The sequence below is a fragment of the Dromiciops gliroides genome, chromosome 5 (assembly GCF_019393635.1).
Source record: "Dromiciops gliroides isolate mDroGli1 chromosome 5, mDroGli1.pri, whole genome shotgun sequence".
In the NCBI taxonomy this organism is placed as follows: domain Eukaryota; kingdom Metazoa; phylum Chordata; class Mammalia; order Microbiotheria; family Microbiotheriidae; genus Dromiciops; species Dromiciops gliroides.
In genome coordinates, this window is record NC_057865.1 from 153,523,586 (window position 1) to 153,805,921 (window position 282,336).

Genomic DNA, 282,336 nt, shown 5'->3' on the forward strand with positions numbered 1-282,336 from the left:
GGAAATGTTCTCAATATCCAGAAAAATGAACTGTGGGTTATGAATGCATATTGAACCATACTGTTCTACTTTGGGACATTTAAAAATTTCTTTCTCTTTTAAAGTTTTTCCCTTGTCCTCTGATTTCTTCTTTCACAATAGAATAATGCAGCAAATACGTTTAATGTGATTGTAAATATATATAACTATATCAGATTGCTTTCTGTCTTGGGAAGGAGGGAGGGAAGAGAGGGTGGTGAGAAAAATTTGGAACTAAAAATCCTATGAAAACAAATGTTGAAAACTATCCTTACATGCAACTGGAAAATAATAAAATACTTTTATTCAAAAAAAAAAAAAAAAGATCTTGAGACCACAGATGAACAGGACCCTGGTCACAGTTCAGGGTGAAAAGAGTGTTTGTAGTAGTTGCTAGACCAATGCCACAGTACAAAAGAGTAGTGTAGGGGTCAAATTTTAATGGGAGAGTGTTCTCGCTACAATATGGGTCAAGGAAGGAGATAACAGCCTCTTTCACAAACAGAACCGGGTTTATTAACAAGAACGAACTGAAAAAAATACAAGTAAGATTAGTAAAATTAAGGGAAGGAAAAAAAAGGAATGGGGAAAGAAAAATAATACAACCTGAATCACACTACCACCCAGGGGCTCAGGAGAAGCATAAAGCTGCGTCCTGTCTCTTCCAGCCGAAAACAACCAGAAAGTGTGAAACTCCTCCTTTCTCCTTCCCAGCAGACCTCAGGCTGTCCACACACAGCCCCTAGCTAATTTGGCTGTCAGCCCTAAGTGACAGTCACAATGACTGCCCTCACTGGGCTTCCAGTCACTATAATTTTGCCAGGGCCCATGTAGGTATCAGTGAGTGCTGAAGTGATGTGAGCTGCCAGTGCCATGGTGATGGCTACAGCCAGTGGGTAGAGCACCGTGTATGGTGCCTGTGCCCCAGCCAGTGTGCATGCCAGGGTTTTTTAAATTCTAGCCAAAAGATGGGGTCATAAAACCCTCAAATCACAATTAATTCTTTACAGCAGTAAACACACCTCTCTCTAGATCACAGCACATTGGAAGAACCCAAAACTTACAGGTCACCAGAATTACCTCTGAATACAAATGCATAAGAAACCTGAAGCTTGGGATGGTGCCCCACAACTCTGAAAGCAGAAAACAACAAAGTCAAAACTTTGATATACAAAGCCTCAAAGAAAAACATGAATTAGCTTTAGGCCCTAGATGACCTCAAAAAGGATTTTAAAGATCAAGTAAGAGAGGTAGAGAAAAAATTGGGAAGAAAATTGAGAGTGATGCAAGAAAATCGTGAAAAAAGAGGTATGCTCAACATGTTCAAAATATCGGTGCAAAATTATCTCCCCTTAAAGTTAGGCAAGGATTCCTAGTCAAGACATTACAATAAATATATCAAACACCTTGTCAAAAAGTTTTGTCTGACAACTATATGTAGGTCATATTTTCATCAGAACAAGGATTAAATTGATCTTCGTGCTCTATAAATACTACATGATGTCCTTTGAACCAGTGATACAGTTACTGGACCTATGATGTCACTGGAGTTAGGTAATACAGGAAGACCTGAGTTCAAATACATCCAAGTCACTAGTTGTGTGACTTTAGCCAAGTCCCTTAACTGTTCCTAGCCTCAGTTTCCTGACCTCACAGGGTCATTACGAAGATTATATAAAATAATGTGTAAGGTCAGACCCTAAAAATATATTAAGTCCTTTGTAATTCTTAAAACAACAACATAAATGCTGGCTATTATATTACGATGGAAAACAAAAACAGAACAAAATCCATAGTAGCACTTAGAGCGGTTAGCAAAAAAAAAAAAACGAAGAAAAAAAATGTAGAATCAAAAGTAGTGGCCATCAACTGAGTTAGTAGTGGAATAATAATGGGTAAATGATGAATATGAAAAATTTTTAAAACTATGACAATATTAACTTAAATTATTAAATGTAATTTAAAGATTCAGAGTGAATCAAACCAGTAAACATTTTTAGGTATTTACTATCTGGCAGACAGTATGATAGTCACTGGGAATATTCTCATATTCTCACAAAGAAGGAAACAATTCCTCGCTCTCAATGAACTTACATTCAAATGGGGATATATAATAAGTGCATGTCAAACAATTTAGCATGCATACAAAATTAATAAATAGAAGTATATGTGAATTAGTTAATAAAACATAGTTTAGGAAGGAGGGCACATAACATTAGGGGACTGGGAAAAACTTCATGCAGAAGATGAGGTTTGACAAATCTGTGGCATATGGAATGTAATGGAATACTATTGTGCTGTAAGAAACGATGAGCAGGAGTTCAGAGAAACCTGGAAGGACTTACAGTGAAATTATGCTGACTGAGACGAGCAGAAACCAGGAGAACATTATACCCAATAACAGCAGCATTGTGTGATGAACAAAGGGGATAGACTTGGCTCTTCTCAGAAGAGCAACAATTCAAAACAGTTCAAAGAATCCTTATAGAAAATATTCTCAACATCCAGAAAAAAGAACTATGAATTATGAATGCATATTGAATCATACTTTTTCTACTTTGGGACTTTTTTTTCCTTCTTGTTTGAGGTTTTTCCTTCGTGATTTGATTGTTCTTTCACAAGATGACTAATGTAGAAATATGTTTGATGTGACTGTACATATACAACCTATATCAGACTGCTTTCTGTCTTGGGGAGGAGGAAGGGGAGGGGGGGAGAAATTTGGAACTAAAAAATCCAGTGTAAACAAATGTTGGAAAACTATCCTTATATGTAATATGTAACTGGAAAATAATAAAAAATAATTTTAAAAAGAAGATGATGTTTGAGTTGCATCTTAAGTTAAGATAAGAACTCACTGAGATAAGGTAGGGATGCATTCCATCCAAAGACACAGTATAGAATATTGAATATTGTATGCAAGAAGGTCAGTTTGTCTCAATCTCATTGTGTGGAAATAGCTATAAAGTCCAACGGGAGGCTGCTAGGTTCCACAGTGATTAGTAGTACTAGATCCGAGCTTCAGACACTTACTAGCTCTGTGACTCGGGACAAGTCAATTTTTCTTCTTCTATTTGCCTGTTTACTCAACTACAAAATGTGGCTAATCATGCACTTACCCCACCAAGATAATTGTGAAGATAAAATGAGATAATATTTGTATAGTGCTTACACATGTGCCTGGCACATAGCAGATGTCATAGAAATGTTTTATTCCCTCTCATTAGAGGCTAGAAAGATAGGTTGGGAAAGTTTCTGTTGGTTGTGAAGAAAGCATAAACAGGGACAAAATGACACGTTGACTATAGAAATACAAAGCCAGCCAAGATTGAGTACTAACCAACCATAGCTCCAGAGAGAGAAAAGGAAATGTATCTTCCTCCTTTAATTAGAGAACTGAAGGACTATAGATGGAGAATATTGTATTTTCTGTCAGACATAGTCACAGATTCCATTTCACTTCACTGTTTTTCTTCTTTACGAAGTGAGTCCATTAGATGATAAGAGTATATCTGGAAATGGCTTTGTGGTTAAAAAAAAAAGAATAAAAAAGGATCAATAAATTACTTTTAAAAATCAAAACCAAGTAATCTTAACACTTTTCTGTTAGAGAGTGAACAAGAATAGAATCTGGAAATAACCATAGAACATTGAAAAGACCCAAGAGGTATTTTTTTAGGACCAGGTCAGGAAAACTTCTAGTCCTATTTAATCCTTGGCTTCATTTCACAGAGGTAGTATTGTACGTGGTGGGATGTCTTTGCTCTGGGTAGGTGGGTTTTTTTTTTGGGGGGGGAGACATGTGGGGTTGGGGAAAGGTTGGATAGACATTAAAAATAATTTCATGTGGAAACTCCTCTATCCCCCTTTTCAAGTCCTCTACTTTCCTCACTGTACCTTCTCTTCAGAGGCATGCTAGTAAATGTTTAACAACCAGCTCTCCAAAAAAAGGTACTCAGACATACCTTTAAGTTTAATCTAAATTATTAACATGTTCTCCATTACTTTATTAAGTCTAGATTATAAACAAAATAAGAATTCAAACCCTGGTTTATGTAATTATTTATTTATGAGGTCAGATGCTCAAACTGAATCTTTAACCTTGCATTCTCTCCAGTAGGATCTATCTCCAGAATACATACTTCTATCTTTCTCCTAACAACTAATGTTTTTATTTTGTTCCCTGGGTTCCTACTCATTCTGAGTTGCTACACTTGAGTGAGACCTGCTGTCTAGACAGCAGCTCATGATTCAAACCTATTCTTCCCATCACAAATTGTTTATCCTCCCTGAAAGGAAGCTCATTTTGTAGCTATTAAAAAAAAAGTTGGCAGTCAGTAGCAGGAAGAATATGGAGAATGAGGAGAGATTGGGGTGAGGTAGAACTTGTTTTGGGAAAAGATATTTAAGGCCAAGATGGAAGAATAAAGACAGAGACTCACCTGGGCTCTCCCAAAGTCCCCTCCAAACAACATTAATATAATACCTCAAAACAAATTCTGGAGAGGCAGAACCAACAGATGTTTGGGGTAAAATTTTTTTTTTAGCAGGAGACAACTTAAAAAGTCACCAGTAACAATCTGTCTTTCCTAGGTGAGAGGGGACTATTCAGACAGTTTCCATACCTCATCAAGCCAGCATAATAGATTATATCAATAACAAAAAACAACAAAAATCGTGGTTATCTTTTTTTTTTTTTGCAAGGCAATGAGAGTTAAGTGACTTGCTCAGAGTCACACAGCTAGTAAGTGTCAAGTGTCTGAGGCCAGATTTAAACTCAGGTCCTCCTGAATCCAGGGCTGGTGCTTTATCCACTGTGCCACCTAGCTGCCCCCACCCCCCATCATGGTTATCTTTATAGATGCAGGGGAAAAATGTCAATTCTACTTAAATTAGTTTGCTTATTCAATTCCATACCAATTAAACTACTAAAAAAATTATGGAGCTAGAAAAAATATATAATTCATTTGGAAGAACAAAAGGTTAAGAATATCAAGAAAACTAATGGTGGGGGGGAGGGGGAAGTGAAGGCAGGTGGCCTAGCCATACCAGATATAAAACTGTTTTACAAAGTGATAACCCTCAAAATAACCTGGTCCTGGCTAAGAAATAGAATGGTAGGGGGCAGCTAGATGGCACAGTGGATAAAGCACTGACCCTGGATTCAGGAGGACCTGGGTTCAAATCCGTCCTTAGACCCTTGACACTTACTAGCTGTGTGACCCTGAGCAAGTCACTTAACCTTCATTGCCCCACCAAAAAAAAAAATAGAAAAAAGAAATAGAATGGTGGATCAGTGGAATAGATTGGGTATACAATATATAGTAGGTAATGCCCATATTAACCAAATGTGTGGTAAACACAAAGTTCCCAACTTTTGGGATAAGAAATCAACTATTTGACAAAAACGGCAGGGATAACTGCAAAAAATTTGAGAGAAACTAGATATAGACCAACATCACACAAGATTTACTAAGATAAGGTCAAAATGGATGCATGATTGACATAAAGAGTGATACTAAACAAAGTGGGGAAGCATGGGATAGTTTATCTTTCAAATCTGTTGATAAGGGAAGAGTTTATGACCAAACAAGAAATAGAAAACATTACAGAATATAAAATAGGTAATTTGATTACATTAAGTTAAAAAAATTTTGCATGAACAAAACCAGTACAGTCAAGATTAAAGGAAAGAAAAAAGCGTAGGGTGTGTTGTGGTGGTGAGTTGGGTGTATTTTAAAGAAAACTTCTCTGGAAAAGGCTTCATTTTTCAAATATAAAATGAACTGAATTTTAAGAATTTTAAGAAAACAAGTCATGTCCCAGTTGATAAATGGTCCAAGGATATAAATGGGCACTTTTTAGATGAAGAAATCAAGGCTACTATATCATTCCAAAAATGCTCTAAATCACTAGGAATGTTAATTGAAAATAACTCTGAGGTACTAACTCACCAGTTAGCTAATATGACAAAGGAAAATGACAATGTTGGAAGGGATGTGGAAAAATCAAGAACACTAATGCACAGTTGGTGAAGTTGTGGAACCTGATTCTGACCAGTCCTGGAGAGCAATTTGGAGCTATGCCTAAAGAGTCATGAAATTGTGCATATCCTTGACCCCAAAATGAGATCACAAATTGCCAGACACAACCCAAATGACTAAACAACACAAAATTCATTCACATAATACACTGTTGAAAATTAAAATATAGTTTTCATACTCATCCTCCTACAAGATAATAAAACAGGTCAGAGACATCAATAACATCTCCTTAATATGTTCACCCAGATCAGAGAAGACTATTTCTGCCTCTACCTACCAGAGTAGGTACCTTACAGAAACCAGATCAGAAAATGGATAGAAAAAAACATATAATAACAATTTATTTTGTCCCAAGATGAAAGAACCATGATCATGTGGAGACCCTTCCAAAAGACCTCAGGGACTCCCTGTTTCTGAGGGTATATAAGGAGTGTTTTTTTTGTCCATGGGTTTACAGAGTGTTATCAGTTTCAATAGTATGATAAAGAGGCAAAGGAAGTTTAATAATTTCAGTTATAAACAAGTATGGAGGAAATCCTGAAGCATATGGTAAGATTACAGGTTTTCAAAAGAGGGTCTGGCAAGGATGAGGACACCCAGATTTCCCCATAAGATAGGGACTTACCTATCCCTAAGGAAAGAAGTCACCAGGTGGGACTTTATCAGCTAGCTCTCTGGGTTCAATTTGGAGTTCAGCTTTAAAGGACATTTTCCTCCTATTAACCAGGGTTTCATAAAAAATACTTGTGGATAATAAAGTTCCTCCATCAAAACCAGGTGATCCATATATTCATATTAACAACACAAATCTCTCTTCAATCTCTCTCTCTCTCTCTCTTAACTCCACTTCATTCGTAAAATACTCATTGCTGAATATGTTGTCTCTTTCTACAGACCAAGAACCTGATTTGCTTGATGGGCAAGAGGCTTTCATTTTGTCTTTGTATTCCCCAGGCACTTAGCATGGTTCTAAGGACCTAGTAGCGTAGCTATAATAATTGATTGTTATCTGATTGGACTGATCAACCCCCCTACATATTTTCAAAATGGTTTTACTCTTATCCACTCTAAAGCATGTTGGATTGTTTCCTTTAAGACCCAGCCCACATTTCCCTGAATCCTCTGCTTCCTCCAAGCACCCCCTGGCACTCAGGGATCACTCCTTCCTCTAAGCTCTCTTAATACTGTAACTTACACCATTGTTTGTCCATTAGAAAGGAGGCTCTGTGAGATGTAGGACAATTTTTATTTACATTGGATCTAACAAATAATGTCAAATACTCTTCCTGGAACAAAACTAGTGTTTAATAAATTCATGTTAATCGATTGTAAATATTATAGTGCAAAAAGTCTTTATTTAGAACTCAGCTGTGAACCTCTTAATCAGGGACAATGTTAAAAAAAATTGAACCACCTGAAGAACAGAACCCTGAAAATATACATGTACATCTATTCTTTGGATTTTTCTTTTGCATTTTTTCTATTATAATAAAAATCCTGGAGAACATCTTTTAGTCATATTTTTCTATTCATTATACAGAATCAGTATTTACATAATGATCTTTTATGTATATTAATTTCCCTTTTTCCTTATCATGGTCAGAGGGTAACTTTAATTCTAATTTTCTGTCTCTCTAACTTTTCTCCAAGCTCCCAATCTCTCACTCCCTGCATGTTTCACCCGGTGCTGGATCTGGAGTCAGAAAGACCTTAATGCAGATTCAGTCTTAGATACTTTTTGTGGCATTGGGCAAGTCTTTTAATCTCTGTTTTCCTGAGTTTCCTAGTCTGTAGTAGGTGGATAATAACACTTACCTATAGGGATTGTTGTAGGGATTAAAGTAGATAACATCTGTAAAATGTTTTCCAAACTTCACAGTGATATGCAAATGCTAGTCACTATTATCTCCGTAGAAGCAAAGAGTAAATTCTTCAGATTTTCTGTCCCAGTTCCCATGTAGCCCAGCAATGAGAAAACTGATTTGTGATGCCAGTGCCTCATATTCAAGACTGGTTTGATACATATTTAAAATACAAATACATGTCTCCTCAACTGGAAGCAGCAATAAAGAAAATATTAAGGTCTTGATGTCTTTGCTTTTAAAAAGTGAGGTGTCACCTTCAGATTAGTCAACCTCAGTAACTGCTTTTATCTCATATCTATTTTTGGATGACTCATCCTTCCCCTCCCTCCTGCACATTACTGCTGTGCTTTTGCTTTTCTCTATCTTTATATGGCTCCTTCCTTTTGTTTAAAAAAAATCCACTGATGCATAAGTATACACACACACAAACACACAATCATAGAACTTTAGAAAATGTAAGATAAACTAGAGGCCCTGTTGTCCAACTCCTACATTTTACAGATGGGGAGCATTGAGGTTCAACAAAGTGTGCTTTGCCCTTCACTCAATTCAACTAGTTAGTGGAAGAAATGAAAATGGAAACTGATTCTAATAATGCTACTAAGCTCGTAACCTGGAACTTCTTGCTGTGAGTAATTAGAAAACAAAAGGAAGTTACACTAAATTGGAAGGAAATCAGCATTTGTTAACTGCCTGTTTAATGTGCTAGATACTGTGCTAAGTACTTTACAAATATGATCTCATTTGATTCTCACAACAATTTTGGGAGGTAGGTGCCCTTAATATCCTCATTTGACGGTTGAGGAAGCTGAGGTAGAAAGAGTTAAGTGATTCTCCCACAGTCACACAGCTATCTGAGAAAGCCTTGATTATATTTTCTCTTTGGAGAGGTCAGTAAAAGAGGTTAGAATCTCATTTTAGGGGAAGTATCAACATGGCATCAGGGATCCAAGGAAGAATCAAATCATGTCATCCTATTCCCCTTCTAATATATCATGTAACCCCATTTTTGGCCCTAACAACAGAGGCCTAATAACTCAAAAGCCTTGTAGTGAGTGGAATTGACTTGTTAGCTAGACAGTTTACCCAGAATATCAAGTTCCAGAGTCAGCTTCTGACCTTAAACAGGAACGGAGTTGTGGAAGAAGAGGAGAAAGCAGGCACTAGGAGTTCCAGTGGTTTCTGGGATAAACCATCAAAGCTTTCTGAGATGGCACACGCCAGGCAATGATAGACATTTTATTTTTAAGTTTGAACTATGAGATTCTATGAGTCTACAATCTGTGACTTTGCACAGCCCTTCCTCATTAAATCCAATTCACTGTAAGTCATGACATCTTCAAGATCTTCTTGAAAACAAAGGATAAACAACAACAACTTCCAGGCAGTTGGATTTCTCATTCAGCTTCTCTGGCCACCTCCTATGTTCAGAATAGACCTATCCTCAATCCACAAACACAATCTCCATCTTTGAAATATCCTTCTTTCCTTCAAGGCTCAGCTCAGGTGCTATTTCATTTTTTTTTCCCTTAGGGGGCAATGAGGGTTAGGTAACTTGCCCAGGGCCACACATCTAGTAAGTGTCAAGTGTCTGAGGCTGCTTTTGAACTCAGGTCTCCCTGAATCCAAGGCTGGTGCTTTATCCACTGTGCCACCTAGCTTCCCCTGCTACTTCATTTGAAAAGACTTTCATGATGCCTTTCCTACTTCTCATTCTTTATGAGATGGGGGACAAACTGATAGGAGAAAGCACGTGGGTTCTTAGGATTCCTCTGTAAAGAATTACACTCGCACAAGACCTAATCAGGAATAAGAGAACAGGTTTATTGGGGTATAAGAGAAACCGGCCAGAAGAAGGTTTTGCCAGAACAAAATGCTTTCTTCCCTGGCTAAATTGTGGGGCGCCCATTTTATAGGGTTTAGATGTCTCTTATTGCGTGAGGGGCTGGTGGTCTTCCCGAGTTGCTCTGGGGTAGGATTGTGTTCAAGAAGAGGCCTACTTGATTTCAGGGAAAACCCCTGAGGTTTCAAGGAAAAAGTTCCTTGAACCCCCCAGAGAATTGTTGGGGTAACCGGGGCCCATAATCCTCCCATGACATTTAGATTAAACTGAGTTTTCTCTCCTCAAAATGTCTCATAGCATTTTGTCCAGACTTCTCTTTTTTGCTCATCTCCCTCTTCCTGAATCATAATTATTTATGTACAGCTATTCTTTCCTGACCCCCTCAACATACCTCATTAGATTATAAGGTCATTCAGAATAAAGTTCATAGTGTATATATATTTTATACTCACATATATGTGTATATAATATATATATATATATAAAAGGATAATATAGATGAAAATATGTATATACTATATATGTGTACATGTATGTACATGTATATAATATAATATGCATGTGTACACAAAAGTACCATATTGGTATAGTCCTAGGGATGTGTGTTTATATGCATATATAGACACACATCCCTAGGACTTAATCAACTCTAGTGCGTAATCATTAGGTTTTCTTTTTTGTTTGTTTCTTTTTGTTTGTTTCTTTGCAGGACAATGAGGGTTAAGTGACTTGCCCAGGGTCACACAGCTAGTGTCAAGTGTCTGAGGCCAGATTTGAACTCAGCCCTTCTGAATCCAGGGCTGGTGCTTTATCCACTGTGTGGACCTAGCCTGTCCCCAATCATTAGGTTTTGACAAATGTTTGTTAACTTTGTTGTTTAGTTTTGTCTGTTCAATGTATTTGTTATTCTCTATGGAGTGTGTGAGGTAGAATGCTTTGTAAAGGCATTTTATTTGCTTGCTCATTTAATCAAGATAACTTGAGTACTTGCTACTAAGGAACCATGCCAGGCCCTGTGGGGGATATAAACACTGCAAGTTAATTTAGTTTGTAATTCTTTTCTGGGTGTGTACATGTTTTATTTTGTTTTGTTTTGTTTTATGGGCTTTAGGATAAAAGTTTCATATTGAAATTCAGATTGGAAGTTACAAGGTAAGACTACCGGTTTTTTGTTTGTTTGTTTGTTTGTTTGGTTTTTAGACCTTTTAAGGGCATTGCTCTCTCATCTAGAATAGGATTTGGAAGGCATCTTTGATATTCCTAAGATAAATTCATGGGAAGATAATTAATGGAAGGAACAAATGTGCAGTGGCAAAAATGAACAAGATCCATGTAGAAGTTCAGTTGCATGGGTATGAGGACTCTGGTTCAGAGTTTGAAGGAAGTATGATATAAAAGGCCATGGACACTGGATGTGGAGAGAGGCCTTGTTTTAGCCACACCTCTTCTCTGATCTTCAGTCTTCTTATCTGTAAGAAAAAAAGAGCTGCACTTGATAAGCTCCAAATACCTTCCAGCTCAAAATCCTCCTGTCCTGTGTGTGCAAAAGATTCCCTTCAGAGAAGATTCTCTTTCTTTTTTTTTTTAGTGAGGCAATGGGGGTGAAATGACTTGCCCAGGGTCACACATCTAGTAAGTGTTAAGAGTCTGAGGCCAGATTTGAACTCACATCCTCCTGAATTCAGCACCAGTGCTCTTCCACTGTACCACCCAGCTGCCCCTTTAGAGAAGATTCTCATGAGGAACATCTCTGACTAGGTGGAAACCCAACTCCTAAAAGAAGCCAACCCATTTTTACCCAAAATAGAAGACAATCATTTTTGATTTTTTTACAAAAATGAATTATTAGATTTCAATGTATTTCATACTTACATTAATGTTGTGCTACATTAATTTTTACTTTAGACAAAAAAGAAATTCACCTAGAGGCAGAGTTTTGCACTGAGTCAAGTAAATAACCTCGTTGACAGTGTGATTTCAGGGATGTCCTTAGAAAGAATAGATCTTTTTTCCTAAGTAAGGAGTACTGCACGAAATTTTTACTATGGGAATTTCTTTCAATTAATTTTCTTAAAACTTTGATCTCTGATAAAAATTGGTATTGTTGATGTATTTTGACAAATCAGACATAGATGGCTCATTAGTGGTGGGGGAAGGGAACATGTTCTAAGAAAAACCATGGTCCCATTCTGAGGTAAGCAAAAGTCTTTTTTGTTTTTGTTTTTGTTTTTGTTTTTAAAACCTCAATAGCTACCTGCCTACTTGTGGCTAGAAAGTTCTCTCTGCCTAAATCCACATGACTGTACCTCCTGTGACTTTGCCTATGACTTCTACTGTGACTCCTTTTTAGTCTACTGTTGTTTTGGGGGTTCTGTGGCTACAGCCGTCACTGACTGAGGCTCTTACCAGTCCCATCTTCCCCTTCTCCCCAAAGCTTCAGAGCCATAACCAGAAATATTTATGGCTGAGGAAAGCCCTACAAGTCACATAATGTGCAAATGGCACTCAATGGGAGGAAAGGATGGATACTGTTCTGTGCAGGGAGGCATAGAACCCAGGATACCATATGGCTTTTGCTGGGGTTAGCCTTTTCCAGGGAGATGGAGTGTGTTGTATGGCACCTATCTATTAATCTCGTTGTTCATAATAGCTACATGGGAAGGTAAAATATAAGTTGTTTCCTCAAAATTGGCATCAAACAGCAGTGATTACCTGGGTAAAAGGATGGAAAAAGGTAGAGTTTTGGGGAAGTGGGCTGTAAAAAGGCCTTGAAGTCAACTCCCACCAAACCCTTAAAAGTAGTCAATAGAATATTAGAGCTAAAGGGGGCCTTAAGTAGTACAAAATATTGAAGTACCTTAATTCCATTTAGGGCAACAAGCCAATAAATGAAAAATCACCAAAGTATACTCAGGTCATTTGTAACAGGAGGGAGCCTTTCATGCAAGAGTCACAAAATGGTTTAACTGATTTGGGGACTGAATTCACAAGAGTGATTGAATTAAGTAAAATCAAATTATCATTTTGATGTTATAAATCACAATCAATAGAATGCTATGAGCAATGGGTTTCATGAGGTATCTTTAGGGCCCTCTTGAAAAAAATCATCACAATTGGTAATTAAAACTGCCAAAGTAGATTTGACAAAAACTAGGCTTTTGGGAATATTTTTCTTCTCTAGAAGTTAATAGTAGGAGTACACTTGCCAAAACAATCCAAGGAAGTATATAAACAAAATTATTTTTTACAATTTATATAAATAAAATCATAATTAAATAATTGGAGAAATATTAATTGTCCATGCATAGACAGGGCCAATATATTAAAAATAATAATTTGACCCAAATTTATTTACATATTCGACACCACCCCAAATAAATTGCCTTTATTTTTTACCAAATTAGAAAAAAATAACAAAATTCATTTTAAAAAAAGTTTAAAATATCAGTGGAAATAATGGGGGAAAATGTAAAGGAAATAGCAATACCAGATCTTGAACTATATTATGAAGTAGTAATTATCAAAACTATAAGTGTTAACAAATAGAAAGGTAGATCAATGGAATAGAGTAGGAATACACTTTATAGCAACAAATAAACATCATAATCTTGTATTTGATAAGTGTAAAGACTTAAGATATGGGGATAAGAATTCATTATTTGGTAAAAATTGTTGGGAAGACTGCAAAAGCACTATAACAGAAATTGGGCATAGACAAATATCTTAGACCATTTACCAAGATTTGGTTGAAATGGATACATGACCTACATATAAAGAGAGATTTTACGAGAAAATTAGAACATGAAAGATATTACCTATCAGACTTACGGATAGGTGAACAATGTACAAATAAAAAGAAATAGAGAGCAAAGGTAGGTATAAAATGTATCATTTTGATTACATTAAATTAAAAAGATTTTGCACAAATAAAACAAATGTAACTAAGATAAGAAGTAAAGCAGAAAATTGAGGAAATGTTATAGACAGTTTATCAGACAAAGGCCTTATATCTAAAATAAATAAAGAACTTTGTCAACTCTATAGGAATATGAGTCATTCTCCAACTGATAAATGGTCAAAGGATATATGAATAGGCAGTTCTACAAAATAATTTGTAGTAATATGAAAAAATGTTCTAAATCATTATTGATTAGAGAAATGCAAATAAAAACATATCATTTTATACCTACCAGATTGTCCAAAATGATAGAAGGGGAAAGTGACAAATGTTGGAGGGGATGAGGAAAAAATGGCACACTAATCATTGTTGATGGAATTAGGAACTGATCCAACTATTTTGCAGAGCAATCTGTAAGTATGCTCAAAGAGTTATTAAATTACCTGTACCATTTGACCTAGCAATACAACTACTTGGTCTACTTCCACAAATGATTAGGGAAAAAGGAAAATAACTTATATGTTCTCAAATGTTTATAGCAGCTCTCTTTGTAGTGGCAAAGAACAGGAAATTGCAGGAATGCCCATCAATTGGCAAATGGCCACATAAGTTGTGGTATACGATTGTGATAGAATATTACTGTCCTATAAGAAAAAATGAATTCATTGGTTTTAGGAAAAGATGGGAAGACTTGCATGAAATAATGAAAAGTGAAATGAGCAGAACCAAGAAAACATTGTATATAGTAACAGCAATAGCAAATAAGTTATTTTGACTCATAAATACTCAAATTAACTATAAAGGACATAGGGAGAAAGATGCTATCTGCATCCAAATTAAGAACTGATAAACAGAAGTATGCATAGAAAAAAAATTATGTTTATATCTATATGTGTGTATGTGTATATACACATATACACTTACATATATAAAATAGCTTTATACATATACATATATATACTTATTTGTAATATATATATATATATATATATATATATATATATATATATATATATACTTATTTTGTGTGTGTATGCATCTAATGGTAGCTATCTCTAGGGTGGGAGGAGGAGAAGGAGAAAAAAGATAAAAATATTATTTGATAACATTGTAGTATATTTGAAAAGAATAGCAAGTTGTGCATAGTCAATTTACAGTTTTATGTGCAATCATCTTTTTTTAAAATTGTACTATGTTATGGAAATTATTACTTTATTCCATTAATTTAAAAAAATGAAAAAAGAATACTGAAAAGACAAGAAGGCAACAGGTTATGAAGCACTTTTTTGGGTAGTATTTTTTCCAATTCCATGTAAAAATTGTTTTCAACATTCATTTTTGTAAGGTTTTAACTTCCAAAATTTTCTCCTTCCCTCCCTTCCTTCCTTCCCTTCCCCTTCCCTAAGATGGCAAGCAATTAGATATAGGTTATATATGTACAATCATCTTATACATATTTCCATTATAGTCCTGTTGTAAAAGAAAAATCAGAACAAAAGGGAAAAAACACAAGAAAGAAAAATAACAACAACAAAGTGAAAATAGTATACTTCAATCTGTGTTCAGATTCCAAAGGTTTTTTTTTGGATGTGGAGAGTATCTTCCATCATAAGTCTTTTGGAATTGCCTTGGATCATTGTATTGCTAATATGAGCTAAGTCTTTCACCCTTGATCATCACACAGTGTTGTTCTTACTGTGTACAATTGTTCTCCTGGTTCTGCTCACTTCACTCAGCATCAATTATTAAGGTCTTTAAAAGCCAAACAGAAGGGGCAGCTAGGTGGCACAGTGGATAGAGTACCGGCACTGGATTCAGGAGGACCTGAGTTCAAATTCGGCCTCAGACACTTAACACTTACTAGCTGTGTGATCCTGGGCAAGTCACTTAACCCCAATTGCCTCACCAAAAAAAAAAAAAAAAAAAGCAAAAGCCAAACAGAAGATTTATATTTGATAATGGAGGTATGGATGATTAGGCTTGATTACAGGAGCTAAGTGAAGCAAAGACTGATAAGAATTCAATTACCATTAATTAATATATGCTTGGTAATACTTTGCTCCCTTACATAGTTCAGGGAAAGACAGATTACGATTTTTTAAAAGGAAGTTAATGTTTAAATAGTTAGAAAACTAGGGTAGAAATGGGAAGATTTGGGTTGTACCTTCAAACTTTATGGTTTATTTATGTTTCTAATTTCCCAGCAACAAAATAGGGATAATAACATGTACCACAGCTTTACCTGCTTCAAATTAATGTTCTGAGATGCTCCATATGGAATCTTTATTTTCATCCAATAGAAGTCTGTGAGGATAAATAAGATTTCTGAAATGTGTTCAGAAACATTATATTAATTCAAGCTGTTATTATCCCTTGAGACTGTTTTTATCTTTTTCTGAATTATGCAAATATTTTCAACAAAAATAGTGATGAGTTCAGTCCTAACATTTAATCCCATGTGGCCAGAATGTTATTTTATTTTGGATACTTGACCTTGAAAAGTATGTGCAACTAAGTCCCTGACAGTGTGACAGATGTTAATTAAAATCATAGATTTAGAGTTGGAAGAGACTTTAGATGTCATTAAGATTGCAACAAGGTTTAATGAATTATTTTCATACTTGCATGTTTTTCAAGTTATATGTGCAGTAAAATTCTAGTAAAATCCCAAGTCTTTATCATTTTAATGTTGTCTTAAATATTGTTTTATTTAGCACTTATTTCATTCCCTTAGAGAAAAGTTTTCTAAAATGATATGCTTTCTTTTTTTTTGTCCTTTCTTGCAGTTGGGATGATGGGAGGTTGAGGAGAAATATGCTTCTTTCAGTATTTAATTTTCCCCTCAGTTGTTACCTGAGAATGCATGTAGTTGTTATTTGTTCAGCTTCACTATACACCAGCAACTTAATTTTAATTTATTTCCTTCTTATATCCATCCCAATATGCTATTGTGCATAAAGTTCTCAAAGATAAAGTCACTTGCATCTGTGAGTGATTTGAATCTCACCAAAAATAATACTGCCCCTAAAATATTGCTTCAACCAACTTTAATGCCTGAAATTCTTAGCATTAGCAAATATTATTAGAAGCCTAGAACCCCATTCCCTGTCATTACTGTTGTTGTTTTCCTGAGATAAGGAGTTATTTTTCAAAGCCAATACACGAACATCAATGAGCTAATCTGAATATCTTGCAATTTATCTGTTAAATAGCAGCTTTCAAATCTTAATTCTATGTCCTAATTTTTAAAGAGCAGCAATACATTGCTCATTTTTACAAATAGAATCAAGTCACTTAGCACAGGAAGGAAAAGAGAAGAAAACTATCCAATACTATTATTAATGCTACATAACTAAATGAATCAATAAATAAGCATCAAATAAAGCCCTACTATGAACCATTACCTACTGTGCACTGTGCTAGGTGCTGAAGACACAAAGATAAAAATTAAATAGCTCCTACTCTCAAAGAGACCATATTCCACTGGGAAACACTCTCTTCTCTTCTGTGCATTTGAATGCTTCAACAAACCTCTTATCTTTCTTTTCTTTTTCTTTTAGCCAATCAGTAGCTTTCCCATTCAAAAATCTACCCCCCAAGTGAAAGAAAAAAGAAAAGAAAAAACAATTCTTTTAACACACAAGCATTCTTACAATACTACTCTACATCAAGAAATGATGAAATGGTTGATTTTAGGGGGGAGTAAACCATGAAAAAAAAAACTTCTATGAAATAATGAAAAGTGAAATGAGCAGGGGCAAAAAATGCTGTACAGAAATATTGTCTTAAGTACAACTTTGAATGACTAATTTATCTTGAATACCATAAGTACTCAAACCAACTACAAAGGACCTATGAATGAGGATGTTATCCACCTCCAGAGAAATAGTTGATAAATACTACTATGTATAATATGATTTTGCATATATGCTTTCACATATAGATGACAGATAGATAGATGATTGATAGATGATAGATAGATATACACACTTAGTTGTATTTAATTATAGCTTGCTCTAGGGCAGAGGATGGAGGGAAAGAGAAAAAGTACATAGCAGAGAACAAAAGAAAGCTTAGAAGGAAGCACAAAAAAGCAGAGTAACATTGAAAACAATGTGCAGTGTTCATTAGTTTTTCCCCAAAAACAGTAAGCAGTCCGAAATGGAAATTCATGGTTTCAGATTGAATCCTCTCTTTATATTGTGTTAAATACATGGGGGGAATGTCTTTTTGTATTTTTTAAAAAGAATTTAGAAAATTTTAAAAATCAAATTTTACAGATTTAGGGAGAAGTTAAATGCAAATGATAGGGGCAGCTAGGGGGCACAGTGGATAATGCATCCGCCCTGGATTCAGGAGGACCTCAGTTCAAATCCAGTCTCAGACACTTGATGCTTAACTAGCTGTGTGACCCTGGGCAAGTTACTTACCCCTTATTGCCCTGCAAAATAAAAACAAAACAAAACAAAAACATAAATGCAACAATAACAGCAATAAAATTCTTATATCAATTAAAAAATAAGAATAGTCAAGGAAAATAAATCAATTATTTGCCATTTCTAAGCATACATGTCTCATTCTATACATAGAATCTATCACTCCTCTGTAAGGAGGTGGGTATTCTGCTTCATCCTCTGGAGTTATGATTAGTTATTGAATTAGTCAGAATTCTTTAGTCTTTCAAGATTCCTCTTATTTAAAATATCATTGTTAGCATATACATTATTTTTGTATTTCTGTTCACTTCACTCTACATCAATTCATACAAATTTTCCTAGGTGTCTCTGTAACCATCCCTTTCATAGGTCCTTGCTTTTTCATCTGTTTTTAATTGGACTCCAGTCAAGTGGAAAAGAATGTGTATTAAGTGCTTGTTATATACTAGTACTGGAGATAAAAACAGCAGCTACTCACAGGGAGTTCACATTCTAATATGAAAGACAACATGTAATTAACTAAACATATACAAGCTATATACTGAATAAATGGAAGGCAGTCTCAGAGAATACATTAGCAGCTGGGGAGGAGTGGGAAGGAATTTAAGCAGAGTTTTGAAGGAAACCAGGATAAATAAGGGGCAGAGGTAAGGGGGGGAGGTGTTGCAGACATAGGGAACAAACAGTGCAAAGAGAGATGAGAAATAATGATGTGTTTAAGGACCAGAAAGTGGGCTAGTATTTCTGGCTCATGTAGCCTATGCAAGGGAGTAAGGGTAAGAAGGTTTAAAAGACAGGAAGGGACCAGATTATGAAAGGATTTACGAATTATATTGAAGGTGATAAAGGAGGTTTTGGTGGTTGTGGGGTAGGGGGTGGTTTCTTTTCCATATAGTAGATTTAGACAGGAGCCTGGTAAACCCCTTCAACCTCATTCAGGGAGGAGGTCTGGCCAACTGTATAAGTAAAAGATAGAGAAGATATTTTTAAATGTGGCTTAGTTAAGGAAAAAAGACACTTACTAGCTGTGTGACCCTGGGCAAGTCACTTAACCCTCATTGCCCCCCCCCCCCCAAAAAAAAGATTCCAGGATTTTCATTGGTTCCAAGTTCAATGTGAGTTAATGCTATGATATGTTCTGTCCCTCCCACAAACCTTAGAGCCTAATTAGACCTATGCTTTAGAAAAATTACTTTGATAACTGAGTGGACAAAGATTGAAGTCAGGAGAGAGTTGAGTCAGGGAGCCCGATTAGAAGGCTGTTGAAATATTCCCAGGGAATGGTGAGGAAGATTTGCACTCGAATCATCTGCACTAGTGTGAATGGAGAGAAGAGGAAGTCTTTGAGAGCTGTTGTAATGGTAGAAATTTTAAGTCTGGCTACAGATTAGATGTGTGTGGTGAATGTAAGAATTCAAGAGTGAAGCTAAGGTGTAGAGTTTGGAATATGGGAAGGATGGTGGTGCTCTCAACAGGAACAGAGAATCTCAGAAGAGATAAGGATTTGGTGGAGGAAGAATAAAATTAAATCTACTTTGGACATGTTGAGTTCCAGATGCCTCTAAGTAATCCATATCTAGAAAACCAAAAAGCAATGTTTTTTTGAGAAACACTAGCTTAGAGGAGAGAATTGGGCTAGATATATAGATGTAGAAATCATTTACACAGAAATGATAGTCAAATGTATGAGGGTAGATGAAATCACTGAGAAAACGTAAATAAAAGAGAAGGTACTTATGACAGTACCTTGGGGACAATTCCAAAAGACTCATGATGAAAAATGTTCTCCATATCCAGAGAAAGAACTATGGAGTCTGAATGAAGATTGAAGCATACTATTTTCACTTTTTTTTCTTATAGTTATTTTTCCTTTTTGTTCTGATTCTTCTTTCACAACATGACTAATGTGGAAATTTGTTTAACATGATTGTACATGCGTAACCTATATCAGATTGTTTGCTGTGTGAGGGAGGGGGGGAGAGAGAAAAATGTGGAAATCAAAATCTTAAAATAAATGAATGCTGAAAACTATTTTACATGTAATTGGAAAAAATAATATTAACTAAATTATTAAAAAATAAGAGAGCCTTGGGGGGACATCCATAGTCAGTAGAAGTAAAGCAGAAGCAAGGGAGGCTAAGAAGAAACAGTCAGAGAGATAAGAAGAAAACTAGGAGAGAGTAGAATTACAAAAATTGGGAAAGATTATTCAGAAAGAAGGAAAAGCAAATGGCCTTAATTTGGGGGAGATGAAGTATGAAGAAAGAACCTCAGCTGAGAGGGTGGATGAAGGGTAAGAAAGAAGCTTGGCAAAAAAAGCTTTCCAGCTGCTGCAGAGAGTGGGATGGCAAACTGATAAGGAAGAACTAGAATGATTATCTTGCTGCAGTGTGGCCCCAGGGCAAATTTGATAATATAAATATTTATTGGATGCAGTCAACATGATTTCATGATTTCCTTCAATTTAATAGCATGTAAGAAGAGAGAATGAATGCAAGGAGTAACCCAGAGTTGGCATTGACAGCATGAGATGTCAAAGGATTTGAAAGTAGTAAACAGTTTAAAGTTGAATTGATTCGCCAAGGGGTCAGAATAGAGAACAGTACTGAGTAGAACAACTATAGAATCAATAGCCTGGGAAAGAACCTATGGGTGGAGAAAGTGAGTCACTATCAGAATGAAGAAGATGATTAGGAGTCATAAGACAGAAGAGAATGTTATTCTCCTGGTTCTGCTAAAAATTGTGATCTGATAAAAGAATGTCATAGTTTCTGAAAGTGGAAGTAGAAGACTTGTGAGTAATGGAAGATCAAAAGTGTGATCATCTTTATGTGTAGCTGAGGTAGAGTGGAGGAATAGGTCATAGGAATTAGATTGAGGAATACTTAAGGGAGCATATATATATATATATATATATATATATACACACACACACACACACACACATATATGTACACATAAGTATGTCTATACAAAAACACACATACATAAAGTCCTTGGGGCTATTTCAGTCACGTTCTAATTGGTCTCTCTTCTTCAACTCTCTCATGACTCCAGTCTGCTTTTACTCAATTGCCAAAGTGATTTTTCTAAAGCATAAGTCCGATTGTATTATTATATTACTCAGTAAACATCAGTGTCTCCTTATTATCTCCAAGATTATTGTAAAGTTCATATCTATCTATCTAACTTCAGATCTATAGAGATCTATATATCTATATAACTATATCTAAGATAGATAGATAGATAGATAGATAGATAGATAGATAGATAGATAGATAGATGGAGAGATAGATGGAGAGATATGATTGCAGGAGTTGGGGGGAAGGGAAAGACTGACCCAGGCTCTGGGGAAAAAGGAAAATGCCCTGGAGCCTGATAGATAATGGCCACAACAAGTATATTATGTGATAAATTTGTTTAGCATGAAAATCAAAATAGGATTGCTAAGTTGTGATGGTAAAGATTCTAGATATGGCAAAGGGAAACAAGAACTATTCTGACTATACTATAGTGACCAGAGTGTTTGGGCATAGGAGAAAAGTATAGCCAGAATTAGAAATGATGTTGAAGAAAGCAATGTACATCATCAGGAGGGAATCAGATTTAGTGGGCATCAGAGGATGGAAGTAGTAGAAAAATAAAAAAGAAGAGGCTTAAGATGGAAGGAAGCCTGTTACTTATGGAGCAGACATTCTAGAACCCACAGTGGAAGGGGAGAAAGACTTCAAAAAGTACATTTGGTGATTATGGTTAGCAAGCATATGCAGTCACATGGGAACAAGGAATGGGGTTTATATATCCACAGGCAGAGAGTCAATATCATTTTGATGGCGAGGGTATAAGGTGTGGGAATGTGCTGATCATTGAGGAATGTATCTAAAGAGTGTATGAATGTTTGGAGAGAGGTTCATTAAGGAAGCATGTGGTTAGCCTGACTGAGGTATTCCCTTTTGGAAGATGGTGATTTTCTAATCCTATCAAATCCTAAATGACCCACCATACAGCAGGCAAGAGGCATGGGAATCCAGTAGGGTGTGACCATGCATGATCATCAATGGAAAAAGCCCTGGGTGTGGGAGGTGTGGATTTAGTGGGTAGATGATATGATACAAGTCAAGTGGGTCCCTTGGCTAGATTTAAATTGGCTGGCCTAGATGAACTATATAGTCAGGTACTGAAGGAAACAGGTTTGTTGAGTCACTGTTATTATTCTCTGAAAATTTTCAGAAAATGGGAAAGGTATTACAGCATTGGTCCCTTTTACAAAAAAGGAAGAAAATGGAGTCTAAAATGTATATAGCACCATATTATTGTTGACTGGACCTGCAGAAGGTTGACTGGCAGTATAAACATTCTGAAAGTAAACCCCCTAGCACATTTAGCAACTAGAGCTAGAATTCTCAGATCTTTAGGACTATGCAACAAAGGCCTAAGAGCAACAAACATAACTAGTAACAGCACAAATAAAGGGAGTTCTACAGATGGGGTCCTCAGTCAGTAGGCTTCCACCAAATATCAGGCTTTCAAGGGGGGTACAATTTCCAACCCAGTGATTTCACTGTATAACATTGATATCAGTGCCATATATGAAATAGTGATAGGAACTGCAAGGAGACTTGGAAATCCTTGATAAGAAATCCCTTATTTATTCTATTACTACATCTCGAAAGGGCAAATACTTCCACAGAGTGAGTAAGGAGTAGGACTTTTACCACTAAAGAACTAGGGAATTACAAGAGAAGTTCAAATAAAAACCTATTAAGTCATTGGAGTGACATCTGTGGAGGGCATGGTCTAATGGAGCCAGTGCAGAGATTCTTTTCATAGCAAACTTTTACTCACTTGGGAATCTCTCTTAAGATTTGGATAATTGCAAAGTCCATTGAATCAGTTATGTGCACTACCTGGAGTCTGAAATTTGTCCCTTTTATAGGTGCCCAAGAAGAGGAGTCATAGGTACTTGTTCCCAAAAAGATGAATTTTCACTGCATCCTGCTTGCTAATACAGATCTTCAAAGGAAGGGAAGAAGTTCCAAAAAGAAATTATTTAATGAATAAAATCTTTAGGTATTCACTCTCACTTGCCGCATTCTACGACCAGCATGACTGGTTAGCAATTAGACGTCAACTCTTGGGTGAAGGCCCACTTGAATGGCTTTGAAGTTTAGGTATGGGTGTCCCTATATGCACAACTACGCAGGTATGGGCTGACAAACTGCTGAAATCTCAGCAGGACCTGTGTGCTCTTGGTAAATACTACTGTCAGTAAAATAGGTGCTTTGTGATTGAGGGGAGGAGGTGGACAGAGGCTGATGATACGCTATCCTAGAGGGATATTCAGATGTGGTTTCTGAAACATAGACTCTATAAGTAGGTAACTGACGGCCAATGTATGTATTCTTGTAAAATGATGCAACAGAATTGAGCACCAGAACTGTTGGAGCCCTTCAGCTACATCAAAACCCAAGACATATCCTATTCTCCACTGCATTTAGATCATTGTGGAGGGAGGTGGGAATAGTCAGGGAGCTGGCTGCGGAAGAGAAATCAGAAAGGGAAGGGCTATCATGTGCTCTTAGAAGTCAGCATCTAGTCTTGTATTCAGGTTATTTACTGTATGCAGGGTAGGGCCAGATGGAAACCCTTGCAAATTCCCAAACCATTGCATGAATACCAAATAATATAGGGGCCCTAGGGATCCAGGGAATGGGGAGAACAGTGAACAGTATTTCTTCTCAAATGATGTAGGTGAAGGAATTTGGAGTATTTTATTATACCAGGTTCCCTTACAAACTATCTTGTTTGGCCTGTGAGGAAGGCAGTTGGACCCTGGCAACTAATGCTGGAGTATAGGAAGCTGAGCAATATCATGCCCAATACTAGAGCTATTCCTGACCTTCTCTGTACTAGATCAGGTAGGGCAGGTCCAGGATGAGTGGTATGGGATAATTGACTGTTCCAATGCTTATTTATTTATGATGATACTGTTTGGATACTGCATTAACCTGAGAAGGAATATAGTATAATTTCATATCCTTTCTCCACAATCAAAAAAGGAAGTCCAGAGGCTTATTGGACTTTTTGGATTCCTACCTGGGTATTCTGATGGTCCCCTCTTTACTTAGTCATCTACAGATCTAAAGATATACCAAGAGAGGGACAGCTAGGTGGCGCAGTGGATAAAGCACTGGCCCTGGATTCAGGAGTACCTGAGTTCAAATCTGGCCTCAGACACTTCACTTGGCATTTAATAGCTATGTGACCCTGGACAAGTCATTTAACCCCCATTGCCCTGCCAAAAAAAAAAAATGTCATATATTAGCTATAACTAGGTGGTATGGTAGAAAAAGTGCTGCAATTAAAAAAGAGCTGCATGAAAATGCAGTGTGGGAACCTAGCCAAGTGACAAAACTTGTCTGTTGCCTCATCTCTAAGATAAGGATAATAATAGCATCTATTTCCCAGTGTGGTTAAGAGAATAAAATGAGGTAATAATTGTAAAGCACTATAGACCATAAAGCACTATATAAATATTATCTATTTTTATATTTCTGTATGTTGACAAGCAGAGCTAAGCCAAGAACTAGAGTATCCTTGTTAAATATCTTTTCTAGTGATAAATGTTGGAGAAGATGTGGGAAAATTGGAACACTAATGTATAGTTGATAGAGTTGTGAACTGATCCAACCATTCTGGAGAGTAATTTGGAACTATGCCCAAAAGGCTATAAAATTGTGCATACCCTTAGACCCAGCAATATCACTACTAGGTCTATGTCCCAAAGAGATCATAAAAAAGGGAAAAGGACCCACATATAGAAAAATATTTATAGTTGCTCTTTTTGTAGTGACAAAGAATTGGAATTTGAGTGAATGTCCATCAATTGGGTGATGGATAAACAAGTTATGAATATAAAGGAATACTACTGTGCTATAAGAAATAATGACCAGAAGAGTTCAGAAAAACCTGGAAAGAATTACATGAATTGATGCTGAGCGAAATGAGTAGAACCAAGAGAACGTTGTACATATTGTGTGATGATCACCTATGATAGATTTAACTCTTCTCAGCAATACAATGATCCAAAAGACTCATCATGTCAAACACTCTCCACATCCAGAAAAAGAATTTACGGAGTCTGAATGCAGATTGAAGCATGCTATTTTCACTTGTTGTTTTTGTTTCTTCTTGTGTTTTTTTCTTTTGTTTTAATTCTTTGCTCACAACATGACTAATGTAGAAATATGTTTAACATGATTGTAATGTATAATTTATATCAGATTGCTTGCTGGTTTTGGGAGGGGGGAGGAAAGAGAGGGAGGGAGGAAAATTTGGAACTCAAAATCTTACCAAAATGAATGTTGCAAACTATATATGTAATTGGAAAAAAAATACTATAAAAAAATCCTTTCCCTGTCATGACTAAATAAGTCTCTGTTTTGTTAAATGTTGAATTACCTACAAGTACGCATTTTGTTTGTTTGTTTGTTTTTGTTTTTGTTTTGTTTTTTCTGGGCAATGAGGGTTAAGTAAGTTGCCCAGGGTCACACAGGCTTATTTTGTTTTAATATCTACTAGCCTGAATCAGGCCCACCCCTCACATATGTGTTCACTAATCATCCTTCTAATAATATGTGTATTATTGCAAGTAATCAAAGTCAACTTCATTGATCTATTGATTAACTTTCTTCTCTCTCTTTTTTTTTTTTAGTGAGGCAATTGGGGTTAAGTGACTTGCCCAGGGTCACAGGGCTAGTAAGCGTTAAGTGTCTGAGGCCAGATTTGAACTCAGGTACTCCTGACTCCAGGGCCGGTGCTCTATCCACTGTGCCACCTAGCTGCCCTTCTTCTCTTTTTTGAAAACAAGGACCAATCCTGTGGTACCTCCCAAATTTTCTGAAAATTTTCAAAGATCAGTGATAGTGGCTCAACAATCCCCTCTGTCACTTTCTTCAATACCTAAGGATATTTTTGTAGGCACAGCTCCAAAGCTAGCACCTTCTTAATTCAGACACCATGTTGGAATGAAATATCACTGAACATTTAACAAAGAAGTAGGTTTACTTTGCCCAAACACAGCAAGGATATGCAATAAAGAGGTAAATGGCACTGAATGTCTCTGGATGTACCCCAAACCCCCTGAATCTCCATCTAGAAATGCACCTGCTCAGTGGATACTATTTGAATTTCCAAATTCAGTATGTTTTTCTTTGTCTTGACAACTTGATCAACTTAGAACCTGATTTCTTTTAGTTCTCAATCTTTTGACACCTTGATAATGGGACAGTGATCATATCAATAGGTATCAATCATATCAGTCAGTCAATAAACATTTATTAATGTTTATTGTGTGAGACACTGTGCTAAGCTATGGATTCAAATATAAAAAGATCATTCCTGCCCTTCAGATACAATCTAATGTAGTGTTCACAAAAAAGAAGATGAAGACCTGAAAAGAGATAAGAAAGCCATGATGGAAAAGTACAAGGAAGACCAAAAGAGTATAGCAGAGAGTAGGGGTGGGGAGAGATGGCTGGTTTGGACCCCTTCCTTAAATGGTGGTTTTAGAGTTCATGACTTCTCTGGAACATAGTAGGCATTTAATAAGTGTTCATCAAAATGGCTGTCTCAGTCCAAACTTCACCTGCCTGAAGATGATCACAGGACTCTGGAGGTATTAGAGAACCATTGGAGTTTGTTGAATAAATGGTGGAGGTGTGACATGATCAGACTTGTGATTTAGGAAGCTAAGTTTGAGTGGGGGATGTGGGAAGATGGAATAGGGAGAGATGAAACAGAGAGACCAACCAGAAAATTACTGTAGTAGCACAGGTGTGAAGTGATGAGGACATATACCAGTGTTTGGGGAGTGTCAGAGGAAAGAAAGGGAGGGATGTTATGAAAGTAGCATCAATAAGACTTTACAACCAGATTTTATGTAGGGGAGAGGGGTGGAGAGAGAATGAAGAATCAAGGATTATACTTAGGTTATGAGTTTGGTTTACTAAGCAGATGGTAGTGCCCTCAATAGGAATAGGAAAAATTAGGAAGAGGGAATGGTTTTGAGGAACAGACAATGAGTTCTGTTTTGGATGTACTGAGTTTGAAGTGTCTATGGGACATCAAGTTATCAAGTCCAATTGTGGTTAGACATGTGAGACTGGATGTCAGAGAGGTTAGGGCTGGATAAATAGTTTGGGTTATCATCTGTACAGAGAAGACAATTGAATCCATGGATGCTGATGAGAAAAAAGCAGAAAAAAATTGAGAGGAATGTGGCAATTAAATTAGTGTCATTTAAAATTATTATCATGGTCTATTGTGCTGTAAGAAACAATGAGCAGGAGGAGTTCAGAGAAACTTGGAGGGACTTGCATGAACTAGTGATGAGTGAGATGAGCAGAACCAGAAGAACATTGTACACAGTATTATCAACATTGTGTGTTGATCTACTGTGATGGACTAGATTTTTCTCACCAATGCAATGGTACAGAAGAGTTCCAGGGGACCCATGAAGGAAGGGGATCTCCAAATCCAGAAAAATAAAAGAACTGTGGAGTAGAGATTCTGATTGAACCATACTATCTCTTGTGCTTTTGGTGCTATTGTTTTTCTATTTTGAGGTTTTTCCTCATTGCTCTGATTCTTCTAACATGACTAATGCAGAAATATGTTTAATGTTATCATGTATATATATATGTGTGTGTGTGTGTGTGTATATATATATATATATATATATATATATATATATATATATATATATATATATATATATATATGACCTATATCAGATTGCCTGATGTCTAGGGGAGGGGAAAGGGAGGGGGAAGGGAGGAGAGGGAGGGAGAAAAATCTGAAATTGGAAAGCTTGTATAAACAAATGCTGAGAACTATTTTTACATGTAACTGGAAAAAACAAAATTTTATATATATATATATATATATTATCATGGGGGCAGCTAGGTGGCGCAGTGGATAAAGCACCAGCCCTGGATTCACGAGGACCTAAGTTTAAAATTGACCTAAGACATTTGACACTTAGTAGCTGTGTGGCCCTAAGCAAGTCACTTAACCCTTGTTGCCCTGTCCCCCCAAAATTATTATCATAAACACAAAATAGTTCCTGTAACCATACACTTAAATATTCCTTTAAGTGTAATTAGTGCAAGAGTTTTCTCCCCATTTTATGGATGAGAAAACTAAGGCTCAGAGAAGTGACTTCCCAAAAGCCTATAGAAGGAGAAATGGTTGGTCTTCACCTTTCCTCATCATGGAGCTTAGTCATTTAGTTTCCTTAGGCCTCAAATTCCTCTTTTGTAAAATGAGGCAGTTTAGACTAGTTGGGCTCTGAGGTTCCTTCTAAATCTTTGAGCCTATGAATTTTATTTTCATATCCCATTTGTTGATATGATAACATAGCCACTACCCTTCTCTATTTTATAAATAGCGAATTCTTACCACCTGTGTGCATTTTTTAACAGTATTTGTTGTCAGTGTGAAAGGGAGTTGCCTTTTGGAAAAATCCCAGGACCCCTGACCTATAATTTACAACATTTACTTAATGGCACAAAAGAAAACAGAACAAAAGAACATTCCTGATTGTCCTCTGAGACTTTCCCTATTAACATCCTATTCCAGATTGTTCCAGAATCCTGCTAATAGAGACATCCCATTGTACCTGTCATTTCCTACGCTAACTCCCCTGCAAGTGAGTAGGCCATGGTGAACATACCTACTCATTTCAACCTTTCCCTTAGAAATGTAATTAGCATGAGAGGAAATAAACACTTTTTTTTAACCCACTGTGCTACAGGATACATCCTTTCTTTCCCCATTAATGAACAAGTTCCTGATGGCTACCTAAAATAGTAAGCTCTTCAGTCAGCTTGGCTCCTAAATGCAATTGGGGAAGTTTATCTTATAGATGGAAGAAGGCTATGTTGAAGATGGAGCCAAAGGAGCAAAACACCAACCATTCTTATAAACAGGACTTGATAATTATCTGTTATTTCCAGTGCCAGTTCTTTGGGTCATGTGACCCATTCACTATATTTGTACTGCTTCTGAAATATGCCAGAAAGGGAAAATGTTTTCCTGTCAATTACTGAAATGTGATAGATTTAACTTGGAATTGGGACTTAGGGTTCCTACACTGCTTTCTTAACATCTATTCAAAAATCTTAGATTAATGTTAGAAAGGGAAATTAAGGAGGGTGGGCAAAAACCCATCTGAGATTTGCATTGTTAATACTACTCTCTGAGCAATGAGAGTAAGGTGATCTTGCACACATGCACATGCCCCAGGAATTTCTGATTTATTTTGTTATTTTATTTTATTTTTTTTAATTATTATTATTTATTTTTTTTTAGTGAGGCAATTGGGGTTAAGTGACTTGCCCAGGGTCGCACAGCTAGTAAGTGTTAAGTGTCTGAGGTCAGATTTGAACTCAGGTACTCCTGACTCCAGGGCTGGTGCTCTATCTACTGCACCACCTAGCTGCCCCCTTGTTATTTTTTTTTTAATGCAAGAAGGGCAGAAGGCATGAAAGTCCCTTTCCTGGTTGTTTTTAAAACAAATTTTGCTGCCCGAAGAGTATAACTTACTGCTCTTCCGTTCTTAAACATCAGGAAAAATGCAACAAGTTTTGAAAGTCAAGTCCATGGGTTACATCTAGAAGTCTACATGTTTTAGAATATTTACTTAATCTCTCTCACTTCTGCATGATTCTGGTTCTTTTGGTGAATAATTACAATTTATTTTATTAAAAACATTTTTTTGAATAATTACAATGTAAAAGACAAATTCATTTTATCAGAGAGGACTGCAATCTTCCTAGAAACCACTAGTTTAATAAAAGCTATCATAGACAAAGAATTTGCTCATTTGGTTCAAAATTTGTTGATATACAAAATATCAGCATGGGATTGTGATGGCTAGATTTACAAACGGAGAAGCTAGGCTTAAATTCTTCTGCTGACATCTGTTACTTCTGTGATCTTGGGCAAATCATTTAAACTCTCTTTTGTTCTAGTTCTAAATTTATGATAAGGCTGTGAACAAATATTAGGTGATAAGCACAATGCCTGACACACAGCAGGAGCTTAATAAATGCCAATTGATTGACTGACTGATTTATTCGCTGTCTGCTAGGTATATGAGAGGTATTGAGCTTGATACTGGGGATAATTTCAGAAATGTTTCAAAAATGAAACACTGGGTCTCAAGCTTACATTGGTAGGGGTTTGTGTTTAGGGAATACACTGTTTAAACAAATACATGTGAAATTTTTTGACTCTCTCTTCATACCAGATAAGAGGTATGAGTTATTATAGTATTAAAAGAGAAAGCTACATATATATATATATATATATGTGTGTGTGTGTGTGTGTATGCATGTATATATACATGTTTTTGGAGGGCATTGGGGGTTAAGTGACTTTCCCAGGGTCAAACAGCTAGTAAGGGTCAAGTGTCTGAGGTCGGATTTGAATTCAGGTAGTCCTGAATACAGGGGTGGTGCTCTATCTACTGTGCCAGCTAGCTGCCCCCTGCTATACATATTTTATTTTATTTTATTTTTGGTGAGGCAATTGGGGTTAAGTGACTTTCCCAAGGTCACACAGCTAATAAGTGTCAAGTGTCTGAGGCCAGATTTGAACTCAGGTCCTCCTGACTCCAGGGCTGGTATTCTATCCACTGTGCCACCTAACTGCCCCTTTTACATACTTTTTATGTATTTCTGAGTTACTAAACCTTTTCTGTGTCATCTGTGACTTCTGAAAAACTCCCCCCAAATTCCCCTTTAATTTTTGATGCCGCCCTTCAATATAGACAAATCGGGAATGGGAAAGTTGTGAGGTAGAAGGGCTAACTATACATGCAATCTTTATGCTATGTAAATACTTTTCTGTTACATCCAAATACTTTGATTTGCAGAAATAATGTTTTCTCTGATATATTTAGGAATTGGACTTATTTAAAGATTCTATATTTATTTTTCTTTGAAAAACACATGTTCAACATATTGCTGAAATAAATAAATACATGTACATATACATCTTAGAAATTTATATTAAAGGAGTATATCTTAAGCACCTGCTATATGCAATGTACTGTGCTAGGTACCCAGGATACTTGAAAATAGAAATAAAACTCTATGATCCAGCCAAACTGCCCTTCTTGCTGTTCCTCAAACAGCCATCAGTAACACTTATCATTTTAAGCTACCAGAGAGAAGTATTTATGTTTTATAATATAAAGGGCAGGAATGGAGGAAAATCATGGTGTTCCCCACCTATACAGTTGAATTTGTGTCCATGCATGCATGCATGCATGCATGTGTGCATGTCTGTTTGTATGTATGTGTATTATAAGTGGGTGTAGGTGATTCTCTGCTTAGTAGATATTGTTCCTGGTTTCAACATCCATCCTTAGTTATTAATCTTCTTCTTCATCTTCCCTCTCCATTGGACAAAGGAAAATTTGGTTTAACTGAATTATCTCTTCTTCCAAAACATAGTTTTTCTTCTGTTATCACTTTTCCTGTAACCAGGAGGTATGAAACACTACTTGGGACTTTGTTCAGAAGAAGTCCCTTTTCTAACAACCAAATGACTCTGGTTATCTTTAACTATGGTAAGGTCTCGTGTCAAAGAAATGAAAAACATATATAGTATAGTGCTCCTGACTGAATGTTTGCTTTACATCTAGTCACCTGAGAAGAAAATTAAAGGAGATTGGAAGGAGCTGCCCTTCACCACCATTGGAGTGATAGGGTGGACAGAATTTTAGTCAAAGGGTGATTGGAGAAGATCACGAAGGCATATTAAAAAATATTTAGGACTAGGGTGACTCATTAATCTCTGAAGATACTGGCAGAAAAAAAAATGTAACCTCCCATTTTCCCTATGCTTCCTGTCAAAATGTGAAAATGAAAACCAGATGCTTAGAAAATAGAAATGAAGGAAAAATGTATAAGAGCCATTTTCATGCATGTTGATCACTCATATTTTTCAAGACAATCCCACACTGTCCCCTGGGAGAGAGGACACTTCATGTCTTGGTCTGTAATTGACAATTTGTAAACATGAAACTGTTGGGAATGAATCAAGAGGAAAGGTTACCCTGCTGTTTCCTGACTCCAAGCCAGGGCTTTGAGCTCTCAGGGTTTTTATGGTGGATATAGGTGGACCTGCCCTTGTCTTCCTGTTCCTAGGCCAACTTTAGCCTACATCTTAATAGCCTCTAGATAACCTTTTTTTTTTTTCCACTCTAAATTTCCCCACTAGCAGTAGACTAGTAGAACTTCTAACTGCCAAGCTCAAATCTCTCATGTCTCTCTTTGGAGCACAATTGATGGAGTCTCCAGTGGCCTTGTATTCTGGCTATAAAGGAACCAGGATTGTAAGTATTAAGGAGAGGAAAATATTTATCCTGGCAATCCTGCAACTCTGCATTTGTGTATTGGAAAGGACCTAGAATTCTAGTACAAAGAGGTGGGACTGAGTTCAGATCAGTTAATGACTGTGTAAACTTGGGCAAGTCACTTGAATTTTGTGAACCACAGTTGCATCAACTATAAAATGTTCAACATTAAAAAAAAATGATGTTGGGAGGAAAGAATTTTCTAAATTTTAAGGCCTATATAAATGTGTTATGATTATTATTATTATTAAATAGCACACAAGATTATTTACATGCATTAAATGTGCATACCTAATGTGCCAGTATGCTCATTTTATAGGCATTTGAAATCTAAATGAGAGGCAAGGATGTGCAGAAAGTATAAGACTTCATTTTGTTATTTTTTCAGTAATTGCTATCTCTCTTTTTGCAAACTTCCTACCTGTGTCTTCTTTTCTCCCATTATCTTTACTTGCTATTCCTTACATATTCTCTATTTCTCCTCTCTATGCTATAACCTTGGCTATTTTCCATGCCTGGAACATTCTTGCTCTTTACCTCTCCCTTTTTTGATCCCTACACTCCTCCAAAACTCAGCTCATGTGACACTTTCTTCACGAAGCCTTTCTTAATGGCTCCAGTTACTAACACTCTCCCAAAAATCACTCTGTATTTTAAAAATATGTTTTCTATATATGGTTTCATATATATCAGGTGACTGGTAAGTCCCATAGAACTCTTTTTTTTTCTTTTTTGCAGGGCAATGGGTGTTAAGTGACTTGCCCAGGGTCACACAGCTAGTAAGTGTCAAGTGTCTGAGGCTGGATTTGAACTCAGGTCCTCCTGACTCCAGGGCTGGTGCTTTCTCCACTGCGCCACCTAGCTGCCCCGCCATAGAACTCTCAGTCATCCACTGTACCTGAAAACCTATTTAGTCTGCTTATAACAATTAGCCCTTCTTCTGAGAAAAAATTCCCCGGTAAGTCACATTTCTTCCCAAAGCCACTCACTACCCTTTAGGAATATAGTTCAGTTTTGTTTGTTGCCTTTTTAAAAAAACGTGGCCAATTTTAAAGAGAATTCATTCTCCAGGACAAGAATCATATTTCTGCTTGTTTACAGTACTGATAAAGCACAATGCTATTCACTCCTCTCCCTCTGCATTATGCAACTATCAAGTCTATCTATATTTACACAGTGGCTAATTTTTTTTTAACAGACTTGGCTACAAATCTGAGTCTTTCAAATTTTGAAAAATTGTGTGGAATTATCTCTTCTGGTGCATTTAATCAACCTTGGAAATGGTGGGTCCAGAAGAGGCAGTTTCAGATGAGATTGCTTTACCACCTGGGAATGCACCAAGTATACCTTATGGAATGCCCCTTGTACTCTGAAACAATTTAATAATGATGGGGTTATAGACCTTCACTTATTTCTGCTTACATTGACATTCTTCCTTCTAAGCAATCTGGTTCTTATTTAGCCTGATGATTATTTCATAACATTTATCAAAGATATTTTGTTTGTCTTCATCATGAATTTTGTCTCAGAGTTTCTCATCCTTCACTGTAGCCTTCATGTTGAAAGTATTAAAGTAAGTTCTTGGAAGATAACTTGTATCTCTGATTCTTGTCTTTACCCTTATATTTCTCAGCTTCTTGGACCATACATTCAATTTTTACTTTTCTCAGGTGACCTCCATCACTGATGATGGTAACCCATAAAAGGAAGCTGAAAAGAAATTGGGGGGAGATGCATATTCATTGGGGAAGTGATGGATGATAATTTAGCAAAAGTGTACCCAGGCAGTCTGCAAAGACCCAGAAAAGAGTGTGGTGTCACAAAAGCTAAAGGAGAGAGTGCCTACAAGGAGAGGCTCTCCAGCAGTGTTCGATTCTGGGAGGTCAAACCTCATGAAGACTAGAAAAAGACCATGAAATGTCCCAGTTATATCTCTCACTTCTTCTATGCATCCTCCACAGTACTTCTGAAGTGATTACACCTAAACATAAATCTGACTATATCATTCTCCTATTTAATAATCTTTAGTTGCTCACTATTGCCTCAAGATTCAAATATAAACTCCTGTTGGGTATTTATTATTATTGTTTGTCCTTCATTCCCCAAGAGGGCCATGACATTGGGATAATGTCATAACTTTACAGTGAAGAGGATTTAAATAAGGGAGAGCTATTCAAGGTCACCAACCTCATTCTCTCCTCCAGAGCTATCTGGGTCCAATGGCTAGATATACATCAGGACAATTAGAGATGGCTCCAGTTGTTTAAGGCAATTGGGGTCCAGTGATTTGCCCAGAGACACACAGCTAGAAAGTGTCTGAGGTAAGATTTGAACTCAGGCCCTCCCAGATTCAAGGTCATTTCTCTATCCACAGTGACACTAGCTGACCCTGTTTAATATTTAGAGATCTACATAATCTAGTCCCATCTTATAGCAGATTACTTCTCTTCCAGCACTCTATAGACTGGCCAGCCAACTGGCCCTCTTGTTCTTTTCTCACACATCTCAACTATCAACTGGAATGTACTTTTTTCTTACCTTTGCCTCTTAGGATCATTTGTTTCCTTATAATTCAACTCAAGAACCATCTTCTTTTTTTTTGTTATAATTAATATTTTTTATTTAAAGTTTTGAGTTCCAAATTCTATTCCACCTTTCTCTCTCCCCTCCCCACTCCCTGAGGAGGTAAGCAATCAGATATGGGTTATGCAAGCACAATTATGTAAAACTTTATCATATCAGGCTTTTTAAACAAGAAAACTTGAATAAAAAATGAAAAAAAAATGAAAAATAGCATGCTTCAGCCTGTATTCCATCAATATCAGTTCTTTCTTTGGAGGCGGAAAGTATGTTTCATCATTAATCCTTTGGGATTGTCTTGGATCATTGAATTGCTGAGAATAGTTAAATCATTCACAGTTCTTCATCAAACAATATTGCTGTCTCCGTGTACAGCATTCTGCTCACTTCACTATTCATCAGTTCATATAAGTCTTTCCAGACCTTTTTGATATCATCCTGCTCATCCTTTCTTGTGGCATAATAATATTCCACCACCATCATATACCACAGTTTGTTTAGCCATTCCTCAATTGATGGACATTCCTTTGATTTACAATTCTTAGCCATCACAAAAAAAACTACTATAAATATTTTTGTACAGATATATCATTTTTCATTTTGGGAGATGCCTTTGGGATATAAACCTAGCAGTGGTATTGCTGGATCAAGGGTAATGCACAGTTCTAGAGCCATTTGAGCATAGTCCCAAATTTCTCTCCAGAATGGTTGGCTCTTTTCACAACTCCACCAACAGTGGATTAGCATCCTAGGTTTCCCATATCCCCTCCAATATCCAATATTTTCCTTTTTTTGTTAGGATAGGTATGAGGTGATACCATGGAGTTAAGAACCATGTTCTAAATTTCTTAATCCCCCTTACTACTATTACCCCCTTTCCCCAAACTACCTTGTCTACTCACATGTGCATGTATGCATCTATACATGTTATACACATACATGCATATATGTATATGTGTACATATACACATATATACATATACACACATGCAGGCTGAATTGTAAACTCCTTAAGAGCAAAGACAATGTAATATTGTCTTAGTATCCCCAGAATCTAGCACAGTGATAGCGTATAATATGCACTTATTAAATGTTTGTGAAGAGAATGTTTGAAGTGAAGGGGGCTGATACAAGATCACAGAGCATTGAAGAGTGAGGGAAGGGAAGTGAAGAACCTTTGGAATTGTAAAGAATTAATTGTTATTTGATGTTTTTATGTCTCAGCACGCACTGGCCTAGGACTCCGGGAGGAGAATTGGGCATTCTAGGTGGAAGCTGGAAAGTGACAGGCGTTCTGCTACATATTTTCAGCTGATTCCTGGGCGGTGGTTTTTTTTTTCAGTTATTATAATTTCCCTTTCCCAATTTTATTTCCTTTCCCTTGATCCAACTTATCCTGTTTGTGTTTTTTTTTTTTAATTTTGTTCTTGTTAAAATAAATCTTGTTCTGTTTTGAGGGAGGCTGCCAGTCTCCTTCCTTGCCCCAATATTATGGCGAGCCGCTTAGCTAGCACTCCCCAATAAAAATTGGTCCCCACAGAATCCTTCACTGTGATCAGGTTTCTCTTTGGAAAAGGCAGAATAATGGACTTGAGGCCAGAGGAAGCCTATAAGAAGGAGGTAGACCAAGTGATAGTGGTGTATAGAGTGAACCTTGAAAGAGAAAAGATTACAGACTTTCATAGCAAAGGGTGAGTGTTTAAATAAAAACCTTTTTTCTATACTTTCTTCTGTTTTTTGTTTGTTTGTTTGTTTTTTAGGGGACAAAGGAAGAGTAGCTCTCAGTCCTGAAAAGGGTAGCCTGTAATGCATTGTTTTCTGAAGGTAGTTAGGAATTATAATCTACCAAAAATTGAAATGTGGCATGATGAAACAGTGGTTAGAGTGCTGAAATTGGACTCAGAAAGACTTTCATGCTAATCCTGCCTCAGTCACTTACTAGCTATGTGGCCCTGGGCAAGTCATTTAACTTTTCTATGCATCAATTTCTTCATCTATTAAATGAAATGGTTAGATCTCAATCCCCTATATAAAATGAGGGGGGTATACCTGATGACCTCTAAGGTCCTTTCCAAATTTAAATCTGTGATCCCATGAAGGAGAAATTATTAACAATAAGGAGACAAAGCTCCAAAGGGATTAGTGGAACAGTAGGGTAAGGTCTAGAGGTGGGTGGGGTTGTAAATGTGTATGATGATAATCAGTTATACCCCTTAAGTCACAGAGAGACAGATGAATAAGACAGCCCAAAGTGTAGTGCCCTCAGTAGATTTCAATATTTTGATTCATGCTAGGCCATGGAAAAAGTAGCTGAGAAAAAAAAGTCAAGGATGTAAGGAAATCTAAAGAAGTTTTCTTATACAAAATGACTAATATAGCAATGTTTTACATAATTGCACATGTATAACCTACATCTGATCATTTACTGCCTTAGGGAAGGGAGGAGGGGAAAGAGGGAAGGAGGGATAGAATTTGAAATTCAAAACTTTAAATAATTTTTTAAATATATTTTTTTAAAATATAGGGGAGAGGGGCAGCTAGGTGACACAGTGGATAGAGCACCGGCCCTGGAGTCAGGAGTACCTGAGTTCAAATCGGCCTCAGACACTTAACACTTACTAGCTGTGTGAAACTGGGCAAGTCACTTAACCTCAATTGCCTCACTAAAAAATAAATAAACAAACAAACAAATAAATAGATAGATAGATAGATAAATAAATAAATAAATAAAATATAGGGAAGAAGAATGAATTAGGTCAAGGCTAAGCAGGATGGGAGGAGATTCTAAGAGGAATCACAGAGAACGATTTTTTATTTATTTTTAGCTAAGGGTGATGGTTCAGGATAACAGAGAATTAAAAATAGTGCAGTGTGGAAAAAGGCAGTGTGGTCTAGTGGATAGAGAAGTGGCTGTAGTGCCAAAAGACCTTTTAGGAAAATTACCCTTATGACCCTGCGCAAATCATTTAACCTCTCAACACGAAAGGCCTAGTGTTCACAAGTGACCTGTAAAACTTTTGGGAAATATTTTTTTTAATAAATAAAAATACAATGTAACACAGATAATGTTAATTTGTGGCTTTTTAAGTCAAAATGCTGCTAAAGGGATCAATTTCCATTTTTAATTTGATTCCATTGCTCTAGGCAACTTTCTAAGACTATCTGATGCAAAGAACCTGCATTATTACTGGGGATTTCTTCAACTGGGATTTCTTTATATCAATGGCATTGCAGATTAAGGCCCTATCTCTCATCCTAAAAAACAATTAGAAGCAATTTGGAGGGAAAATGATGGCAACTAGGTAGCTAAGTGAATAGAGTACCAGCCTAGAATCAGGAAGACTCACCTTTAGGAGTTCTAATCCCACCACCACCAGGTGAGGGACCTTGGGCAAATCCCTTAACCCTGTTTGCCCCATTTTCCTCCTCTATAAAATGAGTTGCTGAAGGACATGACAAACCACTCCAGTATCTTTGCTAAGAAAACCCCCAAATGGGGTCATGAAGAGTCAGACAAGACTGAAAATGACTGAATGACTAACAGTCCCATGTTCCAATTTTAATTGCAGAATTCAGCTGATGGGGTTGGGAGGGCAAAGAGGAGTACAGCTGAGGCTTCTCTGTGTGGTCATGAAGAAATTCTGAAAGAAGTTTCCAGAGAGTAACTGACCAGCATTCAGAGATCCTGGCTGGACTCTCAAAAGGATCATGGTCCACACTCTATCTTCTCTACTGGACAGAAGAAGTGACACAACAGAATTCCACCCTTCCTGTCCCAGGATAACCTTCAGGTTCATGTCTCTCAGGCCCACAAAAGACCCAAAAACAAAACAAAACAGAATGACATTAGAGGTTCTGACTTTTCAAGTTCATTCGATCCACAGAAAGCCAGTGTTTTCGCCTGAGTCTGACTCTTAAGACCCCCAAAAAAGAGTAGGACATCTTCTGGCAATAAAATCTACAAAAGCATCTGCTATGCCTCACAGGACCACAGCATGGAAGGAAGCACAAGCACAGTATTGAATTCATTCCTTTTTGTTTTGTTTTGTGTTTTTGGACTATGGAAGCAGGCTTGTTGTCAAAGCTGAGCAGCAACAGTCTTCAGAAATCTCTGTGGTGAGTTAATGCCTCTGTAGTCTTGTTTTAACTTATTTAATCCTGACTGCCTTCTGATTTACTGGGACCTGCAGGGCTGAATTACTCAAAATAACACAGCTAACAGGTATCTCAAACCCCAGTTGAAAACCCAAGTCCTCAATTACCAGTTCAGGGTGTTTTCTCTTACGACCCACTTAACTTACCTGTTTTAAATACATTTTTAATAAAAGGTCTAAAGAAAAATTCTTGCCTCCTATGGTACAAATCTTCTTCTGACTTAGTTTTGTGACCTGTGACACGAGAGCATTCAGAAGAGGGAATAAATGAATGAATGAATAAGAAAAAAATATTAAATGTTAATTGTGTGCACAGAACTAAGTTTCCTCATTACTTCATGGTCATTTCCATATCATTGTCTTTATTCTGTAAATTATCCTCAACCCTTCTGTGATGGGAACCTTGGAATCGTTCCGTATTGGAAGCTGAGGTTTTGTCTTAGCATGCCTGGAATCATGCCTCCCAGTCATTTCCTGACTATCTTTGCACCATGCGCAGAATGAGACTCGTTACCTCTTCCTAGTTTTCCCATAGGTACTCTCTTTAGCCTTTAAAAAGTAAACACCTCAATGGAAGGAACTATTGGGCTTGCTTCTATTTCTATTCCCAGACTTAGCAAAGACCCTGGCACTGAGGAAATGCTTACTATATATTTATGTATCCCTCTCTGTCTTTACTTGTCTGTCTCTCCATCTATCAATCTATATATCTGTCTGTCTACCTTTCTACCTGTCTGTCTGTCTCTCTACCTGTATAACTGTCTATCATGTGCCAGTCTTCCAATTACCGTACTGAGCCATGGGGATACAAAAACAATAAAGTAAAGTAGACCTTGCCCTCAAGGACTTAAAATTCTAATAAAGGAAGACAAAATCTATCTGGAGTGGTAGCCATGTAAAATTGTTTGATCAGGGAGGTTAGAAAAAAAAATGGTAGAGTCTAGGGATAAATGCTTGATATGTTCCTATCAAGAACAGGAGTGTTGTTCTGATAACTATTTTCAAAACTAGAGATAGAAAAGTTTGGGAGTAGAGTGTTGATATGAAGTGAAATAAAGAGAAAGTTCACCAGTCAAAACTCACTATCATCAGGGTGGATCCTTTAGTTTCAGAGGCTAGTAGAGGCCAGAATGTATGGTCATGGGGATGAGCAGGAAGTTTGGTGGGCCTGAGGATCTGGTAAGATAAGATGGGAGAAAATACTTCCTGTTTATGGGTATTTATATGAGGCTTCATGCAAAGATGGTATTTGAGACAGCTTTACAGTAATTTCATCAGGAATTCAATAGGTTGTCATAGAATAAGTTTAGGTAATGGGTGGGGGGGGGTAGAAATCAGTTCTGGTATGGGTAATGATGTGAGCAAGGGCTCAGGGATAAGAAAATAAAAGATATATTGAAGCCATGGTAAGAAATCCAGTTTGATTGTATAATGGGAAATAATGTAACATATGGATGCAAAGTTACATTGGAATCTCACAGCAAGGTTAAGAAATTTGGACTTTCAGAATCATTAATGCTCTAAATACTTAATATCAGAGCCTTTCCTGAGAGCAGGATTTTACTGGGAACAGAAAGGAGGGATGAGAGGGGTCTAAGTGCATATCAATTATTGTGAGGATTTTGTTAAAAAGTGGGCCTTGTTTAAGTGGGGAAAGGACCCAAAGAAAGCAGTCTGTGGAATTAAAATCAAAAGAAAAAAACTTTGGCTATTTTACAATTTTGCCTTTTGTTTCCCATGATACTTTATCTTTTTCAAAGCACTTTAGATGTAGGAGGCAAAAAAGGGATTAACAGAAACACCTAAGACCCAAGCTTTAATTCAGATATGAGCTCTAAGAGGGATTCAGACCCCAGTTAATGGATAACTTACAAGTCAGGATGCTAAATTCTCTTACCCACAGTAATCAGTACCCATAATGGGAAAATAAAAGGGGCAGGTCATATAACAATGATAAAATGACAGCCTATAGAAATTCAGATTATAAATAAATGATAAATGAAGATGTTTTGAAACTAGCCATGGGAATCAGAAAGAGACATGAACAGAAAAGGCCAAATTTGTCCCCAGATTCACCTTATGAGGTGTAAACCTCCAAAACACACCTCCACAGAAAAAGGTACCCTCCTCAGGAGTTGGTTTAGGACCCCAGGAACTCCAAATTAGAATAAGCCTCCCCTGTACCTCCCAAAGGTGGAGATTATTATAATGAGGACAGGCCCTCCCCTGCACCTCCCTAAGGTGGAGATTATTATAATGAGACTGATAATCAATTTATCCATACTATAAACATAACTGTCTTTCACTATTCAAGAGATACCTTTCCACTTTTCTAGTTCTCTCCTTGTAGTCACTCACAGTATTGCAATAAAACTTGGGAAACTGAGTCACTGAGTCTTATAATTCTTTTGGGATGACTCATGATCAATTTGACCCAAAATCCAGCCCACATCATCTTCATATAGTATTATTTGATCTTGACAACATGCTTGTTAGGAAAGCAAGATAGGTGTTTTTATCTCCATTTTACAGATAAAGAAACTGAGTCTTTGAGATCGCACCAAGAATAGAAAGTAAATTGAAATAGAAATAGAAACTAGGGGGGCAACTAGGTGGTGCAGTGGATAAAGCACTGGCCCTGGATTCAGGAAGACCTGAGTTCAAATCCAACCTCAGACACTTGACACTTACTAGCTGTGTGACCCTGGGCAAGTCACTTAACTCTCATTGTCCTGCCCCCCCCCAAAAAAAATAGAAACTAGAATCTAGGACTCCAAATTCCTATCCCTAAGCTCTTTCAGCATTAATTGGCTAAGGAGAACATTAGCTGCTATTCAAACTTCCATCAAATTAGAAATAAATTAACTGAATCTCCATGTCCTTTCTTTCAATGGCTATTTTCCTTTCCAACTCCATTATTATATGAAATATAATCTCTAGCTGTATGAGAACTGAGACTCAGTTTATTCGATTATAAAATGAGAGAATTGGACTAGATATCTACAAGGCCATTTACAGCTTGAAAAATAAGTGACTCCTAAGGCTTCTTATTCTTATTTTACTTTTTCCAGTATTTCATTTTTCTAGAGAAACTTTCCTTATTGGCCTTGATGTTATACACATTGGCACATTATTTAAATAACCTACCAAAAGACCCCTTCCTAATCTTTACCCTTAGTATTGTGAGATTTAAAATTGGATATTAGATCATAAATCTCCCCTACTTAACCTTTCCCTTAATTTATCTCCCAAACTAGTAAATGGAAGCAGCTTTTGGTTTTCTAGATAGACCTTTTTATTTATAGTTATGATAGTCACAAGGTGATGTTGATTAGAAGGATAGGAAAGTAGAAACACAATACAAATCGTCTTAAGTCTAAGCTTAGTCTACACCATTTGGATGTTTCTCAGTATACTGACATGAGAGCTAAACAGACCGGTCAGCCAGGTCATATGCCAGAATATCGCAAAACTGCATGGTTCGTGTAAGCAAATATCATGATGCAAGGTAGAAGTAGGGATTGGAGAACACACACAGACGAATACCAAAGAGAAAAAAGAAGAGAGCAGAAAAAGTTTCTATAACAAGGGTTCTTTCTGATAACACGAGTATAATGTTTCTGCTTCAGTTTACCTTTGAAGAGAGCTGAGAGTGTAAACGAAAGCAGATACTGGGATTAGAATGGAATACAAATTGTACCTGGCTTTCTCTAGGTTGCCTAGTGAGATTCAAGGTGGGATTGGTAATTAGAAAAGTTAGATTGGATATCAATTTGCTTATCTGTATTCTTTATTTACCACCAGGGTTTGTGAGATGCTTCAGTAGGGTTTTGTTCTGAAGTGCCTGGAAAAGAAGTGAAGAATTCTTAGAGAAGCAATATGGCATGATAGAAAGAATTCTCATCTTGGATTTAGAAGCTCTATCTGGGTTCAACTTCTAGCCCTGAAACACACTAAATGTGTGACTATGTAGGGAAAGCTACATGCTAACTGCCTCATGGAATGTGAAAAAGCTGCCCTGTAGATCTGAAATAAGTCCACCCACAAGGTGGATGGATACCTTCTGGTGATGATTCCTGAGGGACTGGTTTTCTTTGTCAATTTCAAACATAGTGCCCTCTTTTTAGATCCCCCCCCCCTTTTTTTTTCTTTCTAAAGTGAATGGTTTCAGATTTGTATTCCCTTGGGAGTTGGGCATATAGTGCTTTTCTGTATTCATAGAATTATAGATATAGATCTTGGGGGGGTGGCGATCAGGGGAGGGACCTTTGAAGTTATTTAATTCTATACTCGAATTTTGGAGAGGAAGAAATGTGAGCCAGAGAGGTTATGTGACTTACCCTGCAGTACTGAGTGGCTGAACTAGGTTTTGATTTCAGGTCCTGGACTCCAAGGTCACCGTTTGTTCCATTGCACCACAGTGCATGTAGCATTCTTGAGCTCATTTCCTCTTTAAAATTTCCCTCCCCTTTTTGGCATGCTTCAGCCAGAGGTCTCCTGCTTGCCCCAGGTACTCTGAATGGGAGGGGCACAGGTGCTCTCTATAGAGCAAAGATAAGAAGATGAGTATCTGAAAATGTTCTTACATTTCTGTCAACTCCACCTGAACTTTAATTTTATGAGCTAATTTTAACTCTTGTTCAAATCATCTTTTCAGAACATTTGAGGTTTTCCATTCTTTCCCAAGTATTTGTGGCACCCTTGTAAAAATGCCTTATGGAAATATGATTCAGGAGAGCCATCTTGATTTCAGAAGATTTAGGATGTAAGCTCACTATGCTTAGTTTTTTTTTTTTTTTAAGGCAATAGGGGTTAAGTGACTTGCCCACGGTCACACAGATAGTAAGTGTCAAGTGTCTGAGGCCGGATTTGAACTAAGGTACTCCTGAGTCCAGGGCCGGTGCTTTAACCACTGAGCCATCTAGCTGCCCTCACTATGCTTAGTTTACTGCCAAGTTACTCTAAGGAGAAAAAAAGTTTCCCTTCTCTCTTCCAGTGAGGTCCCAGGTGAGAGTTCATATACTAATTTGTCCAAGCACACCCACTTCTCACAATGGTCTTTAGGGTTTCATAAATCCTAGAATTAGCAGTAAGACTTAGGAGACCAAAAAGTAATGGTATCAGAAGAATAAAGGTTAAGTTTGTCAGTTCTTGATCCAAGACAATGACTTGAAATGCACCCCCTTGTTACAACTCTGAATCTTTAAGGAGAATTGAGCCCACATTTTCTCAAACTTAACCCTTTTTGTGTATAGAAACAAAGATGAAGAGAGCAACAATAAGAGAGTTGACCTTCCTAATCTAGCTATACAAAGTAGGCAAAAAAATAGCTTTCTTAAATAGAAGAAGGAGCAGGAAAACAAGTTATAATTCTGAGGTCTGGAAGTGATATTCTCCTGGAAAAACTAGTTTTCATATTTTCAGACTGGGATCATTCTCATTGTTGAAGGATGATACATGAATCCTCATCTCTAAATGAGGGGCTTAGTGGAGGTGATCTCTAAGAAGCCTTATAGCTTTAAATCCTACAAACTTGTAAACTACTTAGGAAACATCAACTAATATATTCCTAAAATGTGAATTGAAAGATATAATGTTATTTTTAATTACAAACTGAAAGGCATCACTGAAATCAAACAAGAACTAAAATGGACATGATTATTTCTATTTTGACTTTGTCCATTAAGTTATTTTTTTTTCCTTTGGAGTTCTAATGATTTATCACCATAACAAATTTCAGTCAATCTTCTTTGATATTATGGCTAACTAAAACACATTTTCAGAGGTAATTTGGCATACTGAATAAAGAGCTGGTGTTTGAGACATGAAGACCTGAATTCTGGTCCTTCCTCTGACACATATTAATTGTATGACTTAACCTCTGTGTCCTGGGCAAGAAGTCTTATCATGATTTCAGCAGGATTTCAATAGGTTGTCATGAAATGATAGTTCTGGTGAACACATACACACACACACACACACACACGCGCACACACACACGTGCACACACACATTGGCAGTTGACCTCAGTTTCAGGCAGGTAGCTTGTACAGTGGATATATAGAATGCCAAACTTGGACTCAGAAAGCCTGAGTTCAAATTTAACTCTCCTCACTTACTAGCTGCATAACCATGAGTGAGTCATTTAAACTCTACCTTAGAATCCTCATTTGTAAAATAGGTATAGTGGTATCACTAGCCTCAGGGTTGATCTGAGGATAAAATGAGATACTCTTTATAAAGCATTTTGCAAACCTTAAAGTACCATAGAAATGATATCATTACTATCATCGTCATCAATGCCATCATCCCCAAAGTGATACCTAACTTTAACATCAGAAGTACATAGGCAAAAAAAAAAACAATAATGAGGGCAGCTAGGTGGCGCAGTGCACGGGCCCTGGATTCAGGAGTACCTGAGTTCAAATCCGGCCTCAGACACTTAACACTTACTAGCTGTGTGACCCTGGGCAAGTCACTTAACCCCAATTGCCTCACTAAAGAAAAAAAATGTACATAGGCAGAAAGGTCAAAAAACTCTTGGAGATAGCTGAGAACCTAATCTCATCATTTCTTTTTTTCTTTTTCTTTTTTTTTGGGAGGTGGGGGGGGTGAAGCAATTGGGGTTGTGACTTGCCCAAGGTCACACAGCTAGTAGGTGTCAAGTATCTGAGGCTGGATTTGAACTCAGATCCTCCTCACTCCAGGGCTGGTACTCTATCCATTGCACAACCTAGCTGCACCTCATCATTTCCTAAAAGGTTATCTAGGGGCATTTCCTTTTTTGGTTTTGTTTTTTGTTTTGTTTTGTTTTGGGTTTTTTTTGGGGGGAGGTTAGGGGGAAACCAGTTGAGATAATTTAGAAAAAAAGTGTTGCTAGTTGATTTATTAGTCATTCATATCCCATTCCAAATTGAAGTTTAAAAAATTATTTTGGAGTGGTTCCTGTATTGAGCTGTCTTCCAGAGTAGAAAAGGATGATGGATTCATATTCAGGTTCAAATTATCCTATGAAGTATTTAGATGCTTGGCTTATATGGAAACTAGAGTGAAAGGGAACTGTTTTCTTCCCTACATATCTTACCTTAATAGTAGAACCAGAGTAGCATCGGAGACATGTTCTCAGATAAAAGAAAAAAAGGCTAAGGTTTTATTAGTTTAGTAGAGAAAGTTAGCCAGTCAGATGACTAGAGTTCCAGCTTGCTTATGAATTTGAACTTTATTTGACACATTCTTCAACCACTGAAATTTCAATCCCAGCTACTCCATAATTTGACAGATGCCCCTGACAATACATTTGGTAAGGCCCTTGCTCAGTGTTTTTAGTATTGTTAGTTTCTTCAAGGTTCCTACATTCTGAGGTTATGAATATTGGCTATTATTAGCATAGAATAGCAACTATTCTAGTGAAATGGGAGGGTTACTGAGAAAAATAAATGTCTATTTAATGAAAATTATTTTCACTTCCCCATAGTTCTGTCCATTAGTGCTATCGTACAATATATAAGCAATTTCCAGAAGTCCTTTTATCAGTATTCAATCGCACTTCACATGAGTGTAAGATATCCTGCCTGGTAGCTTGAGAAGAACTAGACTGCTCAGTTAATAATGATCATCATAATTATCATTTAAAAATTAATTAATTTAGAATTTCCCCACCTTACATGTAAAAACAAATTGTAACATCAATTTTCATAACTTTGTGTTCCAAATTCTCTTCCTTCCTCCCTACCCTGCTTTTAGAACTCAAGCAATTCAACATAAGCAATGCATGTGCAGTCATGAAAAACATATCAGACAAAAAAAAATTAGAAATCGGAACTAACGACAACAAAATGTACTTCCATCTGTATTCAGATAACATCAGTTCTTTCTCTGTAGATGAATCACATTTTTTTCATAAGTCCTTCAGAGTTGTCTTGAGTCACAGCACCACTGAGAATAACTAAGTCATTCACAGCAAATCATTCTATATAATATTTCTGTTACTTTGTATACAGTACATTTCACTTTGCTCCAGCTCATATAAGTCTTTCCAGGTTTTTCTGATAGAATCCTGGTCATCTTATTTTTTTTTTATAGTAGACTACATTTATATAGTACTTTAAAGGGAGATTTCCTTACAAAACACCCATGAGGTTAATTATTTCAACAATAATTATAGCCAACTTCTAAATAGTACCTTATACCTGACAAATAATTTTCTTTATAATATCCCAGCAAAGTAAGCATCATCATCTTCTTCTTCTTCATCTTCATCTTCCTCTTCTTCTTCTTCTTCTTCTTCTTCTTCTTCATTTTAAAATTTTCTTGCTTCTGTTTCAATTTTTTCCCAGTTATTATTGCTAACAGTGTTTCCCTCCATCCTATTCACTCCATTTTCTATCTTCTTTTACCCTATTCCTCCTCAAAAGTGTTTTGCTTCCAACTGCCCCTCCTCCAATCTGTACTCCCTTCCTTTACCCTTCCCCCCCTCATTCCCTTCCCCATCCCACTTTCCCACAGGGCAAGCTATATTGCTATACCTACTTGAGTGTGTATGTTATTCCCTTTTTGAGCCAATTGTTATGAGTGTAAGGCTCATTCACTCCCTGCTCCTCCCCCAAATTTCCTTCCATTACATAAGCTTTTTCTTGCTTCTTTTATGTGAGATATTTTACCCCATTTCACCTCTCCCTTTCCCTTTCTCCCAGTGCAATGCTCTCACCCCTTAATTTTATTTTAAAGATGTCATCATGGGGCACATCGGTGACACAGTGGATAAAGCATCCTCCTCCCTCCTCCCTGGACCTGGGAGAATCTGAACCCAAATCCAGCCTCTGACATAAGACATTCAACCCTGGGCATGCCACCCATCTCTGACTGCCCCACAAAAAATAAAATAAAATAAACAAAAGATAAATGCTTTACATATATCATCCCATCATAATCAGTTTTCACCTGTACCCTCTGTCTAAATTTATTCTTATCATCTGCCCTAAAAATGAGAAAGTTCTTATGTCAGATGTATCATCTTCCCATGTAGGAATGTAAACTGTTTAACCTTTTAATGTCTCTCATGATTTATTTTTCCTGTTTACCTTTTTTTGCTTCTCTAGGGTCTTGTGTTTGAAATTCAAATTTTCTATTCAGTTCCTTTTCATTATGATTGCCTAAAAGTCCTCTCTTTCATTGAAGTACCATTTTTACCCCTGAAGGATTATACACAGTTTTGCAGGGTAGGTGATTTTTGGTTGTAATCCCAATTCCTTTGCCCTCTGGAATATCATATCCATCCATGCCTTCTGATGTTTTAATGTAGAAATTGATAGATCTTGTGCCATCCTGACTGTAACTCTACAGTACTTGAATTGTTTCTTTCCAGCTTTGTGCAATATTTTCTCCTTGACCTGGAGGTTCTGGAATTTGGCTATAATATTCCTGGAAGTTTTCCTTTTGGGATCTCGTTCAGGAGGTGCTCAGTAGATTCTTTCAATTTCTATTTTACCTTCTGCTTCTAGAATATCAGGGTAATTTTCCCTGATAATCTCTTGGGAAATGATGTCTAAGCTCTCATTTTGATCTTGGTTTTCAGATAGTCTAATAATTTTCAAATGATCTCTCCTGGATCTATTTTCCAGGTAAACTATTTTCTCAAGAAGATATTTCACATTACCCTCTATTTATTCATTAGTTTGGATTTGCTTTATCATATCTTGGTTTCTAATAAAGTCACTAGCTTCAATTTGTTCAATCCCAATTCTTAGGCAATTATTTCCTTCAAAGAGCTTCTCCATTTGGATTTTCAAGCTGGTGACATTTTTGGTTTGTTTTTTTTTTATGACTTTCCTGCATCACTCATTTCTCCTTCCATTTTTTCCTCTACCTCTTTTATTTTATCTTCAAAGTCCATTTTGAGCACCTCTATGGTCTGAAACCAATTCATATTTTTTCCTAGAATCTTTGGATGTAGGAACCCTGACATTGCTATCTTCTTCTGAGGGTATACCTCAATCTTCTTGTCACCAAAGAAACTTTCTATGGTCTACATCTTTTTCTGACTGCTCATCTTGCAAGAGCATTTCTTGACTTTTAACTCCTTCTTAAAGTGGGGCACTGTTTCCAGGAAGCACTGTCCCAAGCTTCAGTAGGTCCCAAGTGGATCAATTTAAGTAGAGACAGGTTCTTCACTTGCCTAGCTTGTTGTCTGGTCTGTAAATAACCCCAGGCCTACTTGCTCTCCAACCAGGAAAAAAATTTGGTTTTTGCTAAAGTTGAGAGCTGTGGTGAACCTTTACCCCCACCACCACTCAAGACTGCTTCCTATTTCCCTTCATGGGTCAGCACCAGCAGAAACATTTGCAATGTTCCCCCCACCCCCTTGGGCCAACTGCTAAGCTCTCTCACCAGACCATGAGTTTAGTTTCAGAAGATGCAGGGGCTACAGCTGATTCAGATGTTCCATGGATCTCTTTCTCTGTCATGGCCTGCCTAGGGTTGGCCCAGTCTGGGTCTGGACCTGTGTTAGCATAGCCTGGGTCTGGGTGGCTTGCCTGGGGCTGGATCAGAGCAGCATGGCCTGGGTCTGGATCTGTGTTGGCACGACCACGGGGTTGGGCTCCACTCCCACCCTGGCATAGCAGGCTCCATCCTGTTGACCCTTTTTTTTTTTTTTTTTGCAGGGCAATGGAGGTTAATTGACTTGCCTAGGGTCACACAGCTAGTAAGTGACAAGTGTCTGAGACCAGCTTTGAACTGAGGTCTTCCTGAATCCAGGGCCTGTGCTATATCCACTGCACCACCTAGCTGCCCCCTTCTTCTAACCTTCTAAGGCATCTTACCCTCTCCTTTTGTGGGCTCTGTGGATCAAGGAATTGTCCTATGGCATTATTTGGAGGTTTTTGGTTTGATCATTCAGGGAGGTCCGAGAGGTTACTGCCTTTCCTCCACCATCTTGACTCCATCCCCCACATTTAGCATTTTTAAAGAACTTATGGAACTTTTTAAAGTTTATGGAATTCTCTACATGTTTTGTTTCATCTAATTCTCATAACAACCTAGATAGATGGGTACAATTGGTATACGTATTTTTAATTTTACAGATGAGGAAATTGAGTCTAGGAAGGATTAATTGGCTCACCATGATTTGCTAGTAACTCACTAGTAACTGTGAGAGTTGGATCCCAGCTTTCTACTGACTACATGCCCAGAACTCTTTTAACTGTGTCACACCTTTTGAGATTAGCTTTATTGAATAAATAACCTCAGTTTTCCTAGTTGTCTCTACTGAGTGCACTGATATTCAGCATCAACTGAATAATGGCTGTGTGGAATTTAGCTCTAGTTCCAAATGCCAAGTAGGATACCTGAGCATATTATCAGGAAATCATATAATCATTCCACTACAACATTCTTAGAAGAACTTTGGATCATGAGCAGCACCATGGCAGAGCAAATGGAGGAGGCCAGCTATGGAATTAGGAGAATTGGGGTTCAAGCTATGATAATGACAACATGCTAGCTTTGTGATATTTGGCAAGTTTTTTTTTTTTAACTTCTTAGTGCTCCAGACAAATGTGACTATAAATTTTGGATAAATTGTCAATTGACAGTGGTGCAGGTGGTTTCTACCCTGAACGTGTCCTACACAAAGAGAGTCCCCACACTGGAACGTCCCCACCATCCCTCAGTCTCGCAAAATAAATTTTAAGTCAACAAGTGAACAACTACAGTATTTAGACACATTTATTAAGCACCTAAAATGAGTCCCAAAGCAAACTCAAGAAACAGCAAATAATGAGTTTGAGTGGAACATTGTTACCCACAAGATACTAAAACAACCCATGAACAAAAGAATTATGCAAAATTAAAAGATATGCAGGGTATGACTTCTGTACAATTTGAAGAAGTATCACTCTTAATTATTCGCAGAGAAGTTGAAATATCTAATCTGTAAAGTATTTTTGGAAAAGGTTATTTGTGATGTAGAAAGTTCAAGAAAGCGTATCTCCATTCTCTAAGAAATGTATTGTTTATTTACAGATATTTAGTCAGGGACCACCTGTCCTACCATTGATTTCCTAGGTCCTCAGGGCCTTGCTATCTGCCTTGCTGATTTCTTTGTCATACCCTAAGTACAACCTGGCTTTTCCACTTGTCATGAAACTCAACCTTCCTTCATGTGTTGTCACACCCAATTAAAATGTGAGCTCCTTGAAAGCGGAAACTCTCTTGCTTTTCTATTTGTATTCCTAGCACTTATCATAGTGCTTAACACATAGTAACTGCTTAATAACTGTTTTTCCACTCCATTTCCTTCCTCTTAACTTAAAGACTGCCTAGTATAAGCAAAACTATATTCTAGGAATAATGGGGGGCAAAAAAAATTATAATACATGGCTCCTGAATTCAAGGAGCTTACCGTCTGGCTTGAAAAGTAAGGCATATACACATCAAAAACTAATAATACAAATCAGCATATTTTAATTTCCAAACGAGCAAGATAGACAATCGATCTTCTCAAAAGGTTCCCTTTTGACTTTCTCAATCAGAAATAGCTACCCAGAAAGGTAGAGCTTGTACTGGCTCTTTGAAGATGAGCAGGGGTTTTATTTTGATGGTAAGGTGTCCAGATTTCATGTGTCTGGGTTTCCAAACAGACACTGAGAAATGAAAATTCTTTACTAGGGAGTCATGTGGGGGTATTCTCTAGATCTATTTTTTGACATTATTCCTGACACACATGCATGCAGCTCATTCATTATTTATTACTTTTTAGCTTTTTAAGGGGTTGGAATCAAAACCAAATATAAATAGAGACATATTCACTGTTATTTCCTGAACACATTTCACATCTGCCTTTTTGAAAAGTCATGCTTTGGAGAATGTAGTGGAAAATTACAGGGGCTAATCCAAACTTCTGGGAATGAGCACGAAAAAATTCACTGTTGTTTAGGAAGGAAGTTTCTGGGATTCACCCTTCACATGAGATGACCTGGAGTTGTCAACCATATCCTTTTTAAAAAATCATTCAAAATCCTTTCATGTTCAAGGAATAAAAAGATGGTCTAAAATGTGTATAAATTGAATCCTTCATCATGCAGCTGGGGGGAAAAATTAAGAACTTAGCAAAGTAGATTTCATTTCACACTTTCTTTATATCCATGAGGGAAGACATGATCATAAAATCAATATTATCAGCATTTAGGATAGGTGATTTCCTCCCACCTATCCAGGACTAATACAACGTATGCAAACATAAAAATTCTCATGGACCATGAGTGCCTCTATCCTGCTAATAAGTATTCATTAAAAGACCTCGAAAGCATATATTACATTTGTCGATGTGGAATGGAGGACATTACACATTTTCTGGACACACACATGTATGTATGTATGTATCTGTACTATGTGGGACAAGCCGCTTTAGTTCTCTGCTCTTCACTTTCTCATCAGTAAAATGACTATGTTGGACTCAATGATCTCAAAGATCTCTTCTATCTCTAAATCTATGACCCTATTTTTGAATATAATATGAGATAATATCCTCAATTATATAAAACCAAGCATTTCTTCAGCCTCTTGATTATTGTCTTAGAAGGGGGTATCAATTTATTCTATCAATCAAAAAATACTTCTTAAATGCCTACTACTTACCATATGCCAGGCATTGTTCTACATGATAGAAACACACAGAGAATGAAATAATGCTTTCCCTCAAGAAGCTTAAAGTATTTACAACACACATATGTTTACATATGTGCATACATGTATAGACATATGTGTGCGTATCTATTTAAGATATATTCATATATTATCTCTTTCAGGTAGGTGTGGTTTTAATCTCCATTTTCTCTATTCAGATTCTGAGTTCCAATTCTACTGCCCCTGGGCTTCCTCTGAAAAAGATCAGGCAATTCTCCCAAATTAGGCCCTTGAGGGGGCAGGGCTTCTGGGGTCCCCTCAAAACCTATTATTTTCTCACAGTAAGAACAATGAAAAATTGCTTGTTACATTTAAGTGGTATCATCAGGATAGTGACTGTACATGTCACTAGATGTCATAAGATGGAAAGGTAACCAGAAGTTATTCCAAGATATTCTTGGAGCAGTGAAGTACTATTAAAGGGGTTTAAGTTAAAATGAGATAATTCAACATGGAATAACTATTCAGATTGTTTCTACTCTATCACTCCTATATGAGCCCCCTCATTTACCAACCAACTGACCTACTGAAATAGCATCCTAACAGCCATTTCCACTTCCCCTCTCTCCTTTCCCATTCCTATTTCACATCACCATCAGACTTATCTCCCTTTTGCATACTTCTGGTCATGTAATTCTACTAAAAATAACCCAGTGACTTCCTATTGCCTACAGAGTAAAGTTCAAACTCATGGTGAAATTTGAGGCTTCCCACAAACAGACACTTGCCTATCATTTTTCCTCATCATCAATCTTACCCTTTCATTCTTATCTCATTATTCCCACTCCTTTAATCTGCCTCCCTGTCAAATTAAACTAGCTATGCTCTGCATCCCCAAATGTGAAGTGTTTTCCAACCTCTGTCACTTTGCCCATGCCATTCCTTATGTTTATAATATTTACCCTTGCCTGTCTGGTAAATTGCTTCTTAGCCTTTATAGCCCAGCTCAAATGCTGCCTCCTTAATGAAACCTACCCTGATTCCCTATTTTTTTTTTTTAGTGAGGCAATTGGGGTTAAGTGACTTGCCCAGGGTCACACAGCTAGCAAGTGTTAAGTGTCTGAGGCCGGATTTGAACTCAGGTACTCCTGACTCCAGGGCCGGTGCTCTATCCACTGTGCCACCTAGCTGCCCCCCTGATTCCCTATTGTTGGTTGTGATACTGTCCCCTCAAAAAGATAATCTGTTTATATATCTGATACAGATATAGATTATCTTACATTATATATATATATATACATATATACATATACATACACACACAAACACACACATATATATCTCCCCACCCCCTTTTTCCACACACATTGATGTCTACCTAGCACACATTTGTTCTGCACAAATTTGTTTGACCACACTAAATTCAGAAGCTGACACTGAAAGACTGCCAATTATGTGAGTGGTTTCATGTGATGAGTCAAAGAAAATCTAGGTCAGAAGTGAATAGATTTGTGATGTGTACCAGGAAAGGCAGAATTTTTATTTCATTATCACCAGATAGGAATGTATGTCCTCACAAATGTGGACATTTAAGGAGTTTGAAAGTTCTGAGTATGTGCAAAACAAGGGACTATTTTTGGAATATACAATGTAGTTGTCAACTTGCTTGGTATGGTTTCTGAAACACTGGAAACTCCTCCCCACAATTTTTATTCTTTTTGTTGATTGCTTAAATTCATTTATTCATTCTTTTGATATCAAGGCTTAAACCAAAATACAGATTTATCCTCTGCTACAATATCAATATAGCATTGGGAAGCAGGCGAATAAACTGTTAGTAATTTGTAGCTCAAGATGACTATCTTTATAGGATCTTTTGCTAAAAACTGATTTGAAAGTTAAGGACACTAGAATTTTATAAGAAGAAAGGAGACTAAGAGGGGTTGGGCGGGGGGTGGGGGGGTGGGAATAATTGTTAACTAGTACTAGATCTCAATTACTCCATCCCTGATCTGTGTTATCTAACTTACAAGTCCCAAACAAATATATATTTATTCAGCTCCATTTACTAAATCATTTTAAATGCTCCTGATTATTTCCTTTACCATATATTTGTTTTAAGGGTAAGGATTAAAAAACGATTTGTAAATATTTTCTTTGTAGATATCAAGAGTGTGTTACAGCTTTACAGGAAGAGGTTTGATTACAAGAAATCAATAAGTAAAATCAGTGTTTTTGTAAGACTTAGCAAGGTTTCCTTAGCCACAAGAAAGAGCTCCTTTATATATGAACATACATCATTCTGCCTATCTAGTTACCTTCTAGAATATCTTTTGGTCACTGAACATTTATTAAGAAATTAGTGTGCAGAACACTGAGCTGGGTGCTAAAGATGGAAAGTTTAGTTGTAACAAAACACTGAATTGTGGCTCAGTCCAAAGTAATTGCCCTCTCTTTCAAAAGGGGTCCCTAGCATCAATGTGTTTGGACCAGTTTTATCCATCAGGGAGCCTGATCTCTAAAGGGGGTGTGGCTAGCTTCTATTCTCACACTGTTTAACTCTTTATGTTTCTATCCTGGAGCTCTGAGGAGAATCGCTAGTTTGGGCTCATGCATAGGTGCTCTCCTGAGACACAGAGAAAGATAGAGAAAGCATGGTTAATAGAGTGATGGACCTGGACTTAGGAAGACTTGAGTTGAAATCTGCCTTCTGTCTCTTACTAGCTGTCTGATTCTGGGCAAGTCATTTAACCTTTGTCTACCTTAGTATTCTCATCTGCAAAATAGGGATAATAATAGTTCTTACTTCCCTGGGTGGTAATAAAGAGAAAATTCAATTATATTTATAAAATATTTTGTAAACACTAGAGGGCTATATGTTAACTATAGTTATTGTTGTTGTTGTTGTTATTGTTGTTAGAAAATGGGGACAGGAGACCTGGGAATGGCAGTATCATGCAAACCTTTAGTCCTACTTCCAGCCCAGTCCCCACAGCCATAATTGAAGGAAAAAATCATTGTCAGGGAAGTCAAACCACCATGACCATCCTGACCACTCTCTTCCATCAGATCTTGATGGAGATAACCCAGGACCCTGACCACAAGAGCCTTTGGTACAACCAAGTGTCTCATCTATAGCCCCTTGCCATCATCCTGAAAAGCAACACTTGTGGTGATACAGCCTAGGCATTCCTCATGCAGGTGTTACAGTCACAGCTAGGGATTACCCAGAAAAGAAAGTTCTTGCCACCAAAATCCTTGGAATTGTCAAATAGTTCAACATTGAAAACATATATCAATTTTTTACTTAGTGTAATGACATTAAGGAAGAAGTATCTTTTTCTTTTAGTCTTTTATTTTCCAAATTACATGTAAAAGCAAATTTTGACATCAACTTTTTTTAAAATTTTGTGTTCCAACTTCTCTTCCTCCCTCCCCTCCCACCCCCACCCCAAGAACTCAAACAATTCAACATAAATTATACATGAGTAGTCATGACAAACAATTCTACCTTATCTAGGTTGTGAGGGGAAACAGATAAAAGCAAAACTTCAGATTAAGGAATCATCCAAAAAAAATTGTGTTTCAGTCTGTTTTCAGATACCATCAATTCTTTCTCTGTAGATGGACTGCAATTTTCCTAAGTTCTTCAGAGTTATATTGGATCATTGCCTTGCTGAAAATAACCACATGCTTCTCAGCAGATCATCTTCCACTAATGCTGTTATTTTGTATACAGTACATTTCTCTCTGCTTCAGTTCATGTGGGTCTTTCCAGGTTTTTCTGATAGTATCCTGTTCATCATAATTTTTATAGAGTATCTTGAACTTGAAAGAGAATTTTCTTCACAATAACCCAGCAGAATAGGTACCATACGTTTTGAAATTGTAGTCAATCAATGTAACTATTTCCCTCCATCCCATTCCCTTCCAATGATATTTATTCTATTGTCTACCTTATTTTGCCCTAATCCTCCACATAGGTGTTTTGCTACTGATTGCCTCCTCCCCTGCTCTACCCTCCCTTCATTCACCCTTCCCTCCTTATCCTTTTCCCTTCCTACTTTCCTAAAGGGTTAAATAGATTACTCTTCCCTATTGGATATGTGTGTTATTCCCTCCTTGAGCCCTCTCTGATGAGGTTATGGCCTTTGAACTAATTCTGTTTTCTAAATTTTTCTTCTTCCCTCCCTCCTCAACTGTCCCTATGAAATAAAGCAATTCAATATATGTCATACATATGGTGTTATGCCAAACATCTTCACCTTCCTCTAAAGTGTTTTGCCTTTTACAGATCTCTCCCCCAAACTTCCCTTCCCTCCTTCCCCTCTTCTCCCCACCCCCACCCCCATCTCCTTCTCCTCCTACTTTACCTCAGGGCAAAAATATATTACTATACCCGCTTGAGTATGTATGTTATTCCCTCTTTGAACCAATTCTGATGATAGTGAAGTTCACTCACTCACCCTCTTCCCCTCCCCTTATAGGCTTTTTTCTTGTTTCTTTCCTGTGAGCTACCTCTTCCCATTCCACCTCTCCCCTTCCCCCTCCCCCAGTCTATTCCTCCTACCCCTCACCCCTATTTTAAAGATGTCATCATGGGTTAGCTAGATGGCAGGGTGAACAAAGCACCAGCCCTGGGCCCAGGATGCTCGGAGCCCACATCCAGCCCCAGACACCAGACAACCCACCTTGTTTGCTCCACAAAGAATAAGGATATGCAAAAAATAAATGCTTTACAAATACGATCCCTTCATATTCATTTCAGACCTGTGTCCTCTTTGTATTCCTTGCTGAAAAAGTTCTTATGAATTGGAAGTATTTTTTCCTCATGGATGACTATAAACAGTTTAATCTTTTAATGCCCCTTGTGATTTCTTTTTCCTGTTTACCTTTTTATTATTCTCCCAGGTCTTGTATTTGAAAGTCAAATTTTCTATTCAGTTCAGGTCTTTTCATCACAAATACCTGAAAGTCCTCTTTCTCATTGAAATTCTATTTTTTCCTCTGAAAGATTACGATCAGTTTTGCTGGGTACATGATTCTTGGACATAGTCACAGTTCCTTTGCCTTCTGGAATATCATATTTCATACTCTCTGGTCTTTTAATGTAGAAGCTGATAGATCTTGCTTTATCCTTAGCTCCACAGTATTTTAATTGCTTTTTTCTAGCTGCTTGCAATATTTTCTCCTTGACCTGACAGTTATGGAATTTGGCTATAATATTCCTGGAGGTTTTCCTTTTGGGATCTCTTTCAGGAGGTGATCGGTGGATTCTTTCAATTTCTATTTTAGCTTCTGCTTCTAGAATATCAGGGCAATTTTCCATCACAATCTCTTGGAGGATGGTGTCTAAGCTCTTGTTTTGGTCATGGTTTTCAGGTAGTCCAATGATTTTCAAATTATCTCTCCTGGATTTATTTTCCAGATCAGCTGTTTTTCCAAGGAGATATTTCACATTACCCTTTATTTTTTCATTCAATTGGATTTGCTTTACTGTGTCTTGATTTCTCATGAGGTCACTAGCTTCCATTTGTTCAATTCTAATTCTTAGGCAATTATTTTCATCAGAGAGCTTTTTAATCTCCTTTTCCATTTGGTTTTTCAAGTTGTTGACTTTTTTCTCATGACTCTGCTTGCATCACTCTCATTTCTTTTTCCATTCTTTCCTCCCTCTCTCTACATCTCCCTTCTATCTCTCCTACTTTCTCATCAAAGTCCCTTTTGAGAGCTTCCATGGACTGAGACCAGTTCATATTTTTCTTAGAAGCTTTGGATCTAGGGGCCCTGTGGTTGATTTCCTCATCTGAAGCTGCAGCTTAATCTTCCTTGTCACTGAAAAAGCTTTATATAATTCTAAACTTTCTTTGCTTGCTTGTCTTTTCATTGATTATAAACTCTCCACTGGGGAGAAGAGGGGGAGGGAGGCCTGCTTCTCGGCTCCACTCCTGTTCCCAGCTTCAGAAGGTCCCAGGTGTTTTTGTTTGAGGGAGGACAGGTTTTGCTCTTGCCTGGTCTGTTCTCTGGTCCAGAGATAACTTCAAGCCTACTTATAAAATGACCAATCAGCAAAGCCTTCTGTGGTGTGGTTCTTAGCTTTGAGGAGCCTTCACCCCTCTCCCACCTGAGCCTCCTGCTGCTCAGGATTTCTTCTTGGTTCCCCACTGGGGTGGGACAGCTGAATTCTTTCCCTGTCCTGCTGGTACCCCTGCAGTCCCCCCTGCCCCAAGATGCTGGCACTGTAGTGGATTCAGATTCTCCAGAGTAAATTCCTCTGGCAGGGTGTCTGCTGCTTCTATGATTTGTTCTTTGACCCATACATACTTTAGGATTAGATTTTTATTTTATATTTAATTCTAATCTGTTTTCCTGGTATTATATTGAATATTCTTTTTATCACTTTATGGTCTGAAAAATTTAATATTTCTGTTTATCTGTTTTTGGTCATAAGGTTTTTATTCCCTATTACATACTTGACTTTTGTAAAGATGCCTTGTATAGCTGGGGGAAATATATGTTTCTTTCCATTCCCATCCACTGCCAGTACTTGGGTCCCTTGTAATCTCTTTCTGACCAGTTGCCAGGTACCTTTGATGTCTCTGGCTTGAGAACTCCCAAAGCTTCTGCTGCCTCTTCTGCTGCTTCTGTCACCAGAACCTAATCCAACCACTGGTGTTTCATCTATGTGGGCTCTGGCCAGCCTCCACCCTTGTGCCACAGATCTCTCTTTCTAACCTCCTAAGTTTTCCTGGACTGGAAAGAATGTTTCAACCTGACCTTTCAATGGTTCTGTCGCTCTAGAAAATTGATATGAGGTGTTATTTTAAAGTTGTTTGGAGGGGAAATGTGGGAAAGTTCAACTGCATGCTTCTTCTACTCCACAATCCTGACTCTGCCCCCAGAAATCCCTCATCAATAAATCAGTAAACATTTATTAAGCACTTGTTGTTTGCTATGAACTAGTTAGCATCCAAGAAGAAAAAAAGGAGTCCTTGCCCTCAAGGAAATTAAAATCTAATGGGAGAGACAATATGCAAATACACATACCAAGCAAACTACACATAGAATAAATAGGAAATAATTAAAAGAAAAAAAGTACTGGAACTAAGGCTTCCTGTAGAAGCTATTACAACTCTAACCCTAATTCCAACTTCATTCATTTGTTGATTATTAAACATTTGAAACACAAAAGACTCAACGTCAACAAAGATTTAAACATGGAGAACTCCTGTCATACTCTCCAGGAAGTAGATATGCACAATCAAAACATGACATATTTTATGAAACTAAATTTATTTTTCACCTTCAGCTCAACACTACACTGTCCAAACAACTCTCAAGGTAAACGTCATCTGGCAAGTTACCAAGGAATTAATTCTCTCCTCCTGCCTTTACTTATCTTCTCTAAGAAACAGTATAGTTGTTATTGTCGTTTGTTGTTGAGTTCTTTCTTTGCTTCATTTCTTACCTTGCCTTAATGACTGAATGGGCATTGCCCCAGACAAACTGAGACCTATGAAAGACCTTAGCTTAAAAAGCCAAGGTCGGGGCAGCTAGGTGGCGCAGTGGGATAGAGCACCGGCCCTAGAGTCAGGAGTACCTGGGTTCAAATCCGGGCCTCAGACACTTAACACTTGCTAGCTGTGTGACCCTGGGCAAGTCACTTAACCCCAATTGCCTCAATAAAAAAAAAACAACAACAACAACATAAAAAGCCAAGGTCTCGGGGGCAGCTAGGTGGCGCAGTGGATAAAGCACCGGCCCTGGATTCAGGAGTACCTGAGTTCAAATCCGGCCTCAGACACTTGACACTTACTAGCTGTGTGACCCTGGGCAAGTCATTTAACCCCCATTGCCCTACAAAACAAAACAAAAAACAAAAGCCAAGGTCTCTCACTGGATCCAGCACCATCTCTAGTCATCCTGATGAGAGAGTGAAATGGTGACCTTGCACAGCCTTCCCTCACTTAAATCCAATTCACTGCAACTCATGACTTTACCTCCTGATGTCACGGTCCTCTTCAGGATATCTGAGGAACTCAGGAGTTCCAAATTCTCGAAATTACATAGTTGCTTCTTCCAGGGATATAAATGTGCATCTCCTATTTTTGCCATATGTCTGTGTTCAGGAAAAGAAATACAAAGCAATAAAGGGAACCACGGGTCTGAGGCATAGTCAGGTTCTCTCATATAGGTAGCACAGTAGTTTAAATTAGTTATCATAATTGCCTGGTGTTGGGGGAAAGGATCTTTTCCCATACCTCCCACTCTCACAGGAAGTCCCAGAGAAAGTTACATCTCAAACAAGAATAGTATGAGAAAATTCTAGAAGTCAGAATCACTCATTTTAAGGTCTAATGAGTAGGCCTTAAAGTACTTCCATTTCAGCGGCCAATTCTTTTTGATGCAGCCACCTTCAGGCAGAAATGATTACAAAATAAACCAAAGGGCCTAATCTTTTGGTACTAAACCATCACATGTGGCCACCTGGAAAAGGTCAGTAAAAATGTATCACCAGAAGGGACCTAATTCCAAAGAAAGCAGAAGTAGCATAAGATGAGGCCCATCTATAGGTGTGCTCCATGGACTGTTTATATAGACACCTAACATGCACAACAAACAACCCTTACTCTCATAAAGTTTGTACACTAATAATAGAAGTTAGCAATAGAGAAAGCTGCATGAGATATAAATATTTGATGAAACAAGCTTTATCCATGTTAAGTACATTAGAGAAGTTGAATATAAAGTGCTATATAATCACCCAGGGAGAGAAGTTGCAACACGCTGGGGTAACAGTAGGCTTCATGGCAGAGCGATGACTTTACACTTGACTTTACAGGATAGGAAGGAATTTAACAAACAAAGATAGACGAGAGGGCATTCCAGGATTATGAAAAAGTACAAAGAAAGTCAGAGATAGGAAAATTTGTGGTTTGCTTTATGGGTTTGATTTGTCTGGTGCATAGTGTGTTGAAGGAAATAATATTTACTTTGAAGAGAAATCGGAGGGATGTAGGATAAGATTGTACATGGAACGTAGCACCAGTTTGCATAGGATCTTGAATGACTGGAAAAGGGATTGAATTTTATTTGCTAAGTAATAGGAAGTCATGGAAAAAAATTTTTTTGATCAGAGGAGTAATGAGACCTGATCTATATAAAAGGAACATTAATCTAATATGAATACCTCTTGATAAGTTAATGATCTAATCTAAGCAAATTGTAAGGAGAGTATCTACTAGACTGATAGCAAGATGAATAGAGAGGTGGAGCTCAATGCATAAGTTGTTGCTGAGGTGGAATTTGCAGAGATGAGATAAAGGAAGGAATCAAAGATGGCAGCAAAGTTTCATAAAATACTGTATCATGCCACTGACAGAAAAAGTGACAGAAAGTTGGATAGATTTAAAAGAATGCTTGATTTTTGGTTTATATGCTAAGTTTGGTATATTCTAAGTTTAGGGAAACATGTGGATATTGATAAGAAGATTTCCTATTGGCATTTGGAGATTTGCGTCTGCAGAACAGAGTTAAGGTCAAGGTTGGACATAAAGATTTCTGAATTTCCTAGAGAGCTAATAGGGGAAGTGATGGGAGTGAATGAGATTACTGAGAGAAAGAGCATAAAAAAAAAAAAGAAGAAAAAATGGCCAAAGACAGTAACTAGGGGTAAGTCCATATAAATGCATAAAAAAAAGAAATTAAATGAAAAGAAAAGAAACAGGGTCAATAGAGTAGACAGCAAAAAAAGTCACAGTTGGAGGAGGTAAACCAGGAAAATATAATGTTTCTGAAGCAAATTGAGATGAAAGTACCAAATATTGAAAACCAAGGAAAGTCAAGTCTGGAACCTGGGGAAGCTGGCAGAATGGTGGTGTGTTTGACAGAAATAGTGAGATTGGAGAGAAAGATAATGAGTTCTATTTTTTAACATGTATTAATTAATTAATTAATTAATTAATTTATTGGTGAGTCTGTTGGGGTTAAGTGAGTTTCCCAAGGTCACACTGCTAGTAAGTGTCAAGTGTTTGAGGCCAGATTTGCTCTATTCATTGCACCACCTAGCTACCCCATGAGTTCTATTTTGAAAATATTTTTATATACTTAAGCATGACATATTATAATAAATAGGCATTTCTTTCTGTCTGGAATTTCTTCTGCTCTGTTCCCTTTTTTGCTGCCTATAATGACCATCTGAAATGACCTATGAAACACATTTTCATCATATTAGCTGATTTCATTGATTTCAAGGTCATCTAACTAGGGCTCCAATAGTTCCCCTCCTCTATTCTTCAAAATCTCTCATGTCATTCAATATTCATTTGTCTTTTTCTCTGGCCATAGAAGAGGTATTCTTACCACTCACCTGCTCTCTTGATCCTATTCTCTTCCACCATCTCTAGGACCTTGCATTCCCTCTTTAAACATTCTAGGACATTATTCCCTTTTTAAAACATTTTCAATTTATCACTCTCCATTGACTCTTTCCTATCTGCCTTTTAACATGCAGTGTCTCTCCAATTTGGGATTACATGATTATGTGATCATCTATGATATTGATAATGAAAGCAATGATGAGCAGGCTTTCAGCCTTGCATTTCCAGCTGCCTTCCAGAAATCTCAAACTGTATGCCCAACAGAAATCTTAAATTCAACTGCACAAGACTAAAATTATTTTCTTTCCCCTAAGCTCTCTCTCATCTCTAAACTATGCTATTACCTTAAAGTTCACTACCATCCTCCTAATACTCCAGGCTTATAACCTAAGTGTCATCCTCAGCTCCTTACTAACTCTCATCTCCCATATGCCAAGGCTGTCAATTGCATCTTTACAACACATGTCAAATATTCCCCCTTCTCTCCTTTATTACTTCTTCCGTACTGGTACAAGCCATCCTCACCTCACCTCATGCTTAGAGTATTGCAATATCCTATTGGTAGGTCTACCTATTTCCAGTTTTCTCATTCTAATTCAGCCTCCATTCAGCTGCCAGAATGATTTTTCTAAAGTGCACTCTGACCATGTCACCCACCTAGTCAATAAATTCCAATGTTTTCCTATCGCTTTCAGTATCAAACACAAAATCTTCCATTTGCTATTCACAGCAAGCCTAACTTAGATCCCTCTACATTTTCAGTCTTCTTACACCTCATTACCCATCACATACTCATTAATCCAGTGACACTGACCTCCTTACTCTTCCATGAATAAGACACTTCGTCTCTTGGCTCCAGGCAGTTTGTCTAGCTGTCTTACATGCTTGGAATGCTCTCTGTCTTCATTGCCACTAAAATCCTGAGGTAATTTATTTCTTATATATCCTATATATAGCTTCTTGGTACATTTGTTTATTTATTGTCTTCCCCATTAGATTTTTAACTCCTTGAGTGGAGGGACTGTTTTTTGCCTCTTTTTTTTTTTTTTAATTCTAGCTCTTAGCACAGTGCCTGACATATATTGGTGCTTCACAGATGCTTATTGACTAACTTAGGAAGACCTATGTTTACGTCCTTTTTCTGATATGCTACCTATGTGATGCTGATCTAATTATTTAATATCTCAGTGTTCCAGCTCATAGTATAAATTGCAGAAAAGTTACTGATCTGAATTAATGAAGGAGATTTCTGCACTGGCAAATCTCACACTCATAAAGTCAGAGTACAGAGCCAAAAATAAACACCCCCAAACGCAAAACACAACAAGGCTAGGGGGAAAAAAATTACTGGTAAATCATGGTGCCACAGGTGGGCAAGGAATATAGACTGAAAAAATTGAGAAAGGTCAAAGAACTGGATGCCATGATTAAGGGAGAGAAGTAGTCTTGATAAGAATGAAAGACAAAAGATGTGGAAGGAAAGGAGGCTGTGATCAGGAAGTAAAATTGTCCTAAGAAAGCATCCCCTACAAAACTGCCATTTTATATATCACCTAGAGATTAAGTGATTTAACCATGGTCACACAGGTAAAAGAATTAGCATCTGAACCATATCCACTATCGCCAAAGCCATTCCCTTTCTTCTGTACCCTTTAAAGTTCATGATATTAGAACTTGCATTTCCAAGAGATGGTGAATTTTTAGGTGCAATATAATCAGTGTGCTGAAACTAACTCAAACAGGCTCACAAGAACCAATTGTTAAATTGATTAGTGTGTGCATTTGCACCTCAGAAATCAGCAGATGCTACAAATTGGGACTTGCTTTATAGTTTTGCTGATTTTCCAGACATGAGAATATGATTGAGAAAATGTTGGTTAAGGCAGATTCAGTTTAAAAGTGTATCATGCTGAAAATAACCACATGCTTCCCAGCAGATCATTTTACACTATTGCTATTATTTTGTATACAGTGCATTTCACTCTGCTTCAGTTCATGTAGGTCTTTCCAGGTTTTTCTAATAGCATCCTGTTCATCATAACCTAAATAATGTACCTTAAACTTGACAAAGAATTTTCTTCATATTAGCCCAGCAAAGTCATCATAACTATTTCCCTCCATCCTATTCCCTTCCCATGATATTTACTCTATTTTCTATCTTCTTTTAAACTATTCCTCCTCAAAGTATTTTACTTCTGACTGTCCCCTCCCCTACTCTGCACACCCTTTTTTTTCACCCTTCCTTCCTTATCCTCTTCCCCTCATACTTTCCTATCAGGTTAAATAGATTACTCCTCCCAACTGGGTGTGAATGTTATTCCCTCCATGAGCCAACTCTGATGAGTTTAAGGTCTTTGAGCTAATTCTATGTTCCCAATTTTCTTCCTCGCTCTCTCCTCAACCCTCCCTATGAAATCAAGCAATTCAATATTTCATACTTGTGCCGTTATGCAGAACATCTTCACCTTCCTTGAAAGTATTTTGCTTTTTACTACTCTCTCTCCCAGAATCTGCCCTTCCCTCCTTCCCCTCTTCCCCCCCCCCCTTATCTCCCTCCCCTCCCTCAGGGCAAAATATATTACTATACCCCACTTGAGTATGTATGTTAGTCCTTCTTTGAGTCAATTCTGATGATATTAAGGTTCAATAACTCCCCAATTCCTTCCCCCTCTTCCCCTCCCCTCCATAAAGCTTTTTTCTTGTTTCCTTCATGTGAACAACCTCCTCACCCAGACCATCTCTCCCCTTCCCCCTCCCCCAGTCTATTTCTCCTACACCTCAACCCTATTTTAAGGATGTCATTATGGGTAGTTAGGTGCACAGTGGACAATGCACCAGCCCTGGACCCAGGAGGCCCCAAGCCCAAATCCGGGCCCCATACATAAGGACACCCCACAAAGAACAAAACATAACATCCCTTCGTATTCAGTTCAGACCTGTGACCTCTGTATTATCTTCCCATATAGGAATGTTAACAGTTTGATCTTTTAATATCCCTCATGAAGTCTTTTTCCTGTTTATCTTTTTATGCTTCTCCAGGATCTTGTATTTGAAAGTCAAATTTTCTATTCAGTTCAGCAAGGCAGTGGTCCAATATAACCCTGAAGGACTTATGAAAATGGCAACCCATCTACAGAGAAAGAAGTGATAGTATCTGAAAATAGATGGAAACACATTTTTTTTCTTTTCTTTTTTTCTTCTTTTTTGGTGAGGCAATTGGGGTTGGGTGGCTTTCCTGGGGTCATGTGGCTGGTGGGTGTTGGGTGTCTGGGGCCGGATTTGGGCTCGGGTGCTCCTGGTTCCAGGGCCGGTGCTCTGTCCACTGCGCCACCTAGCTGCCCCTGGAAACACATTTTTTTAAAAAAATGTTTTTTCTCTTTGACAATTCCTCAGTCTGAAGTTTTGGGAGTTTTTTGACTGTTTTTTTCTCACAACCTAGCTAATGTGGGAATGTTTTCCATGACTACTCATGTATAATTTATTTTGAAATGCTTGAGTTCTAGTGGGTGGGGGGTGGGAATAGAGGAGGAAGAGAAGTTGGAACAATTTTTTTTTTAAATTGATGTTAAAATTTGTTTTTACATAGATTTTGGAAAATAAAATTCTATTCAAAAAAAAAAAAAAGTGATGAGGTCCTGAAGGAGAATAGGGGATGTATTTGAGATATGATGTGAAGGCAAAAATAATAAGGTTTAGCAAGCAAATGTTTGTGTAGAGTGATTGAGAGTGAGGAGTCAAGGATGGCAATGAGGTTTTAAAGATGACTTTATGGGAGGCACAGTCTATAGTAATAAGAGGAGAGTTGGAAGGTACCTTGGTAGAAAGACCAAAGTAATTTGGACGTCCAGCAGGTCTAGATCAGGGTCCAGAGGAGAATGAAGGCAGACTGGCCTGAGCCCTTTTATAAAATGGAGAATCCTAAAGAAACTCCCCAATGGGAGAAGGGGTAGAGCAGGATTTGTGGAGGAATATCCAAGTATGAGCAGACCACAGGCTTAGTGGGCTGTTGCAGGGCTAGTATTCTTGAAGAGTAGAGCAAAGTTCCAAGTTAAGCCAGCAAGAGAGGAGATATGGTTTTGAGGTCCGCAGGAAAAGGAAGATGATGAAGTAAACAAAGAACAAATTCTGAGATGTCTGAACAATTACAGAGCAATTTAAAAAATAATGCTAATCAATAAATCTACTCTGAGGAGAAAAAAAAAAGTGTATCATGAGTACATTCCCTAACCACCACCACCTCAAATAATTATAGTTGTTAAACATTATCAGTACATTGCTTACATGATAGTGTGTGGCAGAAGAAAGATGATGAAATAGCACATAGGAGTCAAGGAGATTGATAATTACAATACATATAAATGATCAGTTTGTCTCCTATATCTAAATCTCCGGGAAGGGGCTATGTCATTTAAACTTGAACAACTGCCAGACCCAGATAATTAGACAACAGCTGAGACCACCCATCCCTACCTCATGTTCTTTGTTGAGTTCTTAAAATCATATTCCATGGGGGTTGTTTTTAGCATGTCACTAACACTAACTGCCAGATGTTTCCTTTTTACTAGGTTAGCCACTCTTACTGGCTTCCCTTCTTGTGTCTTTAACAATCTATGTATATCTTTACCATTCTCCATGGTATAATTGACTGGGGAACATTGTAGTGCTTAGTCCTTGAGCTGGGCTGAAGAAACATTATCTCAGGGGCAAGCACTTAGGAAGGAAGCATTTAGAGGAAAGATCTCAAACGACAAATGGATTTACCATATGAGGCGACAAACCACTACCCTCCAAAATTGTTTATTAGGAATGAATTGAATTTAGAAAAAAATGTAACTTTAAACAATTCTATTTAGGGCCAAAACCTAGACATGCAATTTCACTGACATAGGGAACTCATGTATGAGGAAAGGCTTGCTCTCAAAATAGGTTGGCACCTTCTCTTCACCTTTATAGTCTTAGTTGCTTAGAACACTGAGAGGGCAAGGGACTTGCTTAGGGTTATATATTAAGTTTGTTTTAGAGGCAGAAATAGAATCTAGTTCGTCCTGGCCAAGAAACAAGAAGTCAGCTATCTACCCATTACTCCACACTGCCTCTTTCAACCATTTACATAGAAGACATAAAATTAATATTGTTAATTCATGTTACTGTAAGGCCAAATAAACTCATCTTTGTTTAAAGTTCTACCAGTGCCTTGATAACACAACTCTTTCACCTAGAAGGCAAGAAGGTCTGGGTTCACCCATGCCTCTTACACATACTTATTTTGTGACTGGGAGCAACTTGCTACGTCTCTCAATATCTCAGGAAAAATCTTTATAACTACTATAAACTGTAGAAAAGTTGCTAATCTGCATGGATAAAGGGAGTTTCCTTAGTGGTAATTCCATACATGGATCTGAAACAAAATAAATTAAAATGCCATTATTCCTGCATTTGTCATGTCCTTTAGTAGGGAAAAGAGTTCCTGGAAATAAAGTAAAGAAAATAGAATTGTAAGCAAACTGATTTATTGTAGATTTATAAAAGACAAATATGATGTGATTAAAAATTTGATATTTCACAAATCCATCTAAAACTCATTATAGGTTTTTGTTGCAATAAATTATAGCCCACAAATAAGAATATTTCTCCAGAGTTTATCTAGATTGATTATAGAACCGAATATTTTTGGATAAAATATACTTTATATAGATTTTGTTTTAATCAAAAGTAGAACGTCTTTTACATTTAGGGCAGTCTTCAGTCAGATGACATCTTCCTTTTAGTAACAGATAATTTAGATAAGAGGTAGTTACAAGGGAGAAAATAGGTATAAACTGATGGCTCACTTATCAGACTTTTGTTCCCATGTGCTCCCCACAATGTGTATGACTTGGTAAGGAAGAATACTAATTTTGAGAACACATGTAGAGCCCTTTGCAAACGCTAAAGCACTATTTAAATGCTATTATCACCACCACCACCACTACTACCACAGCCATCAGTATCATCACCACTACTGCCACCACTGCTAGTCTGAGCTTCAAGCAAAGTTAAGCTTTAATTCAGGTAAATAGTCTCCAATTTTCTATTGAATTAAGATGAAATTCATTAGCCTACAACATTACCATTTATTACGTACCTGATTTATGCAGAGAATTGCTAGGTGATGGTGGTAATACCATAATAATAATATTGGCCCTGATAAGAAGCAGTATTGTTTAGTGATTAGAGCTAACCATGAAAGTCAGAAGACCTGAGTTCACCTCCTGCCTCTGATACATATGAGTTCTATCGTCCTAAACCTATATCATATTGGTTACGCAGTCTACTTTGTTAAATTATCGAATGTTTCCTTCCCATTAAGCTTGAGGGGTTATGCTAAGCAGATTTTGCTTTCCATTATTCCTTTTCATTATTCATTATTATTCATCCTATTCAATTATTATACAGACATGCTGTTGATTTTGAGGTTTATTTTGTAGCCTACAATTTGCTGAAACTATTGTCTTAATTAATATATCAGCAAAATGGGATAGTTTCATATCATCTTTTCTTTTCTATATTGCTTTAATTCCATTCTCTTATTGTCTTATTGTTATTGCTAGCATTTCAAGAATGGTATCAAATAATAGTGTGGGGGAGGCATTGTGGGTGTCTTTGTTTCATTCTTGTATTTCTTGGGAAAGGGTCTAGTATACCCATTGTATATAGTGATTGCTTTTGGTTTTATATAGATTTTTAAAATGATATTAAAAATGGTGCCTCTATGCCTCTATTTTGTAGAGTTTTTAAGCATGGTAGTGTGTTGTGCTTTGTAATAGACTTTTTACATATCTATTGAAATGATCATGAGGTTTTAGATGTTTTGGTTTGTAATGTGAATGTTAATTTATTTTTCCCTTATGCTGAACCATTCTTGAATCTCTGGTATAAATCCCAATTAGTCATAATGAATGATTTCTTGGATATATCACTGTATTCTGTTTAACATGATTTTGTTTTGAGTCAATGTTCATTAATAATATGGCTACAGTCTATGTTTTATCTTTTGATTTAAGCTATCTAAATTATATTTGCCTATAATAGGATTCTGGGAGGGTGTTTATTTTTTATTTTTGAGATATTTTGTGAAGTATGAGTACCAATATTTTTTAAAGTTTGATAGAATTATCCTATGAAATCCATCAGGAACAGGCTTTTTCCCCTTTTAGTTCTTTTTTAATTAGATCTCTTTCCTTTCTGAGATTGATTGTTCAAGATCTCTAACTGATCTTATGAAAGTCTGGGTATTTTATTTCTGAAGTCATCGCTCTATTTCTTTTGTATTCTCAGTTTTGTCAGCATATACCTGTGTGTGAATATATTCTAATAATTCTTTTTATTTCTTTTCTGGTTTTGCAGTGATTCACTTTGTTCATTTGCTATTTTAATTATTTGATTTTGTGGTCTCTTCTTTTTTTTTTTGTTTTTTTGTTTTTTTTAGTGAGGCAATTGGGGTTGACTTGCCCAGAGTCACACAGCTAGTAAGTGTTAAGTGTCTGAGGCTGGATTGGAACTCAGGTACTCCTGACTCCAGGGCCGGTGCTCTATCCACTGCGCCACCTAGCTGCCCCTGGTCTCTTCTTTTTAAACAAGATTAGCTAATGTTTTATCATTTTTATTGGTCTTTTCAAAGAGCCAGTTTTTAGTTTTATTTATCATTGGTATGGTTTTGTTTGTTTCATATACAAACACACATATTAAGATGTGTATATTTCCTTCTAATTTTAATATCTCCTCTTTTGTGCTTAATTTGGGTTTTTTTTGGCTTTCTAATTTTAAATGCATATACAGTTCATTAATCTTTTCTTTTTTATATTGTTAATGTATATTTGCAAATATGATTTTTCCCCCTGAGGACTGTTTTAGCTTATCCCAGAAATTTCAGTATGTTGCTTCATCATTGTATTGAACTTGCCTTGTGGAGTCCCCCCCCCCGCCTTTTTATTGTATTTCACTCCTGTAACTGGTGCAACTATTACAGATGTCAGAGAGGATACTGCCTCATAAGAGGATACCCTCCCCAACCCAGGCCCTGATTTTTCAGCCCATACTAACCATTTCTGGTACCTTTTCCACCTTTGTCTAAAATCTCCTCCCTAGATCCTGCTTTCCTGATTCAATAGGTGCCACTTGCCCCTAGAAATTTCAATTTCTCCCTCCCCTCAAAGGTAGTACAAGTAGACTTTCTAAGCATCAAGCAGCATTTTAACATAATTATTAATTGTTTTTATGACATTTGTTGACTCATTATTTAGTATTTCATTTTGTTTTCATTTGGATCTATACCATTTATTTGCTCATGATCCTGAACCAATTACCATTTCATTGCTTTATGGTCTAGAAAGGAAATATTAGCTCTTTCTGCCTTTTCACATTTATTTGCAATAACTCTGTGCCAAGACCCTCATTATGCAGCCCACTATTGATCTATACCCTCCAAGGGTTACCTTTTTTTTCCCTCTTTTGCCTTCCAACCTCCTTTATAAGTCCATGCTTTTTCACCCCCTCAGGTGCCAGTACCCTAGAGTTCAAACCCTCCTCCCTTCCCAGTTAAGACAAGTAGACTTTTCAAACCTCAAATTCCCCAGGCCACACCTACCTTCACAGAACAATGCTTTTCACCCATAGAAGCATTCATCGGTAGAAACTCCTCCTACCACCAAAGCAAAGCCTTTCTCCTCCTTTATAACCTTCTCCCTGCCTCCTTCTCACCCACTGCCCTATAGGCTCTTCTCTTTCTAAGCCCACAGAGTTCATCTTCCCCTCAATTCTATTCCAAGATTTGATGTTGGCCTCTCACACATTCATTTCTATTTCCCTCTTCTCCCCTCCTTTCATGTACTCACATGTTGTAATATAGTCCCACCAAAAAAAAAATTTACTTGTTGTCAGGGTGTTTTCAGGTTCTGTCCCTAATGGCCCAGATTCACCTCTTTACTATTACCTCCATAGGACTTCTGCCATCACCTCTGTCTCCTTGGGTACATTTAGAGAGAAGTTTCTTATTGTTTTCCTTCTGACACTTTGTTGTTTTTGCTGTCCTTAACTGATGTATTTATACACTCCTGCATTTGTGTTGTTCAAGGTATTCAAAAAGCAAACAATCTCTTTAGTTTTGGTCTTCTAATAATGTTTAAAATATATCTTTATAATTGAATATCCTTCTTTTTATGTATGATGAAGCTCAGATTTGTAGGATAGTTTATCTTGGGCTGTATCCTGAGTTCCATTGCTCTTCAGAACCCATAACTCATTACCTTCTATATTCTTGGTGGGTGCAGGAAAGTAATACAATATTTGGATTTCCTTTATTTTTTATTTGAAGGTCTTTCTCCTAATGACTTGAAGAACTTGTTGTTTCTAAATCGAATCATTAAATTTAACCACTATATGTCTTGGATTTTGCAGCCTGTTTTGTTGTTATTGCTGTTTTTGTTTTGATTTTTTATTTTTTCTGGAGGTGATATGTGAATTCATTAGATTGGTATTTTATTTTCTATGTTCAGAAGCTCTGGGCAGTTCTCTTCTATCATTTCTTTCATTATAGTGTTAAGGTTTTTTGTCCCAGCATGCTCTTCTGGGAGACCTATGGTCTGTAGGTTTTCTGTGCATTGTGTCTTTGAGATCTAGGCCATAAATTCTGCTCTCATAATTCGCATTTCTCTTTTAAACCATTCAGCAGGAACAGTTTGTTGTGATTCCATGTTCTCACATTCTGTGGGGGTTTCTATCTAGTTCTCTGTCTATGTCTTTGTATGGATTCACTTTCCTTTGTTTTACATTATTTATTCATAAATCCTTAAACTAGTTTACTAGATCTAGAAGACTTATTTCCTTTTGTTGTTAGTGTTTTCCTCATTGATCTATGTATGTTCAAGATCTTTTAATTTTCTTCTTCCTGAAATGTCTTATAATTTCAGTTTGTTTTTTTCTCATTATTTTTACCTATTACTCAACTTTTGACTCTCTCCCTTCTGATTATGGTTTCCTTGGTTGTTACAGATCAAAGTATCTCAAATTCCTCCTATCCTGGGAATTTCATGGTTCCCCAGACTAGGTCTTTGTTCCAATTATTTTTGGTTGGTCAGAATTGGTCACAGCAAGATGCTATGTTTTGTTTTTCCCCCTCAGGCTTAATGGAGTGCCACATAATTTCCCACTTTTCCCTTCCTGCCATGGGGTACTGTCCTGGTGTTTGGTGCTGCTTTCTTCATAGATTTGCAAAAATCCTGCTTTGGGATTGTGGCCTCCAGCAGGCTTTTGCTCCTCGCAGTCTGCTAACTGTTGTTGCCTGAGTTCTCCACAGCACTGGAAAGAGGAAGGGGGTAGAATGTGAAGGGTTTTTTTTTTTGTTTTTGTATTGTTATTTCAACTACAGACTACTCTGGTAGATCTTTGGCTCTCCAAGTGTGATCTCATTACTGGAAGCATAGGAGGAGGGTCAAGTGCAAGGTGCTCAGGGTCAGTGAGCATCAATTTGCATGTTTCGTTTAATAGTACCTTCTTTGTGATAGTGTGTATCCTAGATTATGGGAAAATTTAAGTTCATTAGGGGAGAGATTTTTGAGGTCATGGGGAACGAGAGAAAATGCTTATCATCCCTTTTGTTGCTTACTTGAGCCCAGCAACTGTCGAAGTAAGCTTTCTATTGATTTTCTTGCTTATAGTATCTCCCTTCTCCAACTCATCTTTCTCAAGCTACCAAATTGATATTGCTAAAGTAAAAAAAAAAAATAATAATCTTTTCATGTCACTCTACTGCCACTAAATCGTGATGGAGCTTTCTATTAATTCCATTATACAATAGAAAATCCTTCATAATCTGTGTCCAACTTCACTTTTCTTATTTGTTTCACACTACATTCCTCAAACACTGTGCATGTAGAGCAAACTGCCCTACTAGCTATTCTCTGAATGAAACTGCAATTCTCTATGCTATTACACAGGCTGGACTCCATAATTGGAATATGCCACCCCCTGTTACAGCTTTCTTTTTAGACTCTACTTGGGTATCATTCCCAATGGGAAGTTTTGGTGTTTTTTTATCCCATACATCATGTGTGTAATTTTTATTCTTGATTAACTTTGTTTTTACTTATTTGTATATGTGTTTTATACCCAAAGTATAATTTAAACTCCTCAAGACGAGGAATGTTTCTCATCTATATTATTTGCTCAATAATTTATACATAGGCAGTTAATTGTTTAGTGCCATTGTTTCTTCCCATTTTGTGATATATGCACCCATATACAGACGTTTGTAAAAAAAATCATGAAAGAGTTTGATGGCATTCCACATAACTTCTCAGACCTCTAAATATAACAATCGCTAAGATCATCTAGTGCAAGCTAAATATGAATCTGATTATACAGGTCCTAGTCAACAAGTAGTCCTCTAGCCTCTCCTTGATAACCTATAGTGAGGAAAATCTGACTGCCCTCTTAGGTAGCACACTTCAGTTTTGGTTTAGTCTCATAACCAAACCATTGGCTTGTTCTCTTTGTTAAATACTGAATCTTTCCCCAAGTTGTTTCTGAGGTTACTTCTTTGGTTATAAATTTTAGTTAGTAGCACCTTACCTATTCCATTCCAATTCCAATAATTTATCACTGGCAATATTATCATATGCACAATTCATTTTTGTATATCCTATTTTCTTATTAATATTAAGGAATTCAACAAAGAATCACCACAGACATTAGATTTTGCTACATATTCTTTGGAAAACACTTTAAATTAACCAGCTAAGAGTCATTGAGATAGTCATCTACAAAATGGTTACAAACATGAACTATTGAAATGCAAAAATAAAATAAATGTGTAGAAGACTATGGAATAACACTTACTTAGAAGACTTAGTATGATAACCTTGAAGAAAATGAAAATCATGGATTGTCCCATCCAGGAACACCATACTCAAAGGCAAAATTGTTCATGAGAAATACAAAGACACCATGTTCACTGACTCCCAGAAAAGAAGGTAACTTGAAAAGCTAGAAGATTTTTCAGAGGACTCTGGATTATATCACCATTCAGTAAGGTTTAATCAGACTTTTACACATGCTTTTTCTGATTTCCCTTCAGTTAAATAAGATAATGCATTATGTAATGTTTGTAGAGTGCCTTGGACTTTGAGCTACATGCCAAGAAATGGTTATGTAATGATATAATCTTATTGCTGATATTGTACTTCAGGGCAGGTATTCTTTTTCATTTCTAATAGGTACAAAATCTCTTTTGCATACATTTATTTTTATTAGTATTTTCTTCTTATATGTTGAGTGAGTGTTTATATGTGGTCATGGTTACTGCCCACCTTAGTACCTGGATCTAATAATAAAATCCACTCTGATGAGGCACTTGTCTTGCCAATTGTACAAACTGTTCCTGATGCTGAACCATTTCACTACAACTTCCCTGCCAAAAAAACTACTTCACAATCTTCATTAAACTGTGTATATTTCAAATAATAGGTTGCTCACAGAAAGTAATTGTTAGGTGCCAGAGATCTAGAGTGGGAATAAAAGGGGCAAAAAACCATAGCATTTTAAAGTTTTAAGGAACTTCAGTGTCTTTCTACTTGAAATTCTTCATTTTATTTATTGATTTATTGATTTTATTTTATTGATTTATTTATTTATTTTGGTGAGGCAATTGGGGTTAAGTGACTTGCCCAGGGTCACACAGCTAGTAAGTGTTAAGTGTCTGAGGCTGGATTTGAACTCAAGTCCTCCTGACTCCAGGGCTGGCGCTAATTCACAAAAATCTGAAAATATATACATTGTTTCATAATAATGGACTCTCTACCTATGCAGAGGAATGGGGATAGGTATCTTCTCATATCCATTTTTGGTCATATTTAGTATAAATAATGCGGATATGCATAGATTGCATATATTTTTCTTTATATGCACACAAATGCATGTTTCTTTATATTGCATGCATTTGCACACTGTAATGCCAATATATAACAATACTACATCCTGTGTGTATATGCATATATATATATGCACACATGCATTACATATATACATGCATATACACAGATTATATATATGCATGCATATATTTATGTGTATATATATGATGTAGTGATATAGATATGATTGTATATATATGGTATGTGTATATGTGTGTTTGTACACATGTGTATATGTGTGTTTGTACACATATGTATATGTGTGTTTGTATGCATGTGTATATATGTGTACACACATGTATGAATGATATGTATATATATATATGAATGATGTGGATAGATAGCTGGAATCATGAGGAGTTAAGTTTAGTCCTACCTTTGCTACAAGCTGGCTGTGTGACCTTGGGCAAGTCACTCAACCTCTTTCTCTCTCTAGCCAACTCTCTGAGATCAAGTATTGCCATCTGCATTAGTAGAGGAAATTAATTCCTCCAGATCAGTTCCTATGGTAGTGAAATCACAAGTCTAGTCAAAACCAAATATATAACACCTTAATATTCACAAAGCACTTTCTTCCCACTGACACTAGATGTGTGATAGATAATTAATTGGACCTGTATTTTATTCCAATCAGTGTTAACCAGTTTATATTTTACATAAATTATTTAGGGATAATTAAATAAGATAGGTTCCTATAGCAGGGCTTTATAGTGAGCTTCAAACTTTATTGTAATGTTCACTACTTGTTTACCAGTTATGAAGTTCACTTATGCAATCACAAGAATGCTGACAAATATATCTCCATCCAGTTTTGCTCAAATTCTATGTTAAAACCCAGCATGGGTGGGAAACTTTTATCTTTTGGAAAGTTCCCCAATTTGTTTTTGTACCTTTAGACCACTCTCTCATACAACAGGTGACTATTTTATGACCACTTAGTGGAGATCCCCCAACCTTCACCCAAACAATGAGATTCTGTATTTTTACCATGCCTCTTTTGCATATTTGGGTATCCAAACCTATAAAAAAAAGTCCTGGGGACCAGGAGCATTTCAGATCATGAAGAAGATCTGAGGTCCACTTCATTAGAGGGAACCATGGACCCTTTAATAAAGTGCCATTGACTCAGAGCTCTGCCTCAGTTTCTGTTATTGTAGGGCATACAATTTGAAACTCCACAACAGCTAATTTGCGTATAATTTAATTTTTTTATTAAATGTTATTGATGTATTTGGTTTTATGTCACTTAAATTCAAGCCTGTATCTATCTCTGCCTCTCCCAGGACCATATGTTATAACAAAGATTTTAAAGTAAAAAAGGAAAGGAAAAGAGAAAACAAAAACCTCCATCTGCAAAACAATTCAGATATCCATGCAAAAACAAAACAAAGCCAAAACCAACTGAGAAGAGATGTTCCCCTGCCAGAAATGAGCAAAGTCCAAATCTAACATAAAATCCAGTCAAGAAGTACACTAAAAATGAGCATATAACAATAACAAAAAGAAGCTTGATCATGAAAACTACTATAGTGACAAGGAAATTCAAAATACAAACTCAGAAAAATACAATGCTTTGAGAACATTTGCTACAAACAAATTCTTAAAGAAAGATACAGATTGGATACAAACCCAACAAAATTTCTATAAGCACTAAAGAAATAGATAAAAAGAAAAGCAGAAAAAAGGTCTTAAAATAAGAGTGGTATAGGAAAAGGCAAGAGAAGTGAGAGCTATGCAAGAAAATTATGGAAAAAGAATTAACAGCTTGGTAAAAGAGATAACAAAATACTGGGGGGGAAAACTCCTTAAATTGGACTTGGCCAAATGGAAAAAGAGGTACAAAATCTCACTGAAGAAAATTACTTCTTAAGAACATATATCTCTAAATAAAACAATGATTCTGCATTTAGAAAGATGGTTCTTTGTCACAAAAAAATGTACCATCCTATAATGTAGAGGTGTCAAAAATGTCTTGCTGGCTACATTCTGATCATTACACTTCCATTACAATTAAATAAATAATCATTTGGAAATATTTAACAAAATAAATTAAAAATACAATAAAAATATATCATATTTAAAACTGTGTCAATATGCATTACTGCTCTAATGAACTTCCCCAAAGAGGGAAGATTTATTTTTGCCAGTACCTTTTTTTTTTTTTTTAACTTGACATACACTACTAGGATGCATGGATGCAATTCTTGTCAGTTTTCTACATAGTCATAGTCTATTGTAATCATTTACTAAGTAAAATCACTTCCATTCATGACAAGACCAATTGTCATATCCTACCAATTACTTAAATTCAGAATTTATTGGGAGTCTGTGCTAGACTCTTGATAGAAAAAAGGACTGGATCCATTATTTCATTTGCATAGCAAAACCTGGAATGATAAAGCTCCATGTACCAATACCAGTCAGAACATTCAATGCAACTTAGAATTTTAAAGAGTTACCTAAAGTTTATGTGCTATATTCAAGGTAACATGGCCAATATGTGTCAGAGAAAAGACTTGAACCCAGTTCTTCCTAGCTCCAAGGCTGGCTCTCTATTCATTATACCACACTGTTTCTCAGATCCTGGATAACTTGCAAAATCAAAATGACATTATACTACCTTTATAGAACTTGTATTTAAGATGAGCCTTGATGACCCTTTCCATGCCATTTTTGTCAAAACTTAAGACCAAGAGTTTTTAACCTGGGATTTCAGAGAGTCTGTGTAATTGGATCAGAAAAACACCTCATCTTTGTTATGTTCTAATAGGAGCCTATGACACATAGATAAATAGCCATAGTATTAAATAATACATGATAAGTTCACTATTAAGATACAAGCAAAGGTCTATGTGAGGGACAAGGGAGAAAGTCCAATACCAACTGGAACAATCTATGAGTGTAGCATTTAATTGGTCTTCAAAGGCTACATAATGGTTCAATAGGCATGGACTCAGGAGAAGATTTCAGGCATCTGAAATTGTGGGAACAAAAATGTGCCAAAAAGAAACTGTGGGAGCATAAATAAAGAATGATGACTAGTACACACTAAATATATCATAGATTTAATGGTGGGGATTAATAGGATAACCTGAAGGCTGGAAAGAGGTCAGGTGGCACTACAATGTAGAGAACCTATAATGTCAGTTAAAATACCTTGCATTTTTCTTCACAGGTAATAGAGAAATACTGAAGGATTTTTAGTAGGGGAATGACATCAGATCTATCCATAATCATGCGGCAGCATAAAGAATGGTCTGAGAGTTTCAGAGAAACCTGTCTATAGGAAGCTATCCCCATTATCTAGATAGGTAGTAATGTGGGTCTGAATTTGAGCAGTAATTGTTCCAACAGAACAGTGAAAGCAAAAGAAAGAGGCTGGCATTTGGTAACTCATTGCCTATGACTTCTGAGGGAGAGTTACCAACTAGCCACAATTCTTAAGGATGGAAGACTAGGTGAAATTGTGAAGGAAACTGTGAAGTCAGAAGAAGGTACAAGTTGTTGGGTGATCCAAATAAGCTTGGTTTTGAACAGGATTAGTGTGAGGTACAGATATGGCATTAAAAAGGGTGTCCAATAGATATTTGGAAATGTAGTTGCCTAGTTAGAGATAAGTTCCATGTTCATTTTTCACAGATAAGTTCTGAGCTGAAATGGAACTATTCTCTCTGTTTGCTGACAGCTATTATCAGTATGAGAGAGAGAGCAATAAACCCCAGAGTAGAAAAGGAGATGCAACACATTAAAATAACACTAGGCAAAAGTTGAAACTGGGAGTAATTTTGGAGAGCCTAATCTGGAAGAACAAATATTAAACAAAAGGTAGAATGATAGAACTCACTTTGAAGGTTTGAGTATATAATTGGAGTGGAGATAAGTGTGTGTATGTGTGTGTATGTATAGTAATGATATATACACACATACATATAAGTATGCATATAAACATGCATACACATATATACATATACACACATGCATGTATATACTTATATATATTTAAGAGTGGAGTGGAGATAAGCATATATATAATTATTCATGTATACATACAAGTATATATATGTATATACTTATGTATGTATATTTGTATATATATTTAAGAGTGGAATGGAGATAAGTATATACATATGAAAGTATATATGTATGTGTATATATGTATGCATGTGTATACATGCATACACACATGCATGCATACAAACAATAATAAGTTGAGTTCAAACTATCAGAAGAACTGACAATATATAAGGGTACAAAAGGTTCAGAAAGATAAGAGGAAAGTTATAGAGATGTGAGACAGGTTGTCTAGCACAATTATCTATCTGTTCATAACAATCTTTTAATGGTAAGTCAGTTCATAGTTACCGTGCTTTTTAAAGGTATCCCACTTATCAGAAGAGAGGTGCAGATAACAGCATGAGTATATTTAGTTTATGTTGATTGTTTAACTTATGTTTTTAAATTACTTTTTAAACAGTCATTTCCTAAATAGTCCTCTCATTTCCTTCAGAGAACCTTTTCTGGTAACAACCCAACTGTCAAAATGACTGTGTCATTGTGGGCAACATTTCATCTCCATAGTGCCTCTCTCCCTATTCTTCTGGGAGAAGGGAAATACTTTTTATCATCTGTCCTCTGGCACTGTTATTAAATCATCAATTTGAATTTGAATTTATCTTTTAGTGTTGTTATCACTTACGTTATCAAAGCAGTTAAGAAGCATTAGCCTGGGCCAGATGGCAAACCTGTTTATCATTTTGTACAAGATCTGCGAGCCATTAATTTTTTTAAATTTTATTTAATTTTATTTAATTTTTTATTTTTTTAATGTATGAGGTATTTTATTTTTTCCGTTACATGTAAAGATAGTTCTCAACATTTGTTTATACATGCTTTACAATTTCAGATTTTTCTCCCTCCCTCCCCTCCCTCCCCCCTCCCCTAGATAGCAGGTAATCTGATATAGGTTATATCTATATATCTCTATACATATACATATATATATATACACACACACACACACACATATATATATACATAATAACATTAATCCTATTTCTGCATTAATCCTGTTACAAGAGAAAGAATCAGAGCAGTGATGCAAAACCTCAAAATAGAAAAAAAAAAAACAACAGCACCCAAAACAAAAGAAATAATATGGTTCAATCAGCATCTATACTCCACAGTTCTTTCTTTCTTTTTTTTTCTTGGATTTGGAGATCCTCTTCTATCATGAGTTCCCTGGAACTCTTCTGTACCATTGCATTGGTGAGAAGAATATAGTCCATCACAGTAGGTCAACACTCAATGTTGATGATACTGTGTACAATGTTCTTCTGGTTCTGCTCATCTCACTCATCATCAGCCCATGCAACACCCTCCAGGTTTCTCTGAACTCTTCCTGCTCATCATTTCTTACAGCACAATAGTATTCCATTGTATTCATATACCACAACTTGTCCAGCCATTCCCCAATTGATAGGCACCCTCTCAACTTCCAATTCCTTCCTACCACGTAAAGAGCAGCTATAAATATTTTTGTACATGTGGGTCCCTTTCCCCCTTCCATGATATTTTTGGGCAAAAGACCTAGAAGTGGGATTGCTGGGTCAAAGGGTATGCACAGCTTTATCGCCCTTTGGGCATAATTCCAAATTGCTCTCCAGATGGTTGGATCAGCTCACAGCTCCACCAACAATGCATTAGTGTTCCAATTTTCCCACAGCCTCTCCAACATTTATTATCTTCCTTTTTTGTCATTTTAGCCAATCTGATAGGTGTCAGGTGGTACCTCAGAGTTGTTTTAATTTGCATCTCTCTAATCATTAGAGATTTAGAGCATTTTTTCATATGGGAATAGATAGCTTTGGTTTCTTCATCAGAAAACTGCCTGTTCATATCCTTTGACCATTTCTCAATTGGGGAATGACTTGGATTCTTATAAATTTGATTTAATTCCCTATATATTTTAGAGATGAGGCCTTTATCAGAAGCACTGGCCTCAAAAATTGTTTCCCAGCTTTCTGCCTCCCTTCCAATTTTGGATGCATTGCTTCTGTTTGTACAAAATTTTTTAAATTTAATATAATCAAAATCATCCATTTTGCATTTTATAATATACTCTATCTCTTGTTTGGTCAAAAACTGTTTTCCTTTCCAAAGATCTGATAGGTACACTATTCCTTTCTCTCCTAATTTACCTATGGTATCACCTCTTATGTCTAAATCGTGTATCCATTTTGACCTTATTTTAGTATAAGGTGTAAGATGTTGGTCTATGCCTAATTTCTGCCATACTATCTTCCAGTTTTCCCAGCAGTTTTTGTCAAATACTGAGTTCCTATCCCAGAAGCTGGAGTCTTTGGGTTTATCAAACACTACAGTACTAGTGTCATTTACTACTGCATTTCCTGAGCCTAGCCTATTCCATTGATCTACCACTCTATTTTTTAGCCAGTACCAGATAGTTTTGATGACTGCTGCTTTATAGTAAAGCTCCAGGTTTGGTACTGCTAACCCACCTTCCTGTGAATTTTTTTTTCATTATTTCCCTGGATATTCTTGATTTTTTGTTTTTCCAGATGAATTTTGTTATTATTTTTTCTAGCTGTATAAAATAATTTTTAGGTAGTCTGATTGGTTATGGCACTGAATAAGTAAAGTAATTTAGGCAGTATTGTCATTTTTACTCTATTAAGCTCTGCCTATCCATGAGCAATTGATATCTTTCCAATTATTTAGATCTGATTTGATTTGTGTGAGAGAGTGTTTGGTAGTTGTGTTCATAGAGTTCCTGGGTTTGTCTTGGCAAGTAGACTCCCAAGTATTTTATATTATCTACTGTTACTTTAAATGGAATTTCTCTTTCTATCTCTTGCTGCTGGACTTTGTTGGTCATGTATAGAAATGCTGATGATTTATGTGGATTTATTTTATATCCTGCTACTTTGCTAAAGTTGTTAATTGTTTCAAGTAATTTTTGACTTGATTCTCGAGGATTCCTTAAGTATACCATCATATCATCTGCAAAGAGTGATAGTTTTGTTTCCTCCTTGCCTATTCTAATTCCTTTAATTCCTTTCTCTTCTCTGATTGCTAAAGCTAACATTTCTAGGACAATATTAAATAATAGGGGTGATAATGGACATCCCTGTTTCACCCCTGATCTTATTGGGAAGGCCTCTAATTTATCTCCATTGCATATAATACTTGCTGATGGCTTTAGGTAGATACTGTTTATTATTCTAAGGAAGCTCCCCCTATTCCTAAACTCTCTAGTGTTTTTATTAGGAATGGGTGCTGTACTTTGTCAAAAGCTTTCTCTGCATCTATTGAGATAATCATATTATTTTGGTTGGTTTTCTTATTGATGTGGTTGATTATGTTAATAGTTTTCCTAATGTTGAACCAGCCCTGCATTCCTGGTATAAATCCCACCTGGTCATAGTGTATTATCCTGGTGATCACTTGCTGTAATCTCCTTGCTAATATCTTATTTAAGATTTTAGCATCATATTCATTAGGGAAATTGGTCTATAATTTTCTTTCTCTGTTTTTTGCTTTGCCTGGTTTTGGTATCACCACCATATTTGTGTCATAAAACGAATTTGGTAGAACTCCTTCTTCACCTATTTTTCCAAACAATTTGTATAATATTGGAATTAATTGCTCTTTAAATGTTTGGTAAAATTCACCCGTAAACCCATCTGGCCTGGGGATTTTTTCTTAGGGAGTTCATTAATAGCTTGTTCAATTTCTTTTTCTAATATGGGTTTATTTAGGATTTTATTTCCTCTTCAGTAACCTGGGCAGTTTGTATCTTTGTAAATATTCATCCATTTCATTTATATTGTCAAATTTATTGGCATACAGTTGGGCAAAATATTTCCTAATTATTGCTTTAATTTCCACTTCATTGGTGGTAACATCACCCTTTTCATTTTTGATACTGGTAATTTGGTTTTCTTCTTTCTTTTTTTTAATCAAATTAACCAATATTTTATCTATTTTATTGGTTTTTTTCATAAAACCAGCTCTTAGTTTTATTGATTAATTCTATAGTTTTTTTGCTTTCAATCTTATTAATTTCTCCTTTAATTTTTCAGGATCTCTAATTTAGTGTCTAATTGGGGATTTCTAATTTGTTCTTTTTCTAGCTTTTTAAGTTGCATGCCCAATTCATTAATCTCCTCTTTCTCTTTTCTTATTCATGTAAGCATTTAGACGCTATAAATTTTCCCCCTAAGCACTGCTTTGGCTGCATCCCATAGATTTTGGTATGTTGTCTCATTATTGTCATTCTCTTGGATAAAGTTATTGATTGTTTCTATGATTTCTTGTTTGGCCCATTCATTCTTTAGAATGAAATTATTTAGTTTCCAATTGATTTTCATTCTACTTTTCCCTGGCTCTTTCTTACATGTAATTTTATTGCATCATGATCTGAGAAGGATGGCATTTACTATTTCTGCCTTTCTACATTTGCCTATGATGTTTTTGTGCCCTAATAACATGGTCAATTTTGAAAATGTGCCATGTACTGCTGAGAAAAGGTATATTCCTTTCTATCCCCATTCAATTTTCTCCAGACATCTATCATGTCTAATTTTTCACTTCTTTCTTATTTATTTTTTGGCTAGATTTATCTAATTCTGAGAGGGGGATATTCAGATCCCCCACTAGTATAGTATTACTGTCTAATTCCTCTTATAACTCATTTAACTTCTCCTCTAAGAACTTGGATGCTATACCACTTGGCACATACATATTTAATATTGATATTACTTCATTATCTATAGTACCTTTAAGTAAGATGTAATTTCCTTCCTTATCTCTTTTAATGAGATCTATTTTTGCCTGCACTTTGTCTGAGATAAGGATTGCTACCCCTGCCTTTTTTACTTTAGCTGAGGCATAATATATTCTGCTCCAGCCTTTTACCTTTACTCTGTGTGTAGCTCTCTGCTTCAAATGTGTTTCTTGTAAACAGCATATTGTAGGGTTCTGGTTTTTAATCCACTCTGCAATTCGCTTCCGTTTTATAGCAGAGTTCATCCCATTCACATTCACAGTTATTATTACTGACTGTCTATTCCCCTCCATTCTATTTACCCCCTTTGTACTTTTCCCCCCTTCTTTCACCCTATTCCTCCTCACCGACGTTTTACTTCTTACCCCTGCCTCCCCTGATCTGCCCTCCCGTTTTATCACCCCCCCCTCTCTTTTCTTTACCCTTTTCTCCCTTGCTTTTGTCCTCCCTTCTATCAGTCCCCCCCTTTCCCTTCCCCTTTGGTTTCCCTAAAGAATGAGTTAAGTTTCTTTATCCCAATGAACGTATATGTTATTCCCTCTTTGAGTCAAATCTAATGAGAATAGAGTTGAAACCATGTTCCCCCCTCCTTTCTTTCCCTCTTTTGTAATAGGTTTTTTTCCACCTCTTCATATGATATAATTCATCCCATTCCACCTCCCCTTTCCTCTCCTCCCCATAGACTCCCTTTTTATCCCCTTAATTCTTTTGTATCATCACATCAAAGACAATTTATATTTATACCCTCTATATAAAGTCCTTCTCTCTGCCCAAATACATTTACAGTTCTTAAGAGTTATGAGTATTATCTTCCTGTGTAGGGATATAAACAGTTTAACCTAATAGGGTAACTTTTTTTCCCCCCTCTGTTTACCTTTTTAAACTTCTCTTGAGTCTTGTATGTTGAGATCAAATTTTCTATTCAGTTCTGGTCTTTTCACCAGGAAAGATTGAAAGTCCCCAATGTCATTAAATGTCCATCTTTTCCCCTGAAAGAAAATGCACATTTTTGCTGGGTAATAGATTCTTGGCTGCAATCCAAGCTCCTTTGCCTTCCAGAATATCATATTCCAAGCCTTGCGGTCCTTTAATGTTGAAGCTGCCAGGTCCTGAGCAATCCTGACTGTGGCTCCATGATATTGAAATTGCTTCTTTCTGGCTGCTTGGAGTATTTTCTCCTTCACCTGATAATTCTGGAATTTGGCTACAATATTCCTTGGAGTTTTCCTTTTGGGGTCTCCCTTTTGGGGTCTCTTTCAGGAGGTGATTGGTGGATTCTTTCAATGATGATTTTATCCTCTGATTCTATGATATCAGGGCAGTTCTCCTTAATAATTTCCTGGAATATGGTGTCTAGATTCTTTTTCTGGTCATGGCTTTCAGGCAGTTCAATGATTCTCAAATTGTCTCTCCTCGATCTGTTTTCCAGATCAGTTGTCTTTCCAATGAGGTATTTCACATTTTCTTCTATTTTTTCATTTTTTTTATTCTGCTTGACTGATTCTTGGTGTCTCATGGATTCCTTATCTTCCAACTGTCCCACTTTAATTTTTTTTTTTTATGGGGCAATGGGGTTAAGTGACTTGCCCAGGGTCACACAGCCAGTTAAGTGTCAAGTGTCTGAGGCCGGATTTGAACTCAGGAACTCCTGAATCCAGGGCCGGTGCTTTATCCACTGCGCCACCTAGCCGCCCCCCACTTTAATTTTTAAGGCATTGTTTTCTTCAGTGAGATTATGCACCTTTTTTTCCATTTGGCTAAGTGAATTTTTTAAGGTATTGTTTTCTTCAGTGAGATTATGCAGCTTTTTTTTCCATTTGGCCAAATGAATTTTTTAAGGCTTTGTTTTCTTCAGCTTCCTTTTCCAAGCTGCTGATTCTTTTTTCATAGTTTTTTTGTTTTGCTTTCATTTCTCTCCCCATTTTTTCTTCTACCTCTTGCAATTGATTTTTAAAATCCTTTTTTAGCTCTTCCAGGAAGGCTTTTTGTTCTTGCGACCAATTCACCTTCCCTTGTGAGGCTTCAGATGTAGACAACTTGAGGCTATTGTCCTCATCTGAGTTTGTGTTGGCTTCTTCCCTATTGATACAGAAGCTCTCAATGGAGAGGGCTCTTTTTTGCTTCTTACTCATTATTGCAGCTTATTTATTTATTCTTTAAGTTGAGGTCTGCTCTGGGGGCACCAGGGTCCCTGTTTTGGGCTTCTTGTGCAGGTGTATAGGTGCTGTGTGACCGGGCTTTTACTCTGAGGCCTTTATGGTGTGTGGCAATCCCCAGCCCTGCACTTCCTGTCTGATTGTGCTCGGCCAGCCAGGCGCCAGACCCCGACGTCTGATCCCGCCATTCGTGGCCCTCTCGGCCCGTGTTGGTAGGTTTTTCCACTGTCCTTCTTGGCCACCAGATTTTTGAACCAGGTTCCGGGAGCCTCAGTTGTTCGGCTGTGGCCCGCAGCTCCTGCTGACTTGCCCCGACCCCCTCGGCACTGGGTTGCTGCCCTGCGCTGGGCCTCCCTTTTGCCCGAGTCAGACTGACCTTTTCCTGAAGTCTTCTAAATTATCTCTGGTTGGAGGACTGTGTCTCTCTGTCTCTTTGCAGGTTCTGTAGTTTCAGAATCCATCCAGAGGCTTGATTTAATGTTCGTTTTGAGGGAACAGAAGGAAAGCTCAGGCAGCTTGCTGCTTCCTCTCTGCCATCTTGGCTCCGCCCCGAGCCATTAATTCTTATGTTGTACCTAGAAATCTGATAGTGCCCAACCCTGCTACTATCATTTCTTCAATCCCATAGGAAGCAGCATGCTTCACAGTGGTAGAGCTCTGTATACCAGTACATCAAGACTTCCAATACTTGTTTGCTTTCTCCTGGAAAAATACACAGTGGACTTAGACCAGACTCCCAGAGGGATTTGTCGACCGTCCCACACTATTCTCTCAAATTTTGCATCAGGATTTAGCTTCCATTACTTTTTATTTGGTGGGGCAATGGGGGTTAAGTGACTGGGCCAGGATCACATAACTAGTAATTGTCAAGCGTCTGAGGCCGGATTTGAACTCAGGTCCTCCTGAATCCAGGGCCAGTGCTTCATCCACTTTGCCACCTAGCTGCTCCCAGCCTCCATTACTTTTAAAGGTTCCACCTTAGTTCAATATGTACATGATTTACTCCTGGCTGCACCCAATGCTGAGCTTTGCCAGGAAGACAGCTGCCATTTATTGTTAGAACTGTACCAGAGAGGTCACAAGGTTTCTAAGTCAATGATACAATGGTGTTTACCTCAGGTAGAATGTTTGGGTTTTGCTTTGGCTGCTGGCATATGATCCATCTCTCTTACGTGTGTCCAAACTATTCAACAGCTTTTTGCTCCCTCTACTAAGAAGCAGCTAAGGGTTTGGGGAAATCCCAAAGTCCCTATTATTTTCTCACAGAAGGCAACATGATCTAATGGGTAGAAGGCCAGCCATCAAACCAGGACAACCTAGTTTTAATTCCTGCTTTTGACACATATTAATTATATGAGCTACTTGACCATGGGCAGGCCACTGACCTCTGTTCTCCATGAAATTCTCTAAGACTATACATTACAAAGGACAGCTAAATGACTCAGTGGATAAAGTTCCAGTCCTTAAGTCAGGAAGACTGATCTTCCTAAGTTTAAATCTGGAGTTTGACATTTACTAGCTATGTGACCCTGGGCAAGTCACTTAATCTTGTTTGCCTCAATTCCTCAATTGTAAAATGAGCTGGATAAGGAAAGGTCAAAACACTCCATTATCTTTGCCAAGAAAAACCCAAATGGGGTTAAGAACAGTTAAACATAACCAAAATGCCTGAACAACAGCAAAAATAAGTTGCAAATGATGGTGATTGACATTAGGAATTTCTGTACATAAATGAAATCACCAAAACAAGAGAAAAAATCAGGATTTGTATTGTTTTCCTGGTTCTTTATTGCATTCATTTATATGCCTTCCTTGTTTCTTTGAATTCTTCATCTCATTTTTAAAATTATAACAAAAATATTTTGCTACATTCACATGCAACAATTACATAATCTTTCTTCAATTAGGAGTGTAGATTTAGAACTTGAAGAGACATCAGAAATCACCTAGTCACACCTTTTCATTCTCCAGATGAGGAATGGACCACCTCTTCTTTTTAGATTTTGTTACTAAGGAAGTGCAGCTATTAATATTTTGATAGATATAAGTGCTTTCTATCATATTCCATAAAGCTATAAGCACACCCACAATCTGGTATGCTAGGGATTCTTAGAGGCAGGAGGGAGGAGAGATACTATTACACAGGTCTGTTCAAAAACATGAAACTGAGAGATGGATTGTCCCATATGAGGAAGAGCAAGAAAGGCAGGTTAACCAGATTGTAAAGTGAATAAAAAGTCATGTGAAAAAATTAAGGCTTTCCCCTCTTCCCAATACGAAATTCCATTTCTGGCATAGGTAATTCAATTATGTACAGCCTCTTTTCTTCTGAAGAATCACTGAGAAAACAAAATAATGTTCCAATGTAGGACTCAGGAAGCAACTGAAGAATACATCAGTTTTGGTCAAAGTCATAGGTTCTTAATCTTTTTATGTGTATGTCAAGGATCACTTCTTCAAATAATATTTTAAAAATGCATAAAATAGAATATGCAGGATTCCAAAGGAAATCAATTATATTATGATAAAGATGTGGGTTTTTTTCCTCATCCAAGTTCACAGATCCCTGGAAATCCCACAGTAAAAACTGTTTGTCTTAGTTGTAGACAGAGCTGTATGAATTGAATAATTAAGGCTCATTTGAAAAAGAAGCTGGGGCTAATAAGGTATAAAAGCGTCAATGGCTTCCAGAGTGTCAGAGAACTATTCAGGCTCTCTGCTTAGACAAATATGAGTCTCAGAGTCTTGCAGTAGATAAGCCTTGCAGCCAGCCCCTGGAATCTGTAATTCAGGCTGACTCCTATAGTCCCACTGACCTTGACTCTTGTGCTACATACCAAGCACAACTGGAGGTCAGTCTTAAAATACACTAGAAAATGTAAGCACATGTTCTCATCCTTAAGTGCCCTGGCTGAATGTAACACCCTCCATTTGAAATGCCAGCAACACACACACACATTCACACACATGCACACACATGCACACACATGCACACTCATGCACAGAGTTCAGCTGGTTGCCCAACTAACTTCTTCCATGACTCACTCTCTACCTTAAGAAATGGTAGCCAGTGGCCCCCAGTGAAACCTTTTAACAAGTGTGGATGTGCATTACTTTGACTAGGTGCTGTCCTTTGGATAAAATCATTTTCTAATTTATTGGGTGGTAGAAGTACCCACACGTCTACAATTTAAGAAAGTATTTCTCAACCTGAACTATACTATGGTCTTTCAAAATATTTGAATTCATTACCATATTGTTTTGCCCTCTGCATGGCTCAGAGGGCAAGTGTCAATAACTGGCAAGAAGAGAGGAAGGGAATAAGCCTTAATATAGAGTCTAGTATGTGCCAGGCCCTGTGCCAAGTCCTTTACAAATATTATCTCATTTAATCCTCACAAGAACCCTTTGAAGTAGGTGTTCTTATTATCCCCATGTTATAGTTGAGGAAACTAAAGTGGGCAGAGATTAAGTGACTTGCCCAGGGTCACACAGCTAGTAAGCATACGGGGATAGATTTGAATGCAGACCTTCTTGACTCCAGGCCTAGCTCTCTCTGCACTGCACCACTAGATAAAGGATCATAGATATAGAGATTTAGGGATCTCAGAGACCATCTAGTCCAGGGCTTCTTAAACTTTTTCCACTTGTGACCCCTTTTCACCTGAGAGATTTTTTCTTGACCCACAATATATAGGTATGTAAAAGAAATATACAAATCAAACATTTAGTGCCAAATTTTTCATGACACTCCATTCAGTTATGGGACCCCATATTAAGTTTTTTTTGGTTTTGGTTTTTTTTTGCATGGCAATGAGGGTTAAGTGACTTGTCCAAGGTCACACAGCTAGTAAGTGTCAAGTGTCTGAGACCGGATTTGAACTCAGGCTCTCCTGAATCCAGGGTCGGTACTTTAACCACTCTGCCACCTAGCTGCTTTCCCCACACCCATATTGAGTTTTGACCCACAGTTTAGGAAGTTTTACCTAGTCTATTCCTCTCATTTTAGAGATAATGAAATCCAGGCCCAGGAAATTGAGACTTAACAAAGGTCACACAGATATTAAGCATCAGAGATTGAATTTGCACTCAAATTCTCTGAATCAAAAATGAATATTTTACCTCTTAACTACATGGTTTCTTTTGAATCAGATTTATATGCCTATATATATATGGTATATGGTATATGAATATATATAAAATATTATATACATACATACATCAAATACACAAATATATCTGTGGTGCAGTGGATAGAGTACTAGGTTTGGAGTCAGGAAGACCTGAGTTCAAATCTGGCCTCAGATACTTATTGGCTATGTGACCCTGGGGAAGTCAATTAAATCTCTCTACTTCGGTTCCTCAGGTACAAAATGAACTGGAGAAGGAAATGGCAATTCACTCCAGTATCTTTGCTAAGAAAACCATAAATAGGGTCACAAAGAGTCAAACATGACTGAAAAATGACTTAACAAATATATACATATATATGTGTGTGTCTGTATGTCTACAAAATACACATACATATATATATATATACATACACATATACATACACACAATTATACATGTGTATACACATATACATACATTTATGGAACTGTTTATGGTTATATGCTGATAAAAATGAATATAGACCAGTAGTTATGGAACACTGGTATGAGATATTCTGTAATTCATATATATTTCCTGATTGATTAAGTTTTTTCATACTGCAACTCTGGGAATTTGAGGAAAACACACCTTTATGAAACCCTAAACACTGAGTGAGTCTTCAAGCCCTTAAAAAATCTTAGTTAATAGGAAATCCAACTGCTATCTTACAGCAATTAGCAATCATGGTACCTAGGGTCGGTACCATAAAATGTGCCCAAGACAAGTCATTATCAAAAAAAAAAAAAGGTTTTTGTTTGTTTTTTTGTTTTGTGGGGCAATGGGGGTTAAGTGACTTGCCCAGGATCAAACAGCTAGTAAGTGCCAAGTGTCTGAGGCCAGATTTGAACTCAGATACTCCTGAATCCAGAGCCGGTGCTTTATCCACTGCACCACCTAGATGCCCCCCAAAAAAGTTTTTTAAGAAAAAAATAATTTTAGGGAAACACACCTTGGGGTGAGACCTCAGACCTCAGAACACAAAGCCCTTTGGAGTGAAAGACCATGGAGCATAGTATCACATTAAGAACAAAGACATAGGTACCAAGATACAGAACCCTATGGTTGAGACTCTGAGGAATGATAAGGCTTCCTATGGGATAAGAGGAGGGCTGGGCCAAGCCATAATGAAATATGAGTACTATGAATACCCTCCTAATTTCACCATCCTGGGGGAAGCTTGGTTTGCTCAGTTTTAGAAACATCTTCCATTAAACAGTTTTAATGTATAAGGCCTCAGAAGTAATGTTCCATGACCTGACCATATCTGGCCTTTTGGCTCTAATTATGGAAGCTTTGCCTTTTGCAGATGCCCCTGAGATGTCTCCTATTTCCAAGCTTCGACCAATATCAGTCTATCAGCAAGCATTTATTAAGTGCATACTATTTGCACAGTCTTATATACATAGCACTGATAAGTTTCTTCCTAATCTGGTCCCTAGTACTGCTAACAAATTAAATTCTTGGTTTGCATCTCACCTGGGTGCCTGGATGAGAGAGCTTCATAGTTAGGTTTTTCAGAGGGACAACCAGATGTGTGACATTCAAATAGGGAACTTCTAATCCTGAAACTTCCTATACTGATGTAAATTATTGTTTGCTGTGCAATTTTTGGCTTTGGAAAGTTGCCTGGGGCACAGAGAAGGTAAGGGACATGCCCCCTATCACATAGCAATTACATCAAAAAGGTCAGACTTGACTCCATCTATTCCTTATTCCATACCAGGCAACTTCTTTTGCCAGTATCATATAGTAAGTGTCATTTACATAGGTTTTCAATGCTTTTCATATGTTATTTCATGTGAGACATAACAACATTATAGGTAATAGAGAAAATGTTAGCCCCATACCCAAGAATACCTAGGTAGCCTATAATTGTAGAGAAGGTACTGCCTGAAGAGATTAAAAATATTTTTTTTAAACTGGGAATTCTTTTACTAATGAAATGACAGGTCCAGTCTTCTATCTCTCTTTTAAGTCTATTGACTTATCTATCTATCTACCTATCTATCTATCTCTATCTATCTATCCATTTATTTATTTAATTATTTAGCTATGTATTTAATTATTATTTATCTATTTATTATCTACTTAAGTCTTATAAAACTAGAAAAAAATCCTATAGGAAGTATGCTGATGAATTGCCCCTTTAATTCATTGCTATTTTTTGCTTTTGATAAAGAAATTCAATATTTATAATAATCATAATTATTAATCTTTACCTACCTGATACCAAAAGAGTCTTCATGACCTTTATTGGGTTTGTCTTGGCAAGGATACTGGAGTTGTCTGCCATTTTCTTCTCCAGCTCATTTTACAGATGAGGAAACTGAGACAAATGGGGTTAAGTGACTTAAGTAAGTGTCTGAGGCCAGATTTGAATTCATGTCTTTCTGACTCAGGCCCAGCACTCTATCCATGGCATCTCTTGGTTCCCCTCATGATCATCTCAAGTCTTCTTATTTCCAGGTTAACAATTTTCCACTTCATACTGGTAGTTCTACTTTGGACATGCTCTAGTCTATCAGTGCTCTCCAAATGAGATCTCCACAAGTGAAAATAGCCCTCCCAATGTCGCCTTCTCAAGGTTATTTATAGTTGTATTATTACCAACCACAGATAATCAGGTTGTACAGTGAATAAACCTCTGACCTGGAGTAAGGAAGACCCGAGTTTGAATTCAGACTCAGAAATCTAAGAGTTTTGTGACCCTGGAAACATGCCTGACTTCTGTGTGCCTCAGTTTCTTCAACTTTATAATGGTGAAAATAATAATACCTAACTCTCAGACTTGTGATGATCAAATCAGATAATATTTCATTAATTTATTTTTATTTAATTTATAATTAATTTAATTAATTATAAGTATTTAGCACAATTCCTGGCACATAATAGGATCATAATAAATGCTTATTTCCTTTCTCCCTCATTAGCTATACTTTTTGGGATACTATTTGTTTCTTAATGCATCATTAAGTCAAAGTTGCTTTTCTTGGCTTCCATGTCACCTGGTTCATTCATATTTAGTTTCAAGTGAAACCCCTACATTTTTTTTCAGATAAATTATTATCTAGCTATACTTCTTTAGTCTTATGCTGGTAAAACTGATTTTTTTTTACCCAATTGTGGGACTTTAGTTTTAATCCTACTATATTTTATATTATTATATATTGGTCATCAGTTTAGTCTTCCCTATCTTCTAAATATGTCTTAGTGAGACACCTGTGAATCCATAAAAATTCACAAGGAAGAAGTCAATAATGTCACCTTTCAGACCAGAAACAATTCTCCCTGTTTGTTTCTCCATTGGCACAAGGTCTTTCATGAAGCATAGTACACTAGGATAAATTGTTGATAAAAGTTTAACTTCATAAATAGCATTATTAAACTTTAGTAACTGATGTTAAGACCCAATCATGGATGTTTATTTATTCCCCAGTTCTTTTTCCATATCTTCCAAAACTAGTACACACCCCAAATGGTGACTTGATCCTCATCAACAGCCTCTTTATTTGATTTGTATGATAACCTAAGATGGATTTGTGTTGCTATCTTCTGATTGCTATTTTTTTCTTCATCTTCCAACCCAACTTGAGTTTGAAGAAAAGGAGAACATCTAACAGAGACCATGAGAGCTAAATTAACTCTTTCTATGAATTCTTAGGGACATGTTCTCACATCTCTTCTGTCCATTTAATGAAAACATATTCATGAGAGATGAATTGATGTGCCATGTAGGAAGTCTATGGGACCATTTTAATCACATTGGAGGAACAGCTAGTCTCTTTCCTTGCTAAAGATTTTCTGTTATATGCTGATACTCTGGAAATTCCTTCGATCATTCCCAGTGAAGCAATTCTACTCAAGTTGTAAGGTTTAAGTTACTCATGGGGCAACTTAGAAGGGTCCTGACTTGGTAAGTGGCAACTTAGTGGGAAGTATCATGTCTCAATGTTGTTTTTTTTTTTCTGAAAACAGTACCTCTGGTGTGGCTATGTTGACAATCTTCAACACCGAACTTGTTTCATTTTACTCCTTTTCTCAGATTTTTAATCTCTGAGGGTAAATATAAAAGACAACAGTGAGACTCCTCTTGGGGGTCACCATTTCATTTTATTTTATGTATTTAAAAATGTTTTATTTTCTTAGAAAGGATCCATAGGCTTCATGATGCTGCCCAAAAAGCCCATCACATACACACACACACACACAAACACACATACACACATTCACAAAGAACCTCTGCTCTAGAACCTAGTTTCTTGTTTTGTTTTGGGGTTTTTTTTTGGTCTTGGTTTTGGTTTTTTGTTGTTGTTGTTTTTTTCCTGTGGGGCAATTTGGATTAAGTGACTTGCCCAGGGTCACACAGTTAGTAAGTGTCAAGTGTCTGAGGCTGGATTTGAAGTCAGCTTCTCCTGAATCCAGGGCCGGTGCTTTATCCACTGTGCCTCCTTGCTGCCCCTCATGGACCTAGCTTCTTAAACTGTGGGTTCTGACCCCATATAGGATGATGTAATTGAATGTGGGGGTAACGAAAGATTTAGTAACATTAAAAGTTTATGTATACCTATTTTATATACCTGTATACGCGGGATCATGTAAAAATTTCTCAGGCAAAAAGGGGTCACAAGTGGAAAAAGTTTAATACCTGCTTTAGGAAATATAAGATCGCCTGTGCCACACTGAGAAAAAAAGGGGGAAAAAAGATGGCTGAATTGAATTATGGGACACTGTGCAGTACTTTAAATCCTGAGTTTTCCCATGCAATAAAAATCCATCCTTTAACACAAAGTTTCTTCTGAAATGTTATATGGTGGTGAATCATTTAATATTATAATCCCCAAAAAGCCAAGTTGTTGATCAGCCTAAGAGATATAATCATATAAATAGTATCTTCCTCACTTAATACCTACAACAACAGCTAACATTAATAGAACATTTGCCATGTACCAGGTACTTTGCTAAGCACTTTTGAATGATTATTTCACTTTATCTTCATAACAATCTTGGGAGGTAGATGCTTTAATTATCCAAATTTTACACATGAAGAAAATGAGGTAAACAGAGGTTAAGTGACTTGCCCAGGGTCACACAGTTATTAAATGCCTGAGGCCAGATTTGTACTCAAGTCTTCCTGACTCTGGTGACGGTGCATAGAGTGTGGGCCTAGTAAGGAAGACATATGCTGCATTTATTCTCAGCCATTTAAGGTTAAAGGACATAGAGAAAAGCCTCAAGCACATCAGATAGTCTCCATCCTCTCCTTGATGGATTTATAGGAGGACAAGGACAAGAGATTACAAAGTTTGAGGAGGCCGGTACAGTTTTGCTTGAGTCTACATATGAATATAGGAATGAAAATAGTTTTTACTTGTTCACTTGTGAGATATACATATATGTATATATATGCACATATACATATATATAGAATTTCTCTACCTTTTCATATCACCTACATTTCCCAATCTTTCTTTATTCTCCCTGTTTTATGCCAAAGAATTAAAAAGAGGAGGAGGCAGTTCATCAAAACTAACATATAAAAAAAGTCTGATATATGCAGTATTCTATTTATTTATTTTTGCAGGGTAATGAGGTTTAAGTGACTTGCCCAGGGTCACGCAGCTAGTGTCAAGTGTCTGAGGCCACATTTGAACTCAGGTCCTCCTGAATCCAGGGCCTGTGTTTTATCTACTGCACCATCTAACTACCCCATATGTAGTATTCTATACCTCTTGGTCCCTTCCTCTTTAGAAGTGGCATAGAGTTAGTTGCTTTCTCCTATCTCTTATTTGGGATAAAACTTGGTCATCATAATTTTTCAGCACTTTATTTTGCTTATTTTGTTCTTATTCAATTATTGGTTTCATTCTTTTGATTTTTCTCATTTTTTTTCTCCTACCTGACCTATAGTCTCTTTCTCTCCCAAGTCCAGGCCTTTAGCTGCTGTCTTTCGCATATTCCTTTCAACTCTTTATCCAATGGACTCCACTCAGCCAAGAAAAACAAGGTCCATGAAACATTTAATAGAAAGGCGACCCTTCCAACATGCATATCTGAATGGGGTGACTTTAGTTACATCTTGTGCAGCTGGGTGGTGCTATAGTTCATAGAGTGCTTGAGCCTCAAGTCAGGAAGCCCTGAGTTCAAATTTGACTTTAAACACTTACTAACTGCAACCCTGAGTAAGTCACTTTAACCTATTTGCTTCAGTTTCCTCATATGTGAAATGGGTATAAGTATAACTCTACCTGCTAGGGTTTTTGTGAGGATAAAATGAGATAATTGTAACGAACTTAACATAATACGTGACACATAGTGGGCACAAAATGTTGGCTATGATCATCTTAATATTTAGGAGAAAATAATCACTTATACAAAGCACTCTGATGTGACACACACAAAATTAGCAAGTTAGGTACTTTCCAGGAGCTCAGACAATCACTTTTATATTCAGTATACTTCTGACCACCCTGGCAGCACCCTTACTTCTCACATTTTTATTGGCTGGACTTTCTATTGATATGACAAGTTATTACAAAGGTCATTTTGGCCGTGTCCACATTTAACCATTGAATGAGTGAGGTACACCCTGAGAACCCCAGATGCTCACTTTCTTGGGAGACTGCTCTAGAATAAATTTCTGTTCATACAACTTTTAGGGTCATTTGTTTAGGGCAAACCAGGAAATGACCGGAAATTCCTAAGATAAATAAACATCTGATTGAAGAGTGTCCAAATACTTCTTTCTGTGCACAATGTATATCCCACTGGAAGACCCTTTGACTCTCTCCTCTCCACAACTAGATTTGTGAATAATAATATGGGACTTCTTTTTTTTTTAATTCCATTATTTCTAAACTCTTTTGTAATCATTTTCGGGTCCCTTATGATCCAGTTTACATACTAATAGTTTACAAATCAAATAAACAGTGACTTAGAGATGGAGGTGGCAGACAGCCATGCACAAAAGCAAACAGAATGGACTTGAAGGAAACCTATTCTTTCAGTATGTGCAGTGAGTCACAATGTGTTTTCCTTTTAATTAACATTTAACTGGCAATAACCAAGACGAACATAGAAAATATCAGTAGTTTGTGAACAAAGCCTATATCAACTCCACAGAAGCAGGAAGGTCATAGAATCTATCTTTTTTTTTTTTTAAATGAATAGCAACAATTCTTTTTTTGTTCTTTTGTTTTTTTTTGGTAGGGCAATGAGGGTTAAGTGACTTGCCCAGGGTCACACAGCTAGTAAGTGTCAAGTGTCTGAGGCCGGATTTGAACTCAGGTACTCCTGAATCCAGGGCCGGTGCTTTACCACTGTGCTATCTAGCTGCCCCAATAGCAACAATTCTAATGGTCATAGTAACAACAAGCTTCATAGTGTAGTGGACAGAGGGCTAGCCCTTTAGTCAGAAATGTCTGCATTCAAGTACAGCATTTGCCATAAACTAGCTGTGTGAAACTTAAGTTGCTTAATTATTCAGTACTAGAAGGCTACTCTCTAATACTATAATTTAAGTTGCCAAGTAGCTGGTAACCTGCATTGACAGAGGGAGTCTCTTCATGAGGAGTTCCCTATATCCATGAAATAACAGATCTAGATATCAAATGATATTTTAAAAACTCTTGCATTATATGTTTCAGGTTTGCCAAGTACCTTAACATGCCTGATCTTATCTGAGCTTCACAGATGTGAGGAGGGCTTAGAAGTATTAAGGGTCAAGAACATGAACTAGAACTATGATCCCATCAATAGAAGGAGTTTCCAAAGAGGAGGAGCTTTCTCTTACAATGCTCGCTAGTGCCTCAGTTGGAAAATGTCTCATTTTGGACAGTTTCCTAAAGGCTCTTGAGATTCTGAGTGATTTTCCCAGAATGATACAGATAATATGTATCAGAGGCTAAACTTGAACCCAGGCCTTATTTGCTCCTTGGCCAGCTCTCTAGCCATGATCCCATACTACCACCTCTTCCTCTGGATCCTATTATTCTCACTTTGTCAATGAGAAAATGGAATATCAGGGATTAAATGTGTTGTCCAAGGTACACAGAGAGTGAATGCTAGGGGCAGGATGTAAACTTAGGCATCTCCTAACTTTGAGTTCAACATTCTTTCCATTATTCCTCACTGCTTACTTTCAAAGCAATGCTGAGTTGACTTGATCTAGAACAGGGGGGTAATATAAATGTTCCTCATTATTAATTTCTATTGCTCACCCCTCCAGCCCAACAAAAAAATCATGACTCCAAATCTGGGAGTATACTATCTCTGAACAATTGACATTTCCCATGTATGAATATCTGTTTTATATTTTAAAACTATACAGAAAGAAGGGGTTGGCAAGCATATATTAATAGTGGGTGGTGACAGTTTATTCTATGAGACCTCAAAGGCTACTGGCTTCTCTGCCACTGATCTCTCTCGAGTTTTGATCTTGAAGAAAACAATCTTGCTTTTTACATTTAAAAAATATATTTCTCCTATAAAACTAACTACACAGAATGATTTCTAAAAAGACTTCACAGAAAGGTAACCCCAAAATTCATACATATATTTTGATAATTACCCTATGGCACCAAAACATTTTGTAGCTACAAGGTACTATGGAAATGAAAATAAGAATTACACATACTCAGGGCTCCAAATCTGGGAGTGCACTTGATTTAAAAACCAGTGGGACACTGGCTTGGCTGCTATTGTAATTGGCTTCCATCCTGTTATTTTGTTATTTTAACTACTCTGGCGGCTGGGAGAAGGACTTTATGTCCTGTGGATATTATTTGCTCTGAGTCCAGAGGGACCTACATTTTCCATTAGATTACAACATGCACGTGGCCCATAGAGCCAGACACACAAAAGACTCTCAGCTAGTAGACTTTCTAGATATCACTTGGTATTTCACATAGTTAAAGTTTGAAGCTTTATATTTGTTTTCCTCCTCCTCATTTTAAATTACTTAGCCACACCCTGGCCTACTTACATTGTCTCTAGGTCACTCTGGATTAGGACTGTCTGTTCTACTGTCTAGTGGGATTTGCCCCTACAAAATTGATCAGCAAGCATTTATTAAGGAAGCCAATCCTGTGGACATTAAGGCAAAAATGAAAAATTTGCTTCCCTCAAGTGGCAAATAGGTTAGCCTAAGGAGAAAACATATATATAGTATAATCCAGACAACTGTCCTTCTCAGTGCTTCTCATTCATACTTGACACTGCATCTCCAAACTCCCTTTGTACTGGCTGCTTTCTATGTTTGGAATGCACTCGTCTTAGAATCTTTAGTTTCCTTCTAATTCAAGGACCACCTACTACATGTTTTTTCTTATATCCCACTGCTCGTTTCTTCTCCCTAAAGCATCCAGGATCTATTTTGTGTTTATATATCTCTTTTATATGTCTGTTTATAAATAATACATAAAATATATGAATGTGCATATGTAATAAATATATATTAATACACATATATTATATGTATAAATATATACATATAAAACATATACACACAATAAACACCATATGATTCAGCTCTACACAATAGATGCAGTATGATTTGAGGAGAAAGCACTAGAAGCTGATGGAATCAGCAGTCAGGTGACCCTTGAACTCAGCCAAGAAGAAAACCAAAGAGTCTAAGGGGGGGAGGGAATGGATTCCAAACATGAAGGACAGCCAATGTAAAGGCACACAGGAAAGAGATGGAATGTCAATGTGAGGAACAACAAGAAGTCAGGTTTACTGGATTACAGTGTGAATGGATAGGGAATGATGGTAATAAATCAGGAAAGGTCTGTTGGGGCTAAAGAAGCCAACAAATGAAATTATGTCAATTGTTCTAGCATTGATTTGTTTCAACTGTTCCTTGAGAGTGAGCTAAGATTTAATTGCTATTAAGATTACCTAATGACTGGGAGCAGCTAGGTGGCACAGTAGATAAAGCACCTGGATTCAGGAGGACCTAAGTTAAAATCTGACTACAGACACATGACACTAACTAGCTGTGTGACCCTGGGCAAGTCACTTAACCTTCATTGTTCCACCAAAAAAAAAAAAGATTATTTAATAATTCCTTGGTTATGTGGGTTGAGAACTACTCTTTTCATATTCTCTTCCTTGTGTTCTATACTTGCCTCAAACTTTGTTCACATACCACACACACACATAGGCACACATACACACATTCACACACATACATGCACACAAGCATACCATGCTCTTTCATGAGTGAAATACTGTTTAATATCCAGGGTGAGTTCTTGCAAGCATGATCTTAGTGGTTGTATTCATAGATACAGAAAAAAGAAGAGAACTTCAAGGTCATCTAATCTCATTTTTTTTTACAGTTAAGGAAACTGAGACCCAGAGAGTTGAAATGTTTTGTCCCAGGTCACCCAGGTAGTAAAGAGTGGAGTTGAGATTCAATCCAGGGCCCTTCTCTCCAAATCTCACTTCTTTCTACTTCACTAATGTTTTACTCTCAATATCTAAATGGCACCCACATCCTTGAAGATAAGATGCTTTTAGGAGCTATGTGGCATTAAATAAACTGCTCAAACGGGCTTGCCAAGGTTGATGCCTCAGCCTGAATAGAACAATGCTTGCCAGATCCAGAGTTCATGGTTTTAGTCAAGGGTTAGTACAAGGATCTCTTCCTCCATGTTAAGTGTTTTTCATGAATTCATGAAGCCAAATATATTGTTTGCAAAAAATATCTATCTGTGAAATCAGCAGTCCGCATCCTGTGTACTTGCCCATGCTTTAGCCCACCATTGAGTTGCTCTCTAAAGAACAAACTTTAAGAATTGGTTGCTTATAGGAGTAAAGACAAGTATCAAGTAAGTTACAGAATCCTTTCATTTGTATCTCCACAGGAGAAGGGGCTATGATGCCAGATGCTGTGTTGACTTACGTGACAATGCAGTATTGTACCACAATTCTGCTTCTATACTCTTCCAAATATTGCTAGTACATGGTATGATTTTTACTTCCAGGCTGCATTCCTTATTAATATCCCTTCAAAAGGAGATAAAAATTCACAGACTTAACTCCTTCCCACCAAATGGTAGTTATACAAAAGATCATCACCAAAACAAAAGAAAAATACACACATTTATCTAAATAGCAAAAACTAATTAGGGAAATGTTGCAGATTAAAATGCATGAGGTAATATAAGAGTAAATGATTTTTTTTTAAATCTAAGACTAAGCTATTTCAGTCCAACTAAGAAAGGTCTTAATCTCACCTCAGGGGAAATCCTCTAAATTCTCTAGGGAGACTAGATAAAAATCAGAGACATATCCAGGAGCTGGCTTTTCCCAGTTTGTCTGCCTTCCACAATCTGTCTTTCCCTTTTTGATGCAAGAACGAAGGATTTTTCTCCTTTTCAAAGCTACCAACTTTCCTTCTCATGTAGTCACACACTATAGAGTCATCACTCTCTCCACGAATTAGGGGTCATGTTTAAGCAAGCCACTTGCCAAGTGTCCCAGTTTTGAAATCTGGGTTATATAATGAAGGGTGATTATAAAAAAGTGGTAAATAATAGAAGAGATGCTTGAGGAAGTAAATGAAGCAAAGTTTAAAAAAAAGAATATACAAATGAAGTGGAAGTGATTTGGAATAAAGAGTATCTGTGGGGGTGGGGGGTGGTAGGATAGAGATAAGAAGGTACAATTTAGATATAAAAATATGGTGGTGGTGAATGTGGTATAGCTGTTCAAAGCTGAGGCAGAGCATAAGATCAGAGGAACGTAGGCTGAAACCCAGAAAGGATATTGGATGTATTAGAGTCCAGCACCTCATTTTACAAATGAGTTAATAGATCTAGTGAGATGAAATCAATTGTAGAAAATGACGTGGGTAGAAAGTAGAACTGTGATCCTATAGAAGACAAGTCAATTCTTAACAGAATACAAAAGGAACAACTCATTTGTGTTTGACACACAACAGACTTCCTCTACCATTTTGTGTCCCTCCTCCCCCCAACTCTTTAATTTTCTTTTAGGTGCTGTCTTCCATCATTACAATATTAGCTTTCTGAGGGCAGGGACTTTCTTTCCATTTGAATTTCTATTCCTCATGCTTAGCACAGAGCATAGCCCATGATAAGCACTTAATAAATGCTTGCTGACTAACTGATTTATTCTTTCTTTTCTTTTCTTTGATTTTTTAAACTCAAAAGTATTTTATTATTTTCTAGTTACATGTAAAGACAGTTTTAAACATGTTTTTATAAGATTTTGAGGTCCAAATTTTTCTCCCTCTACTTCTTCTCCCCCCTCCCCAAGACAGAGAACAGTCTGATATAGGTTATATATGTATAATCACATTAAACATATTTCTGCATTAATCATGTTGTGAAATAAGAATCAGATCAAAAGGGAAAAATCTCAAAATAGAAAAAAAAAAGTAGAAACACTATGGTTCAATCTGCATCCAGATTCCATGATTGGTGTTTTTTCTGCATGTGGAGAGCATTTTCCATCATAAGTCCTTTGGAATTGTCTTGGATCATTGTATTACTGAGAAGAGCTAGCTAAGTTTATCACAGTTGATCATCACACAATGTTGCTATTACTGTGTACAATGTTTTCCTGGTTCTGCTCACTTCACTCAACATCTCACTGATATATTCTTTATGAAGACCTACAGAATCTTTCAAATTTAATTATCCTTTACCTGGTGGTTCTTTTTCTATCTGAAAAAAACAAAACAAAACAAAACAACAGGAAAGACAGCATGGCAAAGAGTCAGAAAGGCATACATTTAAGTCCTATTTCTAACATTTTATTTTAGTGACTAAGGACAAGGCTTCTCAGTGCTAAAGGTAATTCTCTAGGACTATATACTCTCTATCTATCTTTCTATCTATCTATCTATCTATCATCTATCTATGAATATCTATGTGCATATATACATGTATTTATAATATATAAATATGCATGTTTATAGACTATACATATAATTATATAAAATAACTATATGTATGTGTATGCATGTTTGTGTGTATGCCAATTAGTTACCGTGCTACATAGTAGAGGAAAGTTTGACCACACTCAGAATTCCATACACTAATGAAATCACAGATTTGGGCAAACAAATAATAAAAAGGAAAAAAAAAATCTACTCCTGGGAAGACAGAGAGAAAGCTCATGTAGTAACTTCTTCAGTATTCCATTCAGCAGGTAGACAAAGGAGAGGAGTGCTTATTAATGGAAAGCTTTGCCAGAAAAGTGGCCCACCAAGTTTTCTTCCAGTGCATGATGAGAACCCAAGCTTTCCAGCATGTGCCCTTGCCAGTGGAAAACTATATCAGATGCTATTTCACTGTCCAATACTTTGGGAAACAGCTATCCCCTGCTTTGCTGCTCCACTCCAAAGGTAAAAACAGAAATGCTATCCAACGAATGTCAATGGAAGAAACCTCAAAAGAAAATTCCAAACAAGTCATACTATAAAGATTATGCTTTAAATATATTGTATATTGTATATTCAAATGAGGGCAAATTTTCTGATAGAGAAATGAAGGTAACTGGAAATTATACTCCCAATAGCTTCCATAAAAACACATTAACTAATTTTCTACACAGAAAAGCAAGGTTTTCAGTACTGCTGTTCACATATGACAGTAAAAGAACAAATAAAAAGAACATAGAAAAGCATACAGCATGGGCTAGGTCTATAGCACACCTGGGGAGAGCCTTCTTATTCGGTCTTCTGCTGATGGAAACCTATGATTTGGATATACATATTAAAATAGAAATGCCTATCTCAAGAATTTATTGCTTTGACTTCCTAAGTTTCACAACTGCAGCCATTGTCGGTAATTACCCATTTGGTATCAAGTTTCAGCAAGAATTATTATGATTTTTTTTTTTTGCCTTGGTAAAAGGATTAAGTCTTTTTTTATTATTCATCTCATCTGAGGCACAAAATGAGAGAGATTACCAAGCTAACTTTCATTTAGTCCAGTTCAGGTGTCAGGTGTCTAGGGTCTATATTTAGCTTGCTTTCGGCACAAGTTAGAAGTGTTGGACGTCCCTGGATGTCAATGGCTTTCAAATGGCAGGGTACCCTTGAAACTAGATGGAAATCCAGGACCCTCTACCTACTTTCTCAGTGCTCAGCTGTTGTGCTTTGGAAATCAGATGCTTGCTTAATAAGTCTGCCTGTGAGCCAGTCTTTCAAAACTCAGTACTGAGAGGCTCCATCTGGGAAATGAGTGTTCTGTAACAGTCGGTGAGCAGATTTTCTTTTTGGGGGACAATGCTGCGGGTGGTTAGAACTATATGTTTTCTTTGATTTGGACATTTTTATAAGGTTAAAAACTGAATCTGATAGTGATTATGAAAAATAAGCATTGCAAAACCTCTAAGATTTCAAACCACAAGAAAAACTCTCTAAAATTCTTAAGTATTAAGCACTTTGTCATAATACATAAAGTCACAGATTTGACATCTAAATGACATTTTTTAAATTCCTAGATTTCCACTAATTTTTTTGTAATTGCCTCTGTTTCTACATTTGTACTGTGAAATTTGCCTTTTCCCCCCTTTAGATGAGAACTTTCATACTTTCTGATTTTCCTATACCTACTTTTAATTTAGCTTAGCTCTTTGTGAATTTTTGAGGCTGAGCTGGCATGCCTGGATCTAAGTGGACTTACTTAAAAAAAAAAACAAAACTTAAAAACTCTCTCTCTCTCTCTCTCTCTCTCTCTCTCTCTCTCTCTCTCTCTCTCTCTCTCTCTCTCTCTCTCTCTCTGTGTGTCTGTGTGTCTGTGTGTCTGTGTGTGTTTTACAATTTGATTTTTGAAAAGGATTCTCTGAATTTGACAGATTAGGACAATGATTCTTTTTTTTTTTTTGACAGTTTGGTGTAAGGTATTTAAAGGAGTAAGAGCTGTGACCTTGATTTTGTAGATTTGAGTATGGCCTTCTTGGTTTCCAGGCAAGTTCAAGTGAAATATTTTTAAGAAACAACCGAAAATATGCCTACATTGTTTTATTCTATTAACTTCTCTGCCATTTGGAAGAAAGCTAAGTAATTCTACACGAGAAGGATTTTCTCCAAACTTCACCTCTGGCAGTCATGGAAAATATAGATTACTAGTACTCACAATGTATTATGAGTGTTATATTAGCCTATTATTGAAAATAGTCTATTTAAAATGTCAACAGCGATATAGCTGGCTTACCCCAGCAGTTATATAAAACTATAAGAGCAGTTCAAAAAGTGAGATGCAAGTTAAATGATCAAGAAAATGGATTTATGTGCATACTTATGTGAAGTAAGAAAAAACCCTGTTGTAAGAAATCAATCCTTTCTCTTTTGTCAGGATGTCCATACAATGAATTGGCAAACTGGTACTTGAAAGTTTTTCTCAGTGTCTCTGGCTCTGGCTCTGTCTCTCTGGCTCTGTCTCTGTCTGTCTGTCTGTCTGTCTGTCTGTCTGTCTCTCTCTCTCTCTCACACACACACACACACACACACACACACACACACACACACACACACTCACCTCTTTAACTCATTTTTCCAGTCCTTTAGAAAATAGTTGGATCTCTCCAAAGTATTGAATTTGCCAAAGAGAAACAAACATCTGGATATTGGGGAAGATGTTCTGAAATGAAATTCTTAGAAACTTAAGATTTTTCAGTCTTCTACTGTGAGAATAAACACTTCTGCTGAACCATCAGATCGCAGATCTAGAGATGAAAGCAAACTCAAAGGTCATCTACTTTTATAATGTAAAGAGACTGAGGCCTAGGGAAGTTAAAGGACTTAACCAAGGTCCCACAGGTACCAGAGGCAGGATTTGAATCCAGGTGCTCTGTCTCCAGAACCAGTGCATTTCCACTATACCATGCTGTCTTCCAAATGGAGATTCTGGGTTTCCTGGCTATTCTACAGAATAGGATTTTATAATAAATTGAGAATGGTTGGGCTCCATTCTTCAAAGTTGGACATAGCTGGCTCAAACTGTTTGGTATTATGTTCTGAACCATTCTCCCAGGCCAACCTTGGTGAATAATAAACATAGCCCTTGTGGGAAAATATGTGAGATGCTAAGAGACTTGAAAAACCAGGGAAATATATCCAAGTGATGGACAACATGAGTACCAATTAGTTGCAATCGGAGCCTCCTCTTTTGGACAGTGATTACTTAATAATTAACTGGTTTGAGGATTTCAGTAAGAAAGGGAACTCCTGAGTAACTCAGGGGATAACAGAACAACTTAACTGAAAGGAAAGATAAGCTCTCAATCTCAGAGCAAGCAATTCCAACCAATGAAAAACATTTTTTTTTTATATTGCTAAACAAAAAAACAAACATTGTGGTTATAGTTAATGCTTAATAATCCGAAGATATATATTGGCCTCATAGAAAAAAGACAAACAAATGTTATATCGATGGTAAAACAAAGGCAGTTATGATTGTGATTGATGAGGTAATTATGTGTCTTAAATAAATGTTACACTTTATTAATTCATTCAAAAAGTTTTTATTGTGGTAGGTACCCTATGCCAGGTGCTGTCCTAGATACTAGTGATTTAGATCAGAGGTATCAAACTCAGATGAGGAAAACTGGGAAATGTCTGGGAACATTTAACATTGGGAAGTGGGAAAAATTTAACAAACTCAATGAAAATACAATACAACATAGAAGATGTTAATTTGTGTTTTTAAAGTCAGTATGATGCCCAGATGGGAATCTATTTCTATTTGAGTTTGACATCACTGATTTAGACTGTTGATTCATTGAACCATTGTTTTTTTTTTTTTTTGGATTTAGACTTTTAACAAAATTATTTAGAAATTAATGAAAAAGGAGTGAATTGATTTTTGTTTCTATTAGTTTCATTTTTATTTTAAATATTGCTCATGGAAAGAACATGTTTCTTGATGAAAAGGAATCATAAAGATATGTTCCAGGTTGTTGAACACATAAATCTTGAAAGTAAAAGTATGGTATGACAGAAGACAGGAAGTGATGAGAGTATATTTTACAACAAAGTGAACAGGCTACATTTTCAGTCTTATGCTATGGTATGAAAATGCTTCTTATAAACAAATCCTTAAATCAGAAATCGCTGTACATTTTTGATCAGTGAAAGAAAATATTCTCTATAGCTAATAAAAGCTTTAGGCATTCTAAAGAAACAACAGACTAGCACAGTGTCTGTCACATAGTAGGAGATTGTTCCTTTCTCTTCCCCTACCTCTTTTTTTCCCATGGTTCTTTGTACTTTACATGCCTTCTTTTTTTTTGCGGGACCATGGGGGTTAAGTGACTTGCCAAGGGTCACACAGCTAGTAAGTGTCAAGTGTCTGAGGCCGGATTTGAACCCAGGTACTCCTGAATCCAGGGCCGCTGCTTTATCCACTGCGCCACCTAGCTGCCCCCATTCTTGATACTTTAAATTCCCAATATTATTTGTATTTAAGGTGGGGTGGGAAGGGGAATCACATGTTAATTAAGGGTAACAAAGGTAAAAAATAGTTCATGGTAAATAAGTGTGTTACAGGCTTTAAAATAATATGGTTCTAATAAGAAATTGGGTCATTTTCTTTTTTCTAACAATAAACATTTTTATTTATAGTTTTGAATTCCAATTTTTATCCTTCCTTTCCTCCCTCCTCTCTGCCTTACCCAACATGAAAAGAAAGCAGATATGGGATATACAAGTGCAATCATGTATTATATATTATATTTGGGAAATGTGTGATTACACACGTGATGACATGTGTGATTACCATATTTGTCATTTTGTACAAGAAAACTTCAATAAAAGATAAAAAATGAAAGAAAGTGAAAAATAGCATAATTCAGTCTGTGTTCAATCAATGGTAGTTCTTTCTTGGGACGAGGATAGTATGTTTCATCATTAGTCCTTTGGGATTGTCTTAGATCATTGTAGTGTTGAGAATAGTTAAGTCATTCAAAATTCTTCATCAAACAATATTGCTGTCTCTGTGCACCACGTTCTCTTGGTTCTGCTCACTTCACTTCATATCAGTTCATACAAGTCTTTCTGGGCATTTCTGAAATTATCCTGCTTGTCATTTCTTATAACACAATAATATTCCATCACCATCATATACCACAGCTTGTTTAGCCATTCTTCAATTGATAGGCATTTGTTTGATTTCCAATTCTTAGTCACCATAAAAAGAGATACTATAAATATTTTGTACAAATAAATAGTTTTTTTTTCTTTTGGGGGGAGATGTCTTTGGGGCATAAACCCAGCAGTAGCATTGCTGGATCAAAGGGTATGCACAGTTCTATAACCCTTTGGGCTTAGTTCCAAATTGCTCTCCAAAATAGTTGGAACTATTCACAACTCCACCAAAAGGGGATTAGTGTCCCAGGTTTCCCACAGCCACTCCAACATCCAATATTTTCTATTTTTGTTATATTTGCCACTCTGATAAGTATGAGGTGATACCTCAGAGTTGTTTTAATTTGCATTTATTTCTCTGATCAATAGTTATTTAGACCATTTGTGATATGATAATAGATAGCTTTGATTTCTTTATTTGAAAACTACCTGTTCTTATCCTTTGATGATTTATCAATTGGGGAATGACTTGTATTTTTATAATTTTGACTCAGTTCTCTAGTTGGGAAATGAGGCCTTTATTAGAGATATTTGTTTCAAAAATTCTTTCCTAGTTTTCTGTTTCCCTTATCATCTTGGTTACAATAGTTTAGTTTGTGCAAAAACTTTTAAATTTTATATAATCAAAATAATCTATTTTACATTTTGCGTTGCTCTCTCTATATATCTTCTTTGGTCCTAAATACTTCCTCTGTCCATAATCTGACAGATAAACTATTCCGTGTTCTCTTAATTTGCTAATGGCATCATTCTTTGCGTGGAAATCATGTACCCATTTCGTCCTTATTTTAGTATGAAGTGTGAGACATTGTTTCATACCTAATTTCTGCCATGTTTTTTTCTAGTTTTCCCAGCAGTTTTTGTCAAATAATGAGTTTTTATTCCAAAAGCTTAGATCTTTGGGTTTATCCTATACTAGATTAGTATAATCATTTACTATCATATAATATGCATCTATTGTATTCCACTGACCCACCTCTCTATTTCTTAGCCAGTACCAATTTATTTTGATAATTACCACTTTAAAATATAGTTTGAGATCTGGTACTATTAGACCACCTTCCTTCCTATATTTTTTATTGATTCCCATGATATCCTTGAGCTTTTGTTTTCCAGATGAATTTTGTTATTATTTTTTATAGATCAATGAAATATCTTTGATAGTTTGATTGGTATAGCACTAAATAAATTAATTAATTTAGTTAGGATTGTCATATGTGTTATATTGGGTTGGCCTACCATAGACAATTAATATTTTCCCAGTTGTTTAGATCTGACTTTGTGTGAAAAGTGTTTTATAGTTTTGGTCATATAGTTTCTGTGTTTTTCCTGGCAAGTATTTTATACCATCCACAGTTAGTTTTTATGGAATTTATTTTGAGAATGTTAGTTTTGGATATGTGTTTAGAAATATTCCTTCAAATACTTTAAGATCGTTTATAATACACACAGAGATATTTTGTCACACAGCTGCCTGTGAGGGAAAGTTAAAGCTAATTTACAAAGCGGATGATGGGACTTCCCACCAAGGTCATAGAGTTATTTCTACTGAGATAGAAAGAATTTTGAGCTTTTTAATGCTTGAGAACTATAAAAATTCTCTTTTAAAGACATGCTCAATATGGATCTTGAAGAATTGCTTTCCACACTATATCACTTTAATTCCAACTTTAACCCTGACATCTAAAGAATCCAAAATTTAGCCTAGTCAAATATTATATCATAAATGATATAATGCTGAGATGACTAAAACCCAGTGAGATTCCTAGTATAATCTTGAAACTCTGCCAATTAAGTTTCCACAATTAGAATGCCACATATTTTATTTTATAGATTATTTTAGCAGGATTCTTGGACTTTAAAAAAATCCATCTCTATTCATAACCCATGTGTCAAGTCTATATGTTAGTTGGTATCTATGTGGTAGCAAAAAGTGTTGAAATGAGAAGTGAAAACTTCAGTTTATTCTACTAATAAACATGAAGACTTTCCTGGTCTCCTTAACTGCTAGTGCTCTCTCTGTCAAACTACCTTATTATTTTGTATATATTTGCAGTTATTCACTTTATGATTATACTATTTATTTTTCCTCTGCAATAGAATATAAGCGCCTTGTGAGTCAGAATTTTATTCTTGAGTATTTTTTTATTTCATTTTTTACAAATAACAAGTATCTATTTTCTCTCACTCCTACCTTCCCTCACCTTCAAGGAAAAAAGGAAAAGAAAAGCCTCACAATAAATATGCATAGTCCAGCAAAATTAATTCCTTCATTAGCCATATCCCCAAATAGTTATATTTAAACCTCTTCTGAGTTAATCACCTCTCTTTTAAGAGGTAGAGACCATGCTTCATCATGGGTGCTCTGGAATTTTGGTTGGTTATTATATTCATCAGAATTTTTCTTTAAAAGTTGGTTGGTTTTACATTGTTATCAAATAAATTGTTTTGGTTCAACTCACCTCACTTTGGAAAAGTTTATTCAAGTCTTCCTACTTCCCCTTCCCCCCTGACCCTCCTTCCCAAACTTTCTCTCATCATTTCTTATGACAGAATATTATTCAGTTACATTATTTGCCACATTTGGTCAACCATTTTTGTTTGTTTGTTTGTTTTTTTGTTTTTTGTTTTTTGTGGAGCAATGGGGGTTAAGTGACTTGCCCAGGGTCACACAGCTAGTGTCAAGTGTCTGAGGCTGGATTTGAACTCAGGTACTCCTGAATCCAGGGCCGGTGCTTTACCCACTGTGCCACCTAGCTGCCCCTCTGGTCAACCATTTTCCAATTAGTAGGCTTGCTTTTTATTTCCATTTCTTTGGCCCCATAAAAATGCTGCTGAAATATTTTTTGCGCATATGGGTCTTTTTCTTCTTGCTTTGATTGCTTTGTGGAATTGATCTAGTTGTATTATTGTTGAAAAAATATACATTTTAGTGACTCTAGGGGCTTAGTTTCAAATTCCTTTCCCAAATGATTGCATCAATTTAAATGTCTGCTAAATAAGGTTTAATATACCTGTTTTCACATAGCCCCTTCAGCATTTGTCATTTTCCTTTTTTGAGAGTTTTGTTAATTTGATGGGTGTAAGACAGAACTTCAGAGTAGTGTTCATTTGCATTTCTCTAATTATTAGTGATTCTTAGACTATTGCTATCTTCAACTTTTTTCTTTTCCTTAGAAAATTGCCTCTTCGGGGCAGCTAGGTGGTGCAGTGGATAAAGCAGCGGCCCTGGATTCAGGAGGACCTGAGTTCAAATCCAGCCTCAGACACTTGACACTTACTAGCTGTGTGACCCTGGGCAAATCACTTAACCCCCATTGCCCCACAAAAAAAAATAAAGAAAACTGCCTCTTCAAACTGCCTTTGATTATTTATCAATTGATAAATGACTTTTACTATTCAATAATAATAAAAATATTTAATAACAACACCAATAATAATAACAGCTAAGATTTATATAAATCTTTCTGAGTGTCATGCACTTGTACTAAGTATTTTACAATTATCTTACTTGATCCTCACAACAATACTGGGAGGGTAGGTACTATTATTATCTCCATTTTAGAGAGGAGAAAATTGAGTCAAACAAGGTTTAACTGACATGTCCAAGGTCATACTAGTTAGTATGCATCTGAGGCCAACATTGAATCTGGGTCTTTCAGAGACCAGGTCCTGTGCTCTAACCACTGCACTACCTAGCTACCCCATCAATTTTTTATACAAGTTATTCCTGCACTCAAGATTGCTACTTGAGTAACACTAAAGCTTAAAACTAACTAAGACATTTGGAACATCTTGTATATTTTAAAAATGAAACCTTTATCAGAGATACTTGTTGCAAACACTCTCTACTTCCCCACTGGGTATTTGTTTTCTTCTAATTTTAGCTGCATCTGTTTTGTCTAGGCAAAAACTTTTTAGTTTTATGCAATCAAAATTGTCCATTTTCTTTTCTGTGATCCTCTCAATTCACTGTTTCATCATGAATTATTTCTTTATTCAGAGACCTAAACAATAACTTTAATATCCTCACTGTTCTAATTTAGGATATCACCTTTTATGTCTAAGTCATATATTTATTTGGACTTTCTCTTGTTATAAGGTTGTTGTTCGTTCTTCATTTTTGAAGAGGACCATTGACATCACAGGTGATATCTTGACTTGCATGTGAATTGGATTTGTGAAGCAGTCACCCTCACTCTTTCTTCCAGAGTCATCAAAGTCCAGGAGGCAAGACAAAAGTCAAAACAATTGGCAGTGGTCCAGGATGCAGTGGATGACTTTGGCATCTTCAATGTATGGCCAAGCTCTGAGCTCTCATAGTGCCTGTTTCAGCTGCCTTTATTCTACTGTGTGGGAAATCTTCACATGCTTGGGGGTATCCATCCCCCTGCCTCAATAACAGATTTGAGGCCTGTCAGTTACCCTCAACCTAGTTTAGCCCTGTCTGTTGGGATGGTTTTATTGAGGTGTGGCCAGTGCACATCCTACAGATTTTTGATATAAGGTATGAGATGCTGATCTATATCTGGTTTCTGCTAGGCTGGTGTCTAGTTTTACAAACAGTTAACATTAAATAGATAGCTCTTTCCTTAGTAGCTGGGGTCTTTAGGTTTAATAGTCATTAGAGTTCTGTATTAATGTGCTTCTCTAGTTACATACCTAATGTGGTCCACTGATTAAATTCTCTATGTCTTAACCACTATATAATTTTAATCACTGTTTTGTACTAAAGTTTGAGATCTGATACTTCTTGGTACTTGATGAGAGAAAGTTTGGGAAGGAGGGTCAGGGGGGAAGGGGAAGTAGGAAGACTTGAATAAACTTTTCCAAAGTGAGGTGAGTTGAACCAAAACAATTTATTTGATAACAATGTAAAACCAACCAACTTTTAAAGAAAAATTCTGATGAATATAATAAATCATTTTGTATGAGAAAATGAAAAAAAGAAAAAAATTAAAGAAAGTAAAAAATAGCCTGCTTCAGTCTATGTTCAATCAGTGTCATTTCTTTCTTTGGAGGCGGACAGTGTTTCATCATTAGTCTTTTCGGATTCTCTTGGATCATTGTATTGTTGAGAATAGTTAAATTATTCATAGGTCTTCATCAAATAATATTGTTGTCTCTGCACAATGTTCTCTTGCTTTTTCTCACTTCACTATACATTAGTTCATACAAGTCTTTCTAGGCCTTTCTGAAACCATCCTATTTGTCATTTCTTGTAGCACAATATTCTATCACCATCATACACCACAGCTTGTTTAGCTATTACCCAATTGATGGGCATTACTTTGATTTCCAATTCTTAGCCACCACAAAAAGAAAAGCAAAAAATATTATTGTTCAAATAAATAGGTCTTTTTCTTTCTGGGGGCATAAACCTAGCCATAGTATTGCCCTTTGGGCATAGTTCCAAATTGTTCTCCAAAATGGTTGGATCTATTCACAACTCCACCCAAAGGGGATTAGTGTCCCAGGTTTACCACATCCCCTTCAACATCCAATATTTTCCATTTTTGTTATATTTGCCACTCTGATAGGTATGAGGTGTTACCTCAGAGTTTTTAAATTTGTATTTCTCTGATCAATAGTAATCTAGAGTATTTTTAATATGAGTATAGATAGCTTTGATTTCTTTATCTGAAAACTGCCTGTTAATATCCTTTGACAATTTATCAATTGAGGAATGACTTGTATTTTTATAAATTTAACCCAGTTCTCTATTTAATTGAAAAATGAGACCTTTATCAGAGATATTTGTTTCAAAATGTATTCCCCAGTTTTCTGTTTCTCTTGTAATCTTGGTTACATGAGTTTAGTTTGTGCAAAAACTTTTTAAATTTTATATAAACAAAATAATCTATTTTCCATTTTGTGTTGCTTTCTCTCTATATACTTTTTGGTCCTAAATTCTTCCTCAGTCCATAAATCTGACAGATAAACTATGCCATTTTCTCTTAATTTGCTTATGTATCATCTTTTATGTGTAAATCATGTACCTATTTTGTCCTTATTTTAGTATACAGTGTGAGATATTGGTTCATACCTAATTTCTGCCATACTGTTTTATAGTTTTCCCAGCAGTTTTTGTGAAATTATGAGTTTTTATACCCAAAGCTTGAATCTTTGGGCTTATAATATACTAGATTACCATAGTCATTTACTATATTGTACTTTGTACCTATTTTATTTCACTAATCCACTTCTTTATTTCTTAATCAGGGACAGATTGTTTTTGATAATTACCACTTTATAATACAGTTTGAGATCTGGTACTGCTAAAACACCTAAAACATTTTTTTCATTGATTCCCTTGATATCATTGGGGTTTAGTTATTCTAGGTAAATTTTGTTATTATTTTTTTCTAGATCTATAAAATATTTTCTGTTAGTTTGATTAGTATGGTATTAAATAAATAAATTTAGGCAGGATTGTCATTTTTGTATATTGGCTTGGCCCACAATCAATTAATATTTTTCTAATTGTTTAGATGTGACTTTATTTGTGTGAAAAGTATATTATAGTTCTGTTCATATAGTTCCTGGGTTAGTCTTTTTTAATTTTTAATTTTTTTTCTTGTTTAGAATTTCATTTTCCAAATTACATGTAAAAACACACATTGACATCAATTTTTAAACATTTTGTATTCCAATTTCTTTCTTCCTCCCTCTCCACCCCCATCCCCAAGAACTCAAGCAATTCAATATATTAGCCAGGTTGTGAAAGGAAACACATAAAAACAAAACTTCAGATTAAGTAACTATTAAAACAAAAATTATGGTCCAATCTGTTTTCAGATACCATCAGTTCTTTCTCTGTAGATGAAGTGCAATTTTCATAAGTCCTTCAGAGTTATAGTGGATCATTGCATTGATGAAAATAAACATGTCCTTCATAGCAGATCATCTTACACTATTGCTGTTATTTTGTACACAGTGCATTTTACTCTGCTTCAGTTCGTGTATATCTTTCCATGTTTTTCTGATAGCTTTCTGTTCATCATAACTTTTATATAGTACCTTAAACTTGACAAAGAATTTTCTTCACAGTAGCCCAGCAAAGTACCATACATTTTGCCATTATAATCAATCATCATAGCTGTTTCCCTCCACCCTATTCTCTTCCCACAATATTTATTCTATTTTCTATCTTCTTTTACCCTATTCTTCCTCAAAAGTGTTTTGCTTCTGACTGCTCTGTCCCTTGCTCTGCCCTCCCTTCTTTCACCCTTCCTTCCTTATCCCCTTCCCCTCCTACTTTCCTGAAGAATTAGATAGATTACTCCAACAAATTGGTTGTATAAATTACTCCCTCCTCGAGCCAACTCTGATGAGATTAAAGTCATCAGGTGTTTTGATTGATATTGTACTGAAGAAATAATTTAACTAGGGTCATATTTTATTTTTTGTTATATTGGTTTGGTCTACCCAACAGTTAATATTCATATAATATTTTAGGTTTGTATTTTCATAAAGTGTTTTATAGCAATATTCCTATAGTTATGCTGTTTCCGATGGCAGTCACTAGTGTTTTATATATTGAAGACAATTCATATTATGCTATATTATTTAATAACTAATATTAATCTATAACACATCATATCCCCCATTTTGTCAAATTCCATTTCTCAACCTGCACCAAAAAGAGATCTCTCCCAGTTAGAAGTAAAGTCATGGTTGAGGAATGTGATCACTCATTCTTCTGGGCTTTTGCTCACTAACCATTATAAAATGAGACTCTTCCTTTGGTTTACCTGTAAATAGAGAGCCAGCTTGGTCTAGGCCCCTCTAAAGGGGTCTCTCTTGGCCTTTTGTCTCTTTCTCAAAGTTAGGGCTGATTTGGTCTCCAAGGGGTAGGATAAGGCAGTGTGGGGAATACCGTTTAGGATAGCTCTGAGTTTTTAGACAAGATTGCTGGAAGCAGTTGAGTCCCATGTCTGATCAGCCTCATCTTAAGGCCAGCCTACATTCCCCAGCTCCAAATAATTATGAGGCTTGTCTACTACTCTGTTGGTTCTCCTACTTTGGAGTCTCAATAAATGTTGTTTTTTTTAAATGCCTTCCTGGTTGCTGACCCACTGAGGGGCCAGTCCAACACAACTAATTAACAGTCATATGTCGGTGTTAATAAAATGCTATCTTGTCCAGAAAATGTGCCTCAACATTCTGTAGTTATTTTATATAGAATTTATCTTTGTTCTCTCCTTGCTAGGTTATGTAGGTGCTACACAGGAATGATAATATTTTGTGTGGATTTCTTTTTGTGTCATACAACTTTGTTGAAATTATCTTAATTAATTTGTAATTGGTTCTTGGGAATTCTGAAAGTAAACCATCTTATCATTTGCAGCAGGCATAATTTCATTCCTACTTTGTTATGCCTTACATTTATTTTTCTTATATAATTACTATAGCTAACATTTATTTCACTATATAAAAAAGTAAAGGTCAGAATGAACATCCTTTCTTCACCCCTGATCTTATTGAAAAGATCACTAATTCATCCCCATTATGTATAACACTGCCTCTTGGTTTTAGACAACTTATATTTACCCTATTAAGGAAAGATCTATTTATCCCTATGTTTTTGGTGGTTTTCTTTTAAATAGAAATGTATGTTTAATCTTGTTTAAATAATTTTCTGCATCTATTGAAATAATCATATGTTTTTAAAATTTTTCTTATCATCTACATTACACTATCTTATATCTGTAACCTAATAATAAACTGACAGCATTCTTGGTATAAATCCAAGATAGTCAAAGTATATTATCTTTGTGATGTATTGCTTTATTATCCTTCCACATATTTAATTTCAAAAATTTTATCACCATTCTTCTAGAATATTAGTATATGGATTTCTTTTTCTGTTTTGCTATCCTATGGTCTAGAAAATGCTTGCATCATAGAAAGAATTTGGTAGCAACCTTATTTTCATAATAGCTTATGTAATATTAGTTGTTCTTTGAGTATTAGAAAAGATTTGCTTACAAATGTACCTGATTCTAGATTTGTTTTCCCTTTGGAAGCTCATTTTGGAATTGCTTTGGAATTGTCTTGGGTCATTTTCTTGATCAGAGCAGCCAAGTCTTTCACAGTTCATGATCCTTACAATATTGTTGTTACTCTGTACAATGTTATCTTGGTTCTATTCACTTCATTTTTTATAAGTTCATATAAGACTTCCCAACTTTTTCTGAAAATGCCCTGCTAATCATTTCTTATAGCGTAATAATATTCCATTGCAATCATATGTAACAACTTGTTCAACCGTTCCACAATTGATGTGCATCCCCTCAATTACTTATTCTTTGCTACCACAAAAGGAGTTGTCGTAAGTATTTTTGTAATTGATCTCTTTGACATACAGAAATAGTAGAAACATTATTGCATCATAGGATATGAATAGTTTTATAGTTCTTTGGGCTTAATTTCATATTATTCTCCAAAAGAATTGGAACAATTCACAACTCTACCAGCAGTTGATTATGGTCCTGATTTTTCCACATCTTCTCTAGTATTTGTCATTTTCTTTTTCTGTCATCTTGGTTATTGTAATGGGTGTGAGATGGTATCTCAGAGTTGTTTGAATTTTCCATTTCTCTAGTTAATAGTGATTTAGAGGATTTTTATGTAATTATTGACAGCTTTGATTTCTTCTTCTGAAAAATGCCTGTTCAAATCCCTTGACTATTTATCAATTGGGGAATTGCTTTTATTTTTATAAATTTGGCTCCATTCCCTTTACACTTGAGAGATGAGGTTTTAATCAGAGAAACTTCCCCCAAATTTTTTTCCTCTAGTTTTTTGCTTTCCTTCTAATTTTGGCTGTATTAGTTTTATTTGTGCAAAAGCTTTCTAAATGCATAGAATCAAAATTATCCATTTTACTTCCTGTGATCCTCTGTCTTTTGTTTAGTCACAAACTCTCTTCTTGTTTGTTTGTGTTTGTTTTTGTTTTTGTTTTTGTGGAGCAATGAGGGTTAAGTGATTTGTCCAGGCTCACACAGCTAGTAAGTATCAAGTGTCTGAGGCCAAATTTGAACTGAGGTCCTCCTGAATCCAGGGCCGGTGCTTTATCCACTATGCCACCTAGCTGCCCCCCCCCCCATAAATGCTCTTCTTATCCATAGATCTGATAGGAAAAGTATTCCACATTCCTGTAATTTATTTATGGCATCACCCTCACTTTGAAATTACTTATCCATTTTGAGCTTATTTTGGTATACAGTGTGAAATCTTTTTCTTTTTTTTTTTAGAGAGGGCAGAAACAATATTTAATTTCCCCTAAAGAAAAGATGGAGGGAAGGGTGGATTTTGCTATGCAGAGAAAAAGGTAGGAGGCCTAATCCAGTGGCTGGCACTAAATAAATGCATTTTGTTGGATTGGTTGGTATAAAGAGTAGCCTGAGTCTTGTGATCCATCCATTGAATGTCCAAAGATGTAAAGGAAGGTCTTTTATACATTGCATAGGTTTCCTATAAGTGATTTAGGAATCTGACTACATAAAGAAGAATCTCTTGGGATGAGGAATAGATTGTCTGTGTTTTGCACAACTGGAAAGAAAACCCACTTTGACAGGACAGACCCAGTGAAATATGAATGTAAGTAAACTCTGCCAGAGAATAGAGCATCCTCATTGCCTCCTTATGTAAAAGTAAGTAAATTGTGCCAGAGAGTAAACTCTTCTCATTGCCCCCTTATCTTTCACTTAACTCTTCAAACCCCTTTGAAATTTTTCCAAGAATACCTCTTTACCGAAATTACTCTCTCTTTAAGGTCAACCAATGTTGACCTCTCTCTGATGGCCTCTCTCTATCTGCTTCACTTCTTTACCTTAACATGCTTACATGTCCATTGTCATTTACATTAACTGTCAGTTTGATCATTAGAGCTAATCTGTATATGGGGAAGGATTTGAATTTTGCAAACAGAATTCTAGAAAACCTTCAGATATTTTCCTTATTAATATTCATCCATTGGGTTATTTTCTATAAAGATTGTTAAGCTGAAATCTTTTAAGTGGTTTTGAATTTCACCAACAATGCACCAGTGTTCCAATTTTTCCACAGCTTCTCCAATATTTATTATTTTCCTTTTTTGTCATATTAGCGAATCTGATAGGTGTCAGGTTGTACCTCAGAGGTCTAATTTGCATCTCTTTAATCAATAGTGATTTAGAGCATTTTTTCATATGGCAATAGATAGCTTTGATTTCTTCATCAGAAAACTGCCTGTTCATATCCTTTGGCCATTTCTCAATTGAGGAATGACTTGGATTCTTATAAATTTGATTTAATTTCTGATATATTTTAGAAATAAGGACTTTAACAGAAGTACTGGCCATAAAAATTGTTTTCTAGCTTTCTGCCTCCCTTCTCATTTTGGATGCATTGCTTCTGTTTGTATGAAACTTTTTTATTTAATGTAATCAAAATCATGCATTTTGCATTTCATATTATTCTCTATCTCTTGTTTGGTCATAAACTGTTCTCTTTTCCAAATATCTGAAAGGTATACTATTCCTTCCTCTCCTAATTTACCTACAGTATCACCTTTTTTGTCCAAATCATGTACGCATTTTGACCTTATTTTAGTATAAGGTGTCAGATGTTGGTTTATGCTTCGTTTCTACCATACTATCTTCCAGTTTTCCCAGTAGTTTTTGTCAAATACTGAGTTCCTATCCCAGAGGCAGTAGTCTTTGGGTTTATCAAACAGTAAATTACTATAGTCATTTACTACTGTATCTCCTGTGCCTAACCTGTACCATTGATCCACCACTCTATTTCTTAGCCAATAACAAATAGTCTTGATGACTGTCACTTTAAAGTATGGCTTCAGATTAGATACATCTAGCTCACCTTCCTGTGCTTGTTTTTCGTTACTTCCCTTGATATTCTTGACCTTTTGTTTTTCCAGATGAATTTTTTATTATTTTTTTAACTCTATAAAATATTTTTAGGTAGTCTGATTTGTATGCCACTGAATAAGTAAATCAATTTAGGTAGAATTGTCATTTTTATTATATTAGCTCAGCCTATTCATGAGCAATTGATATTTTTCCAATTATTTAGATCTGATTTGATTTGTGTGTAAAGTGTTTTGTAATTATGTTCATAGAGTTCCTGGGTTTAACTTGGCAAGTAGACTCTGAAGTATTTTATCTTTCTATCTCTTGCTGCCTTTCCTTTGAACAGAAGATCAAAGTAAAAAAAATTACATATTCATTTTTCCTACAGTTCTATCTTCATTGTTTCAACATAAGTTATGGATTATTAGAAATGAGCCATTAATATTATTTCAAGTTACATATAATTCTAATAGAATCATTAAGAAAACTAGTTAAATATTTCCGGAGTAGATATGGAATCTGACCATATCAATAACCATATAAGCCCTAGTTACGGAGCTCACTCTTGTGACTTATCAATTAAACTCCATGACAGAGATTTCAAAACCCCAGGATAGGGGGCTTGAACCTAGGATTTCTCTGACATAGGTTATAGTATTTTAAGTAAGTGATGTGCCTGCAGCTTCCTACATTTCTAGTGATCCCATTCCTGAATAGTTAGGTGGCATGGTGGATAGATCACTGGCTCTGGAGTGAGGAGGTGTCAAAACACTTGACATTTGCTAGCTGTGTGACCCTGAGCAAGTCACTTAAGTTCCATTGCCTCAAACATCCAAGTCCATATCCAGTCATCCTGATGTATATATTGCCACTGGACCCAGATGGCTCTAGAGGAGAGAATGAGATTGATGACTTTGCATAGCCCTCCCTCTCTTAAATCCAATTCACTGTAAGTCATGACATTACCTCCAGATTTCATGGACCTCTTCAAGAAAGAAGAACAAACAACATGTTAGCCATTGCTAGTTATTTATTTTTTTATAAAGAAGGATGTGCACTGATATTCCAAGTAATTAAAAACTTTGCTTCTTTGTCATTCATTGATGAATCTCAAGCAATGGCTTCCTAGGTTAAATACATTCCCCAAAACAAGAGACAGAATGTTATAATATTACCATATTTTGCCATTCAATCAATCAATAAACATTTATTAAGGACCTACTATATGCCAAACACTGTACTAAGCATTCAGGATACAAAAGGGACAAAAGTTGTGAAAAATGCCATCCATGCACAGAGAAAGAACTGATAATTGCTGAATACAGATTGAAGTATAATCTCACTTGTTAGTTCCTCTTTCCAAAGTTCTCCCATCTGTTTTCTTTCACAACATGACAAATGTGGAAATGTTTTGCATGACTGAACATGCATAACCTATATTAAACTGCCAAAGTTCCTAAAGGGTGTGGGGAGGGAGGGAGGAAGAGAACCTGGAACACAAAGTTTTAAAAACCGATGTTAAAATTTCTTTATACATGTAACTTGGGGAAAATTCTAAACAAATAAATAATTTTTTAAAGGGACAAAAGACAGTCCCTACCCTTAAGGAGCTCACAATCCAATGGAAGTACTCTGAATTGTTGTTGTTCATCCTTTGCTCTCAAAGAGGACATCAGGAGAATGATGTCTTGACTTGCAAATGAATTGGATTTAAGTGAGGCAGAACTATACAAAGTCATCATCAGCCTCACTCCTCCAGTCAGCAGAATGCAGCAGCAAGACATAGGTCAAACCAATGGCAATGACCCTGGTTTCAGTGTCTACTCTAGAATTCATTCACTAAAGCTGCTTTGGGAGGCCAAGAAAGAGACTCCCACCTTCAATGATGAGTCAAATATTCAAGAGAATTTATGTCTCTTCTTTGGGGTTCTAGGAGCCCTTCTGAATAGGATGGAATGATTCTGTCCTTCCAAATGTTAACCACCAGTGATTAATGTTCCAGTTTCATTTGATCAATTTATCATCAATTAGCTTTTTACAAAGGGATGCTTACTAGCACATTTTGCAAAAAGGGAGAGAAGAGAACCCATGGCTTATTCACTCTGGTCCCATGCACAAGAGAGGAGTCAATCTTAAGAAAATGGAAATTGCATTTCTTTTTTTTTTTAAGTGAGGCAATTGGGGTTAAATGTCTTGCCCAGGGTCACACAGCTAGTAAGTGTTAAGTGTCTGAGTCCGGATTTGAACTCAGGTACTCCTGACTCCAGGGCCGGTGCTCTATCCACTGCATCACCTAGCTGCCCCACTACATATATTTTTTTACCAAAGTTCATGGTGTACAGGAAGTACACAGAGTGATTATGCTAAAGTGCCCAGGTACACAGTTGACTCTTGCCATATAAGACAGTTCTACATCCATGTTGGTGACATCATGCCATAGGACGAAGTTGTCTATTGTAGCTTTTATTCTGGTAACACTCTTAGAATGTAGTTCTCAGAAGAAGCCTGACAATGACACAATGCTATTTATAAGACATAACACATTAATTTTATTTTTATTTATTTATTTTTTTTATTGAGGCAATTGGGGTTAAGTGACTTGCCCAGGGTCATAAAGCTACTAAGTGTTAAGTGTCTGAGGCCGGATTTGAACTCAGGTACTCCTGACTCCAGGGCTGGTGCTCTATCCACTGTGCCACCTAGCTGCCCCACACATTAATTTTAAATGGTAAAATGAGTGATCAACAAAGACTGTTTCCTAATATACTATATCCTTTTATCTTCTAGTGCCTTAATTTAAAAAAAATTACTTCTACATTTTTGTTTTATGACATGTGTGAGTGTTTATTTTATTTATTTATTTATTGGTGAGGCAATTGGGGTTAAGTGACTTGCCTAAGGTCACACAGCTAGTAAGTGTTAAGTATCTGAGGCTGGATTTGAACTCAGGTCCTCCTGAATCAAGGGCCAGTGCTTTATCCACTATGCCACCCAGCTGCCCCGCATGTTTATTTTTAATTTAGATAGTTATGCATAAAAATGTATGTAGTCAAATCAATCAGATCCAACTGCTATACCCAGAATTTGGTATCATGGGTTTTTTTTTCTCTTTTGCTATATAAGAAAAATAAATATCATTAATTTTTTAAAAAGAAAATGGACATTGAAAAAGGAAAAATGGTCTAAGAACTCATTTGGAATATTAAGCATTCATTGCCAAAGGATTTCACCCCTTCCCATTCACATCCAGTATTTTATGCGCTCGGCTGCTATGCTCTTGGCTCTGTACAATCTTTAATAGTCAGGATCATATGCTGTCTGTGACAGTCACATATTTTCATAGATGTCAGGTCTACAGTTTAATTACTAGTGCAACCATTTGTCCTTTTATGATCTTTAGGAAAGACTTTCACAATATGCTTTGCTCAGGGACAGATAAATACTTAGTAATAAAAACAAATAAGAATAAGTTAAGTAAGCTGAAGAAATTCACGAGTATGTCAGGTATACTATACAGTCTTATGCAATGAAAATGGGATCAAACCTAGCATCGACTGGGCCCTGACTTGTGATACAAGTCATTAAATAACAATCTCTATAGCTCATTTACCCTTGACCATGATTTTACTCTGTAAAAAAAATTTTTTAAATTATCTACTCTGTTATAGGCATTTTACCAGTCCTTAAGAATATAGACAAAAATGAAAACAGTCCTTTTCCTCAAGCAGTTTATATCCTACAAGGAGGAAACCTTGTACATATATAAAGAGTTTTGGGGAGATGCTATGATTTTAGAAATATGGAGTAGCCCAGTGAGGAAATGCTCTCTACCAATATACATCTGGAGATTTTTTCCAATGTAACATCCTAGAGAGTGGCATGAGATCACTGAGAAAGTGGATGAATTTTGCAGTGTCACTCAGCCAGAAAATATCAAAGGTAGAACTTGAGCTCAGGTCATCCTGACCCCAAGGTTGGTTCCTTTATATGAATGTCCAGGATATTAGGAAAAGTAACCACTAACTACGAGGATCAGAAAAGTCTTCATATTGGAACTGAACGTTTAATGGAGACAGTGACTCCAAGAGATGGAGATAGAGACAGAATTCTAAGGTCTGCAAACAGCTAGCCTGTACAAAGTCTCAAAGAAATGAGAAAATATTGGGAGAGGGGAATAGGAGCTAGCTAAGCAATTTTTGTGGGAAAATGGAGTGCGTGAGAGGGTGTAATATCAAACCAGCTGTGAAAGATTAGTTGGAATCAAGTTATGGTGGGCATTACATGCTATGGAGTATAGTTTTATTTTATTCTCTAATAACAAGAGATAGACACTTTAAGGCTGGCAATGTACTTTACAAATAGAATATTTGTAAACTTAATTTTTAAAACTTGTCTCATTTTATTTTCACAAAAGCCCTCAGAGGCATGTGCTATTCTTATTCCCATTTTACATTTGAGATAGTGAGACAGAGGTAAAGTGTCTTGCCCAAGGTCATACACCTATTAAGTGTCTGAGGCTGGATTTGACTAGTTCTTCCTGTCTTCACCTACGGCACTATCCCCTGTGTCAGTTGTGCTCATCTAGTCAGTGAAGCTTTTAAGCAGGAGATTGAATTGTTCTTTAAGGATTTCATGTAGGTGGCTCTGGGGAGGATGGATTGAAAAGAAGTGATGATTTGTTTTATCTCAACCTATGAATCCTCACATCCCATGAAATCAATATGGTCAACAAGTAATTTGATATAGAACAAGTTATATTTAAAACAAGAAAATAAATGCAGAATTGCTTCATCCTTGCTCCCCCTTATAGAGAAGAACAATTCTCCTTTCTGAAGAATATCAAATAATGATTTGTTCAAGTGGTTCCCAGTTTTTCTCTGAACCTACAGAGTTCACATGAAACATGCTACCAACAAATGTCTAGATCTGAGTTGTTCCTTAGTGCACATGGTTCCCTTTTGTACTGATCTTTCTTCCTTTTTGGTTATAAACAACTAGTGCGGTCCACAGGTCTATCAGTCAGTACAAGAGAGTTGGGCTTTCTATATCTTTTCTTTTACTTCCTCTTGTAGAGATTCCAAATACATTTTCTCTTTTTACTTGAGATATTGCTTCTCTTTCTACATCTCTACTTGTTGCTAGCCCTTCTGTACATTTGATTTCCTGTAGGGACTTCATGGATGAGCAAGCTATTCTTCAGATCTGTATGTGGCCTGTCACCTGTGTCTTTGACCTCAATAAATACAATTTCATGTGAGCTAAAGAAAATCTATGTCTATGAGTCAGGCTGTCTCCTTTTAAAGCCCTATAGCCAGCTCATGTTTTCATGCAACTGAGAAGTTGTGAATTTGCATAAAGAAAAGGACAAAGGCCTGGGGCAATGAGGATTGAGCACAAAGAAAATCTGTACCTTAATCACAGAAGAAGATAAAGAAAGGAAGAGGAACTAGGCATGTCAAATAAATACTTTTTTTTTTTTGGTTAAGTATTTGTATGTGTGAGCAATTTAACTTATGTAAGTTCAAAGGGTGTAGCTTTTCTTAATACTATGTTTCCAGGACTTTCTATAATCAAATTATGCTCTAAATTGGCAGTTAGGGGTGTGGGAGAGAAGGAGAAAGGGATCCTAGACCTGGTGATAGCAACAAGGTCTTGCTAGGGCTAAGAACAGAAATCAGTTCAGTTCCACTAGAATAGGAGTACATAAAGGATAGTAACATAAGAATGCAAAGGTAAAAATGTGAGGAAATACTAGGGTCTTGGAATTTTACTCTGTAGGAGAATAAAGGACCAGTGAAGAGTGCTGAATATAATAATACAATGCATAAGATAAGTCTGGGAGAAATATTAAGTTGTAATATACAGTGTTGAAATACAGGAAAACTGGTAAATGCTGAAGAGATGTCAAGAAGGATGAGGAATGAGAAAAGGTATTGGATCTGGCAATTAAGAAAACACAGTTAACTTATCAACAATATGATGTAGGCACATGGTTGAGTTCAAGAAAGTTATCTTGTGAAAAGAATACTGGACTGAGAATGAAAAGAACTTGAACATACCTACTGGGCCTGATATTTATTGGCAATTTAACATAACCTTATGCTATGGTATATTAGGCTATTATTTATAATAACCTATGTCATTGGAGAATGGCCTGTGTTGGGATTCTAGTGGAAGGAATAAAGAGGGGACAAAAATTGATTTCATAGATGCAACTTGATATAACCTTTCATTTTGACTTGAATCTTTTTTGTTGGGGGTTTTCATGTTTTCATTTGAGGGTCTCCACATTTCTATGGGTCGTATCCCCCTCCCAACTCTATGTGGAGGCTAACTACATTGACTACGATGTCTCCTCTTTGCATTCTTAACAATCTCTTTTTACCTCTGTGAATTCTGGTATTTCAGCACCAGATAGAAATCCACTTCACTCATAAAGTGATGAGGCTAGTTTATAATAGCAATTTTTCTTTTGTCACTCTTTTTCTTAGGTTACTATAATGGATCTTAAGATAATCCCCAAGGTAAAGAAAGCAAATGTTACTTGGACATGGTTATAAAGATGTCTAGAAGAATCTTGTACTGTGTCTGAAGGAGCTCGATGATGAATAGTGCTCTGTGTGTGTGTGTGTCTGTGTGTGTGTGTGTATGCCTGTGTGGTGAATGATTAACTACCCATAGAGAACTAGTCCATCTACCTAATTCTCTTTTTGCATTCCAGGGAAGTAGCAATGAGATCCAGCCACCCACTCTTTTCAAATCCTTCCTAATTTTCTCTATGTAGGACCAGACTCAAACATTAATGGAGTTATTTCAGAAGTGTAATATTTTCTCTTTAATGTCATGAGACATGGTTGTGTTTCCTTCCTAGTGTGTGGATATCATAACTTGATTAAACTACCAAATGGAACTGAAAGCAAATTACCTGAGCCTAATCACTAGAAGGACTTTGGCACTGGTAAGTCCCACAATAACTCTGGCAATTATTCATTCTACCCAATACCAGAGAAAGAGCTCCCTGCAATGGAAAATTCTCAACGATTCGCAGAGAATTAGAGATTTTCCATCTTCAGCTCAATTCCTCTCTGGATGGCCATTTTGAAGTCTAAGGGATGTAAGTAGTACGGTTTTTCCTAATTGAGCCAATTCTGAGCTCTGGCTCTTCCCTGAATCTGTTGTATTTTACTGACCCCTAATCATATGACCCACAGTGGCATCTGCCAAACAGGCAAACAGGTTCAACTATGTGTGTGTGTGTGTGTGTGTGTGTGTGTGTGTATGTGTGTGTATAATGTGTTTGCTCATAGTCATAGAATCAAGGCTTTTATTCCTAAATTCCTAAACAAAACATTCACATCCAACATTAACAGAACACTTTAAAATGAGATGTAGTAACTTAATTGATTTAAATATTCTAGAAGGAATAAAAGACAAATTATTAGGCTTTTTGCACTTTAGTTTGGCTTAACACTATCCAACAACTCCAGGGTTATTTGCTGATAAAAGAGCAAGGCTTGGGACAAACCTTTTGCCAGTGGCCATCCTCTTCAGGCAATAATCTTTTTGTGACAAATACCAGCTTGAATCATTGTATACAGGACCTCTGGACCTTTTGAACTTATAAGTTCACCTCCAAGCCTAGGCATGGCTCCCTCAGGGATGATGTTCTATCACTTTCTCAGAAAAGGAAACAGAAAGCAGGAAAACCAACCAGAGGCTCAGGCACAAACTTACTTAGGTGGATCTATGCTATGGGATTGAGCTTTAGTGACTGGGAGGATGGTTGTGCCCTAAATAGTTATAGGATAATACAGAAGAGTGGAGAATTTAGAAGGAAAGATGAATTCAATTTTGGAAATGTTGTGTTTTAAGATGCTTATGGGACAGGGATTTTGAGATGTCCAATAGGGAGTTTCAAATATAGAACTGTAGGTCAGGAGAGAGGTTACAGCTGTATAAATAGATCTGAGAATTATCTACATAGAAATGATAATTGAATCCGTGGAAGATGAAATCATCAGTTGAAAAAAAATATTTTTAAAAAAAAAGAAAGGAAAAGCCTTGGGAAGACCAACAGTTAGAGGGCATGATCTAGATAAAGATCCGGCAAATGACACTGAGAAAAAGTTTTCAGAGAGATAGGACTAGAACCAGGAGAGAACAGTGTCATAACAAAGAGAGAAGTGAAAATAGAGGAGAACATGGAAATAGATCATTTTGATTATATAAAATTTTTTAAAGTTTTTGCACAAACAAAAGTAACATAATGAAGATTACAAGGGAAACAGAAAACTGGGAATTTTTGAAACAAACATCTATGATAAAAGACTCAATTATACAAAGAAGCAAGTCAAATTGATAAAAATATAAGTCATTACCAATTGATAACTGATCAAAGGATATGAACAGGCAGTTTTCAGACAAAGAAATCAAAGCTATCTACAATCATATGAAAAAAATTTTCTATATCACTATTGATCATAGAAAGGCAAATTAAAACAACTCTGAGGTATCACCTCACACCTATAAGAGTAGCAAATATAACAAAAATGAAAAATGTTGGATGGAATGTGAGAAAGCTGGGAAGCTAATCCACTATTGGCAGTTGTGAAAAGATCCAACCATTTTGGAGAGCAATTTGGAACTATGCCTAAAGGACTATAGAACTGTGCATACCCTTTGATCCAGAAATACCACTGCTAGGTTTATACCCCAAAGACATCCCCCAAAAGAGAAAAAGACCTTTTTATACAAAAATATTTATAGCAGCTCTTTTGTGGTGGCTAATAATTGGAAATCAAAGGAATGCCCATCAATTTTGGAATGGCTAAACAAGCCATGGTAGATGATGGTGATAGAATATTATTGTGTTATAAGAAATGACAAGCAGGATGATTTTAGAAAGGCCTGGTAAGACTTGTATGAACTGATGTATAGCAAAGGGAGCAGAACCGAGAGAACATTGTGCATAGAGACAGCAATTGATGAAGAACTGAATGACTTAATTATTCTCAACAATACAATGATCCAAGACTATTGATGAAACATACTATCCATGTCCAAAGAAAGAACTGATATTAATGGAACACACAGATTGAAGCATGCTATTTTTCACTTTCTTTCATTTTTTAATTATATTCAAGTTTTCTTATACAAAATTTCTAATATGGTAAGGTTTTATATAATTGCATATGTGTAACCCATATCTGATTGCTTACTGCCTTAGAGAAGGGGGAGGAGAAGGAGGTGAGGAGGAATAAAAATGGAACTCAAAACTATAAATAAAAAAGTTTATTCCTTAAAAAAATAGTAGTAAAGTCTGAAGAAAAGTCAAGAAAGATTAGGAATGAGTTGGCAATTAAGAAGAAATTGCTGGGTCAGCTAGGTGGAGCAGTAGATCAAGCACTGGCCCTGGATTCAGGAGTACCTGAGTTCAAATCCGGCTTCAGACACTTGATACTTACTAGCTGTGTGATCCTGGGCAAGTCACTTAACGCCAATTGCCTCGCCCCCCCACCCAAAAAAAGACATTGCTAACCATATAGTAATTAATAATTACTATATGCAGATAGTTAAGTTCAAGAAAGTGGAAAGAATGTTGGGCTGAGAGTGAAAAGAGCTTGAACATGACTCCTGTGTCCAATACTTACTGGCAATTTAACATAAACTTTTTCAATTTCAATTTCTCACTTGTAAAATGGGAATAATTTTACCCTATAAGCATTTCATGGCTTCTGTGATGAAATTGCTATGCAATCCTTAAAGCAATATAGCCTATGACCATTAATGTCAGCTATTTAAAAAAATGTTGAATGTATAATAGAAACAGAAGCACATATGAAGTATAAATCAGACATAATCCTTATAATTTTGGTGTTTGTTGGTAACTAGTAGTGGGATTTAAGCCAAGTCAAAATATACCTAACAGATAATAAATGCCTAAAGGCAGTAGAAAAAAGAATACCATGACAAACTGTGGGGAGAAGGTACAGAGGGGCTTCACAGACAAGGTGGTATTTGAATTGGGCATTAAGGAATACACAGAGATTTAACAGGAAAGTGGACAGGAATGATTTTCAGAGCATAGGAACAATTTGACCACTGGCCCAGAAGTAGGAGAGTGAAGGGTACAGGATAAAACACTTTATGAAACACTTGCAACTACAAGTGATTTTTTAAAAAAGGATCATTATGGCAACAATGGTTCCTTTTTCCATTGATAGTCTCTGGGCTTATAACCATTTCCTGAATCTTTTTAAAAAATAATTTATTAAGTCACTTATTAAGATTTTTTACTATCCTGTTGTATAAGTCAAACTCACCATTGTTTTCCCAAGGTCCACACTAAACACACCAGGAGGCTAAATAACAAGTTCCAGGTAATTTTTAGATATTTATCACACTTTTTCCCTGAATAAAAAGTACATTTGTTTCAAGAATTTCAAGGAATTTGTTATGCACTTTCTCATAGTATGATTAGAGATCTGGAACTGTCATCAACTTTTTTTTTTCCCTTTTCAAAGTACAGATGACAGATATGCCAAATGTCTCCTGGGAAATTAATGGCAAAAGAAGATGGGAATGAAGCTCAGGTCAGATAAATGATATCCCACTGCTCTACCCAACAGGGCTGATAGGGTTGTAGGCTTGTTTTGTTTTGTTTTGGGGAGACATATATTTGTCCAGTGGCTCTGTGAAAATTGAAGCAAAATTTATTGTCGAAAATCTAGAGCAAAGTGATAAAAATTGATAAGATTAGACATTATTCTTCAAGGGATAAGTGATCAAATGAAAAATGCAATTATCAAAAGAAGTACAAAATTTAAGTAACCACTTGAAAAAAATTAAAATTGCTATTGGAGAAAAGCAAATTAAAGCAACTCTGGCCTTTCACTCATCAAACTGGCATAATTTGCTAATAGTTGGAGATATAGGACACAAAAAAGTTAAGAACACTTGCTCAACACCATGCTTCTTCCCATTAGTTGATGAATAATGCATTGTTATGGAATAGAGAGGAATATTCAGAAAGAAGTTGAGGAGAGGGAGATGTAGGGACAATGGCTATTTAGGAAGTGTATAATTAGCATGTGACAGCCACTGGACTAAGCTGCAATGGAAGAGTTAGATTTTATGTAAGAGCATCAAACTGGGGCAAATAATAAGCTTAAACTTAATAAATTTCCATCAAGAAACACATATTCACAGGATATAAAAATTATAATTTATGGATATTTTAAAATACATAATAATTTAGAATGAAATAATCAATTAAGTATTTTTTAAAATGTTTGTGTTTTAAAAACATAACACAGGGGCCACCCTTTCTTTTCATCACTATTCTGGAACTCTTTTCAACCCCTTCAGGTACTTGGTAGATTCTAGAATGATCATGCAATACTAGGAAATATTAGTAATGTTTAGCATTTCTTCCTCTTCCCTCTTTCATTTTGGATTCCTAGTACTTTTTCCTGTACTTTATAAGCTATGGCCTTAAAAATTCCAAATAACTGGAATACTCAATTAAGTCAGTGTTTCCACAACTTGAGTTTTCAGAGTAACTTGAGGTCAGCCTTCTAAACAGCATGACATTAGTTTCTGCATGGACAATTTAATAGTCTTTTTCTAAAATGTATTAGTTTGCTTCTCTGTTTTGGTAAGTTCAATTTCATATTTCTTTGATAATTAAGAATTTTGCCAGTTTCTGTCATAGGGTCATTATCTAGATCAGTTTGTTTTTCAGTAAACTGAATCTATACTCAAAATTTATACTAATCACACAACATAATCCAGAAACATATGTGTGCATATGAGTGTGTGTGTGTGTGTGTATGTGTGTGTGTGTATAATCCCTGATACCTGCTTCTTTTACAGACTTTTTGCCCTAACAGTTGAATGAAAATGTGTGTCAGGAGGGAAGAATAATAAATAATTAAATGTTTAGATTATTTGAATCTTGCCTTGACAATATTTGTTCAAATATTATCAACTATATTTTATCTGGGTACCCTACCAATTCAATTGATTATAAACATAAAATCTTAACACTGAAAGAAGACACAAAAAACTTCTATCCTTTTAATCCAGTGATTACAATATTTTTGGTAATGTAGACCATGATCGCTTCTGTATACTACCAGTTTGAGATATTATCAAATACTCAAATGGATCTATGATCTCAATGATTTGGAAAATCCCTCTAACAATGCAAGTTATAAACCATCCACCATCCATATATTTAAGAATCTTGATCACATTTTCCTGAAAGTTTTTGGTTATTGTTTAGACAAAGATCTCATAGTTAGAGAACCAACAATCAAATGGGAGTTTGTTGATAGACTAAAAATGGTGATTCTTATTGTCCCAACCTTGGGGGTCCTTTATTCTTTCTTTTGCCACCATCAGTGCAGGAGTAAAAACTGGGCCAGCAGAGATTATGGTTTGTTTATTTCTTTTTTTCCTTGTTTCATTGGTTTCTATATTTTTTTTTAAATCATCCTGTTACGGTCAACCTGCTGGTAATATATTATCTCAGTTAGTCCTCAAAACCAAACATGGTGTGTTAGCAGAAATAAACTCAAATCATAGTATAGAAATGTCCTAAGAAATAATCAAAATTTTGTCATTTAAAAGTTATGTTTTATTTTGAATTCCCAGGCATTTCTTTTCATTTTTGTATTTAATATCCCAAATCTATTAGGTCTGTATAAATAGAAATGCCAACAAGAAGATCCAGACTTCAAAGGTTAAATTTATGAGTGCTGTATACTTTTCTTTCTCCTCAACAAAGCAGAGACTACCTTTTGAGCATATCTGTTATGCAATACTACAAAATGACAATCCTAAATGCTGTCAAAGCTTGTAATACATGAAAGTGTGGAAACTCCGTAGGCCTAAGGCTCTTGAGAACATGATTCAATATCTTGGGACATGAGTTTATTATTTTTTCTGTAACTGTAATGACTTGCATTTGAGATAATTTGTGAATATTGCTATAAAAAACTGGGTGTTGGAGTCAGAATGTAGTTTAGGATTCTTAAAAAAGCATCACAATTTTCCAAGTGCAATATGGCCCATTCTTCCTCCTTTCATGGAAGGTTTATTCTCCATTTGCAGTCCCTATAAATAAATAAATGCATAATTAAATAAATGTATGTTTTATTTATATATATATGTGTGTGTGTGTGTATGTATGACTAATTCAATGCATTCTCTATAGAGTTGTATGAATTTAGTCAATCAGCAAACATTTATTAATCACTTACTACGTGCTAACCCTGCGATAAATATCTAAGAACACAAAAAAAGCAAAAAACAATTTGTGACTTTAATTAGTTCACATTCTAATGGTGGCAAATGAAGGAGAGAGAACATGTAAAAAGCCATGTACAGACAAGATATATAATGTATAAATTGGAGATAATCACTGAGAGAGGGCACTAGCCAAGCCTTCATAGAAACCATGGAAGCCAGTAGTTTGCGATAAGGAGGGAGAATATTCCAAGCATGAAAAATATGTGAGGTGGCATGTTTTCTGTGAGAAACAGCAAGGAGGCAAGTGCCACTGGATCAAAGAGTATGTGGAGAGGAATATTTAAGAAGACTAGAAAGTAGAAAAGGGCCAGGAAATGAGAGGTTTTAAAAGCCAAACAGTATTTTATATAGGGAATTACTGTATTTTTTAAAAATAGAGAGTGACATAGCAGATCTACACTCAAGGAAAAACACTTTGATAGATTAGTGAAGAATTGACTGGAACTGAGACAGGCTTGGAGTAGAGACAGCAACCAGTAAGGTATTACAGTTTTTGTTATTGCCATTCATCTTATGTTCTCAAAGAGGACCAATGACATCATTAGGATGATGTCTTGACTTGTGTGTCAATTGAATTTAAGGGAGACAGAACTGTACAAAATCATCAGCATCATTCTCACCTCCAGAGTCATTGAAGTCCAGTGGCAAAAGTCAAGATGACTGGTAATGGCCCAGAATGCAGTGGGTGACCTTGGCCTTTCTAAATTAAGGTCTTTCCCAGGTCTCAGTTTGTCTGAGACAATCCCATTCAATGACTAAGGCTGGGTAAAAACAGAGACAAAAGGTTGCATTTATCACCACAAAATTATCAGTCTGGGAGAGCAAGACCCTCAAAGTTTCTGGTCACAAGTGAAAACACTGGTTATTTACACTCATTCTAGGCCATCAAAACTTATACAATGAGCTACAAAACCTTGAGTTCTAGAACAGGATGATGGGTGACTGGATTAGGAAGATGGCAGTATCAGACAAGAGAAAGGTGTAGGAACAATAGATGTTGCCATGGTAGAATCAACTGGACTTGGCATCAGATTGTATATGAGCAATGACAGGATGGCTCCTAGGAGGTGAGTTTCAATGACTGAGATGATATTTCATAATAAATACAAGGTGTGGTGTTGTACCATTTTTCCTCCTTTGTGGGTTGCCTATGGATTTGATGAAAGAGCCATTGTCATATTCTGGTTACTTGATGTAATACACACAATATTATTTGCAAATAAGATTATAGAGCTGCATAATCTATTAGGAATCATCCTCTTCCATTGGAATCTGTACAGAACATCCTCCATGATGGTGCTCAGCACTTTTGACATAGTACAATTCCCAAAGTCCATTATTATAATAAATGTGACACAGTTATAGATACGATAGCTATGGCATTGCATTATTGATTCACAGTTCATTATAATTATCCATGCATCAATATTAAGTTTCTGCTTTGTTAGTATGAGTAAAGGAATAAAGACACAAAAGTATCAAGTGTGATGTTCATGGGGAGCACTAGAGCATCCTCTATAGTGCTTAGAGTATATGATGAGGTATAGTGTGAGATAAGCTTAAACAAAATATTTCAGATAATAGAAAGTTTTTTAAAAAAAATTGAACACAGAAGAGTGACACGATCAAATTTATAATAAGATGTCACATAGATGGTGCTTCAATAGCCAATGAAAAGTTGGGGGTTTTGTCTTTTGCACTCAAGCAACTTCACAATCTACTCTCATCTTCCCTTGTAATAAAGAAACAAAAAACAGTGAGAGAAAAACCTGCTGACATGATTTTAAAATAAATATATTGTTGAAATTTTCAATATTATTGTCAATTACGAATGACTTCCTCTCATTTCATAGAACCCTCCCACGTAAATATGAAGTATACTTAAGCAAAACAAACCAATAATTGGTCATGTCTAACAATGTATGTCTCATGTTATACCTGTAGTCTCCACATTTCTGTGGAGGGATGGAGAACTATACAGTCATTCCTCTGAAGTTAATATTGGTTATTGCATTGCACATAGTTCTGATGCCATTCTGTGTCATTTTCCATGACAAAATTTTGCTTAATTTGTAAATTTTCCTCAACACTAGTGCATATAAGTTTCTCTAACTTCTCCATGTTTGCATTTTATAGTGGAATGATATTCCATTAGCTTCATTTTGAACAGAATGTTTAGCCGTTGTGAAATTCAGAGTCACCCATTATATTTCCAGCAAAAACGAGTTCTTCTGCCAAAATATAAAGCATTTTGCACTCACAGAGCCTTTCCTCAAGGGAAAGAAGGAAGCATATTTCATCATTTGTTCTCTGGAGCCAAGATTGGTTACTCCAATTAATCTGATTGTCTCTTAACTGAAGAAAAAAAATCACAGAACCGTGTAATCTAGCCTGAACTAAGGTTCTGAGATTTTCACTTAGTGCAGAGGTGAGGTACCTCTAGAATGTATGAGAGACAAGGTTCGAGCCAAAGTCTTTCTGTCTCTTAGTCCAAAAGCCGTTCTTTTAAATCACACTGGATCTATGACAGATACTTTCAGAACATTATTTATTCACTTATCTATCTATCTATTCATTATTTAGTTGTTAGTTCATTCATTCATTTGTTTACTTATTTATTTATTTTTCCTAAGGTGTAGATTTAATGGATGATTAAAAACACCAAACTATTCAGTAATAAGGTAATCAGAATTCATGACATTAAATGCCTATAATGTGTTAGTTCCCTGTGAACATGTGCCCATTGGACTCACTCCAGACTTGTAGCCCATATAATAAATCTTGCCATCATCGTCATTTCACCTTGCTAAAGAGTCTTTAAAGCTAGGTATTTTTGGACAGATTAACAGGAAGTCCCTGCTTCAAGGAGGATAGATGTTACTTATTTGGAAAGGGGAGAGTTTTAACAGGAAAGAACTCACTGCTTCCTTATTAGCTGATTCAGGAGAGCTACAGAAAACAGTCAAGAGTCTCTAGACCTGACTCTCTTAAAATAAAGTATTGGGAATGGGAGCAGATTTCAAGCTTCAATTTGTCTACTGCTTCTTGTAAGGTTAGTAATGACTTAAAAGAACATTAATAATTTGGGAGTAAAGAAATTATTTTTAATTAAGGTAAAGGGAAGAAACAGATCCATGGCATTAAAGATTAGGGCTCCTAAACTCTACTTCTAGTAGTCAGTTCAGAAATAAACAGAAATAGAAATACCCTCTTCTCGCCAGGAAATCAGATATGTTAAGACATGGGATAACTAGGAGGAACATTTTAATAAATGTAATGATGTATATGTTAAACAAGTATAATGTCTGTCTAGTTACTTATTCTATTAAGAAACTCAAAATCAGGAGGGATCTTAGAGATCCAACAATTTATCCAATGTGAAAATCCCCTAAACAATATCCCTCAATAGCTCCAATGATAGAGAGTTTACACATGAAGCTATATCAATACAACAAAAAAGCAACATTTAGAATGGAAATTAAATGACTTTTAAGGGTCATGATTACTTTTCTCATCTTGTTCAGGGTCTGCATTTATGGAAGAGGAAACTGGGGCTTCAAGGTTTAAAAAAATGACTTCCCCACAGTTATAGCATGAAGTAGAGGCAGATGTAGGAATTAAATGCCTTCATATCCATTCTCCCAATTCTCAGCTTAGTGTTTATACCATGGTGCCATATGGTGGGCTGTCATATGGAAGAGGGATCATACTTTATAGACAAAGGGGAAAATAGGGAATTTATAAGGAGACATCTTTTGGGGAGGGTTAAAAGAAGAATTTTCTAATGGAGCTGCCCTACAATAGAATGATCTGTTCTATTAGGTAGTAAATTATGTCACTAGAGTTGTTCAATCAAAAACAAATCATTCAAGATGTTCAAGAAGCAATGTATACATACAATAGAGGATTAGATTAGATAACCTCAGGTCTTTTTAGCAAGAAGTTCTGTGTTTCTAAAGACTTTTTACTGCTTCAACTATAGATCAGTAGTTCCTTCTGACTTTTTTCTTGACACCTTAGGGGCTGTTTTTTCACTGTAAGATGATCTGTTTAGGTCCTGTTGTTTGCAGCAATAAAATTACCAAGAATGCATTAATTGAAGCATTTGTTTTTATCTACATGTGTGTGTTTAATGTAGTAAAATGTGTTAAATTCCTTTAAAAATGGTAACAGTCCAGGTAGGGCCCTCTCACTTTAAGCTTCCTCTCTAGCTTTCTATAAAATGTCTAAATGCTGTAACCACCCCCAACCGCCACCATTGGAAGGCCAATGGCTATGTTGTTGCATGGTTCCTAAGAGATCTGGGAAAGTTAAAGGCTAGGACACAGGATGAAAGAAGACCAGGGGATTACTATGAAGGAGCAAACAGTGAAATCCTGAAGAGAGAAGGCACTTCTGTGTTCTTTTAAAAGTCACAGAGTAATTGTTTTAAAAGGAAAGAGCTGTGATAAAGAGTTTGACAATCACTTGTTTGAGAGATTAAATTGACCTGGGCATCCCAAAGCCTAGTTTGAGTGTTAATCAGCTTCAGCAGCCATTCTTGGATATGTCAAGGTGGGGCTGACTGATTAAACAGCAGGCTTTGGCTGTGGATACAGGTCAAAATAAATTACAGCCTCAAGTGTTAGCCATGTAGCCTCCGAACCACAATTTCAATGGCCTATTTATGTTGGTGACTTTGCTCCTGGACTCCTTACTGGGAAACGTATGTATTCTGTAGATCTCTCTGAGGGTTATGCCCCTAATGACTTTAGGCTTCAAGTCTAGAGTTTACAATAAGGAAAAATGTAGATTTCATGATGTCCTGAAATACATTGCTTTGTTTTTGTACAGTTTTTATTTTTGCATGCAGAACCTTGTTGTCTCTACTAAAAAACAGAAAGAAATTAGACATCTGGATGGATGGGTGGGTGGGTTCAGGCAGCATTACCCTGAACATTTGGCCCTTGAGCTCCTTGGTAAAAGAAAATGGAAAGGCTTTGCCTTCAAGTGTCATTATTTTCATCATTAAGTTGGCTGCCCCTCTTTTCAAACACCTGTTTTCATAGCACATTATAGTATGAGTGTAAAGGCTTAAAAGTGTAGAGCATTTAGCTTGAGCTCTCAAGTGATACATTTTTTCAGAATAGGGACTCTCATAGCTATTTCTCTATTCCCATCACCTAGCACTGTGCTTTGAATGTAGTATTACATTAATGGGTATTGAATTGGGAGTGGGGGTTTAATGTAAATAAGTATCTGAAAAAAGGGACAGACCTTTTCTAGTCAACAAATCAACTTCAAATTGATGGGCAATAATTTTTAATTTCCACAGTAGATGGTTCCAGCAGAAAATTTGTGTTCGTGTGGGTCACCTGTAGCTCGTATAAAAAGACACATCATTTGTGCACAGAAAATTTTAATTCCTCTTTGTCTTCCTCATGCCCAGCTGTTTGATCTTTTCTATATACTTATACTGATCTAATTTATGTTATTTGTGAAGGTGTCTTATCTTCCCATGGGATTATAAATTCTTTTGAGGGTAGGATCTGTGTAATTAAAAACAAACAAACAAACAAAACTTTTATGCCCAGAAGTTGGCACAATGACTTTCACATAATAGATGCTGAAGACATACTTTTGAATTTAATTTATATATAATGTATGAAAAGGAGGAATGCATCAGTTTACATACACTTATTAAGGGCTTTTTATGTGTCAAGCACGGTGTGTACAAAAAACAAACTCAAATGGACAAATTTAGTCTTCCCTCCCTATTCCTCTTTATGATAAGAATAAATGAGTTCTCTTTTCTTACATGATAGTTTTACTCAAATGGAAATATAGCAGACAAGTAGTTCATAGAATTGCCCCTATGCAGACATTTTTAGAGTGCTTCTAATTCAGATTGTCACTGTTAATTATATGCTCTTTCCCTTTGCTCTTGTTCCACATTTCTACCTTTTACCCTCGGGTCTTGGATTAATCCATGATTCATTGAAGGGAGTACACTTGGTGCCAAGGTTATTGCAAGGTTTTGACTTAGGCAACCAGGTGTTCCTTCTGGCAACAGTGGCAGAAAAAGCAATAACTGAGGTAACCATTAAAACAGCCTATTTGTGGGTTAATTCTTTTTTTTTAAATTTTTCATAGTTTTAGAAATCAAAAGGATTTCTTTATTTCATTCTGGAAATAGTAAGAGTTGACGGATCACTTGATTCTTCTCAGGCTGTTTCCTCATCTATAAAATGATGAACCTGTATGTAATGACCTCTAATGTTTCTTCTACCTCGAAATCCATGAACAGATGATAACGGCTACAAATGCTACTCAACTGTGTACTGCTTCACATTCTCTTGGCAGACTGTGATATTATAGTTTCTTCTCGGCTGTGATAGAGTGGAGCACTACTTCACCATCTTGTCTAGGGACATTCCAGAGTTTAAGTGTATTTGGATTTTATTATAGCATTATCTTAAGTTGTTGATGACAATGGGTGTCTGAACATGAAGTGAGTTCAGTGCTGTGTACTCTACACCCTCTTTCCTCCAACACTCCGGCATGCATGTAATGATGGGGCAAGGAGAGGGGATGATAACAGAATGAAGACTTGAGCATTAGGGATTCTAAATATACCTTATTCAATGATTTATTCCTGACTTTGGGGCTGATTTCTAGCTACTCTCCCCCTACTCCAACTTTTTTCCCTTTGCAAAATTGAGTACCACACTTTCACCTGATAACTAATAATGAAGCATTTTGTAACATTAAGCATGTCAGCAAAAGACCACAAGCATTTACTCATCAACAGTTTCCTCCACTGTTGTTTACAAGATATGTCTCTTTTGGACTGTGGCATATCTCTCACGAAATAAAATTCTAAAATAGGATGCAGCTGATCCATTTTATGGAAATGCATTTAACAGTCCTTTTAAAACATGAGTTTAAGTAAAATTTTGTCTTTGATATTAAGAGCTTTCCATGGCAATAGGGCTTAACTTTACCTTATGCAGGTAAAGATGTCACCTTAAAAATTAAAGATGCAGATACAAAAAAAATTGTAACCTCTGGCTAGGAATTGTTTATCCCACATTCAGCTCATCAAAGGTCTGACTTTGTAGGAAAATCTCACAAATGTTCATTTTATAACAGCAATTTATTTCTTCTTTTCTTTTTAAGAGGGAGAGTTGTCATCAGAAATATTTAATCCTTGCTGTTTTTTTTTCCTATTTCTTTGTGCATCCACTTTTTTGTTGTTTTATCCAGTGATTTCCCCAATTTAAAAAAATTATAAAATTGACATCGTGGGAAGTTTGGTCCCAGGTGGTTTCAGAAGTTCTTGCTTATAGGTGATGAAAGATTTGTGGACTCATAAGTATTGGGCAGCCTATGGAGTCTTAGGTTGCTAAGAAACTTAGTGACTATGGAATTGCTATGGTAACCCAATTTATCAGTGAATGCAAAACTAACTTACCTGGCACTTCTCCAATTCTCCTTATTCTGCTGGAAAGAATATTTAGAGCAATTCTTCCATCAAACAGGTATGTAACGAATTTCAAAACTGAATATGACTGAAGAATAATATAGTATGGGTCAAGCTTGATTGGGGCAGGGGAAGAGGGAGATTGTTTATGAGAGAGTCATAAACCGGGTTTTTATGCTAGATGGCAATTATAGGAAAAAATCTTTCATTTGACATCACACCATACACAGACAGTAAATTGTTTACTTTAAAATGTCATTGTGGCCATTCATTCCACTGAATGCTAAGGAACGAGATAATTGTAACAATAAGATAATGAATAGTATTTTAATTAGTTTTCTACCAGTAAATGCATTTATTAGCATAGCATTGTTTTGAAATTACATTTACTTTGTAAAGATTCAACTCAACAAACATTTATTGAGATTTAACCTTTGAAAATTTAGATTAAAACAAAATTATAAAAAAATTAATGCATACTTTTTGCATTTAAATAATTCAAGAATTAAACTTGACACCATTTTCTATTGTTTGTTCTACTGAGCTAGGAGGCTAATTTTTCTGCTTTTTTGTTAATCTGTGCTAAAATGATATATTCTATTTTATAATATTCTAATATAGTCTACTAAACATACTAGGAAAACAAATCAGTTTAAATTCATGTTATCGAAGAAATGAAAAAGATACATTAGATCATTATCCTATCCCTGGGGTTGAATATATATGATTGTTTCCTATTGTTTCACCCATTCTAATTTTAAGTAATTTTGCTAAACTTTCATCTCCTCCTCTCACTCTAGATATACTGTGTAATCAATATTGTGCATAGGTATATGTACAAGCACATTTATGAACTATATGTGTATCTGTGTTTTCCATTTTGAAAATAGCATTTTCTATGCATACTGCATTTGGGATCCTACCTACAGCAAAGGATTTCCCTTGAGATAAAATTACTAGGTTTTATTTAGTTTCCTTTTCTCTGGGGTTTTGGAGTTTCTATGTTTTGTTTTGCTGTTTATAAGCAAATTGCTTGAAAAATGACAAATATAGTTTATTATTTCGGGAACAATTCAAGATAAAAGTCTTCCACATTATAAAGATTATTGAAAATCACTAAGGGCCATAAAGGGCAGTGTTCTATTTTCAGATTTTCTTTCTACCTCACTTCTTTCCATAGATTTCTCTCTAGTTATGAAAGGAACTGTCTCCATTATTCATCAATTTAGCTGGATAATATTCCTGTGAGACTCCTATTATCAGTCATCTCAGAGATGGGGGTGTGGTATAGTGAGGGAAGAGGGAAGCTGGTGGAACTTAAGCCCTTTTCCTGGGATGAACTTCTGAGAATTAGGTTTCCTATCCTAATAGGAGGCATAGTTTTTTGTTTTTGTTTTTGTTTTTGTTTTTTTTTCCTACCAGATGGCATTGTATCCCTTGACAGTGGAAAAGTGTGTAACCTAATCCTTAATCCACTAATTTTAAACAAGATCAATATTCAACTGAAAATAAATCAATTCAATTGCCCAAATGAAAATCTGAACTGACTGGCCTTGGATTAAACATATTGAAGTGATATAGCTAGTCATCTAGTTCATAATAAACACTCACAATGTATATATGAGTATATATGTGTATACATATACATGTATATGTAATGTGTATATATGTATGCGCATTCATATATAATTCAACTCTGCTGGAAAAAAGTATAATCCAAAAAACCAATGAAGTGGTTGGTTGTTCTGCATCTTAATAAACATATCGATTCCAGTTTGTATGTTTCATACAACAGGTATAGCTCATTTTAATGTATATATTAGTCATATTGTGAAAATGCATTTTTTGCTATTGCTACATAGGGGAATGATGAAACTGTGTAGCTTTGGGTATGTTGTATATATATGCATACATATACATTTTCAAATATGTGCGTGTATATGCATATATGCATATTTCTATATACAAGTGTGTTATATGATCATGTGCATGTGAATATTTGTGAATAAAGAGCATGTGCTTTTTCTAAGCTTGATATTCCTGCTTCCAGGATTTTTAGTTAAGACTAATGATATCTACCTTGTTTAATATTAATGATGAGAAAAATCACATAGGATATTATATTAGTGATTTTATAAACAGTCTGCTTGGGGGGAAAACTTCATTGACTAATAAAAGTACCTAACATTACCAAGTACAATTTTCTTATGTACTTAGCTATGAACCTAAGAGTAGAGTTAATTTGATAAAGACTTTCTTCCTTGCACTGTTCAATAGTGGTTACTCAAAATTATTGTGTGGGAGTCATATTGGGGAAATGTATTTTTCACTTTTGCTTGATAGAGGAATGATGAAACAGTTTAGCTCTCTGGGAAAAACACTATCAGGTAAAAAAAAATTTTTCAATCACTGTTTGCTATTAATCTTTTGATCCTTATGATCTAAGAAAAGTCAAGTATTTAATAAATAATAGTTCAGCTATCCAAAAGCTCTACAAATATTTATTTCCTTTCATGATGTAATATTTTCTAGAATTACAAAAAGGAGCTTTAAAGTAATCAAGTGAATTTTTAAAGATGGCAAAAATTAGCACAGTACATTCAATCAAGTATTTAGTAAGCAGCTACAATATATGTCACTGTGTATGATATTATATTACTATAACTGTGACCAGAATTTTAAAAAATACAAAAAAAATGATTATTTATTCTTACCTATGGAATCATCGGAACTTACTTTTAAATAAAGATTCACAAAACAGAAGCTTGTATTTTACACTAGAAAAAATTTCCAAACCAGGAAAATTTCTCTGGCCAAAACTTCACTCCTCTGGGCTTCAGGTTCCTCATTTGTAAAATGAAAGCCTTACTTGAGATGATCCTCCACTCTACTCATACAGCTAATTGAAAAAGTAGGGGAATTGCAATTTCAAATAGAAGTAATGACTCTTCCATGTTACTATCTGACTTCAGTGCCTCAGTAACACCAGCTGCAATAAGAAAAGGAAAAAAACAAACAAACATTTGTTTGTTTTTTCTTCCCTAAACAAAGAATATTTATAGACAGATCATATATATAGGGCTTGAAGAGATTTCAGATACTTTCTTTTTTTTTTTAATTGTTTTTTTTTCTTAGTGAGGCAATTGGGGTTAAGTGACTTGCCCAGGGTCACACAGCTAGTAAGTGTTAAGTGTCTGAGGCTGGATTTGAACTCAGGTACTCCTGAATCCAGGGCCGGTGCTTTACCACTGCGCCATCTAGCTGCCCCGATTTCAGACACTTTCTATACTCCAGAACTTTAATTCTACATTTGAGGAAACTGAGGTCAATATTGGTGAAGTGATATACCCAAGCCTACAAATAATAATGTTAGACGCATGATGTAAATAGAGGTCATCTTACTCTGAAGTCAATGCTCTCCACCTTGTATCACACTGATCTAAGACTAGAAAAGAAAGAGGGCAGACCATAGGGAGGGAGTAGAAGTCTCTTTTTCCCTGCCTACCTGTGAGAGCAAGTCCAAATTGTTTCCTGCAATGTAAAAAAAAAAAATTCGAGGGCCACTAGTCATAATTGTCTTAATGCCTATGGAGGACTCATGGGAAGACAGAGGCGAGAGTTTCACAGAATAAGAGTGAATGGAGAGGATGTGTGACTCTGATCCATGAATTGGATGACTGAGCTAGATAGTGCATCTCCGGAAATACAGTGTCACTGATGATATTTTGTTAATACAATGTGTGGTAATTAAGACCAATCATGCCTTTTTTTTCTCTTTCGCATGTAGTATATAGAGACAAACTGAAGTTGGGGCATAATAAATTGCTCCCCTCTGGTAAGAAGAAAAAAATAATGAACCCTTTAAAAATACTATATTTAATTTGCACAGAACTAATATGTCATAATTTCTTATATGTTTGTATATATACACACATGCGTATTATATGTCCATGTATATGTGCATAGTCCCCCAACTCTATGAAGTAGAGAGAAAAAATGTTCTTTCCACTTATATTTCTTTCTCTTTTTTTGGAATACACAGTTTTATTTGTAATTTTGAGTTCCCATTTTTATCTCTTTCCCTTCCCCTTCCCTCAGGCAGCAAACAATCAGATATGGGTTATACATATATAATTATTTAAAACATTACCATATTTGTCATTTTGTACAAGAAAACTTGCTTAAAAGAAAAAATGGGGGGCAGCTAGGTGGCTTAGTGGATAAAGCACCAGCACGGGATTCAGGAGGACCTGAGTTCAAATCTGACCTCAGACACTTGATACTTAACTAGCTATGTGACCCTGGGCAAGTCACTTAACCCTCATTGCTCTGCAAAAAAAAACAATGAAAAAAAGTGAAAAATAGCATGCTTTAGTCTGTTACATCAATATCAGTTCTTTCTTTGGAGGTAGATAGTATGTTTGATCAGGAGTCTTTGGGGTTGTCTTGGATGATTGTATTGTTGAGAATAGTCAAGTCATTCACAGTTCTTCATCAAACAATATTGCTGTCTGTATGCACAATGTTCTCTTGGTTCTGCTCATTTCACTATACATCATTTCACACATGTCTTTTCAGGCCTTATATTTCTTCACTGTTTCTGTTGCACCAAATATATACATCATAATTTACCAATGTTCTGATGTTGTTTATTTTATGGTTGATCATAAATTTATCCTATACTGATTTGGGGAAAACTTCAAACACAAAAATAAAACCATGCCATTCACTTATATTACCCTTGCTCATACTCATACATTTTGGCTCTCATGTTACCAGTGAGATAATGTCTATCAAAGTATCAAAGAACTAGGAATTCTGCTATTTTTTCACATCTGATGAAGAGATGTAACAAAAAATAGATATACAACCTGAGATCTTAGAATAGTAGCAAGTACTGACAAGTGCCTGATTTCTCCAATGGGAGAAAACATGTCATTTCAATGTCCCCAACAAATCAAATTATAGAACTTCTATGTCAATGTCAAAATAAACATAGAGCAAAGAGATAGGAAGCTGAATATATAGATCTAGTTTTCAACTTTTCACTTGAGATAGCAGGATTTAGAGTTGGAAAGAAACATTATATTTCAAATCCACCTAGGCCAATCAAGTTTAGATATTACAATCTCAATGAATGGGTTGAGAAAACTATAAATGAGTTTTATTATCCTAGATCGTTTTATCAGATCAATGATTTTGTTATATGACAAAGCTGCATCATAGTGTATCCCCAGAAATACAGTTTTCACTGGAGATGATTTGTTAATGCAATGTGTGGTAATTAAGACCAATCAGACCTTTTAACTTCTTTCACATGTAGAGACAGCCTGAAGTTATGGCATAATAAATTGTTCCCTTGTGGCAAGAGGGGAAATATTAGAAGCTTTTAAATGTACTATACTTAATTTACACTGAACTAATTTGTCATAATTTATTTTATATATATGAGTGTGTATATACACACACACAGGTGTAATATATCATATGTACATATATGCATATGTATACACATATCATGTATACATATATGCATACGTATACGCACATATGTATATGAGTGTGTGTATATATATATATATATATATATATATATATATATATATATATATATATATACACACACACACATACAGAGAGAGAGAGAGAGAGAGAGAGTCTTCAGTGCAAATATAAATTTTAGGTAGGCAGTATGATGAAGTGACATAGGCCCAGACTCAGAGACAGAAGGATTGTGCATCAAGTCCCACTTCTCAATTCTCTAATTTAAAGAGCTCTCCAAGACTATATGTTGCAGAAAAGGTTCCAGCATGCAGTGCTGGAAGGACTTTCTTATCAGAAACTCCCTATACCAGCCCCATTCTGCATTGTATAAATTTTTTGAATCTATTTAGTTTAGGGATGCAGTTTAGCATAAAGAAAAGAACAGTAGAATGGGAATAAAGTGTCCTGGGTTAGTCTATTCCAAATATTGTCATTAACTAGTTATAAGACCTTAGGAAAGTCATGTAAACTTTGTTTCACTTTTCTAGCATATTATATGAACTGATTGGACAAACTGACCTCTAAGAACAAATGGATCTTTAACATCAAATTCTAATATAGTGTGACAAAAGTCAGAAATGCTTTGTTGGTTTTCTAGGGACTGGGTAGTAAAAAACTAACCATCTATTCCTATTTGAATCATGAGAACTTGACATGTCAAATTCCGATTCTCAAGCATATGTAGCACTTTGTATAGGAGAGGAGTGTAAGCTAATTTTAATCATGTTGCGACTTAAATTCATTTGGTCATTATTCTATCAATTGGAAAAATACAGATTTTCTTGATGTATTATTAAGAAAGTTGCATCTCCAAATGGAATGCTAAACTATAAACTAGATCATATTCATTAGTTAATAAGTGGGATAAATTGACTAATTTCTTATGGTTGTTTCTGTTTGGGCTTCTTATATTCTGTGCCTTTGTGAGTAAAAATCCTTTTTATAATAAATTTAATGAGTACTTTTTGCTTATGTCAGCTTCATTAATCAATAATCCTTGCCTTCTCCCCAATATAACTATCTATTCCCTTTAAAAATAGAAAGAACAAAAATACCAGTTTAACAGAACAAACAAGTCTGACATTATAATCAGTGTTCCAAAACCATAGTCTCTGCAAATAGAAAAAGGGAAATTCATTTTCTTTTGTTTAAAATTGATTTTTTGAGACATTTTGCTTTTTAGATCACAAAATTTTACATTTTTTCACCTTTTCTCACTTACCTGTTATAGATGGCCAATGCTCAGTTCTTTTCACTGTGCATAAGGAAAATTTACCCTATCTTAATTTGGGGGCAATAACAAGTAGAAATAGTATCACGCCTTCTCTCATTTTCACCCTTACTCATGTTCTCACAATCTTATGCACTTTGTCAGATATAAAAGAGGCAGATTAAAATAAGAATAAATGAAAGGATATTGGAGTTGACCAAAATAAAAACTGAAAATGGAAGGTAAAGGTTGTGAAAGGAGAAAATAAGTTCTAACTGGACAATCATTTTTGACTCCCACTTAATTGACTGCTTCATGGAAAATAATAGTACATACCAGTAGACCAACTATAATGGGTGGAAGATATCAGTTTTCAAGGACTTATTTTCCTTCATAGGAAATCTCCTTACATTGCCTCAGACAAACTGAGACCTGGGAAAGACCATACCCTAAAAAAGTTACTGCACCTGGAGCCACCTCCAATGGTCCTGAAAATATATCTTGCCCCTGGACCCAGAAGATTCCAGAGGAGGGAGTGAGGCTGGTGACTACACAGCCCTGATGCACTTAAATCCAATTCACTTTAAGTCTTGACATCACCTCCCAATGTCATGGTCCTCTTAGAGAACAAAGGACAAACAATAATCATTGACCCTTATAGGACTCCTCCTCTCTGATGCTGTGATTATACAGTATTCCCTGATGAGCCACAGAGAAGGAGGAGGAAAACAGGCCCAGAGATTTTGGGGGGTCATGCCCAGAAAATATTTTAGACCTTGGATCATAGTAAGAATCCTGTCAGAAGCCTTGCAATATGGAAAACACTGATATCCTTAGCCTATTCATAGTGAACAGGAAAGCCCTGTTTACAGCAATAATGATATTGCACATTGAGACTGAAACACATTCAACCTACATATGCACCTTTACCCATAGGCCTGAGGCTTTGAAGAGTAAGGAGAAAGGCTTATGGATACTAGCACTAGCAAGTACAGAAATTGAGGACCAGATGGTGGTCCCAGAGGCCAAATATTGAGAGTTAAAAGAAGGGTATTCCAAAAATTTAAAGATCTCTACCTGTTTTGATTGAGGCTCAGGAAATATTAGATGGGATAAGGCTTGTAAATTCAGTTGAATCCATGCCATAATTGTTCCTGCCTATTTATATAACCCAGAACAGGGTGTAGCAACATGATATGTGAACTGATTACATGACTTTATCTGCTAAGGATATAAAGACAGACATAAAAGTTGTGGGTATGATGGGACTTGGGGACAGAATGAAGGGAATTTGAGATGGAACAAAGAATAGAGCTACTGATAGTGTTTGATGGTAGCAACAACAAAATGGTGAACAAGGTGAGCTTACCTCCTTCATCTTTGCTCTTCCTCCTCCCACCCTCTCTACCCCATCCCATTAATATCAATTAAAGAGGCTTTGAGGAAGAGGAAGAGACTTTTCAGACATAATCTCCTGGAGATCATTTAATTTATTTGGAAACTATGCTGCTGGTGGTAGAGAACCATGCATCTATTCTAGGTAAGGCTTTCCAATGTTAAACCTAGTTATGACAACTATAATGTTTGATTACATAGTTTAAGTGCCTTTGAAAGATATTTTAAAAGATCATTTTCCCCATGATATTCTAAGCACAAAAGGATTTTTCCCCAACTATATCAAAATATAACCTAACTAAATGGGAATTTAAAAAAGGCAAGGGGTACATATTTCTATTTTGAAACTTAAATGTGGGTATTCCCAAAGGGCAAAATCTCAAGAATCCTTTAGAGATCTTGACCTGTGTGGGCACAGGTTTCCTGACGAAAGCAATCTTCATTGTGAAAAGCATTGATTGTGCCATATTCTTATTTCCAAATCTGTTTTAAGTTGCCAAAAAACAAAAAACAAAAAACCTCCTGTCTTAGATTTTAATAGACCTTTTGGTTATTCAAAATAAACCTTCATAAAATATGGATTTTTCAAATATGCTGAGATAATTTTTTCTACTTCCTTTGCTATTGCTATATACTGTGTTTTAATCAATTCCTTGTCTTCATAGGTAAGGGAAATTGGACAAAATGGTCTCTGAGATACTTTATAGTTTTAAAACTCTGATTTTTTTTTTTGGTGTAAGCCTTTTGTGTTTTGGTTCCAAGCTTATAATTTGAATCATTTGTTGTTGCTATTCAGGGATATCTGACTATTCATTACCCCATTTGGGGGTTTACTTAGCAAACATAACAGAGTGGTTTGCCATTTCCTTCTCCAGTTCATTTTACAGATGAAGAACTGAGGCAAAAAGTTCAGGTGACTTGCCCAGGGTCACAGAGCTAGTAATTTATCTGAAGTTTGATTTTAACTTATGAATATGAGTCTTTCTGATTCTGACCCCACCTGGCCATCTGTCATTTAGATCATAGCAGTAGACTATTCAGCTATTTCCAATGCCCGCTCATACCACTTAGTGGATTTCCAATGAATGAGAGGTAGCATGATATAAAGTGAATTGCACTGGATAATGATTCACAAAATGTGGGTTCTAGTCTAAGAACACATAGTATTGGTTGCTGTGTGACCTTGAGCAAATTAACTTTATAGACATCATTTTCTTTATTTGTAAAATGGCAGCAAGATGATCTCAAGATCCGTTCTGGACAATATTTTCAAAGTGAGCATTTATACCTCAGAAATTTTGAAATGCTACAAATGAGGGTTTCATTTATTGTTTTGTTGATTGTTTAGATTTAAGATAGTGATGGCAATAAGACAATACTGAAGATTCAATTTAAAGTGTCTTATGGGAACCTTCTTTACCATGCAGATCTGATTATTATATATTTACCAACACATCACTGCTTCTGGGTCTAAAATTCCATGTTGGGATAAGCTAATGTCTGATTTTTAAGATACCTTTGATTTCTGAATGGAGAACAAATGGGCAATTTTCTTATTTGCAGTGCCTCAGTGGATAGAATGAATCAGGAAGACCTGGTAGACCTGTAATCAGGAAGGTTCTTCTTCCTGAGTTCAAATTTGACCTCGGATACTTACTAGCTGTGTTACCCTGAGAAAGTCACTTAACCCTGTTTGTTTCTTCATTTGTAAAATGAACTGCAGAAGGAAATGACAAACCACTCTATTATCTTTGCCAAAAGAACCCCAAATTGGCTCATGAAGAATTGGATACAATTGAAAAAAATGTGTTCTGAGAATCTCATAGTTAACTGGAACATTAGTGGCCATTAATCTAGCTTAAACCTGAACAAATTTCACAACACATTCAACCAGTGGTCATTCAGTTTCTGCTTGAAGTCTTCTAGTGAGCAAGCATAAAAATAGTCAATGCCTTATAGTATGAAGAACATTTTGCACAATGAAGTACAAAGAACATACTGTACTGCATGTTACCACAAAAAAATTCAAATTTTGCATGGCCACTTAGTGCCTGTATCACTTTAGGTAGTCATTCTACCTTTATAAACCTCAGTTGTCTTATCTACAAAATGAGAAGTTTGGACTACACAATATAAAAGATTACTCCCACTTCTAAATATATAATCCTATGACTCATTTGACCTTCAGAATAATCCAATGAGCTAAGTAGCTGCTAACATTATCCACATTTTATAGATAAAGGAATTGAGACTCAGGCTGAGTTGCCTAGAATCACACAGCTATTAAGTATCTGAGGCAAGGTTTGAATTCATGTCTTCTTGAATAATAATTTGGTACCCTATCCAATACACAACACTGTAGCCTATTCCAATTTAATAATGCCCACTAGGAATATTTTTTCTTCTTTATTTCAAGTTTCAGTTTGTTCCTTTGCTTTTTATTTTCTTGTTCCTTCCTCTTCCTTTCTTTTGTTTTTCCTCTTTCTTTCTCTTTTTTTTTTGGGGGGGGAGGGAGGCAATCGGGCTTCAGTGACTTACCCTTGGTCACACAGTAAATTTCTAAGGCCATATTAATATCAGGTCTTGGGGGCAGCTAGATGGCACAGTGGTTAAAGCACCGGCCCAGGATTCAGGAGTACCTGAGTTCAAATCCGGCCTCAGACACTTGACACTTACTAGCTGTGTGACCATGGGCAAGTCACTTAACCCCCATTGCCTAAAAAAAAAAAAAAAAAATCAGGGGCAGCTAGATGGCACAGTGGATAGAGCACCGGCCCTGGAGTCAGGAGTACCTGAGTTCAAATCCGGCCTCAGACACTTAACACTTACTAGCTGTGTGACCCTGGGCAAGTCACTTAACCCCAATTGCCTCACTAAAAAAAAAAAAAAAAAAAATCAGGTCTCTGTGCTATTTTTTCTTGCTATTGCTTCTGATTTTGCCTTCTGAAAACAAGCAGAATAAGCCTAATCCCTCTTCTAAATGATATCCACTCAAATATTTAGAGACAGCCATTATATCCTCTTTAAGTCTTCTTTTAAAATCCCTCTTTTTTTAACCAATCTTCAAAGGACATCAACTTGACCTTCACTATCCTGGATGCTTGTGTCTCAATCCATCTGTCCTTTATATTCCCCTTGTCACCAAGATAATTCAAGCCTTCATTACCTTTAACCATGAACTATTATAGTAGCTTCCTCAACAGTGGTGCCAACACCAGGGTCTGGCACCACAATCCTTCATATACAGTGCTGCCAGTGTAATTTCCTTTGCCTAAAGCACAGCTCGTACCATGTAACTCCTTTGTTTATGAATCTTCAATGCCACCTGAAAGGGAAAAGGCCACATTGTCTTACACTAGTAATCGAGATTCTCTATCATCTATTTTTTTTTCCTTTGACTCAGTGGTCTTGGACTTAAATTATATGTATGCTAAACCCTTCACTAAGTAGCTTCCTCAAAGATATTCATGGAAAGCTCAACCAATCTTCTAGCTATAAAAGAATCTCTCTCTAGATATAGGCAACCACATTGTTCCTGGAAAAAGTAAATAATGTAATTGCTATTGATAGTATTTTTTCTCTGATTTGGTTTTAGACTGTTTCCTATGAAATAAAATGGGTTCAATGCAGGGCTTTTATTAATCTGGAGCCTAAATTTGGGCTACCAGTATTCTCAAAACTTTAAACGCTTAAGTTTGTTTAATAGTCCCAGAGACTAGTTTATTTCAAGGAAAACTTGGAGGCCCATTCTGTAAAATTTATATCCCTGGATCTTATAAAAACCAAGGGGTCTTCTAGGGGATTCTAAAGGCCCATTAGTTGCTTGAGAATTTTAGCGTGACCTTGAAAAAGGCCATTTCAAAAGATGATAGCAAGATGCAGTTTTTTCATCAACTGTAGGTCAAATATACATAGACAGATATAGATATAGGTAAATATTGGATGACATATACATAGATCATCTTTGAGGACCATGGAAGTCAAACTAATTGTCTTGCAAATGATTATGGAAAAGGAACACCACTTCCCCAAGTATTTCTTCTCTTCCAATTCTTCCCAAAGGGCAAAAAATTCTTTTTAAAAATCAGAGATTTTTATATTTTCAGAGAAGTAGTTTATTGATATTTTAAGGTTGTTATTATACATTGTATCCTAGGAGTCATTGATACTGTTATTAAGTTAATAATCATGCTGTTATGAAGATTTCCATGTACCTGGATTCATTTGATTCAACTTGCTTAGAAACATGCTAATCAACTGGATTGGGGATACTCCAGTGCAAAAAACAAACAAACAAAAATTTCAGGGTACATTTCCATCAGTTTAAATTTTCAGTATCCAAACACGCCTCAGTAACTTTGTAAGACTGTTCTTGTTACCCTACTATCTAAATTGGAAATCCCTATTAAAAATATTTAACATAGTTGTGACATGCTGCATGCCCTGTTTTTTTTTATTTTCTGCCATCATGTCCAATTTGTCATGTATCCTGCAGTGCTTCTTCATTTTTTTCTAAAATAGAAATACCTTCGGGGACAGCTAGGTGGCATAGTGGATAAAGCACCGGCCCTAGATTCAGGAGGACCTGAATTCAAATCCGGCCTCAGACACTTGACACTTACTAGCTGTATGACCCTGGGCAAGTCACTTAACCCTCATTGCCCTGCAAAAAAAAAAAAGAAAAGAGAAAAAAAAATACCTTCAAATTATATACAGTAGAAAACCTGAATATAGTCCCTGTGGTATAAAACATTTGAAAAACAGAGTTCTATGGTTAGATGATTTTCATATCCATCCAAAAGTTATTACAAAGTAGTACTTCTGTGTATGTATGTATAGAGACATGTATGTCAACTTCTCTTTTTGTATGTATGTGTGTATATATGTATGCATGCATGCATGTTTGTATCTTCTCCTATTGCTGTCAAAGTGTGTGTGCTAGTTAATAAATCCCTTATGGAAAACCTTTTAGGGCCTTCCCTGAGGATTTTCTTGCTTCAATTTTGCTTTTCTCTAGGTATTTGTGAAAGTATTCTCCATTCTCTTCTACTGCTTCCCCTCTGTGCTCTGCTGATTATATCAGATGAGTTTATAAGTATGCTTCAGTATAGTCAGGAGTCAAATTCAAACACTCACCAAAGATTCCTTCAGCAGATTGGAAGGGATGAATCATTCAGAGATTCAAATAGTGGGGCAGGATGGAGGAGAGGGAACAGAAGAGAAAAAAGGAAGATGTGAAGGTACTTTATTAACTATATTTCTTTAGCACCTATTATGTCCAAGACAGGCTTCTTCCTAGCCATTTATTTTCCTTTTGAACTACATTGATGATTTCATTGTTATGGGAAACTCCCACTCCCAATGCTGCATTTCACTTTAACTTTCTGTCTTCTAGAATTGCCAGGAGGCACTAAGAGGCTAAGAAATTTCTCAGTCAGTATGTGATATAGACAAGATTTGAACTCAGGCTTTTCTTACAAAAGAAGTACTTTTCTCTCTACAACACTTTTTTTTGGGAGGGGCAGGGCAATGAGGGTTAAGTGACTTGCCCAGAGTCACACAGCTAGTAAGTGTCAAGTGTTTGAAGCTAGATTTGAACACAGGTCCTCCTAAATCCAGGGCCAGTGCTTTATCCACTGGGCCACCTAGCTGCCCCCTCTACAACATGTTAAGAGCTAAAATTCTAGCTAAACTGTCTAAAATATCTAATGAGTGGCCGCCAATAAATTATAAGCTTTAGCAAGAGTTAGACTTTTAAGCATTTATTAATGAGAATAAGACTTTGGTAAAGAGAGAAGAAAAGGCCTAGATTCCTATCTATTAAAGGGAGAGTGCATTTCTAGCTCCCTTCTCCACCAGTGTCCCCAGGAAAAGAGAGAAAGACAGAGTGCCCAGCTCCCTCTTCCTCCTCCCACCAGCAAATGTCACTTCCTGCCACCAAAGAAAAGATGCATGGTCCTGCCCTCAAAGACCTTCCTTCATGGCAGAGCTTTCCTATGGTAAGTCTCCAGTAGTTGGTGTCATTCCAATCATTATAGTCCCCCCTTTGTTTCCTCAATAAACAGGGCATTTCCTTGATGAAACAGTCAAAAATAACAGAATATAATAACCTATGATAACTAACAATATGTTAATAATAATATAGAAAAGGAAGAGAGGAAAGTTTTGTCCAGAGGAGCAATTTTTTTTTTCCTCTTGTACCAGCACTTTGACATTGGTCTTGCAAAGGGAGGGCCTCTGCAGAGAGTACATATTACAGATGGTGTATATTATAACAGAAAGAGAAAAGAGAAAAAACAACAACAACAACAAAACTGTTCATTTAAAACCTCTGAAAGTCTTTTCTCAGATGTCCCCTAGGTGTATTCATGGAATGGAAGTCTTTTCAGGAGTTGATGTGTGGATGCTGGTAATCAGCCAGGAAAATTTCCTACAAAATTGAGCTTAACACAACTTTAAAATAGCTTTGTCAATAATCAAATCAAACAATGAAACATGAAACATATAATAAAATAAAAATGGAAACATTCTTTAAAATTAACATTACTATAGTTCCCTCTTTTGGAAGGTAAATTGAGAAGACAATTGCTGTGATATTAATTTTTAAAAATAATTTTTATCTTTGTTTCATCACTTTTTGCATCATCTGCCTAATTATCCTCATGCCATTATGAGAAATTAAAAAATCTAATATAATTGGTAACAGGTATCAAGGCCAAATTCAACACTGTTATTTATCATGACACCTGAGATAATTATGGGGGTTACCATAAAAGAACAAAGAAATGATGGGATATCAGCATTCCCACACTTGAGCAATATGTACTGCCCATGCAGTATGCCAGGCTTAAAATAGGTGGATGGAATATATGTCCATGCTACCGAACATATTGGAGGAAACTGAGTCAGACTTAATCAGATACATGGGATTGAGATGTCCATGGTATCAGGCATATAGGAGGGGGCATAGAAGCCAGGTGTAGAATGAGATGGGTGGGATGAATACTTCCAACCATCTGTACAATATTGTGGGGTAAAAGAGAATAAAATATTAAACCAAGAGAATCCAATCTCAACATTTGTCAAAAGCCGTTCCCTCAGCCATAACTTGACTTCATGCATGTCTCCCCTCATGTAACCGTTCAGTGTCTGCTCTTGCATGTATTCCTCTTGTGTTTGGATGGCATCTTGGCCAACTGGCATCTGATAACTCAGAATAAAGGCAATTAATGTCTTAAATGATAAATTCCCATAATCCAAGTCTCGTATGGATTTAAAAATTGAGGATAATAAATGATCACAAAAAATGTGAATATATCTTGACTCAGAATATAATATACAATTATGCAACAATTTCAAATAATACCCCTTTTTTTTCTTAGTATACAATTACTTTTGTGAAAAATCAAAACATTAAGTTAAGTTAAAGCACAACACAATCTCAAAGGAAACTTTTTTTGAAAAAAGACAACTTTTACAAATGTTCCCCTCTTTTTTTTTTTGGAATATGCTTATCAAACATAATACTTCTAGAATCAATTTACACTTGCCATTGCAACCTATTTGCCAGGGAAATGCTTTAAAGAGTTTGATCAAATAATCAGTTGAGAGAAAAAAATAACAAAAACAACTCAGAATATGGGAGCACAATACTCCTAGAATTATCATTGTATTATAAAATCAAAACCATCTTGCATTGTTTCAAAATTAGATAGAAGAATGAATAGAAGAAAATACACATGGGACAATAAAAGACAATGAAATCCAAACTAGGGAAATCTAAATGAATATGAACTTAATATTAATAAGAGTATTATAAAATATAAGCTTGATCACATGACTATAAAAAGCTTTTACAAATATTCTCCTTGTTTTAAAAATTAAGTATAAAACACAATCCCAAAAGCATGAAAATCTCTATGAAAATAAACCCATACCATTAATTTGAAAATGTAGATGTAATAGCATAGAAATCCTATGTAACCTCTGAACTGATACTGTTATTCTGAGTGAAGTCAGAACACTTTTGATTCCGGTATTTAAAATCCCCAGTACTCATATCAATACCTTGCTGCTTACTTCTACATTTCTATAAAATACGTACCCTTCCATGGCAAAAGAAGTGGAGTCTTGAACTATGATTGTCATTCTTATTCAGCTTAAGTTTTTCTTCTTTATCCCCTCTATATTGTCTGTCCGTCCTTTCATAATACGAATGCTTTAGAAGGTTACTAATTAAAGCCAAAAGCAGATTAGCAAAATTATGAACAAAATGAGCATATCTGGAATTTAAAGGGTTTTCTAAGGTTGTCTCAGAAGCATAGCCAGGCTGGGGAAGGGCCGAAAATGCAGGTAGAGAAAGCTGCGCATGTGCATTAGATCTCTGGACTTCCAGGCAGGGGAAGCAATGGGCTTGGCCATGGGAGGGGTAGAAGGTGGGATCTGGAGAAGAGGGGAGGGACCAGGGCAATTTGAATCAGACTTGATTTTGAACTCAGGCCCTACCCCCACTTCAAGGGGATTAAAAGCTTCTAGAGGTTGGGTCTTGCCCCCAGGCATGCAAAATTAGAGAATCTCTCAGCATTAGAATTTGAAAAAAAATACAGGAGTTCCAGGCTTCTCTGAAAAAGCATGGCTGGGAGAGGGGGGGATATTTATATTCTCTTGTGTAAGCACCTTGCTGGCTCCTCCAACAAAAATAAAAAGAAAAATAGAAAATCCACAAAAACAAAGCCTTAACATGATCTTATCTCCCATTTGTCTGGTTAAAACAGACTAAAATCGAAAATAGGGTAATTAGGGAGTTTAAAAGGTCCATTTGAAAAAATTTAAAGGGAAAACACCCGACAATTCAGCAGTAATTTGGATTTAAAGGGACAGGGTAGGGGAAATTTCTTACCCAACCGGAAGATCAGAAGAGTGAGGTTCAGATTTCCTCTTCGTGGTTGCCATCTGCTAAGGGCTAAAATTCTAGCTAAACTGTCTATAATATCTAATGAGTGGTCGCCAATAAATTATAAGCTTTAGCAAGAGTTAGACTTTAAGCATTTATTAAGGACAATAAGAATTTGGTAAAGAGAGAAGAAAAAGCCTAGATTCCTATCAACTAAAGGGAGAACACATTTCTAGCTCCCTTCTCCACCAGTGTCCCCAGGAAAAGAGAGAAAGGCAGAGCGCCCGGCTCCCCCTTCCTCCTCTCACCAGCAAATGTCACTTCCTGACACTAAAGAAAAACGCACGGTCCTGCCCTCAAAGACCTTCCTTCTTGGTGGAGCTTTCCTATAGTAAGTCTCCAGTAGGTTGTATCATTCCAATCATTACAAACACTTTTTGAAGCAAGCAAAGATATGCCTAAAAAGAAACTTATACTCTATCCATGATAAAGGAAGATACTGTTTGTTTGTGTGTTTGTATGTGTGTGTGTGTGTGTGTGTGTGTGTGTGTGTGTGTGTGTGTGTGTGTATGTGTGTGTGTTTGTGTGAGCAAGTGAATTGAGAAATGATCAGACACATTGTTTTAGGATTATAGAGGAGAGAAGACATTCTATTAATTGAAGGCTACCAGAGAAGTTTAAAATTAGAAGGTGGTGAGACATGATGGTTCATACATATAATCCCTGTTATTGGGACATGTAGGGTAGCAGATCTCTTAAGCTCTGGGCTTCTGAACTACAGTAGACAAAACTCATGTCCAAATGTTGAGCATTACTGTGATATGCCTAATGAAACACCATAGGGATGCACCATGTTTCCTAAGGAGGGACGAATTGGCCTAAGTCAGAAACCATCCAGGTCAAAACTGCTATGCTGTTTGTGTGTAAGCTTTGGAATTCCAGCCTAGGTAAGATAGAGATAACCAGTCCTTAAGGGGGAAGGTGGGTGAGGGGATAGAGAATGCAGAAGAAAGGTTAATAAAAAATCTAGAGGAAAGAGATGAGAAAGGAGTTCATTCTGGGTGTTGAGGGTTAGGGAAGAGGACTCAGTTGAGACAACTATGTAGAACTAGGAGAGATGGTAAGTATGCCCATTTTAGGAAAATTTGTATTGGAATATAGAGTGTGTAAAGTCATGTGAAATTAACCTGGGAGGGTAGGTTAGAGCTAGATTAAGGATAGCCTTAAAAGATCAGTTTATGGAATTAGTCATTTATAATTGAGTCAGCAGGGGGATACTTGAGATCTTTGAAAGGGGTAGTGATACAGTTCTGTCTTATGAAGATTATTTTTGTGTTTGTTGAAAGATGGATGGACAAGTAGGTGGTATAGTGGATTGCACACTGGATTTAGGAAGATCTGAATTCAAATCTAATATCCCAAACTTAATAGCTATGTAAGCTTGAGCTATATTTAACCATATGTTAACTTCTACCTATCTCTATTTCTTTATCTGTGAAATTGTGATAATAATACCAAACTGCCTCCCAGAGTTATTCTGAAGATAAAATTAGTTAATACATATAAGGCACAATTGAAATATTATCATTATAAGTGTTATTTATTTAGTAATAGGAAGAGACAGGAAGGAGGAAAAACCCTGGGAGATAGATGCTATTATTTTACAGATGTGGAATGAGAGGCAAAAAACAAACATAGAGAGTTGCCCATGGCACCAAGAGGAGCATAGCCTTATGGACTTCGATCTGGAAGAGGCCCTCCTTCGATGCCATTAAGACCAATTCTCCTCAATTTACAGATGAGGGTACCAAGACCCAGTGGAACTTAAGTGACTTTCCCAGGGACATCCAACTAATTTCAAATACAAGATTTAAATACAGGTCATCAGACTCCAAGTCCAACATTCCAAGTTAAATGACTTGTCTGTGTCATCATCATCATCCCTAACATTTATGTGGTGCTTATTATGTGCCAGCCACTCTACTAAGGTTTTGTTTTGTTTTGGTTTTTAAATACCATTTCTTTTTATCCTCACAATGTAGGTGCTATAGAAAATGGAGATAAACTGAAGGTAAGTGACTTGTCCAGGGTCACATAGCTAGTATTACTGAGAACAGAATTGAACTCATATCTTCCTGATTCCAGGACCAACACTCTATCCATTGTGCAACCTCACTGGAAAAGCTGACAAGAGTAATAGGAAAAATTTCCCAAAGTAGATGGTATAAGAGCTGAGCTTTGAAGGAAGCAAAGTAGTGAGCAGAGAACTGTTAAATCTGGAGAGAGAGAAGATTGGAAAGAAAACAGGTAATTGTGGGGGACAAGAAGGGCATCATGGGCCCACTTAGAAGAGTGAACCTTGATAAAGATAAGGACTACCTTTTACTGAGAGAATGGAACAAGAAAAAAAGAGTGATCCAAGATGGGGGTGGATATATCATGGTATTTTGAGAAGTATAATAAAACAAGAGTTCATGGAGGCTATTTTCTTAATAAAGTAGACCCAGGAGACCTTCCACTAAGAGACAGTGGGAAGGAGTGGGATAAAAAGCTTGAGAAAAGGTTAGGAGCAGAGCTCTGGGAAAGTGCTATTCACTTAAGATAAAAATAAGAGGATTGCCTTGCAACAAGTCTGAAAGAATGTGAAAGAAAAAGCTCTTAACTGAAGGTGAGAGCTTGTGAGAAATGTACTTGGGTTTGGGAAGTCAAGGTGGAGGTGGGGTGGGAGAGTAGAGAAGAATGGGGACAAAGGAATGCTAGAGCTAACCTAGAAAATGATGAAAGTTACAGGGGAAATAATGGGGTAAAGATGCTTTTGTGTTTCAAAATAGTCAATTTGTTTCCCATGTACTGGGGAGTAGGGGAATGTTGAGGTTAAACAGGGGAGTACCAATGGAGACAAGCTTAGAAGGCCCCAAATGCCTAACTGCATAACTGAGGTGAATGTACTGTAACAATAGCTATGAAGTTGTGTGTTGAAGGGAAAGTCCTTTTTCTCTTCCGTCTCCACAATAAATCCTAAGGGTAATGGGAAAGAGGGAATGAAAGATGAAAACAATAAGTAGTAACTGGTATGTTTTGTCTTACCTTTCTTCCACAATATTAAGCTCTTTAAACATAGTATAACTCTATAATCTTTGAAAATGAAGTTACAGACTGATGCATCATATAACAAATGATATTTGCTCATTAAATTTTTTTTAAATTTTTTTTTATTTTAGTGAGGCAATTGGGGTTAAGTGACTTGCCCAGGGTCACACAGCTAGTAAGTGTTAAGTGTCTGAGGCCAGATTTGAACTCAGGTACTCCTGACTCCAGGGCTGGTGCTCTATCCACTGCGCCACCTAGCTGCCCCGCTCATTAAATTTTACTCAAACTCAGAGCTGATGGGAAAGTTAGAGTTTTAGCCCCACTCCCTCCTTTTAATCAAATGAAAAAATTCAAACCCAGAGAGGTTAAATGATGTCCATTGTCATGCAAGTAGTAATAGAATCAAGGTATAAACCCAAATTCTCTGTCTCCAAATCCACATTGGTCTTGGCCATGTATCAAAGAGTATCTAGGTCTCTGGATGCCCAATCTAAGATTCTCTCACCATTATGCCACATTGATTAAACCTGAGGTTACCATTAAAAAAATCACAAGCTCCCAAACTCTCATCTTGAAAATTCATACAGAACAGCAAATCATATCCAATATTCTTCCTTAAGACTTAAACACAACCCAATATTGAACAAGATTAAAGGTTGAGAAATTATTCTAAAAATAAACTAATACCAAGGGTTTTGTTTTTGTTTTTGGTGAGGCAATTGGGATTAAGTGACATGCCTAGGGTCACACAGCTAGTAAGTGTTAAGTGTCTGAGGGCAGATTTGAACTCAGGTCCTCCTGACTCCAGGGCAGGTGCTCTATCCACTGCCAAGTATTTTTGAATATTTTTTTTTAATTTCGTAGGTGCTTTTGGTAATCTGGTGAAGTTAATAAAAGATCTCTCAGAATAATGTTTATAAATACATAAAGGAAACCAATTAAATTGAAAAACAATTATTAAAATATTTTTAAAAATCAACCCCAGGTTAATAGCCCCTGATAATCCTAAACATTTTCACCCTGACTGAACTATATTTTAATGACTATTAAAACTCTTTAAAAGCACACATATATCTCTATCTTGATTTTATTCTATAAAGAACATTTAAATTTAGGCACCAATTTAGAGAGCAAATACTATAATATTGGAGACTCTCTCCTATTGCCGTTCTTAAGAATTAGAAGCTTGTTTCTCTTTGCTTAATTCTATGTCCAGAGACATTGCAGATACATTGCTAATTCTTTCGAAATCATCTTTTTATAGTTGTTATTTGGCATTGGCTAACTTAATACTCTTATGTCCCTCCTGGGTTCCTATGGAATCCTCTGAGGCATGATGATCCCTTTATCTCTTAGCTTTTCATTCTCTCACTAATAAGTTCCTATCCATGGAATGTTCCTACATTTTCCTTGTGACTGCTAAAATTTCTTAGTATCTCATAACAATTTGAATCACTTCATTTACCCTTTATTCTTTACAACTCTTCATTATCATTGAGCCTTACAAATGGCTTAAGAAAGTGGTTGTCTGATAAACATTGAAGGCATAAATATTTGCAAATTAATCTAACTGCACCCACAGAATAATACAAATTTTGAAGATTCTCATCTGTTTGGGCATTTTCTTCTATTTTTGCCTGAAATTACAGTATGGTCATTTATCACTTCTTTTTTTTTTTTAGTGAGGCAATTGGGGTTCAGTGACTTGCCCAGGGTCACACAGCTAGTAAGTGTTAAGTGTCTGAGGCTGGATTTGAACTCAGGTACTCCTGACTCCAGGGCCAGTGCGCCACTGCACCATCTAGCTGACCCCATTTATCACTTCTTAATCTACTCAACCTTTGTTTATTTATCTCTTCTTTTATATGTCTTTGCATATTAACCTCTTATTTCTTTTCATCTTAATCTTCTAAGCCTCACCAAATTCAGCAAATATTTTCACATAATATTCTCTTTGTCTAATATTGGTTTAATGCTTTAATAACTTATTAATCTTTTATTATTCCAAATGAATATAAATTTCAAAACTTTGATCCCTTCTCCCTTCAATTTATTAAAATGAATATTAAAATAAATGTTATACATTCTCATTTCCCAATCAATTTTATAAGCCATTTAAAGATAAAATCCATTTAAACAAATGAGCCATATAACTTTACATTGGTAACAAAAGCAGAAAGGCAATTTCCAAGTATTTGTGGGTAGCTTTTCTTTCTTCTTCCTCAGTTTACACTTAGTCTTTTAATTATAAGATGCCTCATTCATAGGCCTTTTATGATTTAGTGATGTCATCTTTAAAAAATCCATTCCTTTTTCTAGCAATCTTTATTCATGTGCTGTTATTTTTTCTTCATCTCTTACCCTTTTACTTCCACAAACTTGTGAAAACTGTGGAATTGAACATCACAACTGTATCTCATTTAATATGGTAGACATGTTTCTGAAAGCATCTTTGTAGCTTACAACTTTTTAATTGGAATCAGATTAAAAGTATATTCAGAAATATTTTAAATCACAAATCTTATTTTGAATTCTTTTTGAAAGTGAATACAGAACTCTGACTTCTTTTTTCTGTAATTAGCATTTTCCATATGATATGTTTTTGCTAACATTTTCTGGGTGCTTGCAAGCTACTATCCAAATAAGCCAGAACAGAATATAGACAAACAGGTAAATTACATTTTATCCACTCAAGAGTATCAAAGGGTAAGTATATATTTTTTATCATAGTTATTTGCACCAGACCAAAGAAAAAATGCTATCTTCTCTATCAGTCAGTTAACTAGTACTTGTTAAGCCCCTACTTTATACTATATTAGAAAAAAAAAATGATAAGAGGATGAATATCTGGAACTATGGAGGTAGTAGGAGTTCTCTTTTAAAACTGTAAAGATTTTAGGGGGAAACCATATATCTCAAAAAGGCATCAAAGAGAAAGAAAATAATAGTAAATATAAGTAATAATAGTAAATATAAGACAACATGGAGTCATTTATGTTCTTCCCAAGGTCCACTTTGAACAATTTTTTACTTAAAGCACAGTATAAATATATATTTGTGCTACTATGTGTTATTGACAATTGGTGGGAGAGTAAATAAATTTCATCTTTTTCACAAATTTTCTTGAAGTTACCAAGAAGTGCAGAACCAAGAAAACTTGTCAATACTTTATTTTTATTGTGATTTTTTTCTTCTCCTTGAGTTATAACAATACAACATTGGGGTGTAAGCAAGGATAAGCTAAAGCCATTTCCAAATATTTACATTATAGAAAATGGCAAATGATTCAAATCAGTGTTTGATACATTGTTTTGTTGATTGTACAGATTTAAGAAAGTGATTAAGGAAATGTTAAAAATCCATATTCAGCTCCAAAGTATATCTTTTTTTTTTCTTAGAGCCAAGGCATTAAGTGACCTCTGAAGGCAGGCTATATTGATAAACTTTTAATTTATTAAAAGTAGTTTTAAATTTTTCATTTATTAAAATGTAATATTATGTACATTATCAAGTAAGGTACAATTCCTTTCCCTCCTTTTTATTATCAAAGACTTCATTCTCTGTTAAGCCCTAAACTATTAGTTAAATGGTTTCTGATAGAATCTTTGTTCAGTCATTTTCAGTAGTGTACAAATCTTTGTGACCCCATTTGGGGTTTTCTTGGCAAAGATACTGGAAAAAGCAATTGCATTAAATGGTCTCAACTTATCTATCTCTATTTAAAGAAGAAAAATGTTACTTCAGTATAGCAATTCACCACTACAGAGTTTTGGTATAGAACAGGATATCACTAGGAACTCCTATTCATGAAAGCTATGTTATCATATTATTTTATGTAGAAATACTATACATAGGAATGTGGAATTTACATTCTGAAGGGAGTGCAATTTTCATTTATTGATTAATATTTTTACATGTTCACATAAGCACCAAGCTTTGAATCAACTGTTTATCTGTAATGGCCATTAAAATGGTAAATTATTTGAGGTTGTACTGCATATAGAAGTATGCCACAGTTTTTGGTATACTTGTAAATGCAGTACATACTTTTCAGTTTTCACTTACCTTCCTAAAGGCATCAAAAAATGAATAAGCTCAATTATTTTAAGTGTGTCATGTAATTTTTAAAAATTTTGAAAATAATAAACATTTCTATTTATAGTTTTGAGTTCCAATTTTTATCCCTCCCTCCCTCCCACCACATTCCCTGAGGCAGTAAGCAATCAGATAGGGGTTTTAAATATGCAATTATATAAAACATTCCCATATTAGTCATTTTGTATAAGAAAACTTGAATAAAAGAAAAAATGAGAAAGTGAAAAATAGTATGTTTCAGTCTGTGTTCAATCAATATCAGTTCTTTCGTAGGAGGTGGATAGTATCTTCATCAATAGTCCTTTGGGATTGTCTTGGATCATTGTATGGATGAGAATAGTTAAGGCATTTACAATTTTTCATCAAACAATGTTACTGTTAATGTGCACAATATTCTCTAGGTTCTGCTCACTTCACTATATATCTGTTCATACAAGTCTTTCCATGGTTTTCTGAATTCATCCTGCTTGTCATTTCTTATAGCACAATAATATTCCATCACCATCATATACCATAGTTTGTTTAGCCATTCACCAATTGATGGGCATTCCTTTGATTTCCAATTCTTAGGCACCACAAAAAGAGTTGCTATGAATATTATCTTACAAATAGGTCTTTTTCTCTTTTTGGTGATATCTTTGAGAGATAAACCTTTCAACACTCCCAATTTTTAAAATATTTGTTGTGTATATTTTTTTTAGAATTATTAAATTTCTAATAAGTTTTTGTATAAACAAAACTGATATAACTTAGAAGAGAAACAGAAAATTTAGAAAGAATTTTTGAAAAAAAATTCTGATAAAGGTTTCATTTCTCACTTATATAGAGAATTGATTCACACCAATAAAAAATAAAAGTCATTCCCCAATTGATAATTGGTCAAATGATATGTATGGACAGGCAGTTTTCCAACAACAAAAAAAAAGATATCAACAATCATGAAAAAAATTCTCTAGATCACTATTGGTTAAAGAAATGAAAATTTAAAAAAACTCTGAGGTATCACCTCACACCTATAAGAGTGACAAAAATAGAAAAAAACAGAATACATTGGATGTTTGAGAGGATGTGGGAAAGCTGGGACACTAATCCACTTTTGGTGGAGTTGTGAATAGATCCAACCATTCTGGAGAGCAATTTGGAACTATCCACAAAGGGTTATAGAGTTCTGCATACCCTTTGATCTAGCAATACCACTGCTAGGTTTATACACCAAAGACACCCCCCCCCAAAAAAAGATCTATTTTTACAAAAATATTTATGCCAGTTCTTTTTGTGATGGGTAAGAATTGGAAATCAAAGGAATGCCTATCAATTGGGGAATGGCTAAATGAGCTGTGGTATATAATGATGTTAGAATATTATTATGCTTTAATAAATGACAAACAGGATGATTTCAGAAAAGCCTGGAAAGACTTGTATGAACTGATATATAGTGAAGTGATCAGAACCTAGAAAACATTGTGCACAGAAACAGCAATATTTTTGATGAAGAATTGTAAATGACTTAACTATTCTTGCCATACAATGATCCAAGACAATCTCAAAGGACTATTGATGAAGCATACTATTCATCTCCAAAGAAAGAACTGATATTGATTGAACACATCCTGAAACATGCTATTTTTTCACTTTCTCTCATTTTTTTCTTTTATTCAGGTTGTTTTATGTATAAAATTACTAATATGGTAATATTTTACATAATGGCACATGTATAACCCATATTTTATTACTTACCACCTCAGGGAAGGAGGAGGGGAATAAGAGAAGGATAAAGATCGGAACTTAAAACTATTAATAAAAATATTTATTATTTTTTTAAAATAACTAAAAAGAAAAATGAGAAGTATTAAATTTCTGTGATGATGAAAATGGAAAAGTAGGCCTGATATCATAGAAATTTATTTTCTGTATTTCTCACTGTGATCATGACACAAGGAAATATGCTCCAAATTGTTTTTCAACATTTTGTCTACATGAAAACAAAATGGATGAGTAAAATAAGGCAATTAACATAAGAAAGGAAAGGTGTTACAATAATAAAATGGCCTCATTTTGCTGTAGCAATAAAATGACCAATTGTAATGACTTGATTTAATAAAATCATCTTTCAAAAGCTGCTACTGTGAGTACTTTTAAGGATAAAATATTCTAATCCAATGTAGTCTCTTTTTGCTTTTGTTGCATATTACATTAGGTTTGATGAATATTCTAACATTCCCAAAAGTACTGAGCTCACAAATCAGTGTAAGCATGTTGATATGCTTACAGGTACTGTAAAATGTATGATTTTCCTGGTTAGAAAAAAAATTCAAATAGAAAGTACTGGTAAAAAAAAAATCCTGGCGTGATTTGCCATTTCCATCTCCAGCTGATTTTACAGGTGAGGAAGCTGAGGTAAACAGTGTTAAGCTACTTGCCCAGGGTCACACATTTTATAAGTTTCTAAGGCCAGATTTGAATTCAGGAAGGTGAGTCTTCTTGACTCCAAGCCTGGTACTCTATCCACTGTGCCACATTGTTGCTGTACCAATAGAGCTTTTATGTAACTTTTAACTTTTGCAGGAATTTCTCATCTCTTACTTGATCATCACATTAAGACCAGCAATGATATAATAGAAGAGACACTAGAAAGGAAGTCAGGTGTGGATTCATAACTCCATTCTGCCTCTGTAACCTCTGTGTGATATTGGGCAAGAGATATCTCTAAGGTGCTTTTTACCTCTAGATACTAAACCATTTGGGAGTGTTGATATGAGAATTATCCTTATTTTATAGACGAAGACATTTATAGACACTGAGAAAGGAAATACCCTAAACAAGCTAGATGGTGGTAAAATTCTGAGTAGAAGAACTCAGATCACTAGTCCCTCTCCTGCCTTTTAAATACAGATACATATGCATATACATATACCTGAGAGACAGAAAGAGACAAAGCTGGCAAGCCAATGTAATGTTTTCTGAGTTACTCAACTCTTTATGTACTCATATTTCAGTTTATAGGTCTTAAGCCTCTGAATTGCATTCTTTGGAAAGTATTACTATCATATGTGGGGTAAGCTACTTGCCTGGCTCCAATCTTTCAATTCTAATGTCAAAAACCATCATTTAAATTGGATTTAATAGTTTTATATCACTTTGATCTTGAATTGGAAACCACACCCATAGAGCCTTCTATGAATGGCCTTTGAAGTACCTAATGTTATCTCTTCCATCTTTTTTTGTTAACTACTTCAGCAAAGTGACTCAGGTTTGACTGGGAGAATGCAACACCTATTTTGCCATTGCTGCCACTTATGAATTTTAAGGGCTAATCTATAATCTGGGGCAATTAAGTGGTAGATCAAGCTTCAGGCTTGGGGTTAGGAAGATTCATCTTCCTGAGTTCAAGTCTGGCCTCAGACACTACTAATAGTATGATCCCAGACAAGTCAATTAACCCTGTTTACCTCAGTTTCCTCATCTGTCAAATGAGCTGGAGAAGAAAATGGCAAACCACTCCAATATCTTTGCCAGGAAAATTCCAAATGGGACCAAGAAGAATCAGACACAACTGAAATGACTGAACAACAACAATTCATAATCTGCAACCAATTTACTTCAGAAGAAGGCTCAGGGTACTAAGCCACAGAAGACATTTCACTGTGTAGTTTTAATGAATTTAGCACTTGGATAATGTGAACTATTGAAAAGAGACTTTCCTGTAATCTAATAAGCACAGAAAAGCTTGATGATTCAATGTTAAAAAACAGTCAAAATTGAGATTTTAAAAAATATATTACTAAGTAATCATTGAAAATGAGAGAAATTTGGATTAGTAAAAATGTCTGAAATCACTTCTGTATTTTTTTTTAGTCTCAGAGGATATTAGAGTATTTTAACAGAATGTTCAGCCTGATTTTTCCTCCCTCTGTGGGCAGGAAATGGTTATTGTTTCTGGTACTGGGGTGCAGGGCCAGAAGCAGGAGGAGGTGGAAGAGCTGATGTTTCTGACTATTCACTTTATGATCTTATGATCTTACTTAACTCATGTGGAAGGGGGGAGGGAGGGAGGAAGGAAGGGAGGGAGGGAGGGAGACCGGGGCAGGGGGGGGGGCGCAGAGGCTAAGACTCTTCTTAAGTGTAATTTAGGGAGGGTCATCAATAGATGCAGTTTACAATTTGTCTTTGGAATGATACCAAGTAGTGGACAGGTAATGCTCTCAACATAGGCTGTAATCCTAAATTTTAGGACTATTTTGGATGTGAATTGAGTGGATGGAGCACTTTCACTGCTTTAAACCCCTCTTGCCTTGGGTTAAGTATAGGTTTTCCCTTTCTCACCTTCAGGAGAATGTCTCCATATTTTCCCCTAATTCTTGAATCAGAGAACTATACTTAATGAATTTTTAACCTCCAAAATTAGTACCTGAGAGACTGGGGAATTCAGTTTGGACCTTAGTGTTATAGATTTAGAATTATATGCTGGTATGCATATTTTGTTTATTAACTTACCAGGATTCTTTTGCCTATTTTTAACAAATCAGTATTTAAATGCTCTAGGAACGTTTATAATTTTGAAGAATCTTATAATGAATATTTTGCATAATAATACTCATTGCCTTCCTCACCTCATCCCCAACTTACATATATGTTTGGTATAAAGGATGAGGCCTGGTTCTGTAATTTCATCAAAATATGAAATTCCTCTGACCAAATAAAGGGAATAAACATTTGTACAGCAAGTACAGGCATTGTGCTAAGTACTTTAGTGATATCTCTCTCATTTGTCCTCACAGTCTGCAGCCAATTTACTTCATAAGGCTCAGGGTACTAATCCACAGAAGATATTCCACTGTATAGATTTAATGAATTTAGCACGGCCCACAAGGCAGGCACTGTTACTATCTCCATTTTACAGATGAGGAAATTGAGGCACAGAGAAGTTTTTAAGTAATTTGCCCTGTTTCACACAGTTAGTAAGTGTCTGAGACTGGATTTGAGCTTAGGTCTTTCTAACTCCAGTGGTCCAGTGGATAGAGTGCTATGCCTAAAGTCAGGAAGAGCTGAGTTCAGATCTGGCTGAGTAACCCTTGGCAAGTCACTCAATCATGTTTATCTCAGTTTCCTCAACTGTAAAATGGGCTGAACAAAGAAATAGATAACTACTCCAGTATCTTTGCTGAGAACACCCCAAAGGAGGTCAGGAAGAGTCAGACAAATAGAAAACCACTAAACAATTAAACCAAACTTACTGATTCCAGGTCCCGCTCAATGCACTGTGTCTCAGCTACCCCAACTTTGTTCCTTTTTTTTTTTTTTTTTGGTCATTTATACTCTTGATGAATTAATTGCCTGGGCCACTGACAGCTTAAGTAACTTGCTCAGGATCACTTAGTAATTATGTTTAGCAAATGGGAATTGAACCTAGGTCTATTTACCTTATTTAAAGCAAAATACAATTGTAAACACATTTCTCTGTTGAACTCTTCTTTGTTAATTTTTTATTTTTTCACTAACATGACATTGGGACATTCCCAGACTTTCAGGAATAAACTTTAAGAAAAGGGAGCAATCACAAAATACTATATGCTTCTATTTTTAAGACAACCCTGAATTTGAGCATAACCCAAAGATATTTTTTGTATGTTCAATATGTCTTAGATTATATATTTCAAAAACCACATTTATTTGTTTGGTTTTGGGTTCTCTTCTTAGATTCTTAGGACAGTCACTCCTCTCTCTATCTGCCATAAGAATTTAAATGTACACTAGGGAGACCTTGGTGTATTCAAATATCAAAGTCAGAAGACACTAAAAGTCAATCCAGTGATAATGACTAGTGCTAACATACTTTAATGAGTTAAAATTTTTCATGTTGCCTTAATTCAGGGTTAGGGGGTAGGATGGTATCTATATGACTAGCCACTCTGATGTCTATTTTATTTTTCTGAGGACTCTGTAGAAATTCTATGAGTTTCTTTTATTTAAGATCTTCTCCTTACAATACCCATATCTTTGTGTTTGGGCAATAAAAATTCAAATAATCAATTTTCCTTTGACAATTAACCATCCTTTAATATCACTTGCTGGTAGTAAATGTTTTGTAATAAATCAGCCTAAAATTTGGTACTTTCTGAACATGGTTATATAACAAAACCCAGATGATAATATCTTGGCTTACAATTTGAAGGACATTTTTGCAGATTTCATTGTGATTTTTAGTTTCTATGAAACAATCAGAAATTTGATAAGTAAAAAAGGACTTCCAGTTAGAACAATAGATCATTTCCTTTTTTCTAGATCTGTGTTTCATCCTTGCTGATTGATAATGTCTATTCAGCTATTAAAAAAATAACCAACAGCTGTTTTAACCAAATCAATTTTGATTTCTGAAATTACAATAATATATTTTAGTGGATGAAAAATGTAATGATTCTATAATAGGCATCTCACCATATTCATGACACAACTTTTGAAAACTAAAATTATATGTAAGGAAGTGAGTTGATGACTGCTTGTTTCACACCCCCAGCTTCTACATTTGAACTTAACTGTACAAGAGAGCATATTATTGGCAGCTCAGCAAATAAGTTTCCCCTTTGTCTGCCTGGCCCCTGACTTACTTGGATAGGAATTTCATCAAAAGGGGAAAAAATGCTTCTCTTAGTATTTACCATGAGATATAGGTAATAGGTCTTTGTCAGACCACAGCAATACAAATCTTTTTTTTTTTTTTTTCCTGGCAACAAACTCCACACTGACGTCTTCTTGAATATTTAAACTCTCTCACAGTCTTTAGTGGATGTTTTTTTCAGTGTGAGGATTTAACTACAGATGCTACTTGACCCTAATGAGCACTGTATGACCAAATGCTGGAATAATCAATTGAAATTTCATTCTCAGCTTTTCAAAGGTAAGTCAATAGTTACTATATATAAATCAGTTAAGTAAGGGATTTTCCCATCTTCCCTCGGACAGTGGGAAATAAAGAGTTCCTATAAATGTTATAAAGGAAATGTGTACAGTTTTTAACTGTTTTTTCTTCTAAATCTTTATGTTAGAAAGAAATATTGTATATTATTTTTGCAGTGTCCAATATTTTCTCCAAGTTTTCTGAAGAAAAGAACTACTTTGCAATGCACTGCAAATCTTTTCATACGACATATTAAGAATTCAACATTTTCTTTGGTCAACAGCCAATCACAATTCACCTTTCAGTGACTTAAGATTCTTTATTCATGTATGGAAATAGCATTGCAAATATTTGATAGTAATATAAGATCCTAATATCATATTTTGTAAAATGTAATCTGTGAGACACACAACAGAAATGTTTAAAAAATACTTTAACTTCAGAGGAATGGGATTCAATCTCTGACTTTGTAATTTACCTTTTACATGACATTGGGCAAATCAGTTTTCTTCTCTGTGCCTTGGTTTCTTCCTGTGTAAAATGAGATTTGACGGAATGACCTCTAACATCCTTTAGTTTTAAACCAATGATCCTATGTTTTATTTTTGTTCTTGATTTTCATTTCCATCAACATATATCTATTTTGGTGAGAATCAACCTATATGTTATTGTTTAGTTTTACGTATTACTTGTTTAAGCATATGGATAGCAACATATCAACCTGTGCCAACCTGTATCAACCTGTAATTATTTAATGCTTGACATCAGCAATAGATTACTAATATATTTGAGTTGCATAACTCCAGGAGGAGTGGACTCTGATGAGATAACTAATGTCATGTGTGCTCAAGTATGTTTTTTCCTAGTTAAGCATTAATAAGTCGACAAGCACTACTGATTTACAATACTCGTAGCAATATCTTATGAAGAACTGATGTCAATTTAACTTTTAGTGACTATATAAACTGAGTCAACAAAAATAATTAAATTAGATTTTCTCATGAAGTCTACACTTTTCTTCATATTCCCCAATGAGACTTTTTAAAAGAAGCATATAGAGTTTTAACAAAGGTGATGCCACTTCAGAAGAATGATTTAGGAAATAGTACCAATTCAGCCGAGTCACTGTCTTCACACTAGAGCTATTATCAAGTGGAATCCAGAATGGATAGTTTCAGTTATCTTGACAGATATATAACTTGAGCTAGATTAGTCATTCTGTGTGGTCTTGGTACCCTATTACATATATGGAACTACATTTTTAAGCTGGTGGAGTAGATAAATAGATTATAGCTTTAATTATTAAAAAATACACATTTGGAGTTCCAAGTTAAAGGTTGAAAACGGTGGTCATGTAAGCTATACAATGTGTTAGAAGTGAAAAATTCATGTATCTTTATTTAGTTTGCTAGACCACTAGATTAAGCTCTTGCTCCTCCCTCACCCCACCCCCACTCTAGCCCCCACCAAATAGCATTGAATAACAACTTAGTATGGCAAGCAAAGTAGCCATTGTATAGTCACAGTTGGGTTTGGACAAAATGTACAATCATTGTTGATATTTGTTTCAGAAGCTGAGGTTAACACCCAGATTTGTGTATATTATTTTCTTAATTTGATTTCAACCTTTGTTCTACATTCTTGCCTGAGGGTCTTCTATAACAATATTCCTTATTATTCTGATCAAATTTTTGGAAGATTTCTCCCCTCCCCCACCATGCCACATAGGGGTGTTAAGAATATTCTGACAGAGCACTTGTATATTAAGGATTTATTAATCTGGATTGAGCCCCAAATCTGGGGACCAGGTATAGCACCAACTAGACTATGGTGTAGAACCTATCTCCACTGAATAGCAGGCAGAACCAGCAACAGAGTTTTGACAAGGACCTTCCATTTTAAGCAAAGGTGGAAAGGGAACGCTGTCATCCCACATAGTGTAGAACAGATCTGTACTTTGTATTTGAAGTCAGGTTACTTGGGTTGGAATCCCTTTCTCTTGCTCATAGACTGTGTTAAAAGCTCCTTTTAAAGCTCTCATCTCTGACTAGTGCTGGTATTAGAATCCAGATCTCCTGATTTGTAAAATGAAACTTCTCCCATCATATTTTTGTTGCCCTTCAGAGGTAAAGTCTATGCATATGGACTATATAAACAGGTCTACACAGAGGTTTGGTGCAAAGGAACAGAGAAAGAATTGATATCAAGCTATTTTGGTAAAAAGTATTTTGAGTATATTGAATTCCAACCACTGTTTGACCAAACATGTTGTTGTTTTCAAAATAACAAGTTGTATGTGTCAAAATGTTCTTGAAGTATATGAACCAGGCAAGGTTGGAGAAAAATTTGAAAGACTAGATGAATGAGTAGATAAGATGATATTATAGATTGTTAGTGTTATTATAGATTGGTAGTTCTTTTTGCAGGGAACAAAAGAAAAATGAATGTGGGTAAGTGAAGATCTGAATCCCATATCTTCTCTGCAATCATAAAACATTGACCAGAATCTCATTCATTTGTGGCAGGAGTCTTTTGGAAGACTGCAACTGATCTTGTTGTTCAGTCTTCACATTTTTTATCCTAGGAAATTCGATTTCTGGGTCATGCCTCTTCTGGGTGGAGTTTCCTAAGTCACATAGCTTCTATCCACATATGAGAATAATTATAGGTTCTCTAGAAAACCATGTTCTATGATGTCCTGGCAAAAAAAGGAGGGGTTTCTTAGAGTACAGCCTACAACAAGATTTGTCACTAAGTCAGCCTCTCACTTTCTACAGGATTGCCAACTTGGTAGTCAAAAGTTCTACCCTGAAAAAATATCTATGGATTAAAGAGCCAAAAGGATTCTTCTGTTGCTGTTGTGTGTGTGTGTGTGTGTGTGTGTGTGTATTCATAAGAAGTGCCTGAGAGATCAGAAAGGGGTTTTCTTTGCTTTTAAGTGGAAAAGAAGACTATATAATCACAAGGTGATAAGGATTAAGGGGGGAAAAGCCATCTGTCCTACCTTTGGAATCACTGAAGGTATGTAATCAGGAAGAAGCTTTAGCTTCTTGTTTTTCTATTTTTGTTTTTCTCTTGTTTTTCTCTTCTTGTTTTCTATTCCTTAGCTATTCCCATCTGTCACTTTCTGTTCATCTATTCTCTTCTCCTTTTCTGAAATTAAAAACTTTAAAGCCTGTTTAAAAATATGTATTCTATTCCAGATACCACTGTCACTCAGTATTTTTTTTTTCAAAATGGAAATAGAGAAGAATGAAAACTGTATTTTAAGTCACCCTTTTTGAGTGCAAGAGAACTTCTGTTAGTCTATCTCTTATTTCATGAATCAAAAGGATGTCAAATGTACAAGGCATTCATCTTGTATTTCAAGAATAACTGCATATGAAATGGCAAATTATAAGGTCCTTTGACAGTCGAAAGTGGGGGGAATTGCCAACTAGTATGTGGTATGACAAGATGACTGTTCTCCTGTACTGAGCTCTAAGTATGACATAATTTCTACTTACAGACTTTCGTTTGCCTCAGGTCCTCTTACTTAAAATGTGATGATGATGATGATGATAGTAAAATCTGCTGAGATTGGCATACTATAGAAGTGCAAAGCATAATTATAATAATACTTATTCCTTTGGGCATCAAACTATTTAAAAATAATAAAGCAACCTAAGTAATGGCAATAATCATCCTTTTTATTTAAACCATATGAAAGAATGATGATCCTTTAAGGACAGAGAAAATACTTGTTTCATAGTTGAGGAACAGCATACCTCTCTCAAAACACAACATAATAGATGGAATTGAATTCAACCAACTAATGTCTTCATATCATATAAATACTAAATATATAACAATATTAGACTAATAATTCAGATGAACTACAAATATAGGTTAATATAGGATGTACTTAACCGAAGAAGACAGAAAGGATGAGGATGTGGTTGAGTGGGGAAACCAGAGGGTTTGCTGCTAAATGTGATTACTTTGAGATAGGGAGTCAAGGTACTTCTGTTGGATGTACTTTAGTATACTTTGTCCTCCTTAAGTTAGCTTATGCAAAGCTACTATGCGTCAACCTTGTACAAGAATCATACTGAGAGTGCAGCTGAGGGTATGGACAGAGAGCCAATCAATAGCTAGCACAACTCTCAGTCTTTCTTTGGTAGATCCTTAAAATTGCCTTGCTAGCCTATTTTGGCCATGTACTGTTTGGCATGTAGAACCCACTGAGTAATATTTTTGTCAATTTTCAATGTTTAATATTTTTCCTTATGCCTTCTCCAATAAATCCACACTGTCAATTTAAGGGGAAAAGCAAAATCATAATGTAGTCTTTTTTCCTCTCCTTTATGACAGCTCTTTTTTCAACCACTTATGAAAATAATTTTATTAATAGTAATAGTAGCAGTAGCAACAGTAGTAATAATTTTCTTTATCATTGTTGTTCGAGTTGTTCTACAACAGTGAAAAGATTACTTACTCTGAAGTCAGAAAACTTTGATTTAAATGCCACTTCTGATGCTACTTGTATCACTATGGACATGATAACCACAGCCAGTAATTATATAGAGCTTACTATGTGACAAGCAGTGTGCTAAGAGCTTTAGAAACAGTATCACATTTTGATCTTCACAATAATCCTTGGAGGTAGGTACTATTATTACTCCCATTTTAGAGTTGAGGAAATTGAGGCATGCAGAGATTAAGTGACTTACCCAAGGTCACATAGGTAGTAAGTGTCTGAGGCTGGATTTCAACTCAATTCTTCTTGCCTTGAGGACCAGCATTCAATCCATTGCAAATTTAGGTTCCTCAATTACAAAAGGGGGGACTCAGATTTTAAAGTAATCCTATATGACTCTGAAATGTTTCCCAAAGTGAATAACAGCAACAATAGAACACTTGTGTGACATACATTTATACCTTTAATATTAAGCCAAATGGCTAGGAAAACTAATGAACAAATTTCAAGTTGGCGGTGGTTCTAGTGCCTTCTGTTGGTTACATCTCTCATTTCTTTTCATCTAATAGTTCATTAATCCTATCTTTATGCAAGGGAAACACAGAAATTACCAGAGTTAGACTAGGGCAAGGGCCATAAAAGAATAGTATTATTTGTTAAGAATATTTTAAGAATATGATTCCTTTCAAGAGCAGGAATCTTAAACATTGGCTCAGCAAATTAACTTCCCTAGAAAAATGTATTGCTTCCCATTACTTAAAGAATAATTAAGTACTGCGAAGTTTCCAGATTCTCTCTGAAGAAGTCATAATAGGAAAGTGGCATGTTTTATAGAGGATAATTTCCAGATCTTATAGCCAACACCCAGCATAACTAGAATTATTTTGTTTGGGACTTTTTAGTGCAACCTTCCCAGGGGAGGCATTACGTCCCACAGATAGAAAGGAGAGTGAGATCCTTCTTGAACATGTGACAGAATTACAAGGCACTGGAAACAGATTAAAGATGTGACTATATTAACTCCTCAAGATCATATCCAAAGGTACCCAGCTGAATATGATTAATTGAGAAAGGGGCATTCTAAGTTAGTTTTTAGACATTTTTCTCTTTAAAAGCTGAGATAAAAAATGACAGTTGTAATTTGCTACAGTCTCGAGTAGAGAAAAGTTTAGCTATGATTTAGGATAGCAAATGAATGTGTGCCATTAATTCAATTTTAATGACTCAAAAAAAAAAAAGGTTAATTTCAGATTGTCCCAGATATTGATCTTTGTACATGGACACTTTGAAGAGGACCAACATTCTTTTAAGAAAACCACTGTTACTGTAACTCTGCCTACATGCATATATGTAAGAAATGAATCTGTGAGATTATGTGACTCATTTTAGTCAGAAATGGAATGAAAACAATTAGGGTTGCAAAAGAGACTGAATTGTGTCATTGCTCTGTACTCTCTTTTCACAGACATGTCTGTCATTACATTTTAGATAAGGATTTTAGAGTTCATTTCAATAGGCTAAGTGTTAGCTTATCTAGGTTCAAGTTCTGAAAGCTACAAGTCTGACCATCTCTCATGTGCCCTACTTGGATAAATTTACCAAAAAATTGATAATCAATAAACAAAAACAACAACAACAACAACAAAACTCCCTTCCATATCCTGGCATTTAAAGCCCTCTGCAATATTGTCCCCAATTACCTTTCTAATCATATTTCATATTATTCTTCATTTATGTCAAACTGACCTCTATTTTCAGCTTCCATGTCTCTGTATAAGTTTATATTTTAAATGCTCTCCTCACCCATGTTTTGTCGAATCCTAGCTAATATTGTTTCCAAGTGGAACAATAATGCTGAAAGTGCATTTGGCCTTGGTACAGTTATTTTGCTGATTAAGGATCAGCAGTTATTCTTTTCTTTTAAGTTTTATTGGGGTGTTTTTGCATTAAAAACATTTACATATCATTTTTACCTTATGAGATACCACTAGTAACAAAGTAAAACAGGTAAGTAAAATTAATAATTGTTGTTGGTTAGTTTTTTGACTGTTTATGACCCCATTTGGGGGTTTTCTTGTCAAAGTTACTTGAGTGCTTTGCCATGCTCATTTTGCAGACAGGGAAACTGAAACAAACAGGGTTAAGTGACTTGCCCAGGGTCACACAGCTAGTAAGTTTCTGAGGCCTGATTTGAACTCAGGAAGATAAGTCTTCCTCACTCCAGGCCCAGCATTCTATCTGTAGTGTCACCTACCTGCCCCTAAAATTAGTAATAAAATGATCTCATCAGAAAGTGCATGCAGCATTTATATCTATAGGACTTCGTACTTCTCTGCTAGAAAAAATGCACAAAAAACAAAACAAAACAAAAACCCAAACCAGAAATATATTTTCTCTCTCTTACCCGCAAACACATTTAAATATAAATGTAATTTCTTATAGCCAATATGTATACTGAAGCAAAACAAATTTCCTCAATGATTTCATACAAAATATAGACATTTCATTCTGAACCCTAAATCTCTCACCTCTCTATAATGGATAGTTTTTTTAAATTACAGCTCCTCCCAAATCATGAAAGGTGATTTTATTAATAATAGCTCTTAAAGCTTTCAAAGTTGTTTTTGTTTTGTTTTGTTTTTTTACAGTAGTGGTTATTATTGTAGTATTGTTGTATAAACTCATCTCCTGCTTCTGCCCATTTCATTGTTCACCAGTTTACAAAACTTTGCAAAACTTAATTTTTAGGATATTGGCATTATAGTAAAATGATAAATGTTGGCGACCAGCTCTTGGAAAACTGTTGAAAAACAAGTGAATGGATAAGACCATTCTGAAAAGCAATTTGGAGTTATACCTAAGTTACTAGAAAATAATTAATGGGGCCATTTGACCTAGGTATATCACTGCTAACTCCAACCCCAAAAGAGAGAGATAAGGGTCCCTTCTGTACAAATACACATGGCTTTGTGTATATATGCACACATATGTATGTATATTTAAATACATACACTATGTAATATAAATACATACACACACAGACCTAGGTGGCACAATGAATAGAGTGTCATGCCTGAAGTCAGGAAGACTCATCTTCCTGAGTTCAAATCTGGCCTCATACACTAGCTGTGTGACCTGAGCAAATCACATAACCCTGCTTACCTCATTTTTCTCATCTATAAAATGAATGGAAGAAGGAAATGGCAAACCAGTCCAACATCTTTGCCAAGAGAACCTCAAATGGGGTTTTGAAGAGTAAGACATAATGAAAAATATCAAAACAACTACATATATGTTTATGCATTATATAAATATATATGTACATATATAGACATGCATGTGTATATATGCACATCATACACATACATGCACATCAGCTCTCTTTCTGTTGGTAAAAAAAACAGAAATAAAGGGATATATTAAATCAACTGAGGAATAATTGAATAAATTGTGAGAAATGAATGTAGTAAAGTACTTACTGTTCTGTAAAAAAGGAAATAAATCCTTTCAAAGCCATGAAAAGACTTATATGAACAGATGTAGATGAAAGAAGCAGTAATAGAAGAACAAGCTATACTATGACATCATTATTAAGAAATAAACATTGCTATAGGTAGCTATTAAGGCAGTGGAAGAGGGACTTTGGTTTCCATTGATGTAAGGGAAAAATCAAAACAGCATTTTCCTTATGTGTCATTATATCCTCGTGATGACAAAATTGCCATATGCCTATGTGGCCTTATATTTTTGGGGGGAGGGGGAGGAGGTGTCTGTATTGTCTGGATTTTTTCCTCATTTTCTCTACTATATTAGTTTGTGGGCATTTCTAGCATAGGGACTGGTTTGCCACTGTTTATTTCCTAAACCTATTAAATGCAATTATCAAACTTAATCCTGTCACAATAAAGATCATCACAACTAAAAGTGCTTGCAAAAATGTCTCAAAAGTTTCAATGCATGACATCTTTTTATCTTATATTTTATAATATTCCCAATACACATGTGTATACATGTACATGTTTATGCATGTAGGTGTGTATATATGTGTATGTATATATGTAGGGATGTCTATGTGTGTATATATGTGTATATTACTGTCTATGTATGTGTTTATGCAAAGATCACATAACAATTGGAATGAATTTATTGGTGACCACTCATTAGATATTTTAGACTGACAAGCTAGAGTTTTAGCCCTGTACAATGAGTTAATATAGGAGTCAAAATACTTAGTACTTTGCACCTAATTAATAAAGGCTTACAACTTGAACTTGGGTCTTTTGCTTGAAGCCCAGTGTATTTTAAGCTATACCATGCAGAACCATTGTCATATTGTTTTGTCAATCTTCTTACCAAAAAAATTCCATTAATATGATTTTTTTAAAAAGTACTCCAAGAATAAGATGCACTTCCCCTCACCTCTCCCAGAGCTTTAATGGTCTTATAAAAAGAAATTTTCTTCCAATTTTTGTCCATAATAATAGCCATTTGTTATCTCAAAAAGGAACTATTGTTCTGATTATACACTACAAAGAACATAGAGATGACTCTTCGTCATAAAAAAAAAAACCTTAAGTTGATGATGAGAACAAAATCAAAGGTTATTTTTGATTAAAAGTAAAAACTGAAAGTAACAGTGGTTGATTCAGTTTGGGTTTGGTCATATAGGTTTCCCTATTTTATATACGATCTCAAAAAATATTACATTTGAGTGCTTGTCTTAAGGACATATTAATAGCATTTGAACTGAATAAATAATGCGATTTCTTTATTTACTTCAAAATTCATTTGTCTGCAGTAAGATTTTATGTATACTGGTAACTGTCATTATAAGTAATATTAGAATTAATCCTAGGGGCAGCTAGGTGGTGCAGTGGATAGAGTACTGGCCCTGGAGTCAGGAGGACCTGAGTTCTAATCCGGGCTCAGACACTTGACACTTACTAGCTATGTGACCCTGGGCAAGTCACTTAACCCTAATTGCCTCACCCCCCAAAAAAGAATTAATCCTTTGGCAAATGGCAATATGATGGAGTGGAAAGTTCACTGAACTTGGAATCAGACCTTGTTTTGAGTGGCTAGTGAGGTGAGAACTGGACAATTTTCTGATCCATAAAAGGGAGATAATGACACCTACTTTACACAGTTGACATGCAAAAAAAAAAAGATTTGTAAATTGTATGATACTATATAATTGTGAACTGTATTATTAATAATAATAATTATTATTAATGATTTACTTTCTATTATTTTATTTTCAACCCTCTATCATCTTACTGTTTATATGTGTGTGTTGTGTGTTTTTTTATAGATATCAAATGATTGGAAGAATTGGCATCTTTTTCTTGAAATAAATCATCTCAAAATCTCTGTGTAGCCTCCCTCCTGCTGCCATTCCTAAAGAAGGTATAGAGAAGGGGATTATTGAACTATTATTTTAGAAATATTTGAATTTATGGGAACATCTAAATGAAAACTTGTTGAACTTGCAAAAGAGACCAACTTACAAAAGAACCTATGAGGGTGTGGATATGATCAAGTGGAGAAACTGGGAGCTCATAAGGGTGGAAGAAATAGGAAGGTGGAAAGGCACTTGATAGCATCATGTCTGAGTAGCTTTAATAAGGTTATCATTTGTCATGCTAAATATCCTGGGGGGGGGGAGAACAGAACAGTTTATAGGATACACTTGAGCCAATTGTATTCTTATATTATGCTTCTGAAAGAATAAATGTGGAAAACCCTACAGTATATACTAGAAGCATAAATGAATAGAACCAAGTATTTGTTTATTTATAACTATGCAATTATCTTCCCATCAGTGTCCCTTGCTCATTTTTTGTACTTTGATCTTTTTGAACTGATATTTAGCTTCTGCTTTATGATGTTTTTAGTAATAGGATCAAGTCCATTGGGTATTCGGTGTGAGAGAGACTAGAAGAGTGAACAAGAACCTGGTGCCAAGCCCCAAGTGGCCCCGTAAACAGGAAATATGGGCTGTGATCGGAACTGTGGGCTCATCACAGGTGCTGTCATTGGTGGGGTACTGGCTGTACTGGGAGGAATACTTATGCCTGTTGGAGACATGATTATTCATAACACAATTAAAAAGGTACATATTAATCTACAGGAAATTTTGGTGGCTGATCTTTCTTTGCTTCTTTCCCATTTTAATTGTTTTCTTCCTATTAGGAAGTTAGCATAATGTTTCCTAAATATTTACAGTATAAGATAACAGCAGCTGTGCCGGTGAGGAACACTGAAGAGCATATGGAGGAGGGGAAAAATGATTTTTTCCAGTTAATTAATATGGCAGTAATGTATGTTAACATATCTTAATTTCATAATTAGCTATAATTAATTTCACATATCTTAGTATGATATAAAAGTGGTCATGAATTTCAAGTCAATTATACAATATTTCTAATGTGAGTTTCTACTGATTTAACTTTAATTGTATGGAAGAGGGTTCTTCATACATTTCTCAATGGCAACACAGGCAAATTCTGGGAAAGGCTGCCAATAGATCTCAATCCCAGTAGCAATGCAATTTGCGTGGGTTAGGGGATGGTGGCGGGGAAGAAGCCTTTCCTACACATAAGAGTTATAATGGATGAAGGAATTATCCTAGTTATAGAATCAAAGCTGGTAAGTAGACTTCATTTTAAATTAGGGTATTGAGATTTAGAGCTGAATAGCCTATATCTCCATCTAGTTGTGTTCCCATTTTATATATGTGGAAATTGAGTACTTAGAGCAGGTATTCTTAACATATTTGTTGTCATGGCCCCTTTTGAAGCAAACTGATGAAGGCTATGGACTCCTTAGAATAATGTTTTAATATACATAAAATATACCCAATCACAAAGGATATTAATTATGTCAAAATATGGTTTACTTATATATGTGTGTATCTACCTGTCTATAATCTTATATATATATATAATTTTATATGTATGTATGATTTGTCAACACACATATACAATTGTGTGTATATTTATATACATATGTGTATATTTGGGCATGTAAATCAAGTTAATATACTCTAGGAAAAGAACCTCTGGATTAGAGAATCTCGGGGGTTTATCCAAAGTCATAAAGATTTAAAGTAGAAGGGCTAGGTTTGGAAATCTGAATCAAGTGCTACACATATTGACTAAGACTGTTACCGATTTTTTTATTATTGAATGGGATAAAAAAAAAGTTAAACTGATTTCTTCAACATTTGAAATTTTAAATGATGATATCAGTTTGAAGTCTTCTTCCAGAAAAGTAGTCCATAGTCCTTGAAGCTCTTAGTAGGTAGCTTTTCCTATTGTGGCACAAATAAAATAACAGCTCCAGGTGACCAAGGCTGCTGGTAAACCTTTCTTGATTTCTCTTGTCTAGCAATATAGTCCTAGGGGGAGAAACACAGCTTTTTCTTTGGCCATAGTAAAAGCCTTTACATCTAATAGCGCTTATACTTTGGAAACAAAGTTTCTGAGCTCCAGTCACCTCCAAGAAATGAAGAAACATTTAGATATGACTTTAAAAGAGGTATGTTTGTAATATGATTCAAAAGAACAACTCCAAATCTTGTTTGAAAATTAATGAGAGCAACATATGGACCTCTGGACTGGTGTTTTCCTGAATTATTATTTATCCTTATTATATTTTTGAGCATTTATTGTAGGTATAGCACTGTTATGATCTTGTGGGTGAGGTATCCAAAGTAAATTAAAGAACTACACTGTTCTCTAGGAACTTAACAAATGTGTTAGGAGTTTAATTAGTTTATACACACTTGAAACAACTTGTGTCTGTGTTCTGAAATAACCTACTTTGAATAGCTTTATGTGTTGGGAAATTTTTCATTCAAGCAAGCCTGTATCTGCCTCTCTGTAATTTAGATCTAGAACCTAAGAGACCATCAAGTCTAGCCCCCTCCCTTTACAGAGGAGGAAACTGAGGCCAGTTGGGGTTCAATGACTTGGAAGATCACTTCTACCCATTGTTCCTAATTTTTCCCTCTGGTTCAAGCAGAACAAGTCTAATCCATCTTCCATAGGCTAGCCCTACAGGTATTTGAAAATAGCCATCCTGTCCCTGTCTTTCCTCTCCCAAACCTTCTACCTACCAGCATATAATAAGTTCTCCCATCCTCTCAGCTCTCTGGTCACATATCCTTCTTTATGTGTGAGTGCAGAGCTATATCCTTAACTAAAAAATTTCATTGACATATCACAAGTACATTCTTTATACAATAGGCCAGAGTGAATGCTCCATTTACTTCCACCCAGCATTTCATCCATTTCAGATTACCTCTGCAAAAATGCAGACTGGCAAAGAGGAAATTTTACTGTCTAGGGCAAATGGCAGTCTTCAAGCTGCTTATAAGGACTGTATGATATCCACTAAAGTCTCCTTCATTAAGACCAGCCTAGAGATATGTATGTGCAAGTGGTTCTCTATGTTCCCAATGCAACTGATTTAACTGTTCTTTAAAGCCCTTGTGAGGCTGTGATATATACTGACTTTTCCATGAAGGATCACAAAATTTTTGTAATATTGAAGTAATTAGAGTTCATTGTTTCCTCTGTAGTCATTAGCACAGAAAAAAAAAATTCAAAATTCTATGAGAGCTTATTCTAACAACTGGATGTTAGGGTAGAGCGGCTAGGAATCTATTTACCCCTTATACTCAATGAAGGCAACTGAGGACTAAATAAGGGGTGGCAGCAGTGAAAAGAGGGAGCCAGGTAGCCAAAATCTTGCCTTGACTTTCTTCATAGATGACTTTGGACAAGTCACTTGGCCTCCATTTCCTCTTCTGGAAAATGTGAGGATTGGATTAGATCGCCTCTGATGTACCTTCCAGTACTAGGTCAATAATCATAGGACCCTACAATAGAAGTTGAGTGAGGCAGATACAAGGAGCTTAACCTTCTAAGGGAGACTGATGATCATCTATTCTGAACCAACATTTAGAACATACTATTTGGCATATTACTTTTTAAAAGGAAAAAAAAATCTTTTCTGCACTCCAAATTGAGTTTGAACTGGAAAATCTAAGATGTATATTCCCTAAGATGTATATATTGCTATAGAAGTTTACGTAATATGCAAGCAAAGAAAATCAAATTAGTCCTTTACTTTGTATTTTCTTTCTTGTCCCTCTATTGTATTCATTTTGAGTATAATAAATTAATGAGGGATGTCTGGAGAAATGTTTAGACCTAAAGGAAAAAGAATTTCCAGGGAGCAAAATAATTCTCCCTGTGTAAACTCTCTGGCAGCTAGTCATATAATAATTGTCAAATAGGAGATGTCTACACATGTTATTTTGGTTGGTTGGCCATTGTCCTTCATGTTCAAAAATGGCCAAAATGATATCAATCTATTTGGATCAAGGTACAGTGTGTCCATCTGTGACTTACCAGATAATACAATCTCAGAAGGCTCTACCACAGGTCGGGCACGAATAGTACATATGATTATTTGGAGTGGATCTGTCTCTAAATTTGTGCATCTCACATTTCTTTCTTTTTTGGAACATTAAAGATGTATGATACTCAACTCCCTCAGTAGGAAGGCTACCCTTTTAAAAATATGTGGTATGGAAACTCAATACTAGTATCTGAATTTTCTCCCTTAAATAAGAATGTGAAGGTGAGATGAAGCTGTCCTGACCTTGCCTATATATCTATATCTATACAAATATCTATACATGTATCTATATATCTATATCTATATCTTTGTATCTATGTATCTATCTATCTAACTAGAGACAGCTGTAGCACTATATATAGACAAGGCCAATATACAAGTCAAAAAATCCTGGATTCGAATCCCACCTTTGACATTTATTGACTGTGTGACCCTGGGCCTGAAATTAACTTATCTGGGACCCAGGCAAGTTCAGTCCAGATACACATAGAGTTATTAACTTGACAAACTTGGATAGAAGATGTTTGTATACTTCTTTCAATTACAAGTCAAGTAAACAAGTATTTATTTAGTACTTAATGTTCCTGACCTGTGGTTAGTTTAGGACAAAAATAAAATGTCAAGCCCTTGGAAGAATGATTGTGCTTGACAGTGAAGGCTAATGAAGTTGAATGTTTTAATATCTTCATGGAAAAAAAAATAAAGGAGGGAATCATGATATTTCACATACACTCAAGGAGATCAATGACTCTAAATTGGTACAAATGAAAGATGGTAAGGGTGTTTGTGTATGTGTGCATGTATGTGTGTGTGCACATGCACGCACATGTGTGTGCATGTGCATGTGCATGTGCATGTGCATGTGTGTAGTATGGGCTGAGGATGGAGAGTTCCAAACCAAATTATGTCAGCATTTTAGCAGGTATGATTAAAAAGTTATGTTGCACAATGAAGCAAAATGTTAAGTTCAATATTGGACTATTGGATTTAGGAATTCTGAGGCATATGCTACTTCTTCATCTCACTTATTTAGAGGAAGTGTCACAGATGTAATTGAAATGTTGATAGTGAGTTTTTTTCTAATTAGGTTTTGTTTTTTTTTCTCTTGGATAAAAATGTATAAGGTAGCAAAGAAACTTTAAGAAGATAGATCAAGTAAGATGTTGAAATGGGTCTCTAGTGAAGGCCATATAATTGGGTTGTAAGACTTTCAGCTTAAGGCTTTAAAAAAAATTAAACTTTTTACCAATTGATGGTGATGATGATGACAACGACAACAACCATGTTTTTATAACACATTTTATGCCCAGGCACTGTGTTAATTGCTTTAAAATATATTCTCATTTGATCCTTACAACAATTCTGGGAGATAGGTGCTATTATTATCCCCATTTCATAGATGAAGAAACTGAGGCAAACAGAGATCAAGTGACTGAACATAACTGTTAAGCCAATGGGTAATTCTTTCTCTTTTTCTCTTTCTCCCTCTTCTACTCTTCCCCTCCCTGATATAGAACCATTTTTTTCCAAATAGCTCTTTTCTCCTTGCCAAGCCTTAGCTACCCCCTCTCTCACCCTTCCTCACTACCTCTTTTTACTGCTCTCTCATTTCTTTGAAATAACTTTTAAAAATACTCAAAAACTGTGATCACAGTGATTCAATGAGACTAATGCTTCATGAGTTCTTTGTATAGTTATTGAGAATATATGTACGTACGTATGTATGTATAAAAACAAACTTCCCAAGTCATCTTAGCAAAAGTTTTGTTATAAATGAGTCAGTATTCAGAGAAAGATTTGAATAATTTAATAACAGAGCATGTCCAATCTAATATACACGTAGTAAATATCCAAGATCTATCATCATTTGGCATTATTGCCGTACTCTAGAGATATAGTAACAAAATGAAAAACAGTCCTTGCCTTCAAAGACCATATATTCTACTGGGGTATATAACATGTAATGGAAGTATATGCGTGATCATTTGTGAGAGTACTACTGGCAAGGAGGATCCCTGAAAACCTTTAGATGTGACATATGAGCTGATCCTTAAATGAAACTAGGAATTCTGCCTCTCTCCCCAGCTAGAATCTTCCTCCTGAGAAGACTTTCCATTTTATATAGATGGATTGTATCTATATCTATAAATACTATTGATATCTGTGGATAGAGAGTTTGTATATTTGTTTGATATATAGTCTCTCCTCATTTTTTTTATTCTGCTTGACTGATTCTTGGTGTCTCATGGATTCCTTATCTTCCAACTGTCCCACTTTAATTTTTAAGGCATTGTTTTCTTCAGTGAGATTATGCACCTTTTTTTTCCATTTGGCTAAGTGAATTTTTTAAGGTATTGTTTTCTTCAGTGAGATTATGCAGCTTTTTTTCCATTTGGCCAAATGAATTTTTTAAGGCTTTGTTTTCTTCAGCTTCCTTTTCCAAGCTGCTGATTCTTTTTTCATAGTTTTTTTGTTTTGCTTTCATTTCTCTCCCCATTTTTTCTTCTACCTCTTGCAATTGATTTTTTAAATCCTTTTTGAGCTCTTCCAGGAAGGCTTTTTGTTCTTGCGACCAATTCACCTTCCCTTGTGAGGCTTCAGATGTAGACAATTTGAGGCTATTGTCCTCATCTGAGTTTGTGTTGGCTTCTTCCCTATTGATACAGAAGCTCTCAATGGAGAGGGCTCTTTTTTGCTTCTTACTCATTATTGCAGCTTATTTATTTATTCTTTAAGTTGAGGTCTGCTCTGGGGGCACCAGGGTCCCTGTTTTGGGCTTCTTGTGCAGGTGTATAGGTGCTGTGTGACCGGGCTTTTACTCTGAGGCCTTTATGGTGTGTGGAGATGCCCCGCCCTGCACTTCCTGTCTGATTGTGCTCGGCCAGCCAGGCGCCAGACCCCGGCGTCTGATCCCGCCGTTCGTGGCCCTCTAGGCCAGTGCTGGTAGGTTTTCCCACTGTCCTTCTTGGCCACCAGATTTTTGAACCAGGTTCTGGGAGCCTCAGTTGTTCGGCTGTGGCCCGCAGCTCCTGCTGACTTGCCCTGACCCCCTTGGCGCTGGCTTGCTGCCCTGCGCTGGGCCTCCCTTTTGCCCGAGTCAGACCGACCTTTTCCTGAAGTCTTCTAAATTATCTCTGGTTGGAGGACTGTGTCTCTCTGTCTCTTTGCAGGTTCTGTAGTTTCAGAATCCATCCAGAGGCTTGATTTAATGTTCGTTTTAAGGGAACAGAAGGAGAGCTCAGGTAGCTTGCTGCTTCCTCTCTGCCATCTTGGCTCTGCCTAGTCTCTCCTCATAAGGGTGAGCTACAGATGGGAGGGACTGTTTTTCTTTTGTTTCTTTGTATCCCCAATATTTAGCAAACAACCTGCTAAATAGTCAGTACTTAATAAATACTTGTTGATTATTGACAGACTGGATTATTTTTCAAGGGGTAGAGAGCTAAGCCTATACAAAGGCAGGGAAGGAGGAAATATATTCCTACCCTTAGGGTATTATAAGTAGGCCACTTTGCCTGAGAGATAGAATAGATGAAGAGGTGTGTATGTTTGGGGTGGGGGGGATTGTAATGTCAAGTCTAGAAAGGAAGACCATCATTTGGTACTGATGGCTCTTCAGCAGCAAAATTGAGATGGTTTGTGATTTAGGAAGATCATTACAGCAACCCTTTGGAGGATAGATGGAAAGGAGAGAGGCTATGAACCAGTAATCCAATTACTAATGCTGTAGGTCAAATGTGTGGTGATGAGGGCTCAAAAAGGACAGTATCATGAATGTGGGAGTAAAAGAAATCAGACTGCAACTTATTGGACATAGGGTGGGGTTGAAGAAGAAGAAATTGAGAATCACTGAATCCAAGGTTAATTGAACCTTGGAAACTAGTGGGAAGATGGTTTTTCAACCAAAATAAAGGGGATTGAAGAAGGGATAAATTTAGTGAAGAAGAGTTGCGTTTTGGCCCTGTTGAATTTAAAATGCCTCTAGGACATCCAGTTGAAGATATCCAAAACATGGTTGCTGATATGAGAATACAAATCCAGAGCAAGATTAGAACTTGATATATAGATGTAGTAATCCTCTTTGTAGAGATGATTGAATTCATGTTGTGCCTAAATGGGAAGGGATAAAGAAGGGGGGGGGGATACAGTTAGGAGATAAGATATAGGAACTGGAGGGAGTCTCTGGACATCTAGTCCTAAATATCCTTATTTCATGACTGAGGAAAATGAGACCCAGAGAAGTTAGGTGACTTGCCCAGAATCACCAACTAACTTAAGCCCAACAGGCTAAATGTGAGCAAGATATTCTAACTAGAATAGGTTCTTTCCCTTGTATAATGTTGCTTCCTATGGATAATGGGTGGCTAGGTGGCACCATAGTGTACAGAGCACTGGGCCTAGAGTCAGAAAGAACCAATTTCAAATTTGGCTTCATATACTTTCTAGCTGTGTGACCCTGGACAAGTCACTTAACCCTGATTGCCTCAGTTTTCTCATCTATAAAAGGAGCTGGAGAAGGAAGGGGTAAACCATTCCAGGATCTCTACCAAGAAAACCCCAAATGGGGTCACAAAGAGTCAGACATGACTGAAAACAACCCAACACCAACAAAATGGATAATGACTGCATAACAAAACAGTCCGTCAGGTAGGAGAAGCAGGAGGGAGTAGCTCTAAGGAAAGGGAGGAAGGAGAGACAAGGGGGTCAGCAGTGTTACAGACAGGAAGGGATGCCCAAAAGGAGAGTTTCAGTTGAGTGTTGAAGCCTAATAGAAGCAAAAATACAATTGAGGAATAGAACACAAGGAAAAAAGGAGGGACAAATGTCTGACTAGTCTATTTTCCAAAAGAGTTGGGATGGGGTGTTTGCAAGTTTGATGAGTAGATTAACCATCTACTCTGTGTCCTTGAAAAATGGATTTTCTTTGTTCTCACTTACTTTATTTTTAATGCCTTATGAAAAAGATAGTTCTTAGTATTGTTGGTTGATAAGATCATGAAATGGAGTGAGGGCAACACACTGGACTCAAAGTCAAGAAAGTCTTAGCTGTTACTAATTCTTTGACTTTTGCAAATCACTAAAGGCTTGGGTACTGATTTCCTATATGTGAAATGAAGGGTGTGAACTAGGTTTCTTTTCATTGTAAAATCTGTAATTCAGTATTTGTCTGAAACTAGAAAAATAACTTTAAATGAAAAATATCCTTAGGTGCATCTGGGGGCTTCAATGGATAAAACTCTAGACCTAGAGTTAAGAGTACTTGAGTCCAACTTTCTTTGCCTCAGTTTCCTCAACTGTAAAAAAGGGATAATAATAATAATAGCTATCTCTGAGGATTATTGTGAGAATCAAATATTTTATAGCTTTTAGCAAAGTGCCTGCCACTTAGTAGCTGCTATATAAATGCTAGCTATTATTGTTGCTGTTGTTTTTTTTTTGATGAATATAGTATCCTGTCTTTAAAGTGGGAATTATACTTGTATGACTTACCTTACAGTCTCAAATGAGATAATAGTTCAGCATCAAATGAAATAATATATGTGAAGCATTTTGCATTCTGTAAGCATAAGGTCATCACATCAATGTAAACTTTTCTTAAATATGATTTTAATAGCATGTTTGTTGCCACATGCCTTGCAATTATAAATAGCATAACAAATCCCTCAAATATTAATAATAACAAGAATTGTGGTTCCTATTACTTTCAGAAATAAACTTTTGTACAACGTTGGATAAGTGAGACTATAAAAAACAGGACTGGTTAGATAACAGTGTGATCTATCTACTTGCAAATCATCCTTACTTAGTAGAGAGAAAGCTTCATTGACATTGATATTCACTCTCTCCCTAAACTCTACAAGGCTTTAGTGAGCAGGTTGGAAAAACTCAGGATCCTTTATTATCCAACTCCACTAAAATTTACTGTAGTACACAAAGTAGGTTTGGGATCTTATTTTAAATACCTTAAACTCGGATGGGGAAAAACCAAATCTCCCTTTTATTCCATCACAAAACAGCTAATTCTCATATCAATTAGAAATTTTGAAATATGTAATTTCATACCTCATCATCTTGGCATAGGAAGGAGTTGCAAAATGACATTTCTCATGCTTAAAGCATCAGAATCATTAGGCAGAACTAAATTCCTGTTTTAACTTATTCATTCTTTCCTTAAGTGACCTTTGAGCAAGCTCCAATATGGTAGGAAGAACATTGGACTAGAAATCCAAACTGAGTTCCAGGGCTGGCTCTTCCACTTACTAGACCACATGATTTTGAACAAGTTGAGAAATCTCTGTGGGCTGTAATTTCCTTTTGTGCAAGATATTAAGATCCCTTCCAGATATGAACTCCTATTTTTCTTGAATTCACAAGAAAGGGATATATGTGGTAGTGATTATAATGGTAGTAGGTGGCACTGAATCCTAGTTTTGAGCCAAATGGAAGATGGCCTGTTTCAAACTTCATAGTTGACATAGTCAGTTAAGACTGCCTAATGAATTCCACAAATAATATAATTCTTTAAGTGTAAACTTTTAGAATAAGCTCAGTGCTATACTTAGCTGGCAAGGAAGGTGAAGGAGGGGAATACAGCTATGTCCTCATTACTGCAAGTAATGAATCTCCTGAAGAGGTCCCATGTATTTGAATTTACACTATTTGAAGTTATAATTATGTAAAATATGGTGATTGGTTCTAGACCAATTTATGTAGAATTATTATTAGAATTATGTAGTGCAGGGGGTGGCTAGATAGCACAGTGGATAAAGCAATGGCCCTGGATTCAGGAGTACCTGAGTTCAAATCTGGCCTCGGACACTTGACACTAGCTATGTGACCCTGGGCAAGTCACTTAACCCCCATTGCCCCACAAAAAAAAAAAAAGAATTATGTAGTGCAGATTCAAATATGGGGGAGCCCTTCATTGGATTCATTTTTCAACCTAATTGGGACCTAGAAGTAGGTTACAAAAAAGTGATTTTTAATCTGCAGGAGTTTATAATTCTAGTATAAATATATAAACTTATGAAAACATTCAAACAAATGAATATGTAAGCAAGTGAGAGAGAAGCTAATTAATCTTAAGATTTCCAGTAAGAGCTGTAATGTTCCAGGAGGAAGTTCTTTTTAAATGAGTTAATTTCTCTTTAAAAGGGCCTGACACACCTTTTGCCATAGGCTGCTCTTTCCCCTAAATATATTTGATATTTCATCTATGCCAGGATCCCTGACTTACTGCAGTTATATAACTAAAGAGTTACAGATATATATTTTTTGCAGCACAGCATGTAGTTATCTTTTTTTTTTCTTGTACTGGAAACCATTTAAATAACCTTACTCTACTTGGGAAAACAGTATTTTCTAACCAGAACAACACATACTAAAATAGTATAAAATTTTCCTTCATCAGCTAAATATTTGGAGCAAAATATTTCCTTGGAAGTAAGCCTTCATTCACCAAATGAAATGTACTAGATAGCTTATGCTTTTCACTCTCTTTCTCTGAAATTGTCACTCATTTTTCTTTTTGGTCAAACTGAATGTTTGTATACAAAGAGTACACACTTCTAGTGTAAGAAACTATCAAAAGAATTTTTATATATGACAAGACATGGAGATAGTTTTGATCTGCTAAGATACTACAAGAGGGGGTGAAAAGTAATTTCTGTGAATGATGGAATATTGTATATGGAAGTATCTTCTGGTTTATCATGGTGAAACTGATTTGTCACCTGTTTGGGATTAGTATGGGACCACTATTGAAGACCACAACCCATTAGTAACTTACTAGAAAAAATGTGATACAACTGCTTGGAACAGAGAGGTTAAATTTCTAGTGTCATACAGTTAATAAATGTGAAAGGCTGGATTTTAACCTATGTCTTTCTGACTCTACCCACAACTATCCACTCTGCTATGATGATTCTTTTTGTAGGCTTAGTAAACTATGGAAATAAGTCTTTTTATGGAATCTTAGAATGCTTTCAAGGCTGTGACATGCAGTAGAACAAGGGTGTGATACAGTATATAAATAAAACAGAGACACTGGATTTAAGTTCAAATTCCCGCTATTGTTCTTACTACATGTCAACTTGGAAAAGTGACCTAAAATCATTTGAATTAGCAATTTGTATGGTAGACAGCACATTAGACTTTGACTCAAAATGACCCCAGTTTAAATCCTGCATCAGATATTTATTAGCTATGTTATTCTAGACATATTACTTAAATCATCAGCAGCCTCAATTTTCTCATTTGTAAAATGGAGATAATGGCATCAACTTTGCCCATGTTTTTGTTAAGGTCTAATGAAATAGCTTAAGTAAAATTTGTTCTCTTTCTCACTTGCCCCCTCCCCCAACCCCAACTCTCCCTCTCTGTCTGTTTCCCTGTCTCTGTTCCTTTCTGTCTCTTTAGCCCCTGTCTCTTTTCCTCTGTTTCTGTCTCTCTATGTATCTCCCCTTCTCTTCTTACTTCTCTTTTGTCTCTCTCTCTCCCTCTCTCATCTCTGACTCTCTTCTTTTTTCTATCAATATATTGTGTTAGTTTCTATCACCACCAACACCACTGTCATAATAATAACGATCATCAGAGTTTTTCTACAATGATTACATGGAAAATACCTACTTAACTCATTGATTTGTAAGGCTCAAATGGAAGTATTTTGTTGATTGCAAAGTACCTTATCTTACTTTGACAATGATGAAAGTAATAGTAACTCATATTTATAAATGGTTTATGGTCTACACGTTATTCAAAAAATCCTTTTGAGATACATATTCGGAATATTATTTTCATTTTATAGAAAATAAACAAAATTTTCCCACAGTGACACCGGTTAAAAGTAGATTGTAGTCTTCTGATTTTCTTTTCTTCTGGTGATCTCTCCTCTATATTATGGTACATTTTTGGAGCATTATAACTGGTCATTTGTGTAGCCACCACCAACTCAGTTCAAAATAGATTCAAACTACAGGATTTTAAAAAAATTACTTTCAACTGAAATCTGAAGCCATTTTTTTCTTGGAATTACTTTATCTTATATATTAGACAGTGAGAAAGGGGCTTTGAAGATGGCAAGGACATTTAGAACTAAAGTACAAAGAGTAGCTAGTGTGGAGAAAGGTAGAAGTTAGATTTTAGCAATCCTTAGGAAAAGGCCAGTTGATAAAGCTATTTCTTTTCACATGGCTCTTTTCAGGTTGAATCTTTCTGATGTCTCTTTCTTTGTCTTTTCCATATAACTCTAGGATAAAACTGTCCTGACCTGGGCAGCCTTCCTATGACACTTCATTTGGAATATTGTCTATCTCAATGATGTTTTTTCCCCTTTCACATTATGACTGTATTCATGGCAAGTTAATTGAGAATACCAAACAAATTCACTTTATTATGCTTTTTCTTTCTGCAGGAATTGCACTGCTCTCTCTTGCCTGAATCTCTAGAGTCACAGACTCTAAAGTGTTTTCATGTATTTTCTTTTTTTAATGTATACAAGTCTTTTTTCCCTGAAAAGAGAAATCTGTGACTAAATCAAATACTACTTGAGTTTCACTGAGGGAATACAGCTTTGATGTTTTGGGATATTTGCAGGGTTTTGTAGAAAAATTATGTGGTTAGAGGGTCTGTGGATGCCATTTGAAAACATGGATGCTGTCCCTACATTGCGCTTCTTACGAAGATTATGATGACACCAACTAATGTTTGTCAAGTCATCTTCTGTCTGAAGTCACTCACCAGAAATTATAGAAATATAGAATTTGAGTTTATCTGAGGCCTTAAATCACAGACTAGAACAAATAAAAGGAAAATTATATTAGAGTTGACTATGAAGAGGGAAAAGTTACTACATGACACTTTTGCTGGAAACTGACTGAAATTTTGAATGTTCCAAACAATCATACTTCAGATGACTATAGATATGAAAAGCTAAGCTTATGGAATGTGGGCTCTCTCAGACCAAAAGATGGATAGGCTACAATTGATGGTGTGGGTTTCTTATCAGAGGACCAGCATAGCTAAAATCAGATTTATTATTTTTTTTTTGCCTACAAAAACACTGAAAAAATATTTACTAATGATTGTGATCTATGTCACTGGAGTTCCCTCATCAGTTGGAAGACCTTACTAATGATATAACTCTCAAAGTAGCAAAAAAAAGTGATTGACTCAGTAGTTTCTCAAAGACCTTTGAGTTGCTTATTTAAATTTCCATGTTTCTAGAAGAGGGTTTTTTTTCTTTAAGGAAATATAAATATTTGTGCCTATATGTATATAAAGACATATGTGTATGTGTGTATACATATGTATATGTATATATATGTGTGTGTGTATATATATATATATATATATATATATATATATATATATATAAGCAATTTGTTGCGTGTTTTTTTTTCCCTTTGTGAATCTAAGTAAATTATACACAAGCAACCAGGTATCTTTTTCACTGCTACGAAATTCTCATAACACATTTAAAATTTGCTTACAACATTTTGTTGCTAAATTTTGCAATAAAGTTCCCCTAGCATTAATCCTGTTCTTGAAAACCATTTCCTTAAAATCACAGAAACTTGTCTGCACTATTGCAGATTTGCTGTCTCTTGACAAAAGGTTAACTTGAAAAGGTTCCTACAGTAATTTAAAACAAATTCTGTTGCAAGTATGTGGCAACATTGCAGGGTGACTTTTTTATAACAAGGTTGCTCTAAGTATTAGTTTTCCATTTGGGTGATGAAATGTTATGAACTCCCACTGCTATAATCAGCATTTTTTCCCTGCAAACTAATTCAAATTTACTGGGTGTGTGTTTTTTTTCCTTTCCATAGCAATGTGTCATTGAAGAAGGTACAATTGCTTACAAAAATTGGGTTAAAACAGGCACGGAAGTTTACAGACAGTTTTGGATATTTGATGTGCAAAATCCAGAGGAGGTGATGATTAATAGTACCAATATTAAAGTTAAGCAAAGAGGCCCTTATACATACAGGTAGGTGAAAATTCAACCGAATAAATGACAATGTTTCCTGAATGACAAATGCTGTGTGCTCATTGTCAATTCAACCATTTGACTAAGGATATGTCTATGAATCCTTTGCCTCTTTTGCAAAATGGGATATACTACATTTTTTCTTGGGATGAAAGAAATAAAGACACAAAAGAGGCAGATCTAGTGGCTTCCTCGATAATTTAATCAGTAGAAGAAAGAAAAATCATACAATGTTATAAAATCCCATCAACTTACTCAAACTTTGGTTAAGTCCAAATTTCTTCTATGACTATTTTCTTTTATGTATTAGCAAGAAATTCATTTTCCATCTTTTAGAGTTCATATTTATTATCATATTTTCATGTTAGCTCAGTGGTTGTGTGTAGGTGCTAACAAGAAAAATTTTCTCAGGCTTAAAAACAAAAATTAATTTTGCCAACATTAAGTATATGCTAGTTTCCTATAGTTCAATATACAGGATTCATGCAGTATAGTTTATATGGCTTCCAGTCAAAGAAATAAAGCTTTTCTTTGGAATACTGAAAACCATTAAAAAGGGGGGTTGCATATATTTCTGGTTTTAGAACTTAAAAATCCGAGGTCTTCCTTTATTTTTTCCCTGATTTTTCCCAATATCGAGACTCCTGAAATGCATTTTATATATCCGTGATTGGATGAATAAAATCTTTTAGCTAGAAATATGTCTTAGAGATCATGTAATCTAAAACCTGTATTTTTCAGAGTAGGAAACTGAAGCTCACAAAAAGTAAGTAATTTAAGCAAGGAACACAAAAAGTGTGCTGTAACAGGGTAGCAATTACCATTTTAGCTTACTAATGTCTAGTTCCATTTTTCTTTCCAATATAATTTGCTGCTTCCTATTTCAGTGATTGGTCTTCATCTTTATATTACATAAAATGACATTATTTATACATTGACCAAGTGTGAATATATAAAAAGTGATGACAAGAGCCTGATTTTTTTAAATAAAAGACAGGATTTAAGAATGTGATATTTCTGATTCTCAAACTAAATCCTGCCACATTATTGGGTAGGAGCCAGTGGCGTTTCAAATTTGTAATCAGAGGGTTGAGGATCAAATACAAACTCTCTTATTTGTTTTACGTGTGATCTTTGGCAAATCAATTCTTCCCTGGAAGTCTGTTTCCTTATCTGTAGATTTAGGTGGTTGGAAGCCCTGAAAGGTCCCTTCTATCTCTAAATCTATGATGCCATGATTTTTTCCCTCATGGATGTTTATATTCCCATCTAAACCAGGTCTAACATTCTGTCCTAACTGGTCCCATAGTTGAGTATCCTATTTGCCCCCTATTGACTCCACATTTAAATTCTACTTTTTCTTTTTTCTTTTATTGTAGGCAGCATTTTTAGGGTAAAAAATGAAGACAGTATTCAAAGTAGAGAAGTCCCTTTAGGATTAGAGTTGGGTTTTTAGTTTTTCTTTCCTTTTCTTCCCCATATCCCCACTACTTAACACAGTGCTTTTCCCTTAGTAGGTACTTAGCAAATACATGTTAAATATTCAACCTCACTGAAAAAAAAAGTATAAAATTGTGTTACACCTATATACCATTATCAGGTACCACCTCCTCTTCTTCTTTCCTCCTCTTTTTCATCTTCCTCCTTCTTTTCTTCATTTTTCTTACCTTTCTCCTCTCCTTCTGCCTCTTCTTTCTCTTCTTCTTTCTCAACACTCCTTCTTCTGCCTCCTCTTTTCCCTCATTCTCTTATCTCAAATCACCTCCCAGAGAAGTTTAAAGGAAGCCTGTGTGATTAGTGAATACTTGTTTCTAATATTCTGGCAAAAATAGCAAATATTTCTTCTTGATCCTCCTAAAGTTAAAGAAATAATTAATTAAAAATAAATAAAACAGGAAAAAGCCTGCATTTCCCTATTTCCACAGACCAGACATCTATGGATAGGAGCTTTTCCTGTGTCTCCCTGGAAGCATGTCTGCTAGCTAGGTGACAGTATTTAGGATTAGGAGTTACCCTCATGGGGCAGGTAGGTGATGCAGTGGATAGAGCACCGGCCCTGGATTCAGGAGGACCTGAGTTCAAATCCGGGCTTAGACACTTAACACTTACTAGCTGTGTGACCCTGGGCAAGTCACTTAACCCCAATTGCCTCACAACAACAACAACAACAACAACAACAACAACAACAACAACAACAAAAAGAAGTTACCCTCAGGGAAGAGTTCATTCTTCTTCATATCTTGACCTTCAATTCAGCCCTACACCTACACCCCAGAAAGGCCCACTTGTATAAACCTCTCAATATTCTCTAAAGTCTATTTCAAAGTGTAGCTATGATGAAATTCTTATATTCACACTAAACCATCCTTAAGGCATTCTAAATGAAACATAAAAAAAATAAAAATAAAAAACAACCATTTGTTATTGGACAATGCTTACAGTTTCTTTTGAACTCACATTTTGATAAAACATGGATAAAATGCATATTAGGCTTCAAATTAAGATACATAATCTTATTGCAAATGTTTTCCAAAAATTGGATGTTGGAAAAGGCTACTTCAATCCAACATTTTCTTTTAAATAGTACCATCTGTTGGTTAGATTTTGTAATTGCAAAAGCAGCAAACAGCCCTATTTGGGTATAAATCATTGCTGTTATGAATTTTTTAAAAGCATGTAAGGAATTGATTATGTATATGGTACAATTCATAGTCATTTGTAATGGTATTCAATAATAATTGCATCTATATAATTCTCAAAAATCCAAGTAATTGCTTTAGAATAATCACTTTCTTAATAAAGCAAATCCTCTGATAGCCATCCATGACAATCTATCCAGTTTATTTTGTATTTATGCTCAATTGTAAAATATGTTGTCCCACAAGAAAATTTTTTTTCACTTTTTCCAACATCTCTATTCTTATAAGAATGTTTCAGGTTATGGATTGTATGTGGAAAGAATAAGTGAACTTTAAGTTCTAGACCATGAAGTTAAACTCGATATATGGAATTTTCTGTTGGTCTTTAATCTCTCCCCTACTACTTCCAACAGCCAAGATAGAACATTTTCCCCTTCTGATCATCCCCCTTCAGCCTCCATCTTTAACAGGGCTAGTCGAGTCACAGATATATTTAGCAAAGATCACCTTCATTCCCATCTTCTTTAAATAAAGCATGTGAATAGGAGTCACCTTATTGTGTATAATTATACCTTAGAGTTATGTACTAAACTCTCTTTTCTTCTTTAATTAGCTATTTACAGACATAAAAAAGGGCAGTGAGGGTTAAGTGACTTGCCCAGGGTCACACAGCTAACATGTATCAAGTGTCTGAGGCCATATTTGAACTCAAGTCCTCCTGAAACCAGGAGCTGCCCCCAGGGATATGAACTTTTAAAGTCTCATTGCTTGCAATAGCCCTGGACATACAAACCTTCTAATAAAAGCATAAGATGTTTACATATTTGTAACCAGATTAAACATGTCAGGCAGCCTCTTCAGAAATCAGCTATCTTTGTGAAAGAATTCTGATAATTATTTAAGTTAACCTGTGGCTAGGTGATGAACTGGGACTTATATTAGAAATGACTTAGTAAGTTTAAAATTACTTCAATAGTGTTAACTAAAAAATAAAATTAGTCTCAACAAATCTACTAAATTATTGTTAATTAAGTATCCACCCTATGTAAGTCACCTCTCTTGAGTCTCAACATATCTAAAGAAATCCATTTAAATATGTAGTTAATCTTCTATAAAGTCTAGTCTTTCATTCAATTAGCCATTCACATGAAAACAGTTTAATTTGTTAAGTATTACTCTACATGTAAAACTGATGATTCTTTTTAATTTTGGAAGATTTTATCATAGTATTTATTATAATGTGTCCTTACGAAGTTATTTTTAAAATTTTCATTTTGTTTTTCAGAGTCCGCTATCTAGCCAAGGAAAATCTAACTCACAATGCAGACAACACAGTTTCTTTTTTGCAGCCCAATGGTGCCATCTTTGTACGTGAACTGTCAGTTGGAACAGAAAATGACAGCTTTACTGTCCTCAATCTTGCTGTTGCAGTACGTTTGTTGGCATGGGCCAGGGGTGGGGGGAAAGGGTGAGATGGAGTGGCAAGTGATAACACAATTTATTTGTAAATCTCCTAGGATTCCTTTAGAGTCAGCTTGTTGTTAATTCCAGTATAAAGCAGGTTTAAAAAAAAATCCTGACCTGTTATAATACAGTTTACCCAAAATATATGTATTAATATAATTCCTGAATACTAGTCTTTAAAATGAGTCATTATAGCATGTGTAATTTAAAAAAAATCAAAACAAAAGATGTGATTGGGAAAAATAAATTCAAGCCTCAGAATGGGATAATGATTTATTCAGGGTTGTTCTTGCCTCCTTTCTCAAATTTATTAATTTATTTCTTTTCTATTCTACAAAAAGGTCTTCCATTTATACTATACTGACTTTGGGTAAATCATTGAATTTCCCTGGGCTTCATTTTCCTACCATATTGGCAGCTAGGTGGTGCACTGGATAGAGTACTGGCACTGAAGTTGGGAGGACCTGAGTTCAAATCTCACCTCAGACACACTAACTGTCTGACACTGGGCAGGTCACTTAACCCCAGTTGCTCAATCAATTAATTAATTAATTGGCCAATTCCGTGCTCCATATTTTCCATTCTACTTGGCAAATGTTTTAATTTCTTGACTATATGATTTCCCTGGAATACGTTTATGGGCCCTGTTTAAAAAAATCACGTAAGAAAGACCTGGGAAAAGGAAGCATTCAGTACACTGAAAGCTGATATGCATCAATAATGTATCATGAAAACCCCCCAAAAAAACTAAAGTGAGTTTAGTTTGAATTAAGAGGCACAAGGGGCAGCTAGGTGGCACAGTGATAGAGCACTGGCCCTAGAGTCAGGAGGACCTGAATTCAAATTCAGCTTCAGACACTTAATACTTACTAGCTGTGTGACCCTGGGCAAGTGACTTAACCCCAATTGCCTCACCCAAAAATAAATAAATAAATAAATAAATAAATAAATAAATAAATAAATAAATAAATAAATAAATAAATAAATAAATAAATAAATAAATAAATGAATGAATAAATGAATAAATGAATAAATGAATAAATGAATGAATAAATAAATAAATAAATAAATAAATAAATAAATAAATAAAATTAAGAGGCAGTGTTTAGTATGCAGAAGTTTGTAGCCTTGCTATACTTTGACCTGGTAAGAACACAGGTAGAATATTCAGTTCAGTTCTGAATACTCCATTTTAATGTTAGGTTGTACTCAAGTTGTTTAAATATATAGGGATGTGCTGAAAGGTTCAGGGAAGGCTATGTTAGCTATGTCTGGAATCTTGCCTATACCTCTGAAAGGGATACTTTAATCCAGGGCCATATCCAGTGAATCTCATATATATCTTGCCACTGGATCCAGATGACTCTGGAGGAGAGAGTGAGGCTGGAGACTGCACAGACCTGCTTCACTTAAAAATATTCAATTCATTGCAAGTCACAACATCATCCCAACGTCATGGTCTTCTTCAAGAACAAAGGAAAAACAACAACAACCTATTCTATAAAGTGAGGTGATTGAACAAGATGATCCTGCCAAGGCCTTTGCAATTCTCAATTTGTGACACCAAGATTAACATCATTAGCATTATTCAGCTAGTGTAAAATATTGGAATTTTGAAAGGGAAGCCTCACTGGATTTGGAAAGAAATCTTCAAGGATGGGAAAAATATGACTAAGCTTAAAAAACATAAGAACATGAGCATGGTGTATTTAGGTTCTGTCTTGATTTAAAGTCTCAAATAAAGAAGCAGAGGATGAGATTGCATAAATACAATGTGTGTAGTTTTGGAGAATATTAAATGCCAGGATGAGGAGTTTTGACTTAATCCTATAATCATGGAGAACTATTAACACATTTTTTAAATTGAGGTAAAATTATGAACGTAAAAGAAAGAACAGGTTTATTAATTATTCTTTTGGAATTAGTATGAAGAATACATCAGAACTGGAAAAAATAGATGCCAATTACAAGGCTATTGAAATAATTATATATACAGAAGTAAATGGCAGAAAATGAATCCCAACTTTCCTCCTCTTACCCCCAAATTAACAATAGTTAGTTTACTTATTATCACTTGGGGCTGTGCATATCACCAGATCAGTTCTGTGGTCACCAACACTGGATTACAAAAGCATTAGATTGTATTAACTGCAGCAAACAGCAATAATAACTGAGGCTAAAATAGTCTGGTTCCTTGTTAGTTTATGTTTATTCAAGTAGCCCTGGTTTCAGTGGATTTGGTGACCTAAATTTTTTGGTCTTGACAAGATTTAGTAGCAGTCTTAAATAAAGGCTGTCAATTCCATTAAAGGTTAATATAATGCAATCTTTGTTAGATTTTAATTTTTATTTTATTTATAGGCTGCGCCCATTCTGTATCCAAATACCTTTGTCCAGATGTTATTAAATTCACTTATCAAGAAGTCAAAATCATCTATGTTCCAAGTCAGAACCTTAAAAGAATTATTGTGGGGCTATACAGATCCATTCCTCAAGTTGGTTCCCAACCCTGTTGATACGACAGTTGGACTATTCTATCCTGTAAGTAACAAATATTCAGAGTTCTTTATATCTTGTGGGTGGGTGAAGAAAATTCATTGATATTCATTTGAATTATTGTGACTTTTAATGTTATATTATAGAGAACTAGTACCAGAGATTTTTAAGAACTCCTAATAAATGTATTGTTGAAATAATGGAAAGAACCACAAATGCAGGGAAATCATCAGAATTATGCTAATGATGTTAAGTGAACAAGGAATACAATTGGCCCTTTTGCTTTAGCACCCAATATAACCATTATCATATACTGGAAACCATCTTGATTATACTTTGGTCTTTTTTCTATTTTATTGCATTTCAAATTTTAATTGAGATCTTTTTTTTTTATCAATTTGTATTGTTTCCTTCCTCCTTCATAGTTCTCTATTTACTCTGTTTTTCATTCTATTAGCAAACAATTAATTTGCCTTCTAAACAAAACAAGACTATTTCATTCTTAGATCTTCATTTCATTAAGCTGGTTAGAATACTGTGTTTAAATTTAATAGACCATGGACTTTGAATTTCTTGAAGATTTTCATTTGCTTTAATTTGTATATCAAATGAAAAGTCACAATTTTCATTAAAAATTATTCCCTACCATTATACAGCTTTAAAAAGTGACATTGCATAAATAAATTTCTCTCTTTTGTCTTTTTTTGCAGTACAACAATACAGCAGATGGAGTTTACAAAGTCTACAGTGGAAAAGATGACATAAGCAAAGTTGCCATAATTGATTCTTATAAAGATAGCAAGTATGTGGCTTTTCATTGAGACCATGTTCTTTCTTTCTTTCTTTCGTTTTTGTGGGGGGCGATGAGGATTAAGTGACTTGCCTTAGGCCACACAGCTAATTAAGTGTTAAGTGTCTGAAGCCAAATTTGAACTCAGGTCCTCCTGAATCAAGGGCCAGTGCTTTATCCATTGTACCACCTATCTGCCCCCAAGAGACCATGTTATTTCTACCTGTGTATATCTAAAACATTTTGAGGGATTGTTTAAGTTTGGAAGTTTTAAAGATAATCATATTTTCTAAGTACAAACTCAGTTCTTGGGCTGAACCTGTTTTCTTTTTGTTTTGTTTTGTTTTGTTTTTAAAACTACAACAGCAAGTTGAAAAATGAAAAATTGGATTGAATAGCTAATTTTATTTTATACAAAAATTCAGCTAATTGGTTTGAACTTTGTTGAAGCTACCACAATGGGATATATTCATTGGCATTATTCAACTTGAGTGTGTCTAAACATGATTGAGTGAATTATCATGTTTTCTTAAGTGCAGTGTTGCCACTGAGAATCCCTTATAAGATTATTCTTCCTTTCTGTATTTGTGCCACCACATTGATTGACAGGTTGTATTTGCCTATAAAGTAGTCCTCTTCTCTGGATTTAGGAAGAAACGTAGGAAATGCTATTCTTTGGGCTTTTCCCTATTGCCACATGTAGCCACAAATGATGTGGAAAGTGTATAAAACTCAATTAAGAAAAAGTAACCTAGTATTTCTATATTGATTGGGCTGTGCCTTCTTTTGATAGTGCAAAAGTAGAATTAGTGTGAAATAAGGGTTAGAACATAATTTATCGGAACATTTATGATCTATCTGATTTGTAATTTAACTTTGGAGATAGAAAACATGGTTATCTTTTCTTATATTTAGCTAAGAAAAGAAATTGGTCACTTCCTTGCTCCATATTTTCTACTCTACTAGGCAAATGTTTTAATTTCTTGACTGTATGATTTCACTGGAAGATATTTATGGGCCCTGTTAAAAATTCATATAAGAAAAACCTGGGAGAAAGGAGCATTTAGTGGACTGAAAGTTGATATACATCAATAATATATCATGATAACCCCCAAAAGCCATGTGAGTTCAGTTTGAATTAAGAGGAACAGTGCTTGGTATGTAGAAGATTGTTGTCTTGCTATACTTTGACGTGGTCAGACTACAGGTGGAATATTCTGTTCAGTTATGAACACCACATTTTAGTGTAAGGTTGAGCTCAAATTGTTTAAGTAAGTATATAAGGATGTGTTAAAAGGTTCAGGGGAGGCAATGTTAGATACATCTGGAATCTTGCCTATACGTCTGAAAGGGATACTATAAATCTTTACTTGAATAGAGCATAAGAAGGAGTGACAAGGATGATCTTTTTGCCTTCCTCTGAGAGAGGAAGTACCAGACTAGAATTCTAGAATAATATCTATTTGCCTACCTAAATGTTGTTGGTCTAGGGGCATGAATGGTTAAAAAAAAAGTCACTTTCCTTCTCTCTCTCTCTCTCTCTCTGTCTCTGTCTCTCTCTCTTGCAATGAGTGTTAAGTGACTTGCCCAGGGGCACACAGCTAGTAAGTGTCAAGTGTCTGAGACCGCATTTGAACTGAGGTCCTCCTGAATCCAGTGCCAGTGCTTTATCCACCATACCACCAACTGCTCCCCTGACCACTATTTCTTAAGGATAAAGGCACCTAAACCTTTCCCCTACCAGTTTGACCCCTTTCTGCCAATTGATGGTTTCACCAAAGACCTTCACTAATACTGAAAAGGAAGTAAATACATTTATTAAAACAGATTAGAAAGAAATAGTCTCACAGATTAGAATAGATGACAAAATATGGAAGTGTGAATGAGTTATTCAAATGTAAGCAAAATCACATTCATTCAAGAGAGGGTGTAATTTCAACCAAGGGGAAATTCCCCATAGTCTCTATGGAAGCTAGGTTGAAATTAGGGTCGTGATGAGGAGCTGAAGAGTGAAGAGTTGGCTTCTCCTGTATGTCCACGACAGCTTTTCTCTTTCTCCTCCAAATATGTGTGTGTATGTACACACACATACACATACATAAATACACACACATACCACTAGAGGAAGGAATGAAGACTATATCTTTTCCTCATAGCTTTCTTGCCAAATAACTTCACCCTTCACACAGGCATGAAGGGTTGCATCAGCTTTCTTTCCACCAATTAGCAGAGTCTCAGGCAAAATGCTCCTGAATTCACTGGAAATCTTGATTACATTAGGGAGGATATCAACCAAAAAGGGATTCCCAAAGTTCCATGTAATGATTTCTTAAAAATAGAAAAGGAAAAAAAATTGGGCAAAGCCAGGAACATAAGATGGGCATATTCAATTATTAGAAAGATTTTGATATGGAAGAGAAATTAGATCTATGCTTACAGAGGAAAGAACTAGGAGCAAAGAGAATAAATAAAGACTTAGGATTAGATTCAGTGAGATGAAAAGCTTTGTAACAACTTGGGTTGTTGTTCAGTCATTTCAGTCATGTCTGACTCTTTATTACTCCATTTGGGGCTTTTGTGGCAAAGATACTGGAGTGGTTTGATATTTCCTTCTCCAGCTCATTTTACAGATGAGGAAACTGAGGCAGAATTAAATGATTTACTCAGGGTCACAGAGCTATTAAGTGTCTAAGGCTGGATTTGAATTCAGGTCTTCCTTATTCTAGGCCAAGCATCCATTGAACCATTTAGTTACCCCCTAAAAAAACTTGCTCCTGGTCAATTTATCATTACAAATAGTTGGGAAAATTGTTGCTGAAAAATATGAAATAAAAGGAGTAAGAAAATAATTTATCACATGTAAATAACCACTGACCCAAATTCATCTTTTTTTCCCCTTAAAATCACTATTTTGATAGTCATTTCTCTAGTGTTTGAACCTATCAGGGACAGAGTTCTTTCCATTGGTAGGCTCATCATGGGAAAATAATCTCATGGTTTCTATCTAATATGTAACAATTTGTAGAGGAATCTTGATGGTAAAGAGAAGGCTAACCATAAATGAGAAAGTGTTTGGACTCCTTCTTAAAATAAGGATATACGTTTCAGATTTTAATAGCAGTTTAATTTCTTAGTCTGAGTAAGTTGGAAAATATTGTTTTAAAAATCATGGAGTCAGGAAAACTTTGGTCCATTTAAAAGTGTTAGCATAGTAAGATAATATAGAAAAAGTAGAACCCAAGCATTTGTTTATTCAATGTGGCTTAGTCATCACTGCAAAATAATTTTTTTCCTGGTAGTAAGCTTTCATTTTTTATAGTGCTTACCAGGTAATAAGTTGTGTCTATGTAGAGCACACACTTCGATATTAGCCTAACTTGTTATACTAGCTCTACTAGCCCTGGGCAAATCCTTTAACTCCCCTGCATCTCAGTTTCCTCATTTACCAAATGGAAGGGTTGCATTAGATGGCCTCTGAGGTTTCTTCCATCTCTGGATCTTTGATCTTACATGCAATGTCAGGGAGGTTCAAGGAAGATAGGGAACAAAATAGAACCTGTAAGATTGAGAATTAAAAGCAATATGGTGTGGTAGAGAGCTAGCATGTGTTCAAGTGCCGACTCACTTAACCTTTTAGTATCTTAAACAGTTATCTGAGACTTTCAGTTCAAAAGTGGCATCTTATCATCATTGGTAGAGGGAATCCACACTAGGCAATCTTTCTATGACTGGAAGTAGTGGTCAGACTGAAAACATACAGAAGGAGATATGTGATATATAAGGCATTGAATGCATGTTTGTATTGTGCAGGTCCTTTTTTATATAGGCACAAATTAATTCTCTGTATTACCCACAAATCATCCCAGTTAGAACAGGGGTTAAATTTTTTTAAAAGAGTAGAAATTGTGCACTTCTATAGCTTCAATATGCAAAGCTTAACTCCTCTAATGTTTTTTTCTTAATCTATAAGAGTTCCAGTTTACTTTCATATCCTTTACCCATATTTTCCAAGTCTAATTGAAAATTCAAGTAATAATCATTTCATAACTTTCCCTGTCCATTCTGAATATTAGATGCTCTAATCGGTTAGAATTCTGTAGTCTGTCATTTACAGCTTTCCCCACTAAGTCTGAAATATTTTTGCAAAAGAGATACACACAAAGTAACTAAGTTGGCTCATTGGAATATCTTCTGTTCTAGGAATCTCTCATATTGGACGGGTTACTGTAACATGATCAATGGCACAGGTAAGGACGAATATTAATGGCAAGAATTTTAATGAATCTTTTGATATTTTGATGACATCCAAAGGCTCAAACCTTGATGAACTCACAGCTTTACCTGAGTCCTTTAAAAAAATTAAAGATCTTTCCTTAAGAGAATCCTCTTCCTAGTAACAACAATATAGAATGTGGAAGTGTTAGATATGTGTTCATATTTCTTTCAAAAATTTATAGAGATAATAACATGGACTTGAAAGAATGGGAAATCAGGATAATTATTCAAATGCAAAGATGTTACCATCTGAGTTTTGAAACCAAGGAAGAATGAATGAAATGGCAAAATATGACACATCTATTTTAAATAGCCAGATATAAGGGAGGGGGATCAGTAAAAATTGGAGAAATATATCTTTCCATATTGTAATTATCTAATTATGTAAGAGATACATTAAAATTAGACATTCTAAATCATTTTCAGTGTCAACAGGGAAGCCAGAAAACTAGTACTAGAAGGTTTGAGTTGATAAAGGGAGGCAACATAATTGTATAAGGTGATAGGAACTAGGGCAGAGCTTTCAGTTTTGGGGATGTTAGTGGGAATTATTTCTAAGGAAATTAACACCCAAGATTTATCCATAATGAGAGAATTATCAGGGTTCACTGTGAAGAATATTAACCCTGGAGTCAGCAATCCTGGGTTCAGATTCTTCCTCTGATACTTAGTTCTTCTGTGACTGGGGAAGTCAATTAACTTCCCTGCTCTGAGCTTCAGTGTTTACTTCTTTTAAATGGGAGGCTTGCATTGGATGGGTCTTTGAACTTTCTGTTTTAGATCTGACCCTATAATCTTGTGGTCAGTGTAAAGCATGAGTCAGGAGAGCAAGGAAAGAGAACAAAGCTATTGAATTTGTCAACAGAGGCAACATGGAGGCAGCATGATAGAGACGTGGCCTTGGAGTCAAAAAAATCCAAGTTCAAGTCCCAGAACACATCATCTCTTGTTGCTCTAGACAACTTTCTGTCTTAGAAGCTGCAGGGAAGGTGCCAGTCTACAACATTAGGAGTTCCTTTTAACAATGAAATCACCGGCACAGTCCCTATCTATTTACCTCAATTGGAAAATATAAGAATAAGGCAGTGCTGAGCTTTGTATGATATCTCAGTTCCTGGCTCTCAGGAGTTTTTGTCTTTCTGAAAAGTGATTCTGGTTTCTTTGGCAAGTTTTCCTTGTCTCTGTTATTCCCAAACTCCTAATGAATGAACATATAAGTCTAACCTTTATATCAAATCTGTAGGCATGTTATTGTAATAAATGTCAATAAACATTCTGAGTTTTGGTTGAAGTTGTTATGGTAAATGAAATTTGAAGTGGCCCAGTATGACTGGCTAAAATAATTTCTCTGAAATTATATTTCTGTAAATAAAAAAGTATCCTGCATTATCTTTAAATGTCACGTCTTTTTCCTAAAGGAGAAAACTTCCCTTAATAATAAAACAAGCAACATTTTGATCCATGTTGAGAGGCACTCTCTAGGAAAGACCATGGGAATAATCCAAAAATATCACTCCTAGAAAAAGATACTTAAGAGAAAAGTCTAAGGAAAATATGGAAAAGATGCAGGAATAAATGGGGACAGAACAGAGGACCAAGATTAAGTCCCTGGAGGATATTTTCTTAGTAACAGCACCAAGGGGAACCAAACTTAGGAAAACAAGTTTTTCAATAGCTGTCCTTTCACTGAAGACACTTTCCCATTCCTTCTTCTCTTCAGTGAGTATAAATAATTTAATGGGGAAGTCAAATTATCAAATTTGATAAGAATCTTTGTAGCAACTGGTGTAAATATTCATTAATGTTATTTCCTTTATTTATAGTTCTTTTTGCATCACAACTGTGAAATGTGCCTTTACTAATTAGGCGTAGTTATTGAACAGGCCGCTGTACAGCTCTATTCCCTGAAGTGTCCAGATTAAGTAAAAATGGCAAAGGATTTATAATTGTTCCCTTATGTCTCAAAGAATCATTTCCTTTAGCATTTTCCAAATCTAGACACTGGAATGAAGATGGGTAGGCAGGAAACATAAAAAAATTAAGGACAAATGATCAATGATAGTCTATTTCTTTAACCATGGCCAGTAAACAGTAGCCAGTATTGGTGATAACATTATATTAAAAAGAAAATTGATTTCTTTGGGTCAAAAATAATAAATATTTTATACTGTGTTGTGTATAATTTTGTTTCATACAAATGTATGTATATATGCATTTTACCAGCAGTGCTTTGCTATGGTATGTAGTCAATAAGTATCTAAGTTACGGCTGGGAGAGTGAACATACAGAATGCCTTGGTTTTTGCTTTTCAGTAGTTAAATTTCCAAGTTCTTAAATAGAAGACTTTCATCTAGCGAGAGTTTTATACCTATTTTCAATGATTATATAATAGCTTCTAGGACAAACAAAACATTATCAAAAATATGTTGCAGCTTCTAGAGGAAGCTAAAATGCTTATTCAATGAGCCAATGACTGTATACCAAATTCTCAGATGCTTTTTTCTTTTTTAACAACCACGATTATCTACTTTCTATAAGACAAAATTATGATTTTCCATGCATTTTCAAAATTCTTAAATTCACTTTAATAGCAGAAAAATATTGATTCACACATGAAAAAGACATGAATTTAGGTTTTGTCTATAAGACAATTTTTTTCTAGCATGCACATAATACTCCACCCAGAAAAATCTGATTAGTTTTCCACTTTATCTTTCTATTGTTTGAAAAACAGATGCAGCCTCATTTCCTCCTTTTGTGGAGAAGACCAGGATACTGAGGTTCTTTTCCTCTGATATTTGCCGGTAAGACTGAGGGTATTTCTTTAAATATCATTTCAGAATTACGTTCATTTTCCCCCAAATGATTAGTATAAAGCTAAAGAAACCATATTAGTGGGGGGGGTGTATGTGTATATATATTTTTAAAGCATTTTTTTCTACTAGATTTCTATAAGCAGCTTGATGTCAGAGACTCTGTCTTTTTTTATATCTCCTATAATACCTAGTATCTATTAAATCAATCAATATTAATTGAATTACACACAGTTTGAGAGATTTTGCTTGACTTTTTGAAAGTACAGGAACAGGGACAGCTAGGTGGTACAGTGGATAGAGCACTGACCCTGGATTCAGGAGGACCTGAGTTCAAATCTGGCCTCAGACGCTTAACACTTACTAGCTATGTGACCCTGGGCAAGTCACTTAACCCCAATTGCCTCACCAAAGAAAGAAAAAAGAAAGAAAGAAAGTACAGGAACAGAGGACTCAGCAGTATGTATCTACTCTTTAAGGACCCAAAATATTAATTCTTGAATCATCTGAAAAAAGGTCACTATTTTTTCTGTTCTTCCTTTGGACCAATGCATTTTCAGGTTTATGAAACTCAGAATGTCTTTGTTACCTCTATATCTTCTATTAAAACATGGCCAGCATTCATAAAGCATCTGTTATGCAGAAATAATTGTGGAAGGCACTGAAAAAGATTCATATATAAGACATTCCTGCCCCCAAAGATCTTATAATGTAGTGGGGAAAGGAGACCCATACTTACAAGACTGTAATACAAATTAGAATAAAGAGAAATGGGAAGGCTTATTAGACATCTGAGATGAATTATTCACTGGCTTAGAGAATTGGGAAAACCTGTGGAAGAGGGAATATGGAAGTTAAATCCTGAAGGATATAGAGAATTTATATCTATTTTTAAACATTCATTGATAACTTCTGTTTATACATCACCATAATTTCCAAATACATAACTACGCCGCCTTTCCCCTCTCAAGCCAGATACCAGTAATCCAGCTCTTAAAAATAATAAGTTAGAGGAAGCATTTGTTTGTTTGTTTGTTTGTTTGTTTGTTTTTGGCAGGGCAATGAGGGTTAAGTGACTTGCCCAGAGTCACACAGCTAGTAAGTGTCAGATGTCTGAGGCCGGATTTGAACTCAGGTCCTCCTGAATCCAAGGTCAGTGCTCTATCCACTGTGCCACCTAGCTGCACCTAGAGGAAGCATTTGTATCAATTATCAAGCATTAATTGGATATATCTTAGGTGCTGGGGACAGGGCATAAAAAGACAAAAAGATGATCCTTGCCCTTGAGCGGCTTACATTCTAGCCAATGAAGGAAAACGTGTACATGTGGGGGGCAGCTAGGTGGCACAGTGGATAAAGTACCAGCCCTGGATTTAGGAAGACCTAAGTTCAAATCCAGCCTCAGACACTTGACACTTACTAGCCGTGTGACCCTAGGCAAGTTACTTAACCCTCATTGCCCCATAAAAAAACTAACAAACAAAAAAACATGCACAAGTATTTGCTTATTCAAATTGTATACAAAAAGAATATAAGATAATTTGAAAAAGATATGGAACGGTTTCATATAGAAGGAAACATGTATGCTTAGTCTGGAAGAAACTAGGGATTGTAAGAGGTGGAGGGAGGTGATAATGAATTAATGTCATGCATGAGGGACAGCTACTAATTAAAAGTATAATATATGTATGATTTTATTGGGTAGATATTTTAAGGGTGGGGAATGGGACAACATTCTAAGTATTGGGGAAAATATGGCAAAGCAGAAATTCTAAAGATGCTTAAGGAAGGACTGAGAATAACTCGGACAATGTCAAAACAGCTGGTTAGTACGTTAAATAATGATTTGTAAGACAAACCTAGAAAGGAATGTGAATCCAGACCATGGAATACTTTGACTGCTAAACAAAGAAGATTACTCAAAATTATTGGTCAGCAGATTACCATTAAACCTCATTTTACAGAAGAGTGATATTTGAATCAGAAGATCAATCTGGAAGTAGTGTAAGAAATATTTTGGAGGTGGATAAGATTGGAAGCAGAGAGATAGATTAGAACTCTAACCCAGGTTTGTGATAAAAAGTATCTCTGCCAGGATAGTGACACTTAAAACAGAAAGAAAAAGAAAAATTTACAAGAGGTATCATAGGGAAAATGAACATCCCTTGACATCTGAATGAATGAGGGAAAGGAGAGGGAAGAGACAAAGGCAATGCAAGGTTATAAGCCTATGTGACTGGAAACATGTGGCTCCATGAACAAATCTGGGAAAGTCAGGAAGAGGTACAGGATTGGAGGGAATGACAAATCTTTCTCTCTAGGGGCATGTTGAATTTGGTTTTCTGAGTATAAATACAGGGAGATGTGACCGATGGGTAGTTAGAAATCAAAGATGATGATTTAGAAATCACCTGAATAAAAGTGATATTTATAGTAAAGGAGAGTAGATGAGATTCCCAAAGGAGGAGTATATAAAGAAGCAGGGAAGAAGGGAAGAAGTAAAAAAATTAAAAAAAAAAAACCTCAGTACAGACCTTATATTGGGAGGTAAGAAGTGGAAGGAAATACCATCACATGAAACAATGAAATTGTAAGTGAAGCAGATAGAAAGTTGGGATCATGCAGCACCATGTAAATAAGATAGGAGCTTATCAACAAGAAGGGCTTGATCAGCAGGGCCAAATGCCTCTGCAAAGCAGAGGAGGATGGGCTAACAAAGCGTAGCATGAGGTTATTGACCTTTGAGGACACAATTTCACTTGAGTGATAGGGCTGGAAGCCAGATATTAAGGGACTGAGAGCTAAGTAAATGGGGAGGAAGCAGAGACAATGAACATGGAATAATCTTTCAAGAAATGTTGGCCATGAAAGGGGAAAAATAAAGGCCAGGTCTTTTAGGATGAGGAAACTATAAGCATGTTTGCAAATGGAAGGGAAAGAGACTATGGAGGAGGAAAAATTGACTAGACAGGAGAGAGTAGGACTGTTTGGAACCCAGTCCTATCTTCCTATTGAAGGAGATGGGGCCAGTTATCAAGGTGAGGTATTAATATTTACAAAGAGAAGACACATTCTTCCCTGTAGATAAGAAAAATGTGTCAAAACCCATTGTGAAGTATAGAGGAAGAATGCTGAAAGAGGTCAGGGTGCATTACCTTGATCTCAGAAGTAGGAGAGTGTTATCAGATGACAGTTTAAAAGAAAATGACTCTTTTTCCTTAACCTACCACCACTACCACCACTACCACCACCACCACCACCATCAGTAGCATTATTTCTTTTTAGTGAGGCAATTGGAGTTAAGTGACTTGCCCAGGGTCACACAGCTAATAAGTGTTAAGTGTCTGACGCCGGATTTGAACTCAGGTACTCCTGACTCCAGGGCCGGTGCTCTATCTACTGTGCCACCTAGCTGCCCCCATCATCATTATTTTTACATCCAGCACCTGTCCAGCAACAAATATGCTTTTCAAGAAAACTCAGAGGGTTTTCCATAAATGCTGAGGAGTTATGCTAATCTGTTTGATAATATAGTTCAGATTTTTTAATTGTTTTTTTAAACAGGCATTTCCCTCCCCCCCCCCCACCAAAAACAACAACAACAACAACAAAACAAACCCCTTTGTCCTGAACAAATTACATTGAAACAATATGTGGCCATTATATAGGATATAAGTATAAGAATTACTATCAGAATTCTAATTCTGAATTTTGCAATGTTCTCTCTTATTTGACAAGAAGAAAAAAAATTCACCTTCAGGTTTGAGGTCTTTGTAAGGCTATAACATTTCATAACCACATTTTATCATCACTGGGTAAGGCAAAGTTTACAAATTTCACAAGAGTATTTTATTACAAATGCCAAGGGCAAGGTTGTGAAGAAATGCAAGAACATCTGCAAAGTGAATTTCAAGTGTGTCTGGAACAAAGCAATATGTTTTCTCCTTTTAGGTCAATCTATGCTGAATTTGAAAGTGAGGTCAATCTAAAAGGGATCCCAGTCTACCGATTTGTCCTTCCATCCAAGGCATTTGCATCTCCTGTTGTAAATCCAGATAATGATTGCTTTTGTACGGAAAAAGTTATCTCAAAGAACTGCACATCAGCTGGTGTTCTGGACATTAGCAGCTGCAAAGAAAGTGAGTGAAATATTACTGTTATAAACCAATAACACTACTCATGCAGAATTTACTTTCTTAATTCCCAAAATATCTTAAATTTCCAAAATTGAATGGGATGAAATGATAAAAAATTGTAGAGAACAGTAATTAAAATATTTGTTTGAAGGCAGGGCTCCACATTTAAAATGGGATTATCATATTCCATGAAAATGAGTAGTTACTATTAGATAAATGATTGTCTTCTTACCAAATGTCCCTTTTAGGATGAGACTAAAATGAAAGTAACTCTCAGAATAATGTCTTGTGCTTCCTGAGTTGCCCTTTTCCATTTGGGCTATTTCTTGACCCTCTTCTTGTGCCTCTCTCACCCTGTTCATCCTCTAAGCCACAACTCCATGGATTATTTAGACTTACTATTATTTTTTTTCCTCTGGACTTGTGATTTCATTAGAGTATAGAACATCTGATGTGAATGTTTTCTCCAGTGATACAGATAAGAAATTAATCAAGAACTTTGAACTTTAGAGAGTTGCCTGCAGCACTGATATTAAGTAATGTTCCTGTGGTTATATAAAAAATGAGTCAGAGATAGGACTTGGAGCCAGATTTTACTGATTATCCTGTCTCTCTGATATTTAATTACATCACTTGTAAAATTCATTTATCTCTAACATATTTCTATAACTTTTTCAATCACCTATTATGTTCTGAATCTACTTGTGGATTTTTCCGTACGTTATTATGTGTATCACACACACACACACACACACACACACACACACACATATATATATATATATATACATACATACATATGTATATACATATATGTGTGTATATGCAAGGTGTATTTGTAAATACATATACTTTGTTCTTCCACTATCAGAAGTCTGGAGCAGGGCCAGGGTGAAGTTAAAGCATGTAGGAAGGGCTCAGGGTAGAAGGAGAGAGATGGAACAAAGAAAGAGAAGATCAAAATCTTCTAATCCAGTTTCCAATTTCTGAGCAGGTCATTTTCTGAAATTTTCAAAATAATTCATTTTGGAACATAATTTTTGCATTTGTATTTTCACATTTTGAAGTGATTACTTCCAAATTAAAAAAAAACCTTCAACTACAAGTGTCATCAAATAAAAGTAGAAGCAAACTTCTTTTAAAATAATTTAAGAAACTAGCTTCATTCTTGAGAATGGTGGAATTTATTATATTTGGACACTGAGATCTCATTCCATAGTATGCTAAATGAGAAAGTAGCCAGGTCCCTGAAAAAAAATGAAGTTAGAAAAGTGATGTGATTTAGAGCATTGACAGATCAATTTTCAAAATTCCTGTAAAGGGGAAAATGCCAAGTGACTTGATAAAATACCTTGGACTTACTATTTTTTCTGATTGAGAGGATATAAGTATCAATGACTAATTTTCCTACTTTCTTACTTCAGTAAAATCATCATGAGAATGATAACATGATCTACAAATGCATCCTGATATCCTTGACTGAAAATAAGAAGCAAATAGGCAGGATTTCCTATAGTTGACCATATCATCAGAGTTCAAAACTGGCCTGAAAGGTTGAGAATACAGTTCACTGTTGTATTGATGTGAGAGGAGCACCTAGGTAGCACAATACAAGGGTGCTGGGCCTGGAGTCAATAAGATTCATCTTCCTGAGTTCAAATCCATCCTCAGATACTTACCAGCTGTGTAATCCTGGGCAAGTCACTTAACCCTTTTTGTCTCAGTTTCCTCATCTATAAAATGAGCTAGACAAAGAAATGGCAAATCACTCCAATATCTCTGTCAAGAAAACCCCAAGGGGGTCATAAAGATTTGGGCATGACTGAAAAACAACAAAATTGTGTTAGAGCCAGCAAGGTTCCACAGTGGATACAGCACTGGACCAAGAAGACTGGTCAGCCTGAGTTCAAATATGGCCTCAAATCCTTTCTTACTATGTGAACATGGGCTAGTCACTTAAACTTTTGTCTGCCTCAATATCCTCCTCTGTAAAATGGAATAATCTCAGGATTGTTGGGAGAATAATAATACCTGTGAAGTACTTTGCAAACCTTGAAGCACTAAATGTATTAATTACAATTTTTTCTGTTTAAAAAAATCATTGGACAAATAAGAGTACTCAAGCCTCTATCTTCTAATAGTGTCTCTTATCCATATACAAAAATTGTTTCATTACTGCAGCTATTGAAATAACTGTTCATTGATATTCTGAATATCGGTGTTAAGCAAGTGTCAAAGTAGGATAAGCATTCTCATTACAAGTGTTTATTGTTATCATGAAAGAACAGTTTAAAAGGGAGAGGTGGACAGCAATGCATTGATTATATCAGTCCCTAAAATGCTCATGAAATCTAATACACAAAAGACAGAGAAAATGGATGAATAACAATTTTTCTGGACTAATGTGTGTGATTGGATGGATAGTCACTACCTTGAATTAATACATTAGTGCATCTGTCTGGAAAAAAAATGCTAAAAAATGCATAATGATTGGAGCCCAAAACTGAATAGAGGAAGAGTAGGTAGCATTAAGAAATTGAGCAACACTTTCACTTATCACCAAGTGCCCTCTAACACAACATTTTTCCATGGGAAATCATGGAAAAGAATCACAAAGGATGAAATTGTATGAATAGATTATTGTACTCTCCAAATGCCCTTGGAAGAGAATATCCACAAAGAAGAGATCATGGATTCAGTGAAATATGAACATTAACTTATCTATAGTCAGTTACCTTCTTGTAAAAGAACTATCTATTTGACCAGAGTTGTCAATTCATCCAAGTAAAGAGCTACAAATGTAGGTTAGCATGGGCTCCCCCACCTTCTGTTTTAGAGAGTTCCCTGGAGATTCTAAGAAATTAAGTGGTGGGGGAATTTATTGTGATTTTGGGGACCCTTACTTTGAGCTGAGATTAAAAAGCTTTAGGCCCTCAGGGTTTTTTTCTGTGTGAGATGGGCTGGCGTCCCTCCCCCTCCACTTCAGTGGCTGAGCTGAGAAGCCCCATGGGCCTTGGAGCGTTAGGGGGCGCTGCCCAGGCTGGATGGCTGCGAAAAGCCCCAGCTCCCTCCGTCCTGAGGGATCTGCCCTGGAGATCCCAGGCTTGCCCCTGCCAGCCCCTAGTGTGGCTGTGTGGAGGCCCCAGGTGCACAGCAGGGGGTATGTTCCCCTGGAGCCCTGGTCATGGTACACACAGGCCCCTCGACACCCCAGCCCCAGCCCTACTTTGGCTAACCAATTAGCTTGATGTGTGCGGGGTCTTGGCCCCAGGGTTCCCAAGGAGAGAGGCCTTTTATATACCCAGGGAAGTTAGACGGTCAAGAGGGGATGCTAGAAGAAGGTCAGTTGGTACAAGGACACTACGGAGACTGGTATGGAAAGAGAGGGGGTTTGCAGTTAGACAGTGGAGGAGGAAGCTACAGAGATGCTGAGAGGTCCTATTTTACTTTTGTTGTCTTTATCCCTAAGTTTATTCACCTAAATAAATCCTTTGCTGTTAAATGGAAAGAGGCTGTTTATCAATTTGGGAGAAGCAGTTGTGGGAATTTTTAAATGACCCTAACAGACTGGCTTAGGCAATTAATAGCAGTCAGATAGCCAGCCAGTCAAAAGTCCACAGATTAGGCCCAGTTAGTTAAAATATTTTTACATTTGAATGGCGACCCCGCCTGGACTTATGGCCCAGATATAATTTTTCATATAGCCCATAGTTAAAAAATGTACAGATTAGGATAAATTAATTTTTGTTTTTACTCAGGTCTTAACCAGGGTCACCTATCCTCTAGGTATGAGAGGTGGCACTTGAACCCACCTTCCTGACTCAGAGGCCCATGTTCTACCCACCCTGCAACATTTAATCTCAGGATGACACTTCTGAACACTATTTTCTGATACTAGCATGAGAAATTTATGCTTCGTATTTTTTTTTTCTGTTGGTTGAAACTTGGAAGCAAAGGTGCATTTTCCATTTCAATTATTTTGCAACAGCTTTTGTGGATTTTAAAAAGGAAATGGCTAGGGGGCAGCTAGTTGGTGCAGTGGATAAAGCACCAGCCCTGGATTCAGGAGGACCTGAGTTCAAATCCAACCACAGACACTTGACACTTACTAGCTGTGTGACCCTGGGCAAGTCACTTAACCCTCATTGCCCCGCCAAAACCAAAACAGACAAAAAAACAAAAAAGGAAATGGCTTAATCAATGTCCATTTTTTTTTCCTTCTAGAAAAGCCAGTGTACATTTCACTTCCTCACTTTCTACATGCAAGTCCTGATGTGCCGGAACCTATAGATGGGTTAAATCCAAATGAAGAGGAGCATCGGACATACCTGGATGTTGAACCAGTAAGCAAATATACAAAGGATAATATGTGATGAGAATTATATTTTAAAAACCCACCTGTACTTAGCAAGCATGTTTTCCTCTCACCCTCAATTCATTTCATGTCTTATCCTCTTCTCCCATTATAAATTTACAAAGCTTTCCTTATGATCCCCTTTGAGGAATCAGCATCCTCTAATAGAAAGGACAATTGACTTGGAGTCAGACCTGGATTCAATTAACTGTGTGACTTGGAGAAATGCAATTAACTTCTCCAAATGTCACTTTGGTCATCAGTAAATGGGAATTCTAATCCTTGTGCTGTTTATAAAATGATTTTGAGGATCATAGTTGTAAAGTGCTTTGTTGAAGCTTCATAAAGGTTTGGGACAATAACTAGGTTTGTGATTTCTTTGGCATTCACATAGCCAGAATGGGACAGAAGTAGGACTTTTTCCCAGGCCTTTTTGGCCCTAAGATAAGTTCTCTCTCCAATGTGTACCTTGTTGCCCTCTGAAAAATGTATACTCTTGTTATAACTACTATTAATAAAGTATGATTTTCTGCCTAGCACAATGGAGTTGGAGGGTCTCGATTCAAATCCTGCCTCTGATACTTATGACTTGTGTGTCCTTGGGGAAGTCACTAAACTTCCCAGCAACTATTTTCTCATCTGTAAAATCAAGTGAACTCTGGAGTCCCTTGCAGTTCTCTACCTCTGTGATCTAAATCATGCTTTTACAATATTAAGATCATCTCACTTGAATTTGTAACTAGAAACTCTTTTACAAGGCAGTTCTTTTGGATCAAATCATAACTTAATGTTTTCCTCCAGATTTCAGGAATCTCTTATTTCAGCAATATGGGCACTCTCCAACAATACTGATCACAAGCTTTCCATATTACCTTAGTCACCAAGCAATCAATTTATCTTTTAAAGAAATGTAAGAATGTCATATCATTTTGTTATTTTAGTGACCAAATCTGCATGAATAAATTTTTGATCCAATTTATCCAACACAAAATGACTGAATAATGTATTCTTATTGTTATAATTGTGTCTGCTAATTTGTTCTTCATGTGCGAATACACATATATTCATATATGTGTGAATATATATATATGCATGTCTATATAGAGCACAGAATATGTATATACAGAGAAAGACACATATACATATAAAGATGCACATATACCTATACATACATATATACTGGGTTGAATTGATAGTTCACTGAACCTGAAGACCTGAGTACAAATCCTGGCTCTGACACTTAGGGGCTATGCAGTCCTGGGCAGATCAACATCCCCTTTTTCAGCCTCAGTTTGTTCATCTATAAAATGGGTTTGTGGTCTGTGAAAATTAAATCATACACAGAAAGTGCTTTGCAAACTCTAAATTGTTATGTTTATTATTATTTTTATTTGCTATCATTATAAACCTAATCAGATATTTCATATATTTATTATATTAGCATGGATGGATAATTTTATTTCATTCTGATTTCATTTTAGATCACTGGATTTACTTTGCAATTTGCAAAAAGACTGCAGGTTAACATGCTTGTTAAGCCAGCAAGAAAAATTGAGTAAGTTTTCTGGTTCTAATTTAAAATTTTAACATGGATAAAAAAAAAAGTCTTCTAATTAGACCAAATGGAGCTAAAAGAATGAGCCTCTAAAAGATCAAACTTCAAATATCAACGTTTTTGAAAACAAATATTTATTCCTTATTTTGCAAATAACTTTCATTTAATAATTTAATATCAGCTACATTAGGGAGCATAAGTAACACATTATAAAGAATTGAAATGGGGTAGTTAGGTGGTACAGTGTATCCAATGCCAGAGTGCCAGGCCTGCAGTTAGTTGGACTGATTTTCCTGAGTTCAAATCTGGCCTTAGACACTAGTTGTGTAACCCTTGAAAAGTCACTTAGCCCTCTTTGCCTCAAACCACAAAATAGGATGGAAAAGGAACTGGAAAACTAATCCAGTATCTTTGCCAAGAAAACCCTAAGTGGGGTCTAAAGAGTTGTATACAATCAAAGAACAACAAAGAATTGAAATATAGAGGTCTAACAATCATTAACTGGAAATTAAATGATGGATATTTCAACTATTTGATACTGAAAAATCTGCATAATCTCCCTTCAGCATTTTGTTCTAGTACCTTTCACTTCCAGTTGAGCATCTTCACCTGAATGTATTGCTTTTCCATAAAACTTTGTGTCTCTCAGAGTTGATCTCTTCCCCCTTAATTGCTAATATCTATTTTCTTGTGGGGCAATGAGGGTTAAGTAAGGTCACACAGCTAGTAAATGTCAAGTGTCTAAGTCCAGATTTGAACTCAGGTTCTCCTGAATCCAGGGCCGGTTCTTTATCAACTGTACCACCTAGTTGTCCCGCTGATATCTACTAATTGCACTGCCAACCTCTCAAGAACTTAGGCAGGAAACTTTTAATTCCTCCTCCTTCTCCTGAACCTTCTGCACACAGTTTGTTGCCCTATCATGTGCACACAGTTCTATACTATCTCTTTTGTCTCTCTTCTTATGGCTCCTCCTACTAAAACCACCCTGGTTCAAGCCTTCAGCACTTTTGATCTGGAACAGTCTCTGGCACTAGTCTCATCTCTCTAGAGTCATCCTTCATATCACTGCTGAAATAATATTCTTAATGTGTAGACACCTCCCTCCCTCCTCTACTCAAAGCCTTCAGGGACTGCCTAAGACCAAGAAGGGAAAAGTCAAATTTCTTTAGAGCCTAAGATTCTCCTTGATCTAGCCCTCACCTTTCCAGACCTATTTTAGGTTACTCATCTAATTATTGGGACAGCTAATAAGCAAAGGCAGGAGCCTCCTCCCTGTAAGCAGACAGCTTTAGGCACTGGCCCCTTTTTAAAACTGACTAATTCACTCTCTGACCCTTCAGCTCACACTCAAGGCACATTCATGCGATTGTCCCCTCCCTCTCACTGGGCTTACTTAACTTTCTTTCATCTTGTGACTCAGCTGCCTGGGAAGGCACCTAGAATAGTGTCTGGCACATAGTACACATCTAAATTCTTGTTGACTGATATGATTGAAAGGCATCCAGCTACCAATAGCCCATTAAACTAAAAGCACTTTTTCTTTCCAGCTCATGGACTTCCTGGGAATACTTCTATAAGGCTTAGATACCTTTGCATGGGAAAGTTATAAGGAAAGAACACCAGAACTGCTTCTTTGACCATAGCCCCAGCCCAGTGTGCCTGAACAAAATATAAATATAAATAACGAAGCCTTCCCTGCCCCCAAATCCATATGTGTGTGCATGAATGTATGTGTGTATATATGTATGTATGTATGTATATGTGTATGTATGAATGAATTAATGAAAAAACTCTTCTAATTAGACCACATGGAGCTAAAAGAATGAATCCCTAAAAGGTATATGTGTATAAATATGAAAGCAGTCAGATATCATATACTTGTGCTATTTATGAATACATAAAATATTATATATTATATAACATAATATATAAAATATAAAAATCAAAATATATGCTATTTAATATATAAGAATGTGTACATACATATACAAATGTATACATATATACCCACATAAATATATGTGCGCATACACATATATACATATACACATATGTATGTGTATTCTCTCTCCTTACATTTGTCTAGGACACTGTACAGATAGCTCATTTGCCCCTTTTACATTATACCTTGAATTATATTTGGTTTGGGTATTCAGATTATAACTCACACAGAAGACTATAAGCTCCTGATAGGTAGGAACTGTCTGTTTTCATCTTTGTAGCCCTAACACAATTAGCACAATTCTTTACAGGTAAAAGGTGGTTAATACATGATTGAACTGAATAATGTACATTTCAGTTTTTAAAAATCTATATCTTTCATTGTGTTACAGAACTTTAAATAAACTGAAACGGAACTACCTTGTCCCAATTATTTGGCTTAATGAGGTGAGTATTTTGAATATATTAATTACTATAAGTCAGAAGGTTTTTCTTTATAAATGAAGTCTTTTAATGACCAGTCTCTTTTTGAGCTTAACAACTTCCCTAAACTCCCACTTTTCACTCCACATTTGTTTCAGAATATGTTCTGTATTTATTATGGGTTTGGAGTCTTAGACTGAATGTATGGGTTTTTATTGTTCTAAGGAGACATGTTCATTAATTTAGGCAGTACAGATCATCTCTCTCTGTGTATGCAAATGCATGCATATGCATGTGTGTTTTTTTTTCAATATATGACCAAAATGGACAGGAACATAAAATTTTGCTTCCTCCTGTCAAAGCAAGAATATATTCTGCTAATTAGCACCATTAGGATTATCTTAAACCTTTATCTCAAACATTTTTTATACAGTCTTACAATAGGCACTATACATAAAAGAATTATAGAACTCTGACCCTTAACAATTTTACCTTTTTCATGGAGTGGTCCTAGTTCAGTGTGGACACATTGGGGCACATTTTGTACTCACAATTATAATTCAAGGGCAATTTTACAAAAACATATGACAGATTGCTGCTAAAAGACTTTGAAACTGTCTTGTAATCAGTCAAAACAACTAGTCACAGAGCTAATAAATACTTTAGGCCCCTGGAGTGGGAATGAACCAAAAGACTCTTTGAACTTTCCTTCTAACACTAGTGAGCAAATTGCCAGTGACACTGTGGTACAGCTTGCTGGTAAGTATTACTGCTCTTTAGAATCTTAGGCAGTCATTGATCACTGTTACAATAAAAGTACCTTACTGTGAAAAATGCATACAGTTCACTAATTTTCAGTTTTCATGCATTGGCCCAAATCTGATCATTTGGTACTGACCTTGTTTGCAAAAGAGAAAGGAACTAGACAGAGACAAGAAATTGGTGGAGGTAGCTACTTGAAATAAGGGGAAAGAGTAGCAGAAAGGAAGAAGCAAATGATATGAAGAAAACTGAAGCAACGTCAATGTTTCAGTGCATTTTGCATATATCTTTATCCCAAGTCTACCTTGTTCCTCAAAGAGTAACACCATTTTGGTAGGCAAAACCTAGGGCATAGGTCTGTTTTCCTCTTAAGTAAGGAGCCATTTAACCACAGTTCTCTTTTTTCCTGAGTTAGCCCCAAATAAATCCTAGTTACTTATCACAATTTCTTAAGCTTCTCAGGCATTCCTTTGTATGTGTAAATGCACATGCACAAGGATGTAAGAGGAGAGTATTTGCTATATGTTCTTTGTTTCATTTTACTGCTTCATAAGTAATAGTACTTTGTCTTGATTTCAGACTGGCACCATCGGTGATGAGAAAGCCGAAATGTTCAGAAAACAAGTAACTGGCAAAATAAGTCTCTTGGGTTTGGTAGAAATGGTTTTACTCACCATTGGTCTCGTGACTTTTGTTGCATCCATGATTGCATATTGTGTATGCAGGTCAAAGAAAATAAAATAAGTAAGTATATCTTAAAAAAAGTTTATGCTATGCCACAGCAGAAAGCTGTGAACATTTCTGTGTGAATTAGTCACCATTCCATTACCCTACAATTTTAATGGGCTTTATAGATATAAAACAAGAAGTAGAGAAGACAAAGCACTATAGGTTCTTAGAGTCAGACAATGCCTTGGTGACCACGTAGGCCAATCTCAGTGTAAACATTCCTATTCTATAATATCCTGGTTGCTGGACGTCCAACTTCTGCTTGAAGATTTCTAATGACAAGGAACTTATTATGTCATAAGGTGGTTATTAGGATCAAATATGATAATTTGTGTAATTGGCCTTGCAAACTTTATATTAAGGTATTACCCGTTGTTATTAGTTAAATCAGTTAGGTGGTATATCCTGGAAGATCTGAGCTCCAACCTCTTTTCAGACACTAGCTGTGTTACTCTGGACAAATCACTTAACTTTTCAATTTATTCGATGGTAAAAATGGAAGTAAATCATTAATAAATAAATAAAATAAGATAATACTTGCCCTTTAGAGAGTATCTGGCATATAGGAGGTGCTATATATATGATAGTATAGTGGTAGTAGTAGCTGCTGCTACTACTACTATTTAGCTCATCTTTTCTAGAGATTATTCAAATTCTTTAATTCATTGTACAGATTAATTTTTCTCTTTTATGAAATATCCCTACATTGGTTATAGTACTGTCCTCTAGGGATGAGCAGAATAAGTCTATTTTAATTATTTAATTTTGTAGAAATATATAACAATTTATGTCTATAATGTGAGAATAACAATTATTCAGAATGTTGGACTAAAGGGTGCCTGAGTTATCATCATAATAAATGTGGCTATGATGTGGACTTATTTCAACACCACAGGGAAATAACAGTATGGAAACTCCTCCTTCAGTGGAAAATGACAAACTTTCTGTGACTTATAGCCTTAAAGAGTTGTCTGGGAGTGGCTAAATGAATCGGTTGGGGTCACACAGTTAATATGTGAAGATGTTAGGATGTTGATTGACTTCCTCAGCATCAAATGGTCACCATGTGTTAGACTTGATACTATACTTGGAAGACAGGTCAATCCATCTTTCCATCTCATCCAAAAACCTCAAATATATAATCATACAAAGTAAAGACCCTTTAATAGAATTTTATGCATTCTCTATTAAGCCCACTAAAGGAATTTCTTAAAATGTAGGTCTGATCATATCACTTCCTTACTCAATATACTACAGAGCCTCTAGCAGCAAATATAAAATGCTCTGTTTGACAGTGAAAACCCTTCTTAACTTATCCCTCTCTTGCCTTTTTGGTTTTGTTACCATCTTATTCCCTAAAACATATTCTTTGAACCAGTGGCACTGGAAAAAAGACACTCCATCGCTCTACTCCAGGCACTTTCTCAAACTGTCCCCTCTCCCTGGAAACTCCCTCCTCTACTGACCCTCCTGACTTCCTTTAAGTACCAACTAAAATACCATCTCCTAAAGGATCTTCTTCTGTAAATTTTTAGCAGTCGACAGGTAGGAGAATTAAGTTGTCACATAACCAAAAAAATGCATAACACCTCCTAGAGACTTGATATTTAAATCTCTTTATTTATACCCTTTAAAAAAACTGTAAAATTCTTAACTTTTAAAAGGGTGTAACTTGTTAACTTTTTTCTCCTTTTACAGATAGCAAGAAACACTTTGGATATAGAGCATAGCTGTGTCATGATCAGGATCTTCAGTAACATTGGCTCAAATAATGCAGATTTAACATAGTTTGTGTTCACAGACTATACTAAGGAGATGCCGAGACATTGATCTTAAATCTAACCAGCAATATTTTTTCTGAAGAACTATTATTTGGTTGCTATTCCATTAAATAAAACACCATATGCCCCATCATACCTTTAAAAATTCATCATGATTAATTTGGTTGTAAAATCTATACAATGCAATTATGCATAAGTAAATTTCTCCTATCTCTAGTACTATCTGGTGAGAGATTCAAGATAAAAATTGCAGTTTGCACAGGCCATGAGGACTGAGATTTCCAGTGTTCCAGGGTAAAAGATCTATGACCAATCATGTTGTCTGTAGTAAGTGGCAATAAAATCAACATTTTTTTTTTAATTTCTCAAAAGATGTCAGTCCAACACAATTAACCTGAAAGGCCAATAGAAATAAATAAATATTGGAGCCACTGTTTCTCACTTAGCTCATTAAGAAACAAAATGGGTATCAGCCATTTTTTGCTCACATGTAATCCCTGTTCTTCTTGACCCTGTGCTTATGAAAATGAAAAACATTCTATCACCGGTCTTTTTATTTTCATGAATATGGACTTGGATATTTTTTCAAAACTTTTCAGTTGTTCAGATAGCTTGTGAATATAGCCCTTCTTCCTTCTATTCATCCAAGACTTAAGATTTATTATTGCAGAATGTTGCAATGTCATCAGATATGAATCATAAGTGTTGTTTTCATGGACTATAGTCAATGATAGAATTGTATATTAATAAAGTTATATGTGACATTACAACTGAGGATTGCATGGTAACTCCCAAAAGGACTGATTTAAAATTCAAATGATTTTGATTATTCCTCTTCTATATTATCATACTCCTCTATTACTTCATTTTCATGTAGTGCATAACTTTCTTTTTTGTTCTCCCAACATATGAATATTTTAAAATGTCCTTTCTTTATCCACATTCTAAGATTTGCTGAGATTTAATCAACAATGTCTGATTATCCTTTAACTTGATTTTTTTTTCTGAAGAATTGGGGAAGAAAAGGCAGAAACATGCTGAGTTTCTTCCCTGGTTCGCTTGTGAAAAAATAGAAGTTGAGGTACTCTGGGTAGAGTTCCTCCATCCACCACAGTGGTAGGGGCAGTTAATGACCTGTTTCTTCTGTGATCTTTGATGACACCAGTGTATGGTAGAAGAGAAGTTCACTTTTCTTGGAAAGAAGAGTACACCTCATGTTTCTCGTATAGAAAGAAGCAGCAAAATCATTATGTATTTTTAAGCCAAGTACAAAACCAAGAAATGGAACGTTAATCATTTTTCATATTAAAATTGGGAACAGATTAGGATCTAAATAACTACTGTGGCACATTTGAGGGAAAATATTCTTGAAGAATTCAGAGATCTAACCAAATCATTTAATTGGAGATATGGATGGATATCAGTGCGTTAAATGATTAACAGTTTATTATAATGTACAAAATCTATTCTCAAATATTAACCAATCAACAAGATAACCAAAACCATTAACTCGGAAGACAACACATATTCATCCAACCCTCAAGAAATCTCCTGAAATGGAAACCTTTGTTTAATTTTATACTTATCTAGAAGACAAAACAAAAACAAACAAACAAAAATCCATGTCTTCATGTCTTAGGAAGACCCAGGAATTAAAAAACTAGGCTAACACCAATCCTGAAGTAAATAGTACTTCCCAAAGCAAATCTAGACATGGGTTCAGCGGGGTAGCACTGCTAGAACTTAATGACATTCATAATGGATGCTGACCCTGATTCAAGCACTTGGAAATCAGGGAAGGTACATGGGGTGTTTTCTTTCCCTGTGTGCATTGTTTAAATAGAACTTTAATTTTGTGGCACTCCTATTATATTTTAGACATTGCATTTCAATTTTTAAAAATTTTAATATGACTAGAAAAGACAAAATTCTCATGCTAGATGTATTGAAAAGATCTCATAGTAAACAGAACACTATTTCACCTTTAAAAAGACAATATAAAACAGACAAGGTCATGTTTTTCATAGAAAAAAATGGGTGAAATTTTTATAGTTTTATTTCTTGTGTGTTTGTGCGAAAATAGTGGCTTTTTTTTCCCCAAATGAATGGCTAGTTTTCAATGGGGTTAAATGTTTGAGGATTTGTAATTGTATGTGGGTGAAATGCATGGGGTTTTTAATGCAAAACTATTCAGTGACAGAAAAGCACATTTCATCCTTAACCTTAATTACAAAAAATCATGAAAATCCTTGGAAACTGGATTTTGTGCATAAAAATTTGCCATTTGAAAAACATTTCATTTTGCTGACAAAATACATGCTTCTTGCTGTTAATATGTGAACTGAGAAACCAAAAAGAATGGTATTGTGCTTGGATTCTCAGAGAAAATGTATATTATATATATAAAATATATATATTTAGCACTGCTTGTGAAAGCAACAGATGTAGTTATATATAGCCTGTTTCTATACTAAAATTTAACTTTGTAAAAGGGCTGAATGCTTGTTTAAAAGATATGTATGTGTGCAATAATGTTTCAATCATTTTCTGTATTTTTAATTACCCATGATAAATATCTGACCTATACACAAAACATTGTTTTTCCAGTTGGAGTTTAATTTGGAGGATATGATAACCTAATTTTCTATTTGAAGTCAGAGCACCCAGAGCAGGAGCAGAGTAGTAAACATTCTTCTTTCTTTCCCTCCTCAAAAACTATGGAAATCTTGGATGTTTGGTACCATCCTTAATGCATTCTGGATGCTTTTGTAATTTTTGTCTCTTTACCTATGTATTAACAGAATTACATTGCCCCTTCCCCCATAGGTACCCTCACCCTTATTTGTTTTTAAGGGTAACAGGACTAATCATTTCCAAATGAGTTAATAATTTATATTTATAAAGAAGATACAGAATATTCTGTCTTTCAACTTCATGGCCCCAAAATAGCACCATTTTGAAATGTGTGAAAATAAATAAGCTATTACTACAAAAATAAGTGAGTGTTTTCTGCTTCCTTCCCCTTTTCTCCATTGCTCTTGCTATTTTGCATATTTGTGGTCATGTTATTATTTTATTTTAAGTTGAATGGAAATTTTCTTTAGACGGTATAGATTGATCATTGTGTGTGTTTATTTCTATTTAATTTTCAGTTAACATTTAAACATACTTCCTCTCTGTAGATTGATAGAATTAGATCAATAAGGGATCTTGAAAATATTATCCTGCCCTCATTTTACAGATGAAATAGAAGCCCAAGGAATTTGTGACTTACCTAACATACTAGTGTTAGAATGCAGATTTAAACTCTGGCTCCAAAGATAGAACTCTTTTCATTGAACTATGCTGCTTCCCAAAGTGCTCCCATGTGACAAAACCCAGGAAGGAATTAGTTCTATTTATAAATAATCCTGCAAGACAGAAAATACAAGCCTCTACTATTTTTTAAAGCTCTATACAACCTTGGAATGAGTTGTATGGTTGCTTTGTTGCTTAATGATAACATAACTTTGATTTTATGTTTATTTTTCACCCAGAAGAAGTAGGGCTGCAAAGGGAATTTATCTAGGGTGAACAATTTGTCTCAATAACATAGTCAGGGAATTATAAACACAGAAACTTTGGAACTCTCTATTATCACTTTCAGATTAGAATAATATAGTGTACCTATTGGATAGTACAACCTGATGAGTTGGCACAACTTGGAATTGTGTTGGCAGCCTCCATCAGCGAATTTTTTTTTTCTTCAGAGAATTTTTAATGACAGAATAAAAAAAATGGATGCAACCTCAGACCTAAATGTATGTATCTTTATTCAGTACAGGAATGTTTATATCTAAATGCTTGTATTTAATTCATTGATAATCCAATAATTCACTTTTGCTTCCTCAAAGTTAATTTCTGTTGCAGCCAAGTTATCAGGGGAAGTGATTATTTCTTAAGTTACTGCAAAAGGTCCAAATACAACAACTGAAAAGTACTGTATACTGTGTATTTAACCCACTGCACCCAATTAAGATGTTTTACAAAGATTAGAACTTTTCTCTTATGGTTGGACTCTGTCCTCTAATATTTATTGTCAGTTTTACATTCTCCCAGAGGAAATTACACTCTTCAAGCTTACAATTTTGATAAGAATTATCAACATTTTCTGATCAGGTGAGTAGCAGAGAGTCTTCTGTCCAGTGCCAAACTCAATGTGGTTTCCCTGAATATTCATATTCCCTAAATGTGCACTGATATATGTATATTATATATTTTATATAATATATGTATAATCTCTCTCTATATATATACATATATACATATAAAAGAAAGAGAACCTCCAAGGTCATGCAATTCAACAGACCCATTTTACATATGAGGGAAGGGAGGATCAGGAAGGTTAAATGATTTACCCACGTTCACACAGCTTCAGAGTAGATTTTGAACACCTTTTCTAATCCCGTGATAATGCAATGGCATATAAAAGATATAGAACTAGAAAGTATTTCAGGATCCTCCCCTCTCCCAAACACCAAGGAGATACCTGAATCTGGTAGATTAGTGCCATAATTTTGTCACTGTTTTAATAGAATGACACATTTTTTCCTATATTAGGATTATGCCAACCCAATTGCAACCCCTCCCATGATACCTCCATCAATAGTCAAGGATTCTGAAAGACTGCTTTTACTCTGTAATAAATAAAGTATACCATTTATCAGCCTAGGTATTAGCTTCATCTTGTCTATTTTATTTGTTTCCCAGTATTTCATGTCTTCCATCATTCTTCGACAGATAACACATGTAATCTGGAATCATTTCCTTATGTCTTAATAGGCATGAGTCTGTCCACAATTCCTCATACCACAGAATATATTCTGGTCCCATTCAGGTTTTATTTTCCCCCTACCCACGTGTTCCCTTTGAAGCATCCTGAACTTTTCTTTCATGCCTAAACTCACTTTTTAACCCTATTCCTTTTATGACTCTTCACTATACTTTAGAATTCTCTTGAGAATATATCAGCTAATCGTTTTGCATATTAAATAAAACAACAAATTAAAATAACATCATAAAATACCAGAAAATTTTCTCTTTCAACTAGCAGATGCTCTAGAGGAAGAAATAGCAAGAAAGATGCCAGGGCCAGGTCAATTTAACTTCATCTCTTACCGACTGGTTTTTTAACATGTCCCTGAAGTAGCCACTAGATGGCATACATAGACCTAAAGTTAAATGTTCCTTTCCAGGAAAGTAGAACAACGAAACCAGAGGAGGAGGAAATGTAAGGATTTTTGTTGTTTATTGTGTATGTTTATTTGACTGAATTAGAATGGAAGCCTAACACTGATATTTTCTTTATATAAACTATCATCTATTATTCTGCACTAAATTTATTTATAAAGATGATGGAATGACTTGGAAAGTAATAGTGCACAGTAAAGAGTGATGGAATTAGATTCAGAAGTGGTTCCAAATTTGCAGAAATTACAAGCATTCTTAAACCCAAACAAGTAAGATTCATTATAGGATTAGATACTTGAAGATCTCACCCAACACACACACTCTCTCTCTCTCTCTCTCTCTCACACACACACACACACACACACACACACACACACACACACACACACACACACAAACTGGTACCCCCTGAGAAGTGGCCTAGTGGTCAATATTGAAATGTTGACAGTGCCGTTTGGGAAGGACACTTGCTCCTGACTCATCCTTACTCTCTGGACTCTATTTCCTCACCAGTAGCCTTACCATCCTGAAGAAATAGCCAACCTAAGGCCCAATCTCCTGATTGGTGACTCTCTGACTAAGACCATCGTATTATGAGGGGCTCCAGCCAGGCTCTCTTTATTCTCGGCTTGACTCACTCTCCAGACTTCTCCATCTCGTCACCAGATATCTAGCCCTTTGGCCTTTCTTTCCTAGCTCCTGTTTATATATTGTCTTTGCTCATTAAAATGGACATTCCTTGAGCATGATGACTGATTTATTTTATTGCATTTGTGTTTTTAGTGCTTAGCACAGTACCTGTTACTAAGAGAAAGCACTAAGCAAACTGTTTCTCTTTCTTCTCTCACTCTTGCTCTCATCTAGCCCTCTCTCTCATCTAGCCATCTCATCTGCATTGTTGGAAACAATGCAGGATAGAACTATATCCTAGTTTAAGTTTTCCTCCCTCCAACATAATCTCTCATAGGCCCCACATTAAGAAGCTTTTCTGGCTCAGAAGTAAAATTGGAAAGACTGGTGGGACATTTTGGTCAATGTGGTACAGGAGAATATGTAGCCTTCTCTCAGATGCTTGGATGATCTTGAGTAAATAAAAAACACCCTGGGCCTCAGTTTCACTATCTGAACAATAGAAGCAGCTAGATGATATTGCCTCTGAGATCCTTCCAGTTATAGATCTATCAATGATACCTTTTGTGCAAAAAAAAGTGCAGGCAATAACCCTAGGAAATAACCAACAGCCCTGTTATCCTTGTGTTAGAGATATGTCAAGGTACAAAAAGCCAGAATTACTTTAGGGGTTTTACAATTATCTTGCTTACTCCCTCCCAGAAACCATTAAAACACTTCCCCACAGGACAACCCAACAATTTGGTACCAACTCTTACCTGTAAGTTTGCAAAGCAACACATATATCAAAAGACAGGTTCCACATAAACTTAACCATTTTTTATTTACCAATTATTTGACAAAAGATACTTTGAACATTGGAGAGATCTCAGAAAGCCGATATAAAGGCAGAATATTAATTTCAATATATTTTTTATAATTTAGGATTCTAGAAAGGCTTAAATATAATTAGTTCTTCTGTAGGGTAGCTAGGTGGTAGAGTGGATAGAGTGCCAGGCCACAAGTCAAGAAAACTCATGTTCTTGAGTTAAAATCCAGCCTCTGACACTTATTGCCTGTATAACCCTGGGCAAGGCATTTAACCCTTTTTTCCCCAGTTTTGCTCATTAAAATTAGCTATAGAAGGAAATGGAAAACCGCTCTAGTATCTTTACCAAGATATCCCCTAATCGGGTCATGAAGACTTGAACATGATTGAAATGGCCAAACAACAAGAACTTCTTTTGTATATGCTGGACTTTCCAAAGTATTTGTATAATACCTGGACCTTTCTCTCAGAAAGATCATGATTTTAAGAAATGATAAAGGGTAAGGTTTCAGAGAAAATTCAGGAGACTTGTATGATGCATAACGAATGAACAAAAAGAGAAGAGAATTTCTATAATAACAACTATATTCAAAAGATAACTTTGAAACTCTTAGAAACCTGATAAATATAATGACTAAACATGATTCCAGAAGAATTCTGATGAAACAGACTACTCATCTTAGGATAAATAAGTGATAGACACAGATTGTAGATTGAGATACACATTTTCTTCGACATAGCTAATCCAGTAATATGTTTGTTTCACTATACATGATTGTAATAGTTGTTTTTTTTCTCTTGCTTTCTAAATGGGAGACAGAGAAAGTTAAAGGAAGAAAAGGTAGGTTTTCATTCAAAAATAAATTTTAATTTAAATTTTTTAAATGTATGATATTGGGGCACCTAGGTGGCACAGTGGATAGAGCACCGGCCCTGGAGTCAGGAGGACCTGAGTTCAAAGCCGGCCTCAGACACTTAACACTTACTGGCTGTGTGACCCTGGGCAAGTCACTTAATCCCAAGTGCCTCACCAAAAAAAAAAAAAGTATGATATTGTTGGAAAGACAAAATGGAGAGAGAATATGACATAGCAGAAAGAGCACTGGTTTTACAGTCAGAGGAGCTTTGTTTAAATTCACTTCTGCTACTTACAACTTGTATGATCTTGGGCACATCACTTCAATTCTGTAAGGCCCAATTTCCTTATCTATAAAATGAATAAGTTAGAATAGAACATTTTTAATATATTAAATCAACCTATAGAATCTATGAATGCAAACATCAGCCAACTTAATTACAAGTAAAGCTAGGTGGTGCAATGAATAAAGCACTGGCCCTGGATTTAGGAGGACCTGAGTTCAAATCCAGTCTCAGACACTTGACAGTTACTAGCTGTGTGACCCTGGGCAAGTCACTTAACCCTCATTGCCCCACCAAAAAAAAAATTCTTTGTACAAGTAAAGTAACAATTCAAGTCAATATCATAGGAGAGCATAGGAGGCTCAAAACACTATGAGGGCAGAGACCATTGTTTAACTTATTCCATGTATATTAGGAGAAACATGCATTCCTATACTCTGTAGAGCTCAAATAAATAAGGAAAGGTTCCATATATACAAAAATATTTTAGCAACCCTTTTTTGTAGCATGGACCTGGAAATTAAGAGGGGTAGCCATCAATTAAAGAATGGTTGTATAAATTATGGCATCTGAATATAATGTAATATTATTGAGCTTAGGAAATAAGGGAAAAGAATGATTTCAGAAAAACCTTGAAAGATTTGTATGCATGCTCTGAAATGTATAGAACCAGGAGAAAAATCTATTCAATAAGAAAAACATTATAAAGACAAACAGCTTGGAAAGACTCAAGAACTCTGATCAAAAGAATGACCAACCACAATTCTAAATGACCAGGGATGGAACATGCCTTACATTTCCTGAAAGAAGACAATAGGTGCAGGGTACAGATTGAGTCATACATTTTCTAATAGAGCCCATGAAGGAATTTGTTTTGCTTGAAGATACATATTTGTTCCAAGTTAGAGGGGGAGGACAGTGTGGAGGAGACTTAGTGATAGGGTTGCCAAAAAGAAAAAAAAAAGAAAATTGGTTCATTTAACATTTCTTTTTTTTTTTAAAGGTATTGAAGAAAATTGAAGGAAGGCTAGAAGGAACCACAAATAAAACAGCTTTGACAATTTCATGTTAAATTTGTCACCTACTTAAAAGGAAAACCAACCTGGACCTAATAGAGAAACATATTCTCATCTGCAACTCTCTTTTTATTCCACTTTCTATATGGAAATTCTCATTTTATTTGGTGTTTAAATTTAGAATGGAAAATAAATAAAAGAAGTACATCTTCTAAGAATGAGATGATATTTCCATTGTCCTATGATCTTATCAGACAACTTCTAGAATACTATGTTCATTTCAGTAACTGGCATGTCAAAAGTGCTTAATAAATGCTTGTTTGGTTGGTCTGGGTACTATAATTGAAGAAGGATACTAAATTGGAGAAGATCCAGAAGAGAGAAAACAGGATGGCAAAGGGCCTTGATTCTACAGCATACATATGGAGTGGTTGAAGGTACTTAATATGTTTAGCCTGGAGGAAACTTGAGAGAGACATGATGACTGTGTTCAATCATGTGAGGAGCAGTCATAGAAAACCTGTTCTCTTTTGTCTCTATAGGACAGAACTATAAGTAATGGGTAGAAGTTGGAACGAGGAAAATTAATGTTTGATACTGGCAAAAAAGCTTGCTAACAATTAGGGCTACCCAGAAGTGAAATGAACAGCTTCTGGAGATAATAGACTAACCCTCAGTTTAGGTCATGAGTAAGAATATAAGTTTAGGATATTTAAAAGACAGAGCACCTCTATCTAGCTGGTCACTTGACCCACCGGCTTATGTGTTATTTTTTTTCTTTTTTTCTTTCTTTTTTTTTTTCCTGGGACAATGGGGGTTAAGTGACTTGGCCAGGGTCACACAGCTAGTGTCAAGTGTTTGAGGCCGGACTTGAACTCAGGTCCTCCTGAATCCAGGGCCATGCTTTATCCACTGCACTACCTAGCTGCTCCTTATGTGTTACTTTTGTAAAGCAATTATTTATGGAATTTCATGCCATAATATAACAAAGCCTCAGATTAGAATATTATGACTACAAGGGTGGAGCCAAGATGGCAGAGGAGAGGCTGTGACTCCCACAAGCTCCAGATAAAGCAGTCCACTCACTCCCAAATAATGCTGTAAAAACAAAACAAAATGGGACACCCACTAGCTGCACACTAGGGTGCCTCCTTCTCATGAGAAGAAAATAAAGAGCCTTTAAAAAAACAAACAAACAAACAAACAAAATCTAGAGCAGCCAAATGCACATAAGAATAGAGTAAGACTATTTTTCAGCAAAAGAGTTCAATTGTGATCACCTGCTGATCAAACTGAACAGCTTGGCACACAGTCTGGATCCAGTCAGGAATAGATAGTGCTTCCAGCCCGCCTCAGAGTCTTTAGCACCAGGGGCTTCTTCTGAGGCTCAGATCACAGACTGGTGAGGGAATTTGGCGGTGGACTGGGGTGAAGTGGAGGCAGTCTCTGCTGGAGTTGGGGAAAAGTTTCCTGGTTCTAAACCAGTGCACTGAATCAAGTGGTTGTGGCCCACTGAGTGAGGAGCACAGGCACACCAAGCTTTTGACCATAGAGAATCAGAGTTCAACCAGACTTCTGTTTCTGGGTCAAAAAGAAAGTGGCCGTGGTTACTCATAGGCCAGGCAGGCTGAGAAGAAGCCCAATCATCTCTTGGGCCACACAGTAGCTCAGAAAAATGTGTCCTGGAAGCAACAATACACTTTATAAAGGAGTTAAAAGCCAAGAAATAGGTGGCCAAGATGAGCAGGCAGAGAAAGCAGCAAACCATTGAAAACTTCTTTGGGGGAAAAGTAGACCAGAATACACCCTCAGAAGAAGAAGATAATACCAAAGTCACAGCTTCAACATCCAAAGCTTCCAAGAAATATATGAATTGGTCTCAGGCCATGGAAGCACTCAAAAGGGACTTTGAAGAGAAAGCAGGAGAAATAGAAGGAAGATTTAGAGAGATGGAGGAAAGGATGGAAAGAGAAATGAGAGCAATGCAGGAAAGTCATGAGAAAGGAGTCAACAGTTTGAAAAGCCAAATGGGAAAGGAAATAGAAAAGCTCTCTCAAGAAAATAATTGCCTAAGAATTAGGATTGAACAAATGGAAACTAGTGACTTTATGAGAAACCAAGACACAGTAAAGCAAATCCAACTGAACAAAAAAATAGAGGGCGATATGATACATCCCCTTGGAAAAACAGCTGACCTGGAAAATAGAACCAGGAGAGAGAATTCGAAAATCATTGGACTACCTGAAAACCATGACCAAAATAAAATCTTAGACACCATCCTCCAAGAGACTGTCAGAGAAAATTGCCCTGATATTCTAGAAGCAGAAGGTAAAATAGAAATTGAAAGAATCCACCAATCACCTCCTGAAAGAAATTCCACAAGGAAAACCTCCAGGAATATTATAACAAAATTCCAGAGCTCCCAGGTCAAGAAGAAAATATTCCAAGCAGCTAGAAAAAAAGAATTCAAATTCTGTGGAGCTACAGTAATGGTAAAACTAGATCTAGGAGCATCTTCATTAAAAGACCAGAGAGCATGGAATATGATATTCCAGAGGGCAAAGGAACTGTGACTATGTCCAAGAATCATGTACCCAGCAAAACTGTGTATAGTCTTTCAGGGGGAAAAATGGGACTTTGTTGAAAAAAAAACAACTTTCAGACATTCGTGATTAAAATACCTGAACTGAATAGAAAATTTTACTTTCAAATATAAGACCCTAGAGAAGCATAAAAAGGCAAACAGGAAAAAGAAATCTTGAGGGGTATTAAAATATTAAACTGTTTACATTCCTACATGGGAAGATAATACTCCTAACTTATAAGATCTTTCTCAGTATTAAGGCAGCTGAAAGGAATCTACTTAGAGAGCAAAGGTGTGAATTGAATATGAAGGGATGATATCTATAAAGCATTTATTTTTTTTTTGTTTTTTTGTTATCCTTGTTTTTTGTGGAACAGGCTTATGTCTGAGGCTGGATTTGGGCTCAGGGCCTCCTGGGTCCAGGGCTTGTGCTTTGTCCACTGTGTCACCTAGCTGACCTATGATGACATCTTCAAAATAAAGTTAAGGGGTAAGAGTAATGCACTGGAAGAAAGGGAAAGGGAGAGGGGGATTGGGGAAAAGTAGTTCACATAAAAGATATAAGAAAAAGCTTATGTAGCAGAGAGGAAGATAGGGAAGGAGTGGGGGAGTGAGTGAGCCTAACTCTCATCAGAATTGGCTCAAGGAGGGAATAATTTATGTACTCAAGAGGGGATAGTATTATATCTTGCCCTATGGGAAAGTGGGAGGGGAAGGAGATGGTGGGAGGGAGAGGCAATGGAAGGAAGAGCAGATTGGGGGAGGAGGCAGTAAGAAGCAAAACACTTTCAAGGAGGGATAGGGTGAAGGAAGATAGATAATAGAATAAATATCAAGGGGAGGGATTAAGATGAAGGGTAATAGAGTTAAAAAATAGTAACCGTGAAAGAAATGATGAGCAGGATGCTATTAAAAGGATGTATGAAAAATGCAAACTATCAACAGAGATAGAACTGATGGTATCTGAATACAGTTTGAAGTATAATTTTATTTGTTAGCTCCTCTTTCTAAAGGTATTTTGTCTATTTCCTTTTACAACCTGACAAATGAGAAGATTTTTGTATAACTGCAAATGGATGACATATTGAATTTCTGGATTTCATAGGGAGGGATGAGGAGGAAGGGAAGAAGAAAATTTAGAACACAAAGTCTTAAAAAAATCAATGTGAAAAGTAATGATGAACAGGGGGAGTTCAGAAAGACCTGGAAGGACTTACATGAAATGATGCGGACTGAGAGGATCAGAACCAGGAAAACAGTATATACAGTAACAGCAGCATTATGTGATGAGCAATGGTGACAGACTTGGCTACTTTTAGCAATGCAATGGCCCAAAACAATTTCAAAGAACTTCATAATAGAAAATGTTCTCAACATCCAGAAAAAAGAACTATGGTTTAGGAATGCAGATTGAACCATACTGTTTTTTCTTTGGGACTATTTTTGGGGTTTTTTAAAATTCTTTTTTGAGGTATTTCCCTTGTGCTCTGACTCTTCTGTCACAATATGACTAATGCAGAAATAAGTTTAATGTGATTGTACATATATGGCCTATATTATATTGGTTTCTGTCCTGGGGAGGACGGAGGGAAGGGAGGGTGGGAGAAAAATTTGGAACTGAAAATCCCATGAAAACAAATGTTGAAAACTATCCTTGTATGTGACTGGAAAATAACAAAATACTGAACAAAAAAAAAGAATATTATGACTAAAGTTAAATGCATCCAAGACTTCAAATCATACACTAAGTACTTATGTTCACAAATCCTAGTTCATTCACCATAGATATATGGACTTTTAATGGTATTAAGTTTAAATTGTCAGCTGGGTCTGTAGAATCTGGCCATGAACATTGAGATTCATCCTCACACTTCATTAAAAATAAATAAATTCTCCAATTGCTTTACCCCCCCCCCAAAAAAAATCAAATCAAATAAATAAATAAATTGGGGCAGCTAGGTGGCACAGTGGATAAAGTACCATTCCTGGATTCAGGAGGACCTGAGTTCAAATTTGGTCTCAGACACCTGACCCTTACTATCTGTGTGTCCTAGGGCAAGTCACTTAACCCTCATTGCCCCACAAAATAATAAATAAATAAACAAACAAACAAATAGATAAATAAATAGAGTTATTTAGAACCAATTTGAAGGGAGGAAATGTAAAATCAATTGCTTTTATTTTAGGAAGATGCCACATATCTTTTAGATCTATCTCAAAAGGAATAAATAATGATATTGCACTGACTGAAAGAGTATAAACATAGTTCTCTACCCTTTTATAACTCCAAATCCATCAAAATTGAAAGATTAGTGACCACTCTTTTGCCTTTTAGGTTGTAGGAACCTGAAAAGAAAAATTTAGAGTCAGTGTATGAGCATGTGGGAGGGAGATTTGCCTAGGTAAAGGGAAATTTAAGGGAACCAGATTGAATCAAACATAGAACTAGAGAAGTAGATAGATTTACGTCTATATAGATCTCATTATATTGATGTAATGGATATATATCTGCATATGTATGTGTATGTCACCATATAAATATTAGTTATTCTTATTATAGTATAGTCATCTTAGAAAACTGAAATATGATTATGTATATGAAGGAGCAGCATCAATAATCTAATACATCAATTTGAGACATAAGTGGTCTTAGAGGATATAGTAGAACCTATCTTTTTTTTTTTCTCCAAGGTATTCTCATTCTCAGAAATCTCGGAAATTGCATTTTCTTGCTCTTCCATACTATTGAACTCCTTTTTTTTTTTTTTTTTTTTTTTTTTTGCAGGGCAATGATCATTAAGTGACTTGCCCAGGATCACACAACTAGTAAATGTCAAGTGTCTGAAGCTGGATTTGAACTCAGGTCCTCCTGAATCCAGGGCCTTTGATTTTTTCACTGCACCACATAGATACCCTATTATTGCTCTGTCACTTAAAGCATTTTGGAGTCCTTCTGCTCTCCTCCTTAAATTCATGTGGTTACCTATTAGAGGCCACAGAGATGTTCTGAATCTCAGTGTCTTTGAGCAGCCCAAATTCTCTGTCTATTGCCACTCTCTGGCTTCATGCCTACCTTTTGGTACATATATCTGCATTTTTCTTCTCTGTTCCCATTTCTCTTCTTAAAGATGTTTGAGTATAGATTACACTGGTTCCAAAGTCAGAGGACAATGACAAAAGCCCTCTTAGTAAAGACAGTCAATAAGCACATACAAGATGCAGCTCTCCATTTCCCCACTCATTAGGACTTATCCTCATTAATAATAATAACAGACCACCTAGGAATAAATATTTTGTCAAATCTGAAGAGATGTGCCCTCACAAAAAGGCCTATACCTTTTCCTGGTTTTCATGACTAAGGGTTAAACATGCTTGAAATCATTGCTATGTGGCCTAATCTGACCCCTGTAGCTTGATGTTTAATAATACCTGAGGGAAAAGGTAAAACCTAAGAGGCATCTGGATTGTGGCTTCAATCATCCATATGGTATCAACCAACTGATTCTTCCTGCCCCCAGACTCAAGAACAAGGCACAATTTATACCTTTTCTAGGAAGTATTCTGATAGCCTCTCTGCCTCAAGTCTCTCCCAGCTCTTTTTTTATGCTCTACCCAGCTGACAAAGTGATTTTTCTTAGGTACAGATCTAATCATGTCACCTCTCTGCAACAAACTTCATTGGCTCTCTTTTGTCTCCATGATCAAATTTAAACTCTTCTGTTTGGCTTTTAAAGCCCTTCAAAACTTAGGGACAGGGGCATCTAGGTGGCTCAGTGGATAGAGCACCGGCCCTGGAGTCAGGAGTACCTGAGTTCAAATCCAGCCTCAGACACTTAATACTTTCTAGCTATGTGACCCTGGGCAAGTCACTTAACCCCAATTGCCTCACTAAAAAACAAAACAAAACAAAACAAACAAAAAAAAAACAACTTAGGGCCAAAAAAATCTTTTCACTCTAATTATACATTATACAGACTATTTGTGCCCAACCTGCAGTAAAAACTTCCATGCTCCTATTGGCCTGATCAGTCATAGTTGGACACGATGTACTTTGACTGCAACATAATAATGTCATTTTGGTCCTCTTCAAGAACAAAGAACAGCAACCAACCAACATTATTACCTATACTACATCCAACCAAAATGGATTTCTCTGTCTCTTTCTTACAAATGCCAATCCACCTTGCCTCTCTCTGTGCAATTACAATGACTGTCCATCATGCCCAGAATCTAGTTTTTCTCATCTGTCTCAAATTATTTTTCTTTAAAGTCATAGTTCATGCAACTCCAGTTAAAGAAAGCTTCTCTTGACACTCTCAAGTGCTAGTGTCTTCATCCTAAATAACCTTTTTTCATTCCAAATATATTTATAAAAGTCCATAAGAAAACAGAGTTTGAATTGGATGGGCCCTCAGAGATTGAATCCAACCCCTTCCTTTTACAGGTTTAGAAAGTGAGGCCCATAGAAGTTAAGCAACTCTCCCAGTCACATGACTAATAACTCATATAGCTTTCCTGAATCTCCTTATTCCAAATCCAGCATCTATTTGCTAGACTGCTCTGTGTTCTCCACCCAAAAATGTTAGCCCTTTGAGAAGAGAAGCTTAGTTCTTTGACTTTGTATCTTTCCAACTTAGTACTGTCCCTGGAACACACTAGAAATTTAATAAATGTTTATTGATTGATTGATCCCATTTAGGAAAAAATAGGAAATTCTTTTTCCCCCACAAAATCACAAGGCAACAGGGGTTGAGTTCTTCCTTCTTGAACCTCAGAAGAAGCTAGGTAAGTTCTGGGCGCAGTCAGGAAGTTTCACTGTTGTTCAGTTGTTCAGTCATGCCTGACTCTTTGTGATCCCTTGGACCAAGTTGTCCATGGAGTTTTATTGGCAAAGATATAGGAGTAGGAGTAAGTAGTTTGCCATTTCTTTCTCTAGTGGAGGAAGGCAGAAAGAGGTTAATTTACTTGCCAGAGATCACACAGCTTGTAAGTTTCTGAGACCACATTGAACTCAGGTCTTCCTGACTCCAGGCACAGTGCTCTATCCACTGAGTCACCTAGCTCCCTCATGAGTGCTGAAGACCTGAGTTCAAATATGGATTCAAGACACTTACTAGTCATGTGATGCTCACCAAATTACTATTCTTTGTCTGGTTAAGTTTCCTTAACCAAAATGAGTATAATAATAGCACCTACCTCTCATGTTTGTGAGGATCAAATGAGATATTATTTGTAAATAGCTTGGCACAGTGCTTAGCACATAATAAATGTTAAGATTAATAAATGTTCCTTTCCTTTCCTTTCCTTTCCTTTTTCCTTTCCTTATCATAGATACTCAGATTTCAAAGGGAGCTTAGAGATCATTGAATCCAATGCTTTCACTGTATTTCTGTGCATATATATTTCAGGTAAGGAAAACAAAGATTAGAAAGATTGAGTGACTTATCCGATGTTCCACAGCTAAGTGTCAAAGGAAGGATTGGAACTCAAGTTTTTTAGATCCAGCTCTACATGTACAGCACAATTCTGACTTGATTTCCAGGTTGCAATGTAATCTCATAGTCCCCCCAAACCAACTATATATATATGGTATTGGTGTGCCTTTAATGTGTCCTTCTATTAACTTGAGTATGTTCCTGTTTAAATAGGGAGTTTCCTACTATCGATTTTTTTCCCTGAATTAGGCTGCTCAGAATCCAGACACTAAACAACATATAAAAATAATTAAATGTGGCCATAAAGGCATGCATTTCAATCCTGGGGGAGCATGTCTTAAAACTCCACCCTCAAATCAATGCCAAATTACATTTTGCTGTTGCTGTTTTAACCAGCATAGACCAAACACTCAAGTTCAATTTGAACTAACAGTTTTCTTAAGGTTAAGCTGAAAAAGAAGACATTTCATACAAGAGGAGTTACAAGAAGAGAAATAGCTACAGTGACTGACAGTCAGACAAATAGCTAATTTCTCATCACTATTGTGTTTTCCCCGCTGTTTGTATGTATTCTCAAACTTGGATCTCAGGATAAATACTGGAGCAAAGTCTGGTATGTTTGTTTTTACCATTAGCCAGCAGCTTTCTGCTGTAATTGTAATCTCCCATTGATCAGACCCTGTGCTCTCCTACTCAGTGTCCAACTATTACTCAGCACAGTTATTTTCATTTCCTCAAGAGGCTATGGTGTTCAACAACCAGATGCTCTCTCTGTGGTTCATTTAGCGGATAGAGCTTTGCATTGTCAGGCACACCCTTTCAGAAGTTTTCCCTTTTCCCTCTTGCATCGCTTACATGAGGCTGCTGTCAGCCTTCTTCATCATCTTCCTTAGTTTCTGCTCCCAGTAGGTCTTGCACCTGGTTGAAGGAAATAGTGGTGGAAGACTTGGGGATAAAGAATGGGGCCCTGAATTCCTGAATGTACTTGCTTTCTAAATGAGATTTGTCACTTTGGCTGATTCCATTTTTCTACCTAGCATTTTTCTTAGATCATCTGGTGTATGCTGTAGAGGTCTAGTGCTCTATGTTTGACCAAGAAAGAGAGAAAAAAATGGCTTAAATCCCTGAATCCATAATTGCACATAATTAAGATTTATGATTCCTGAATTTGAACCCTAATTCTCTTTCACTGGGCCTATCAATTATCTTTGCATTTCCTTTTTCCTAGCTTACAATCTAGAAATGGCTAGTTCAGCATATGATTGAGTCATGTTACTCTTATTCCTTGTGCATTAAAAAAATAATAATTTAATATTTAGTGTGGGAAAGGGCTTTTTAAGACTTGAGCCCCTTAGAAGATTTGAAAGTCTTATATTTAAGAATGTTCTATCGTACTTAATAGGGATAATAACACTGGATTTAACTTAAAGACCCTAATATTTAAAACAGGTTGAGATGCTTAGGAACAGTCATCTGTCAAATACTAAAGTCAGAAGACTGAGATTTTATAGAAAAAAGAATTTTGACCAAAACATGAGTGTTGTCTAGAGCAGAAGCATCAAACATAAGGCCAACAGAATCCTGCCCACAAGGCTCCCCAGGACTCCCTGGGCCAGATTCAAATGTAACTGGGAAGTATTTAACAAAATAAAAAGATATAATAGAACATAGATAATATTAATATATGGCTTTCTAAGAAAAGATTCGGCCTACTGGGATCCAAAGCTACCATTTAGTGGCCCTCATTTCTATTTGAGTTTAATCCCACTGGTTTAGATAAAGGACAAGAGTTTAAGCTCTAGCTCTATCAATGACTAGTACTCTCATTTCATTCACTGTTCTAATTATTCATTCATTCCACAAATATTAAGAATTTCAGGAACACATAATTGTTTATGTCATAGTTTGTGTCCACAATAAGTATACAATTTAGTATGGAAGCTAAAACAATAACTTAAAACAGTTTTGTATCTGTGCATATTCATTTACAAATAAGAGCAATGTTTTTAGAAATAGAGGGCTTGGAATAAAATCTTAGCTTTGTTCCTAGCTACTAGGTAATAGCTGTGTGCCCACAGAAACATTTTCCCTCTCTGAGTCTTAAATTCATCTTCTGTAAAATGTGAAGAAGGAGGAAGAGGAAGAAGAGGAGGAGGAAGAGAAGGAGGAGAAGGAGAAGGAGAAGGAGAAGGAGAAGGAGAAGGAGAAGGAGAAGGAGAAGGAGAAGGAGAAGGAGAAGGAGAAGGAGAAGGAGAAGGAGAAGGAGAAGGAGAAGGAGAAGGAGAAGGAGAAGGAGGAAAGGTTCCTGGAGGATAGGAGAAAGCATTTTTATTACTTGTCTTGTCCCAATATTGTTAATATTAAAATTAATTAGAAAATGATAAATCAATGGAGCAGTCTAGATAAAGTAAATCAGAAATAATTGAACAAAATAATCCAGTGTTTGATAAACATAAAAAGATAAATTTCCTAGGAAATACCTTCTTTCTCTGTTTTTTTGTTTTTAGCACTGCATTTTGATTGCCCTTCTCTGAATAAATAGTCTAAAGGAAAATCCCTAGCCTGACATAATTTAAATGGCTTATGTGGAAGACCACACCCACTATTCTGGTCCTACTGACAAATTGTGGAAAAATAAATAAGGTCAGTGAGAATGGAATCTATTAAATAATACCTTCTTCTTTGCTATTTAATTCTAGGAAATCTGGAAAGATAAATTGTAGAAATTTTCCTTAGACCAATATTGCATACCATATTCCATAGTTAGTTCAAAATGAATGTATGTGACCTGAATATAAAAGATTAAACTATAAAAGAAAAAAAAAGAAGTAGATTGCATGCCTTTCACAGATATAGATAAAAGTTTAATCACAATCAAAACAAAGAGTAGAGGCAATTACAAAAGAAAATTTGTAATTTTGATTATATTAAATTGGCAAAAAATATATGGACAAAGGTTATTTTGGTTGCATGAAATTGACAAAAGAGTGAATGTATCTTGAATGATAAAGGAAGTACTTATTAGATATTAAGTTCTGTATAAAGATGGCAGAAATTTGACTTAGACCAACATTTTACACCACATTCTACAGTAAATTTTTTTAAAAATATGACCTGAATATGAAAACTCTTACCATAAAAGAAAAAAAGGAGAAGCAGATCATATACCTATCCTTAAGGGGGGGAAATGTTTGAATCCAACATCTCTGATAAGGGTTAGATAACCAATATTTAGTGACAACTAACAGAAATGAATAAGACCAAAATCCATTTTTCACAAGAGAAATAATAAGAGGAGATGAATGAACAATTCTCAAAAACAAACAAGCAAACAAAAAATATAACATTAACAACTATATGGAAAAGTGTTATAAATCACTAATAAGAGAAATGCATAGCTAAACACCCCTGAAGTTTCACCTCACATCAAACAAATTAGCAGGCATGAAACAAAGAGGGGAATAGTCAGTGGTGGAAGGATTGTAGAAAGACCAGAACATGAAAATATTTTTGGTGGAGCAGTGAATTGTCCCAATAATCCTGGAAAACAATTTATTTAACCTAAAGTAGCTAAACTATTTAATCTATGACCCAGAAATGTATCTGTTAAGAATATACCCCAACAGGGGCAGCTAGTTGGCATAGTGTATAAAGCATCAGCCTTGGATTCAGGAGGACCAGAGTTCAAATTCAGCTTCAAACACTTGACACTTTGTGTCTGTGTGACCCTGGGCAAGTCACTTAACCCCCATTGCCCTGCAAAAAATCTACATATACATAGATATATACAGAAATAGATGTGTGTGTGTGTGTGTGTGTGTGTGTATGTGTGCGCGTGCGCGTGCGCAATGGCCCAATGAACATTTCCAGTTGGGTAGCTCAAATTCACATTTTCTAAGATCATACTCCTAATTTCTCTCCATAAATGACCTACTCTCTCTGGTATCCCAATTGTTGTTATTGTGATGAGCATCCTCCTAGTCACCCAAATTTGAGCCCTCAGAGTCATCTTTGGATAAGGTTGATGAGTGCTGAGAAAACAGTTATTCATTTGCCAAAATGTTGGTTCTATATTCTTTCCATTCCCACTGCTACTCCCCCTAATTTGGGTCAGTCCTCATTACTTTTTGCTTAAATATTGTAATAGTTTCCTATTGCACCTTCATTCTGTTTTTCTTAATCTTCTGAGGCAATCTCCTGCCAGATGAATCTTCCTAAAGCAGAGCCACTCCTTTAATTGGCCACTAAACAAATCCCCATTGTCTCCTGCATGAAATTCAAGCTATGCTGTCTGGCTGGCATTCAAGGCTTTACACAATTTGATCTTCCATGGCTTTCCAACTTTATAATCTAATTCTTCCCTAAATGTTATAACTGAAAATCTAATACTTTAAGGTTTACAAGAAGTATTTTACTCACATTATCTAGATGGTAGAGTAGATAGAACATGGGGCTTAGATTTGGAAAGAGCTGAGTTCTAATCCTGCCACAGATTTAGTAGCTATGTGACACAGGGCAAATCACTTAATCTCACTTGGCTTCATTTTCCTCATCTGTAAAATGGGGGGGGGTAATAAAATTAACTATTTTTCACAGTCTTGTTGTGAGGAGTAATATACCAAATTTGGAGCCAAGAAAACTATACATTTGTCTAAGACCTGGCCAAGTTATTTAACTTTTCAGCCTCAGTGTCCTTGTCAGCAAAATAGCAGCGACATCTGATTTACTGCAAGGAGCAAGTCCTTTTCAAGACTTAAACATTATTTCATGGGACATTTGGTTATCACTAAAATGATAACCAAAGTAGTATAGGATTAATAATAAATATTTGCAAAAAGGACCATAATGAAAATAATTGCAGCTTTCATTCCATCATCAGTTACTGAGGACAAAGTGATAGAGAAATTCTATAAGAACTTGATAATACTTATTAGCTGTGTGATCCTGGGCAAGTCACTTAACCCTCATTGCCCCTCAAAAAAAAAAAAAGAACTTGATAAGAACCTCTGCATAAAATCAACATATACTCTCATACTTGGTGACTTCAGTGAAAAGGTGGGAAAACATGAGAATGGGAAGAAATTTATAAGAAAGTGTAGTGAAGGAGAAAAATGAAAAAGACTTGCAGATTATACAGAAGCCTTACAGCCTATATCAGAAATATTTCTTTCCTTCAACCATAGAATTGGTAGGCACTATAAATGGTGAAAGCCAAACAATATCCCAAAGAATGAAATTCATTATATTTTAACATATATCTCCTTGTCTCAAGTCTCTCCCAATTCTAGTCCATCTTCCTGTCAGCTATCAAAGTGATACTGCTAAAACACTGGCCTGACCATGTCACCTCCTTATTCAATAAACACCAATGGTTCTCTATTACCTCCAGGATCAATTATAAAATTGCCTGGGTTTTAAAGCCCCACATAACCTGGCCTCATATTTTGTTAGCCTTCCTTATTTCCCTCTACATACTTTACAATCCCAGGAAATTGGCATCCTTGTAGTTCCTACCACAGAATACTTCATTTCCCAACTCCATGAATTTTCACTGGGCTCTTTCCCATGTCTGGAATGCTCTTCCTACTAATCTCCTAGTTTTCTTCAAGTCTTAACTAAAAGCCTGCCAACTGCAAGAAACTTTTCCTGGTCCCCCTTAATTAGTTAGTGCCTGCCCTCTTAAATTATCTCCAATTAACCGTGTATATATAGTTCTTGGCATGTTATCTTCCACAGTCAATTGCAAGTCTGAGGGCTGGAACTGCTTTTGCCCAAGACATTCAAATATGAAAATAGAAAGAAGACTGTAAAGAAGAGGAAAATGGCAAAAAAAAAAGAATTACAACAAAATATTTTTTCCATCAATAATTATGGGAACATCATACTTGGACCTCAACATCACAGTCTCTGAGATGGTTACCAAGGAAATAGAAATGACATCAAATGGAGCCATGACAACAAAAGAACCTAGATTTGATCAAGAATATCTGGAGAAGAAACAGTCAAGATGATACAATTGATGGAGCATTGAAGAACCAATATGCCAGGTATCTAAAGGAGGGCCAGATAAAAGATACCAAAGCCATGAAATACATCTCAGACTTTATTGGTTAGTAAAAAAGAGGACAGAAAATATACTTATATTCCAATTCTCCCATCTATGCAAATTTTATGAAGATCACCTAAGCATGAATTGAATTCATCCATAATGAGGGTATTGGGAAGGAAATATTGGGCTTTTATAAATGATATTCAACAGTGGAGTGCATCTTTTTAAACCCACAACAGGATGAAAGACATTGAGAATATAATATTATTTTTTGGTTACCATTAGTTGATTCTGAAAAAGTGTTTCACTCCCTAAAACAAAATGAATAGAAACTTAAATTTTATAAGTTATCTCCACCCATATATCAATATAATTCAAGATTCCTTAGAAGTTGTAAGAGAAATAACTCTGTCCAAATATCCTCTTGTAATAAGTGAGCCATAAAACTTTTTTGGGGGGGCGGGGTAAAACAATCGGGGTTAAGTGACTTGCCTAGGGTCACACAGCTAGTAAGTGTCAAGTGTCTGAGGCCAGATTTGAACTCAGGTCCTCCTGACTCCAGGGATGGTGGTCTATCCACTGTGCCACCTAGCTGCCCCATGAGCCATAAAACTTAAGGATGTATGCTCTCCAAAAAAAGTCTCCAATCTGATGGAGGTAATCTACACAGTCTAGGTCTAGAAGGTAATGCCTGTGCATGGTGAGGTCCTGTAGATTCTCCTATTTGCAGATGGCATTCCATTAATTTCATTAAATCCCAAGACATTAAGAGACTCCTAGAAGATATCTGTAATCACTCAAAGGAATTTAGTTTAATAATCTACAAAAGAAAATACAAAAGGGATGAAGAATGTCTGTTGCTAAGATTTTAACATGTATCTGAAAGGACAATGGTTAATCTGACAGCATATATATCTGGGACAGACAATAAAGATGAACAATGGCCTGGGTCAAAGAGGGGGGCGAGTGGAAGATATGGTTTTTGTGACCTCCAGCTTCCCATCACAGACAAATACAAGCATTTAACCAATATTGTTCTCTGGGTGTAAGACCTGGAACACAATTGGTTCCAAAGAACTAAATATAGGTATCACACAGGGCAATGGGATAGCTTATGGTGCTTGGAAGCAGGCTGCAACATGTAACCACTGAGAAACTTCAAAGAACACAAGTAAAACAGGCTATCAAAGAACTGTATAGGGGCAGCTAGGTGGTGCAGTGGATAGAGCACCGGCCCTGGATTCAGGAGTACCTGAGTTCAAATCTGGCCTCAGACACTTAACACTTACTAGCTGTGTGACCCTGGGCAAGTCACTTAACCCCAATTGCCTCACTAAAAAAAAAAAAATAAAAAAAAAAACTGTATAACAAAAAAGGAAGATAGGTTGGTCATGTGGTAGAATCAAGGGATGTCAGATTATTTCACCACTACCCTTTCAGAAGAAAGCCAGCAAAACCTCCTTTACAATAGACTGTTCTCTCCTAGAAAACTTTTTGAAGAACAAGGTTGAGAGTTGAACATGATGAGCAGGCATAGATGGATTGCAATCTATATCACTGAAGGGAACAGGTCTGTTTGGGTATTACATATAGCATGGTATGTTAACCAAAACATAGCCAGACTAACATAACCTGTCTAATTATCTCTTCTTGGATCTTCAAGATATACCATTACATTTTCTGGAGGGAAAAATGTTTATACAAAGAAACAGATAAACCACCCTTTTACAATATACTCTTGGGGGAGTGAGGGAAGATGGAAAAGAAATTCTAGCAGGGAATCAGATATGCTAATAGGATTTAGAGTTGAACAGGATCTTAGAGGTTACCTAGACAAATCCTTGCTAGAGGGAGAATTGGCTATAATATTTCTGACAAGTGGTCTTTTAGCTGTGATTTGAAAATCTCCAGGGAAGAGAAATTGACCACTTCATTAGGTATTCCAATATACTTTTGGAGATTTCTGGTTGCCAGGAAGTTTTCCAAGATATTGCCTAAAAGCTGGCTTTGCAAATTCAACTCTTTTTCTCCCTGTTATGCACCATCACACACCACTACCTTCACCCCATGCCCTGCTCAAGACAAAGAGAAGGAGTAAAATCCCTTTTCATTATAATAGCCCATCAAATATCTTTGGATTTCTAAATATAAGATTGTATATAAGTATAAAGGAAAAGCATTTCTCCTGTAGAATAACATAGAACTTGAATAAAGGGCCTGCTTTGAACTCAAGAGCATTTAGGTTCAAGAGTTGTCCCTGGCACAAATTATATGACTATCAGCAAGTCCTTTAATTGCCCAATACTCTAGGCAGCACAAAGTTATTAGCCAAATTCCCATACTAAATGGCATATATCCATATCAATTCAGTCATATCTTTTATGCAATCTTTTGTCACCTGATCATTCAATACCCTTTTTTGCATTGTCATAGAATGTTTCTTATTCATTTGAACTTTTGCCTTCACTTTCATCATTTGCTATTCTGACTTCTTCTTCTTCTTTTTGGTGGCTTCTTATACATCTAGTGATTGTGTTTGCAACACATTTCTATGATTCTAACATAGCATTTCCAATATCATAATTGTGTGCACATAATAGAAATTCTGCAAGTTAGAAGACTGGTGGGGGGTGGGGAAGCACACACAATTTAGCTTAAGCACACTTCTTAATTTAGCCTAGTCTTAGCACCTTATCCCATAACTATTGTACACATTTTATGATTTTTGTGTTAGGATGGTAAGTGTGAGATTGAGATAGTACTTCGATGGGATATGAAATAACCTTGACTGTTTTGGGTATATGACATTACAATGAAGTCAAATTAAAGGGAAACACATGAGTGATGATGTAAAGACAAAGTTTACCTTGCATAATTCAATTCACCTTCTTTCATATGATATGGGGGAGAGGGGACTACAAATTGCTTGTGAGTTGGTATTTTAAAAGCTTATGAAATTCTACTTAATTAGACGATCAAATGAAGTTTTGAGGTATGCCCCAGCAATACCATTGCTAGATCTGTATTCCATAGAAATCAAAGAAAAGGGAAAAGGGCCTATTTGCACAAAAATATTTATAGCAGCTCTCTTTGTGGTGGCAAAGAATTGGAAATTCAGGAGATACCCAACAATTGGGGAATGGCCAAACAAGTTGTGGTATATGGTTGTGATGGAATACTATTGTGCTACAGGAAATAACAAGCAGGAGAGTTTCAGAAAACCATGGGAAGACTTATATGAATTAATACAAATGAAGTGATCAGAACCAAGAAAACATTGTCCATAATAACAGCAGTATTTTAAGGATGATCAGTGTGAAAGACTTAGCTACTGTGATGAAGGTAATAATCCCAGACAATTCCAAAGGACCCATGATGAAAAAAGCCATCCGCCTCAGAGAAAGAACTAATGGACTCTGAATGAAGATTCAAGCATACTTTTTTTAAAACTTTCTATTTCTTTTTTTCTACCTTGTTGTTATTGTTTTTCTTTGTGTTTTCTTTTGCAACATGGCTAACATGGAAATATGTTTCACATAACTTCGGATGTATTAGCATATCAAATTGCTTGCCTTCTCAGGGAGATGTGGGAGAGAGGAAGAGGATTTGGAACTCAATTTTTTCTTTTAAATGACTGGTAAATGTTTTACATGTAATTGGGAAATATTTAATGAAATAAATAAAATATATTAAAAAGAAAAATGTAAATCAGGCCATTTAAGTCAAAACACCACTTAAAAATTCAAATGGAGAAACTAATTCCTAAATCAATCACTTAACACTTATCATATAACAACCATGAGTTCTGTCAACTGTGAGCTTGCAAAAGGACTTCCTGATAATACCCTGGGTTGGTTTCAGAAGGTCATGTTTCTAGAATATTTAGTCAGGGAAAGAAAGAGACAAGTCCTGGAAGTGAAAAAATCTTCCAAATGTCATTATCCCTCCATGTTCCCCTCAACCCCATGTTATGTGAGAGTCTCAGATATGAGACACTCATATACCAATGTTATGTATTCAAAAATGGGAGATCACTATGGTATGGAGCTAAACTATGCCTCAGTACAAACTATGATACTATCAAATTTTAGATGTGAGCAAGGCAGGTGGGTTCAAAAGAACATCAGTGGCAAAGGAGAATAAAAGAGGAAGGAAGCAAGGGGGAACAAAGAAACAGAAAAAGAAGAAATGTACATGGTAGTTGAGGCTAGAATACCACTAACAAATGATTCAGGTTCTATGATTCAAATTATTCAGAAATCATAAGATCTTGGGATCAGAGATCTAGAACTGGAAAGCTCAGAGACTGTCTAATCCAATCCCTTCATTTTATGGGGGGCAGGGGAAACTGCGGTAGCACTGTTAATAAATATCAGAGGCAGTATTTGAAACAAATTCTGGTAACTTTGCAGCTAGTATTATTCCCACTATGCCATGTTCATGGCTCTAGGGTGATTTCAAGACTGGAAGTCAGGATATTGATATTCTACTTGCAGATTCTTATATTATTTTATTGTGTGACCCTGGATAACTATTGAGTCTTTGAATTTCAGATTCTTCATCTATTAAATGAATGCTTAGGCTTCATGATTTCGAAGGTCTTGCCAGCTTTAGAATTCTCTCATTCTATGAGGGGCTATGTGTTAAACCATGTGGCCAATAAAGTGAGACATGTTAAGAATTCTAAATAATATGTTTTACATTCTAAATACATACTCAAGGGGCCTTTGTGGAGTTCGAGGAGGGCCTTGAAATGTATATGTAGAAAATACTAAAAGTGAGCTACAGTTTGGACTTTATTTAAATATTCTACCTTTGTGAGCTTTTTTTTTTCCTAATAAAGAGCTAGACCTAAAAAGACCATATGGGAAATGTTCCCCTAAAGTGTTCACTTTGTTCTGTTGGGACGTCTTGGAGAGCTTCCTCATTTTATCAATTGGTAGCTGCCTGCCCAGAAGACTAGATCTCCACCTAGATTTCACTGGTCTACTCTAGAGTCTTAAATCATACTTCACCTTGGTGTATTTGTTGGGAGGTATGCCTCTAATTCTTCTGTGTTAGCTGAAAAGCAGTGTGAGTCAATGTTTAGCCAACCACAAAATACACCAGCTTTTAGCATCTGGAAGGAAGCTAAGCCAAGATAAATTGTAAGCTGCACATATTCTTTAGTCCTAATGTGGTCATCTGATTCCTGAGAAATGACCATACTTTGGATATGTAGGACAAACTTTTAACCTCACAAAATGACAATTTAGCAAACACCAGCTGCACAGCCCTTTGGCCAGGGGAACTGTAACAACTTAAATAAAATAAATTGTGTTTACAACTGCATTAGCACTTTGGAGCACCAGTTTTTCTCTATTTGTAAGGGAGGAAAGAAATAAGAAAAAGCTATAGGATTTGGGCCTCCACTGGGAAACTTGAACCATCCCAGTGAAAGATTGTGATGAAAATTAGTTCTTCTCCTTATAATGTGTGACCAGCCCTTAGCCTGGAACATCAGTTCTGCCTAGTGACTTTTCCAAAGCAAGATATCTGCGCAGTTGAAGTGAAATATGGTCACCCTGGGCACTCTTGCTTACTCATTGATTGAGCCTGGAGATTCAGTTACAGAAAATAACACTTTGTGGTCTTTTTCCTAATTACTTAATGCAGTCCCTGTGGGTCCAGACATTTCCACACTAAAATGGATGGTGTAAATATGTGCATAATGAGCCTGGCAAAGGCAATTTATATAAAAGGTGCTTTGCCTGAGTGGAAGTTGTTTCTTTATTTAGGTAAGGAGTTCATTTCAGTGTGAATGGTGCATTATCTTAAAAGCTATTTTAAGGATGATTTTTAACTGTCATGGATCAAATGGTAAACTGCAGGACCTAAAGTGATAATTGAGCAGAAGGGGATTTACTTGTCCTTAGAAGATTTGCCTTTTACAGTAAGACTGAGAGATAGATGCCTAGAAGTTACTTGAACCAAGAGGACAAGTTAATAAGCAGAGTGCCATGTACTGGTAATAAAGATGTATTACTTTGTTTCACACATCAACAAAAGATATGCCTGATTCCCCTGGTGTCTAAGAACATGGAGTCACAGACGCTAAGAATTCTATATTTCATTATTGGCTCTTCCATTGTCATTTGGACATAAATATTATACTCTGCCAAAAAAGTTCACAGTTATCTATTCACTGCTTCCTTTCTCTCAAGACAATTCTATTTTTAATGATTCCAGAATCACAGAATCAAGAAAAAAATATGGTACAGAATATGCAATCAGAACTTCTTACCCCCAACGCATTTATAATATATATATATATATAAATTTTAAAGCCCAAGAACTTGATATTCTCAATTCTCATTTACTGAAGAGAGCCATCAGTATGAGTAATTCAAAGCAACAATGCTTTGTAGTCCCCAGACACTGTCATCTTAACTACTTGAATAACCTTTGGTCCTTGTTATATGGCCCACCACTGGACCCTTAGGACTTTGGGACCTTTCTATTTGCCCTGCTGCTGGACTTTGTTATATGAGTTTCCTCTAACTGGAATGTAAAATCCTTGAGAGGAGAGATTGTCTAACTTTTTTCTATCTCTATTCCAGGTCTGGTTCGCTAGGTGACACAGTAGGAAGAGTGCTGGTCCTGGAATCAGGAAAATACACCTTTACAAATCCAAATCTGGCCTCAGACACTTATGAGCTATGTGATCCAGAACAAGTCCCTTATCTCTGTTTGCCTCATTTCTTCATCTGTAAAATGAGCTGGAGAAGGAAATGGCAAACCAATCCAATCTTTGCCAAGAAAATCCCAAAAATGGAGTCACAAATAATTGGACACAAATGAAACAACCCAACAGTTGGTTCAGAGTGTTTTATTCATTCATTCATGAAGTTACATGGAAGTGCACTGGTCTGGTAATATATTTCCTTTTCTGTCACTGACCAGTTGTGATTTTGGATAACAAATTTCATTTCCCTTAGTCTTAGTTTTCTCAAATATGAAATAATGATAAGAATAACTATGATATTATCCTTCCAGAGTTCTTATGGGCATTAAATTAAATAATGTGTATGAAAATGCTTTGAAACTGAAAGATACTATATAAAAACAATATGGTTTAATAGACATAATGTTGGACTTGGAGTCCAAGTGATTTGGGTTTAAATCCTTTCACTTAGCTTTGTGGCTTGGTTGAGTCACTTAAACTCTGAATTTAATTATCTTCTTGTTTTCAATGGGAATAATAATTACTGTACAATCTACTTTCTTGGGTAGCTATAAGGATTAAAAGATATAATGTAAATAAAACATAATAAAATATAAATTTTAATTATAACCATTAGCCTTTGTCTTCACCATGGCCTTTGGGAAGCATATCTTTCATTTTTTTTCTATTTAGTTCCACTTATTCATCCTCTCAGAGGCTTCTGAGAGCTCTTGTTTCTTTTGGGTTAAAGAAGAAACCTATCACATAAAGTTGTTATTGTTCAGTCATTTCAGTCATGTCTGACCCTTCATGACCCATTTTGGGTTGTTTTTTCTTTTTCTTTCTTTGTTTCTTCCTTCCTTTCTTTTCTTTTCTTTTTCTTTCTTTTTTTTTTTTGGCAAAGATTAGGAGTGATTTGCCATTTCCTTTTCCAGTGGATTCAGTGAATCCATTTTGTCAGACATAGGTTAAGTGACTTGCCCAGGGTCACATTGCTAGGAAGTATTTGAGGCTGGCTTTGAACTCAGGTCTTCCTTACTCATGGCCCAGTGCTCTATCCACTGAGCCATCAGCTGTCTCTATACATAAAGTAAATAACCACAAAATCACATAGAGTTAAGAGGAACTGCAGAAATCACCTAGACCAGCCTATTCATCCCATCTCTCCTTGGAGATCTCTAATAACCAGTGAGCCTCTTCTTCTGGAGGCAGCACAATTTATTTATGAATAGTTCTAATTAATGAGAAGCTCAAATTTTCCTCATTGCAACTGTGATCTTATGTTCTTCCTTCTTTCCTGTGAGGCTGAACATAAAAATTCAAATTCCTCTTCTATATGGCAGTCCTTCAGTGACTAGGACATTGTTTATCATGGTTGTCCTTTGTGTCAAGCCTAAATATGTCTATGTACAATTTCTGGGATTTCTCCTGATTCCTCCACCTGAGCCCAAGCAGAAAAAGTTGAGTGGCAGCCTTTCAATTGTTTGAACAGTTTCCTTGGTTTTCTGACTCTTTTCTTCTCTCAGTTAAAGATCTCCATTTTCTCAAACTCATTTTCAAATGAGACAGATTCAAAATGTTTGACCTTTCTGTTAGACCATATCACAATGCTCTCCTGTTATTAATGACCTTCTTAAAATGAGGTGGTCAGAACTAAGCCACTATTCCAGACTTTCTCTGATGAAAGCAGAGTAAAGAAGGGCTCTCACTTTTTTTTTTTTTTTTTGGAAGCAATACCTCAATGAAACCCAGAATCGCATTGGGTTTTCTGAATGGCACATCATACTTCTAAATACTATTAAACCTGTAGTCCAACAAAACCCCTAGATATTTTCTGTTTATGCTTCCCCCACCTGTTATGTGTAAAATATGATTCTTGAACCCAAGTCTAAGATTTTACATTTATCCCTACTGTGTGTCATCTTATTAGGTTTGGCCCATGAGTTGGCTATGGCCTATGAGCTAAATCCATTCCATCACATTTTTTTGTTTTGTTTTGTTTTGGGGGTTTTTATGGCCCATATTTAATTGTATGTGTTTATTTGTTTCAAGTAGTTTTTTAGTTGATTGTTTAGGATTCTATAAGTATAACATCATATCATTTGCAAAGAATGATAGCTTTGTTTCTGCCTTGCCTATTCTAATTCCTTCAATTTCTTTTTCTTCTCTTATTGCTAAGGCTAACATTTCTAGTACAATCTTGAATGACAGTGGTGACTATGTATATCCTTGTTTCACCAATGATCTTATTTGGAATGCCTCTAACTTATCCCCATTGCATATAATGTTTCCTGATGGTTTAAGATCGATACTGCTGATCATAAGGAAAGCTCCATTTATTTTTATGCTCTCTAGTGTTTTTTAAAAGTTTGTTTGTTTGTAAAATCTTTATTGGGTAATTGGGGAAAGGCAGGCAGGGTCCAGTCTAGTCGTTCTTGGCAACAGCCTTCCTCATAGCAGCCAGGACGTTGCTGAGCTCCTCTCTCTTCCTCTTGGATCAGATGTGAGTTCCCACCCTTTTTTTGATGAACTTTAGGGTTCACTTATCCTTGGAGACCTTTAACAATTCTATGGCCTGCCTCTCATAAGGGGCAAACCCATCCATCTCCTGGATCATGTCTCTAACAAATTTGGTGTGTTTGGTCAGTTGCCCACGGCAGCAGCAGTGTCATAGCTTTGAAACATTATTAGTAACTTTGTGGCCCTTGTTGGGGCTGATGGCCATGGGGTAGCAAATGGCCATTACTATAGCGAGATTGTAGCCTCAACTGAGCCATGACAGAAGGAAGTCACATTCTCTCTAGTGTATTTTTGTTTTGTTTTGTTTTGCTTTTTGCAGGGCAACTGAGGTTAAGTGACGTGCCCAGGGTCACACAGCTAGTAAGTGTCAAGTGTCTGAGGCCAGATTTGAACTCAGGTACTCCTGAATCCAGGGCCGGTGCTTTATCCACTGGGCCACCTAGCCGCCCCCTCTCTCTAGTGTTTTTAATAGGAATGGGTGATGTATTTTGTCAAAAATTTTCTCTGCATATATTGAGATAATCATATGATTTTATTTAGTGTTGTTATTGATGTGGTCAATTATATTGAGACTTTTCCTAATGTTGAACCAGCCCTCCATTCCTTGTATAAATCTGACCTGGTTATAGTGTATTATCCTGGTGATAAATTGCTGTAATCTCTTTACTAAAATTCTATTTGGAATTTTTGCATCATTATTCATTAGGGAAATTAGTCTATAATTTTCTTTCTTTGTTTTTGTTCTTCCTGGTTTATGTATCAGCGCCATATTTGTCACATAAAAGGAATTTGGTAAGATTCTTTCTTCGCCTATTTTTCCAAATAGTTTATATAATATTGGAATTAATTGTTCTTTAAATGATTGGTAGAATTCCCTTGTAAACCCATCTGGCCCTGGAGATTTTTTTCTTATGGAGTTCATTGATTACTTGTTCAATTTCTTTTTCTAAAATGGGTTCATTTAAGGATTTAATTTCCTCTTCTGTTAATCTGGAAGGTTTATATTTTTGTAGATATTTTTCAATTTCATTTAGATTATCAAATTTATTGTCATATAGTTGGGCAAAATATTTCTTAATTATTGCTTTTATTTCCTCTTCATTTGGTGGTGAATTCACCATTTTCATTTTTGATACTTGTAATTTTTTTCTTTCTTTTTTTAAAATCAAATTAACCAAAGGTTTATCTAATTTATTGATTTTTTTCAATGAACCAGCTCTTAGCTTTATTTATTAATTCTATAGTTTTCTTTCAATTTTATTACTCTGTCCTTTAATTTTCAAAATTTTTAATTTGGTAATTTGATTGGGGATTTTTAATTTGGTTTTTTTTTTCCTAGCTTTTTTAGTTCTAGGCCCAATTCATTGATCTCCTCTTGATCTATTTTATTCATGCAGGCATTTAGAGATATAAAATTGCCCCTAAGAACTACTTTGGTTGCATCCCATAAGTTGTGGTATGTTGTCTCATTATTGGCATTCTCTTGGATGAAGTTATTGATTGTTTCTATGATTTGTTGTTTGACTCCCTCATTCTTTTTTTTTTTTTTGCACAGGGCAATGGGGGTTAAGTGACTTGCCCAGGGTCACACAGATAGTAAGTGTCAAGTATCTGAGTCCAGATTTGAACTCAGGTCCTTCTGAATCCAGGGCAGGTGCTTTATCCACTGTTCCACCTAGCAGCCCCTCCCTCATTCTTTAGGATGAGATTATTTAGTATCCAATTAATTTTCAGTCTATCTTTCCATGTGATGTGGGCTGAATTTGGGGTCAAATTGATCATGAATCAATTTGAAAAAATTATAAGACTCAGTGACTCAGTTTCCCAAGTTTTATTGCAGTACTGTGAATGATCACAGGGAGAGAACCAGAAAAGTGGAAAGAAATCTTTCCAATAGTGAAAGGAAAAACAGTCATATTTATAGTATGGAAAAATTGATTATCAGTCTCATTATAATAATCTCCACCTTGGGGAGGTACAAGGGAGGGCCTGTCCTAATTTGGAGTTCCTAGGATCCTAAGCCACCCCCTGAGGCAGGTACCTTTTTCAGTGAAGGTGTGTTTTGGGGGTTTACACATCATAAGTTGAATCTGGGGACAAATTTGGCTTTTTCTGTGCATGACTCTTTCTGTTCCCCATGACTAGTTTCAAAATATCTTCATTTTTCTTTTATTTCTAGTCTAAGTTTCTCTAGCCTGTCAATTTTATCATTATATTCTTAGGCCTTTACAGCCTAGCTCCTTCTATTCCTGTTATGGGTACTGATTACTGTGGATAAGAGAACCTAGCATCCTGACTTGTAAGTTATCCATTAAATGGGGTCTAGCTCCCTTTTGGAGCTAATATCTGAATTAAAGCTTGGGTCTTAGGTTTTTCTATTAACCCCTTTTTTGCCTCCTACATCACAGAGACCTTTATTACATATAAATTTTATTGCATCATGTTGACTGTGAGGTTTTTATGCCCTAATACATAGTCAATTTTTGTGTATATGACATGTACCACTAAGAAAAAAGTATATGCCTCTCTATCCCCATTCCATTTTCTCCAGAGGTCTGGCATATTTAATTTTTCTAAAGTTTTATTCACCTCCTTACCTTCTTTCTTATTTATTTTGTGGTTAGATTTATCTAGTTCTGAGAGACGGAGGTTGAGGTCTCCCACTAATATAGTTTTGCTGTTTATTTCTTCCTGTAACTCACTTAACTTCTCTAAGAATTTGGATGTGTACCACTTGGTGCATATATGTTTAGTATTAATATTACATCATTGTTTATGGTACCTTTTAGCAAGATGTGGTTTCCTTCCTTATGTTTTTTAATTAGGTCAGTTTTTGCTTTTGCTTTGTCTTAGACAAGGATTGCTACCCCTGCTTTTTTTACTTCAGCTGAAGTGTAATATTATTATGCTCCAGGCTTTTACCTTTACCTTGTGTATCTCTCTGCTTCAAATTTGTTTCTTGTAAACAACATATTGTAGGATTCTGGTTTTTAATCCACTCTCCTATCTGCTTCCATTTTATAAGAGAATTCATCCCATTAAAATTGACAATTATGATTCCTGTGTATTTCCCTGCATCTTATTTTTCCCCTTGGTTATACTTTTCCCTTTCCTTTCCCCCTGGTTCTTCTCACTAGTGTTTTGTTTCTGGCCACCATATCTCCCTCACTCTACCCTCCTTTCTATCAGCCCCACCTCCCTTCTGTCCTTTCTCCTTTCACCTCCTAGTTTTACTTTCCCTTCTATCAGCATTCCACCCTTTTTTTTTTCCTCCTTTCACCTTTTACTTCCCTATAGGGTAAGATAAAATTCTATACCCAACTAAGTGTGTATGTTATTCACTCTTTGAGCCAAATCAGATGAGAGTAACATTAAAACAATGCTCATCCCTCCTTTCTTTCCATCTATTGTAATAGGTATTTTGTGACTTCATGTGATGTGATTTACCCCCATTCTGCCTTCTCTTTCCTTTTCTCCAGGTATAATCCTTTTTTTACGCCTTAAGGTTTGTTTGTTTTTCTTTAATATCACATCAGAATCAACTTATAACCATACCTTCTGTCTACTCCTCTTGCCTGCTTTAATAAAGATGCAGTTTTCAAGAGTTACAAGTATCTTTCCAGTATAGGAATGCAAACATTTTAACCTTATTGAATAACTTTTTTCCCCTTTTTACCTTTTCGTGAATCTTTTGAGTCTTATATTTGTTCATTGAATTTTCTGTTTAGTTCTGGGCTTTTCATTAGCAAAGTTTTAACGTCTCCTATTTCATTGAATGCCCATCTTTTCCCCTGAAAGATTATGAATAATTTTGTTGGGCAGTACATTCTTGGTTGTAATTCCAGTTGCTTTGCCCTCCAGAATGTCATATTCAAAGCCCTCCAATTCTTTAATGTTGAAGCTGCCAAGTCCTGAGTTGTTTTAATTGGCGTTCTTTGATATTTAAATTGTTTCTTTCTGGCTGCTTTATTTTCTCCTTTACTTGAAAATTTTGGAATTTGACAATGATATTCCTTGGAGTTTTCCTTTTAGGATCTCTTTCAGGAGGTGATCAGTGGATTCTTTCAATGACAATTTTTTCTTCTTGAGTGGGATAGGATATAGTGGACTTGAGTCAGCTTAGACTTGGGTCTGGAAAGTACCCAGTCCCCAGTCTCTCTTATCGCTAGACCATTTTGTCCATATTCCCTCCCATTGCTAAAACACACCTAGCCCCTTGTTCTTTACCCCCTGGCCAAACAGGGTATTACCCTAAGAGACTATCCTTTGCCTTACTGAACAGACTGTACCCCAACCCCCTCCTCTTTGCTATCTCCTGTCAGCATAACCCTACACTAGTACCACCCCTGCCTTTTTGCATTCCAAAGCCCCTAGCTGCTGGTACCACCCCTCCCTTCACATGGGTGAGGTGGTTTCATAACCAACTGCCCCCTACTAACATGGGTGGAGTGGTTTCACCCTTTCCCCATCCCCTTTGATTTCATAACCACCTGTACCCTTTCCTCCTCCCCTTTCCCCCAAGTCTTGGTTCTAGCTGAGTATGTCTCCATAACCTGATCATGAGCTCATCACGAGCACAGGATGGGAAAGCATAGGATGTTAGATTGTGAGCCTACTCTGTGCATGAGGGGACTACCCCCTCAAACTTCCATAAAAACCCAACTCATGAGTTCATTGGCACACTCCTCATTCCTTCCATGAGGTCACCCATTCTCATGATAATGAATCATATCTGTCTCTGCTTGACTTGGTTTTCTTCTCAGATTATTTGAGTAAACTGAGGCAATTGTCCCATATACTCTGCTTCTTAGAAATTTGGGTAATTCCCCTTGATGATGTCATGAATATGCTGTCAAGGCTCTTTTTTTGATCATGGTCCTCAGGTAGTCCAATTATTCTTAGGTTGTCCCTCCTGGATCTATTTTCCAGGTTTGTTGTTTTTCTGAAGAGATATTCTATATTTTCTCCTACTTTTATATTCTTTTGATTCTGCTTTACTTCTTCCTTTTGTCTCACTGAGTCATTCACTTTCATCTGCCCAATTCTGATTCTTAAGGAATTATTTTCTCCAGTCAGTTTTTTCACCTCCTTTTCTATTTGGCCAATTGCATTTTTTTAATGAGTTGTTTTCCTCAGTCAATTCTCTATTGCATAACTCTCATTTCTTTCCCCAGTTTTTCTTCTACCTCTCTTATTTGCTTTCTAAAATCCTTTCTGAGATCTTACAAGAGGACTTTTTGGTCTCAAGACCAATTCTTCTTCCCCTTTAAGGCATCAAATATAAGCATTTTATCATTGTTGCCCTCCTCTGAGTTTGTTTTGATCTTTCCTGTCACTATAGTAATTTTCAATGGTGAGAGTTCTTTTCTATTTCTTATTCATATTTTAGCCTCTTATGTGCCTTTTAAGGTTGAGATCTACTCCTGGGGTACATTGTGCACTATCCCAAGCTTCTTTTCCTGGGGGCCAGGGGCCCAGTCACTGTCTGCTTTGAGGCCTCAGCAGCTTGCAGCTTGCTCACTGCACTGTAGTACCCAGCCTAGTTGGGGCTGTTGGGTAGCAGATACCCCAGCTGGCAGATTGCCTTCTGCATAGAGACTGGAGGCCTCATAACTGGCCTGTTCTGCCACTATCTTGCTGAGCTAGGCCCTCAAGTTCTCAGCTACTGATCTGTTCTGTGGCTAAGAGCCTTTTGCTGACTTGCCCAGACACCCTCTGCACTGAGCTGCACTCCCCTTTTATCCAGATGAAACAGACCTCTCCTGAAGATCTTCTAGGATAAGTAAGAATATCGTTTCACTCCATTTTTTTTTTGCAGGTTTTACAACTCCAGAATGTGTTGAGAGGCTTAGTTTAATGTTGATTCTGAGGGAAATTTGGGAGAAGTCAGGCAGCTTTCTGATTTCACTCCACCATCTTGGATCTGCTTCCAGAACTCCAAGTGTATATGTTAACCTTTTTAAGGTAAAATTCATTTTTTTAATATTAGGCTGTACAGAAAGGGGTGGCAGAATACATTTGACCCACAGGTTATAGTTTGCTAATCCCTGCTTTAACCTGTCAAGATCTTGTTTATAAAATGTCTCTGTTATCCAGGATGTTACATATTCAGTCTAACACTGTAAATATAAATGTGTTAATCTACCCATTTATTAAAATCATGGATTAAAATGTCAAGACAAATCTAAAACTAAGATTCTATGGGGCAGCTAGGTGGCTCTGTGGATAAAGCATTGGCCCTGGATTCAGGAGGACCTAAGTTCAAATCCAGCCTCAGACACTTGACACTTACTAGCTGTGTAATCATGGGCAAGTCACTTAACCCTCATTGTCTCATAAACAAACAAGCAAACAAAAAAGAGATTCTATAGGAATCCTTCTTCAAGTTGACATGGAGTCATTAATGACTAGTCTTTGAGGCTGGTTGTAGTCCTTCTACTAATTTCAATTCAATCTAATTATACTGTTTTATCTTCTGGAGTTCTGTATTTTTTTTTTTGATTGGGAGGTAGATCAGTTGTACAAGGTAAGGTGACATTTTAAACAATGGAAAAATGCTAATCAATTAATCAATAAACATGTTTTAAGGACCAACTATGTGTCAGGCACTCAGTGACTCAGTTTTTCAAGTTTTATTGCAATACTATGGCTGACCACAGGGAGAGAACCAGAAAAATGGAAAGGTACCTCTTGAATAAGGAAAGAAAAGACAGTTATATTTATATTATAGACAAATTTATTTATCAGTCTCATTATAATAATCTCCACCTTAGGGATGTACAGGGGAGGGCCTGTCCTTCTCATTATAATAATGTCCACTTTGGGGAGGTACAGGGGAGGACTTATCCTAATTTGTAGTTCCTGGGGTCCTAAGCCAACCCCCGAGGCAGGTACCTCTTTCAGGGGAGGTGTGTTTTGGGAGTTTACATGTCATAAGGTGAATCTGGGGACAAATTTGGCCTTTTCTGCTCATGTCTCTTTCTGATTCCCATGGCTAGTTTCACATTTTTCATTAGAATTTCTATACCCTGTCTTGTGTCTTATTGTTATATTGCCTGACCCTTTTATGGTCCTGTTATGGGTACTGAATTCTGTGGGTAAGAGAACTTAGCATCTTGACTTGTAAGTTATCCATTAACTGGGGTCTGAATCCCTTTTAGAGCTAATATCTGAATTAAAACTTGGGTCTTAGGTTTTTCTGTTAACCCTTTTTTCACTTCCTACATCATATATAGAGGGTAAGTGAGAAATAATTAACAGAAGAAATACAGTATAATTAAGAAGGGTTGGGGAAGGCTTTCAGTTGCCTCAAACAAACTGAGGTCTGGGGTAGATCTTAGTTTAAAAAGGTCAAGGTGTTCCACTGTATCCAGGGCCATCTCCAGTCTTCCTAATGTATATCTTGCCACCAGAGCCTGATGACTCTGAAGGAGAGAGTGAGGCTGGTGACTTTGCACAGCCCCACCTCACTTAAATCCAATTCACTGAAAGTCATGTCATGGTCCTCTTTGAGAACTAAGGACAAACATGTAACAAAGGAACAATATACGATATTAATTGTAACTTAAAGGAAACCAGGGAGGTCAGTATGAAGTCGGAGATGGATTTAATTGATCAAATTGATCATGAGACATCCCAAAGAATTACAAGATCCAGTGACTCAGTTTCCCAAGTTTTATTGAAAGACTGATGACCACAGGGAGAGCACCAGGGAAGTGTTTCTATTTCAGAGATGGTTATATTTATAGTGAGAAAAAGCAGGTTATTTCTTCATTATCTTACTCTCCTCCATAAGGAGATATATGGGAGGTCTTATCCTAATTTGGACTTCCTGGGGTCCTAAGACAACCCTTTTTCCTTGGATGTGTGTTTTTGGGTTTTACATGTCACACATTTGTTCCTAAAGACATGCTTAAACTCGTCAGACCCAGAGGGTCTCTGTGTTTTTGATATCTCTTTACTTAAGATTTGATGTCATCTAGGAATATTAATGTTAATGGTCCCTAGTTACTGTCTCTGTTGGTGTTGGTTGATAGGGACTTGAACCTTCTTGGTTACTGTACTGTTGATAAGAACACAAACCTCAGTTTCTCTATTAACCCTTTTAGGTACTATTGATCAAGTCCTAGGTTATCTGTTAACCTGTTTTTAGCTACTGTCCATGGGTTATCTGTTAGCTCTTCTAGCCTCCTCTATCAAGTAGATAGAGAAGAGGAGGGAGAGCATTCTAGCATGGGGGACAGTCAGAGAAAATGCCCGTGGCAAAGAGATAGTATATTTCTATTACACTGGAAATCACAATGCTTGATTTCAAAATTCTAACTCTGCTACTTTGTATCTGCATGACCTAGGGCAAGTCACATCACTCTTTAGCATCTCAACTTTCAAATCTAGAAAACTGAAGAGTTAGACAATATGGTTCTTAAATAAACTTTCCCTTCTAAATTCTATGATTCTACAAATCCATCCTACCACTTTTTTTTTTTAATCCTCCTTTAGAACAATGGACAGAGTTGCAAAGCAATAGATAAGGGAGAAAAGCCAATTTACTGAAGGGATTACAGAAAATTGTGTTTGCATTCTTTTAGGCTTATTGCCTGATCCCTATCAAGTTCTCTCCTTTCAGCCTCCAGGCCTTAGACTAGTTCTTCCCTTATTAAATAGATGGGGGGGGGGAGAAATCAGATGAATTAAACTACATTTAAAATTCCTTCTATGAATATGATTGGAGAGTTATCCAAGAGCTCATTATAATGTAAACACAAAACAAAATCAGATTATGTTTTTGCCAGATTATATTATGATTGCTTTTGGATCCATTTTTATATGAAGCTTTGAAGTTTTTATTTTACATTGAAACAAGCTAAGAAGGGAGGGTGGGCCTCTGGCTGACCAGCACACCTTCAGGGAGCATTATCATTGACTTACTTCCTCATAATGTCTCCACCCACCTAGGCTGTTTGGTTAACTCTTACAGCTATGTCTCTCTCCTACCTCATGTGTCTCATGAATATGAGGATCACTGAAAAAATAATATTTCTTTAGAATTAAACTTGGCCAATCCTCAGTCAGATATATGCAGACCATGACTACTACCAGCAAAAACTAAATGCTGTTGAGACTTAAACTTCAACAGTACTGACAGACAAGTTCCTCATCTTTGACCTCACCACCATCTGTCATCTTGGTTTCCACCTATACTGCTTCCTATGAACTGTAAGGAATGGGTTTGAAACTGTCCAAGGTCACATGGCAGCCAATCAGTACTGATGGGGTCATTGTAAAGACCTAAATTGCTTCCCAGTGGTGGTGCTGACAGGCACTGTTAATGAGTACTCGCTCTTTCATCAGACTTGCTGGTGACCTTTGACAACAATGCTCTTTCAGCCTGCTAAAATATGTCTAGTTTTTCCTCATTGTGGAGTTTAGAAAGCATTTGATACTTAAACGCAGGGTTGCAGGGAATTTGAATACAAAGACCAAAGATGCAATTGCTTGAGAAAAGAGGTAATCAAATGAATACTACCTACCTTTACTTGTTAGTTTATAAAAAAAAAATCTTCCAATTTCTTCAAAACCTTATGGACTTTGTTAAAGAGGTTCTAAATCCATTAATATCCCACCCCCCTCCTAATCTCTGAATGGCCTTAACTCCAATAATATTTCTCACAGTTATATTGGTGGAGATGAGATTGTTTGGCAAGGAGTCCAGATGTAAGCAATTATAGTAGAGCTTCTGTTAAAGTAGAGATAATTTAATGGTTGTAATGGGAAATTACACTTTTCTTTATCCCCTCTGGGCTTTGCCCATTATGACACAATGTTTGTTAGTGAACCTCATACATGGCCTTGGACATTGGAGAGTGGAACATGCAAAGTGGCTTTTCTCATAAAAACATGAATTTCAAACTAATCACTGCTATTGTCTTCCAAGTCACACAAGTTACTCAGGGTTTTCCTTCCAATCAAGTTTTATAAATCACCACCTGGACATTCCTCTTTTCTTTCACCCAATCTCTGTGCTGATTCATCTAATTTATAATATATAGTGTCCATAACATGGCATAACACAACATAATAATACATAGTGAATAATACAAGAGACTTCCCCAGGTGTTTTGTGGAATCAGCCCAGAGCAGGTGGAAGTACTGAAGAGAAATTGGCATGAACTTTTGTGAGGAAGCTTCTGGCAAGAAGTAAGAGAAACTGAATGCGAGAAGGGGGAAAAGAATATGGGCAACTGAGCTTAATTTAAACCAAAGTAGGGGCATAAGGCATTTTTATCTCAGCAGTTTTTGATTCTGGAATGTACTTGGATTTGTGGTATAAGCTTCATTTCATGATCTACTTCCCAAGAGGGGAGAGTGGCAGGAGGCATTGTCTTTCAGCAGCATATGAATTGGGTGGTGCCAGTACTCCCACGCCAAGATCCATTGCCTTTCAAGGTCTGAGACTTCATCATACTTCTGATAAGCAAGTATGTCATACCCCTTTGCCAGTCCCTTAATTAGACTGCTAGACTAAGGAGCCATCAGGAGGAATGGAGAAGGGCTTGTGCACCATTCCTTCTGGCTCCCAAATTACAATGCTTGGTTTCAAAGCCAACACGAGTATATAGAAATAGATATATTGGCAAACTTTGATCTTTAGATGTTTATGAGGTGATAGCAGGGGAAATGGGCAATGTAAATATTTTCAGCTGGTTAATTTGTTAATTATCTTTAATTGTATTTTAAGTTAATGTCCTATACAATGTTATGCATTGAATTTTTGTCTTTGTTGGAGGAAAATTCAGTAGAAATGGGGGTTTTTGGAACCTGAATAATGCAAACTGATTGATTTAGGATAGTAACTGAACCTCAGTCACAACTCTTGGATTATGAACAACGTTGAAGGACAAGATAAATGAGCATAAGCTGATTTTGTTTTGCTTTTTCTGTATATCATATTCCAATTGTATTTATCTATTCTTATTGTTAGTTAATAGGCCTGAGAAATTTTGAGTCAAATTTCCTAGCATGTAATTTGTCTCTTCGTGACTGCCAGAAATGATTTCTCTTTGATCCAGGAGCTGTTAAAACATGAGGTGGTGTTATGTGTAGTCTATCAATTTTCACTTTTTCCCCTCTGATATTCCTAGTAAGTTTTAAGATTTCCTGAATTATGTCACAAAGAAGTTTTGTCTTAATTGTTTTTTCTGAGAAATCAAGGATTCTTAAATTATGTTTTTGAGCCTTTAGTTCTAAATCATTGGTTTATAGTGAAGCCCTTAGTATTTTCTAAAATAATCTTGCTATCTTTTGAAAGTTGTTATAATTCTTTTTAATAAAAGTTTTTTCAACTTTTATTTGTTGTAGAATTATGACTTTCTTCTGGTGATTTCTCAACATTATTTTATTCTATTCTATTTCATTCTTTTAGGATTTTTTTCCTTACTCATTTCATCAGTTTCCTTACTCATTTTTCTGTTGATTTTTAGTAGAATTTCCTTTCTACGATATTTTTCTTTCTCCCAGTTTATTTTCTTCTATGTTCTCCTTTATTTCAAATATTTCTAACTGTTTTGAGGTAATAAGGAGGAACCTTAAATACAGCCTCCCACTTAGCTATTTTTTTAAAGTTCTTTTAAAAATATATCCTGAATGGGTTCCCCATGGTGAATCTAAGAATGCCCTGCCTGACTACCATGTTTTTCTTAGGCAGATTTATACTTCCTTTCTTGGATCACCTTCCCATTTTGCTATTAGTATTCCATTTACATGCTCCCATGTTAAGAGTAATTTGTTACAATTATAAAGAAACTACATTGATACCAAGATTACTTTTGTTTCACTCAGGACTTTCTTCAGGAAGTTTAAATTTATCATAATCCATACTATTTTTCAACCTCCACCACAGTCTTTTGTATTCATCCTAACTTAATTGTCCTTCTATACATCTTCTCATTATACATCCTTTAAAGGTTGATTTTTATTGATTTTTTAAAAAGTTTATATCACCTACATTTCCCTTATCCCTTCCCTTCTATTTCTAGTCATTTCTTATAATACAGAAGAAAAAGTATAATAAAAAAGTAATCACTAAAACTAATCCATATATTAAAATGTCTGTTATTGTATCAATTTTCCACACCTATACATGCTAATCTTTGCAAAGAATGGAGGTTTTTTTTCTTTGTGGATAGACTAGCTCATTATGTTTCCATAACATTCCATTTTAATAGTTTTTCTATTGTTCTTTCCATTTACATTATAGTAGGTATTGTGCATAGTGTTTTCATTATTCTGCTTACCTCACATTGCAACAAATTTATATGATTTTCAATGCTGCTTAGTATTCATTATATAACATTTTTACAGTGTGTTAATATTGCATTACTTTTATGTACCAAAATATGTTTAGCCATTTCCTAATTGATGGACATCTGCTTTGTTTCCAGTTCTTTGGTACAATAAGAAAGAACTGATATCTCTCTGTATGTCAGAGAAAAATATATGTATATATGTATGTGTGTATATACACATACACACACATACATACATATATATGTGTGTGTGTGTGTGTGTGTGTGTGTGTGTGTGTGTGTGTGTGAGAGAGAGAGAGAGAGAGAGAGAGAGAGAGAGGGCGGAGAGAGAGAGAGAGAGAGGGCGGGGAGAGAGAGAGAGAGAGAGAGAGATGCATATATTTGTCATTGGACCAATTGGGTTTTGTATCATGAAGTAGAATCTGAGTCAAATAGTATGTACTTGTTAGTCAAGTTATTTGTATATATTCAAATTGCCTACCATATTTTTCTTAGGGAGATTTATACTTCTAGGGTGCAATTTCCAAGGTCATTTTGCCCTGTGGTATTATGGGTCATGGAATTCTAATTATCCATTCTTTGAATGTTGCTATCGCTACCAAAATCCTAAGGTTGATGCAGGCCTAACTTTCCCATAGCCAGGATACTTTGACATTCCCTCTCTTCAGTGTTTTGCAAACATGTGAGTATATTTGTATCAGAATGTATGTATTATAAGTAGTCTTACAATGAGTCTAGGAATCAACTAAATACAAATAAGAAATATACAGTATCAATTGAACTTAGTCTCAGAGGAAGGTACCAAGATAAAGATAAGAAAGGCTTCTTACAGCGGGTAGGGCTTGAGACAGTTGGGCCATTAAGCATCTATTATGATCCAGGCACTGTGCTATACAGAGAAGGATCTGTTCAAAGTTGGTTCAGAGCCCGTTCTAAATTTAGTTTATGTTCTTGATGGCTATTGGCATTAATCTTTTAATTCTTCACTCCTCTTTAATATCTGCTCACTTTCTAGCCATTTTAATTCTCTTTTGTACATGGAAAGAATTAAGGTATCTAGTGAGAAGAGTAATAGGTCATATTTCCATGATGATCTCTACAAACAAAAGAACAAAATTCTTCTAAATTATGGGCAAATTTTGATGATAGCCCTGCCTGACTGAGATAATAGAAATATTGACCTAAGTGTAGTTTCTCTATAATTGTAAAGGTTTTCTTTTTTTTTTCTGGAAATGGAAATAAGCACAATAATAGCATAAAAGAATGGGAGGAATGGAGGAGGAATCCAAGGGAATATATGTGTGTAGATAGTTTGATAGAGAAACAGAGAAAAAAGAGAGATGGAGAGAGACAGAGATATGCATGTGTGCGTATACACATATATGTATGTGACTGTATATGTATACACATACCACACATGTGTGTGTATATTCCAAATACAAACATAAAGGAAGAAGTCAAATCTATGTATGGAGAAAGAACTGATACAAAATAATTTGGGTTTGGGACCTAGATGAAGGGGGGAGATAGGAGAAAAAGGAAAGATGAGAGGAAAGGAAGGAATAAGCATTTAAGTACTTACTACATGCCAAGCACCATGCTATGCACTGGGGTTACAAATATATGAAAAAAGGAGGAGAGTCCATTCCTTCAAGGAGCTGAAAAATCTAAAAGCAGAAGACAACAGATAAAACAGAGCTGAAAAATGAGGGAATGGAGTAGGAATGAAAGTATTCAGCATGAGGCCATGGTTCTAAAGTTGAGCAAAAATTGGGAACAGGGCCAAGAGGACTGAAGTCAGGCTAGCATTTGCCATTGCACAAAAATGGAATACTTTCAAAGGGATATTCTATTGGGGGGGGCGGGGGCAGGGCAATGAGGGTTAAGTGACTTGCCCAGGGTTACACAGCTAGTAAGTGTCAAGTGTCTGAGGCCGGATTTTAACTCAGTTCCTCCTGAATCTAGGGCCAATGTTTTATCCACTGTGCCACCTAGCTGCCCTATTCAAAGGGATATTATAGACCTGAATTCAATGAAGGTGGAACTTATAGATGATATGAGGGTAAATAGCATGCCATTATACTAAATACAGGAAAGCCAGGAATACTCTAACACAGACCATAGAATTTTGGATGACATTCTAAAGGTTGGGGATATAGACTCCAAGCATTTACTATAGTGGGCTATGGAAGAGTTGTATGGTCATACTGGAAGGTCGGCTAGAAGGAATCAGACATTGCCAAGAACTGTACAAAACAGAAATTACCTACAGAATGAAAAGATAAAGGAGAAACAAGATTTATGTGAAGCAAAACTGAAATAAATGTGCCTTCTTAAAACCCAAATATAGCTTGTTTACATAGTAGAGGATGTTTGGAGTTGTTGGTTGCCCATCTGCTTTCATCAATGGGGATGCCTCTTCCAACAGTGAAAATTCTGATTCATTTATCCCTTCTTATCCCATTTCACTCTTATCCAAGTCCCCAGAAATCTCCCATCAGATAATTATGAAAAATACTCAAGGTCTTCTTGCCTCCTGACCTTGTGTGCCTACAATGGAGGATGCAGGCTCCTGTATTTATTCTATGATCATTATTGATGGCCAGCCTGCCTACCTTTCACATCATAAATGTCTCCAGTAAAAATCCTTTATGCTTAAATGAGATGGAAAATATTAATAAAAATACAAAATAACCAAATTTCCAAAATAGGATGCCTAAACCTTTTCAAAAGTCTGGATACAAGAGAGATTTCTTTAACGTATCAAAAGTCCCTCTAAAACCCAGACATATCATTAGTGGTAATACCTAAACAGATGTTTTCCCAGTAAGATCAAGAGAGAAGCAGGGATACCTACTATTTCCAATTTTCAAAAGAGAAAAGATAGACTCTACAAATTTTAGTTCTTTAATTTGAAATGTATTCTTGGCAAAAATATAGGCTAGACAATAAGATCAGGGGTGAAACAGGGATGTCCATTATCACCCCTATTATTTAATATTGTTCTAGAAATGTTAGCTTTAGCAATCAGAGAAGAGAAAGGAATTAAAGGAATTAGAATAGGCAAGGAGGAAACAAAACTATCACTCTTTGCAGATGATATGATGGTATACTTAAGGAATCCTCGAGAATCAAGTCCAAAATTACTTGAAACAATTAACAACTTTAGCAAAGTAGCAGGATATAAAATAAATCCACATAAATCATCAGCATTTCTATACATGACCAACAAAATCCAGCAGCAAGAGATAGAAAGAGAAATTCCATTTAAAGTAACGGTAGGTAATATAAAATACTTGGGAGTCTACTTGCCAAGACAAACCCAGGAACTCTATGAACACAACTACCAAACACTCTTCACACAAATCAAATCAGATCTAAATAATTGGAAAGATATCAATTGCTCATGGATAGGCAGAGCTAATATAGTAAAAATGACAATACTGCCTAAATTAATTTACTTATTCAGTGCCATACCAATCAGGCTACCTAAAAATTATTTTATACAGCTAGAAAAAATAATAACAAAATTCATCTGGAAAAACAAAAAATCAAGAATATCCAGGGAAATAATGAAAAAAAATTCACAGGAAGGTGGGTTAGCGGTACCAAACCTGGAGCTTTACTATAAAGCGGCAGTCATCAAAACTATCTGGTACTGGCTAAAAAATAGAGTGGTAGATCAATGGAATAGGCTAGGCTCAGGAAATGCAGTAGTAAATGACACTAGTAATGTAGTGTTTGATAAACCCAAAGACTCCAGATTCTGGGATAGGAACTCAGTATTTGACAAAAACTGCTGGGAAAACTGGAAGATAGTATGGCAGAAATTAGGCTTAGACCAACATCTTACACCTTATACTAAAATAAGGTCAAAATGGATACATGATTTAGACATAAGAGGTGATACCATAGGTAAATTAGGAGAGAAAGGAATAGTGTACCTATCAGATCTTTGGAAAGGAGAACAGTTTTTGACCAAACATGAGATAGAGTATATTATAAAATGCAAAGTGGATGATTTTGATTATATTAAATTAAAAAATTTTTGTACAAACAGAAGCAATGCATCCAAAATTGGAAGGGAGGCAGAAAGCTGGGAAACAATTTTTGAGGCCAGTGCTTCTGATAAAGGCCTCATCTCTAAAATATATAGGGAATTAAATCAAATTTATAAGAGTCCAAGTCATTCCCCAATTGAGAAATGGTCAAAGGATATGAACAGGCAGTTTTCTGATGAAGAAACCAAAGCTATCTATTCCCATATGAAAAAATGCTCTAAATCTCTAATGATTAGAGAGATGCAAATTAAAACAACTCTGAGGTACCACCTGACACCTATCAGATTGGCTAAAATGACAAAAAAGGAAGATAATAAATGTTGGAGAGGCTGTGGGAAAATTGGAACACTAATGCATTGTTGGTGGAGCTGTGAGCTGATCCAACCATTCTGGAGAGCAATTTGGAATTATGCCCAAAGGGCGATAAAGCTGTGCATACCCTTTGACCCAGCAATCCCACTTCTAGGTCTTTTGCCCAAAGAAATCATGGAAGGGGGAAAGGGACCCACATGTACAAAAATATTTATAGCTGCTCTTTACGTGGTAGCAAGGAATTGGAAGTTGAGGGGTTGCCCATCAATTGGGGGATGGCTGGACAAGTTGTGGTATATGAATACAATGGAATACTATTGTGCTGTAAGAAATGATGAGCAGGAAGAGTTCAGAGAAACCTGGAGGGTGTTGCATGGGCTGATGATGAGTGAGATGAGCAGAACCAGAAGAACATTGTACACAGTATCATCAACATTGAGTGTTGACCTACTGTGATGGACTATATTCTTCTCACCAATGCAATGGTACAGAAGAGTTCCAGGGAACTCATGATAGAAGAGGATCTCCAAATCCAAGGAAAAAAAAGAAAGAAAGAACTGTGGAGTATAGATGCTGATTGAATCATATTATTTCTTTTGTTTTGGGTGCTGTTGTTGTTTTTTCTATTTTGAGGTTTTGCATCACTGCTCTGATTCTTTCTCTTGTAACAGGATTAATGCAGAAATAGGATTAATGTTATTATGTGTATATATATGTGTGTGTATATATATATATATCTATATGTATATGTATAGAGATATATAGATATAACCTATATCAGATTACCTGCTGTCTAGGGGAGGGGGGAGGGAGGGGAGGGAGGGAGAAAAATCTGAAATTGTAAAGCATGTATAAACAAAAGTTGAGAACTATCTTTACATGTAACGGAAAAAATAAAATATCTCATTAATAAAAAAAAAATATAGGCTAGATTGTTGAATGGATGGTTTGTGAGGCCTTAGAATGTGAAGGAAGGGGGATCTTAGGTTGAGATAGTATAGTGTAAGGTCATAAAACTTCACCCATGACCTAAAAGAATAGGCAGTAAATATGTCAAAGGTTAAAAATAAAAAACAACATAGGAAAAATAAACTCACAGCAAAAGAATAATACTAATTAAAGAAATGAGAATTCCAAAAGACTCTAGAATGATCGGTAAAGAAATGGAAGAGAAGACATAAGGGGAAAAATAAGAATCAATAAGATATTCATGGGGATATAATTTATCACACATGTTTAATGATGATGTAAGGAGGAGGAGGAATAACAACAACATATGATATTTATTTAGGACTTCAAAGTTCGTAAAGTGATTTAAATATGCAATCTCACATGACAGCCCAATGAACTCTCTTCCCAGCAACACCAGGCATATGTTAGGGAGATACATTTTTGTTTTGTTTTTTGTTGGTTGTTTGTTTTTGTTGTGTTTTTTGTTTTGTTTTTTGTTCATTTTTTGTTTTGTTTTTTTGTGGGGCAATGAGGGTTAAGTGACTTTCCCAGGGTCACACAGCTAGTAAGTGCCAAGTGTCTGAGGCCAGATTTGCTTGGGTCCTCCTGAATTTAGGGCCAGTGCTTTATCCACTGCACCACCAAAACTATGCACATCTCTGGTGGAATACATCTTGAAGAATATATGGTGAATGGGGAGTTAGAAGAAGCAAGAGTATAAATAACTATCCAAATCCACAAATGGTTCTATAATCTCATCTGTTAATGACTTCTTTGTAGTTATGCACATCACAAACTATCCATCCACGCTTCTTCAGTGGCTCTGGACTGCTCCCAAAAGTTTGCTTCAGGAGAGTCTATCCAACTAGTCAGAGACCTTTCTTGTATTCTTTCAAAATCATAAGGGTTCCAATGGACCACTCTGTGTCATTCTTGGCAGATGACTAATACATCTTCTCTTCCTTTCTATTATTAATATGATTGCTTGATGATATTCTTTAATCCTATTCTTCAGATTTTTTCATGGGTTATGGGTTTCAACCCTCTTAGAAGCACATGCTCCTCTACATTGTCCTTTTTGTGATACTTGCTTCTAGCTTTTTGTCTTTGGAAGCAGTGCTGTCCATGTCATACAATAACCTGGTAAAATTCTATTCAAATGCTATTACTGAAAAGATGAACAATTGTTTTCATAGGAAACTTGGAGTTTATTAACAAAAAACAACTTTCAATTTATTGAAAAAAAAATCTAGCCTATTCTCCTCATCTTGTTCCACTTTTGCCCAATTCATTAACTCCTTTTATTGTCTGGTCCAAATGTGAGTGCTGTTGGACAAACTCTATATAGCAACTATTAAAATGCATGTTGTTATCTGGGTGATAGATATTCTTCATCCACTTGGTCTTTCTAATTGGAGTGTTATGCCAAATTATTTTATATAATTAAAAAGTTATTCCAGGAGGCTCTGGAACTTTCTGGAACATGGTGTAATCAGCACAGTATCATACACAAACAGGAGCACCTGGAGGATCTCCTGACTCACTCCCCATTCACCATGCAAAATCTTTCTTTCTTTTTTTTTTTTTTTTGCGGGGGCCATGGGGGTTAAGTGACTTGCCCAGGGTCACACAGCTAGTAAGTGTCAAGTGTCTGAGGCCGGATTTGAACTCAGGTCCTCCTGAAGCCAGGGCCGGCGCTTTATCCACTTCGCCACCTAGCTGCCCCCAAATCTTTCTTAAACACACATTTTCTACCAAAGATTTGAATAATTCTCATGAAAAATACATCTCTGACATATTCCAGATGCTGCTGATCAGACAGTAATTTATTCCTGCTGTTTTCTCTTTCAAGAAATCTTGAATTATTTTCCTGTGTAGACGGGATACATGCTATAGTAAAATAGCTTGTAAAATCGGTCATATCAGCATTTATTAATTACCTGTGATATTTTAGGTACTGTGCTAAATGCTAGGGATACATAGAAAGGCAAAAGACTTAAAGGAGATCACTGTCTAATAGGGAAGACAATATGAAAACAATATGGGTAATTTGTTGTTGTTTGGTCATTTCAGTTGTTTGACTTTTTGTGACCACATTTGGGGTTTTCTTGGCAGAGATACTGGAATGGTTTTCTATTTCCTTCTTCAGGTTGTCTTACAGATAATGAAACTTAGGCAAACAGGGTTAAGTGAGTTGCCCAGAGTCACACAGCTAGTAATTGTCTGAGGCCAGATTTAAGCTCAGGTCTTCCTAACTCCAAGTTGTCACTCTATGCACTGTGCCGCATAGCAATATGAACAAATATTAAGATAAATGAGAGATAATCAACTATGAGAAGAATAGGATTAAGAGGGATCAGGGACAGCTCATGATGGAAGGTATAATTTTAGCTGGTACTTGAAGGAATCCAAGGAAGATAGGAGGAAGAAATGAGAAAGGAAAGAATTTCAGGCATTGGCAGCAAGTGCAAATGTCCAGATTAAGGAGATGGGGTATCATGTTCAAGGAACAGGAAGGAGGCCAATGTCACTGGATAGATTATAGAGGGTAATGTGTAAAAAGACCATTAGAAGAATTTTGAATGCTAATTAGAGGATTTTACATATGATCCTGGAGATGAGAGGGAGCTAATGGAGATTATTGAATTAGTGTGTTTGGGGTAAGGTGACATGGTCAGATGTGCAATTTATAGGAAAATTTGACAGCTGAATAGACTCTGGATTGGGGAGAGACTTAAAGCAGGGCAACCAACAAAGAGGTTAATGCAGTAATTCTATGATATAGAGATAAGGATCTGCATCAAGATAGTAGCAGTGTTAGAGGAGAGAAGAGAGCTGTTAGGAATTTAAAGCAGACAGGACTTGGCAATAGATTGGCATAAGAAGGTTCTAGGAGTAAAGGATGATAAATATGTTACGCGTGCAAGTGACTAGGAAGATGGTGGAGACCTTATAGTCTCTTCAATAGTAATAGGGAAGTTTGGAAGGGGAGTGAATTTGGGGTGTGGTGGAGGGGCACAAATATAGTGAGCTCAATTTTTGATATGTTGATATTAAAATATTTCCAGGAGATCCAATTTGAGATTTCTAATAGGCTATTAGGGAAGTGAGTCTGGAGTTTAGGGGAGAAGTAGGGGTCAACAACAAGATGTAATGATAAGAAGCATATAGTTAATAATTTAACTGATGAGATCAGAAAATTAAATAATTTTGATGGAGAAAGGAAGAGAACCTAGAACAGAGTTGAGGAGGGGGTACTATTAGGCAATATTATTTTCTTCATTAAATTAAATATTTTAATCCATAAGTCATATAATAAAAAGAATAAATAAAAACTATAAAAACAACACAATTAAAGATATTGATAATTCTATATAATACAAAATCAAAGGTACTAAAACTAGATGGTAAATCTTGGAAAAAATGATTGCTCTTCCAGAGAACAAGAAAAAAAATAACAAATCAAAATTATATTGTAGAAAAACATAGAAGCAAAACATCTAGAAGTACTGAAAACAAGGGAGAGATAAGAAATCAGGAGAATAAACAGCATGCCAACAGAAATAAAATTCAAATGGATTATTCAGACATCCTATCATCAAACTCCAAATTTTCACTCATTGATAGGATCTTATAAGTTATTAGGAAGAAACACATTACAAAGAACACTAAAACAAATCATGTACTGTGTCTCATCAGGACAAGAAATAACAGAGGCTACACCACATTATATAAAAAATCAAAGGAAATTGGACTTAATCCCAAAATTATGTGTTTTGCAATGCTGAACATAATGCTGAAGGTAAGATATGATTAAAAATAAAACAACCTCAACAACAGAAATTCAGATATCTCCTCAAAAAAAAGAAAAAAGTCAAGCCTATCTTTGATATACAAAATAATATATGAAAGCAGAAATTTATTAAGACAAAGCAACTGTCAGGTAATAATTTATTATCTCTCATGAACAAGAAAGCTATTTTTTTTTGACATCCCATTTTGCAAGAAGGACATTAAGGACTTAACAGCTAGAAAGAAGTTCATTAGCAAATTGAAGAGTCCCATGGAAGGAGACAACAATAATGATATGCACACATACACAAGACCCTGAAGAAAGAGAAACTCTGTATTAGTTTAGTTGTGAATATTTTAGGTAAAAATTCAGCAATGAATATAGATGGGTGGATAGATAGTGAAATAGATACATGATAAGATGTTCAAAAGCAAAGAATGGAACCTGAAATTTCAAAAGAATGCTCTTATCTGAATATAAGGGACTGGTTTGAGAATCTTCCATCAGTTATAGCAGAACCAGGGGAAATAACATTATTATTTATCAATGTACTTT

The 282,336-nt window shown here is 35.9% G+C and overlaps 1 protein-coding gene across 4 annotated transcripts; it reads left to right on the forward strand.

The window, feature by feature from the left end:
* Nucleotides 1-105,395: 105,395 nt before the first annotated feature.
* Nucleotides 105,396-231,240, forward strand: CD36 (CD36 molecule). Of its 4 annotated transcripts, XM_043966260.1 has the most exons (16): nt 105,396-105,568; nt 161,275-161,436; nt 182,980-183,074; nt 183,563-183,780; nt 197,924-198,084; nt 202,009-202,153; nt 204,549-204,728; nt 205,394-205,485; nt 209,674-209,720; nt 212,483-212,552; nt 216,513-216,700; nt 220,922-221,040; nt 222,533-222,606; nt 224,943-224,997; nt 226,315-226,479; nt 228,163-231,240. In XM_043966260.1, exons 4-15 carry the CDS (start codon nt 183,661-183,663, stop codon nt 226,477-226,479), a joined length of 1,416 nt encoding a protein of 471 aa, XP_043822195.1. In that variant the 5' UTR covers nt 105,396-105,568; nt 161,275-161,436; nt 182,980-183,074; nt 183,563-183,660; the 3' UTR covers nt 228,163-231,240. The 4 variants fall into 4 exon arrangements, with proteins under 4 accessions (XP_043822195.1, XP_043822194.1, XP_043822193.1 ...); XM_043966259.1 differs by lacking the exon at nt 161,275-161,436; XM_043966258.1 differs by lacking the exons at nt 105,396-105,568; nt 161,275-161,436 and adding an exon at nt 173,078-173,209.
* The last annotated feature ends 51,096 nt before the right edge of the window (nt 231,241-282,336 follow it).

Coding starts and splice junctions, on each gene's coding strand:
- CD36 (XM_043966260.1), top strand. CDS start 183,661: ATGGGCTGTGATCGGAACTGTGGGCTCATCACAGGTGCTGTCATTGGT. Junction 205,486..209,673: donor GATTCTTATAAAGATAGCAA/GTATGTGGCTTT, acceptor CTTCTGTTCTAG/GAATCTCTCATATTGGACGG. Junction 224,998..226,314: donor CAATTATTTGGCTTAATGAG/GTGAGTATTTTG, acceptor TCTTGATTTCAG/ACTGGCACCATCGGTGATGA.